We start from the raw sequence: 288,358 nt of genomic DNA on the forward strand, positions 1-288,358 counted from the left end.
TAGGATGGGATAGCAATGCAGCTACTGGAACAATTCAAGAATTATATTGTATCCTTGCTTCTGCTAATGAATTATTTACAAATGTGGCAGCAAATCCATAAAAATCATGTCCATCTGTAATGAAATTATTAATAGACAAGGCTACAGAGTTTTTGACAGAAGTTGGCCATGAATTATGTACTCATAAATTCCTATCTGATTTATTTATTTGTGACACAAACCACATAACATTGCCTTGGTTCATTGATTATAACGGACTAGTGCTTTGACATACAATCACATTTACATTGTGAAACACATTTTATTTCTTAATTAAATGAGTCTTGGTTACTTGCATATATTTATTGGATAAGAGAGATTTTGGTCAAGTAATGTTGAAGCACAAATAAAAAATCTATGCAAACAAACTATGTGATATGATAAATAGCTCACAGTGATGCTTATACATTGGTTACCAAATGTAATGAGCAGAAACCAGTATAAAACAGAAAGCTGAGAAGAGCATCAAATTCTGTCTTAGTGAGATAGGCAGTTCCCAAGAAGCAGGGATTTCTATATTCTACTGTCTCCTCCCAGAACTGGCAACTATTTTGGTGCCAAGCAATTTATAAAACTGAGTAATGACTTTAGGTTTCCAGAACTTATTTCTTCCCCCATTCACAAGGTGAATACTTGTTTGTGCTTCCTTTGGCCATGAAATACCATATTCCCTTTTGCATATTGGCAGAGCTTCCACAGAATGTCTTGGCACACTGCTGTCTGCAAAGAACCAGCACACACAGAATATTCAAGTTTGCAGAACATCAGCTCCTCCACTTGGTAGTACAAGGCAGATTTCAAGGACAGGCAATAATGAATATCAGCAGCTTCAAGAAGCAGGACTAAAATCCTACTTGGTTCCACAGTGCCATTTAGCCAATTGCTTGCCACTTGCTACTTTTCCTCAGCTGGTATTAAACACTGGAAGTCTATATTGATGTTTTCAGTGGTATTAAAACTGTCTGATTTTGAGCAATACATACTGATCAGTTCAATGTTCCTCTATAAACATCCACTGGGAATACGTCTTTTAGATGTCCACTCAGTTACCAATTTTTGACCATCTTTCGTAATAACTTGCTCAGGACAGCAGTGATGCATTGCTCCCATGAATAGCCTGGGATGCTGAATTCCTGACTGATGCAGCCAATACTCACTTGTGTGATAGTGACAGCAAAAATATTACTGGCTTGCCCTAGCCAATCCTTAACTTTGGCAGCAAGGTGCCCTGATAATATGTACCTATGCCTCAGTAAGGGGTGGGAAACACAGTTCAGCAAACTTTTTAACAGTCTCTCCCATATGCTGCTCAAACTGCCTGGCCCAAAGGATGAGATGCTTATTTCAATCACCCTTTCTCAATGAGCAGTTGTTCAAGGAAAGTTTTTGTTTGTTTTTTTGAAATACAGCAGTCTCTTCCTTTCCTTTAATGTTAGACAATTTTATGGTCTCTTTCCAGTTTGCTACTGCCGTATGTACAGTTACAGGTTTTTACCCTACTGAATGAACTGGAGAAATTTCTGGGACAACTTACAACTCACTTGATGCACATTATAGTTTTGGGAGAGTGAGGGAATGTTGGTCTTTTGAAGAAAAAGAACATATCTGTGAAATTTTAGTGATTTACCAGTGTGTATTTCAAGAAGACTCAAACATTACTGTCCTCTGATAGGCTGTCCAGTTATTTCCTGTAATTTGCCCCTTATTCCTGAGTTTGACACAACAAAAGTGGCAAATGGAGAGCAGAATGAGATAGGTATCTAAGGCTGATTGTCAGCATACTAGTGCCTTCCTTACTTCTACTAAATTAGAAAATACAGGTGGCTAAATGGCAGCATCCTCATCAGAATGGGCAGCAGTTTCCTTGGCACATCTGGCATTTTTATAATGCCTTACCTACAATTTCCTAGTCAAAAACTTATTTTTCTAGTTGTTTGCCTGTGGCAAGCCACTAGCTGAATCCCAGACACCCATCAAAAGCCAATCTCTCATTCCCCTTTGCAGCTGGACAGGGGAGAGATAATATAACAAAAAGTTCATAGGTTGAGAAAAGGACAGGGAGAGATCACTGACCAAATACTGTCACAGGCAAAACAGATGCCGATTAGACATATTATATTTATTACTAACAAAATAAAAGCAGGATAATGTAAAGTAAAATAAGACCTTAAAACACCTTCCTCTGCCCCTTCCATTCTTCCCAGCTCTATCTTCTCCCCCCAGCAGTGCAGGGATATGGGAATGGGGGTTATGGTCAGTTTATTACCATTGTTTCTCCTCTCTCCACAGGTCTGCAGGACCCTGCTCCAGACAGGCCTCCCACAGGATCACAGCCTCCTCTCAGGCATCCACCTGCTCCAGTGTGAGTCCCCTCCATGGGCTGCAGGGGGATCTCTGCATCCCTGTGGATCCCCATGGGCTGCAGGGGCACAGCTGCCTCACCATGGGCTGCACCACGGGCTGCAGAGGAATCTCAGCTCTGGTGCTTGGAGCATCTCCTGCCTCTCCTTCTGCACTGACCTTGGTGTCTGCAGAGCCTCTGAGAGTTCCTCTCATGTTCTCATCCCACTCTGCTCTGGCCACAATTACACCTGCACAATCACTTTTCTTTTTCTTCTTCTTAACTCTGTTATCTCATAGGTGTTACCAGCATTTCTAATTGGCTCAGTCTTGGCCAGGGGCACATCCATCTGGACCTGTCTGGCATTGGCTCTCCTGGACAGAAGAGGAAGCTTCTGGCAGATGCTCACAGAAGCCATGCTTGCAGTCCCCCCACTACCAAAGCTTGGCCATGCAAACCCAATATACTTTAAAAAGTATTCTTTGCTTCCCTATATCTTTAATCTCTTCCCACAACACAAAATCAAATGGCAGAGCATTTATTTTGTTAGTAATATATTAGGTGTAATGAAGTTCACAAAGCAATTAAGTTTCATAAAAGGCCTCCTTCCTGATTAATATAGAATATATTAACATCTAAAAACTAAAACAGCATCTGCAAATTTTAGAGTTTTTATTAAGACAACAAATGGACTTCAATAGCTTTGTGAAGGTTCTTGTATTGACAGAGCTATGTTTTAATGTCTGCATACCTAAGTTTCCTGGAAAACCAAATTATACTCTTTCATTCACTTCTCTGGAAAAAGTCTTTAACCTTGACATCTTAGTAAAATAAATTACTTATTGTTTTAGTGCTAATAGTCTTCTGCTTCCATTCTCTAAGCCAGGAATCATCTGTGTGTATGTATGCTTTCATGTACAAATGCAAAGCATGTTTATAAAAACAGAAAGAAATAAAAACAGATCTGTAATATTATACCTTCCAGATTCAGCAGTTTGCATCTGTTTTCATGCATACTGATTTTAGTCAAATCTTTTGCACAATTTTCAGTTTTTCTGTTGTGAGGCAAATCAGATCTGAATGAAACTTCTTGGCAATTGTCTAATGTAACACCCCAAAATAAAGAGTTTAGCTTAAAGTCATCTTATTGAAAACAGTCTGCATTGTCTTGAAGTGCCATCTCTTTGCATGATTACTTTCTTGATATTTTGTAGATTTTTATGAAAATTTCAAATAATTGCCTTATTTCAAATTATAGGATTTAATGTAATCCAGAAAAACAAAAACTCTCATCACTAAAATAGCTATATGACAGCTAGCTTCCATTTACTTTATTTCAGAAATGGCAAAGGCAAAAGATTTTGCAGGATCAGACATGCAGTAAAACTGAAAAAGTGCAAAAAGAAGAAAGGCAAAAATGCATATATGCTTTCAACTAGTAACAAACTGGACAAAATATCAAATCCTAAAGAAGCTCATGGGTTTCTTAAGCTATTAAACCTGATCACCCCTTGAAATAAAGCATTACATGAGGCCATTATAGATTTGTTTAGCTCAACTTAAGTAAAAATATTTATTATTTCCTAATCCTTCCCCAAATTATATACACCCACTTACATTCAGTACAGCAATACCATAGGAAAATATAATTCACTGAAAGGCATTTGTTAATTCCAAAAAGAAATTAACAATAATTGTTCCTTGGCTGTCTGATTCTATCCAGTTTCTGACGAATTCCAGAAATAATTTATGTAATTGTCAGTGTTAAGATACACCACTCAGGTAGTCACATATTGTGTACAAGACTTAATTATATCAACTGACAAGGATTTTTAAGTTTAAAAAGCACAGCTTGTAGGTAAAGAGAAACATTCTAGAAAGTAAATTCTTTCTATTTTACTTATCTGTCAGTAATTTCTCATATATATTCTCTGTACATTATCATATAGCTATCATTATTTTATATTTACACTAACTTGTATCTTCACTTTTTAATCCTCACTTATATGCCATATTTATGAAGAAGAACCGTGAGAAGCAATGATGGATGAGGTAACAAGTTTGTAGTCGCAGGAAAACTATTATCCATACTAGCAAATACCCGCCAGGACTGCTGCTGTTATTTGCTGGTTCCTGGCAACTCCTATGGAGCAGTCCACCTCCAAAGCGAGTGCAGCTCATCTGTGTTGCTTTGCTTTTTTTGGCTGTCTTTAGCCTGAAGCAGAAGACTCATACCTCTCACAGCGTCTGCATGCACCTAAGTTTGGATGGTCATGCGAGGCAGTGGCCCAGTCTCATCTGTTCCAACATTTCACACTCCGGTATGCTGTCACGCACTTTTCTACAGGCACGGAGTGAGATAAATGCTTTTTTACGCACAGGATGGATTGGGGCAGATTGGCTTGAGTATGAACTCCAGCTCTTTAGCAGAATGGCATCAATTCCTTGCTGCATGTCAAACTCCACACCTCTGTGCATGGTAAAGAAAACAACTCAGGCACAGGTGGAGGGCCCTGAGCAGCACTGGAGAACAAATGAAATCCCATAATCCCACATAGCAAATTGCCCTCTTGTCCACCCCTCCCCTTCTTCTCCAGCGCTCTGGTATGTATGAAGATCAAACAGTAAACAGGGATGATGTCAGGTATCTTTTGACCAGGAAAACCTGGGAAGAGAGGAATTTATTCTAGGGTAAAGTATAGCAGTGACAAAATCAATATTTTGTATGGATTTACCTCCAAGAGAAAGATGATGCATGTTTTTTCCTGCTTTTCTCATGCGCTTTAGCAGGGGGGAAAAAACCCTAGCTCTAAAAGTAACTTTATAAAAAGTCTAGCCAGCTCCAATCATACTTTGATTATCTCTTTGTGCATGACAAAGGCAGAGGTGTCAAAAGAGAACAGAGATGCCTTTTCAAATTACATTTAGGTAAGAAAACAGAAAGTTATGTGCATGAAGCACATATTTTTAATTCAACTGATAGGAAAAATTAAGAACTTTCCCTTCCCTCTCCTTAAGAGTAGAAATATATGTCTCCTAATAAAGTAGTATTTTAAGGACCGGAAAAAACTTCTTTGCCTTAGGATCAGCTTCAACATTGCTACCACTGGACTGCAAGAAGCTCCCCCAAAACTGATAGTCTGGGCCATGGACCATGGTCAGGAATTGGATGGAAGCTAAAGATGCTCGGGAAAGCAAAATCTCATGACAATGTTTAGGACTGGGGCTTTTCTTGGCCAGGTGTTACACAATGCCAAGGGTATCAAGAATACTCGAGGGACGTCAAACTACTCTTGGTTTTGATTCAGAGATCAGCGAGCGAGGGCTATGTGCGGCTGTCGCTTCTGACCCAGCGCGAGGCGCAAATGCCCGCTACGGGCGCGGACAAGGCGAGGGGGGCTGCGCTTGGAGTGGCAGCGCCCTCACCCCCACAGCCCCGCCACGTCGGTCACCTTCCCCCAGCAGCAGCGCCCCTGCCCCACCGGAGGGGCGCGGGAGGCCGGAGCCCCCGCCCGCCTTTGCCCCGCGGGGCGGCGCGGGCGGGCCCGAGCGGAGCCGTGCGGTGTCGGGGAGGAGCGCGGCAGCGCTCGCAGGAGCACCCAGAGCTCGGCTGTCGGGATGCGGCCGCGGAGGGGAGGGGAGCGGGAGCGGAGGCACCTTCCCCCGACGAAGAGCCAAGTTAAATAGCCAGCGCCACGCCGCCGCCTTCCTCTTCCCTCCCGGCTCCGAGCCCTCGGCGAACGCCCCCGTCCCACCCCGCCCCGCCCGGCCGCGGGCGGCGGAGGGCAGCGCGGAGCCAGCCTGCCCCGAGGAGCCAGCCTGCCCCGAGGAGCCAGCCTGCCCCGCGGAGCCGGGACGCCGGCGCTGCCGGGAGGGGCGGGCGCTTGGGAGTCGGTGCCGGAGGCGCCGCGTCCCGCCGAGCCGCCCGACTGAGAGGACTACGACTACGCCAGCTGCATGGGAGGAGATGAGCGTGGCGGGGAAGCAGCCTCCTCCAGCACCGCTCGAGCGGCCCGGCAGCCTCCTCGTCCCCACCTGGGCAAGTACCGCTCCCCCTCAGTCCGTCCCGGTGCCAACTCCCGCGGCGGGGCGGGGGTGGGGAGGGTCCCGCCGGCGGCGCTGCCCGAAGAGCGGGAGGGAGGCGCCTGCGGGAGGGACGGCGAGCGGGGCGGTGCGGGCTCGGGATGCCGGCGGGGCTCTCGCAGGGACGAGGCGGCAGCTGCCGCGGCTACCCGGGCGGGACGGCCGCATCCCGCCTCCCTCCCGCAGCCGGGCGGCACCGGGGCCCGAGCGCGGCCGGGCGGGACGTGTCCCGGTTGATCCTGGTCGCGATTTTCAGCGCGCCGTGACAGGGTGCAGCGTGAGGGTCGAGTTTCCCGGGGACCGCGTTGCATCACTCAGTTTGAAACCCAGCTGCAAGCCTGCGATGATAAATTAAAAAAAAAACCAAAAAAAAACCAAAAAAAAAAAAACACAAAAAAAACCCCCAAAAAAAACCACAAACAAAACCAAACCAAACCAAACAAAAAAAAAAAAAAAACAAAAAAAAACCAAACAAACAAAAAAAAAAAAAAAAACCAAAAAAACCCCAAAACCAAAGGTCAGCTACTTGGATGTATTTAGCATCTCATGCACTTTTAGGAGAAGCCCATGAGGGAGTTAGAAAATAACTTGCTACTTCACGACAGCGTATCTGGCAAATCATTCATGAATGATGCCCTCTGACGGCGGTTCTCCGCTGTCCTGGTTTATATAAAATGTAGTAGGTCTGCCCTGCAGACCTTTTAAAATCATTACAGACTCTGTGGTTTAACACACCGCTCTTCTTGGCATGTAAAGTTGTTTTAGCATTGCAATCGTTTTTGATGACCAGCTAAAAAATTATTCATTGTATTTATATAAAATATGTACCGGTGCTAAAATAAACAATTTTCTTTTTACCCCTATCCTTCGAGCTGTTTCGGTGACCACAACCTTGCAATTTTTAAAAGAAAAACTGTATTTATCTTCCTGATGTTTTCTCCAGAGTGTTGCTTAGAAGGTGCCTCAGCTGCATGAAAGCTGACTTAGAGACACATTCTCCCTTATAGTGAATTTGTAACTACTTCATGCTTCTGTAATCATAAAAATGAAAGTAATATTTGGAAATTCAAGTGCAGAAGAAAAGGGTAGATAACTGTCATAAGCATGTATGACAGTTGCACATAAATCTGTGGAAACAAACTGTTGCCTTGTCTGAGATTTCACAGCCTGTATTTGCATCTATCTTTTAACTGTGTGTGAGCAGATGCATAAATTTAACCTTTGAGCTTTTAGACTTTCTATAATTCAAAAGAAAATAAAAGAAATAATGGAGTTAAACCTACTGTGGTATCCTCTGTGTTTTAAAGTTGTTTCACAGTTCTTAATTTGTAAGACCTGTTCAGAAACTGCAAAAATAATCTGTGCAGCATTTATCTAAAATGTTAACAGCTGAGTAGGTTGTATGTCAGTTCAGAATATTTCAGTGTTAAAGGTGAGAGATAATACCTATCATTAGGTGAAATTTATGACTGGTATTCTTGTAGTTGTGTCAAATGTGTGTGTTTAAGACCAATAGGACATGCCATTTCTGCTGTTACTTGTGGGACTTCTGCCTGGGACCAAACTAGGCACTTCATGAATGGTGAACTGACCTCTTGGACAAGAGCAATAGGAACTAAAGGCATGTGACTACACAATTTACCGTGACCCAAAAGAAGAAACAGTGCTATGAATCTAAGGCTTTGGCAAGCTGTCTGCTTCCAACAAACAGACAAATTTAGCCTCACTTTCCTGGCTATTTCTGATAGAGGTATGTGATTGAAAGAAGGAATGAATAAATAGTCTTAGTTAAAAAGCCATTTAGACTCAAGTTCAACAGGGACATCTTATGGCAGATATTTACTTAGGTGAGTTCATAATTGCTTGGCTCCCCAGATATGCCACATACTAAACTTCTGAAGAAAATTATGCTCAAAAAGTATTGAAAAATAAGAACTTGGTTTATAATTCACAGTGTGACAAGTGCTTGACTTGTATCTTCTTAACTTATTTAGGAGTATTGGAATCTAGACATGTTTACCTTGTTAAAAAAAAAAGGTATTTTAATGCCTGTGGATTGACTGTGTGCACATTTTTCTCAGAAATAAGATATAATAACAGTAGTTAGTGTTTACTAAATATTGCTTTCTGAGTCAAATTAATTGTTTGGGATTCTGGTAGCTAGACAATATTAGCGCTAAAAAATAGATGGGTTGTCTTTGTGTTTTTTTTTTTTTTTTTTTTTTTCTCTTCAGAAGGATAACAGTTAAATACTACCCCCTGGGAAATAACTCAGCATACTTTTAAATTAAAGACAATTCTAGATTTGTAATACAGTACTAATTTTTTTGCATGCATGTACCTATATGTATCTATATCAATGTATCTATAAACTTCTTGAAGTGCAGTTGTTTATGTTCAGTTCTATAGAACAAATTTTCAGTCAGACCTTGTCTTTAATGTTTTGCCAATCTCAGTGTAATGAAACACCTATTTCATTCAGTACCAGACATGGATTCTTATTCATCTGATTCCAAAAATCTGTGTATGTTTCCTCTATCTGTAGTGCATTTTTGTTCTAATTTCTCATATAATCTTTTCTACCCTTTGCCCTTGGAAATACTCAAGGGGTCATATCTCTTAGTAATTTTTACAATGTTAGAGTGCTTGTGCCATGTTCTTACATGGATTTTATGGTCTCATTGTTCTAGTATGCATTAATTACTGTGTTTTTCATTGTGTTGCTAGAAACTTGGAAGGGAATGATAATGTAAGAGGTACTTGTACTGTTGATACACCACAATTTTAAAAGAAGAAATAAATGTACAGTTAATTGCTATGTAGAAATAGACCTTTTTTGGGTTTTGGTTTTTTTTTTTTTTTTAAATAGGGATTATTCTCTTAAACTTGGGCATATTATATGTAGTAGATTCAGTTTTCTAATAGCTTCCACACACAACCAGAAAAAGAGCAATAGGTAGACTGTTCGCTTTTGCAGCAGAAACCCAAAGAAAAAAAGCCAGCAACATGAAACTTGTTTGCATAGCACTCTTCTCTGCAGTTACCCAAACTGTGTACTCAATAAGAAGGGCAAGTGCAGCACAGGCAGGTTTTCCTTTCCTCTCCTCGGTTTTCACTGTGTCTGTGTGAGTTAGGCACTTGCTTAGAGATGCTAGTATAAATACCTACCTTTTTTTTTTTTTTTTTAAAGATGTTCTGGGGCATTGATGTTTCTTCAGCATTTGGCCCCCACCAATACTGAAGCTTCCTGAAAGTGAACACTAGATGTCATGTTACCACAAGCCTCGGTGTCTTGTCTTTTCAGGGTCAACAGTTAATCTTTACAGTTTTGTAAAATAGATGACCATCATTATATTCCACACCAGTATTTTAGTAAGTTTTGAAGCCATTCAGTCATACTCTGTGTGACTGTCAGAAGCTTCAATTTTCTTGTGATTTTTATGAGAAGTTATCAGTACTGAGGTGGCATGGATTTCGAGATTGTTACCAAGATCTGTCTATGCCACAATGCAAATCTATAGTATATACTTACTAATTGAAGCTTTTTCTCACAGATACTAATTTTCTATTAAAATTCCTTGCTTCTCAAAAGCTGATTTCAGAAACTTTTGCTGTAAAGTGAACAGATTTTGTCTTCTGATTTGAAGATGGCAAACACAAGAAAACAGATGGTGGAGCTTCATGACAGGGAGGAGGTGTCCATGTACTCTGTTGTGTGAAGCCTAATAATTACTTTCTAGTGTAAATTTTGTTGTCTTCCCACTTATTTGGGAAGATATTCCCCCCCCAAAAAAAATCTGTGAAATTAGTGGTTTCAAGATCATATTAAAGACTTTACCAAACAGCTACTAAATATCAGAGTGATCAAACGTTTCATTTTTCTTCACTTAGCTTCCTTACTTTCACAAACCAAACCTGCATATGGCTTTTACCTGTACATATCTTAATGAAAACATTTAGGAAAATTATTTAAAAAAAACATATTCAAGCTTATGGCTTTAACATCTTAATGGAAATAAGACTTCTGCCCACCTGCTGCTCAGAAAAAGAAGATCATTGGTATTCCTTTTACACCTCAGATCTGTGTTTCATATTGTAGACAGGTTTGGGTTTTTTTCTGATGTTTTAAACATTTTATGAGACGAATATAAATAGAATCACTTTCACTTGAGAGTTCAGAGACTGCTTAGAATAGAAATGGTAGTAGAGGTCAGCAGAAAGGAACAGAGCATGACCATGTTCCTACAAAACTGACACCTATTATTGCTTGTCAGTGGCATCACAATAATGGAGACAGCGAACACAAATCAGATTCACTCAGGTTGAAAGGGACCTTGGGAGGTCCACAAGCGTAACCTTCCCCTGCAGTGACCGTGTGGAATTCAGATTGAGTTGCTCGGGTCTTTTCCCAGTGCATCTTCAAAACCTCCAAGGATGGAGACTGCTCAACCTCTCTGTGCAAGCTGCTCCCAGCTGGGCTCTTGTCCTGGTGAACTGGCGGTATGCCATTAGCTCCTCCCTCAAAGCCCCTACTTCCTTAGGTTCACGCAGGCCTGGCTTACTCACCTACTTCTCACAGGGGAAGTGCTTCAGCCCCTGGCCCATTTCAGTGCGCTTTGATGGGACTTGCTCTCATTTGCCAGAGTGTTTGTGGTGTTTCAGGGCCCAAACCTGGGTGCAGTGTAATGAGTGCCAAGTAAAGGGAAATGATTACATGGATTGCTCTCTGTTGTGGCTAATGCTGTTAGCCTTTGTGGCTGGCATCATGCGTTGGTGACTCCTGCGCATCAGGACAGAAGGACCTCTGCTTCTTTTCAATACAGAGTCTTCCCCACACCTCACACATACCCAGCTGCCCCCTCTCCCCTGCTACATCTCAGGGAGAAATCTGAAGTTTTTAAAAAGCAGATGGCAGTTTAAGTGCCTCTTCTTGTCCTCCTTTAGTTAAGAGTGAATGCAGAACTCCAGGGGAATTTAGTAGATTATTGCACTTTCTTTTTGGTGTGCTCCTTGATATTTTTTTGATTTTTTTCACCACCAAAAGAAAGAAAAGGCTTTTGCTGAAGTTAAGATTCATTTATTATAAGAACTGCATGTTAAACTAGTTGGAACAATTCAGTGGACTTACTCATCCTTCACATTACAGATGAAGCTGACAGTTAAAGCCAACTAAGGCCCATGATTGTGTTTCACTATAGACACTTTGTCAGTAATACTCTTGCAGCAGTTCTGATCTAAATTTTATTGGTCTGTTTTCCTTGAAAAAGGGAAGCTGATTCTACGCTATTGAGCTCTTCTGTACCTGCTTGTCTGAACTTTCTGTCTGAAGAACAGCATGACTCCAATGTGAGCTGTCATACTGGAACCCTTCTGCCACTCTTTATTTATGTATATCAACAGGCAGATTTCTATAATGAGATTTACAAACTCTCTAAAGGATATAACCTTGAAGAGCTGGAACCCTTTAGCACAATCTAATCAATATTATCTCATTTATCATCTCCTTGTGAAGTTCAGATTGTTGTAGGGACAAAATGCACTTCTCATATTTAGAGAAGTTGTGGGCAGAAAAATCAATGCAGAACATCAGTTTTTTTTGTACTGTGTTTAAAGAGGCATTATACATGCTCATGCTGTATGATACTCTAAAATCATTACCCTTATAATGCTTCCCTCCACCATGCCAAACTTGAATGACTGTTTCATGCCTGTTGTTTTGTGGTTTTTACCTTTGCAGAGCTTACCTGAGAATTTTAAGTCACCAGATGATTAAAAGCTAAGGAGAAACCTTCTCCCTGAACAGGCAAGTTATGTGTAATGCCATTTGCTGTGTAAAGTCCATCTGGAGTAGCTTTTTTTCATGGGTGCTTACCATCTGCACTGTAAGCACAGTGACTTGCCAGAGTCTGAGTGGCTGAATTTCATAGCATAGCACAATTCCTTGATTGAAACCAGTAGTTACAGTGAGGTGCAGCAGACAGGCTTAATTGGTTTGTTGAGGACCATAGAAGCAGTCTTACCCAGGGCTGGAATCAAAACCTTTTGGTGTCAAATCTGTATCATCATCTCTTGATTTTTCCTTGCCACAAAACAATACTTTGTTGGTTTTACCTTTTGTTGGGAATTCTTGTTTATGCCCAGGTTTTGCAGGAGGCCTGACTACAATGGAATGTGTTGAAATGGGGCTCAGAGTAGCTCAGCCTCTGTTTTGTGATGGTCTGTTCTCACACAGCCAGTAAAACCCCGTGTGTTGGCTATACTGTGCATGCTGGTGGACAGCGTTTCTACAGTGATGCAACACTGTTCTTACTCACTGATGTTCATATCTACCTGTACACCAGAGAAAATGTAAATGGTAAGTTTCGGAGCACTCTGTGAAGTGGCTGTGCATTATTGTTCCTACTTTTATCAGCAGAAAAACTGAAGGAAAGATATTTCAGTTAAGGGTTTGAGCCAGTTTTGGGGTTTTCTTTGTGAATTTGGATTGAGGAAATTGTCTTTCACTACTTTACATTTTGTGAATGCCTGACAAAACTTCCCCATATGTTATGTAGAGAATGTTTTTCAAAGTTTTCTTTTGAATCTCAGTTAGATTTCTTTTTTCCTCTCACTATATCATGCACTATCCTGTCCCATCTAGTAACTGATGTAGACTTTGGAGAAATCTCATTCATTTAACTTACTGGCTGCTGCTACTTGTCTAAGGACTAGTATGTTTAGGATTACCATGAGCACGAATACATAATGTTGGAACATGTAACATGAAAAATAGAGAACAAAAATATGCATTCAAAACAGTGCTAAACGAAATGGGAGATAGTAAGAGATATTATTTTGTTTCCTCTATAGAAGCTGTGTTTTTCCTCTAGGTATGTGTGCAAATAGAAAGTTTATTGGAGGAAAGTGTCAGAAGAATTGATCTCATATGGGATAGCATGAGGACACATGCATATTTGAAAGCTGTTTGTCACAAGTGTGTTACCATCTTCCTCTCCAGAAAGCCTGTTAAATCAACAGGCGAAGAGATAGGTTTTTCATTTGTTCCACTGGCAGCAGCTATGACAGAGATACTGCAAGGAAATTCATGGGCACATCTTTCCATACAAATCCTATCTTAACAGTATTAAGTCATATTTTTAGAAAGGCTTTAGGAATTACTTATACTTGTTGTTTTAATAAAATGCTAGTGTCTTCTTTACCAGTAAAATGCTCACTTCAAGCAGGCATTACAATCTTATTTTATGTCATGTGTCTTTTCCTCTCTTTCTCAACCTATCCTGCTGTCTTAGGCATAGTAAATGCAGCATTTAGACATTCTTCTGCCACCCTTCATGAGCCCTGATGGAGCAGCAATATAAGGATATGAAGTAATCTGTGTTTTGTGCTCATTTCCAGAATACAGTTGAAGCATAATTAAGCATATGTTTCCAGTTCAGTCTGACAGTATTGTTTTGTGATATAGCTATTGCTCTTTATAAAATCTCCTCTTTTTCTAGTTTTGAAAGGATAGTTATCAATTGCATTGTTACACAGTTTTATGCAACTATTTATTGTACTTTTCATTAAGAGATGAATTATTTACTAAGGCATCTGGTGCATCATATGGCTCATATGCTGGGTGTGCTAAACAGAATGCTCTTTTTTGAATAATAAGGGAAAAAATACACTACATAAAAGGATTAGACTTCCTAGTGTGCTTTGAAGAGTAACTTTACTGTTCTAGAATCTCCAAGCCTGTTTTACAGGATTTTGTGATCATTAAAGGAATCTTTGAACATGTGTGCATAACTGTATGTGTCTGCATTCATAATATCTGAAAAGTAGAGGGGTAAAAAAGACATTATTTTCTGACAAAAACTGTATTATACAGTTATTAAAAAGTATCATATAGTTATGATCATGTATAAAACTGTATTATACAGTTATTATACATGATCATAACTATATGATACTTTTTCCACTTCTGTGATTGATAATCACAGAAGTATGTGTTATGGTAGTACCATTTACAATTTATAAGGCAAGAAATTTTTATTCTTATGATCTATAGAAATTGTATGTCCTCCAAGGTTATCAAACATTAAACAAAAAACTTCTCAGTCTTCAGATAACCTGTACTCAGTAGATATACTTCAGCCCACTGCATCTAACTCTACACAAACATCCAATTTCTTTCATCTATTTAAGACAAACTTCACACTCACTTTACATTAGAAAATTAGTGAAAGGTACTGTAGATGAAATCATAGAGTGACATTAGTTTAAGGCTGGTTTACCACTTAATTCCATAGTGTCGTTTCCATAGTGTCAAGGTAAGGATGGCAGAAAATGTATATGGGCTAATTTATTCACTGGTTAGAGTTACACATCTTTGCTCCGAATTAAATAAAATTTGATACAAAATTTTCTACTTATAAAGTTTCAGAAGTTAAGACTTAAATCTATTCAGTGTACCTTCCATTTACAAAAAATTTGTTTCTTCCTTGAAATTACACATTCAGAAGTTTTAACAGCTGTAGTTTTTTTGTTAAACAGGATGTTAACCAAGCATGGCATTGTCACAACTCTGTTTAATCAAAGTTGGGGATGTAACAGAATGTGTTGCTCTCAAATGACTTTGAAAAGCAACATTTTTTTCAGAGAACATGCTTAATCCAATAAGAAAGCTGCCTGCTTTTAAGCGTATTTGGTTTTGAAATAGGTGGATACTCCTAAAGGTAGATGGTTTAGGAAGATGGCCCAGGAATAAAGTATGAAATCTGAGTTGTCAAAATAACAAAATCACAGAATTAACTAGGTTGGAAAAGACCTTTGAGATCATGGAGGCTGTGTCCTAACATGACCTTATCAACTAGACCATGGCACTGAGTGCCACACCCAGTCTTTTCTTAAACACCTTCAGGGACGGTGACTCCATCACTTTTCTGGGCAGCCCATTCCAATGCCCAGTCACCCTTTCTGTGAAAAACTTCTTCCTAATGTCCAACCTAAACCTCCCCTGGTGCAGCTTAAGACTGTGTCCTCTCATCTTTAAAATGCTACCACAACAACCTAGAGGTTCAATTTACACTGAAATAGTTTAAATCTGATTTGCATGCATAATGCCAAGGAGCTCTCTGTTATTTATGACAGAGAGTCAGATAATATAAATTGTAGCTTGAAGGAATGCTTCATTCTTCTTACTTTTACTACCTGTAATTGAACCTTTTGAATAAGAAAACAAAAATTAGATTTGTAATCCTTCCTGAGGGCAATCTTGTAACAGTTGGACCCATCTGTGACTAAATCTTCAAGAATATTCCTTTCAAATGTCAGGAAAGAGGAAAAAAATGTGTAATATTTTAAAGACAGTAAGGAAAAAAACCAAACCAACCACAGCTGACAAGCTGACTTGATATAGGGATTTCTTATAATCTCTTCAATTTTTAGTTTATTGTGACTAATCGTGCTTATGTGCTATTGTGCTTATTTATTCCTCTAATTCTGTACTTCAGTCGTTTGTGCTCTTTCATCATAATCTTTGCTGTAGATCTAATAAAAATAAATCAGACTTTCTCATTAGCTGAACATGTATTCTTGTAGGTCCTCCATTTCAGTTAACGAAAAAATGAACAGAGGATTTTTTTTTCCCTACAATCAGAAACATTAAAAAGAGAATGGATGTGAAATGGGTGAGTAGGCAGACACGTGTTGCCTAGACCTCAGGGAGTACTGGGTTGTTTTTAATGGATTATTTGTATTTTCATGTAATAGAGGAAGTCCATACTTACATCTCTGCTATCTCTGTTTCTTCTTTACATCTTTTAGCAGTTTGACAGACTTTTATGAATGTTGCTAAGCTTAACTCAGTGTCAACTGGCTGAAATTTTCATAACAAAAAATACCTAAATGTAGTAAACCTGCTGGAGTTGACTCTCTAATTCTCATAATATCAGTGTCATTTTAATCTGACCAGGCTCAACCTAATTCTGTTTTGTAAAAATCTCTTGCTTCATCAATTTATAGCATAAAATGAAGACTTCATCTTTTAAAATTTATACAATTTCCCCTGTATTAGTCCAACATGTGATTCATTGCCAAGTGCCACAAAGTACAGAGAGTGCTTCATGTATAATTTTAAGCAATTAGTGTTAGTATTGTCTGCTTGGGAAAACTATAAAAATGTTTTTTTTTTTTGTAAGGCAGACTATTCTACCTTAAAAAAAAATGAGGCTTAGCCCAGCATATTTAGCAGAACTAAGAAATAAAATTAAAACAAATCCACCAACCTATTGCCATAGTTTATGGCACTGAGCATCGTTATTTTTTAAGTATTTCTGTGAAACTTTGGCAAATAGAGGCCAGCCAAGAGAGTATTATCAATATAAATTGAAAAACTGTTGTCCTATGGAGAAGGGATCTTTTCCTTTTAAATTAAGTAATCAAAACATTCTCCAAAATGAAAGATGAGGAAACATTATTTAGGTCTAAGAATAATATTTCTCTGTAACTAAGTAGTCTGACTATAATCTCTGGTTTTATTTGTGGTTTTGATGTTTCATTAGGAGGGCTTCTATTCACTGAGAACTAATTATCTTACATTTAATTGGATGTGACTTGAAAGAACAATCAAAGCAGTATTCTGTGTTCTCTATATATAATCTGCAAGAAATACTGAAAAGTATTTTCTTGCTTAAATATAATGGAAAATTGTCATCTTGAACATTATTACACAGAATAAAAAAATTAGATACACTAGTTATACATTGCAGTCTAAACAGTCTTTCATCAGCTTGCTCGTTATTTACAGATCAGATATCTTGTGGAACTAATTCATCTTACTATGTGAAATTAAGGTGCTTTCACTAATGACTTCTGCAGATACTTTTTATGACTGTTTCAGTTAATTGGAACATAACACCTTGCCTTACTTTTGAAAGACTTAATAGATTCCAATTTTTCCTCTGGTGGTACAGGGTAACCTATGACTTAAAGGTCTAGTTCTGCTTTGGGATCTGAGAGTTTTGTTGGATATCAAGTAACTGCTGTATAAGCAGAATCGTATTCCATTTAAATGGTACCCTTCTGTGGGTGGGAATTACTAATGCCTACATTACCGAGATGTAGTCAGTAAGGGTACACAAAATGACCACGGCAGAGTGCCAGGCACTGAAATGCATTTGATCGTAACTGTTAAAATGTTGTGCTTCTCTTATCTGGGAGTTTCCTGCCAAGAGGCAGAGATACCTGGAGAATGGGGCTGATAAAAGACGGGGCTGGAGCAGCTGATGGCTCTCTCTCTCTCGGCCTCGGATGGGAACGGTCGGAGCTGCTGCTTGGGGAAAGGAATTTGCTGCTCCCGCCAGAGCCCAGCCCAGAGCTGATTCTTCTGCCGTGGGGTGAGCCTCTGCTCGTGAGAGCAGCCACTGAACTGGGACCTTATTAACACCCACCTCACTAGAAGAGGGACTATCACCGTCTGCTCGGGTGCCCGGGATCCTGAGCTCAGCTCTCCCTGCCCTGCTGGGAGCCAGGCTGCCGCTGCCCTGCCCCCACTGCCTCTTCAGCACTGCTCCGAGCTCTCACTCCACTGTAGCCCTGTAACCCCTGCCTGTCAAAACATCCTGCCATCCCAGCTTGCTGCTTCTGAGGTTCCTGCTGGGGGTCTGGATCGGCTGCCCCCGGGGTTTCTGAAGCAAAGCCTCCCTTCCATCCCTTCCCATCTTGGCCAAGCCGCCATTACCGGGGCGCCCCCTGCAGCCGTGGGGGAATCATCGCACCTGCCCCACCCACCGGGAGCCACCAGCGCCCCTGCTGGCCGTGCCTGGAACTGCACCAGAGGGGAAAGCGCTGTGGCCGAGAGAGGGGCTGACACTGGGTGCCGGCTCGGTTTGCTGTTAATGCTGTAGTTGTTGTTGTTTGTTTGCTTTATTATACATGCTAGTAAAGAACTGTTACTCCTATTCACATATCTTTGCCTGAGAGCCCATTAATTTCAAAACTATAATGATTCAGAAGGAAGGGGTTTACATTTTCCATTCCAAGGGAGGCTCCTGCCTTTCTTAGCAGACACCTGTTCTTCAAACCAAACAGTGGTAGCCAGAGTTGGAGCTACTTGTGTGATTTCTTTGTAGTGTGTTCTATAGAGTATTTAGAGCTATAAACAACAACTAAGTCCACAGATTTTCTACCACTTGCTAGCTTGGCATATGTAAGAATAGAATTATTAATTGCTATTCCATTTATTTTGTGGTTCTCTGGGAGAATTATTTTACTTAAATTGTTGCGTCATCTTTCTGCACTAAAGTGGCAATTTGTGATTTAGGAATCAGAAACCTTTCAGGGTTGATCTGCCATATTATGCTACTTACAACCACATGTGTCTCTGTATTTTAGGTTTTTCTGGTTTTCTAGGCTGGACCTAAAATCTTTCCATTAGAACTGGGAACATCTGCTTCTTGAAAGTAAGATGTATAAAAATATCTGGGTGATATGTTAGATATCACAATTCCCAGATCCAAGGTTCAGGTTTAGATTTCATGGGATCTTCAGCCTTAAAGATGAACAAAGTTATTTGAGCCTTCTATTCCTTTGCAGTTTCATAGTGAAGGTGTTCTTCATGCATTCCAATTGTAATTCTAAAAATTATTTGTAAAAAGAAGAAGATGAAGAAGCACAAGCAAATGAAGGCCATCTTTCTGAAGTGTGTCTTTTACTACTCACTATCTATTACTTCAAGGAGAAAATCAGTGGAAGACTACAATTTTGAAGATTATGAAATGTTCTTCATTGTCTCTATTTTTACCCAGAGTATTTTGCCTATCAGAGTTATTTTATGACAGAAAATAAAAGAAGGCTCAATTAGTGTATGTTAAGTAAAGATTTGGCCATAGCATTTATCTTCTTGATCCAGGAAACTTCTGGATCTAAGGGATGTAAGATTTTAGTATAACTTCATACTAATAAACACAGATAATTGCATTCTGTCTTGCTGTGATTTAACCTATCTGTGTGAGATTACTTTATTTCATGGTGAAAGTTGTAGGTAATTAGGTCCAACCATCTCTCCAGCCAGAGTGGAGTGACAGACTAGAAACCTCATGAAGAGACTTCCTCCATGAGCAAGAATGTCTGTCACAACAAACACCCCCAAGTCTTCTCCTCAGGGCTCCTCTCAGTACATTCTTCACCCAGCCTATACTTTTGCTTGGGATTGCCTCAGTCTAGGAGCAGGACCTTGTACCTGGCCTTGTTGACCTTCATGAGGTCTGCAGGGGCCCACCTCTCAAGTCTGTCTGGATGACATCACTTTTCTCCAGCTTGCTGACTGCACCACACAGTTTGGTGTTGTTGGCAAATGATGGCAAATTGTCAATTTAAAATAGGCAAAATACTAGAGATGCATTACTGGGTCAGACACAACTACATTTTAAATTCAAACTTAGCTTTCCTCTTACAGTTTTTAATTACTTAATATCAGATCTTTTTAAAAAGTAGCTGTAACTAAATGAAGAGTAGCTGATAAAAATGTGTTTTGCTGTTCAGGATTTTCATTATAATAGAAGTGCCCAGGTCATGAACCAGCTGAATAGAAATTGGGATCTCAACCAGGACAGAGAATCAGCAAACCTGTTTTGTAACCATAGAGAAAAATTATATGTATTTTAAAAGATTAAATACTAACCATCTAAAATATGCAGAGGTATAAGACGAAGGAAGTGTACCAAGCAAAACATAAGGGGATATATCAGAAAAAAAATGAAAAAGTGAAATATACTATTTATTTTCAGTAAAACATTTTTTTCTTCCATGACTTCTATAGTTGTCACCATTTTCTAGATGTAACTGAAATATTTTATTTGTCTCAAACACTAAAAAAGTAAGCAGATCTCTTTTCTGTAAGGAATTCCATGTAGAAATTCAAATAAATCACATCGGCAGTTATTTCACAACTTATATTAACACTGTGGCTTAATTACTTCTTTTTTTCATTTTTACTCCACATAAATTTTACACTTTTATGACAGTAACTTTAGATCCAATGGATCTCATTAATACAAGTACAATTTCTGTGGCATGTGTTAACTTTAGTGAGGGTGTACAATTTATAAATTGGTATGAACTTTTGTAATTAATCTGTCAGAATTGGGATTGAGTCTTATTTTACCTTGTGCATGAGTGTGTATATTCTTTTTTTTTTTTCTTGCTCGCATTACTTCTTGGTAGCTCTGGAGATTTAAAGAGCCAGATTGTGCTTTGCACTTAGGAGGAATTTCAGAGAATATGCTTTCATGTTCCATGAGACAGAGGTTTCATTTGTGATACATATGAAAGCTAAATACCTTAAAGAAATGTATGGGAGCAGGTTTTTTTTCTGGGCTGTTTAGTCCAGAACAATAGAAGAAAACAATATCAACAATTTCTGAAAAGTTACTTTTCAAAAAACTTCAGATTTTTGCCTGATATTTTTCATAATTTCAAAAAGGAAAAGAAATAATTGTTTTTGTGTTGCAAATAATGATAATTAATGCTTTGTTTGTTTGAAGGTTTTCTTTTATTGGATATGGATTTTGCAAAACTCGTTAGTTACATATCGTGAAATATGTAGTGAAAAGTTATTTGTGTGATCATTATATTCCAATTATCTGCAAAATAACCTCCCATGCTTTTTGTTTCACAGTACTGTTTTAAGTGTTCTGCAAAGTGTTTCTCTTCTGTAAATAAAAGTGAAGAAGGAAACTGGGAATGGTCTTAACTTTTTTTAGGATACTTCTAATATGTTTTTCTGTATTGTGAAGAAAGATAGTGCTGTGTAGCTTTGGGTGGGGACTGGGTCATATTGATTCTAGTTGTAGATGAGAGCCATCAGAGCACAGAACCCAGGTTGTGAACATCAGTGACAGTATGTTTCCATCAGGCCTAGTGACCTGCTCATTTGAATTTTGCATCCTCATAAACTGGAGTGTAGAATGTTGTTTCTTACCATTTAGCATTTCTCTAATTCTGCATACAGCTAATTATTTTTCTAAACTCGCTGTTTGTGAGGTGGGCTCATATTGCAAAGCAGCATTTTCACTATCTAGTTTCATGGAGTTTAAATTTAAATTTAAAAATTTGATTGGAAATGTTTGGACAATGAAACAGTTTTGATTTACTTTCCATTCACTCTTTCAGTCAAACCTTTTGCAACCTTGAACTCTTCAGATTCAGAATCATCTTTTCTCCCTTAACGTGTGTGGTTTTGGCTTTGATTCCGGAGCCAACACTGAAATGCTAGATTTTTATCAGACATCTTGGCAAGACTTTAGCCAAAGTAAACTATTCTTTGGGTTTATAACTATTTATTTGTGTTAAAAAGCTCTGAACTGAAAACATATTTTAAATCAGTGGAAGTAGATGATGAATACCATTATTCATTAAATATCCCTTCTTCTGGGAACTTTTTCCTTGCATGCAAATCTTGAATCTCAGTGGCTCCATACTTACGAGGATTAGATGAAACCTTTTTGTGTCAGGCACCAGAAAATGGAACTTTACATGGCTGAGTATGTTGCTCCTGTATTTTAGGATGTTTGTTTGATCAGCATCCAAGAGTACATATTTACTGATGTCAAATAGCACCTTCCAAACTACATTGAAAGCAAATGTTAATATTACATTCTAGATTCGATATACATTTTGACTCTTGCATTTGAAAATGTATATATGTTCATAGAGTGTTCTGCTCGAAGACTGTCAGACATATGTATTGTGGGAAGTCAAAACAAGCTTTGTTTTCTTCAGTTTGTTTTACTTAATAAGTTTCTTTTGGTCAATTAATGTTGTGCAGACAATGTCACAACTCTCTTCTATTTTGGCTATTGCATAGGCCTACTTCTGCAATGTAATTTATAGTAATTGGATTATTGAATGACTATAATAGTTACCAAGAATTTAAGTAACAGATATAAGCAGAGCAATTTCATGCTTTTCAGATGAGATTATATTACATTTAGGATAAGCCGCAAATGACTTGATGACTTCACAAATTTTAATTAACTTTAATATCTAAGAAGAAAAAAAGAACCTTGCTAAATTGTCAATCATTTTAACTTTAGTTGCTATTTCACAGCTAGCATTTTTCTATGCTCAAGATATTATCTTTTAATTTTTTGACATATTTCCTTTTCATGGTCCCTACAAAACGCTATTCTGGGCTATCCTTGAAAGTGAAGTGCGTGAACTTCTGGACCAAGATCAATTCTTTGTCAGCCTGACAATGACTTTTCTGTTTGGAAGAGGACTCTTGTTGAAGCTTCAGTGCATGTATTTTGATGTTTTGTCTGTGAAAGACATTTAATGTGTAGCTTGAGATGTCTGTAAGAAAATGTATGAAGGTTAGGGTTAAGTATCAGGCCTCATATTCCTTCTCCTAAGCTGTGGAAACCTGTTCAAAGACAGTGCTTGCAAATCAAGCAGTGTGGTGTTTGTCTCTGCTGTAGTGCTTTTTACTGTTCTGCTAATTTCATTCACTCTAAGTTAACGTAAGCATGCTTGTGAACTTCATGTTTTCAGTTTTCACTTTTAGACTTCTGTATTATTCACTTAAATTACTAAAGCTGGCAGGAAGCCTCATCCCAGTGTGGCAGATGTCTGCAGAGATGCTCATTTTAAGTGTGGCCTGTCTCTGTACAGTAAGAGCTGTACCATCCTGACAGAGGTTACCCTACCTGTGCTGAAATGGTTTAATTTTTACAAGTAGCTCGCCACTGTAAATAAAACGTGCTTTAAAGCTGAGAAACAAACCAGAATGTAAAATCTAAATTACAGCATGGCATTTCCAAAAGCCCTTGTGCCTTCAAAACCAGAACCAATGCATTTTGATGGTGGAGGTTGATTGTCTGAACTCTGAGAACACCACTGGGCTGCAGGGTCCCTGCTTAAGTAAGGCTCGGGGGCCCATTTCAGCCCAGCCTGACGCCGTTTCCCCAGACTGACCCACAGTGGCACCAGCTTTTCTCACAACTTGTTTGGGCATCCTGGCTTGGCCTTGTCCGGCCCCTTTGCCTGGTTCTCAGAGTCTGGTGCCCAAACCACCTTTGCTGCCAGCTCAGTGCCCCCTCGGGAGCAGCCCTTGCTCCGGCTGCTCCTGGACACCGAGTGCCCTCTGTGCAGAGCTGCCTGTGACAGCCGGGCCCCTGCCACTGCCACAGTGGCTGCTGGAGACTGTGTTAAGTCCCATACCTGATGCTTTTCCTCACATAAGATATAGAGTGGGATAAATGACAAGCAGGTGTACAGCAGGTGACAGCAGGTGTTTTATGTGTACAGAAAATACATGCAAAAAACACAACTGAAGGGATTTTATTTTCTGCCCAAAACTGCATTATGTTATGCAGAGTTATGAATTTTGAAACAGTAAGAAAAGAAGTGAAGGTTTATAACAAAAAGCTTCATTAAATACACTGCCAGTCAAGTAATATTTCAAGAGAGTGTTTTCTGTAGCACTTTTCATGTTCTTTCTTACTGAGTAAACAAAATGATGCAGACTGTAATAACAATTCTTGTAATGTAATCAAGCCATTTTAGTTTTGGAATGTGTTTCTTCTAGAATTTATGGACAACCCATTACCATTTTGGCAAGGCAAATTTATTATTTCTGGCTTCTCTGATAGGTGTCATGTTTCAAGTGATAATGAGTCTGTAACTTCACTTGGCAGTTTGTTTAATGATCTGGTGAGTGTAATTTTTTCCTCTAGTAGGGCGGCTAATGTACCCTACTGCAGCTTGAAGTGTTGCCTCTTGTTCTGTCATTAAGAACAAATGAAATTAGTTGATTCTGATTTTCTTTCAAATCTGTAATGGTACATTAAAAAATAGTTGTCACCTCTACCACTAGAATTTTCTTTCTAATCTGTTTGTGCGGCCCACTAAAGGGTCTGATAAAATGACAACAGTAGTTGGAGATAAAGAGTAAAATGAGGAGTATTTAATCTATGTATTTCCATGAATAAGTGAATTTTAATTGCAAATTTTCTGTGTTCTGGAGGAAGCTTGACCAAAATTCAAAAGAAAGCAACACATATGGGGGGTTTAAACAGTGGAAAATGGTATTCATTGAAATTTGAAAATAATATAGCATATCTCTTTTGGTAATTTCAAATTGTTTCTGTATGTAGTAACACTTTAAATTGAAAATTTACAGGTTCATAATGAAGTAGGTTGTGAGGTGGAAAATGCAGATGAGAAAGGTTAGGGCAAATATAGGGCAGTATTTGGTTCTCATTGGAGCCCAAAGTTAGCTGAAGACTACACTAGAACGTATAATCTCACTATTTTTAGCAGAAAATTAATTCTTAAACCTAGTAATGTCTGTGACAATATTGTCTTACCAACTCCTCTCCCACCAAGAAGATCAATAATTACAGTACATGCTTCTATGTTATTTTGAAACTTCTTTTTTAAGACTGAGATCCAGAGAACATCTGTATTTGCACTGGACTAACAGATGGTCCTTACCACTGTGGGATGTAGCATGGCAATCTTGAATCTGAGGCCACAGCTACTCCATGTGATTGCAGTGCTTGACTGTCAGCTAGCAGTCTAGAGGTCCCAAAAGCATCTCACAGGATAGTAAATTAATTAGTTATTATATTCTGTGTAGAGAAGCTATATAGTTCTCACTTTTAAGTTTATTAGTATTTTGAAATCAGTTATGTGTAAGTATGAATAATGTTTCGCGTACTTGATAATACAACTTTTTATTTTGTGCTGTGCATGCAACCATAACCTCCTCTGGTCAATGAAACTTGGTTGAATCATCAATTGGAGCATTTGTTTTATCTCCCTCTATCAGACTCATAAGCCTTTAATATTAAAATAAAGAGAAGGTAGGAAACTAGCTATAATAGAGGAAAACTTGAAGCAACTCCTTAGGACTTTTGCAATAAATGACAAATTAAGCAGTTATATCTCATTTTGAAGGCTACACTTTCTATTAGCATGGCTCTGCAGTCATGGTATGATTAAAAGCTGAAGACTACAGCCAGTGGTGAGCATGTAAGGCATCTGTAGCACACACAAGTGTTAACTGCTGGCTCTGCACTGACACTAAGTGGAGGATTTCAGGATTACTGTCCCATGTTGCATGTAAGAACAAGCAGCATTTGCTCACAGTGAGGAATGTGGTTAAGTAGGTGCAGGTTTATTAAATGCATCTGAGAGAAGTCCTGTGACATTTTGCCAAGTGAAGATGAAAGGCTCAAAAGCATTCTAAGCTGGATGTTTTCACAGACCCCTACTCTCCCTTCTTCCAAACTATTTTTTTTTTTGTTTGTTTTAGCATCACAGGATCCTAGTATCTACAATAAGATTAATGTTTTTGTAATTTTCCTGTTGTTCAATATGAGGCAGTAAACACGATCTTTTCATATGGTGGAGTAGAGAGACTTTGCTCAAGTTTTGGGCTCTGGAAGAGAGCTGGAATCTCTGCATTTCCAGCTGGGTGGCTGGGTGGGTGTGGGGTCTTGGTTTGCAGCTGCCTGGCAAGTCTAACATATTTGTCTCCTTCTTACACTGATTAGAGACTGTGGAGTCCCCAGTCTTCAAGAGGTGAGTCATAGCAGAACACTTTTAGGCTCCCCTTTCTTGTATTAAGTTGTTTTTCTTTTCAGACTTAACCACAGTCTCTTTGTAAATCTAGGTGTCTCAGTGTCCTTTTATGAGACTACCAAGCATAATTTTAACTAGACATTAGAACAGCTGTTCTAAGTGTGTTGTTCTTTTAAAGGAAGAGTGTTATGTGATGTTACTGAAACATCAGGAATTATTGTATTAGTGTTCTTTTCATCTTTCTTCAAACCTAGATGTGTCTGATTTAATCTCTTAAAAAAGGTGTGTGTGTGTCTATGTTTCTGCTGGGAATGCAGTTGGATATAATTATGGAAGTAGAAGGGGAAAGATGTGAACAAAAGCCCCTCCTTTTGGAAAGAACATGGAGAAAATTGAACCACCACTATGCAAAGGAAAAAAAAAACACCTGGAATTACATTTCACTCTTCAGTTATTGTGGAATTTTCTACATTGATGTGAAATGCAGTGATGTAATTTTGAAATACTACCTACTTTTAGCTGTGCTCTGAAAGCAAAAATGAAATTATTAAATTTTTCTGTCATTTGAATTGTTGAATACAGTGTCTATTGACTCCAAGAAGAATTGAAATTTCTTCTCTGTGAGTATATTGCATGTTGAGTGTGGTCTTCATATCACAATGTTACCAATAAAAGCTACAGGGTAAATGTTTCTTAGGATTTATTTCTCTATAAGAATGACATATTTTGGGCACTAATCAGTTAGCCACTGTCATCTTAAGATGCCTGATTAATTTGAAATGTGAATCAGTCCCTCATTTTGAGTCTTAATTCAGATTAACTGCAAGTTTGAGGATATACACTTGGGTCTCTCACTTAAGCTTTTAAAGATCAAAGAGTTGCTGCCTAGCTTCAAAGTGTTTTACTAAAACTCTACATAAACAATTAAAGTTGACTCAGTGTCTTTAGAGAGACTTCTTAACATATGTACTACGTAGTAGTTAACACAATATCAGAAGTATAAGGGATGGTTGTGTGCTTATGTTTTGTAGTTATTTGAAGAATACTTGCAAGTAGTACTAACACAGTTAGGTAACAACTACATAAAGAGACAAAGGTTGATAAGTGAGAATAATTTCTTAGGAAGAAATACCTTTTTAGGCAACTGAAGCAAGAACGTTACAAACATTTTCTATTTGTTTTCTGTCCCCAGTGAATTGCTGGGTAATTGCATGTGCTGAAGGTTATTGAAAGAAGCAGGGCATGTTTTTAAGCTGTGTTTCCTGGGAACCATTTTCTTTCCATAATACACATCTTAGTAGAATTCAACTAGTTTTAACTGAGTAAATGTATATCCATAGATTAACTTTATTATTCATTAAGTGAAATAAGAATGGTTGATATTCACATAGTAATTTGGGATCTGTACATTTGTGGGGAGCAGGGGAAGTAAGACAATTAGAAGAGAGTAATTTTGATGAAAATTATAACATCTGATAAAGTGACATTTATACAAGCCCTACATAAAATTTCCATTTAAATGTCTTGAGGCACAATTAGGACACTTCATTATTTTCTGTCTTAGTCATATAATCCCAATTTCAATACAATTATAGATGATTTAAGGTAATTTGCAATGAGCTTCTTATATTTCACCATCAGTTACTTCTCTTTTAACAGTGTTTGTTGAAAATATCCCTGGCCAACTACATCCTTGTATCTTTGCAGGACTCCTCACATGCCATCAAAACTTTCCCACCAATACCTCCCACCTTGGCCATGTACAGCTGCAGATTTTTCACCTGTCGTTTTCAAGAAATGACCTTTGGTTGTCGTGGCATTAAGTGTCTGAGATGCTTCTGTAAGATGCAGAAGCTCATTGCCACCGTCACAGGGACGTCCTGTTCATGGCTGTGTGAACAGCCTGCATTCTCACTGTCTTTCTGTTGTGCATAGACATTCATAGGCAATTACATTCCCAGATAATGTTGGCATCCTTTAGGATTAGCCTCTCACCAGTGCTATTAATGTGAAAGACTTTGGAATTTTTGTTTTGAAGAAAATTAAAGATAGAATAAGCCTTAAATGTCATATCTTTTACTTAAGAAATCTCTACTGGTAAAATTTGATTTATTGCCTTCTGGAACTTTTGATCAGAATTAATGTGGAGAATAAATTTTCACCTGCCATTGCAGACATCAGAAAAAATTGTGGGTTAACCATTGTTGCCTTCCTCTCAAGATTTGTATGACTTACCAGAACATGTCACTGAGTTCCAGTAGCTTTGAACATCCAACTGGCAGAGATGAGCAGTGGCAAAAATATTTGCACGATCTTAATTTAAGTGCTGGAGCATCAAAACATGCAAGTCATTGTCTCTTGTACAACTGAAAATTTCAGTACTCCTTTCATATAATTTCTGTCAAATCATTTGGGGTTTTTCACACTGAACAGTTATATCAGTCTTACCAGTCATATGTATCTGAAAATCATTGAAAAGAACTTTAGAAATCAAATCTGGTAATAGTTGTGCAGGGGTCTTGAGTCTTTCTATTTAAAAGGAAATGAGAATGTTGCCCCCTTGGTGAAGGTATAGCCTGGGTACTTCACAGACTCTAATCTAAACCTACCATCTCTCATCTTAAAGCCATTCCCCCCCATCCTGTCACTGCATACCCATGTAGAAGTCCCTCTCCAGCTTTTCTTGTAGCGTCCCTTCAGGATGCAGTTTGGTCTTCCTGGAGCCTTTGCTTCTGCAGGCTGCACAGTTGCAGCTTGCTCAGTGTGTCTTCAGAGAACCGTGAGTTAACTGCTTTATTCATCAAAGGTTTTTTCCCATTACAAATTTTTTTAGGTAGAGCCATGTTAGTGCTTGTACTAAAACCATGGCTATTTTGAATTTTGGGAATAGCTGTGAAGTTAATCATATCTCTTCCATCTTGTGCTTGGAACTTGCTTGTGGGAGGTCCTTGTGGAGCAAGGCAGAGGAAGCTCCTGTCTGCCGGCTTGGTAGCCTGAGTCATGCCCTTCCTTGCCTTCCTTGTCTGGGTATCTACAGAGACAGCAAACAGTGCTCTGCCTCGTGAGCCCCTTGTGTGCAGTGCTTTCAAGACTCCAAAACAATTAGATGTGTGAAAGGGGATTATAAAGGACTTTACATGAGGGATTGCTGACATCTACTGCTTTTGGACTTTTTTCACATACTTAGGAAGACAGTATCGTTCTTACTGACTTCTCTATCTTCTTCATCCTTTTAATTAGATTTTTTTTTTTTTTTGATTAGTGAACTGTCCTTCTGATATTGCATAGACAGAAAAATAACTTGACTGTTCCAGGTATAAGTCTTAATAAGCTTAAAATAGAATAATTTAAATTAATTTTTGATGGGTCAGTCTTACTTTTCCAAGAAGATTAAAAATATGAATGTTTCAATTTCTGTAATGCTGTACTATTGTGGCTGTCACTCAGGCTTTTCCTGCAAATCCAATGAAAGACTTAATTTGTTATCATTAAGTACAATACTTCTGGCAATACTTTAAGGCTATATTATGACCAAAAGTAAATTAGTTATGAAAATATTCTTGTTTTGTATTAATAGAAAGCTTTTTTTTTTTTTTTTCATTTAGAAGCAAATAGCAAATCTCTGCAGTGAATAATGCTTTAAAGAGACTTCCTTTTATATTTAAATTATTTTTTGAAATAGACCATCACAGTGCTTTTTGGGAGAACAGAGGAATAAAGTCTTGGCAAAACTCATTAATATGCATCTCAAGGCTTATGAGTTATTCTCTAGATGCTTGTAATAAACAGAATTTTTGTATTGTTCAAGAGTTATAAAGAATGTACATGTTATACAGGAAAATATATATTCATGCTATTAATATTTTCACAAAGAAATATTTTGGAGAATTTTAATTTTCACAAAATGGTCCAATAAATAGATGCATAACCTAATTCATTACTTTTCTAGTCTTCCATCAACATAGTTATTGCAGGGATGGAAGAAAGGCACAGTGTTTGAAATCATTTTCTGTTCCTAAATGATAGAGGTCTTGGGTAGGTGTTAAAGAGCAGAAAACTGAAAAAAAAAATGCAGAGATTTAACATATTACAAAGGAAATCCGACACATTACTGGCTGTGAAAGATCTTATTTTTACTGGGGTCAGTATTGTTCCTGGTAACTTCTGTTCATCCCAGTTAGCACGCCGTATTGGGTTGGCATGGTCTAGTTTTTGGTAGCAGGGGGCCACAGAAGTGGTCCAGAAGCTTCCACCATATCCAGCAGAGAGAATCCCTGATGGCTCTGAAGATGGGCGTGCTGCTGGCCAAGGCTGGGCAAATTAGAGATGGCAGAAGCCCCTCTGTTGATAGCATATTTAGGAAGAAATCAAAACAAAGGTTGTAGAAGCAGTTTTCATTCCAGCCAGAGAAAAGCACAGTGAGAACATGAGACAAACAGCTCTGCAGACACCAAGGTCAGTGCAGAAGGAGGGGCAGGAGGTGCTCCAGGCACCTGCAGCCCATAGTGAGGACCATGGTGAGGCAGCTGTGCCCTGCAGCCCATAGAGATCCATGGAGGTCCGTGGAGGAGCCCCACACCAGAGCAAGTGGATGCCTGAGAGGAAGCTGTGACCCTGTGAAAAACCCATGGATAGAGGGGCCCTGCTCCCAGGCTGGAGAAGCCTGTTCTTGGAGGACTGCACCCCATGGAAGAATGACCCACACTGCAGCAGTTTGGGGGGAGCTGTTGGCCAAAGAATGGACTCACATCAGAGAAGTTGACGGAGAACTGTTTTTGCTCAAAGTTGGACTCTATGCTCTTGGAGGTCTTTTACAACCTTAGTGATGCTATAGTTATATGATTAATACACCCCAAAATACTGCCTTACAATGTATTCTGTCAGGAATAATTTCTCTTGGTATTTTTGGTGTAGAAACCAGTGCTTTTACATTGATTTCACAAATACTCTGCTTCTAAACCTACTTTAATTCATGCCAGCAAAAAGGTTTTAAAGTTTTTTGCAAGCTTTTAAAAACTAAGCTTTTTCTCAAAAAACCACTTTTTTTCTATCACAGGGAATGACATGACAAACAACTGCATTCTGTCACTTCTTGTCAGTTTTGTTTCTTTTTCTTCCTGGAAAGGAAAGCCTATGTCAGTTTGGGAAGGGTTGTTGTCAATTTTTCTTTCTTTAATGGTGAATTAAAATAAGGCAAGATAGCTCCTGTGTTATGTTGATGAAAATATTAAACTATGAGCTAAAAAGAGAAGGGATTTTTGTTTGTTCTGTTCTGTATGACTAGTCTATAACTTTGACAACTCAATGTCTCTAATGAAAAGAAATTTCAGAAATACGATTTTTTTCACACAAGGCATGTTTTTGGATTGGTTTTCCTCTTGGACAACTCTGAAAGCACTTAGGTTAAATGGTATCTAAAGAGTAGGGTTTAGTTTTATTTATGTAGTTTCTACTAAACTTTCATTTTTACAGAAAAAAGGGAAAGCATGTTTAGCAACTTTTTGCAACTTAAATACTGCCATTTTTTTAAGTCTACAGTTTTATGAGAAAACGAATTTTTATTAAGATGCTCACAAACACCACTGAATTTGATTTCAGAATGGAAGTTTGGATGTGCTGAGTTGTACTTAAAACAATTTAAACATGCAAAATGATATTGCTTGATGAATGTGGGACAAATATTTTATTATTCAGTCAGCTTTAAAAGAAAATGCTCCTTTTAAATTAATTTTAATTCAAAATGTAGCATTGGTGCATATTCTGTTCTGGCTTTCATATATTTAGATTAAATGTTTCAGAATTTTATATTTCTACCTGACGACTTAAAAGAATGACTATTAAAAAGTTAGCATTTTTTTTTAATTTCTTTTTTTTTCACTTGCAATATATTCTTATTATTTTGTCTGCTTTCTAATGACCAGTGGTTCTCTTACTACAACATAAACTACAAAGGCAAAAACAAGATAGAACATCAAATGTTCCAGTATTCACAAGTCATCATGTTTAATATTAAGATTAGATATCTGCAACCGCTGATGCTTAATACACTCAACATTGCAGATTTGGTCTAAAGCCAGTTTAACATCAGTATAAATCTTAATAACCATTGATTTTCAGAAAGCAGAGGTATGTGCAGATGTTCTCAAATGGTTTCTGGCTTTGTGATAAGGGAGGAACACTGGCCATCTTCCTAGACAAGGAAGTTTCGGATATGAAAAATAAATTACTATCTGGAAGTATAAAAGGGTAACAGACAAATAACTGCTATTTGGTGAATAATGGAAAATAAAATGGAGCAATGTAGATTTTGCTGCAGTCAAATGTGAAGTTCAACACTCAGATGCCACAAACACTGATAATACCTGGAGATGGCAGAGACTTGGGGATTATGGAACCCCGGGAACTGAAGGGATTGCTGCTAACCAGGAGAGGCACAATGAGAAGCTGTAGAGCATTAAATCGTTCAATGTATTTTTTTGTGTAACAATTGTCAGGAAGAATTAATTAATGCTTGCTGCTATGAAATCTCCAGGGGCCTCTGTAAAACCCTTAATATATCATTATATGTTATATGTAAATGCCTTTGTGACATTATCAAAATCTCTAAATATAATTGTTAGGGATTTTTGTCAAGATTACATGGAACTAATATGCAATCAAGCAACTGATGTGCTCAGATTTTATTTGCTCTAAGTTTTACAATGCTAGTTTAGCTTCTCTAAAATTCACCAAGACATAAAATGCAACCAGGAAAACAGTCTCTCTTGAGTGTTGGGGAAAGAGCATGTGGGCTCTGTTTAGTTTGCTAAATGATAAAAATACATGCATGTGGAAGAAAGTTGCTTGTTTACATTTTCCATGTGACCACTCTATCAATCAAACACAAAATTCAACATGTTCATTCTTCCTAAGAAAATATTTCACAATAGTGCTTTGCTTTTAAGTCTTCTGTTACTGACTTTCCAACGCTTTTAAGATAGACCATCACCTATATGCAACTGCAGAATGTAATCATAAGTAATTAAAACTAAGAAAAACGTTCTCACATTGCTTTGCAACTTTTTGCAAATTTTTAAGTCAATCTGCAACTATTTTAGATTGCATTGTGAAGTTTAAATATGAGGCACTGAAATGTATGCACATTACACAAATAGTTCTAAAAATGAAAGTAGGTCAGATTTCTGGAAACTCCAGGCTTGAGTTAGAGTAACTTCTGATTAAAAGACTTTCTGCATCCAGATAAATAGTGAATGTTTATTTCTAGCTGTTTATTTGCTTGTATTACTTGAGTTATACAGCGGCATTTTCATGTTGCTTGTTCAGCACTACTTTTTTTTATATTTTGTGTTGTTACTTTTAAAAATTTTTACATGTTGTTTCTTTATTTGCAAACCCCATAAAAATCTGATCTTGACTACCCAGTGATACATTCACAGATGAGAATTTACATTCTAGTATGGAAAGGAAAATTTCTCATTAAATGGTCTTGGGAGTAGTTATTTTTTAATCTTAGTGGCCTGTAAACAAAACCTTTTACAGAGGACAAAAGGATGGTGTAAAGATTCAGGATTTAGAAGTGTTGTAGAAAGAAGAGGTGTCTAAGGAGCTCATTGTAAACATTTGAATTGAAGACCATTGGAAGCCATTAGGGAGACATTCCAGTGAATGTTTTCAGGCAGCCTGTGTCAGTTCTTGGAGTCACAGAACCACTGGGCTGGAAAGGCACTTCTGGAATTTGTCCAGCCTAACCCCTTATTTAGAGTGGAGTCAGGAGGAAGTTGCTCAGGGTGATGTCCAGTCAGGTCTTGAGTATCTGTAATGCTGGGCACTCCACATCTTTTTAACCTTTTCCAGTGCTTGACCCACCCTCACAGTAAACCTCTCAATGGTACATCTTAGTATGACCAAGAATAGAGGCAGAGCAATTTATGACTCTACTTTTTACTTCCCTTGATAAAGGATAAGCCTTCCCCTTAGTATATTCAGTTGAAGTTTAGGTAGTGGTGTAAGGTGTGGCTTGTCACACTGCTTCAAACTTTTTGTCCTTTTCTTCTAAACAAAATAATAGCTTCTCTTCCATGTGTCATTTGAATAATTTGGTCTGAGTGCAGTGCTTTGTAAATCCTCATGGGGATTACACATTGCTTTTAGATTGCTCAGGGTCTCATGCTTAATTTAATATCCACAGAATGGATTCAGTAATGTGAAACTAGTCAAATATTCTTGGTCATCAACAGAGAATAACAGCTTTGCTCAGAAAGACCTTCCTGTAAATAAGATAAGAAAATACATGATATTACTTTGTGCTCATGGATGCCAACAGTGTATTGTTGCTACTGCTCTGTCAGAGCAGGCCAGGGAGAGGCTGCACAGAAGTCTGAGTGGCTGAGTTTGTGAAGGTAAAAAAATAGGACTGTAAAGAATAAGGACAAAATGTTTTTTCTTCTCCAAGGAAAAAAGAGTTTGGAAATCTTTAATGTTACTTGGAAGTCAGAATGAAAGGAAACCAAAAACCTTTAAAGACAATGTTTCCAACATGCTTGGGGGAAGGAATTGGGGTGCCAAGAACCTCAAAAAGAAAGAGAGCTGCAATAACCAAACTATTTAATTACAGTAGTGTATATGGAAGAGGAAAAGATAGAAACTTGCATGCTATTTTTGTGTATTTTCAATTATTCTTCTTATTTTTGCGGCCTTCTATAAAACCTTACCCTTCTCTTCAAGAGGAAGGATAATGCAAAATCTCTGACAGGATGATGTTCCTTTATATTTTATTTCACAGCCTTCACACTCCTAGAAACCTTCCAAAAATATCAGTGTTTGAAGCTCCGTTATTTTTAAAGAGCAGCTAATCACAGAGCTACGTGGTGTCAGGCAAAGCATACCTGTTATGTACCTACTTGTAAACCTGCAGCCTGAACAATCAGGAGGCTGAAACACAGCTTGGAGTGAAGCTCATCTAGCCTTGCTCATGCAGCTATTTTGTCTATGTACAGAGGTTGAGGTATACAGTGGTTTTTTGAAAACCAGAATAAGCAAGCCACTTTTACTTTTTTTTTCTGTTTTCAGCACAGGAAAATCTTTGTGTTAAAAGGATTGCAGTGGAGGTGGGCAAACCTGTATGTTGCCTTTTAATCATCAGTGTCGTGTGGGACAGTTGTGAGTGAATGCAGTATTGAAGTATCTGAGAGAGCAATTTCAAAGTGACACCGAACATGACCACAAGACAAATACATTCTTGATCTGTTTTTGAGATTTGACTATGGATTCCCAAGTATTGTCTGTCAATTAAAAATAATTTCAGCATGACTTCAAAAGAATGTCACTGAATTTCAGATCACTGAAATTTAGACATGTTTGTGTTGGTTGTTGAATGATATTGCCTAAAGTAATTACAGTGTAATGTAAAATATATTTTCACCAAGAAAATCTGCTTGTAAGTCTGTTTGCTGTTTTTTCCCATGACTGTTATCCCAGGTGAAAATTTCACTGTATATGTCTAAGCTCTGGATTCTTGAGTTTGTGTCCAGTCTTTTCAGGCAATCCTAATGAAAAATGCCTTATTCAATATATGAATTTTATTTTCATCTTCATTTCTCTTCTGAAAACAGTCAAACCTCCAGAGGGAAAAGAAAATTAGTCTATTAATTGCCTAGGATTTCTAAATGTAATGATGAGGTACAGCAGTGTGCCATTCCTTCAGCTGTTATTGCCAAACCTGTTCTTGTCGTGCCAAATCATGACAGCTGCAAAGTAAGGCTGGGTAGTACTTAATACAGTATGTTTAACTCTGTATTATATTACCTAAAAGAAAGCCAGGGCTAATAAAAGAGAGAGTATAGAGAGAGCAATAGTACCAATAAATACATAGAATAAATAGCATGTTAAAAAAAATTAAGCTGTTACACTTTCTAAACAAATAATTTTTTTCTCTTGCATTGCACAGAACCCCTTAGAAGATGTTAAAGAGGATACATAAGAAGAGTAATACACATTATAAAATAAATTCCAAATGAGAAATATGTGAAAGTATCGAATTACATACCATGCTAAATCAATAAAATAGTTAATACTGCTGATTCCCTAGGATTCTCAAAAATTAGCTTAATCATACATAAAACTGCAAACAGAGAGGACAGATAAATTATTTTGTAATGGGTGAATAAAGTCCTTATTCAGTATAGCAGTTCTAAGCAGGAACCAAATATGCATGGTTTTCCATGACATGGTTGGGAGTAGATAAAATAAACAAATTGGTGACCTCAGAACATGTTTTTTTCCATCTGGATTATATTATGATAGATTAGTCCAAAGTATTTTATTTGGGTACACCTGATTTCAGCCAACTGTACTCAGTGAAAAGATTTTCTCTAGTTTGAATTGGTTTGTTTGAATAAATGATTAAAAATCATTGCATTACAAAGTGATTATTAACACACAACTCTACACACAGAAGGATAGGGAAAATCTTGTCAGTAGGTGAAATGACAGTAATTCTGTGAATAAGATTTTTATCACTGATTTTGAGAAAAGTAGTTATTTGAATTTTTATCTGGTTTACTGATAAGAATATGAAGATAAGCAGGGTGGAAATAAAGAAAAACAACAGGAAAAAGTGATAAGAAAAGTGACTGGGATGAGATAGAACTATCGGTTGTTAAGTATAAAGGTGTACAAAAAATTGTTTAATCTAAATAAATTTTAGTTTGAGTCTGTGTGAGCGTATTTTACACATCCATGTATTTAAAGTTCAGATTCTTATTTCCAACCAATTTAGAACTGTGCGTTCAATGTACTATAGACCAAAGCCTTCTGTTTCTTTGGGGAACAAAATAGTCAGAGTAATTGAAGCTAGGAGAAAAAATTTTGAAGGTTAAAAATGATCAGGCTTTAGAGACAACACTTATTTGTAAATGCTGACACACCAACAGTCTCTAGCATCTTGGTATAGCTCAGAAAAGCCAGTCTGGACTACACTTCTGACGAATTTTTGATGGAAGGGAAGGCAATTTGCCGAAGAGCTACTTGGCCTAGCTGAATCTAGTATTTTTAGCCCCCCAAAGTAATACAAATACGTTAGTGTCCTTTAACCAATTATCCACTGAGAAATGAAGTAGGCTCCAGCCATTTTGGAGCCACTTTAATATTATGGTGCTTCTCAGAGCCAACCTACCTCAAGTAGCTCTCTCCTGTTTCACCGAGAGCCTAAGTATTGGCTTTTACTCATTCCAAGGCAGCATTTTTGGCTAGAATACCAAATACATGTTTTGAAGGGGCTAATATTCAAAATCGTGCCTTGAATGATGAAAATATATATTTTGGAAATCTTTTCTCAGTTAAGCACTTATGTTACTCTCCATAATTATGAAATTAAAATTATTCCCTGGGATATATTCCAACAGAAGAGCTGTTAAAATCAAACAGATTCTTCTGGACTTGCATGAATGATTTTGACTGTTTTCTGATCTTTATGAAGTAGAGTTTGCTTTTTGAGCAAGTTTGCAGTAATACCTCATCCTGCAGAGCTTTAAGTGGGTTTTTCTGTCACTGCACCTCAGTGATTTCTATATATAGCAAGATTAGACACAAAGTGTTTTTCTGAATTGATTTCAAAACTGAAAAAATAAGAAATAAAAAATGTCAGGAAAAACACATTTATTGAATTATTTAGTTTGTCACCTGCTCCTTACATTCCAACACTAGTATGAGCTGTTTTGTTGTTTTTGTGTGACGTCCAAATGCTTTGTTTGTGTCAGATGGACACATTTTTTGTGGAGTTCACACTTTGGTGGGATTTACTGATGATTTTAAAAGGGATGAAGAATGTGTGTCTGCTTGGATGTTGATGAAGGTATGGCCATATTTTTTTTCACGGTATGTTTTAACTTGTAGAATGTGTCACTATGTAAGACTGTCAGGAGGTGCGTATTGTCTTTTGTGCTAGAGTTTGGATTTTTTAAAATGATTAGTTATGATTAGTCATGATTTTGGTCTTTTAAAATTTCTCTGTTATAATGGATACAATTTTTAAATTATTTCTAGCTAAAATATGAACAAATTATTCTTTATGATATTTTGGATTTTTTCCCCAGTTTTGCTTATTCCAAAGCAATGGACATAATTCAAGATCATTATACCACTTCTGTGTCTGCGTTTGTGACATTGACCCTGCCTGGAGTGGCCCTGGTGTGGCCAGGCTGGAGAAGACTCTTGGGAATGGTCCCGTGAATATGTTCACCCACCTGCTCAGGGACTGGCCATTGCCAAGGCTGATTCTATTGTTTGTAAGATCTTGGTTGTAAATACTCATTCCAAGTTAATGTGGACAAGTAGGGCACTATTCATCTGAATGGTAGATGACAGTAAGCAGAGCTAAAACAAATCCAAATCCTTAGAAGTGCAGAGACTAACCACCATCAGTTAGTGTAGACCTTCCCTGTGACCCTTTAAAGGAAAGGCAAAAGCCTGTTTCCTGGGCTGGCTCAGAAAACTGTAGCATTTTGAAATTTTTCTAGATCCAGGAGACTGAAGGGTGGTTAATGGGTCTCAGACAGTGTTTCTTTTTGTCTTTTTACAGCTTGTGAGCTCTCAGTGTAGAGGGTTTGGGCCAGGGAGCAAAGTTGTTCAGCTAGTGATGCCACTATACCTGAATGCAGACTATCCTCCTTTTCAAAGCCCTGTGACTTTCAAGCCTTCTATATGGCCTTGAAAAGTGCTGCCTTTTTACGTATTTACTTTTATTTTTAACACTGGCTCAGTAATAAAAGTGCTATAAAAAAAGCACCAAACAGAATAACAATCAAGGTGAAAACTATAAGCTAGCAACATTTTCAGGCAAGGTTGGTTTAGTTTTTTGCTTTGTTAAGTATAATACTGAGTGCAGAGGCAGTATCTTGATATCTGGCCAAGTCATACTGACCTTACTCCTTGCTTGGGTACAAGGTACAGCATCGTGCTGCAGTGATAACTGTTCCAGGGCACTGCAATTTGGTGGTCTACACTGGGACGTTGTCACCATGAAGCCTACCATTGTTTGATCCAAAAGAACTACAACTGACTCAAAGCCTCCTCAGGCAGAATCACAGGTTACCAAGAACCAGAGGAGTTGAGGGAGGCCTTTTTGTCTGGGATGGAGAGGGAAAGGTTAACAATCATGATGTGGGCTCTGAGGAGGGCTCCAAGCCAAGAGAACAGTTCTGGCACATTAATTCATGAGTCTAGACATAGTTTTTGGACTGAAGTCGTACTAGGGGCAGCAGCCAGCAAAGTAGATTTGTTATGCACAGACTTTTGCAGTGTCAATCCAGCTTCAACTGAGAGCTGACTGCACTCTTGACCTTGCAAAGTACTTGGCTGGGGAACTGGAGCAAGTGAGCTCCTGATTGCCAAACAGAATCTGTTCACTAGGCAGTGGTGTGCTGCAGTCAGAAAGCTGGGAAGCCAAACATCATCTTTTTTGGCACTGCAAATTTTGCAAATTTCTTTGTAATATGTCCTGAGGATTTACTCATCACTGATTAAAATCTCTTGCTTCCTCCCAGGATGGGATAGAGGTACACAGGCACCTGCCCACCTCACCTCTGTTTGATGGCATCCCTATGAAGAAACAGGGCTGCTGAGAGTGTGAGCTGCTAATTTAATGTCAGCTGTTGCTTGTTCCAGCTAAAGCAGGAAAAGCATTGGGCAAGATAAATAGATACGGTCAGAATATGGAGGGGCTAAGTTTTTCATCTGTAGGATGCAGATCACTTTTTTGCAGGTTGGGGGTTCAGGCCTTTCAAGAAAATAGTTGTTGGTATTGTAGTGAAGTGAGGAAGGATGATGGAGCAAAACTTAAGCTGGGACCAGGATAGACTGAGAGGAGAGCCTGGAAAAAATGGCTCCAAGGTGATCTGACTGTGCTGGATTGTTCTTCAGGTCTCTTGGCCTAGCCACTCAGGACAGGTGTCATGTGCTAACAGGGAGTACTCAGTCTTGAGATATGCATATTTCTCTTTCTTCTGGTTTGAAAGCAAACCAGCAGGAGGAATTAACTCCACACAAATATCTTGTGAGAGACTCTAAGTCAGAATTGCAATTTAATAGGAAAATTAAAATCAAGGCAACAGTACAGAAACACTGGCTTAAACTGACAAAGTCAGAATAACCTGACACTCTGTTGGGTGGTGGTAGCAGTCTGATCAAAATGTGGCTACAGTCCTGTTGGGGTGGTGGATGTGGTTTTGTTGGGTCCTTCTCTGGAGGTCCAGTGGTAGTTACAGAGCTCTTGTCCTCTGTGAATCCAGTGGTAGTGCTGCTCTGGTGTTCCAAGTCTCAGATTACATACAGGTAGGAATGTTTGGTTCCTCCCCCAAGGACGGGACATCTCACAGTGGGATGATGTAATGAGTCACCTTGATGGCCCATTAGAGGAGATGGCCGCCTCAGGATAGCTGCTGCTTCCCCAGAGCAAGTTATTAGCACTGAGTCATGAAGAAGATAAAGAACACTGCCTCACCTATTTTAACAGCTTATGTGCATGGTAATAGAATACATACTTTTGCTTGTACCTTCATTGTAACCCAAGGCACTCTTGTACTTTACTCAGCCACTCACAATAAAACTACACTGTGTCTAGCTTGTTTCTTGACTAATTAGTTCTTTAGGTAACACACTCTTTTCTTTAAGATCATGTAGATTAAAGGTATTTGTAGGATACTTAGAGCAGTCCTTATGAATGTGCTTGCAAACTATTTTCTGAGCCTTGTACTAGCAATAAAAAGACCATATTTCTGGGTTTCATAATCTCTGCAGCAGTAGATAATGCTTTCTTTATCTTCTAGACTCACAGTGTTCGTTTAAGATATTCAAAGGGCTTTTTGAAGTGCCATTCTGTTCACAGAGCTGATAATTAAAGGAGATGATAATAAGAAAGGGAGGAGTTCTATAGAATTAGATAACAGCCTGTAGTTAAGTGGTATAACATAGTGATGGGAGAATCATATGTTAGAATGGCATCTGTAATATATGGAAGCATGTGGTGCTAATTAGGAGTGGTATTATATTAAATGTAAAAGATTGAATATATATTGTTGTAATCAATGCTTTGTTGCATTCATTAGTTTTCAGCAGGCATCATCTGTTCCTTTAATCTTGAAATGATGGCCTGTGCCATATGTTGTGCTGTGTTGCTCAGCTAGTATGGAGACAAGAAAGAGTTGTATATTGTGCTTCAGAATGCAAGTTCCAGTATTGGTGGTTTTATTATTAATATTATTATTATCATAATCATTATCATTATTATTATTATTTGAAGGGACAGGTTTGGAAGCATAAGGCTGATGGGGGATTTGTATCATGCTTTGTGTTGTTCAGGGTACAGGACTAGAATTTTTAATTTCTTTGAACTAAACAACTCTAAAAGAAATATTTGGCCTAATTAAGGGATATTAATAAATATTTTGTAAGGACTGCATGAAAATGTCCACAAGCAGACTCAAGGATGAGAGGTATCTTGCCCTTGATTAGCAAAGGGACACTACAGATGAACTTTTGCACAGCTATTTCGTAAACTAAATTCCCTTCTTGTCAAAATATGCATATCTCACTTTATTTGGGAGCTAAAAAGTGATCCTTGTTTACAAACTCCCCTTAAAATGAAGCAGAACATAGGGGCTGGAGTTTTCCTCAATAAAACATTAATTGCAAATGAAGCCAATGCATTCTTCTAGCCAAATTCTTAGATGCAGTTTTGAGGAATGCATTTACTAAATGAGTATGTAAACTGTGTAGCAGTCCAGATCTGTAGTGACTTTGGAACATTTGGCATACATTAATTAATACTGACTGGGGTTTTGAAGAAAACTCGATGAGATGTTAAAAATGCAAGTGGATTCTGTTTTGACTGGCATTCTATGTTTATTCTGTTTGGGGTTTTTTTATCTTTGGGTCCTGCTAGATTTCTTCAGGGTAAATTGTCATGCTGATACTTGAAAATTGTTTGGTTCATTTTTATAATCTTTAAGCATGATACACTTTCTCAATATGTTGCAATTAGATTTTATATTTTCTGATATAATTGTTTTCTAACAAGTGCTTTTTATAAATAATGAGCATAATGCTTGTTAACATTTAATCTAAATGATAACATGTAAACATTTATTGAGCTGTACAACATATTCGAGATTATAATTTCAGTTTATTACCATTACTGCTTCCCAGAAGGGCAGTGTTACTAATATTGCATAGATGATTGTTTTCTGGTGGGGTTTGGGGTTTTTTGTTGTTTTCATTTGTTTGTTTGCTTTTGGTTGATTGGGATTTTGTTTGTTTGGGTTTTTTGTTTGTTTTGATTCTGGTTTATTTTTCTTGCTTTGGTGTTATTTTTTTAATAGCATTTATTTCATTAAAAATTGTTAAAAATTATAATTAGCTCTATAATTTATTACATGGTTAGTGCACACTTTTGACTTACAGTTTCTGTTCAGAATGACAGATACTACATTCATCGTTCCCTGTCTTATGCTTAAGGCTGATGCAACTGTGTGTATGGCTGAACTTTCTATGGTTATGAGGTGAAAGTGAAAGTATTGAGCAGGTAGAAAGGGATGCAAAGGGAATTTTATGCGGATGCTACTCAAGGACAAGTGACAGCTCAGTTAAAAGCAACTGATCAGTTCTCTGCCCCATATGTACCCCCTGTCAGACGCAGTCTTTGGTCACTGCTGTCTCCTGACCTGTTCTGGTGCATTTGCTGGGGAATGCTAGTAAGTACAGGCTGAACTGTGCTGAGGAGTAAGCCAAAATTTAATTAGTATATATGATTTCTGTCCATGTCCAAGCCCAGCTTGTTTGATAGAATGAATATGCTTTGGGAAAAGTCACAGGCTTTTTTTAGAGTTTGTCATCCATTTTAGCATGTTCCTGACTCCGATCGTTTCAGCCTGTCATTACTGTTCAGGCTAAAGCTATTTTCCTTAAGATGACAGGCCTTCTGTAACTTACTGCATTTTTGTCACTTTAAATATGCTTGTTGTTATTTGACTGCATGCTAAGAACATACATGCTCTTGAATTTCAACAAAATTTGTAATAATTGTTTGGATAAGGGTTTTCTTTGGGCTTGTTATCTGCAGCATAAGTTATGGATCTCTAACAGTGAACAACATAAATGCTCTTCAACATGAGAAAAACCTGATAGCTATAAACAACAAGGAAATAACTAGTGTAGTGGTGACTGATAATTATAAATTGGATATTTATTCAATACATTGGTTAATAGGTCTATGTCACTGGGTTTGTTTTTTTTTTTGTGGATTTATACTTAAAAATTATTATGTGTAAAAGAGCAAACTCTCCTTTCAGATTTAACTCTCCAACACCTTTCAAGGTCAATATAACAGAGGATTTCAAAAGCAGTAGCTACACAGTTCTTTTTTGGCATAATGATTTTTTCAGAAAGGCTTAGACTGAAAATCCTTGCAAAAATTTTAAATGAATAATTTATATAAAAGATACATTAAATATTCATAGAGAATATAAAAAGTATGTGTTCCACCTCAAAATACCATAGGTACTATAGTAAAAATCATGCTTCCAGATTCAAAAAATACTGTTTCTAGCCTAAGCATAAGTAAGTGGTAACAGACAGAATAAACACTCACATAATAAAATGGATCACAGAACTTTTCATTTTGGAAGGAGACCTCTGAAGATCATGTAGTCAAACCCCTCTGCTCCGAAACAGATTGATTGCATCAGGTTGTTCAGGGCTGTAGCTGGTTAAGTTTTGCGTATCTCCCAGAGTGGAAACTCCACAGCTCCCAGGGCAGCCAGTTCTAGTGTTCAGCTATCCTGTCAATAGAACAGTTTCTTTGATGTTTAAATGCAGTTTTCTGTATTCAATTTGTGCTCATTGTCTCTTGCCTGTTCTGGATCTCTCTGGACCAGTCTTCTTTACTGTCTCCTTCAGGTACTTATATACACTGAGCAGATGTCCCCAAAGTTTTATCTTCTCTGGGCTGGACAGTCCCAGTGGTCTTTGTTTCCTTGTGCAGTTTCCTGCACTTGCTTCAATATTTCCATGTCACACCAGTGCTGTGGGGAGGGAAAGCACCACCTCTCTTGATTTGCAGAGAACAATCTCCTTCATGCAGCCCAGGCTGCTGCCAGCCTTCTTTACTTCAGTGGTGTATTGCTGGCTCACAATCCTTGATCCTGATCAACATGGTGTCCACCCAGAGCTCCAGATCTTTTCATGCAAAGTTGCTTTCCAGTAGCAATTGCCCCAAGTCTGCATTGGTGTATGAGGTTATTCCTTCCCAGGACTGAGCACTTTTCTTTCGACTTCATTAAACTCTTGTTGACCTACTTCTCCAGCCTCTCAATGAATGAATGAATGAAACACAAACATCCTTTGTATCACCCTTCCTGCTTGCTTTATGTAGTCTGCAAACTTTTGGAAGGTGTTCTCTGTCCCATAACCAGGTTACAAATTGCAATGTAAAACAGTACTGTCCCAGTATCTACTTCATCTCTTCTGGATCTGAGTCAATCTTCCTTGGCTGCACCCATCAGTATCTTTATATGCTGAGGAGGTTCACTGAGTATTTTTTTCTTCTGGGCTGGACAATCCCATACCTCTCAGCATCTCGTAGTATCAGATGCTCAGATGGGCTTTCGCTTTCCTAACCTTTGGATAGTGTCTTTTTCTATATTCTAGATGTTTTTTCCTTCTAGATTACCTGTCCCTGCTTCTACCTCCTGAATATTTCCTTCTTCTGTCTCAATCCAGTCAGGGACACCTCATTTACCCCTACAGGCATCTTGCCACCTTTGACTTCTTGCTTGTTAAGACCAACCATTCTTGAGCTTGGAGGATGTTATCCTTGAAAAATCAATCAGCTATTCTGGGTTTCCCTTGCCATGACTATATCCTACAGAATTTTTCCAAGCTGATTTCTGAACAGGCTAAATTCTTTCCTGAAGCTCAGTGTTAACAGTCTACTTTCTGCTTTCTTCCCTCCTCTCAGGATCATGAACCCCACTGTCTCATAGTTACTGCAGTGAAGGCTGACTGTGGCCTTGCATGCCCAGCTGGAGCATGGTCTTTGCAGAGAAATTACAAATAGAGCCATAAAAGTAGTCTGCTTGAGCTAAAGCTTACCAGAAGTCATTAAAAAGAGAAAAAAAAGGGGTCCATGTTTCGTATTCAAATCTGATAATAAATTGCATCTCTGTGGAGAATTTACTTACTTCTACTTATGCATAAATTTCATTAATTCTAGATTATATATTTTAATTGATGTAATCCATTGTGCCAGACACATTATTTGTGAAAATAATACTGGTTTTGACAAAGGGTTATTTCATTTTTTTAAATGTCTGATAGATACTGTGAACTCTATCATTTTGGTAGCACAAATGCAATCCATAAGTCTTTTCTGTCACTAATTGTTTTGACACTGAAGAAAGGAATTCATGCCTTATAGGAGAAAAGAATCTTTCCTTCACTTTACATACTTGTTTATCCCTTAATAACCAGTTATTTCACTGACCATAATGCAAGATGTACAGCGGGTTCCTGTCATTACATGACAACTACTTCTGGTTTGGGGGAAAAAGTCCTGGAGCTTTTGAATTGTGTTGGAAGTTAGGTTCTGCTGTTACTGTGACCAAGTAAAATGAAAAAAAAAAAATTGAAGATCTTCTTTCAGGCTATTAATGTTCTGTGTTCCACATGGTATTTTTTAACTAATTTAAGTTTCTTTGAGTATGTTTTGGTTTACTCTTTGTTAAGATAATGGTATTATTGTAGCCTTTTCCTCTCTGACATTTTTGGTGCCTTTTGAAGAAATGTGCATTTTTGTAAGCACCTTTTCTTGAAGGGAAGAAAGAACAGGTGGAAGTGTATTGTCTTCTGTGTCTATGCCTCATACGACCTGAAAAGTGAAAAGTAGTTTCAATCTTCTTTACTTTTCCTTACTATTTTGTGTTAGAGTGTATTTCCTTACTATTTTGTGTAAGACTACTTACAAGTGTTAGAAGCACAATTAACACAGATCATTTATTGGGATGAAAGAGCATGTGGTAGGTGGTCTGCAACACATTAGATGATGCTCTCTGGCACTATGTCATGCAGCTCAATGTTGATGTATGGTTCTTTTGCCCAGTCATGTCTCTTAGATAAGCATATCAAAACAAACAAAATGTGAGATGTGAAAAACTAGATTTCTGTAGAAATAGTTGCTGAATATTTTTATATTTGATGTTCCTTGAGTAAAATTATGAAGGCAATGCCCTTGATCTTCACTTACCTTTTGAGATCTTACAGTCAATAGATTGAGGAGCATGGAAGAAAATAATGCCAAGCCATGTTTTTTCTCTCAGAGAATGGATTAAAAAAGATTCATTGATATTTTATTGGTCATATCTCAAGTAATGCACATGATTTAATTGGTATTAATATATGGAAGTAAGTAGTAACTTTGAGAGGTGTACTTGGTAAGCTAAGAGAATTTATCTAAAATGAATCTGTGATTTCTTGTGTAGTGCAAGAGTAGATCCACATTAATTTTCTGTTGCTAGTGGAAAAGATTATGTCTTACTACAGTCTTGGAGCCGAGGATCTGCATGGCAAATTTCATTTCTTTTCAGTTAATATCATTGATTGTGCACGGCTAATTCTTTTCACTCTTGCCCCTAAGCAGACCAGTTTGGCCCTTGTTTCTTGTATTTTAAAAGATAATGGGAATACATAGACTTAGTTAACAATAAAGTTTTCTAAAGGCAATTAAGCTCTATCCAATAATCTCCACTGCAGCATTTTTAGTAGGAAGTGGACTGTATGTGTTAACTAATTTTAAATTTTCTTGCATCTTCTTCTAAAATATTTGGTTAACTCTCAGAGTATGGATGCTAATGTAGAGTGTCTTGTAAATCATATTCTTGCACTGAGACACACAGTGTGTTAGCATTGTTTCTGGTTATCTTTGGAGATGACAAAGTTTTGTATGAAAATTTTCTGAGCTAGGTTTTTGTGCTATTAAACTGACTAAAAATAGGCAGTGAAATTTCTCAAATGAAACCTGACTTCAGTTGAATGGCAACATCTTTTCGAGTCAGTTTCTCAGAGAAAGGTCTTTTACAGGACTTTTACTGATGTAAAAGTCTTTTACACTAGTTAAATGCTACTTTGTTCTAACAAAGGTTTGTCTGAATTCAGCTTATGGCTCTATACTACTGGTGATGCTCAGATAAAGCACCAGGAACTAAATAAGATGTTCCTACATTACAAAACCTGAGATCAGTAAGATGTCTTACATAGCACTGCTGATGCTACATTTTGATACTTGGCATTATCTAATTTGTGTCTTTATAACAGTGAGGAGCATGAGGCAGCCATTGAACTCATTCCAAAGTGAGTTCAGTGTATATAAGCATCTTCATAAAATCTTATTTTGCTTCAAACATCCTTTTGAAACATAGGCATCAATGACTTAGATGTAAGATCTGCTTCAGAAAACCCTAGATCATTTTCAAGGAGAGACATAGAACTTCTTTGAAAGATCAGATTTCAGTGTTTATCTCAAATGTTCTAGCACTCAAATTTACTTATGAAAATAAGAAAACAATTTGAAGTATCCTGGAAATACAGATTAAATTCTTGTACCAGCTGGCATATTTTCTAAACAGCTTTCCTCTAAACAGATTAAAACACTGGGCAATTTCCACCCAAAAGGTAATAGATGGGATTCATCCAGGAATACTCAAAGAGCTGGCTGATGTCCTTGTGAGGCCTCTCTTAATAATTCTTGAATGATCTTGGGAATCTGGAGAGCCCCAGCTGGATGCTGGCCAGCCTTGTCCCAGTTTTTAAGAAAGGCAAGAAATATGACCTGGAAACTACAGGCCTATCAGTCTCACTTCAGCAGCTGGTAAAATTATGAAGATTATTCTGGGAGATACTGAAACAAGTTTATAGACAATGCTGTCAGTGGTCACAGCCAGCACGACTTCATGAGTGGAAAGTGTTGCTTGTCAAAGCTATTGTCCTTATATGAAAAGTAACCCATGTAGTTTATCAAGGGAAGCCAGTTGATGTAAGCATGGATTTAAAATTCCCTTTTTCAGGAGTTACATGTGGCTTATATAATATGGTAGAAAAGACATGGATTGATAAATATAAAGAAGCCATTACTGTGATAAGGAAAAATGTATAAATTATGGATGTTGTTTGTAAGAACTGCCAAACAAAATGTTTGATTATCATGCAATTTCTGCCAGTGTGTCACCTCTCTGTGCTGTTGACAACATGTGCTGCAGGAAGGTGAGATGGCCAGGATATGCTTCTGGTCAGATGGGTCAGCCGTCTGCTCTCAAGGGTTTCTGTAGGTTTCTTGGGCTTGGTTTTGGTGTGGACTATTCAGCTTTCTCCATCTGTCATCCTGTGGAAGTTCACTGGGACAGAGGCCATCCCCAATACACAATAGGTGTATTTGCCTCCTCTTCTGAGGCGTAAAATAGATCATCAAGCTGGACCTGAGCTGTTCCTCCCACTGGCCTCAGTGACAGAGGATGATCGTGGCTCCATTGGATTCTTTTGGTTTTTTATCCCATCGTCTCTGTTAGCTTGTTGTGGGCATAGTGGGAAGGTCCCTGAGAGCTTTTGCTCTATATGCTCTCATGAAATGTCAGCACTGCATTGTTTATATTTAACCTGATTTAGGGTCTGTATGATACCACTCATGAGTATAACAAATCTTATTAGTATGGCAGAAATAGAATTTTTCCATTGTTACATCATTTGTGCTCCTGAACAGAAGAGGTGTGTGATATTAAAGTGTGTGTGAGAATAATAAAAATGCACATTATTGGCTTCTGACAACTTTTGTATTCAACTAAAAAAATTCATTACACTGTTAGAATAATGTTCATTTTCCCATTAGGTTCTGAATTGATCTTTAGTAATATTGTTTATTGAAAATATTTGCAGAATGTTAAAGGCCTATTTCTGTGCTATGCAGATTTTGTTGATACACAAGGGTGATGTTTTTCTGATCATATTAAAATTTTCAGTTTAATAGCCAGAAGCCTAGGAATTGAATTTCAACTGCTGGTGCATTTGTTTTTAGAGAAAACAATTAATAAAAATGTTGTATCCCACCCTCAGAGGGCTGCTGGCTATTTGACACTAACCTTTTTCTCTGGGGTAGTTTAGTTGTCCAACATGTTTAGATTATTTTTTTGACTGGTAGAGGACTATTGGGTTCAAACAGAAAATACCTGGATGCCTTAATTTGCTCCAGTCTTAATCTTTACCATGGCATCCCACAGCGCAGCAGCAGAGGAAAAGTGTGCCTCTTTTATCTTTAGAGGCATGCACTTGGTGCTTGCAGGGGTTTCTACATTCATGCTAGAATGCCTTGTCCTGGAGCTGCCTCATATTTCTGGAGAAACAGTAAAAACTCTTGGATTTGACTTATTTATTTGTTTCCACAAAATATACAGTGGAATAGAAACCACAGGAGAATTATGCAATTCAGGAAATAATAGAATTGGAATCTCATATATCCTTAACTCAATATAAACAACTCATATTCTGAATTCCATAAATGACTGAATGCATTTAAGAATCTAAAGAAGCTAAATTCAAGTACCCAGAACATGCTTTTTATGTTTTTTTTGCAATCTTAAGGAAAAGTGATGTTGGGTTCAAGAGGTTTTGACTGAATAACTGAATCAGTTAATTACTGTGATTAATGCAGTAATCGGTGGTGTTGATCTTTGCAAGCTTTATGTAAAACCTTGTAGTAAACAAAACAATGCTAAAAATCCCCTTGAAATAGTTGTTCTTAGGGGGGAAGGGTAGCACCTCTTGTCTACAACAATTGTTTTGCCTGTCCAGTGTCCCTTATGATGCTTTAAAAATCTCATCACATTAATACTGTTCTTTTTTGGCAACAAAAGTCAGGTAGTGAATTAAAATGAGTAATGTCTTTGAGGATTTCTCCAATTTATGTTTTCCAATAAATGTAATTTCATGTCTCTCTACTTTTTCTCAGAGATAAAGCATCTTATGATGTTAGTGACCCAAAATTTTATTTCTGCATTCCAGTGAAGTCAGTAAAAATACAGTAATGCAAAAGAATAAAAATTATCTTTACTATATTTCTAATTGTATACTAAAAGTAATATATTGTGATTACGTAAGTTCTTAATCTATTTTGTTCTTTAAAAATTAATTTGGATTAGTTTCAGTAGAATATCTGAATCCTACTTCTTATGAATTTCAGCTAAGTTGCTATAATTTTAAAATGTCTGGTCAGCAAGAATGTTGTGAAAGAATACTAATTTAATAAATCTGTTCTAATTCTGTGTAGGGAAATTGACTGGTGAGGATGCAAAATATAAGAACAAGTAGAGCTAATTGCCAGCTAACCTTTATTCCCTACTCCTTCAGAAAATTTCTTACTGTAGAAGAGATGACTGAGGGATCACCTCCCTCCTACTAGGAGTGACAAAGTGTCCTAGAATGACAAATATCAGAGTCTGTGCTGCAAAGATTCCACTTTTATCTGTGTTTCTAGATTTAGCTACAAACCATTTTTTGCCATGTAAACAGCCTTCACAGGAAAAAAAGAACATCAAATGACATTTAAGGAAAATACTTTTCTCAAACTTGTTAGTACATGCTACATAGTTAATTCTATATTAATTTGAATTACATAAAGTCAGCTCAGATTTGGAATTTTTAATCTCTCATTAAATAGTGTTTTCAACAGAAATTATAATTTGGTCCTGAGTTTATATGGAATTAATTATATTACTGTAATAAATTTTACCTCACTTTATGCAAAGACCCTGAATTACATGCCAGCATAGCAACACATGCGCTGAGTCTTTTGTTTATGCCTTGGTAGAAGTGTCCTCTCCCTCCCAAAAAGATAAATTATAGCTGTGCTTTAGATACATCTGCTGCAGTTGCCAGTTAAACTGTGAGATTTATACCCTTTGGAAAGCTTTTCTACAAAGTTTATAGTTAGAATTTTTTAATATAAAGTCTATTTATTTCAAACAATTATTTTATTTGTTTATTTACTCCTTTTTACTTCAGAAACTCTACCAATGACTCCAGTGGAAAAGACTGCCTGAAGGCTTTGCAGTATGTTTGTTGCAGCCTTACTCCAGCTGCAGTGCAGATCTGCATCTCTGCAGGGGATCTCAGGGGGAGACTTTGCAAGGTATAAGAAATCAGGAAAAGCTTCTGCAGTGTGGAGAAGGGTGATCACCACAGAGGCACAACCTGTGTGGCTGGAGAAAATTGTTTGGTAATTTGTTCAACTGTCCAGTAATTAAAACCATCTGCTGTCAGTTATTCTGCTGTTTACCCTCACACTTTCACATGGCTCTGGCAGGAAACTCTTCCAAGACTGTGCAGCCTTTACTCTGAGAAATACATACCTTCCTTTTATTGGTAACTTTGGCTACTGGACTTGGTGTTTCCAAACCTTTTAAAATAACTTAGAAGTTCCTAGGTTCTGTAGCAGGCAGGTTCTGAAGGGTCTAAATTCAAGTTCCTGAAAAACATCAGTTGTGCTGCTGTTGTACTTCTAAACATTGGTGTAGATGAAGCAGAAGGGTGATCTAGTAGCTGCCTCCAGGTATTTGAGGGGCAGTTATAAAGCTGATGGAGAGAAAATCACATTAGTACTATCAGGTGTTATAAAAAGGGTGCAAAATGCAGCTTGGGTTGTTTGTCTTAGTAGTAGGGAAGCAAATTCCCTTTGGAGGATAGGGGTACTGCAGCATGAGAGAAGGTTGTTTAAAGGCTATGGAACACCTTTCCCAGAATGATTTTCAAGACTTGGCTAGACAGGGCAACACCTGAATGGGTGGCTTGATGCTGGATATTCTCCCACTTAAAGCTCAACATCATACAGGGCACCTCCAGAGGTTTTTATTAACACAGTCCTGTGTCTTAACTCTGGAGTGGGTCAGGCAGACTCCAGCCCTGTGGTCACTCAGTTCAGCCTATTGCTCAGGGACCTCCCAGGGGAAGGAGTGGGCCCAGCATGGTTATTCTCCTTCTAAGCCATGCTCAGATGCTCCTTTATCAGACCTGACTTATAGAGGCTTACAATGTTTCCAGTAGAAGATAAGTTCATTTCACTATTTTTTTTTTCAATTTGCTAGTGGCCTGGTCTGACTTTCCCTTGGTTGCTACTGCCTGGGCAGTAATAGGAATTTATGGGTAAGGCATTACTGGCCACCTGTGGAAACATGTTGCAATTGTGTGTGGGGAGGAGTGAATAAATACCATTCTTAAGTATAATTTGCTTTGTCTCTTGGTTGCTGTAAATTTATTTTTTGAGCAAAAGATTCTTTACTTGCTTAGCAAACTGCAAATACTGAAGAATGCAATTACCAAACCAGTAACATGTAGACATAAAGAACAGACAGGTAAAGAGAAGGCATCAGGGAGAGACTCATGTTTATTTTTATGGTTGAGTGTGTATGGGCAGGGGAGTCAAGTTATGGCTTGTGTTTACATCAGCAAAATCCCTGAACTGGAATAGAAAATGATGAAAAGGTAAATCTAATTGGGTGAAAGAAAACGTATTTTAATGGAAATTGGTTTTTCACTTCTAAATGTCAGTTTGAAGTTCTAAATAGTCTTAAAATCTCAAGGAACTATCTGTATGTGCTTTTATCTACTGGTGTCGCAGTACTTTATTCTAATGTTGGGCATGTGAACTGAGAGCAGGAAGGTCTCCTGTGCTACTGCAGAGGGCTATGAGGTCTTTTGATCATCTGGAGGAATACATTTCCAATAGTGAAAACATTTGCTTCTCAAAATAATGTAACTTTTTTGATCTGTTCTGCCATTTCTTTTCCAAATTCATGGACTGTGCATCCTCTCAGAGCCCACTTTTTGACTTACATATGCAATGGTGTATACCACTGACTACTGAGCAATAACTCCTGTGAATAACAGATAAATATAGAAGGGCTTCAGGCATCCAGTAAAATACATTTCATTTTATGCTGAAGGAAAAAAACTTAATCCTTGGCAATTTGCATGGTTCTAACAGATAAAATTAAATTACTGAAACATGAAAACCTGCTGTATTAAGAGCAGCCTTTAAAATTGTTTTCTTGAAAAGTGTTTTCATGTGGAAAATGATTCATTTAGCACCTGCTTATCTGTGCGATTGCTGACCTAGTAATTGATTGCTTGAACTATAAATTTTATAACAGATATATGTTTTAGTTTCACAAATATATTAGCTGGCTGTCTTAAGTATTATAAAATTATTCTGGTATATGGAACTAGACATTTTTGTTACTTTGCCTTTCTTAGAAGACAAAACATAACTGCTTTAAAAGTGAAATGTGAATATTTAAATGATTGAGAACAATAATCTCTTTAAAAAAGATGATTTTTCTTTCCTTGCAGACCTAGCTCTCAGTGAATTAATGAGATTTTGGCAGATTTTCTCTATGTAGAACTTTGTTGCTGATGAATCCCTTATTTGTAGTTCAAGTGAGTACGCTTTTTTTTTTTTTTAATAACAGGGTACATTGCTCCTTTAATTGAATGATTAAAAAAATTAAGAGGGCCAAAATCCATGCAGCAAACACTATCTATAGTCAGCAGAGACAGTGCAGAGAAATTAAGTTCTAGAAAATTCTGGATTTAGAGAAATACGTAGACAGAGGTGTTCATCTTCACTTGAAATTTGCCATTGTACTTATCAACTTTTGGTTACAAAATATGTATTTTATAATTTTTCCCCTATTAGTGGTTGAAAGCAAAAAACGCTCTTCTTATGTTACTTTATTTCAAAGACATAGTAGAGATGTTCATCTCCCATTACAGATTTCTTTATTCCAGGAGTCTTGACTGTTGTCAGACCTTTCAAATAGGATTTTGAAAAGAATTAGTGTTATTAGTAAGGAAATGTGATGTCCTGTCTCTTTGTCAAGAAATATTTTATCATATTTTATGTGGCTGATTCACTCACAAATAGATACCTGGGTAAAAGGTGAATTAGTTCAGAAGACACAGGTGGTAAAGAAGGTGTAGGAAGAGAACCTTGATTATGGAAGCATTCCCACTTTAAGCAATAAAATCAAAAAGTGAACCTGATGTGTAAATCTGGTTGTTACTGGAGATTCAAGTTGGAAGTAGTTGCTTGAAGTGCTCTGGGGTTTGTGTTGCAGGCAGAATAGCTGCTGAGGTTTGAACATTGCTATAAAAATTAGATCTACACCCAGTGGCCAGGAGTTGATGTGTGTCCAGCTAAGTACAGCTATGGGACCTCTAACAGAGCTCCAGTGCAAAAAGTGGGTAGGGCTGGTTCTGGCCGAGCAGGGCTGCTGAAAATCTCTGGTGTAATTTTCTGTGTTTGCTCTGCCTACAGACCAGCTATTTGCAGTCCCACAGCTGCTGGTTCCAAAACAGGAGTCCTATTCAGGTAGCAGACTCATACCTATATCACAAGAAATATTTTCATTCTCTGTCACTGACTACAGACTTGTCTAACCTTACTTAGCTTCCTGACAAGACTTGTGAGGCATACTTTGCAGTTTTCTTAGGCTTACCTGGGGCTCTATTACAGCTTCTTCAACTGTAATAGCAATTGCATTGTGACCAAGATAGTGTTCCCTTATCTGTTTTGATTTTAGTTTAGTGTTGTAGGATTGTGTACTGAAAAGCCATTTTTTCCCACAGACTCTCATGTACTTCTATGACTAATAGTGTAATAAGTTGCAAACTCTGTGTAAGATGAGCTGTGACCATAGGAGAAAGGTATCGCTCAGGGGACCAGAGGCATAGAGTGACAGCAAAGCAATTAAGTTTGGAGCACAGAGGATGACACACACATATCCCAGGGCTAGAAATAGCTCAGAAATGTTCAGTTACTGATCACAGAGGGATTGAATTCTTTGAAATGAAGTAAAATTTGCTTTAGGATTTCAAAAAAGAAAAACATCCAAGGTATAAAATATAATAAAGCATACTATTAATTAAATGGTATGTAGAAATGCAGACCAAAAAAGTAAAAAGGATTTATTTTTTTCCTCATCTCCAAGTGCTTAATGATCTCAGTTTTCTTCTGTTTGGGTTGGTTGTAGTTAATTTCTTGCTCTATGGAAAAAGACAGCAGGAAAGTTGGCTGTGCAATGAGATCCTTGAAAAAACTCCAAGACAGCAGCTCAGACTTGGCTTAATTTCTGCACAGCTATGGAGGAATGTGCCTAGATATAAAAATAGGATAATCTGAGCATGAGAGTGTAGTTTCTCATTGTTTTATTTGGAACAAAGTTGAAATTAAGTTTTGTTGACCATTTCCTTTAATTAAGGTAATTTACTGCCTGTCCCCATAGAGAGTTTCATTGAAATAACTGAAGAGGTTGTAAACTGGGGGGATTGGAGAGCTGGTTTATATTTTTACATTGCCTTTGCCACCAAGCAAGGTTTAATTAAATCTTGAAGTCTTGTTTACCTAAGTGTCCCATTGCAGTGCTTGGAAAAAGCACTTTTTAAATGCATGTGTATTCATGTTACTTTTTCACCATCTTGCATTTGTGTAAGACACAACACTACCATGTTCTTTCCAAGTGTTTTTTGTCAATAATCTATCAGTTTTGATTTTTTCTGCTTTGTGTGCTAACATTAAAATAATTAATTTATGAATGGTATGCTCATCATTTCAGGATATATTCATAAATCAAAACTTACTTATCTATTAATAAAACTTTACAGAAAGACTTGTTATAAAAAGTGCTTACAATATTTCATCTAGTCTCTCCTTTTTTTCTCCAGATTCCTTTAGGAATTTTTATCAAAGATTGAAAAACAAAATATTCTTAGCAAATGAGAAAACATTCATGGCGAAAGAAACATGATGGGAAAATGTTTCAGCTTTTCTTAAGGGTATTTTATGGGCCAAATCCTTGTAAAAGTCAGTGTGTTAGTGAAGCCCAAATAATTTATGCAGCGGTTATGTACGGTTACCTTTAATAATTGCATTGCCAATCATTTTTAAATTTGCCTCATGTGCTTTCTGCCATAGAGCAACTGACTTAAAAATAGTGTTGGTTTAGTGTGCTATAATATTGTCTAAACAGATTTCAAGTTGGATATAGTCATATTTTTTGTCAAAAATCAAGTGTTGGAGTACTAAAAAAAAATTCTGATAAACAGTTGAACTTGATATTGTGCAGTCACACTTATCTTCTCTAAATTCACTAAAATATTGCTATGTATTTATATATGGCCATGAGTTTATGTAAATCTGGATGACTGGCAGGGCTAGCCATCATGGGCTTAATTTACAAATTTTCTCTATTGCTACCTAAAGAATAGGGCAAGCAGTTGTGATAATTCCTCTGTAAGGTAGGTGGACATGGACTCAAATAGAAGGATCATAGAGAGAGATAATATGTAACAAATAGTGAAAGAGGTGGCAAAGGTGTTCAGTGGAGACCGTGAGAGCTTGCAGGGCATGGAGGAGAAATGGAAAATACAGTAAGGAGGATGAGTATTTGAGAAAAAGAGACAAAATGGTAATCAGATATTTTAAAAAGTAGGAGTTTACCTAAAGCGGTTTAGACCAGAAGTTATATGTGCAGACTTGTATGCCTCAGTAGCATCCTAGATAATTGCTTTGCTTGCAATGTGGGCTGCGTATTGACCAAAAAAACAAAACAAAACAAAACAAAACAAAATAAAACAAAACCAAAAAAAAACCCAAAAAAAAACCCCAGTTTGTGTAAGATAATTTAAATTTTGTTTTGCAGCATTCTGTAGTAGAAGGATAGCAGATATGTACTGATACCTATGTTCTAACAGCTGTATGGTGCATTGTTGTGATGTTAGTTACTGTAAGATGTTTTATAGCACGAATGATATGTAGGATTTTTTTAACTTGTTTGCAGTTTTGATCACATCTGAGTATTTTTGCTTGATGTTGTGTGAGGTAAGGATTGGAAAAGAGGTACAATCACGAAAGTTTCAAGTGAAGATGGATCAAGTGGAAGTGGTTTGCTTACAAATAGCTTACTTGCAAAAGGAATGGAAATCCTTGCAGGCAATTTCTACATAGTATATTTAAGATATGATGTCAAATGTTGTGGAAAATATTTGTTATACAGTATGTTACAAGGATCTTCCTTATGGGCAAGCTGGTATCATCTGGTGTATTCATTATGAAATTACAGTATTAAGTCAGAATAGGAATCTGTAGAAACATCTCTGGAACAAACTCATGCATTGAGTTTTGCATTAAGAACTGAGGGGAGATTGGCAATCAGTTTTCTGCTCAACGTTTTTGCTTCATGTTGATGTTTAATTTCTGCTTCACTCCTAGCAGCCTTTATCATAGCTGTTAGTTCAGTAAGGGAATATAGTATCACTTCTTGGTAATACAGATTGAATGCTAATTCAAGGAGTAAAACTCCTTGTACCATAAGTATTTTATAGCTACATTTATTATACATGTTGCACATAATGTGCCTTGCAATAATCAGAAAAGACTAATGGATTTGGTATGTTACTCAGAATTAATGATATCATAAATATGCTTTTAGGAGGATAATAGACATAATACGGAGGGCACACAGTGTGCAACCTGTCAGTGCAAACTTAGGGGAGAATAAAATGACCGTGTAAAATGTTTATTTTTTCAGTGGAACAAGTGAAAATGTGAACAGTATCCTGCAGGGCTGGAATATTTGCTGAGAAAGGAAATGTAATCTGTGCTCTGAATATTCTCAGAATTCTGAGTTTCTGAGAAAAAAAAGAAATAATCAATCTTCACAGTGACTTAATTGCTACAAATTAGATCTACTGTGGAGACTTTGTGAATTGCACTACAAATAGGAAGAAAAATTATGCAATCATCTTACCTCTAGCTGAAAAACATTACAGTGTATGCTGTAAGCATAAACTGAAATTCAAAAAAAATAGAGAAGGGATGGACAATTGAAAGGTACTGAATTCATATTCATTGGCTCTGTTACACAGCAAAAACTGTCTTTAAAAAACATTTGTTATTGACTCTGTTCTTTTTCTAATGTTGTCATGCAGAAGTTCAGAACCCTTTGACATAGAAAGTCTTTTTTGATCCACAGAGATATTTCTTCCACAAAGGGACTATTGTAGAAAATTGAATACATCATAAATTTTATATAGCATACTAATAATGGCTTGAAAAAATGATGTTATTCACTGTGGAGGACACATGAATGTTTCATTTCTCTTGCATTACTGGTTGGTTTGGGGTTTTTGTTTGGATTTTTTGGTTGATTTTTTTTCCTCTTCAAAGGCATCTTTGAAACTTTTTTTAGTTTAGTTAGCTGTCATGGAGTTGGATTTGGCATTTCCAGAATAATAATCAATATGAAGTCAAATGTTTTTTATAGAACCATTTTCTGTACTGAATAGTTGGGAGTATGGGGAGTAATTTTTATCATTTCTTCCTAATATTTTACTTTCTTGCTTTATCTTTGTTGTGTCAATCCAATCAACATGTAATTCTGCCCATCCCACAGCAATGAAACTGGCACTTTTTGCTCCTTCCCACTGTCAGAAGGCTTTTGGATGTCATAAATTTTCAATTTTTTGGAAGGAATTAGGATTATAGTGACTACCTGAGCTTTCCCAAACCTTTGTCTTTGCAAAATTTTCAATGAGAAGCAGACTTCTCATCCTCTTTTGCAGTAATGCCCTCAGATAAAGCCCCACATGGAACACTTTCCTGAGACTAAAAAGTAATCTGATAAAGCAGTCTGGAGAACAGATTGAGGATCAAGATTTGATACATAGGTCTCTGTGTCAGGTAACATAAGCAGGAGATGATATGAATGTTTGTATGAGCAGATCAGTTTCTTACAGATTTTAACCTCTGCTGCACAAAGTTGCCATGCAGTTGGTTGAATGAATCCTGTGAAAATTGTTTGTGGGAGTTAACATACCAACCCTGACAACTGAAGTTGGCGGTGCCTAAATTCAAGTTAGAAAATCACTTGTCAGGATATCACAAAGAGCATTTCTACAGTACTTTAGTACTGTAGGCTCAGCAAACATTGATGCAGACAAGCTGCCAGTTTCTCTATTGTGAGCTGCATTATAGAATGAAGCCCTTCATATAATGCTGCTCACTTCTTAAATATTGTAGTAAAATTAATCTATCAGGCTTTTCTGACAGTCTTCCTGCAAAGAAGGCCAGAAGTCAAGGATAGAAAACTGATTTTTGTGTGGTCAGGATTTGCAGTACCTCTAAGTACACTTCAAATTCAAGATAAGACAATAGAAGTTAAGAATTCAGCAGTTAAGAAGCAATTTTTTACTGAGGTCAGAGCTGCAGTCTGACCCCACCAGTCTGTTTCTGATAGTGACAGTGCAAGATGCTAAACCATATTCTAACTTTGAAAACTGTTTTCCTTTATTGTATCCAGTTTATCTTTTCAGTAATACAGATAATGCAGATAATGCTGTCAGCCTGGAGAATCCTTGTGATGACAAATTTCCCAAGTTCACTAAATGCTGTCTAAATTAGTTATTTTTGTTTGCTTACTGAGTTGATGCTGTGTTTTGGTGTTGCACAGAGCTTGGTGAAAAACCTTTGGTATTCACCTTAACCTACTGTTGTTCCAGTCTTATAAACTTTCTCATATTCTCTGCAGACATTCAGACATTTACTTCTGAGAGTTCCAAATGTCTTTATTTATGTATATGGCAGCTGCTCGACTCCTTAGCAGTACACTTCAGAGATACAGAGACTGGAACTACGTGTAGAAATTGTGCTGTGTCTAATGGATGCCCTGAATTTTATCATTGGAAGTTGAAGAGAGATTCCAGAGTAAGACTGGTGTAGTTCGTTGTGTGCTGTTTGGTGTGGATGATCTTAAGTTTGGTATTCAGAACTATTATTTCTGCAATTGAGTAATACAACACTTCAACTTCAGGAGTAGAGACTGTTCTCACATGCACTAATTTCATAACAGCCCCAGAAATGGAGAAGATGGTGCACCAATTCATTACCTGCTCAAGAGCAGTGACATGTAATAGTAATTTTAGAACCTAATATGTTTTTTTGGCAAAACTTCATCAGTTTCTGTTCAGAACGGATCTGGGAACTTAGTTTTAAGTCAGTCATGCAAGTATAGGATGTCTGTTACTTTCAATGTTTTTTGTAGAGAAAAAAACTTTTATAGAGAAAAACTTTTCATTGTTATGGTGTGGAATTGTTACACTCTTAATTAAAACTTTATTTCAATGACAGTTTATGTGTTAAAGGCTTTGAGGCAGTGTACATGTAAGGTTGACTTAAATTATTTTGGAGTCATGTATAGTTGAAAACACTTTTTCAGAAAACTGATATATTCAAGAAAGATAACCATGCTAAATATATAGGTAAGCATATGGGCTGTCTATTGTATCCATTTCATTTATCAGACTAAATGTGTTTTGAAACTGTCAGACAAACTATTTCTCTTTTTTATTAAAACAGCCTAAAATATTGATCTTTATTTACCATAGAATCATAGAATGGTTTGGATTGAACGAAGAAGATCATTTAGTTCCAACCCCCTCTATCATGGGCAGGAGCACCTTCCAGTACACCAGGCTGCTCAACGCCCCACCCAACCTGGCCTTGAACACTTCCAGGGATGGGGCAACGACAGCTTTTCTGGGTAACCTGCTCCAGTGCCTCATCACCTTCACAGTAAAGCATTTCTTCCTAATATCTAATCTAAAGTTGATCCCTTTCAGTTTAAAGCCATTCCCCCCTCTCCAATCTCTTCATGCCCTTGTTAAGTGTCCCTTTCCTACTCTCTTGGATGCCCCCTTGGAGTAATGGGAGGTTGCTGTAAGGTCTTCCTGGAGCCTTCTCTTCTCCAGGCTGAACAACTGCAGCTTTCTCAGCTTGTCTTCATGAGAGGTGTTCCAGCCCTCTGACCTTATTTTGGATTTATTGTGGGTTTTTTTTGTTTGGTTTTTTATTTGTTTTTGTTTGTTTGTTTATTTTTCTTTTTTACTGTTTTGGGGGGGGTTGGTTTTGGTTTTGGTTTTTTGGGTTTTCTGTTTGTTTGTTTTTTGTTTTTATTTTTAGGGACTTTAATATCCTACAGGAAATTAATCTGACTTTATGTGAAGCTACAGCTTGGGTTTTAGGGAATTTCCCCTTTCCTCTCCAAAATATTCTAGCAAGGAAAGCTTATTGTGTGTGTTGGGGAATTTCCCCTTTTCTCTCCAAAATATCATAGCAATGGAAACCTGTAATGGTTGTTTTCATATGCATTTATTATCTTGAAGAGCTGGGGCTTTGTCTTGTACAGAGTAGTAATGTAGGCTCAGTAGACAGCAATCCCAATGAAAGCATAGAAATTTCAGTGTATTTATACCTCTGCATACTATCTGCTTTCATATCTTTGAGAAGCTATTTCATTTACACGTCTCTCTGTCAGCATCCCTGTAATTTCATTATGAATATTCATATGCCATAAACAGATGTGCTGTGAATATTTAAAATACAGGTATATCTATATGTATGAGTGCCTACAGATATTTCTGCTTATGACTGAGAACAGGGGAAAAATATATACTAAATCGTGTCTTTTAAGTACCTGTTGCAATCATTTAAGTAACCAGAAATTAGTCTTTTAAGTACTTAGAAATTCTGATTCTATCTTGTTAAAAAATTGTCTGAATTTATTTCTTGCCTTTCAAGTTAGCAAAGATTTTTTACACTTAGTGTCTTGTAGTATTGTATTCTATGCAGACAGAAATATTCAGAGATTTTATGTTCAAGCTGGACAACATGCCACAGAATCACAGCATGGTTGGAAGGGACCATGGTGGGGTCATCTAGCAATCTGTTCCAGTGCTCAGTCACCTTCACAGTAAAGTTCTTCCTCATGTCCAGGTGGAACCTCCTGTGCATCAGTTTCTGCCCATTTCCTCTTCTCCTATTGCTTGGCACCATCAAGGCAAGCCCGGAAACCTTCTGGCACCCTCCCTTCATTGAGAGGCTTTGGCAAGGTCCCCTCTCGGTCATGTTTTCTCAGGTCTTAATAGGCCCAACTCTCTCAGCCTTTCCTTGTAAAATATGTCCTTTTAATTCAGAGTTTTTGTGTCATCTTTTCTTAGTGAGAATGATTTAATCTGTAAATAAACATTTGTCAATGGTAAAGTTCAGTGAATAAGTTTCAATTTTCCCAGAAAAAAATGGGAGTTGAAATTTTAACAGTTTGAATTACTATGATACAAAACTTCCAAAGAGAAGTTCTAAGGAGTAAGCTTCCTTTATTGTTGAACAAAATGAAACTTTGATGGTACAGGAAAATTTTCCATTTTACAAAATTGTCTTTATATTTATTATCTTTGATTTCTTTGGACAATGCTTTGACACAAGTTTTTACAAGAAAAAATCTTCTGCCATTTTTTATATCTCTGCTCGATAAGCCACCTTCTGTCACTTCTTCCTGTTCCACCCAGGGGGGTTCTGGAATCAGTGTCTAGTTTAAATCTGGACCAGATCTGAAAGATACTACAATTTTCACTGGGTTAGTGAAGATTAGTAAGGGAGGGAGAATAAAGTTTGAATGCAGGAAGACTTTTAGACTTTTTGTCATGCATCTTGAGAGAAACTGGCGGACTAATTATGTATTTTTTCAAACTATCTCTTCTCTTGAGTAGAATGACAGATGATGAAAAAAAGGTGAAAAGTGGTAAGGTAAAGAGGAAGAATCTGAGTTTATGGGAAGAAAATGATAAAGTGAGGTATTGAAGAAGGATCTCATCTGTTTTCATGAAGATCAAATCCTTTTTCATGTTTAGGGACCTGTTGGTTATGTCAGGGATCAACATGAACTGGTTCATCCCATGGGATGCAGTTCCTGGAGGAAAGAGTGATCCAGGACAGCTGCTTTCTTTTCAGAGATCACCAATATCATGTATAGAATTAGCAAATGGTGTTTCAAGTGTTATACCTACAAATGAGAAGAGTTCTTGTTATTATCATATCAAAAGTGAGTGTGATGTGACACAGGATCTCTACAAAAACTGCATCCAGGTTCTGGAAAAACATTGGAGAAATGCTTGAGAACCAGTGTGGACAGAGCGGTGCCATCAGAGGCTTTTGTCAAGAAGTGACTGACAAATGCACTGCAGATGAGTGAATATCATCCCGTCTGTTTGCCAACCTCTCAACATTTCAACTAAAAGAGAAGATGGAGTGTTATTGTAAGGTAAGTTATTAAGTGAAAGAAAAGATGAAACTTTAGGTTTAGAAACTACAGTGACAATTATATGGTCACTATATTACTTGGCAAGTTTTTGGTTTGTTCTATGTAGATTCAGAATGCAATTTCTAGTTTCTCTTCTTAATAAAATAATTTAAAAAGTTGAGAGGTGAAAATAAGTGATCTTTAAGATCCCTTCCAAGCCAAACCATTCTATGACATTTTATTAACTGAATTTAAGTATTCATGATTAGGAAATACTTGAAAAATCCTGGAGCAAAACTTGGAGTTTCTCTTCTATTTTGTCAATCTAGCATCCATGAATATATATTTAAATTTTATCTGTATTTTTATTTCTTAAGTTCAAAATAAAGACTAATGAATTATACTTGATTTATAATCCATGGGAAATATTTTCCAGCTGTTCTGTGTATCTGTGTAATGTTTTGTTCTTTTTAACTGGTGCTGTATTCAGTGTTGCCTACTGTTACATCTGTTCAGTGTCCTTACATATTAGTTCATTAAGATGTCACTATCAAATGTTTTGTGTCCAAAAATGAAACCTCTGTTTATTAGCAGATGTTGGTTATTCAAGTTAAAAAATAACTTTTCAAAAATATTGGACTGTGATTTTATTTAGGTCAGAGAAGATGATGAAATAGAAATATGTATTTGTTCATTTGAAATTGGTTCTTGTTCATATGAGGTTAAACTGAAGAACTCTGAAAACAATTTTTCTTAGAATAAAGGCTTCAAGAAATCCCTTGAAGTCCTCAGTGGTGCACTCTTCTGCCCAGCTCGCAGACATTTAAGGGAATTGGTGAGAGGTTTCTGTTGTACTAGAGGCAGTTATTTTCCTGCTAGGGATTATAGACACTGCAAGGAAGTTGACAGCTACAGAAATGTTTGTATTTGAATAGGTAGGAACATTGATTAGAAGAAAACTTTCTAGCCAGTGGGTCTTTTCTATTAGTCTTACTTACACATTAAACAGTTTTGGTAGGTTTATTTAGGTATAGGCTTTATTCTGGCTGCTTAATTTTGCTTTTTTCATATCACTTGTTGTGATGAATATGCTGCCTTCAGATTGACTAGATCTTGCCTCTCACATGTTCCCTCAACCTGAGCCATGTTTGAGCAATTTTCTTCTTTTTCTTTCCTCTCTGGCTTTGCAAAGCAAACTATTTCCTTGTAAAGTTCTTATCTTTAATTCAGTCCTCCTTGAAGAGAATTAAGCACAATTTTAAATCTTTATCATGCTCTGGTTTGCAATCATCTTGTGACATTTTTTTGTGCTGTGAGTGTACTTCATTAATAGTTTAGAGGAAGTCTGTGCAGCATTTCTTCTCTTCCAGCCATGGAGATGCTAATATTTCTAGTCTTGACATTCGTAGTCTCTTAACATAGTACCAAATCTTAACAATTTTACTGAGCAAGTGCAATTCTTGCTCTTCATATTTTAAACTTTTTTTTTTTTTTTGGTACTGATCCTGTCTCCTATCCCTCTGCCATTAGCAATAGTCTTTGAAAAAAAAAACTTATAAAAATTATAAATGCAGTCCTAGGAACATTTGGGCAGAAGAGTATCCTTTGGGGAATTCCCCAAGTACACTCCCTGTTTCATGCCTTTTTCCTTGAGTGAATTGTGCCATGTTTTCTAAGACTTGTCTCTTGCTTTCTATTTACTTGTTTTACTGACATCTCTGATAAGTTAGCTCTATCTAACTTCCTGTCTATAAGGACAGAGTCAATACCAAATTATGTTGTATAAGGCAATTGTTGTTATAATGATAATATGTTTAATCATGTTTTGTATTTACACTCTCCTTTAATTACTGCTTTTGTAAATTGTACTGTCTCCTTGTATGATCAGTAAAGTCAGAGTAGGAGATCATCCTTGCCAATTACCTTCCTCTGGAAGGTAATACAGGTACTTTAGATACACAGTAGTCTCTCCAAATCTTTGTGAAGGAAATATATAATTGCTTGTAGTAAGCAGAGAGAAATATAAAATATTATATGTAGGGTAGCATAATTCGTTGTGCTTGTAATTATTTTATTATTTTAGTTTTTGTAACTGAAACATCTCATAGCAATGCAAGCTTACATGTCGAAAGAGCTTTTAATTATCAGTTATACATCCTTGCAAACGTGCAAGTGAAGTACAGGTGGTTTAACAGACTTGGATACTCATTGCAAATTTCTTAACATGGTACTCATCACAGTAAATAAATAAATATACTGACTGAGTAAATATACTAGAAAAATCTTAGGCCTTCTGCTTTATTAGCATGACGCACATATATATATGTGTGTGTGTATATATAGGCACAAAAACATATATATTTGTGTGCATGTGTAAATACTGGTATAGAAATTTATAGAAATATGAGTTCAATAATTGGAATGCAATTGCCTTATTTTATTTTTTTTTTATTTACCTTACCCCCTCATAAAGTTACTATGAAAAAAAAATTGGCCTTATACTGGTCTGGAGAAAAATACTCTCCGGTATCATGTCTTTAGTATATTAAAGAGATGTGTAAAGACCCCATGCAAGACTCTGAAAGCCACATTCTGTTACACTAGGTAGAAACAGAAACCTTGTTTGTCAGCAGTTCCCAACTCTTTGATCCACCCAGTTCATCACCCTTAAGAGTCAGACTCTCACTGGAGTACGGAACAGGAAAATGAAGCACATGGAGGCAGAAAATTGAATAAACTTGATAAGAAACAAGCTTTTATCTATGAGTACAAGGCAGGAAGCAGCAGCATAAAGCAGTCAAATTTGTGTCTAAAGTGGTCTATGTCTTCATCTTACTGTTTCTGCCTTGATGGTGAAGAGGTACTGTGAAAGTTAAAGTATTGGAAAAAAAAATATTAATGCCTTTTTTAATTAGCGCTTTGTGTGGCTGCTTCAGTGGGCTACAGTATTGAACTAAGCTGTGAGTTTTGTTTACTGTCTGCTCAATATCTGATTCTTCTTCCTCATTCAGAACACTGGTATCAAAGATGGAGCTGGGAAGGAGTTTGCATATTAGGATCAATTAGAGAGCAGGGAAAATACAAAAAAGAAATTGAAAACTGACACAGGTTAAAACCAAGGTCTCCAAATCACTTTGTGAAGGCAGGCCAATAGTTTTTTGAAATTACATTTAACAAATGGGTATAAATATGTGTTGCTATTATCTATAGTCTGTGCCATCAAGAGAGTCCAGTTTCACTGTGCAATCAGTATAATTTTGTTAGCAAACAACAGTTTCCAGTTTGATGAAAGGTTTTGAGTACAACACTTTAGTAAAGGCAGCCAAATGCCCCCTTCAGTCAAGGTGGGTTACTATTTGGCAGTCTTGGCAAACAAACAGAGAAATAACCCTCTTTGCATGTAGATCCTAATTGTCTTGAGCATAGAGAGAATATTAAGTTTGGAAGAATAAGTGCTTCATCAATTCTGAGGAGGTTCTTTTAATGAGGGCCATTTCTTTTATCATTTCTATAGCAATAGGATAGTAATTTAAATTGATTCAGGAGCACAGGTAATGAGTCCTTAATATGAAATACTAGATTCCTCTAAGAGGAGTTTGATTTTTTGTTCACTGGCAGGAGATAGTCTAAACTCTGCTGAACTGCCAGCCATTAAAGTTTCTGTGCTATAGCCAATTAATTTAGAGGTATATCATGGATTGATTTATTGAGTGACTCTTGCCTAAGAACATGATCTGGTTGATGTATAATCATGATTATTAGTGATCAAACAATAGTAGATAGACATTCTTACAATAATGTACATTGTAGATTATTGTGACAATGTGAGTGAAAGGTGTGATACTTCACATAAGGAAATCTGTAATATGTAGTAGGACTATTAAGAGAAAAATAACAGATAAGAGTACTTAAAAACAGCATGATATTTATATTAATTGAACTGTAAATCAAATTAAAGGTCAAACAGATTGAAGATGTAAGTTGATTGTGGTCATCTACTTCAATTTTAATGGTAATCTGTAACTGAACTATTGAACAGAATCTGAATGTTGAAGTATCTGAGGCCTTTTAGGTGAAGAATTAAGTGATATTTCTCTTGAGGTCTAACTGCATATGGAGTTTTAAGAATGTAGGGCTAATTCTGTACTGAATTAGGAATTGTGAAAAGATTCAAAATTTTCATGTTCAGAGGTACTTTTCATGATATTTTAAGGTGTTGTAGGCATTTTTATATAACACTAATATGTATGTTTAATTACTGGACAGGTAGATGTCAAATCAGTGTATATACTGTGGTGTCTTGTTCATCTGATAGAATCTCTGTGTAAGTATGCTTAAGGAGAAGGCTGCTTAGGACAGAGTGTACTTTAAAATAGGTTATATATAGAAAGCCATTCCTGCCAAAAGTGAGCATTTCTTGAAAGAACTGTTGCGGTTCTGACAGTAACCAATAATAAGAAATGCTGGTGATACTTCATTACATTGGAGAATTATTTCCACAAGTTTCATGTTCTGGGGTATCAATTTATTTACTTAGGTAACAAAACTTGTAGATAAATGTTAATGAACCTGAGAATTTTTTGTTTTAAAAGTCAGAGAAAGACCATTTTTATATTTTGGCCAGTACTGTGATGGAACAGAATCATGGAATCACAGCATCAACTAGGCTGGAAAAGACCTTGGAAATCTTCAAGTCCAACCTATGACCTAATGCCACCTTATCAACTAAACCATGGAACTGAGTGCCACATCCCATCTTTTTTTAAACACCTCCAGGGATGGTGACTCAGCCACTTTCCTGGGCACCCTATTCCAATGCCCAACCACTCTTTCTGTAATTTTTTTTTTTTTCTAATGTCTAGCCTAAACTTCCCCTGGTACAGCTTAAGGCTGTGTTCTCTCATTCTGTCACTGGTTGTCTGAGAGACTGACTCCCACCTGCCTACAGCCTCCTTTCAGGGAGTTGTAGAGAGTGAGCAAACTTCATGGTAGAAAATTTCTGCTTATCAAACCTGATTTCCTTTTATGACAAGGTAAGCCACTTGATTAAGGGAAGCTAGTTGATGGAATCTTTTTTTGGGATTTCAGTAAAGCTCTCAATACTGTTTCTCACAGTATCCTCTGGACTAAATGTCTGAGCTGGATAAACACCCACATAATGGGTGAGCAACTGCCTCATGGATCAGACACAAAGGGTTATCATGAATGCGGTGACATCAGACTGGGGACTTGTCACTAGTGGGGTTCTACAGGACTCCATCCTCAGCCCTGTACTCTTCAACATCTTCATGAACAACTTTGATGTGAGACTGGATGGGACACTGAGCAAATTCACAGATGATACAAAACTGGGAGGAGCTGTTGACTCCCTTGAGGGCAGGAAGGCTCTAAAGAGAGACCTCAACAGCTTGGAGGGCTGAGCAATCACCAGCCATAAGAAATTCAACAAGTGCTGGATTCTGCACCTGGCATGGGGCAGCCCTGGCTGTACAGACAGGCGGGGGAGTGAGATTCTAGAAAGCGCTGCCATGGAAAGGGACCTGGGGGTCCTGGTCAATGACAAGTTGAACATGAACCAGCACAGCAGTGCCCTGGCAGCCAGGAGGGCCAACCCTGTCCTGGGGGGCATCAGGCCCAGCATGGCCAGTGGGCAAGGGAGGGGATTGTCCTGCTCTGCTCTGCACTGGGGTGGCCTTGCCTTGAATATTGCATGCAGTTTCGGGCACCACAATGTAAGAAGGATATAAACTATTAGAGAGTGTTCAAAGGAGGGCAGCAAAGATGGTGAAGGGCCTTGAGGGGAAGCTGTATGAGGAGCAGCTGAGGGCACTTGGTCTGTTCAGCCTGGAGGAGACTGAGGGGAGACCTCACTGCAGCTGCAACTTCCTTGTGAGGGGAAGAGGAGGGGCAGACCCTGATCTCTTCTCTGTGGTGACCAGTGACAGGACCTGAGGGAATGGCCTGAAGCTGTGTCAGGGGAGGTTTAGTTTGGATATTAGGAAAAGGTTCTTCACCCAGAGGGTGGTTGGGCACTGGAACAGGCTCCCCAGGGCAGTGGTCACAGCACCAGCCTGACAGAGCTCAAGAAGGGTTTGGACAAAGCTCTCAGGCACATGGTGTGATTCTTGGAGATGGTGCTGTGCAGGGACAGGAAGTTGGACTCGATGATCCTTGTGTGTCCTGTCCCTTCCAACTCAGCATAATCTGTGATTCTATGATTTGAAGATAATGCTACCTCTTGAATTGAAAATTCTTCACACCAAGCATGAAATAGAGGTACCAGTTTTCTATTTAATATATTTTAATAAGATTCTGTGGGATTAAACAGGGAAAAAGAGTGCATCATTTCCAAATGCACCAAATTAATTTATTTGCAATCTTAAATTAGGAATATAAATGTGCTTTCTCTAAAGCTAAACTAATAATCCTGTATACCTTTGAAAGATGAATTGCATTCTGTAAAAATAGCTGGTCTGCCATTTCATCCTGTAGAAGGAAAATGAGTCTCATCTTGTGGTGGTTAGCATCTGGAGAATGCAGGATGCTTTCCTGACCAGCATGATTATATTCTTGTAATTTTTGCTTAAATTTTATTTCTTAAAGCAATTGAAGTTGTTTAAAACACCAAAAAAACCACAATTTTAAAATTTTGTGTTAGAATCTGAGAACATCATATCTTACTTATGAAGCTATTTTCAGAGATCACTATTGCAGTCAAGTTGTAAAACTTTTTGGTGGTCCAGTCCAAGGCATTCCTCTTGTGGAAAATTAAACCTAAAACAACTTTTGAGTAATCTTCCATCAGTCTGATGTAAAACAAGAGGTGGAATATGCAAGTGGAAGTGGAAAAGGAAAGATACCTCTTGCTTTAGATACATTTAAGCTGTTGTAGAGATGCAGTTGACTATTTTGTCATGTAATGTCTAAATAATGCAGTCAAAGGACTTGTATTAAAGAAGTTCTTTATTTCTAGGACACTGAGGAACTAGAAGATGTCAGGTAAAATGCAGTTAGCTCAAATTCATCTTCTACAGCAAGTGACCAGGGTGGAGGAGAAGGGCATCTTGAACTGCTGCCTTCTGCTGGTGGGGAGAAACTCTGACTTCTTACCTAAGTGTTGATTAGGGTGTCCTAAGCTCTGCTGTGTGATGTTAATAGGATAAGAACCTAATTTATAAAACATGTTTAGTATGACTCATGGTTAGGACTTTCATAACTTGATTGCCACCTCTTCATTGCACTGTGGCTATTGTGTCTGCCTCAGAAGCCTTTGAACACTTTGAGACTTCAGCATTAGTGGAAATTATATAAAAACATACTCTGTATAAAGTTAAATAGTTCTTTGTTCATCATATATTTAAATGCAAAATTATAAGCTGCATGCAATTTGAATATTTATATTTCATGCTATTGCCTCTTTTGCCATAGTTGAGCAGTTGCCATGGTTCCCATTATATTGTCTGCTTTAGAGGCAAACCTCATAACCATGCTAAATGGAGCTGAGTTTCTGAAGTGTACTACACTTGTAGTGCCCTCAGCTGCCTCTTGAATTGATCTGTATTTTCCACTGTCTCCCCTTAATACCACAGAACCAGAGATTGGGGCCCACAAGAAATACAAATATTAATACACAAAATTAATTCTCTTCATCTGTCTTACCAATAAAGAACAACAAATTAAGTGTATTAAGTGTATAAAGAAGTAATTATTTTTTTTAAGAAATGAGATTCAATTAAATGTGGGTGACACCATAATCTGTAGGCATAATAGTTCAACTTTGCTTTGTGCAGGGGTTACTCTTCTTTCTGAACGGATGTAAATGGGGATAGAGAGTTAATATAATTATGTTTTTCAAGGATGAAAAGACTGGGGCAGTTTGTAAGATACAAACTTCCAGGAGAGGTATTGAAAATTTGATTTTGATACTTTTGGCATCACAGCTTCCAGAAGATTTACCTTGCTAAACCTGCCTTTTTCAAGGGTTTCTGTTTCACCTCTCTGGTATATCTTTATTTGGGTTCAACATGTTCTGAACCTCAAAAGGAAAAGAGGTTTCCCACACCTAAGCATTTAGAAAGATCACATTCTGATCTAAATTTTTCACCAATCCACTTTCATTTCTTCAGAAAAGATATTCTGTTAGGATTATGCATCTATTTATGCACATAAATATATATAATTAAATATAGATATGTATATATATTAACACTAGGTGATCTTGTAAAAATTCAAGTACTTGCTGATTCAATCAGAAATGCCTTAACAGACATCTGCTGTCAGAGGGCTCCATCTAGAATCAGCTTGCTTTTTTTTTTTTTTTTAATTGAGTATAGCCTGTGACTTTACAAGCCTTTGCATATTCACCTTTGCAATATCTTCAATATTGATTCTTAGATTTTTATGTGATAGGGATTTGCAATTTACTAAAAATCTGAGCCTAACTGGGGTGGGGGGTGGGGAGAAGATGACACACGCAACTCAATAGGTACTTTTTAAGTGACTCCTGTAAAATGAGCATCAAAACAAACTGATCCATTTATAGCAAATAAACCTAAAATCAAACAACATCCCCCCCACCCCCCAATGGCAAAATCTTAATTCAGCAAAATTCATACTCAAAGCAAGATTGTGACTCAGTAAGTATATTGCTGTTGACAGTAGTAGTACCAATATTGCACAGCAAAAGTGAAATAAAAATTAAAAATCTAATATTTCTATAAATTTAAACAGATAATCTACTTGCCATGTGCAGGATCCCAAGCCTTCAGTGTATACTCAACAATATTTCCACATGTTGTATCTTTCAAGGATTATGAAGACATATTGATTGGCTGGTGAAACACGAGGAATTTTAAGATTGTTCTGTGAAGTTAAACTTCATGTTTGTATTATGGAGTTTTTCCTTAATGAGGCACTGCAATAATCAGTTACCAGAAATGAAATTAAAACTGCTTCTTAGTTTATTTGAGCATTGAAGGGAGAGTTGTGCAGAAGAACCTCTGCATGTTTTATGCTTTTATTGCAAAACCAAAAATAATTTTTAAAGCTTTACATTTAGACATGATTTTTATAAATTACTTGTGCAGAACCTCTTTACAACTTCATTCTATGTAGGAGATGCTCCCATACGAGTTTGAGCTGCTTTCTTGACCTTGAAACGGGCTAATTTCCCGCCTCCATCAGGCTGCTCTGCCTCTGCTTTTATTCTCTTCTGTCAATCATCTTCTCACTGATGCTAATTTCTGTGTTAGAGCCTCACATTATTAGGTCTAAATTAATAACTTGTTGGTGAATCCAGCAAATGCTGAATAATGAATTTCTGTCTGGGTTATGTAGGTTTTTGGAGGCTCAATGAGCCTGTATTGTGGGAGATGTGTTTTGTGGAGTGTATATTAGCCTTCAAAATGCCAGGCTTTTCTTATGGGCACAGGTGTCCTCGAACTGAATTCACACCTATGTCAAAAATAGGGATGTTAATTGTGGTTTGTGGAGATGCCAAATATGAACAAAGAGCTGTTTTGTAAATAAATTATTTTTAAATACTGCCTAGTATAGCATTGTGTCTTTTGCAAAGGGCAGTTAAATCTGGAATGATAAAAGGATGAAATAATATTTGAGAATAGCAGCCTTGGTTGTTTCTGCTGTGTAATGCTAAAGGTCTGAATACTGTTTTCCCTATTATTTCCTAGTGAAAGTATTAACTCTTATTATGCTGTTTACCACTGAATGCACTTCTTTTTTTTTATCTCCAAGGTGTAAAGAGTATGTGCATTTAAAAAGAGTCATTTATTCTAGAGTAACTGTTTCATCATCAGTCTGCAATGTGATGAATGTCTGTTGCCTTATATCTTTTCATAATATAATTGTTTACTTGAGGATAATAGTAGACCACGTGAGCAAACTGCTGTGGCAGAGCTGTTGAACTGCACACTCTTATCTAGTCTTAGGTTTTCTCATGCTGGGAATAGCAGCACTCAGGCTGTGACTGGATAGGGACAATTTTAAAGTAATTTTTTACTATTGAAATAAAATCAGTGGAGATGAAGGGGATATTTAATGTAGAAGTACAGCATGAGACTTTACAATGAGTTTTAATGCTTAGTCCTTTGTTCTGATGGACTAAGACATTTAAAGACTAGGGCTGAACTTTCTCTGTTGCTTCCAGGCTCTCTATTGCCATTTTCACACATTCTTGTTTTGGTAGGAGTACAATACATTTAAATCATGCTTTCTGATTCAGCAAGTTTTAATTTGGTAATATGAATAAATAAATTACAGGCTTTCCGTGTCCTCATTCCAGTAATGACCAAGTTGATGTGGAAGAGGTAGTATAATTTAGGAGATGTTCTTGATGATAATTTATTCATTATTTGTTGATATTTTTCTTTCTTCCAGCTTTAATGGTGTTGCAGGAGTATTTTTTCCAGAACAGAAACTGTTATGTTTGCATTTCTGTGAACTGTAATGCAGTGTAATACTGAAATTTCTTCAGGAATTACTCTAAAACCCAAACACAGAACAATCTTACTTTTTGGCAGGGGATATAGTGAGCATACTATACTGTTTCTTTCTGTATGTGCAGCATTATATCACTGTGTTTTGGGTTATTACTGCTGGTGCTAGATTTTTAACCTTGGTAAAACACTAAAAACTCAAAGTTTGTGATACAATCCAATATAATTAGTATTTCTCACCTTAATTGGAATAATTCAACATTAATTACATATTAGGCCATTGAAAATCCTGGTATCTACAGTTAATAAGAAAAAAAAAGTGATAGAGTCTGCCAGTATGTGATACTCCATCTGTCTACTGTATTCTGACGTAGCACATAACTTTGTATTGCGATTTAAGGTGTTTTTTTCATTGTAGACTTACATTAAATACTGAATATGGTCTCTTAGATCCTTAGTGATGTTTTTTATAGAAGAGTGATTTGGTTGGATTTAGTGCACTTTACAAAGAAGTACACTTTACTCTTTTCAGTCTATACATAACTTTTTGTTCCAATTCCTTTCTATATTGCTAACAAAATAACTTTTGATACAAATACATTTCTTAGTCTTTGAATCTGTTTATTTACTACTGGAGGCACTCAAACTCAGTGTATTTGGCTATTTTAGTGAGTTCTTTCATATATATGACAAAATAATTCCTTTTCGGTATAGAACGTAATTTTAAAACATGTAGATAATGCCATCTAGTTGGGCTATCACTGCAGTGTAATTTGTGCAGAGCAGTGTCCTGCCGCAGAGTTGCACTGAAAGGAAAGCTCTGACTGTGGTGCTTGCAGTAGTAGTTTCCAGACTTTGATCTCTGGTCAGATGGGGGATCATGAAAGGGTACTGCCCTTTAAAGTGCTTTCAATTGAATCTTGGATTATACAAATACCATGAGGCTAATTAATGTTGATCCAAGAAAACTCTTAACGGGTAAGAGATTCCTTTGGTGTCGGTCGGTTCTGTTCCTGGAAATGTTCCTGGTACCCAACTGGAGATTTACAATATGAAAAGGCAGTAAAACAAGCACAGAAGGATGAGATGACAATGTCATGTGTCCAAATAATATGACAACTAGCTTATAATAATATTTTATTGAATAAGTCCATTACAAATTTCTAATACAGCTTTTCGAACAAAATGCAAATGGTTGTGGAAATACAGGCAGCCAGGCACAAGAGCTTTACAGAGCTGTCACCCTGCATGGATGTAAGCTAGGGGAATCCAGGTGTTTCGTTCTAGATGGAGGAAGATTAATGAAGGGAAGAATGAGAGTGCTGACAATGATAGTGCTGCAACAGTGGCAGTGAAATATTGAAAATTCTCTTTTTTCCTGCTCTAATGTCTTCATTATATTTTGTGGATGACTTTGTGATTTAGTTGGATCTTTTACAAATTGATCAAGTGACGAAATATGAAATCCAATTATGTTCAATTGCATTATATACCAAGAGTTCTTTCTGGACTATGTTCTTATTATTCTTAAATTATTCTCATACTCAGGTACTGTCCTGTGTTACTACTGTCTTTGTGTGCATAAAGGTAAAGCACAACTGAAAACTGCTGCAGTGTTCATTGGATTTGTGTCTTCTTTTCTAAATGGTTCATTATAAATATGGGAAACTACTTCTTGAAAATTCCATTTTAAACTAAGCAAATAATGCAAATTCTTCCAGACTCAATGCATTTTATGCAATAAACCACTCACTATTTATTTTGTTATTAGCTGTATTTATCTAATCTGTCTCTTCTGAATGTGTTTATCATACTTCCCTGGCTAACCCAGCAAATATCATATAAATTTAAAAACAAAAAACAAAAGATTAATATAGAAGGACAAATTATAAGATGATAGTCCAAAGACTTGACTCTTTGTTCCTTTTTTTTCCTTATGTTTTACTGACCAGTGACAGATTTCAGATTATGCTTGACTGATGTTTCTTGATGAAAAAGACTTTCTAACTAAAGGGCTGAAGGCCTGTGAAGGTAATGGGTGTTATCTGGGAACATCTGCACATAAATCCAGGTTGCCATGCCTTCTCTCCTTGTGCAGACTCTAAAAAATGGAGTGGTGATACATTTCCTTGGTCTCCCTGCTGTTGTCCCTTCCGCAGTTCAAGGACCCCTGTGCCCATGAGAAAAGCCTGGCATTTTGAAGGCTAATGGCTGCGGTAGTAGCCAGCAGCCAACTGAAGCACAGACAAGTTACAACTTCCCTCAGTATTGCAGAAAAGTGAGAGCTTCACATGGATTTTCAGGGAACTTGAGGAATGAGAAAGGAGCTCACTCCTTGCTTTTTGTTCTTTCACAGGAAATTGTTTCTTTTGGCTTCAGGTCATGGACTCTTGCCAATTCCTCGAGGACATCCTGGACATCTTAAGTGGTGAATTTAAATATGCAGAATAGAAAATTACTAGTTAAAGGAGTTTTCATTTTCCTGCAGTAATAGGATAATGTTTGTGTAATTGAAATTATACAGAAGAGTGACATTAGCATCCTTCCACTTGGATATTTTTTGTCTGCCCTGGTAAGGGAGGCAGTAAGGCAGTGGACACAGCTCAATCAAGTGCCTATCTTTCTTAATTTTAAATGTCCTGCTCAGTTCTAGGGTTTTTTAGTCAGCATTCACTGACTAAAATGCAGCTTTTGGGACAAACAACCTGTATGAAATGTTCAGAACTGGCTATTAAATGTGAATAGGAACATTTTCTCCTGTTTGCATTGTCTACTTTGTGAAGCTCTGCAAAAATTTATCTAACTATCCATAACTGAATCAAGAAATGAAATTAATTTTTAATGAAGAATTTATGGCAGAATTTCTTAGGTGACTGGAGAGATATAATGATACAATTTTGCGAAACTATACTGATTAACATTAAATGAAAAGGAATCCAGTCTAAAAAAAACAAACAACAAACCTACACATTCAAGAGCTCAGGAATGTCCATTAATAAAAAAAAAAATGATAACTTAGACTATATTTGAGCAATACTGAGATAAATATCCCTATCAAATTATTTATTATAATTGATTAATATATTAAAATTTCAAAGTGTCACATTTTTCTCATTATGGAGTTCTTGAAGGCAATTTTTATAGCTTTTTACTTAGTTTTCTAATTTTAATTTTTTAACACATAACAGCATGAATTAATGAAGTGTTTTAGGCTTTACCTGCGCTGTGCAGAAACGCTATATAGTTATCAGCTGTCACTCATATGAAAGATTTCTTTTAATATGTTGCATTGGATTGCAATGTTGAGTTGGGTAGTCATTTTAACCTGCTTCTTCACAAAGTATCTTTTTGATTCTACTATACATATTCTTTGAAATATAGCTCTTTATATCCATTATCAGAAATCACACTATTAAATTATAAGTCCCCAATAAAGGTTTTTTCTTCATTAATCATTCAATTTTTTTTGCTACAAATCATTTGTTGTATTAATCATTCAAGTTTTGTTTGTTACAAGCCATTTTGGTAGCCTTTTATTTGAACCTAAATATTACCCATGTGTGCAAATTTTAAGTCCATTGATTCACCTTGTCCTTTAGTCCACCTTCCTCTTTCCTTTGTTTTCCCTTGGAGACTGTTTAATTGTGTACTGTCAAACCAGCGAAGCCTGTGTAAAAATTTAACTTGTTAGAGAAAGTTGAACTAGTTACTTCAGTAGGGGCAGTAAAATGCCTTTACAAGACTCTTATGGCTGTGATGTGGCTGGTAGCACTTACTCTCATGGATACCCTGGTGCATGAACTTATGTCCAGTGTTGTGCAGTCCTGTGGAAGGAGTGGAATGCAAGGAATGCTGGGACACACTTAGAAAGGGAGAACATGGTGAACTGGGAACACAAGAAAAGGTTTTATATGAGGATATTGGATAGAAATCTTTTTAAAACCAAGCAAGATCAGTTTTGCTGCTCATGGAACCATTTAATTCACCAGGTCACTTCAGATTTTTCAGATTTAGCAACATGTATAGAATAAATAAATTCCACTATGCACTCCTTTATCAAACTGACTTCTGAATTTCTCCAAGAAATAAAAGTGATTTTGGGAAGTTGGTTTTCCTTTAACTTTGGTGACTTTGTTTTCAGTGTGTCAATATCAGAGAATGATGATTATTGTACTTGTATATAATAGTTGCTAATCTGTTTGTAGTTACCTAGGATGTCCTATTTGCTTATGCAAATAGGGCAACAGTGTGCTTTCAATAGTCATTTGGAATTTTCCTGCTATTCCATGATTTGTTAATTAACATCAGTGGCCTGAGGTGTTGTGAGCTGCATTCTATTGCTATCTGATGGCAACTGTCATAATTTTAAAAGCCTATCTTCATTCTGGTTTTATTTTACTTTCTCAGATTTTTACAATTTATAAAGTCTGAATTTTCTGATTACTAATGATTTTCTTATCTTTCAGGATTTTTATTTTTTTCTATCTTTAATGGCTACTTTGCCAAGATATGCTTTAATCTTATTTTCTTGCTTATGCTGTTCTTTTTTAGTTCTTTTAGTCCTTGACCTCTCACATCTGTGCTTGTTAGGCTGGTGATCTGCCATTTATTTGCATTTTGTCGCTGATGTTTCTTTCAGCATCCTTCCCCTTTCTATTCATTTGTTCTCTCTGTTGGACCTTAGCTTTGTGAACAGTCCATCAAGTGGGGTGCAAAATTACAGAACAGGGCCTCTGAACACTCTGAAGTATTTTATAGCCAATTAATTCACTCATGTACTTTCAGAGGGTATATTCTCTAGCATAAGGCTTGTTCTTCCGTAAGTACAGTTTGCTCCTAAGGTTTGTTCATTTTTGTCTGTCCTTATTCTTTCAGTACTGATATGACCCACAAACTTCTAAACAATTCCTATTGACACACACCACATTTCCATCTCTGGCTGGAGGCATGGTTGCTTCTGCTCTGCATGTGCCCCTGCTACTTCCCACAGTCTGCTGGGACTTGTCATGGTCCAAAAGCCCACTTGAGATCCTGCAGGCAGAGCGTGGTGGAGGTCCCCCTGTCTGGCACACCTGGCTAGGCACTGGTGGCCTGTGCAAAGCTGTTGATTTCAGGAGTAGACCTGGATTTCAGTAGTGCTCTTGTTAAATCCTGAGTACGTATTTAAGTGGTTTGCTGAGTTCAGTCTTGAGCAAGTTTTGAGTCACTGAAAGGTCACCTATTTTGTTAGATCACCTATTTTTTTTTACAGGCAGCCTTATTTTCCCATTTGATGTAAATACATTCAAATTGTAGTAGTTTTTGAGACAGTGACAGCTCTTCATTCTAGCCTTTATGTGTATCCCCGTAAGAACTGAAATAATTACAGTGATTTTACAAATTTGCCTATGTATCAGTATGGAAAGATTTCTACTTGACTGTAAAACCTGACCTTACTATGGTTAGTGTTATTTAAAATTTATGATATCCACTTTGTTTTTAAATTAATCCCCTAAAATGGTTTAAAATACATTTGTTGACACTCACTCAATCTGACCTCCCATCTGACCCACCCCAGTAAGCCACTGTTATGTTATAATTAAGCTACTGAAATAAATCCATGAGACTGCTTTGCAAAATTCAGATATTCATGCAGCATTTATGCTGTGCCTTTATGTTCTTTTTGTGGGATGATGACTAAGGACTTGGCCAAGGTCTAAGGCTTTCTGTCTGCACCATACACTTCATTTTACATTATCTTTGTGGATGGAAATGTGCATAGTTGATGTTAAAAAAGGCTGACTTGGCTGAAGGATGAGGTCCTGTGGGGACAGGATGCACCTAAAATATGATGAAAATTTGGACATGAGCCAGAAGTGTTCAATTGCAGTCCAGAGAGCTGACCACACCCTGGGCTGCATCCAAAGCAGCCTGGCTAGGAGGGCAAGGGAGGGGATTCTGTCCCTCTGCTCCACTCTGGTGACACCCCAGCTGGAGTGCTGCATCCACCTCTGGGGTCCCCAGCACAAGAAAGATGTGGACCTATTAGAGGAAGTCCAGAGTGGGGCCACTTGGCAATATCCTTGGCAAGATCCTTGGAAAGGTTCACCTGGAAATCCACGACCGACTGTGATAGACAAGAAAGCATTTGGAAGTACTCTGCAATGATTTATATTGTGGAAATTTCACCTGACTGACATCACAGTCATCCCTAATGAAGTCATTGGATTGGTGGATGGGGGTCTAAGAGTGGATGTTTAACTTGGATATAGCAAATTTTTTGACACTGGCTCCCATTATATTCTCATAGACAAGTTGATGGAGTATTTACTTGATGAATGGGGAGGTGCAATTTAAAACTGACCACAGTAAAAATAGTTATGATCTGTGGCATGAAGTCCAAGTTGACGATGGTCACTAGTGCCATAGTGAGGAAATCAAAAATCCAGTACTGTTCATCATCTGATGACTTGGATGTTGGGACAGAGAAAGCCTTCAGAAAGTTTGCAGATGGTACAAAACTGGGAGGACTGGCTCATAATATCAGATGGCTGTGCTGCCTTTCAGGAAGACTGGCACTGGCTGGAGAATAAGTGCACAGTCGGGGAGTTCAAGACAGGGTAGTGCACAGTCATGCACCTGGCAAGGAATAACTCCAGACACAGTAGAGGCTGACAGGGTGGAAAGCAACTTTACAGAAAAGGTCACCAAATTGAGCTGAGCCAGCAATTCAGCCTTGTGGCTAAAGGCAGCAGCTCTCTCAGCTGCATTAGCCAGAGCATTGCCAGCAGGTGGATGGAGGTGATCCTGCCCCTCTGCTCAGTACTGCATTGTGAGACAGCATCTGGAATCCTGTCCTGTCCTGTGCTCCCCATTGCAGGAGGGCTATGGGCATGCTGGAGCAAGTCCAGCAAAAGCCCAAACAGATCAAGGGAGCATCTGACATATGAGAAGAGGTTGAGAGAGCTGTGACTGTAGAGCTAAAGAAGAGAAGGCTCAGAGCAATCTTACCAACGTGGAAGAATTCCCAGCTGGCAGGTGCCCATGAAGACTGTGCCAGAACGTTCTCAGAAGTGCTGACTGAAAGAGGCAATGAACAAAAATTGGAACACTGGAAATTCTGTTGAATGAGAATTATTTTTTATTTTTCAAAGTGAGGGTGGTCAAACACTAGAAGAGGTCCCACACTGGTTTATCCAAGATTTCCATCATTGGCAATACTCAAAACCTGATTGCACATGATCGTGAGCAAAGCAGCCTGGTCTAGTGGGAGATGTTTCTGCCCATGGAGGGAGGGGTTGGGATTAGATGATCTTTAAGGTCCATTCCAACTCCTTAATATTCTGTGATTCTATGATTTGCACAGGGCTTTGAATTAGATGGTCTCCAGAAGCCCCTTCCATCTTTAGCCCTTCAGTGTTTCTGTCTGAGTGTTTTCCTCTAAGTTTGAGAATTTTTTTATTAAGAGTACAGTCTCAAACAAACAAAAAAACTCTTTGTGAGAGCAGAAAAATTAATATGATTAGCATTTCCATGCTTATAATAATGACCAGATTTCAGAAAAAAAAGAGCCACACTGTTTTTGTTTTAATAATTGATCATTCTGTAAAAAATAAAACAAACCCTAGCACAATCAGGAAAACAAGCAATAAAAAAGGCTATTAATATGGTTTTTTTTTTTTTTACATATATTTAAGTAGATTACATGGTATAATTCTGATTGGGCTTTTTGTTGGTGGTCTTTTTTTTTTTTTTCCTTCTCTCTCTTTCATAATTTTTTTTTAACATTTCCATAGAAATCTATTCTATTGTTCAATTATATTTTTTCAAAGGTTCATGTACTGTCTGATTAGGTTTTCATTTTAATATTCAGTTTTCATTGTCTTTTTTTAAAACACAATTACTAGAGCCTCATCTGCGTGTGATTGTTTCTTCATTCTTTATCAACAAGTATTTTCACTGTATTATCCTGAAGTATTTAGTGGGTAATTTGGTCCTTGTTCTTCTGAGCTTGTCTTGGAAATAGTAGAAATTAAAACCCTACTACTTAGATATTTTTTAAGTGTCATTTTAATTTCTAAATGACAATGTTGTCTATGTTTATAGTTTGTTAATGTACCCTTTTCTTGTTCAGAAACTTGAAAAATTTATAATGAGTATGAAAACCAGCATAGTTTGGGGGGTCTTGATAGCAGCTGACAAAATGGTTTAGGTGAATTTTACGTAAGAAAACTGCAGAATCCTGAAATATGTCCTTCTACATTAATTTTTATAGTTATGGTAATAACTATGCTATGAATGTTGCAACTTGAAAAGCTGTCAACATTTGTGATAAAATTTAAACTAATTATTTTTACAATTAAAGCCTGACTTGACTGAGAGTTTTCAACTGACTTCAGTTTCATTGGGAATAAATTTAAATCCCTAGGATTTTTTTGAGCATTTGTGCTAGAATGCTGTTCCTCTTTTGTAAGAAGAAAATAATAGCTGAGTTTCAGGTACAAGCAATGGAGAGAGATTATCTAAGATTACTCCCAGGATTTTTAATGGCCCATGAACACCAGTGAAATCATCTGAACACAGAAAATGTATCCGTGTAGTACAGAAATCAAAGGAGGGTAACAAAGGCTAAAGTAAGCCTTTGACATTCATGTAATGAAGAGAACCTAAGCAGGAGCAGGGGAGGTGCCCTGTACTGCATCTTCTAATAAAAAAATCCTTATCTGCAAAACAGAAAATCCTGATATGTGATGCTTTATGTGCTATGGTGGTGCAAAAAAAAAAAAAAAAAAAAATAAACCCCAAAACAAAACAAAACCACCAAAAAGAATGCACAGTAAATTTCCAGCTGTAGGAATAGTTGTCTGTAACCAATATGCCACAGAAAAACTGCAACATTAATATTCTCACTGTTTATCCCCTTAACACTTCCATAGCAAAGCACATAGTTTTCTTGTTTTCTAGTGTGCAGAAAGTATGGCAGTATGTAAAAGGGATATAAAACACACATAACTATAGGTGTGGCAGTGAAAATGGGCTTTGGTAAGTAATGATTAGTGATCATTAAATTGGCTTATCCATCTTTGGGCTGGCACAAGATGAGAAGTAGTAGAGTGCAAAGGCACAGTTCCAAAAGTGGTCATGCCAGGATGCTGTGTGACAGTGGGAGAAGCAGTGGTAAACCTCAGGCAGGATCCTGTTTACCACCAACTGTGTTTTATGGCTTCTTGTTTAGCTGCACTTTCAAATATTGGATACCACGTTTGTTGCACACAGCTTTTGTAAATTTTGTTTACATTTTTCACACATTTTTGATACTCTCAGTAGAGCTAGTATGTCAGATCCTTTTATGGATTAGTAACCTATTTGATCATTCCTGCAAAAGATAGATGTGTTTGTCAGTGGGCAGCTACTCTTTTACTTAAGCACACAATTTCTAGAAATTACCTTTTTTAATATTAATTTTCTTTCATTTTTTCTGTTCCCCTTTATTACTGTTAATTTCTCTTACTGTTTTCTGTTCTTATTTTAAATCTTCTCTTTCTCTTCCCTAACTAAGCTTTATTATCTCAAGAACTATTCTGTCATTTCACATCCATACTTCTACTCCTGCTTTCCTACACAAAATACAACCATGTTTCTTACCCTGCCAACTTGACTTGTATACTTGCATAAAACTGTGAAACTGTATTGATAGTGTATTTAAGGTCATGCACCTTTTCTGAACACTGGCCTTTCATAAATATGCTTCAAATATACACAACAAAGGAATTTGTATTCTCAGTGTCTCATCAACAAAATATTTGTACACTCATGGATGTTACTTCCTTCAGCCTTTCCATGTGAAATACCACCAGGATAAACTGACAGGAGTTCTGCCATTGTACTGGTATGACTTCATGATGCTGTTGATGCTGTCTAGAAAGGAACAATTAAAATTTCTGTTTTCTCTTCCTTTAACTGTCAGGGTTTTGTCTATTTCTGAGTCTGTTTTAGTTCTTTGGTTCCAGGTTCTGAACTTAAAATAAATCCCCTCAGTCCCATCCTTTTCTCCTGCCATTTCTTAGGATAGGAGTTTGCTTGTGTTGTTCTGGTGAATACCTTTCTGGGACAGGAGGGTTATCATAAGATTTCATGAATCCTTGGGTTAAAAATTCTAGTGTCACTTTGCCAGCTGACTTGTGTTTAATGCTCCACCTTGCTAAGCACTGATTGCTGCTTACTTTATGCAGGAGCTCTCTTTTCCTGTTGCAGCATGTGCTGGAGAAGCTGGTGCTCCTCTCCTTGGGTGCCTGCTCCCCCCACGCTGTCAGGCCCAGCAGAGGTCCTGCCCAGGCCCTTACTGTGCCCTGCTGACCTACGAGTCCATCAGAGCTCGCTCAGCGACCTTTGCCGTGCTCTGCAGTGGGTGATACAGACCAGCTTTGCCCCCAGCCTGCGGGAATGAGACCTTCCATGTGGTGTCAGTCAAATACTGTGGCAGTCCAGTGCTCTGTGACCAGCAGCATCAAGGGACAGATGACAGTGGACAGATGATAATGGATAAAATTAAATTCTGCTGCACATTAATTACTCTGAAATACAGATTTTTGGCAACATTTTATCAAAGCCCTTAAAATGTCCAGCTCTTTTGTCAAGCATCTTACTTTTTAATTATTTTTACTCAGAATTGTTTGATTGTCTCCTACCTAGTTTCCTTTCCTAGTTTTATTTTTGTTCTTTGATGCATGCATCCAAATGTGTAAATGCATCTCCATAGGCTTAAGTCAGATGGTTACAGGGGCAGAGTATCAGTCAGTTGCATGTACTGGTTGTCGATCAGCAAATTATTGAAATTTAGAAAGATATGAAACAAGTTTTATATACAGCTGCCAAAATCAGACTTAGCATCAGTTCTAGATTTTTTTTTCTTAGTACTGATATTCTTTTTTGTCTTGATGTTAGTGAGACTAGACCGTATATGCTTTAAATAGCAGTTTCTTTGAATTCTGGACAAACATTCATTCATCCTAGACCATGTCTCTTTTTTAAATGAGAGCTGAATCTGTATCTCCACTTGCTATTTTTGATTACATGTTTTCTTGCTTTTGAAAAGGGGTTTAGAATACATATTCTCCATCTTAAGATATCTTTGTCTGAAGTCTGAATTCAAATAAATTATTATATACTTAAATTACCTGCAGTTTTTATTCATTTACTGGGTATTGCAAAAATACTTCAGTTTTTCCTAGGCTTCCTGTATCTTCTGTACTATTTTCTTTATATACTTCCAGTTTCTGAAGGATAACTGCTTAAGATCTTGAAACTGGTTATATATTATTATTTTTGTTCTGGTTGTTGTTTTGTTTGTTTGCTTTGTTTTTGTCTTCTGCAGAAAGCTTTAGTACTATTTTCCTAGTTGAACTTGTTTTCTTTTCCAACTTTTTCAGAAATTAAGCAGTTTAATATGGCTTTCTTCTTGGGCCCCACCAGGGTAAGATTCATAGTATCAGGAATAGAAATTTTCACATTAATTTTCACATTAGTTTTCTGATAATCTGTTTCTTAAATAATCTCCGAAGGGAATGCTGTGGGTTTTTTTCCAGCTATTGCTAAGTGGTTTATTTTGAAGTGTGAAATTTATGCTTTCTTGTTTGACAGGTAGGAAACTGCTGTAAGCATAGGAGCATCTTTATATTCTGAGGTTTTATATTCTTTATATTCTTTATATTCTTAATTCTTTTACTTAAAGATAGTATCTAAATCAAAATAAAACTAGGCAATTTTTCTAATAGTTTGAACCCTGGCAATTTTCTGTATTAGAATTTCTATTAGAACATATTTAACTATATGTCTCTATTAGCATTTGTTAGAGTTTCAAGAAGGCAATTGTTATTCTGACATGACATTCTGGAAGTTGATTTTTTCAAATGTGCAATACAGAATTCAAATATTTGTGTCTGGTGTTTTGAGAGGTGCATGAGAATGACAACAATCAATCATATTAGCTCATGATATACTGAGCTTGCAGTAATTAAACAAGATATTAGTGTTTACTGGTTAAAATCACAGATATTGTGAGCAAGCTGTTAATCACTTTTCTTGCAAGGCTAATGTTATTAGCAGATATGTATCCCTAAGGCTGTTTTTGACTATTGAATAGGTTGTGATGTAAGGAACAAAATAGACTTTTAAATTTTTTATATTGAGAGCATCTTTTCAAACTTCTGTTACTTTGAGTATGGCCCTTGAAAATTTAGGGAAAATTATTTTGAGTTGTTAGAAAGTGGTATTGTCATGCTGCAGTTAAAATCTTCTAAAGACTTGTAATGCTAATACACCTTTTACAACTGTGTATATTGAAATGTCAATCCATAATGTTGTTATTAATAAATGCAAATGTAAAAACAAAATCTTTATCAAAACAATATTATAAAAGGTGCAAATTTCAGATGTAATCAATGCTTTTGGGAAAAATTCTCTCAAATGTTTCCTAATTATGTAGTTTAGACCATCTTTATTTCTGATGCTGATTCTTATCAAAAAGTGCATTTAAAATTTACAGTACATTTTTATTCAGTATCTTTATTGTTAATTGACTTACAAGAGAATCAATGATGTCCATCAGATAATATTCCACTGGCTTTGTTGTGAATCACCTTTTTGAAAGGAGTTATCAGAAATTTGTGATTTTCTTCACTGAGAATGATTGTGAACATTATGAAAATATGAAATGGAGTTACAGATCTAATAAAAATGCATGATCTATTATCAGTCTTGAAAAATGGTATGACAAATATAAGTACTTTTACTAGCTTCTTACTGAGGCTATAAAGCAGTTTTGGTATGTTTCCTGCAATTTCCTGTGCATTTGCTTGTGGGTGTGTTTATTTTGAATAGGAGCTGAAAGAAGCTGTGTATGTTCCCAGTACATCATAGAAGTTGGGTAGCTGTTAGATCAGTTTGATTGTATATTATTCTAGTTTAAAAGGTGGGGGTTTTTATTGATTTTGTGATACTAAAAATAATGCAGTGTTAAAAATTAACATTGGCAGTTTCTTTCCAACTGGAATGAAATTCCAACTTAACTTGGTTTTATCTTAATTTGAAATATTTCCCTTCAGACATGAGCAGTAGTGTATGGGCTGGACCACTGGGGCAGCCACAAGTTTCATCATCTGAAGCAGTGTTGGTGTTGGTGATGGTGCTGTTTCCCAGGTACAGGGCTTCTCCTATGGGAAGGAAGGCAGAAGCAGCTGCTGGTGGACTACATGTGGGGTTTCGTGTGGAGGGTATGAAAGGGGGATTGTGACCCCTGCCATGACTGTAGATGGTTCTGAATTTGGACTCTGAGATGGGGTGGGCAGGACTGCTGGGCCTAATGGATGTAAAGGCACTGGTGCATCCTCTGTACATGGGAATTGGATACTGCTGAAAGTGGGCAGTAGTACTTTAGAGCAGAAAGATACCTGATAGTGACAATAAGCATGATGATTTTTCCCGAATTTTTTAAAATTAACATTTCTTTAATGCATTTATGTGTTAAAGAAACAGTTTTATTATGAACATTGTTATTGGTATTAGTAGTATTTTAGTTTAAGGAAACAAATATGTTTGTTTGCTACTTTGTTGTCATAGCCTTCCTCTAGATGGGCGGGTGGACCGCTGCTTCGATTCTCAGACTAGAGTTAGTGGTTAATGGGGAATCCTCTCTCTGGATTCCTGTGGCAAAGGACTGTTCTTCAGATGGGTCTTGTGACCCATCTTCTTTAACATTTTTGTCAGTGACCTGGAAGAAGGCCCAGAGGGCTTGGTTTTCAGGTTTGCTGATGACACTAAACTGGAGGGTTCAGTCAGTATATCATTGACAGACACCCAGGCAGGCTAACAAATAGACTAACTACCAAGATATTCAAGAAATCAATGAACTAAATTAATAACATCCAAGAGTGCCACATCCCACACCTCAAAACAAAGAGCCCCTGGCAGTGATACAGACAGGGGCCTGCATGTCTGGGGAGCAGCTCATATGAAGATTTTCAGGGGGTCCTGATGGGTAGTGAGTTATACCTCAGCAAGCAGCAGAGAAGTGAACATTATCCTGAGCTGTACTAGGAGGAGCACAACTAAGAGATTTAAGGGAAGAGATTGTCCCTGTCTACCCAGTGCTCGTTAGACTGTATCTAGGATACTGTATGCAGTTTAGATTCTCCCAGTATAAAAACTACATTTACAATACAGAGAAAGTTCACTGCAGAGTCACCAAGCTGACTGGGGCTGGAAGCACTTTCCCTGTGAGTGAGCTGGGCTTGTTCAGCCTGGAGACGGCTTCATCAGGACCTAAATGGAGCCTTTCCATGTCAATGAGGAGATCAAGAAGATGGAACCAGGCTCTTTGTACTTGTGTCTGGGTGGACAGGAGACAATAAGCAGAATTTGAAATGGGACACAATGAAAAGCTTTTCCTCATGAGGACAGGCAAGCAGTAGAGCTGGTTGCCCAGCAGTGGGGAATAGCCTCCATCCTTAGCAGCTTTCAGCTGGGCTGGTCAGAGAATTTCCTTGCTTTGGAGCTGAGCTTCATACCTTTCCAGATCCCTCCCTACATGTGACAGTAAAATTATGTTTTCTCTCCTTATACAGGAGTCTTGAACTACTCTTCTGAGATATGGGACAAATCCATACCATTTCTTCTCCACATTTTTCGAGATGCTTCTTCAGACTTGTTTACAGAGTCCCTCACCCTCACAGTATCGGGGAACCATAACCTATCCTCCAAATAGTCTGTTTAATGGCTTCATTATCATTATAGTCAGAATTTCTTAAAGGAAGGAGTACTGAGGTTAAGTATTTTTGTCTGCATTTGTGAAACAGTGTCATTAGATGTAAAAGTTGTAGTATGTTAAAGCTGAGAATAAGGATAACTGCATGTGCAATTACAGGGAGAAGTATACTCTGTAAGGGAGCTCTGTATGGCTGATTTCAGCAAGTTATAATTGATTTCTGTCTGCTTTTAGTTTTATTAATGGTTCTTTGTGTGTTTGCAGTGCTAATGGAATAATTGATTCTCTGTGTTCCACAGATACGTTATCGCTCTCACTATCTACTGCCTTATCCATTTGTCCCATGTTGGTCCATCAAAAAGTGTGTATTTGTGTACTTACTCAAGGCTCCTTAAGCCTGGAATTGTCTTTTCATCATGAAAGACATGGGCCATTTCATGGGACATTTCTTCTTAGAGTACAGTCATCTTTCAGATTAAGTGCTATGAAAATTATTTACAAATTTTGTTGTAAATGTCACTCATTCATTGTCAAGGCCCCGATGTGATAAACTTCTTCAGGCCTTCATAGTTATTTTTCACCCATCCTATGGCAGTAGCAAGTTGTTCGGTCCAGGTGTCCTTGTTAAGCCAGTCAGGTTTTCTCCTGGATTCAGAGGTTCATTCATATGCAAGAAGTCACATACTTTTGAATATTAGCATGAAATAGATCTAAAGGAGATTTTATTTTCTGGGATTTTGCCCTGTGAGAGGATTACCGGTAACATTTGGGCAGATGTTTTTTCAGTTTTCTCTCAGAATCCCTTAGCAATGGATGTCCATAATTTATCCAAGCAATCTGTTCAAGGACTTCCGTTTCCTCATAACCAGAATATATTCAAAGGAGGAGATTTCTGAATTATTTTTTTCCTGATTGCTCTATTTGTAATAGATTTTGAAGTACTTAAAACTGTTCCTGTGTTCTTGTATATGCTGTCTTGAAATGAAGTAACCTGAATTTATCTTGAATTACTTACACATCCTATTTTACTGATCTCTGACCACTTTTAATTTTTTTGGTTTCTCTCATGACCCTTTTCAGCTCATTACCTCTTTGATGTAGTGTAGCCATGAAACAACACTGACATAGTACTGTATAAAAGGAAACAATATACTAAAATGTATTAAATGCAACACTGGTGATGGATTACTTCATTAGCATGAAATTTTGTTCCCTCACATTCAGCAGTGTTTAAGGAATCTTCTCTAGTACCCAACTAAAGCACTTTACTTTTATTTGTACTGTCTTGTAAGATTGAGAAAAAACAAATCAGTAGGAAAGAAGGTGAAGAAAGCATGTGTTTGCCTTTATTGCAACAACAAAATATTGATGCCTATATTTTTCTGCCAATCCTCAGTCCTACATACCTCTTTCCATTCTATAAGACATGATGAAGAAGAGCTTTTGTTCTGCCATACTGATGACTGTTCTTCCTATAGTGTAACACCTTGCACTTTTTTTCCCTTTATATTTTATCCCATTTTAAATCTTTTTATGTTAGTCAAGGATATTTTAAATTTTAATTTCTCTGAGAAAGTATCTTTCTCTTTTGATCATGATAGGAAATGTGCTGTAGAAAACATAAAACCAGTTGTGAGAGAGAAAGTAGATTTGAGCCTGCTGTAATTTAGTGCTCAAGGCACTATGTGGGACTGCCTGAAGTTCTATTTCTCCCTAATCTTAAATGATGTAGGATAAAAATCGGTGACTCCAGTTCTTATGTGTCTTCAGCAAGTTTTCCCACTGTAAGTATATCACAGAGTTAATTTAATTTAAAAAATTGAAATTGGATTAGAGAATTTCATCACTAGACCTATGAGGTATAAATGTTGCTGAAAATGTATTAGTTTGGAAATATGATGTGGCATTTCCTTGGGTAAAAAAAAATATATATTGCTTAAATAATTTTATTTACAAATAAAGAAAGGTCATTTATGAATGAATTTTAGCAGATAAAATTGAACTGTAGTGCTGAGTGCTGTTGAAGCTGTGGATGTATTTATTAAGTACTAAGATCAGCAAATGGTGTTTTCTGTTGGAGAAAAAATGTAACTCGATGCAGAGGATTTTTTTTGCAAGCTATTTCAAAATAAAACAGCACTGAAGACAAGTATTTTATGTCAGTAAGACTGAAGTTTGTTGTAGAGATGTAGAGTATAAAAATGTGGTGAACCCCGACTCAGGGAAGAAATGATGATGTCTGGCTCTAGATCAGAAGGCTGAAGGATCTGCTTTATTAAAACTATACTATATTACATTAATATGCTATTTAAAGAGATACTCAACTATTCTACATACATACTTCTTAACTTACCTAGCTAACTAACTACCAAAACCCGTGATTCTCTGCTGAGTATCCGAGACGCAGCTGGATCCGATTGGTCATTGAACCCAAACAACCTTCACCAGAATCCAATCAAGCAATCACTTCAGGTAAACAATCTCCATTCCACATTCCACATGAGAAAAACAAAGCAGCAGAGCTAAAGATTGTTTTCTCTTCTTCTCTCTGTGCTTCTCCTGAGAGACAGAATTATGTCTCTCTGTCCAGAGAATGTGAAAGTCACATCGATGCCTACCTTGAAACATAATTTGCAACCGTGAGCTTTAAACTGCAAATATGGCACACTGAAAGCGTCCTGTTACTTTGAGTAGGGTCTCAAAACATTATGCTGAACAGGGAGTACTTTAAGGCAAATACACTGCCTAGAGTCCTGCTTAAGTAGTCAACAATAAAACTGATAAAAAGATTCATCTGCCATTCTAGCTTCCTCTGGAGAGGAATGTTTTCTGTGGTATTGACAGTCTTTGAGCTGGTTTGAGAAAGTAGGTTTCAGTGTTTTTTCTTTTTTTCCTAAAACAGAGCAGTGTCTATGCTTTCTTAAAAATCACAGCTGCTGTGATGCTTGTACTACTGATATTTCTCTTCCTTCCAACACATAGTGATCATGCACATGAACACCCACACACTCCTCTTCCTGAAGCCAGTGTCTCGAAAATCAACATGTAATTTCATCTTCTGCCCAAGTTAATTTAAATTTTTATTCCCCTACCTCTCAATGTAAGCACTGAAATCCTATTGAGAGGCAACTCCCTATGAACTTTCTGCATGCTTTTTATTATAAAGCATATGATCTCTAACAATATTATATCATTTTAGAGAGATATTTTGACTTTTTCAGTCCTCAGTTTTTTATATCAGTTACCTAGAATGGCCACTATATAGAGGGTTTTAAAATGAGAAATTGAGATGAATATAGCTAGTTAAAATGTGAGATATACATATACATGCAAAGATTAAGTTCTCTTGTAAGTTTCTTATTTGAAGAAACCCTTTGTCTGGACTGGGATTTGCCTGCTAGAGTTATGTATGCCATCTCTTTAACACAAAGAAAGAACAAGGGAATGTGCTGAACTTTGATGCGAAGCTATTTATAATGGTCAAAAAAAAGCCGACTTGAAAGGCTGAGAGAAATCCAGATTAATCTTATTGATTCTGAAAGCAAATAAGGTGTTGCTGCATGTCATCTTGGATCACATCAGCAGTTAGATGAAGTGTAGTGTAGGTATTGGATTTTAATAGTAATAGATGAGCTTCATTGGGACTTCAGTTGAAATAGTGTGATGGCAAATGCTAAGCTATTTAACAGGTCACTCTGCATATTTCATTTGTTACCTGATCATATGTTACAAATGAAAGTTCAAAGCTTTTTTCATTGGGATTCTTCTAAACATATGTAACAATTTCTAGCAAGAGAATTGTTCTGGGCGTAAGCTGTATAAAGAGTGCTCCAGAGCTCTATTCTTCCAGTGTTTCTGTAAAGCATGCTCTGGTACACAGCAAAAGTGAGAGTGGTCACCAATCCAGGTGGGACAGTGATGCTCAACATCTGAACAGCTGCAAAAATCAGGGACAGTGGGTTTTCAAGTCTGTAGTTCTGCCATTTGGAAGTACTTCCTGCTGGCAGCATGGCTTCTCGGCAGATGGTACTGGCATAGTTGTCATCTGTTGTCATTCACAAAAATGTATTGATAAGATATTCACACATGCTAAAAATGTGAAAAGACTCAAAGTCTTGGAAAAAATAAAGAAATGTTGGACGCTGAACAAGTGAGAATGATTAAGGCTTTATACCATGACTGAACTTTCTTTCCCTTAGACATAGCCAGTGAACACTGAATAGATTTGTCTTTCCACAATTAGACACTTATATTTGAGTTGTTATTTATATTTACCTTATAACTCAGAGAGCTATGATTCACTTGTTCCCTTCTAGATAGATGTACAAAAGAGATCAGATAGAATCATGCTTCAGAGGTGTCCGTTGGTCACCGCTGCCTGGACAGATTCTAAACAGCTGTCTTAGATGTGGATTTCTCCTACAAAAACAGGCTGAGAGAATTGGGGTTTTTCAGTCTGGGAAAGAGAAGGCTCCAGAAAGGCCTTAGAGCAGCCTGCCAGTATCTAAAGACACCTTCAAGAAAGCTGGAGAGGAACTCTTTACAAGGGTATGTAGTAATGGGACAGGGCAGAATAGCTTTAAACTGAAAGAATTTAAGTTACATATTAGAAATAAATTCTTCACATGATGGTAGTGAGGCACTTGAACAGATTGCTCAGAGAAGCTGTAGATGTCCCATTCCTGGAAGTGCTCAAGGCCAGGTTGGACAGGGCTTTGAGCAACCTGCTTTAGTGGAAGATGTTCTTCCAAGGTGTTGAAAGTAGATGATTTTTAAAGACACTCCCAGCCTAAGCTGTTCTGTGATTTCTGCACTGTAAACCTTTTGTAACATCCATTACAGGCTGAAGATACCTACATGTGGATGTCTGCTGACATGACCAATGTTTGTATCTTATTATAAACATGGAAATCTGCTCTTGCCTCCAGCTAGGAAAGGACCTGGATATCCTAAAAAGCCTGTGTCAGCTTTACGTGCTCAGAGGTCTTAGGATATGTCAGTGTCTTAAATGGCAGAAGTGACCTACATGGGGACAATTGCTTTGAGCCCAGGGATAGCCCAACCACATGAACAATTCACCTGAGCAACTGCTGTTGCTCAGAATAAATTTAATTGTTGTCTAGGCTGCATTTTCCGTTGCAGCATAGAGCTACACAAAATTTAAGTCCCTTAAGCTTAAGCTGATCCTGTTTTTGAAGACTGAAAGGTTTGATTGACAATCACCACAGATCTTTCTCCCTAATTTTATAGAAATGGAAATATTATTAAGATAATTTTTCATGTTTAATTTTATTTTAAAATCCCTCAAGTTTTCATTCAGTACGCAGGACATGTTTCTTCTTTAATTCCATTACTCTGGTTTTTATACAGTCTACCATTTAAAAAAACATAGATGAACAACTTGATTTTAAATCTTCTTTTAAAAACAAATACTGCAGCTAAAACTTAAATCATATTTTATTTTTCTTCACTTACATAAAGTGCAGTGCTGTGATGATGTTGTAATATACATGAGAAATTAATAAACAAATAGTACTTTTCAACATGATCACTCATTTCAGAGCAGGTGTTTTTATCTTCTGTGCAGTGACTGTAAATATCTGAAATTTCATTTGTCTGCATATTTTAACAAATAGCTGTAAGCAGTCCTAAAACCACAGTTTATGTTTGGAAAAGGAAATATCTGACTGAATGTCAGATATTCAAGGGAATATCAAGGTAAATTCAAGGTAATAATCCAGAAATTAAAATACAGTTTATTTTCTACTACTGATGAAGAAAACATTGTTTATACCAAATAGTTGACTATCCTATGGAGTTTAGTAGTTATTAGTCCAGTGATGATGTAACTTAAGAAATGTATATTCATCTTATCCTAAACAAAATAAATTCTGTAACAACTGGATTTAATTATGTTTTACAACATGAAACATAGTTTTCTACTGTAACAGAACTCTGTATCTTAATGGCAACTTTGATGAAGGGTACAGTTCTTTTTCTGACAGACTGGAATGAACATCTTTAAGACAGGAACAATATTTCACTTCCCCACTTCTTGCCAAAATATGTTATGTGTTCTCATAGCTTTATACATACCTATCTCTTTCTAATACATTTTCATAAGTCTTTGTATAAATAAAGTCAAACAGGACATCATTAATTGGCAACACTTATTTGTGTAACAATAAAATGGAGAAAATTTTGTAATTTTTTTTACTATTTGCATATTAATGTCTATTTCAAAGACCACTTATCCTGTATTTTCCAGTACAAAAGAGGTTTTTGTGTCTAATCCATTTGAAGACTGAAAAGCAGACCAGTTTTCTGCTTTCTGTACATAATGCTTTTTTGTATGCTTTTATTTATTGAATGGGATAGAGCTTGCTATTCACCATTATGAAATGTTCATATTCTTAAATTTTTGTGTATGCCTTTCTTTTTTGCAGACTAAAACTGGTATTGCATTGTTGTATGATGAAGTATCTGAAAATGCTTATGACATCCGACTGAAGCTTACAAAAGAGGTATTAACAATTCAAAAACAAGATGTCGTCTGTGTTAGTGGAAGTGATCACAGTGCAAATGTAAGTGCTTCTATATCCCTGTGCTTTTGGCTGCACACTTTAATGTCTTCTACAGAGGACACCTTATTGTATTGTAGTGCAAGAGATTTTATTGGGTAATGGAAATTGAAGTAATTATCAGTTGTTGGGTCTCCTGTGCTTACCTACATTCATAAGTATAAAAACCGCATTTTTGACCAGTGCTTACATAATTTATTATGATATTTATAATCTTAATAGAAGCAAAAAATGTCCATAAATACCAAAATTAAAGCATTCTTCCACCAAATATTTCTGGGCCATTAAATTAAGAGAGAAAAGAAAAAAGTGTTTCCCAGTGAAAGCATTTGAAGAGTAAAATGATGCACCAAAGTTTTCTTCATTTGTGTATCAGACGGGATGTCTGTTCAAGGGCATTGAGCTGACTGAGAGAATACTTGATGGGCAGTTATTTCACTGTAATTCTCTTTCAGGCACAGATGGAGCTTAATCAGTGCCAGCATGTATGTGGTGCTTTTTTTAACCAAAGTTCAGTTATGCTGCATTTTCAAAGCCTGTGGTGCCTCTAAGCTATAGAGGAATCTTCTGACATTACATATGGTAATGTCACTAGATAAACTGGTAACGTTTTGCATAAGCAGTACAGCAAAGGTGTCTAAGTTATCAACATCCCTAAGTAATGCATTTAATTTCCTCATATAAACAGTGTTCTTGAATTTGGAATACATATACTTAATTTAACTGAATAAAATCAATTTCATTAACTTTGCTGGTGTTTCTTAGAGTGCACAATTCATGGCAGCCTCTTCTGAGTGGGCCAATGGAGACTGTTTCTGTCTGCTTGTTATATTGCATCATGTAAACTTAAAATCTGGGACTTGGGGACATCAAGTGGGTTTGTGGTACTCTGCTAAGAATTAGAAGCAAAAAAGTTTATAATGGGTATAATGGGTATTTGTGTATGTATATGAGAATATGTTAGAGAGTTTGCCTCTATAATATGTAAATATTTAATTCCTGCTGCAGTAAATAATTAAATAATTTGTTTAATATCATAGATAAAATAATTTGAAATAGCTTTTAGCAATTTGAAACACTATGTACTTGTCCATGGAATTCTGTGGAACATGACTTGCTCTTTAAAATGTTTGAAAAGGTTGATCGGTGACAGGCATGTCCACTTCTGGTTGGTTTGCTGAGATAAGTAGAAGCCTCATTTATCAGCTTTGCATATACATTCTGCTTCACTGAGAAGCATGAAAAAACACTTTTTTTTTTTTTTTACCAGGCATTGCTGGTAATGCTGATGAGTTGTATGCAAACTAGTTGCAACTGTCATAGTAAAATATAATGAGACTTCAGTATATAGTGTCTGTGCATGTAATTATACATGATTGCTATGGACTTGATGGTGTTTAAATGCCTTGTGTAGGAATCACATAGAAGAAGAATCAAAATTCTATCCTACATAGTCCTAGGTTACTTCCCAAATGAATTAGCACAAGCTAAGTGCATCTGAAAAAATACTGCGAGAAAATACTGTATCAAATCTGTGTATGTATTGATCAACACCCAAAATACAGCAGGACGTCCCCACCCAACATTCTCAATCTCCAGTCTAAAGCAGTACAAAAACCTGCCCTGAGCAACCCAAGTCTGCCTCTTCCTTTTAGTATCGAGATTTGGGTTGATTTTGATGCCTTTTACTCCTACATTTTATGGGTACCCTAAATAGTATTTCCTGATAGAAGACAGGGCAAGGAGACAAGCTTTGATAATATTTAAGCAAATGAATTTTGAAATAAATTCTGGAAAGTAATAGACCTTGAAGAGGAAGCATAGCTGGGATATGCAGCCACTGCATATAAACTGAATCCAAGTTTCTTGGTTGTAGTTCACCAGTAGTGATCACAGTAATGGTTACAGCCTAGAAAGAAGTGATTCCCAGGACTGTGGCAAAGACAGTTTTTCTTTGTTGTAGATGTAGTGTTAATGTGTAAAAGTAAGTGAATTTCAAGTATAATCTAGATGGTAATTTAGGTTAGAGTTGCAAAGTATTACGTGGCTCTAGGTATGATACCCATTCAGAAGGGATTTCTCTTACCTCATGCAATTGAGAAATAAGAGTGGGCAGTCCTGCTGAGCTGCCCTTTCCTGGACAACATTGTTAACATTATCCTTATTTTCCCTAAGTTTTCTCACTGAAGACTCTGAAAACTAAAATTTAAGGGTCTGATCTATTTTTTTGTGTCCCTTACAAGATCTCCACAAGGTCCCTTTCTGTAAGTGTTACCTGCAGTCCTCACAGGATTCTGTTGTCAAACTCCAATCAGAAAAATGGATTAGACTGTCTTCATGGCCATATTTACTTTTTCTGCATTATACTTTAAACCAAATAAAAACTTTTGGACAACTAGCATTTAATATGAATGCAAATTGAGTGTAACATGGAGATAAATGCTGTTATTTTTTACCGTATATAAATTTCTAGTACATAGGAGCTCAAAAGCAAATTTGAAATCAGGCTGAAATAGCTGGTAATTCTCTAGCACTGAGTTAGGTAAGTTTTACAATCACTGTTACATGACAGAAATGCCAGAGATAAATGCTTTGTATTTCAAATGGTTAAAGAGAATAGTTTTCATCCCTGTTCTGTATGATTCAAAATATTAATAGAAAATTGTAAACTGAAAGTCAATGCTATAGCAGTCACACACGATCACATTGTCTTACTGATTTATCCTCCTTTCTCTGTACGTTTTCATTCTCAGGTACTCCTAGTTAATCTTTATTTTACACATGGCCATTCATCAAATTAGTTAATTTGAAACAAAAATAGAAATAACTTTTGCTTTCTTTTTTGTACTCACTGCAAATGCATGGGAGGAGAAAACAACTGGGTGTAGAATGACTTTTCCTCTTAGGTAGGATATTTGAATGGAAAATTATTGAAAAGGAAAGTTCTATTTCTACTTGTGGTAATACTTTTTCTTCAGCCACTTACATGGGACAGCATTTGTGGGATGCATTTGCTTCCAGCCTCCCTTTTACTGACAGGTTAATCCTGAGGAACACTGAGGACAGGATTTTCAGCTGTGCATATTTAGCTCTACTAGTCCAGTGTAGTTCTGAATGCTACACTGAGGACTGGCAAAGAGATCAGTGATCACTAAAGCTACAGTGATGAGTTGGACTTGCCTCTAATGCTTTTTCTTTGTACACCTGTAACAAAAATTGTTTTTTGTTGTTTTGTTTTTGGATTTTGTTGTATAATCCTCCCTTAGCTTGGCTAGGTTTGTAAATAAAATGAGTGACTTCATTTTCATCTAATAAACTCCACAGAAATTCACCAAAAAATCCACTTTCCCCTTAAAAAACACCAAAATAACCCACAAAAAAACCCACACCCCACACAAACAAACAAAATCCCACAACTTTTACCTACAGTAATAAGATAACATTTACAGTAAGATAATAATGTAAACTGATAAAAATGTTATTATATTTAATCTGCAGATGTCCCAAGACTATTTTAGAGCATGAAAAGATCTGCTTTGACTTTATAGAAAACTGAACATTAACTGACATGCCTCAGTTAATTTTTACTGCATTCTTCCTGTACTTTTAGGAGAAGGTGAGAACCTGTGCAGTGCAAGAAGTTAAGTTTTAAACTCTCTCATTCAAAATAATATTTTGATTTTTTCCTGCTGTTCCTTATTACATCTTGCCTTCACTTCATGGTGAGGCATGATGTGTTATCATGGAGGACTAATTTGTGTCTTTCCCTCACTTTCTTGAAGTTTTCTTGACTTACATTTACATTGTCTCAATAATTTTTTCCACTTAATGAGTTACACTGTCTTTTTAAACAATGCAGCTATTTCTAAGAATATAGAAGGCTATTAAAAATGATCCAGACTTGGAACTAAACAACACAAAAAATGAACAAAAAAAAAAAAACCCAAAAACGTGAACAAAAAGCTTTTCCTGGAAACCAGGCATTATAACCAACAATATAGCAAATCCTACTAGTAATAAAGTTTTTTAATTCAGACCCCTACACTCAGTGTAGTTTTATAGAAAAGCTGCTTCATTGTTTTTCAAAGCATTTTTTGGTTGTTTACCTGGTTAATTATAAGATGCTTATGGTTACAGTTCCCTGAGACGACAGTATTAAGGACTTGTGGAAATTCAGACGTGGCATGTTCAGTCACAGTGTGGCTAACTGTGTGACATTTCCATTTTCCTCATACTGCACTCACTTTTTTATATACTCAGGACATACATAAGTAGTAACAGCAGTGAGTAAGGAAGCAGCAATCAAAACTCAGTGCTTTTTGGTTTATAGTCAAGTATTCCTTGATCTTGACGGCTATATACTGGAATCTCTGTTCCAGTCCTAGGTGTTGGCATTGTAGTTCATCTGGTGTGCTTGTATGATCTATTATCTATCTTTACATATTAGCAAAAGGCTGTGTGGTTCTAGTCTTGTCATATAGGTGACTATATTGTTAGACTTAGTGGTTAACCATAATCCAGCACCATCTCTTGTTAGCGTGCTGCACATACCTGCTCTCCTCAGTATGGTGTTTCTTTTGAATTCCATCTGGAAATAATTTTGGCAAGAGCAGGCCCTATTGTACATTTAAATCCATATTTCTACAAGAAAAGTCACTGTTACAAATGGATGTGGGGGTTTAGAAAAGTCCTTGCCTTTTGCCCAGGACTCTAGCAGCAATCAGTAGCTTTATTGAGGCAGCCAACACTTCAATACCTACTCTCATTTGCAAGTCCTTTAAAAATGGCAGATTTGGTCTATTTTAGAATGAATTATTCACTTAATAGACAAAAAACTAACAGATATAAGACTTAAACTAATACTGCACAGGAATAAAGATAAAAAGAGAAACTACTAGTAGATGTATACAGTGCAAGATTAAAGGTACCAATTAATATTACAGCTAGCGAAGAAATAATATAACTTAGGATTCAATGTATGTTACCATGCAATTGTTGGTGGGGCACATATCAAGATCCTTTCCCTCAATCTCCTGCGGGAGGTAACCATGGGTTTGCCTCCAAACTCCATGAAGGAGTCTCAAACACTTCAGGGTGTGTGTGTAGAAAGCTTCTGTGATAACTTGTGTGTCTTTTATAGTTCGTAAAACAGTGTCTCTTAGTCAAGAATATTTCTTTTATCTCTTCTCATATCTGCTCTCCAGACTAAGATGTTGATTCTTAGCTGAGGTCTGAGCCCTTTTGGCGCCAGAGATGACCCCTTGCTGGGCCTTTTAGCACCTGGATTATCTCTTCTGTCTGTGGTAGAGAGGAGGGGGGGTAGGCATCTGACACAGCCTGCAGGTGCATGACAACCTGCAGCCACTGGGTAGGTGGAATCTTGCTGCCAATAAGGGAGAAGTGAGGGTTGTATGAGCAGAAGTGGAAATATCTATTTGACAAAATGCCAAATACATGTTGAACAATTTGCTGAGGAAGCTCAAGGTTTGGAGACATGGAGGCTGTGAGCTGAGAAAGCTCTCATCATGGGAACTCTCCATCTTGAGGAGAAAGTTTCCTGAAGAATTTCAACATCTCCTTGCTTACGACATCCTCTTTTTTTCTTTTGGGATATGTAACAACCAGCAGGATGTCTGCCCATAATGATACATTTTACTGGGTCTCACATTCTTACAAGATCTGTTTATTCAGTCATTTCCTATCTCGTAAATTCATCATGGTACCTGCCAAGATTTGCTAAGAAAAGGAACATATGGCTGATACGTTAAGTTGTAAGAAGAAAGCTAACTCTATCCCAAGTGAAACTAGGACAGACTATCTTCTTACCCCTTCAGGTATCAGACTGTTTCTTTCTGCATCCATGCAAGACAGGTTACAGGCTTCTCCTTTAAGTCTTATTATTGCACTTTCTTGTTTTCCTTTTTCCTTTCTCCTGTATGTTTCCCAAGGGCCTGGGTGGCAAACTCTGCATTTTTTTTTTCCTATTGCAAACCTGCCATGTAGTATCTGTAGTTAATTTCATATCTTACTTTCAACAAGTAAGGAGAACTTCTGAGACTACTTCTTCCAATAAATACCAGATACAAATTTAGAAGTAGGAATAAATTTATTTTTAAAAAATCTTGTAAACAATGCAGCAATTATTTCTTTGTTTTCTTTGTTCACTTTTTCCTATCTACTTGTTTACCCACTTTTCATGCTTAAGGACTAGTCTGCTATCTATTAAGGTAATAGTCTTGTTGTGGTTTGAGTGTGGGGCCTAGATAGGCTCAGGTACCAAGGCACATTTAGTTATGGCTATTTATCAAATACATGTAAGTCGTATATGTTCCTTTTCTGGGTTAAGTAAAGGCGACCTGTGCCCTTGAGTCAAGACCAGTGATTTTTGTCTTCATTGGTAATTTTGATGATGTGTCATGATACTGAGCCTGTTGGTGGCCCTTCATTCCATGGGATTTGTTGGTGTGGCCATTGTTCCGAACAGTACTGTCGATAATAATCGGTTGACCCATTTTTGCCAATATCTGTCTGAAGTAGTGTAAGGCATATAGCACCTCTCAATAACTGCAGAGCCTAGTCCAACTACTCTTAGCCCATGGGCACAGACTCAGGCTAACAAGTGGAGTTGGTACCAGGCATTTAACCTTGTAATGCTATTGGTCAGTGAAGCCAAAAGATGGAGAGGAAGTGACACCATCACCCTGAGGCAGTGGTCAGCTTAGTTACCCTCAGGGCTATTATTGGGAACACGAGGAGGTGTGACCTTGGCAGCTCTGCCCAGCTCATAACTATGTCCTACCCTAAGACAGCTACTCCCACCAAATTTAATGCTGTCACCATCCAGGTCCTGCAGCAGGAAAGATGCCCACACAGGACACAAATCAGCACAGGGATTCCCCACTTGACCTCCTTGCTATGGGGACAGGGCAGTCCAGGAGAGCACTGGTAGGGTCATCACAGTAGTCTTACTGATAAGTAGAAGGGAAAAGAACAAACTTAAAGTGTTGGTGATCTTTCTCTTCAAGCTATCCTAGTCATTGTGAATGGGTTTGTTTCTTAGAACAGTTTCTAGAAAACCTGAAGAACATGGACTGAGTCAAGTGCTCCAGCCTTTTCTGCTGTGTACTTCAGTTTGATGATTGGAAGTAATATATGTATTCATTAATATTTTCATGCAGACTGGAACATAAAAGTAAAATATTGTACATACACAGTCTTTTTTCAAAAATGCCTCTTTATGTCAATGATTTTGGAGTGTTTTAAGTAGAATCTTCTTCTGAACTCCCCATAGTACATTATTCATTTAGATAGATAGGTAGATAGGTAGCTAGCTAGATATAATACTTTTTTTCTAATGAGAGGTCTTTTACCACAAGTGCCAGTCCTGGGTGTTAACAACCTGGTAATAATGACATAATAGGTAGGCATTGGCCTACCTATAGGTGGATATAAAATCTTCCTAAAACACAGCAACAGAAATAAGCACTGCAATTGCCCTCTCATGTTGCCCATTAAGCTTCAGTCATACCACTTCATATGAGCAAATAACAAGACATGAAAGACCTTCCCAGAGATAAAATTTCTATCATTTTTTTAAGTGAATCTAGTAAGTCTTCTGTGTAGAGCTATCTCATACATAAAAGATGCATATTTGACCATATAGTTCTTCCCATGATATTTGAAAATGTCATTCAGTGTGCAGCTAATAAAAGTATAGCAATTTTTTCAGTATTACTCTGTATTATTCATTTTAGCTGTTATAAGCAGCACTGCACCTGTTACCAAGTAGGCTCTTATTTATACAATTATTGAAATAGTGCTCTTTTGAATGGTGTCTACATCTTATATGGATAAAATTTTCTACTATATATGTTTTTCAATATATTCCCTTTCTGACATCATTCTTGGAGCTCCTGAAATTTTCTGCCTCACCAGTTGACAGCTTGCAACAATAAAATGTCTCAAAAATATAGGAATATTTCATATTGGTATCCTGCCAATTACAGTTCTATTTCTTACATTCTGTATATTCAAATGCATCCTGAAGTTTTATGTGGAGTACTACTTTGTCCTGTAGTCTCCTAGAAACAGGGAAAAAAACCAGGCTGTTGTGCCATGGGGGGTACATAATTGCTTCTGCTTGGTAGCACACCTGTAATGAGTGATTGTTACAGAGTGCACATTGGGTGCTCTGGAACCCATGAGAATAAAGAGTTTCAAGAAACTGTAGTTACTATTGAACAAAACAAAATGCTAGTTAAAAAGCAAAAAAGGTTAATTTAAAAAATGTTAATTTCAGCTTTGCCATTCAGATTTATAATTAGTAAGACTGTCTAAAGAGTTTTTCTTGCCTATAATGAAATAAAATTACACAGTCAACTGTAGCACTGTATTTTATTTTTTTTTTTAACACTGATACAAATGTCTGTCTCACTTCACTCTAAACCATAAATAAATTCATCTGGAAAGAAAAATTATATTTAGCCTGCAGGCAACCAAAAGTGAAATAAGTTGTTTCTTTGTTTGACTGAGCCATACACATTGGGTTTTCAGCTCCATATGTGCATGACATTAATGTCACAAAATGATAGGTTTGTTTATTTCCCCACAAACATTGCAGTTCAGTTTTGGCAAGATGTTTTAGAGTAGAGTTTTCTTTCACAGTTACTTGCAAAGCTTCTGTGGCTTTCAGTCCAAATTTCATAGTCATGAAATTTTGTCCTTACATAACGAATTCAGGACTGATTCAGACCTAAAGTCTACTGAGCTGACTGTCCTTTTTCTGACAGCAGCTATTAATGTTTCCTCAGAAAAGCCAAACAGGGCAAGAAAGTTATGTTTTTCTAGTCATAGCAAATTATATATGATCATAGATTGAAATAAATTTGTGTCAATTATCCTGATCATGATACTTAATGATACTCAGCTTTTAGCATTTTACTTTGCAATTTGAACATCTTGAAAAGAAGAAAGTTTTTGCATTTTTTAAACGTAGCCTTTACTAAGCTTCTATGTAGGAATCATTAAGTATGAGTTTAATATATTCTTTTAATAGGAATATTTGAATACCTGTAATAAGCAATACTATGAACTATTAAAATAGAAATATCAAGATTATACCAATGTTATGCAAATAGATTGCTTCATAGGGCTCTCTATCAATCACATAAAAATGCATGTTACCTCTATTTGAAAGTATAAAATGCCAATAAGTAGTACCCTACTTGTCTTTTTTATAAAACGGCTAAAGCTATTCACGTGCTTTCTATTTGTTGTATGATCATGCTAAAACAAACTAAAATATGGAAATATTTATTCCATCGTCTCCTTGTGATGGGATGTATTAGGATAATATATTTTCAAGGTGTAAGTATAGGTGAAATAAAACAAGAATTAAGTAAGCAGACAGACATTAGTTCCTGGAAAGCATCTCTTGGGAGTGAGTCACTGAATTTAAAGTTAGGGGTGTATTCTGATTCAGATCAGATCTGAACTTTGTCAGTGAGTGACCAAAACTTTTGATGCAGTTCCAAATGAAGTAAAAACCTATGAAAAAATTTTCATTAGCATGGATTTCAAAGAAACTGAATTATATCAGCTGAAATTGAATCATGTCAAGTGCCATGTTCATAATGCGGCAGTTTTCAATTTTTAGCATAGACTAGTGTAGTGCAGTATTCATTGGACCAGAAGCAATTTTGAAAATGTATGAAACAATTCCTATTTTTTTTACCATATGGATTATTTTTATCCACCTAAAATGAAACTGAAATTCCAGATATATTTTGTTTCACTTTCCCCTGAGTCAATATGAACCTATGTCTAGCATGATAAGTGTTAGAAAAAAAAAAAGAGCAATATATATTAAAATAACTTATTATCATAAGATTATGGTCTTGGCTACTGAAATAAAAGTTTATATTTGTCTGAATTGGTGAAATTGTAAAACACCCAGACATAAAATATATATATAGGAGTAATCTTATATACAATTTATATATGTACAGAAAAAGAAAAAATACTTTATCTTATATGTTCAGGAATTACTGTAAAGATGGCATTCTACCCATTACTGTTCAGCATGTTCCAAAAAAAGTTCCCTTCAACTGTATAATTATTGTCAACAGATGAAGTGCTATTATTATGTTGTCAGGCACCATGAGCTACATATTATTGAAATGTCAAATTCAGCATACTGTTAAACATATGATAGGTTTCTCTAGAAAAATATTGATAAGGGTTTATCTTCCTTGTGCACTTAAATCTGAAATGAAAAAAATAAACATTTGAAGTAGACTATCACTAAAAGTTTTTCAGCATATGCTACAAAAAATATAGAGAGATCTGAAGATAGAAAACTAGAAAGACTAGACTAGAAAACAGTGGTATTTTTGGTTGAAAAATTAGAACAAGTATGCATACACAATAGCTATGAAAATGCACATATCTGAGCTATTAGTGTAGTTTTCCCTTGTCAAATAAAAAAGTATGTACAAATTTCTGTTCTGGAAGAATGTCACTTCAGACATAGAAAAGCATACTAAAGTCTGAATACACAACTCACAAATTCTGCTCTCTGTGATAAGGAATTAAGTGCCCATAAATCAACACTGAATGATACTTAGGAACTGATCACTCAGATTCTAGAGTACTTTTAAGATTTTTTTTTTTTAAGTAATTGAGAGCCTAGGAACATCTTTTATGCTCCTTCACATATTGTATTTTCACCTAAATTTATTTTTTCTACAATTTTTTAAAGCACAGAACTGTTACACTTCGTAGACAACCAGTTGGTGGCTTGGGCTTAAGCATAAAGGTATGGGTAACGTCTCTTTTCTTCTTTTAAATTTCAGTATGTCCACTTCAGTCTTGGGATCTCATGGTTAATATGTCTCTCTTACAGGGTGGTGCTGAGCACAAAGTGCCTGTCGTCATATCAAAAATATTTAAAAACCAAGCAGGTAACTTATGCTATTTACTTATATTGTACTGTAGTTATTAATAGTTTCAGGAATCTGTTTTTACTTCAGTAAGACAGTTATGTTATAAACAAAATATTTAAAGTGACTTGCAAAAACATAAGTATGACAGAGGAAATCTATTGATGTACTTAACTTTTATAATGCAGAGGATAGAAAAAGTGCAAACCAATTTTTCTTTCCCCCACATAGTAATTCATTGCCATATGGTTTGACTAACTGTGCCTAGATGCCCACAGAGAGTGATTTTTAATGTTTGTTATGGTGAAGATAACACAAGATCTAAATCAGTGTAGTCTATCCCAGTTAAGTATTACATGGACATTTATCTAGCCAAAAGGAACCTTTGGGAGACCTTTTCAGACCTGAAACTGAACTTGGCAAGTTGGAGAACTGGTCTGGAAAACAAAGGGACTCTTTAGTGAGGAAAAGCTGCATGTGAGTGGACAGTGCCTTGCAACATGAATTAAGGGTCTTAGATGATCAAAAGCAAAGTCATGTTCTCTTCTCTGATGGATGTGGGCATGGGGATAAGCTTGTTCTTTTGTTTTCTTTTGTTTCCTTTACATATTTTAAGATTTGTTGTCTTCCGAAACTTCTATGTGCTTCCTCTCTTCCCTAGTATAAATCTACCCATTTCATGCAACCTTTCCTTCAAAAAAAGACAAAGACTGTGATCCTCAGTGCATGTCCTGCTCCTTAAAGGTCTCAAAGCCACTGAAATGATCTTTTTTAACTCATCAAGGTCTTTCCTGCTTTGCTGTAATGGAGATTAAGCACATTTGCTTGACACCATGTTTAGACTCACTCTTTACTAGGTCACATACTGTGCTGATTTTTCTCCTCTGCATTTTCTTCAGGGGGTCCTTTTTTACTTGAAATGAATACCTGATTTCATCGGATACATAATGAATATTGAATGGATTGTCTATGCCTGTATCCTATTGGAAAAACTGCTTCAAGTTTCCTGTGTACAGTACTTACATTTCTTTTTATAATATTGTTTCTGCAGTGAGGAAGAGAAGATGTTTTTATATCAACTGCATATGGAACAGTGATATGCTCCTTAAATACACAGTATAATAACAATACCAAGAAAATGTGCATGAAAATAATAACAGTAAATTAATATAAGCATTCAGATTTAAGGGAAGTGTATCAGGAAATTAATCACCAACAAGGAAAGCTATGTCCTGTTCTCTTAGGGCATAGTACTCTCAATGAAGGTTAGTAGTGAGTTTGTATATAGAATACTTACATTCAAAGTTTTGTACATTGTGAGTAGTTTATCTGTATTTATTTGTAGAGAAACAAATGCAACAACAATTTTATGGAGTCAGCTTTTTACTTCAAGTTTGAAAATCTCTCCTCAGAATGTACTTGTTTTAAGATTTTATAATCTTTTGTCTGAGGAAACTCCAAAATCAGTAGTGATTATAACCAGAGGAAGTGCTGTATCACAGCAAGCCCATATGAAGTGTGCCTGACTGGATCAGTGAATGGAATGAAGACATTGACACACCTAGCAAGGTGTCAGTGTCAGTCCTTGGCACTAATTGATGGTGGATGGGAACTGACTGTCAGCATCAGTTCATCATCCTACTGTAAAACTTTCAGACCTTCTCTCTGTGAGTTCTCACAGGCAGCTCCTCGCAACACTGACTCCTTTTCTCTTTCTTCCTCACAGTTGGCTGACTCCTTCCTGTCCCTTGCAGCACACAGTAACCTCTTACTGTCCCCTGCATGACCACCTGACCCTTGCTCCCCACAGCAGCACAGCCAACTGACTCCAACGCTCTTCTCAAGCAGCTAACCCACTCTTTTCTAACACCCATCCTTATTGGACTGTCCGTATTGGACACAGCTCTGACCTATTAAAGGCAAAGCTGTTCATACTCTTTGGTAATTAGTACAGTGCAACTCCTCAGGGGTGAGATTGCCTTCAGCACTATCTCTATTTTCTCACAATCCATCCTCCCACAGCAAGGTATGAAGGAAGTAGTCAGGCAGGTTGCAGTTAGCTCCTGCATCCCTTCTAGCCTGTCTGTGATTCAGGTAATGCTGCAGGTGTTAAAGATCAGAGATCTGAGATAGAAATACTTTTTGTGGCACATGGCTTACAGCATTCACGTTCCAGTTACTGAATTTCTGTGCAAGAGAAAATAGAGTGGAGTTTTTGTTTGCTTGTTTCTTCCAGAAAATGAATATTTCTAAAAAGCATCAAAAGATTTTCAGAATAATTTTGGAAGTACTCAACCTTCTTATACTGCAAAACTTTTTTATATATATTATCTCACAAATCTCAGAGAGATGCTGTTAATCAGTATGGGAGGAAGATAATAACAAAGGCTACTCTTTGTAATCAGTGTTACTTTTCTAGTATTATATATAACTGGAAATTAAGTAAGAGAGCATGTCTAAATTTATCTCACAGATGACATTGAGTCAGTATTTCTGGTTTTAGATTCTAGTGTTTTAATGTAAGAGAAAACCATGTGGCCATATTATTTAAGGGAAAATAAGAAGTGTTCTATAAGTATGTACATTCTCTCTCCATTTACATAATATATATATTGATGCACAGACATGCATACAAAAATGCAGATGTATTTACATAGAAAAGAATATCTGTAAAAAGTTTAATATAATGAGAGGGAGTGTTATACATGAGAGAGAGATGAGACGAGTGCAGATTTATCTAAAACAAAGTTTTGGACTGAAAATCTGTATATTCGTAATATAGATAAATCACCAATGGACTTTCATTACACAAGGTACTAATAACAGTGAAACTGATTGGCTGGCTTTAAGAGTGGCTTTTAGTTAAGCAGTGAAATTTGTTGCTGCTTCAAGCAAATATACTGAATTTTAAAAAATAAAAAAAGCCTTATTGTGCAGTAACAGTAGAAAATAAATAATAAAAAAGCAACAAAAAGGCAATTTCTTATCTGATAAAAAAAGCAATTTCTTATCAGGCATTTTACTGTTTTCTGTACTTGAGTAAAATTCCTGAACGTACATGACTAAAATTCTCCTTAGTAACTAAAGAGCTGATTTCCTAAAATGGCTGATAATTTGTGATACTTTTAATGAAATTTAATGCCTTTTATATGATAACACTATAAAACAATATTTACAACCTTACTTTGTTTGGATATAGTACTATTTTTAGTTCCAAAGGTAGAAGTATAATAGAATAAAACAGTTGTTTCTTTTTTAGATCTCTATAACCTTTGTGCTATCTAAATTATTAGTTGTCTATTTTTGTACTGTTTAATTTTTTCAAACATTGGATAAGTGATTTTGTTGGTACTGACCTAAGCCTCAGCTGACAGCATTTGTGCTTCAGTTTTTGAAATGGGATGAACATTTCAATAGGATTTAATTTCATTATTCCACAGAAGCACATCCATAGCAGCAGTGCCTATAAATACCATTCTTATAGTTATGACCTCTCAGCTGTGATCACTGTGTTTATAAATTTCAAATTAAATTATTCTAGATCACTCTTCTTTCCTGAACAAGTTCACTGAAACATACACAGAAACTCAGTTCAAGAACATAACTTTACATTTCTGAAACACAAGATTAATTGGTCACTCAGTGCTGGAGACTGATGTCCAATGTATTGCAAATCACAATAAAAAATATCCTGAGCTTTTCATAAGCATGACCTCCTTAACAGTATTAGAGCAAGTTTTGCTAATTCCAATGACTCATCACCAAGTTTGGCCTTTTACATTTTTTCTATTGATTCTGTCTTCCATTCTAGCAAAGGTTACATTTTTTTTTTTTCCTACCTCCAAAATTTTTGCTAAAATTAATTGCAGAGGGAAGAAAGTTCTGTGTCAGACAGAATGAGAAAAAGTAAATGCAAACTTTAAAATATAATGTAGAGTTTTAAACACCAGAGTAAAGTGATATAATTAGCTACAGAATAATTTTTATCCCATAGGAAATTATTTCACTTCCAAAATCAGGTGGTTTTCCTACCCATATATAATATCATCAGTTGACTCAGAGTATTAACAACATTGCTGACAAACTCCCAGATTATGGAAAGAATTATTGATGTTGAAACTTCTCAGTAATGTTCTATAAGCCTGATTCAGGTTGATTTGGGGTTTTTTTTGGATGTAATTTAATACAGTATGGTTTCTCTTGTGTTTTCCTTTTGAAGCTGGTTTAAGATGGAGTACATTGCACAAGTGGTACATTGACTGGTGATTTGCTATTAGTTTCTAGGTGTGTTATATTTTTATATATGGGCTATAATCATATTAACAATTTATTTAAGGCAAATAATGCTGTGGACTTGCAGTCAAATAAATGTAGAGTCCTATTCTTAGAGCTGTGTAATGTAATGTCCAGAACTTAGAAAGGAATCATATCAGTCTGGTTTTCTTGTTGTACAGTGAATCCATCGGATCAATTAAAAATAGTTCAGAGAATCTTCAGTTGCTATATGTGGGTAAAGTGTACAAGATTTCATGTGTTTACATCTTTCTCTGTGTATTCCCATTTTTAATTATTTTAAATCAAGAAGATTCTTTATGAGTTTGTAGTTTGTAGAATCTAGATTATGGAGGTTGTAAAAATGAATGCATTTTGAAATCTAAGTTTGTCCTATGTAGAAATGATTTACCACATACAATATTGGAAATTGTGGGTGTTTAAACACCAAACAATAAAGTACTGTTTTGTTGCATAATTATCCAGTTAACAATCACATTTTCATCTGATGCAACTTTTCATTTTGTGAGACCTTTTGCAATAATTTGACTACGGCTGCGAGTTCTGCTCATAGCTCATGTAATATGTGAAGTCAGACAAGCAGCAATGATGAAACAGAGCAGTAGGTTCAGCTCATGAGGCATGATGAAAATAGGTAAATAAAATTAAATAAATGACAATGGAATAGGGTTAGTTTGCATTGTGCCACTTTCAAAAAATCTCCCTTAAGAGCCAAAATTAATTAAAGTCTTACTTTGAATGCCTTTTCCCACCTTCTTTAGCAAGTTGACTCACAACTCATGTTCTGCTGTGCTGAAAAATCTTCTGGTTTATGCTAAGTCCATTTCTAACTGATGCTGTATACTCTGTCAGGACTGGAATGAACTCCAGACATTCAGCACCTGAAACATTCTTGGCTTAAAACCATGTGCTCTGCAAACACAGACTGTGTCCAAATATCACATCCTGGCTCCTGCATTCAGGGCTGTCTGGAGGACACGGCATCAGTTTGATGAGGGCTTTTAACAGTTCCACATGCCAAAGATGGTTTGGTGTGAAATTGCATGTGATACCTCCTCCATATTTCTGGGTTTTGGCGTTGACTCGTCACCAAAAGGGTACAAGCACAGTAACCCAGCCTAGTCTGAACAAGCTTGTGGCATGATGTGAGATTGCACCAAGCTGCACAGCATGGTTCTATCCACAGCTGCTGTTCTTCATCCCTGCAGCTGTACTCAGTTTCACCAGCCTTGGAGATTCATTCCACTGAGCCAGCCAGCTCATTACAGATGAGTTAAGGGCAAATAGAGGTATTTAAGTTTATAAGGAAGCCAGAATGGATCAAAAATTTGTTATATTTTGTGCTAATGAAGGTGAAGACTGAATACAAGGCCATCTTTGAACATACAGCTTTATTAGAACATAAGGCCTCATTAGAATATAAGACAGCTGAAGCTGGGTGGTGTTTAATTTTTGAACATTATTTCCTAATATCACTTTAAAATTTCTTCAGGTTTTTGTTTTAGCATTAATCTTATTTTCTATCAATCTTTTATTATCTTTGACAGTGTTATTTTTCTTTACTATTAGAAAGCTACTGATACATGAAGTTAGCATACTCATTGTTTTTTCTCATGGACCTATGCCTCCATCTCTAAATTTATTTTCAGAAGGCATGGAAGAACATTCTTAACAGTTTCGCTTTTTTTTTAAACTGTTGCCTTCTCAAGACAAGATAGGTCATGAAAGGCAGCACCTCTTAATAGAAGGAAAATCTTAATGAACTCTTGAAGATCACACAAGTAAAAGCAAGGTATTTTGATCTCTGATGCAAGAATTTTTTTCTATTCAACCTAATAAGAATATATTTAAGGTCCAATGTCTGTCAATAATTGAGTTGATATAGTTGTGTTTTAAATCACAGATTAAAAGTCTTACTTGCAGCAGGTGTATCTTTACAGTCAGGAGTGTAATTATGTCCAATTCATGGAAAAATAAGTCTGGATATATTGAAGTTGTCTTTTTCATCCTTAATACTAATTTTTCCAATCTTTTCATTTAATCCAGTTTCTTAACTATTCCTTTATATTTTCTTTATGCAGTTAAATACTTATGCATATATTTAATGTTAAGCTTGTGAATTGAGAAATCCACGAAGTCAGTGCAGCTCACTTTGTGCTTTAAGCAGCATTTTTTTGTCATAAGATATAGTACCTTGCATGTTTCTCGTGTGATTCAGGAATTCAACAAAAATTGAGTGAAAATATGTACTTTGACCAATCTTGAAAAATAAAAAGACATCATATTATGTATAGACTCAAATCTGCATAGAAATGTGCATCAATGAACTAGTTGTAAGTAAGTATTTCCAGAGACTCTGTTCAGTAAATTTACCTTTTCACTACTTTGGAAATTTTGGAAAATTTGATACAGCCCTTCTTCAGCCCTAGTGGATAGGAAAAGTAAGCAAAGCAAAGCTAGAATTACTGGTTCTTTTCCCTTCTCACTGAGTGCAAAAGAATTTTTAATAGTTCATGACACTGTTAAAGGTTTGGGGGTTTTTTTAGAGATTAGAATGATGGATAATTTACATTTGGGAAAGTTTTTAAAATCTAACATACTGAAAAATAAGATATTAGGTTTTTTTTAATGATTATTTTCATACCAATACTTCAGCATAAGCCCTTTTAGGTTTCCATCCTGCTTTCCTTCCTTCAGTATTACTTTTGAATTTAATCAATGTGCAGCATTTAATCAGCATTAAACCTCTTCAAAGATAATAAAAGTGAAGAGTAAAGGTGATGTAGCATTATTTATCAAATAAAACTTCAAGAGGCAACCTGGATTCTGGAAAAGTTGCATTTATTGTTTCAGTGAATAAGGTTATATGTTCCGTGGTAGCCCAAAGCTCTTTTTGAAGTATTTTGGTTTTAGTGTTGTTTCATTTTACACATAGTGACTGATAATTGTAGAGTAGCCTTTCATAAGATGAAACGTCATGAAGATGTTGCCAGTGGGAGAAAGTTTCACAAAGTATGGAAGATTTTACTTAATATTTTTGTCATGTAGGGAGAATGTGATTTCATGGAAACATCAACAGATGTCTTGTCTTCAGGTTTAAAATATGCCTTAGAGAAACAGTACTGACTTTTTATCTCCAAATAGTTTTTCCAGATACTTTATTTCTAATATATTTCTAAACTATATTGTAAATTCTGCATTGTAGTGACACACCCTCTAAAATTTCATTTATGATAAACGTATTTTTGAGTAATGATCATTGATTCTAAATTATAGACCACTGGCTAAACCCAAAGTCTTTCATCACAGACATGTTAGCAAGCAGGTGTCCAGCCTATTGGTTTAGTATGTAGCATAATGCACTTTGAGAGAAAATTCTCTGATTGTCTGAGTGTTTGGTATTGACCACATAATTCTCCTTCTCTCATTTACTTATGTAGACAGCCTTGATTGTTTTTCAAGATTCTGCAAGCAGGATACAATTGCTTTGTGCTCTTAAACTATAAAATGTATTGGCTAACAGACATGAGGTGGCTGGGGATATTGCAGTATTCATCACCCTGTGGAATGAGCAATGAGTCTTTGCTGACCTGGCAGTCAACAGTTCTGGGGGAAAGGTTCAGCCTCCAATGCTCCATAGGAGACAAGGGAATTGTCTTCTATGCTGCCAAGTTACAATCCTCCTTTTACTCGCTTTTCTTCCTTGAGGCTTTGCACCTTTTCATATCACTGCTTTTCCTTTTTAAGCCTTGACCTGTTAAATAGTGTTATTTCAAGAATTTTAGCTGTGTCTAGAAATTAGTCTTTCCTTTTTTGCATGAATACTAGTCTATATTCTTATAACTTTTTTTACAATGCAGCTGTTTTCTCAGAAGACTTAGACAATGTTGCACAACTGTGCTGTTGTATTATTATGCAGTGGATCACAGATAGATGAACATCCAGGAAAATGGTAATACCTGTGTACCTGCCCACAAATCTTCATCATGCACACTTCCAGGATCTCAGCTTTCACACAAACATTTTCTGGTTCAGTATGATTTGCTTTCTTGCTCTACATTTTTCTGTAGCCACCTCTTACAAAATTTTTTTCCAAATTAATTTCTAATATTTCCACATCTCTTTATTTACTGTGCTTTTTCCTATATTGCTGTTTCCAGCTGATCTTCCCAAAAGCAACAGCTGCTTTGACCATCCAGCAGAGTCAACAGCACAGGGCTTCAGGAAAGCAGCCCTGCTGCTGCCCACATGTGCTGTCCTCATCTCATCTGTGGCCTGCAGATCAGCTGACTGGTACTTGTTGAAGAGGAAACAAACACATCTGTCTTGCTGCAGGGGGTTGGAACATGAATCCTACTGTGACCCCCACACAGACAGAGTGATATCTGAGGATTGGCTTGCTAGGGATTTCCTCCTGAAGGAAGCTGAAGACACACTCTTCCTGTGTTTCACCTTGTTTGGTTGCTGTCCAGGTTCTACACTGATTCTCGTTTCAGGGACTATTGCAGTACTTGTAAGCAAGGTCTGCTTCTGCCTGCTGGGGCCTCTTGCAGCCATTGCAGCAGGAGTGTATCACAGTGTGGAAATGGTGTGGCCTAGGATAGACTGTTCAGGCATCCACAAACCAGAAAGTTTTTTGTACTAATTTTCCTTGGGCAGCTTCTCTTCACTTGAGAGCATTTAGACTGGAGGACCAGTCTGATCTTGTTTAAAATCCCTGAAACTTACAGTATGGATATAAGGAGCCTCATCATCAACTGCTTTGATTCATGATCTGTTTCTGTTCTGCTTCTTCACACATGCCTTTTTTATCCTGGGTTTCAGCTGGGATAGGATTAATTTTCTTCTTAGTAGCTGGTAGAGTGCTATGTTTGCGTATGAGAATTGAGTATGGGAATGATGTTGATAACACACTGATATTTTAGTTCTAGCTAAATAGTGCTTTCCCTAAATCAAAGACTTTTCACTGTCCCTTGCTCTGACTGCAAAGAGGTGCACAAGAAGTTGGGAGTGAGCATGGCAGGAGAGGTGACCCAAACTGGCCAAAAATATATTCCATGGAAAAGAAATATTCCATCCCATAGAACATCATCCTTGGAATATGAACTGTGGGGAATTGGCTGGGAGCTGCCAGTTGGTGCTTAGGGATGGGTTGGGCATCAGTCAGCAGGGGATGAGGAATTGTACTGAGCATCACTTGTTTCTCTTGGGTTTTATTGCACACTGTCTCCTTTCCATTATTATTATCATATTTTATACTTCAGTAATTAAACTGTTCTTGTATCAACCCACAAGTTTTTTTTTGGTTTTATGTTTTTTTTTCAAGTCTTCTCCCCATCCCTGGGGGCTGGCATTGGGTAGAAGAACAGGGTTGGAAAGGAGGGTTGAGCAAATGGCTGCATGGTAAATAGTTGCCAGCTGAGGTTAAACCATGGCCACTTGCTGATACAAACAATGCTTACAATTTCTCCACTCACTTCTGAGTCAATCAGACACAGTGGACAAGGGGTGCATCCTTTGAATTCATCCTTTTCTTCTTTGCTGCAGCTGGAATTTCCAACTCACCCTCTTCCTTCTATCTACAATTCAAAGATGCTTCCACTTTTTAAAAACAGCCCAATGGCCCTAACATAAGCACTGAATTAAAAATTGTTCACATTTTGCACTATTGGTGTATGTATTACTAACATCTCAAATAGAAGTTTAGTATTGAGATGCCTACGCTAATGTTCAGCACCTCTACCAATATATGTACCCAGAACAGATTACTTCAGATTGCTTTGTGACAGATTTGAACTGCTTTAATTCCATTAAATTTCTGTGCGTAGATGCATTTTCTATGCCAGCTATTAAAAATTCTATGCATGATTTTAAATACAAAGTAGGATGAGAAGTGGGGTAAAGACCTCCAATGCAACTTGTAACATGATTTTTAAAATAAATAGTGAAATAGTTCCTAAGTATTTACTAATGAACTATAATTTTTATCTGCCAAAAGAGTGATGAACAATTTCTTTTTTAAAAAGTGTGATTTTGTAACAAAGGCACATTTGCAGTAGCAACAACTAAATTGCAGAAATCAAGAACACTCTATTCCGTCTTTTCTTTCTTTTTTACTTCTACTTTTGTTTCTTATAATATTGTCTTCGTTAACATTGATGGCATTCTTCTAAGCCTCAAGCTGTGACCTTAAAGGCCATATATACGACTAATAGTCCTTCTCTAATACCATCAGTCTTTTCAGGATAAGAGCTTTAATTTTAATTAATTTAAGCAGTTCATGAGATAAACATCCTCAATTTCCAACAAAAAAAAAAGTTAAAAATTTAGAAGTTAGTGAATAGACCTCAAAAATGTAATTATTTGTATCTATGGACAGTTCATTGAAGTTTCATTACATTATTCCCATTAACTTTGTAGGTAGGAAACATGCAAATTGTAGATCAAAATAATGTTATTCTTAGGGGCAAAACTAACTCAAACTTCATGTTAAAGAATTGTATTAAATTCGAGTCACAATCTCTTTAATTACAGCAGTCCCTGTTTCCCTTTTGTGGAAGAATAATGAAAGGTGTGAATCACATTTTCCACATAATTTATTGAAATCCTTCATTAGTGAGAATTGACATTTGTATTCCATACTAAACAAGTTCTTTATGCTTGGAAAGTAGCTCTCTTAATTTGTTTAAAATTGCTAGGAATCTATTACCTTTTTTGGATGAATACTGATTGCTGTGCTATTGGTATTTTCACAACCAAATCAGTTTCAAATGAGGATAACAAAGAGTGTGTTAAAGCAATTGCTGGAAGAGAATATAGACTTTTTTTCACTACTACTATCAATTAAAATCTACTCCTTCTGTAATCCCACAGCTGAACAGACAGGAATGTTATTTATAGGAGATGCAATAATACAGGTCAGTAAACATTCGCTTTTTTCCACAGACATTTGTTTCATACTTGCTTTTATTTCAGTAACTAACTCTGCATTACAAATCATTTTCTCCCTATCATATCTGTTTTTAGGTTAATGGTATAAATGTAGAAAGTGCTACCCATGAAGAAGTGGTAAGTCGTTCCACTTTGATTTTTTATTGGTGTAGAGAATATCTTATGTCCAAACTGTTCTGTCTCTGGTCTTGTTTCAAATGAATTTACTCTTTTTTACTATAAAGACAGTGCTATCATCAAGGTTGCTATATATTTGATTATTAAGACTTTTCCAGTTATTTAATTCCATTTTGAAATCAAATTGACCACAATGTTTGGTCTAACCTGAAACAAAATAATTGAATAGTGGTCAGCTTTTACTGATTTGCATCATTTATCAGACTGACTGTATGAGGACAAAGCCAGTTCACATTCAGTCGATGTGCAGTGCTTTTCTGGTCTGCAGTGAAAGGCCATAAAGATAAAAATTGTTACCCCTGTTGCCTGTTTATTGGCAGTATCTCAGAATAACATCTGTAGCAACCAGAAATTACATGGGCTTTGGCAGTCTTATCAGCAAGGCAGAAATTACATGGGCAAAGGAACTAAACTTGCTTTTATTAGTTGAAGGTGATCTCTCTAGGTCAAGATAAAGTGCAGCTGCATGATCTTGCAGTCCTTTTCTTGTTGTTGATTAATACCATCAAGCTGACTTTCTTACAGACAGTCACAGTAATAGTTAGATCTACTGTGTATTGGTGAACTGCCTTCCTGCTGCTTGTGTTGTTATTGCATAGAAAAAAATTTAACTTCCAGAAAGTTACTCCTCACAAAATGGTAAGTTACTTCCCTTAAGGATTGTTTGTAAAAACCAAGACTTGCTCCAGAACTGTCAGTGTAACACAACAGAGATGAGGAATGAGAGAGAAATGCATAGTGCTGCTCCTTTCCCCGTACATAGGAATTCAGTAGAAGCATTAAGCATAATTGCTACTACCACAGCCTGTTACTATGATCAGAATGGGGTTAGAAGAGTGTGTCAGGCAATAGAGAAAATAACTGGTTCTATGAGATGAGGTGGGCTGTTGACAAAGCTCCTGAGAGAATGGAAGATTTTTATTTCTTCTTTTATCAAAATTATGTCTTTCTATTTTTATGAAATAATGGTTGAGATAAAGTCCTCTTTATTTGAATATTATGAGTTTGCAGTTTGAAGGAAATGCTTTAAAAAAGAAGTTTTGGGCACCAGAAACACCACTGAAGAAGGTATATAACATATTAAGCTCATTACAATATATTAAGCTAGTAATATGATTATGAGTAGTTGTCCAGAAAGCAGGAGGTTAAGGATGAAGAACTCATCTAACCTTTAGAAAATCATACCTACATCTTCTCTCTCTGTAAAGGATGCCCTAAATGTCACTCAAGTTAAATGGGAGGTGCTCCAGCATTTCTGTTCAAAGCACACTCATCAATGAGGCTTGGGTATTCTTAATCCACTCTGGGTTCAAGTTTACACAACCTTGTTAACATAATACGATGTTAACATAATGCAGTGGAAGCCTGTCAAAGGTTATTGAGTAATTCTTTTGGTTTGCTCTATATGCATCTGGCACCATGGTCTCTCCCATATTCAGTCATCTGCTTCAAGGTGGGATTCCTGAAACACCATCCTGCAATACAGTTTGAAGGCATTTCTTGCTCCTTGCATTCTGGGTGCAGGAGGTCTTTTCTGCAAACACCTAACTCAAGATTATGAATTGTACTGTGTGATCCAAGGGACTGTGTACTGGGTCTAGGCTGAGGCTACATTAGTTTTCTTTGTGGCAGCCACTATGGTGGTGTAGTTTTGTTCATGACTAAAACAACATTAGTACCATGCCAGTTATAACTGCCTGTTATTGCTGAGCAGCACCTGTAGGCCATCAAAGCTTTCTTTTCCTCAGTTTTTCCCCTCTCAATGAGTAGACTGAGAGTGGTCCAGAAGTTTTAAGGGGATACAACTAGGAAAGCCAATCTGAACTGACCAAAGAGATAACCCATATCATATAACATCATGCTCAGCAGTAAAAATTGTGGTGAGTGTTTTCTGCGGGAAGCAGCCATTCCTCAGAGACTGGGTGGGCATCAGGAGGTTGTGACTGATTTCCTTTGCATCATTTGTTTTGGTTTTTACCTTTGTCTTTATTTGAGTTACTAAATTGTTTTTATCAGGAAACTGTCATTATCATGAAGGTTTTCTTCCTTTGTGGTTCCTGTTCTCTCCCATCCTACCAATGGGGGAGGGGAATGGGAGTCAACCCACCACAGACTGCTGACAGTGACGCTGCTTGCAAAGGTAGATTCTGGATTACTCTGCTAGTCCAACCATAGTGATAAGCCACTAAGGGGCAGAAGCAAATATGTTTCTTACTTTTTTTGGTGTTGAACTGATGTTTTTTTTTTCTGTTTGTCTTGTGGTTTAATTATTTTATTTTTAAATTATAACTCTAACAAATGTTTTCAAAAATTTTCTCTCAGTTTTTTTATTCTGTTTGTTTCACAATGGCATTCCTTGCTGTTTAGACTGTTTCTCTGCTTTTAATTTCTGCCATTTTAGAATGTCTGCTGGTTCACCCTTGCAGGACGTGAGGAGGTGCATTCAGTCAGCACATACTCAGAAAACCTTTATTTTACAAAACTGAAGCTTAAGTGTAATTGTACATCAGTAAGGCTCACAGATGTTAAAGACCTAAAACCCATTGGGGTTAATACATGGGAGAGAGAAGGCTACAAAATCTGAGAACTTTAGGAAAGGAGGCCAGTTTGTTCTGTCTACTACCTACCTTCTTCCCTCCTGAGATGTTTATGTAGTTAGCTGGTCCTGATTGTACCAAATAGGTAGTTTTGTTTCTTGACCCTTGAACTTCAGCAATGTTAAAAGGTTAACTTCTAGGCAAGCCAAACAATTAGCTACTCTGTCAGCAACAATTTAACAGCAAACTGATTCTCCTGTTTTTTGCTTCTGACACTAGAATTTGTTTTTCTCCACAATTATTCAAGCTGCTACTATCAAACATTAGTTCTGGCTAAGGGTATGGATAGAATAAATATTCAGAATCGGTGCCAAGAAAAATTCTGCTTTTGTAGTAGGTAATACAATAGTGTGGATAATTGAAAATAATTTCTTTTTCTTGAAACCTAAGTTTATTTTTAGAAATAGTCTACTGGTGTGGAGAATGCAGAAAATGTTAATTCAGAGATTAATATAGTTTCTGTATTGTGTATTAGAGAGGCAATTTAATTTTCTTTCCCTGGTGGCTAATCAGGTTGTCAACATGCATAATACGAAAGGAGCAGTCAGATCTCCTGAGTGGAGAGAAAGAGGGAAGCAAAGATAAAGGAATATTTTGATTGAAATTCACAAAGGTGTACAACTTGGTGTTCTTTGTCTGGGACTTCAATTTTCAAGATATTCACAATAAACTGTGAAAGGAAATGAAACATGAAGTTGCAGTTTTCTGATTCAACAGAATTTTTTAGATTCATAGAGTCAGAAAATGGCTTGTTTGGAAGGGATCTTGAAGATTATCTACTTCCAACACCCCTGCCATGGGCAGGGATACCTTCCATTACACCAGGTTGCTCACAGTCCCATCCAGCCTGGCCGTGAACACTTCAGGGATGGGACATCCTCAGTTTCTCTGGCAACCTGCTTCAGTGCCTCACCACCTTCACAATAAAGAATTTCTTCCTAATATCTAATCCAAACCTCCTCTTATTGAATTTAAAACTGTTCTCCCTTGTCCTATCACTACATTCTCTTGTAAAAAGCCCCTCTTCAACTCTCTTGTAGGCCCCTTTAGGGTCTGGAAAGTCTCCCCTGCGTTTTCTCTTCTTCAGGCTGAAAAACCCCAACTCCCACAGCTTGTCATCACAGGAGAGGTGCTCCAGCCCTTTGAGCATCTTCTTGGCCCACCTGATAATCACAGGGCTGAACAGACTTCTTGGCATTTTGTGGTGTGAGACTGGGTACTTTTCTCTCCCTGTTCTTAGTGAAAGAGAAAAATAAGATTCAGAAAGATTTTTGTGAGTCCCCGAGGTAAGCACTGCCCTCTGCTGAAATGCACTAGAAGAACCTACTTGTTTCCACCATAAGCAAATTGTAGGGGATGTGATGAAAAACCTTCTCTGTTGCCTTTCAAACGGGAATTGGACAGGGTTCTACATAATCTCTCATGTAGACTGTTTTTTATGAATCTATGATTAGTTCAAATGTAATTTTGTATGAAATTAATCCTATTTCAAGGATTAATAGACTGATTAACTAGAAAATGCAGGAGAGGGCGTTTAGTTATACAAAAATAGAAAATTAGGTGTTGCATGTTATTTTTTTCTTACTATATCTTATTCATGTATTTTATACTAAATTAGTATGTTTGACACATTTTTAGTATTCCACACAAATGTTAATCTCTTTGGAATTTTGCTTAGTGATCCAGGAAAGTACTTGGAAACATTTATTTATTTTTATTTACGAATATTCTCACAGAAGGACATTGCTAAATAAACAATATCCGTTAAAACAGAGAATCCATTCAGTGGGAATAATATTAGATTTTCAGAATTTGAACAGTTTTTAGTCAATAGTAATTATTTTTTTAAAATATTGAGTATCAGATGTTTACTGTAATGCTATTTAATGTGTCATTGGCATGTCTGTGATGGCAGTGATGAACATGTTCATCATTAGGCTAATTAACTGAGATACAAGGATTGAACTTCTAAAATTAGAACTAAACTAATTGTTTATCTTCATTGAGATAATAAGATTTTATTTTCATTTGTCCTTTCATCCACCAGCCCTTCTGCATTAGCTGTTTTTGAATTGAAATTCTCTGCATGTTCTTCTGGAATTCAGTTCCAAATGTTGGAACACTGATTAGGAATTTTATCCATATAATATCAGAACAAAAGAGATCAAATATAAAAAGTAGTGGAGAATACACAGATATAATAGGCACATAATGGTTAACTACTCAACAAATACATCAAAACTAATAAAATAATAAAAAACATAGAGCTAGAGTGACGGATTAATAAATAAAATCATAAAAATAATTATAAAATATTTTGTCAAAAAGATACGTGAGAAATAGCAAAAATATTTTTATTTACAAATTTTAATGTGTAGTAATATCGTATAGTCATATTAATAAGTAGCTATTATTGATTTATGCTGTTATTAAAATAATTATTCAAACAAATTAAGATACGTATTTACAATGTGAAAATTGCAGTGTTATTTTCTGTTAGTTAAACCACATGTTAATATTCTAATATGCAACTTGTTAATATTTGAGGCAACAACCTCATGACATTTAGAGAAATTAAAAATAAAGTTTTTGTTTGATATACACAGAAGGTTTAAAAACTTAAAATTACTGCTAGAAATAGTCAACAATAATAGTCAACAATAGAGACCAAAGTTCAAGGAAAATTTTTTTTAGCTAGATTGCCCAGGTAGTTGATACACTAACATGTATAGATACCCTTATGGACCTACACATATTTCTGACCCTAGACTGACTATTAACTTCAAATTACTCCTTGAATTTCTGCAGTTTTTCCTGTGGGAAGCTTTTTTGGTTTTAACATGCTTTTTCACCCAGTAGAAAGGATGTTAAGAAGTAAAAAATGAATAGTGTAATTCAAGTACAACAAGTATAAAATGAGAGCTTGACTACTTAAATGAAGGAAAAATGAATATTTTTCTATGTAGACAAACTGTATGTTTCATTTCTTGGAGGCCTATCTTAACAGTACCAAGATTGAAACTTCACAGTTCTTTTACTTTGCACAGTACTGCAAGATTTACTTGAATAATTCGTCCTTTGTACTGCAATTTTTTTGTTTTCTCAGCATAGAAGAAATATTCTCTTAATATTGGAAGGGTAATTTTACCAGATCCAGAAGAACCAGTAACTGAATTTTTTTCACCTCATGTGAAGATTGTGTGATTCCTCTGCATGTCATGAAACCGTTTGATTTCTTTCTTCAACTGCATGGTTCTTGCATTTTCTCGGTAATTTCCAGAGTTTGCTTTTAGATTGTTTGCATTGCTTTTGTTTTTTTAGATGGTTTAGAATATAGTAAACTATTTCTGTTTAGAGTTTAAGCCAAAACCTTTAGCATCTTATACTCTTCTCGCTCTAGCTAATTTCCAACACTGACCTATATTGTCATTAGATTCAAAAAGACATTTAGAGGGTTTTACATATCAATTTTTCTATGACTAGTTTCTTACAAGTGTAAGAAACTTTCACTTGTTTCTGATTACGCATATTGTCTTCCCAATATGGTGCTTGTTGTCATTGTCTTTAAATGGACAATTTGGGGCATGGAGTAAGGATATCTTGAATGGTTTACGGTTTTGATGTACTCCAGACTATGAGAGTGTCTCCAGTTACATGAAGACGTGTGAATAGAAACATCATGGGTACAGAATCCATCACCCAGAAGTATTATTGACATGGACCTTGCCGAAATTATCTCAGACTGACCCCTTGCTTGCTTTATTATTTGTAGATTTATATTTGGGATCAGCCAGTGTGAACATATAGATGTGGAACCGTTTGTAGGTTACTTTCAAGCACAAGGCAGTTTTGACACAAAGCTGTTCAAGAAACTGCATCATTTCTATAAGTTGGTTTTCATTGAGAAGCTCTTTACACATGAAAAGTTCATGAAGTTTATGTTTACTTAATGCACTGTTATGCATTGTTATATATTTGTAGGACTATAGACACACCAAAGAAAAGATATCAAGCTTTTACTTTCTTTACTTTATCATAGTAGTTGTTCTCATTGTTCCTTTGTCATTGCCTCAGTCAGTTCTAAAAGAATGCTTTAGTCATCTATTATGTGGACAGCAAAAAACTTTTAATGCTGAATGTATATCTGCAGGACAGCTGCATGCAGCAGACCTGAGGCAGGAACTTGGAGAAGTGAACAAACTCTTTAATTGAGCAGCATTTATTAATGAATTTAGTGTAGCCACTTTCATTAAGACTTACTGTGTACTTCAGAAAATTTGCTGCTGCTATGTAGGAAGGCAGAAATAAACATCAATAGCAAAAATGTTAATATGTGATTTTTGTTGGACATAGTTTTCTTTCAGTTACCCTATAGAATTTTCCTGAGCTACTTTCATGAAGATTTAGTCACAGCAGAACAGGAGTTATCATGACAGTGAGACAAATAATTTTTAAAAGTTTTTCATCTTTCATGGATGAAAACTAAATTTCTTTTCATTTCTCCAGGTGCTAATTTCCCATGAGTATTCTGTATCCCAGTACTGCATAAAAATAAAGCTGCATAAAATCATCAAATTATAACATAACTTTAAAACTTTGTGGAATGTACAGTTTATCTTCATTATTTCCAGATGCTCTAAGTGTGATTATTTCCTCACTGAATGCATCTGGCAACATTTCTCACTAAGAAACAAGTTATAGGATACTTTTGGTCTCCAATGTCTTTCATATGCAAATGATAAAACATGCTTTAAAACATGATTTTGCCATTTAAATTTGCATCCATTTCCAACTTTACTGTGCTTTTGTAGGAGATAGCAAAATTTCAGAGAAAGATTTTTTAAAAATAGAGTAACACAACACCTGTGTAAAATGTACACCTCAAAATATTACACAACTTTTGTAATGTAATTGTGGAAATCAACTTTTATTTCAAGCTCTAAATATGTTAAGAAAGTATTCACATTAAGTAGTTCATATTTCAGCACTACTATTTTACCTCCATCATTTCACAGGAACTACCTTCCCTACATTAAAAAAGCAGCAAGTACACTGGCATTATGAGCATTTCCAATGTGCATAATCTTTGCGTACAAAAGCAGAATTACTATAATTAAAACTGATGGAAGAATTCAGCTACCTCACACAAAAGAGCTCTAGGAAGAATTGAAATATTTGTTAAGCTATAAATTCAAAATGTACCACTTAGGTAAAGCACAACACTGGCTGGACAGCTACAATTTTAAGAAGTAATTGGTAAGAGTAAAAGGAGTTAAGATATTTAATTTTTTTAAAAGAAATTTCTTTTAACCTTTTTAAAATTTCTATTTATTTTTTTAATCAGTGTTGGAAGACGTACAAAGGATTTATGAGAAATTATATCAGCCACTTTAGTTATAAGTAGAGGGGCACTTTCTTCCATCTCCTCCTCCACCTCCCACCTGTACAAAACTGAGTACCATAGAGGTAGGTTAAATACGTGAACAAAAAAGGGACTTGGAATATGAACAAAAGAGTGCAAGCTATCTGTGGGTAAATCAGTGGGGAGGGTGGGGGAGATGGGGGGAATTGTCTTTGAAAGGGCTGGTAGGAAAAGAAAAAGCTACTTCATAGCTTCATGAACAATATTGTATTATGTCCCTTGTTATCCTTGATAATTAGTATGAAGACTCCTGCTTCTTTTGATCCTTATATACTGTGCCCAAAGTAGTCTGTCTCTTCCTTTTTAGTCACTCTGCTTGGTTTCCACTCTGGCTAAACTAACTTAAGCAGTATCACTTCCACCTCATTTCACTCTTACACCTTCCTTTTCCTATATAAACAATGTTTTGTGCTTTTCATTAATTTACTGCCTTATATTAGGAGACCTTCAGTATTTCATCAGGGTATAGAGAATTTTGAAGTGCTATACACACTAGTTCAGTGTTATCAACACAACATAGCTGCAAGCTAATAAAGAGTTAGTGTGCACCCTGGTCATTCTGAAAAGATTAATTAAATAAATATTTGTGAAAGAATAGACTTAGGCTGTTTACATAAGTGAAACTCAGTTATTCTGTATTTTAAGGTTTTTTTTTTTTTAATGGAAAGGGAAATATAAGTTATATAAAGGCCTTACAACCATAAAAAATTAATCCATTAATAAAATTGGTGTATTTCTGATCATAAGGGAGATTAACTCCTTTGAGATCACAGTATACATTGTACATAAGTCCTATTTCTCTTCAAAAAGTTATTGACTTAATAGGATTGTGATCTAAATAAGTGAATAGATCTTATAGGTATCACTAATATTTCAGACTCATTTGTTTAGCTGCAGACTTGAGGATGAATAATAGCACCTATGCTTATTCCTTATTGCAGAGAGCAGACAAAACACTCTAGAGCAGAAGTGTATACATACACTTCAAATGCCAAATAAGCATCAAAAGTATTAAAGGACTGGATTAGAAAATCAAAAGAGTTTTTGGTGGTTTGTTTGTTTTGTTGTTGTTTTTTTTTTTTTGTCTGATACGATATTAGGCATCAAAAAGTCTAATACAGAAATGTCTAGTAGAAAAAGTATTGTCCTGTATTTAAATAGTTATGGCTCTAACTGTAATCAGTACTTTGAGGGAAAAGAAACCAATTCAGAATATTGTAACATGACAATGGGATTTGAATGCTATTCACCTTATCAAATAGCATGTTATTTTCCCAGTGAAGGAAATTTTTTGTATTGAATAAAATAATATACTTTAAGGTGGGCTGTGCTGAAAAAATATTAGCCTATACAGTAGCAAAATTACAAGGAATTGTGGACTATAGTCCCGAGACAGCATGCAGAAGTTTCAGGTATGGGACTTCGCCTAAAAAAGATTTCTCTCTGACGTGTGCTGAATATTGCAGGTGATCTGCTGGTTTATGGTGATAGTAGCACTTTCATGTCCGTGGAATTGGGGAAACAAAAGCATTAAGAGGTAGCATAGGGGTGCACTACTACTATGAAATAGTGCTGAACTTTATCCATAGGTATTCCTATTATGCTTTTAAGTTCATCTACATGCTGTAAGATGACAGTGGACACATGACTGACACCAAAAATGGTGGCAAGCATTAGCCCATTATTATTCCCCAGTACCACTTTTTATACGTCTTTTCTCACATGCATAACACCTGCATGCCCTTTTACTCTTTTGTGATGGGTCAATACACATCAGCATTGCATGCTTCTCCTTCAGTGCCATTCCTCTGTCTTATACAGCTGCACCCATTAGGGATGAGGCTCGGCCATAGCCCCGTTCCTATTCTCCCACAATCTATTCTTTAACAGTAAGGACTTCAGTAAAGGAGAAATGTTTCTGTGTTCTATGTGCCTCAGTTCTTCAAGTCTGAAAGAACAAACATATGAGTGATTATAAATAAATTCTATGGGTGATTCAAACTGCAGGGCACTCCATTGGACTGATCATTCCATGGGTCTTCTAGCTCATACTTCATCAGTTAATGTGTAGACAACAAAAGCACTTCCTAGTGCTTCCTATCTTTAATTCTGTATTAACTCTAGAAGACCTAGATCAAAGGGATCATTGTGGAAAAGTTTGTTGTGAGAAAAGGAAGAAATGTCCAAATTGTTAACAATTTCTAAATCAGAGAATGCAGCATATGACCTGCTGAGTTTGACAACTTCAAAACCTTCTGGTTATGTTTTTACATTTGGTAGCAAAAGACAGCCTTCATTAAATATTGCCCATCCTTCAGCAGCAGTTACCTTCATCATCATTTTATACCGTTGCCATTAAATGATGGCAGGGGTTTTTGGCTAATACCTCTCCTCAGAAACTTCAGGTCAGAAAAAATCTGTTTCTGAGAGCTGTGCAGGTATTACAGATACAAGGAAACAACAAAGAAAATTGGAAAGTAATGGCTACATGAAAACCTGCATTTAGTATTTTCAGCTCAATCTGTGCTCCTTTGAGTTTGTATAAACTCAACCACTTAACTATCATCTAGAAAAAAATTTAGATACACTTGAAGATTATGAACCTGCATGGTTAGGCTGTTCCAATTTCTTTGCTTGAAAAGGACTGCAGAAATGGTTTTTTTGTGACAGAAATGTTTGTAATTCTATGGATACTGATTCCACTTTACGATATGTGTTTCCAATCACATGTAATCAGATATGTATATCTGTTGTGAGTTTTTGATACCTGAGACAATTCTTTCTTTTTACAAGTAATGCATAACAGTAGATAAGCAATAAAACACACTGCGTGTTCTTTAATTATGAGTTCTGTGGTTTTGAACACTTTTTAGTTATAGCACACTGATCGCAGTTGAGACTGATCTTAATTTCCAGAGAGAAGTCCCCATAATGCTCTGATATTCTTGGAATTTTTGGAAAATATTACTTTCTCAGGAATGAGTCTTCATGCTTCAGGTAATAGTTATCATTAAGCACATTTATTTAATTGCTTCAGGGAACAGCTGAGTTGACTCAAAATTTGTTTTCCAGTGCACAGTATGTGCACCTTTGATCTTCCAGACAGTTTTGCAAGCTTTGTTTACACAATGCTAATTACACACTAGAGTGTGTAATTAAATAGAAAAAAAATATGTACAGAATAATGAAAAAAATTAAAATCATGTATTTTTTTTGTTTGTAATGCTTGGTATTTATATCATACAGAAGCAGCATTATTTTTTTAAATTGATACTGAAGCTATCTTTAAAAATGTATTTTACTATATTTATAGGCAGAAATCAGAGAAAAGTTAGAATTGAGTAAACTAAGAGAAGTTGCAGTTTAGTTTAAATCTGTGAAAATTTACAAAGTCTACATGACTGCCATTTTTCCTAGCGTATTTGTATAGATTGTTCAGACACAAAGGCTTGCTTTGTATTAGCCAACTAAGCATTTAGAGAGAGATTATTGCTCACTGAATGGTGCAACGCTAAGGAAGAGAAGAATCAAAAGTATTACTTTGAAACCATTCCATATTTGATCGTTGGAAAAGAGACATGTATCAAGATATCATTGTTTCTTTAACTTAATTCTGCTTCATGGTCTTCCAATATGAATTGCAAGCCAATTTTAATTTTAAAAACTACTTTTAAAGCCACTTTGTGTCTACTGACATTTTAAAGTCTACTTGTACTGCAAGGTGTCTGTTTGTCACACATCTCCCTTGCCTACTCATAGAGATATAAGCACAATACCAGATTTTTTAGCCCTGTTCGTATGCTTTGAGCTGAAATTGCCAAGTGTCCTAAAGTGCCTTAAAGTATACTTTTGCCTAGGAGGCATTTTAAGTGTTAAATTACTATTTTTCTGTCTGAAGAGTGAAGAATTTTTTTTAAACTTTTAGTTATCTAGATTTCATTGTGGCCTTTTTGATTTTTTTTTTTTTTTTTTTTTACTATTATATGTTAGGGTCTAATTCTTCATATATTTTACTACATCTTAGTTTTTTGCCTGCTCTGTTGCAGGCTTGTACATAACCTTCCACCCAAATACTTTTCAAGTCCAAGACTTGCACTTTGTGTGAATTTCAAGTTTTATTTGGGAAATGCTTGTACGTCAAGCTCAAGCATTCATCAGGTGATTCACATCCTTCTACTTCAGAATTTTTTCTTCAGACTTTTAGTCCAATTTATGTACTTAAATATTCTTCAAGACATGCAAGATAAGATTAATTTCATCTACCTTCCTGTGTTTAAAGTGTAAGGTTATCATCCAGATTCTTTGTATTTAGAGATACATATGTGTGAATGAGGATTTCTTTGTATCCTAAGATCTTCACTGATTTCTAGAAAAAATATTAGCAAATACATTAAAGTTGAATCTTTTAAATGGCCATAGTGAAATGTTTTGACTTCTGCACTCAGAATAGATATTGGCTAAAGGGCCATATCAGTAAAATAATTCATCAAAAATATTCTCATTTTCAATTTTAATTGCTGTTCTTAATAAAACAGGACCTGTTTCAAACAGCTAAAACCTTGTCTAAATCTCTGAGCAGCGTGAATATTAATATTCAGATAGGTTTGAAGATTTAGATCAAATCACAGTAAACACAAAGAACCTGAATTTAAAAAGAATGCCAGCAGCTTTGCATTGTGCCTTGGCTTGTCTGCAGAGATGTATATAGAATTTCCCTTAAGTGGATGTTGACAGTAAAAATGAGATGACCAAGGTCATTAGGTTTTCCTAAAATATGAGTCATATTTTTCTCTGCAGACTCTCTGCTGTAGTTAGTTGAGATATAGACTCTCCTATTTATATTTGTAACATTGTTTCTGTTCTGTTCTTGAGAAGTGCATATGAGAAAGAAAAGTGTAATAAACCCTGGATTGATAAATGTTCTTAGAGATATGCAAAGCCTGCAAACTGGAGCCAGCATGAAAGACAAGCATTTCAGCTGAAGCCCTTTTTTCCTTTATACACATGAACACGAGTAAGTGCATAAACACACACACACAGAGTCAGCTGCACTAAATGCATTTAATGCTTTTTAAAAAACAGCAAAACCCACCCACTTCTGCAATTCTCTTTTCATAATTTTACCACAACAGTGTAGAAGTGAATGTTACTCCAAAGGTACTGGATTTGTCTTTTTTGGACTTAGTGGACTTTTGCAAATGCTTCAGCATCACAGAGCAGTGCATTATTTAGTGACCTTCTGACTGTTAAGACCTTCTTGTGATCACTGAAATTGATCTAGTTCTGTTAGTATGTGTGTGGTTCAACACTCGGACCTCTTCAGGCACTACTTGAAGAATACTAAGCAGCTTCAGGAGAGTATGAAACAGTGTGAATATCTTTTAAGGTACTAGTGATGCTTGGAAATTTTAAACCAAATCATTAATATTGGAGTTATTTCCTTTTCAAAGTAAAATTTGAAATAAAAAATGAAATCTCATACTCTGCAACATTTTCTAGTCTACCATTTCGTTTTGTTCCAACAATTTTTGGATTTATTTTTGTAAAATTTGACTAATGTCTTCCAAAAGTACATTAGACAATATATCTGTCATGCTGTCTCCTCTCATCTCTTGACAAAGATAAATGTTTGTGTACAAACATTCCTTGCTTAATTAAGAGGAACCATAGTTGTGTTTGAAAAAGGTTTATTTCTATTAAGAAATCAAAACTCTTTCTTGTTATTCCAAAGGTAAAATTAAAGCACTTCTTTGGCTTATTTAAAAAGGCAATTGTAAATAGGAAACTGAGCTCTCAGTATTAATTTTATTTGGTTTATATTTCTTCCAATTAGATGTATCAGGTCTACCTTTAAAATTTGTTGCTTTTGAAATTTTCTATTTAATTATGCAAAACACTGTTGTTTCTGTACTGATTATAAGCTAAAGTTGGCGTTTTTAATAGATTTACCATGTGGTGAAAAGTAAAATGGTATTACAAGTACAGCAGCACTTGGTAACAGGATCTTGTAATTTTTGCCAACTGTGGCTTCTCCCTCCTGCCCTGATATTTTCTGATGTTTTTAATTTTGAAGGGAATATATTGGTTGTCCTATTTTTGTAACAGTAGAGTGAGACTAGGAAAGCTACCAATCATCTTCAGTGTTCCTTGAGCAATAAATAATGTCTAAACTAGGAAATAGAAAATTTCCTGCAGGAAATAAGGGGCAGAGGATTTCAGGAGACATAGTTTTCTTGCACCTTAGAATTTAAGACACACTGGTTTGCTTTGCAGCCTTTACTACTTTAGTATGACCTTAAAGAAGCATGCAAAGTTTGCTACTCTGTAGTTCTTGTTTACACCTGTTGTGACCATCTTCAAATGGTTTAGTCAGAAACCAGTGATCATATTATTTTTCTCCGTGGTGTTTTTTCCCCACAATGAGACCTCAGGCTCTCTTATAGTCAGTTGTCCACAAAAGCACAACACTCAGATTTCTGGGGCTGAGTAAGTAGCACTGGCTGTTGTATTTTTCATAGTAAATCATTTAAAAGTAGATTGAGTTGGGGGGCAGATGGGAGTGGAAGAAAAAGAAGGAAAAGGTTCTTTGTTTCCATCAGACATAAGCTTGATGTTTTCATGTAAGTGAATACATCAGTCTCTGGTGTAAGCATTATTTTATGTACACAAGTGGAAAACTTAAAATGTTTGAGATAATCCTGCATCTCATGATGTTGGCCAACGTGGCATTGTGCTAAAACGGTGGCTGGAACAATACAACAACCAGCTTCCTCCCAGCATATTAAATCATTAAATGCATCTATGTAAGTCACTTTGCTACAGTCAGTTAATTTTCTGCTTGGTGGATGAATGCTCTGGTTATGCTTAGCTTAGAGGCCACACATTTGTAGCATCCATTTGTGACAAACTGGATCAGAGAAATTCAGGCCCTGTGTGTACAGGCCACATGCAAAGCAAACACAATACCTGTTTCCTGAGAGTCATGGATATGAAACTGGGGAATACCTTTGCCCTGTAGTAGGACCTGATTTCCATCACATATATTATTCGTAGTTCTGCATTTAAAAAAACACTTTATGTGGTAGTGTGATATGCCCCAAAGTGAATTCTGATGGTTTAAAACATGTCTATACATGTGTATTTGTATTTATTCCCTTTTGGTTAACAAATGCTTACAGACAATGAAGACACAAAACTCAAGACTATATTTGAAACACAAAAGTGTGCTTAATTTGGTACCCAAATCAATCAAACCAAATACTTAAGATCAAGGTGTGTATGATGTATTAAGATACTGCCATGTATCTTTCTCTTTGTATACAGACAAAATTAATGTATTATATCTACATAAGCACATATTTCCCCACTATCTTATGTCAGTTTTGTAAAATCAGTTAGTGGAAGTTGTGTTCAGCTGGTATGTAATATCAGGTTGCCCAACAAATTACTTATTCAGGTTGTTCCACTGGTCTTGCCTACTCTTTTCATTGTTGTTGTGGCTTGATCCTCAACTATTCTAAATTCTAAGTCAGAAATGCTTACACTGAGTTTATTATAGATCAACAGGAATGTTGATTTCATTGTAAGTAATGTGCTTTCCATGACTGATTGTTCTTTGGTTTAAAGTAGTTGTTATTTGTCACACTGACAGGTACACCTACTGCGAAATGCTGGCGATGAAGTTACCATCACAGTTCAATACCTCAGGGAAGCTCCATCATTTTTAAAGCTCCCATTAGGTAAGAGGAAATTAATGAATGGGAGTAATTTGTTTTCCTCTTTGCGGTATTCTTGTAATAAGCTAGCAGTGACAGAAATAGAAATTCAATCCTTGAGTGCTTTACAGGAAGAAATAGAAAATTGTCCATCTACTTACTGTTTGACATGTAAGAATCAAATGCATACTGCCTTGCTGCTTACGTATCATTTATTCAAAATAAAACTGAAAAAAATCATTAAAATGCAGTACAGTCATGGGTGATAGCTGAAAGTTTTTCAATAGAAGCTTTGCCGGAATACAATAAAATAGTGTTTACAACCATTTGAATAATACATTTGCACGGAAAGGTACTTTGAGGACACTTACCAAACAAATGGATAACATTAATTATTTGTATTTCATAAATTGCTTTGCTATTTTGATTGGTTTTGTCAGCAGAATTATGTTGAGACAACTGAGTAGTTTAACAGTAGCAATACTAAAAAGTATATGAACAATACAGCTCAGGGAAGCTTGGGGCTCTTTTGGTTAGCAGATAAAATATTCAAGTTGCACAGTTGTGATCAGTGTTGCAATTAGAAAAGTGTTCATAATAAATCTGTTTATTTAATCAGATTAAATAATTTTGCACCATTTTATTTTAACAGATTATTTTCTCTCCAAAATAAGCAAAAGGTTTTGAAATGTGTCTTGTTTTTGGATTGATTTAGATTTTATTTATTTAAGCTGCACTCAACTATGTACTTGTTTTTTCCTAATTTTAACAGACTCACAGGTGTCATAGTTTAGACCTTGACATTAGAAGAGTGTCAGTCATTTAATCTAGATTTTTATATCTGTCAAAAGCCAACTTGGCAGGCCTCTACTAAGCTGACTAAGCTGAACTATACATTTCATGCTAGAATCTTTCTTTCAGTGCTTACTGCTCATCATTTTCATTTGAAAATACATGGTCAGTGTTTCTTTTAATGAGTCTTCAGGTTTAGTCTTCCTACTTTTCCTACTAGATCATCAGACAACTCTAAAATTATGTTGACAGTGTCTTGGATAACTGTGTCCAAGCTTAAACATGATTTTGGCAAATTAGCAGCATATTACCAATATTGTCTGTGTTGTTGGACATACTTATTTGTGACTATGACAGTGCTACTAGAACTTGTATCTCATCTTGTAGACTGACATCAATTGCATACTTGAACTGTATTGCCTGTCATTGGTTAACCTTAGCTAAGAGCCAAACTCCCACTCAGACACTCTCTCACTCCCTGTTCTCAAACAGAACATGGTGTACAAATAAAACAAAAAAGCTCTTAGGTTAAAAGAGATTAGCTATTAATTACCATCATGGCCAAAGCAGAGGCAATGTGGGGAAACTTAGATAAATGTATTGCCTATTAAAATAGATTCAGGCACTGAGAAACAAAGACAATACAAAATACAAAGACAATACAAAACAAATAAATTGTACATCACCTTCTTCACTGGCCTTGTGTCACTCTTTTCCTTATAATTGTCTCTGTTCTTCTGCATTTTACCCTTTGTTAAATAGTTTCCCAGAGGTGCTACGAGCTCAGCTGCATGGTTATGTGAGATCTGGCTGGATCTGTCTGTGTCTGGCACAGGGCAGGCCCAGCCATTTCCCACTTCTGGAGACATCCCAGCCCGTAAACCCTTGCCACTAAAACCTAGTACACACTCTACACAAGCTGGCTGCCACCTTCACAAGAGGTTCACATAGGTCCAGGAATATTGGTGCCCTCTTTGTACATCATGGGGAGCTTGGCTTTCTCACCAGGAGATACTGCAGCATTCCTGTCTGGGAGGCTGAGATCATGGCACTGCTTCCATAAAGTACTATTTCTGGAAACAGAAAGCAGTGATTATCAGGGAGGCCATCTCCCATCTCAATGACTAGCTAGTGACCAGCTAGCAGTTTTTGGGGTCTGCCCCTGATTACTGTTCAAAGAAAACTTTTTCTGGAAGAGCAATGACAGTGCCATTCTAGACAAGTTACCAGACTATCAAGGAGTGCAGCAATGCTTCTGAAATACCTTGTGTGTAAACTGCTTATTTTGGGCAGCTTATCAGATTTGCTTCCTTTATGCAGAGCATGAGGAAATTTTTGGCAAGCATTATACTACCCTCCCCAGTCCCATGCATGACCCCAGCTTTATACCACGTGCTCAAAAAAAGAAACTTGCTAGGTATGATCAGACATGTAAGGAACTTAAGAAATGGCCCTTCTCCTGAACTGAACCTGGACCTCCACAAGAGCTTACATGCACCTCTCTAGAATGTTCTGTGTAGCCATTCAATAGAAGCTGAAACCAAGGTTTGTGAGTCAAGTGATCTTTGGTAAATGGCTTGCTATAAATATTCATTTTAGTGGTGTGAAAATAAGCAAATAAGGTGGATAAAATTACGGAAAATAGTTCTGATTTAAGACAATAAATAAACTGGAGTTACAGAGAATAGTAATGGAGTTACAGAGAATAGCACCCCGTTTCAATAAGAGCTTTTCACAAGTCCATGCACAAAAGGGAATTCCAGTCATGAAGCATCAATAACACATTTAGAAAGCTAAGCAGCAATTCCATTATGCAATAAAGAAATTCCCAAATCACACTGCAGGCGGGATTTAAGTGCATACATGCGTAATTCTGAATTATCTTGGCCACTCCTGCCATCCCAGAAGACTCAGGCACTTGGTCCCCTACCTTCCAGCATTCGATCAGACCAGCTGCTGTGCTGGCAGTTTTAGTGCTGTGGTGTGTTCACTTTAACTGCAATCATACTGTCTCTTCCCATTAACCCATATCATCACCATGAGCATATCATCAGGAGTAGCATCTACCTCCCCTTCCTTCTTATACATCTCCCTTCCCTACACCATCTCATGTCATGGCAAAAGCACAAGATGTGATAACATAGAAATATCTACCTACAGTTCTCGCCACACTTTTATCTGTTCCACTCCTTCATTATTGCCAACAAAAAAAAACAGAATTTGACATGAGTTTATTTGTGGATACTGATTAAGTATCACTTAAGGATGAGACAAGGACTGCTTGTTTTGAATATTTCATTCTTAGTGAAAAAAGGCTTAATCCTGCAAAGAGTTAAGCATACAAATAGATCCCATGAGCACAGCCCCTCTCAGATGAAACCTTTTTTATTTCTAGACATTAAATATAGCATATGGATATTTAATTGTCTGTCTTTCTAAAATACAAGTAGTATTTCTGTCTTGTTTTGGGGAATTATATTAAAAATTCTTCCTGTGTTTTACAGCTGGACTAGATATTGTCTGATATATATATATATATTTTAACATCAGCAGGTATTTTTCTTGATCTGATTTCCAGGTTCCCCTGGACCATCCAGTGATCACAGCAGTGGAACTTCATCACCTCTCTTTGACAGTGGCTTACATTTAAATGGAAACTCAACTAACACGGTATGCAGATGAATAATAAAATCATGGTGGGTGTGAGCTCTAGAAGTTCTTTTCCCATTTTGAACTTCAAAATGCTAGAGTAAGGCTACCCTAGTTTTGTTCTTGTTGTTGTTTGCTTTGATTAATTTTTAAGTGCTTATACTGTAAAATTCTGTACTTATAAAGTCCTCAACACATGGTCCTGAACTGCTAGGTTTTTACTCTGAAACAGCTGAGAAGTTTGGAAGAGAGAACACAGTAAGATTTAATCATTATTTAGACATGAATTCATGTGAACTTTTGTCATATGTTGTTGAACTGTAGCATTATACTGTTTAATTTAATCCAGCTGGAGATGCTGAAATGCAGGTGAAATTAAGAAAATAATGTAAAGTTGAATTCTTGAAGAAAACTTTTTTTAATGGGAAAGAGAGAAAAAAAAATATATAAAAGAGGAAAAAAAAAGTCTCTTTCTTTAACCCAGAGGATATTCAGTTCTTTTTTCTGCAGTGAACAACTGTGATGGAATTAATTGCAGCATTGTGGGGAAAGAAAATAAGTTCTTTTCTCCATGAAAAGTGGTAGTCACCAAAGAACATAGGATGTCTTAGTAAGCAACAGTGCTGTCCTTTTAGTAATGAAGATTGAAGATGTAAATACTAGCTGTACAAGGACACGGACCTTCATGCTCAAAACCTTTTCAACACCTAACAAATCTCAGCTCTAGTCTTCCAGTTGGATATTAAATTATACAGAAAGAACACCCACTGAATGGTCAGAAGGCTTCTCCTCTGTTTTCCCTTTTCTTCTCAGGCAGTGATATAATTGTCTGATGCTTACTGTACTTCTCTCAAGTATTGCACTTCTTTGAGCACTGTCTCTCTCTACTACTCCTTAAAGCTTGTTTTTATATGCTAAAAATATATTCATATATGATAGTATAAAGGCATTATGTACAATAAAGAAATAAATAAACAGAAATTTGCTGTGTTGATACTTGTACCTCAGTGTTTGGTGTCCAAAATGGTCACAGATACAAAAGATTTCATGTTTATTTGTTTGCAGCTTTCCAGATGATTATTAACTTTAACTGCCTTGTGCTGTTGTTTTACTAAAGAATCCAAACCTCAGGATCCAGCATTCTGCAATGCCTGTCTACCAGGTTCTCTGCAGGCAAAGAAAGTCCTTTCTGCAAAGAGCTTACATTATAAGAAAAGGGCTATGGCCAGCATTAGCACATTTTAGTAAATTAGCACCTACTAAATGCTAGAATGGATGTGTTGTGATGATTTTTAACAATCATTAATGACTGCTGTGGGAATTGCACACTTGGAACTTCTTGTATTATAAAAATATAAATAAGTGGCTGGAGTTTTGTATCAGAGTAATTTAGAATTAGTTGCCAAGATAGCACACAAAAGGCTATGGTGAGGGTATAGGGTATAGGCTTGAAATATAAGCAGAAAAACAGAAATTAAAAAGGTGTGATAGTAAGGTACTAGGTTGATTTTATACAGCACTTAATTTTTCTGAAGCCTGACAAAAACTCACATGAAGAGCTATGTGTACCATAGACACTAAGACGTAGAAGTGGAATAAACAGGACAATCTACATCATAGGTCATAAAAGTCATGATCTCCCTTCACAGAAAACAAAATGAAAAATTGCTAGAATTTTATTGTGAAACTCAAAAGCAAGGCCCTACGTATTTTGAGCAGGAATGACTGGATTTTGAGATGGTGCACTATATGATCAAACTTTTCTCAAACTCTGAGTGTAACTGAGCGGTGATCATATCTTGAAATGTGGTTATGAATGTGTTTCAGCTACCATCTAGTGAGCACTTCTATTTTATTCAATTAAATATTTTCAGTTTTATGGTAAAGTAAAACCAGAACTGACATTTTCAGTAATGCTATTGCCTAATAAGGCTAATTATATTTGAATCCTGTTTTTACATCCTGTTTTGAATCCTGTTTTTACAAAGTGAGTCAAATGTCATTCTCCCTGGTAGGGGAGATCTGACTCACTTTGAACACTGCATCTTGTAAGTTTGTGTTGCAGTTTTATGTACCTTCTTAACCACACTCAGGTCCATGCCATAATAGACAACGCACCTATATTTATAAATGGAAATTCTACTCCAAAAAGTATACCATGTAAAGGAAAAGACAGGAATGAGAGCTAAGGAATTACTGTTATTCCAGTTTTACCAAGCTGTCATTTTGGATGTCTTCTGACAAACAATGGCTTGTATCAGAGAGGCAGTAGTTTAGCAATCTTAGCAGCAAGCTCTTTCTGCCTAATAGGATTGTACCATTTTCAGTTCTGGTGCTGTCTTGCCTCTGTTAGACCTATGTCTGTCACCCCTGCTGTGAAGCATCTGCTGTATGTGATGTGATGCCATCTTCAGGATTTATATCCATCTTTTATAATATCAGAGCAGTTTGCAGTACAGCACTTAAACAGGATTCTCTCAAACCCAGAGAAATGAGCTGAAGTGCTCTCTTCACACCTGATTATTTTGTGCTTGGGCACTACCGTGACAAATGACAGTGGCAGTCACATTCATCTGTACCTTATAAGTAGTTTAATGAACACAATGTAAACTTCCGGAGGGAAACATGAAACATACAAAAGAGGTGGTTTCAAGGCTAGTGAGTACAGGTTGTTCACTTGGAGAATTCTAAGTCTAAAACAATGAAGAAAGTGCTGTAGAGATATCCTACCAGATGTCCAAATATCCTAGATATCCAGGCCAGCTCTCTGGAGAAATTAGTGGTGGGAAAAAAAATAACGTAAATAAAACAAATTACTGTTTCAGACACCATGGCTAATATGGCAGTTAAAATGCAAACACAGAATATGCTAGGTTTTCATTTCTTTGAGAATCCAGCTTCCTGGAATTGTCTAAAAGTGAAGGTCTAACAAGTGAAGTGAGACCAGAGTAAATGGTTGTTTTCAGTGTGTTTGTGTTATTTGAGAACTCTAATTTTGATAGTGTATGTCAAGGTTAGTTGGTTAGATGAAGCTAAACAGGCACTTACATTTTTATAAATTGCTTTAAAATATTTTTTCCTTGATGCCTCTACATCTTTAATGTCTATGGGATTCCTAGTTCTAGAGTGAGAGAATGATACGACTCAATCTGAAGCACTAAATGGCAAAAAGGGAAGAGGATTCATGACAGGGAGGTGGACACCCTTGTTGTGAGAGTAAAATCCATTCTGTTGGATACCTTAGGGGAATGTATGACCATTGACTGATCAGGTTGCCTTTCCTTCTGCATGGAAATTCCCCAGTTTGTTAGGTATATGGTTTTAGTTCTTAATTATATATATTTTCTCCATACACAGCCCTTGCATGTGAATATATTGTTTTTTACAGTTCTTTTGAATTTGCTCATTTTGAGTTTTCAGCAGCAGCAGCAAAAAGTAAAATGTTTCTAAATTTGATGTTAGCACAGATGAACACTAGCAGTTCAGGTATATGTGTATGTGGCTTATAGAGAAAATGGATTGTAAAATTGAGGTAGCAAGTTCTCCCGCTAAGCTGCATCCAGTGCCTTTCCACAAGCTCCAGCAACAAATTGACGCTGATCTCAGAGAGAGAAGCAAGAGTGAAGACTCAGATTTATTCTGAGGGGTGTGCAGACTGTGAAATTCAAAGAGTTTCCCTAAGCTTGAGCTAATTTTTCTACGCAAGGACAGTATGCCCCATTTGGGGATATATAAGGCTGCCAAATGGTGTGTCTAACAGCTGAAGTTTGGGTACACTTGCATTTATAGTGTAAAACTATAATGATCTTAACATTGTATCTTTTCTTTTCCTTATATACATTTAATACTGGATTTTGATTTTTGACTGCTGTTGTAGTTTTTGAGCAGTCATAATTACTTTCTACTTTTTGTGCTGAGATTTAATATAAACTACTCTGGTCCCTGTCCCCTACCCCCAAAGGAAAATTACATCTGGAAAGGTATACCAGGCAAGGTTGTTGAGGTTACTCAGAAACCAATTACATACTAGCTCAAGGGAAAAAAATTAAAGAAAAAGGTGCAAGTTTCTGACAAAAAGTCCATATGTATTCTCTAAAAATATCTTACTCAGGCTTTTATGCCATTGGTACATTAAAAAAATAATAATGTATTAGCACCTAGCAGCACAGATGTAATGAAATATTCATTAATATTTCCATTGTAAATCACCTCTAGAGAAATTTATATAATTGAAAGAGTTTTAATTTGTTCCTCACTGGTAGAATAGTAATCCAACTGATTTAAATGCATAGCTATTGCAGTGAATAAGGCAGTGTAAGTCCCTAACATGTACTGCTATACAGGTTCTATGTAAACATCATCTATAGGTGCTCAGTGTCTGTAAACTCATACATTAATTAAAAATAATTAAATGTCTTAAAGAGAAATCATTATATCTCAAAAGCATGTATCTGATGCAGCATTAGAATTAAAAGTATTTCTTTTCTCTGAAATGAAAGGAAGGGAGTTTTTCACATGCTTTTCCACCTTCCTCCCATTTAATGAAACATCTGTCAATTAAAATATTGTAGATAGAGCTGTGTAATTAAAAGGTGCTGCTTTCACTGAATTTTGAAGACATCATATTACAACTCCAAATTGTTACTTCACCTGAAAGAGCATGTTTCCTCTATAGAAGCCTTTATCTATTAAATGGTTCGGTGATGCATACTTTACCAGATAATTACTGTCTTCTTAAAACTGTCACAGAATTGTGCACCTGCATCTAAGAATTCCATTAAAAATAAATAAATACAGACCCTCTTCTGAATTCATGCTGCATCAAAGGAATGCACTGGTATTTTGATATCGTAATTAAATCCCTCTGAATTCTGAGGCAAGTTGAAAGCTCTGACTCCTATCTACAGTAGATATCACCATAATTTGTTTTGTTGTCTGGGCATCACAAGAGTTTCACTCATGTCTCTACTCTTGGCTATACATTTGATATTTGTGTTGTTTAACGATTAAAATAAGCTAATGTGAGACTCTTACTGCTAAATGAAGCAGTCATGTTCTCTTCTCCAATCAACATAAAGCCCCTGCTTTCTGTCAGTCCCTGTAATAAGTATTAGTAAATGCTCAGCCATACATAGGTCAGATAGGTTCATTGAAATACAGAAAATCAACCTATATGTATTGAAATATATACATACATTTCAATCACAGACTGGACTAAAAACTGTAGAGAGAGCACATCCAATTCACTCTGAGTTGAATGTTGCTGGGTATTGTTGCAAGAAATTATGTAACTCTAATTCTCTTTTTTCAGAATAAGTGTAAGACAGATCTGGTTATTTGAAAAACTCATTCTATTGAAGACTTTTTTTTTTTTTTTTTTTTTTTTGAGTATGCTGAAACATTTTCAGTAATGGAGCATTGGCAAAGCACATTCCAGTTGGCATCAAAAAGATGCACGAAAGCTAGTATTTTCTAATCTAAGAGATTGTCATGAAATCCACCGAAACATAATGGCCAATGTTTTCAGTTATAGTTTAAGGCAATGAAGCTATGCCAAGATATTTTAGCATTTCAGATTTTAAGGCATGTCTGGAAGACACTTTTAATCATATGATTTAATTTTAGGTAATGCTGTGATTAGCAGGGATTTGGACTCAGAGATCCTTATGGACCTCCTCAACTTGAGATACTCTATGGTTTTATATTTCTATAATTTAAGCCACAGAGTTGTTTTTACAAGGAAAATATATCAATATATAAATATCAAATATATTAATGTTGCTACCATTTTCATAGACATATTTTGCAGAGAGATATTTTATATTTTTTTCAGAAATTGTCAGCAATGCTCACTGAAATGGAAACAGCAAAAATTACTTTGAGAAATAAATAACATCATCATTATCATCTCTTTTTGAACCAGTGTTGACAAAGACAGTAATCAAGATTAGTCATATCTCTTACATGTGCTTTGTAGAAATATAAGTTTATGCAACAGGATCAAGGCTTTAAGGATGCACTTTGAAATATTAAATCCTCTAAAGCAGAAAATGGATAACTTCCAAATTACCAGTAAAAGGTTATATTTTTTTCCTAATGGATATCACCCTTGATTCTTATTTCATAAAATGGTACAATCATAGACATGTTTAGGTAAGAAAAGACCACTAAGATCATCAAATCCAACCTGAGCTTAACTAAGAATGGCCGAGTCCAGCACCAACCATATCTCTAGGTGTCCTGTTTACATATCAAATATCTCCAAGGACAGTGACTCAGTCATTTCCCTGGAAAGAAGTTTTCCCTAATATCCAACCTAAACCTCTCCTGGTGCAACTGAAGCCATTTCCTTTTGTTCTATCACTTGTTATTTCAGAGAAGAGACCAACACCTACTTGGCTACAACCTCCTTTCAGGTAGTTGTAGAGAGCAATAAGGACCCCCCCAGTGCTGCCTTTTCTCCAGCCACTGGCCTTTGTAGTCACCTGGGCACACCTGGGCTCATGTTCAGCTGTCAACCAGGACACCCTGGTCCTTCTCCACCTTTTCAGTGACTCTACCCCCAGCCTGTAGCACTGCAGGGGACCATTATGATCCATGTGAAAGATCTGGCACTTGGCTTTGTTGAACCTCATACAATGGATAGAGTCTGTCCAGATCCCTCTGCAGATCCTTCTTCCCTCCAGCAGATAACATACTCGGTGTTACCTCCCACATAACTCCCACCCCACTTGGTGTCCTCTGCAAACTGACTGGAGGTGCACTTGATTCCCTCCTCCAGATCACCAGTAAAGATGTTAAACAGGACTGGCCCAAATACTGAGCTCTGGGGATCACAACTTGTGACCATCTCCCAGCTGGATGTAACTCCATGCACCAGCACTCTCTGGGCCCAGCCATCCAGCCAGATTTTAGCCAGTGATGGATGCACTTGTCCAAGCCATGGGCTGCCAGCTTTTCCAAGAGAATGCTGTAGGAGGCAGTAAAAAAAGCTTCACTGAAGTCCAGGTACACACACAGCCTTTCCCTCATCGACTAGGTCTTGTAATAGAAGATCAGGCTGGTCAAGCAGGACCTGCGTTTCCTAAACCCATGCTGGCTGTACCTGATCAGCTGGTTCTCCTGCATGTGCCACATGATGGCACAGGATGGTTGCTTGTCAAAGCCTCATTCAGCCTGACCTTGGATACTTCCAAAGATGGGGCATCATTTCCCTTTCTGCAAAGCAGACACTGTAATATGAGATGAAAAATACATTTAAAACCAAGCTTAATCCTGCTGAGTAATGTGACCCTAAGTATTTTTGATTCCAGGTAAATTAACCCAGCTTCAGCCTTCCTGAAGCCCGAGTTTAATGAAAAGACTGTGTCAACTTAAAATAACACTGTGGCTGCTTTCAAGGTAGGGCCCTAGCAGCAGCTGGAAATTAAATTGCTAGAGAGGGTTCAGAAATACTTTCTTCCAATGACATGATATTTTTCTTGCAGAGATTTAAAATCAATGACAGTTTAAAAGAAACTAAGGTAAAATAACTGAGTTTCCCAAACTCTGCAAATTATATGTCACAAAAAGAGGAAAAAATTGACAGCCAGCTGGGATCTTTTCCCTTCCTTCCTATGCTCTTAGTGGAAACTAAATTATAGAGATAGGTCTGATTACATCTCCCCATTAGTGGTGGACTTTCTGGACTTTTTTTGCCTCTTGGAAGACTTTTTGGTTGCACCATAATAAGTAGTTATACAGTTGTTTAAGAAAGCACTAAAGCACTTGCCTACAGTGTCATTCATAGGTCAGTGATTGCTAACGGGATACAGAGTCAGACCCTCCTCCATGTCGACAGTACACAGCTGTCCCAGGTAGGTAGTGATTATGTGTCATTAAAAATTGATTCTTGTTCACTGTTCTGTCAAAAATGAGATTTTTGTGTTCAATCCATTTCTTAATGGGCAGGTGTTACAAGCAAATTGGCATTAATTGGCAACATTGTTGGCAACCTCAGCAGAAAACTGAAGGTATAAAATGATTGAGAGCTTAAAAGCTGTGATTACAGTGATGATCTCTATTTTAGTGCTTTGGAGGAATGATGTGAAGAATTTTCAAGATCAGCAGCAGCAGCTATTTAGTGGAGAGATGCCTTGAAGGTCAGCCAGCTCACTACACTGGGTCAGAGTAAAGAACTATCCAGCCAAAAAAGCTTATTCCCAGCAGATGCCCTCAAGAGAATGCAAGAACAGAGGAAATATGTACAGTTATTTCTAGGGAATATTTCCTGCACCTCTGGTGACTTCTGACATAGGTGCTTCCTATGTCTTTGTTATATAGACTAAAACATTGTTATACTTTGTTATATAGACTAAAACATTCATTCTCTGGTTTTATCCTACATCTTTTATTTCTAATCAATACCCCTGCTTCTTATGTGAAAATGCCAAATGAACCATTGTTTCTTAACCCCTTTCTCTGTTACTTATTTTTTTTACATATCTCAGTCATATAATTCCCTCAGCAGTTTCTTCTCCAGACCAATTAATCTTTGTTAACCTAACTGTTAAAAAACAATTCTTTTCAACATCTAAATTTCAAGATCTAAATTTTGAGTGGTAATCACCTGTTCATATCGCATTACAGTGTGGGAAAAGTTAATATTTTTTTTCTTCGTTGCTATACGTTTATCTGTTTTAGCAGTTCTTTTATCTCTCACTCAGTATAATGAGCTTCTTCTGCAGCCCTTTCTCTTGTTTTTTCACTTGCTTTCTCCTCAGTTTCTTTTTTTTATTCATGCGTTTTGAAGAGAATATATCAAGGAATCTCGGATTGAATTGTTAATAGATTATAGGTTAAATAAAACAAAATGAGCTGCTGGTCCTATGATAGTATTTTGTATCTATGCAATGGTCTTACAGACATATGTATTCCCTGTTTTGTCTTTAAGATGAAGAGGGGTAATTCCAACTTTATGCTCCACCATAAACTGTTAGTAGAATATGGCTTCACAAGAAATACATATTTGAAACTTAGACTACTTTGACCCCTTCATACCCTTTTGCTGTTCTTGTCCATTAATGTTCAGATCATGCAGTAGAGTTTCTGCAGATATAAGTAGTTTGGAACTGTGGGGGAAAAAAAATATTCCTTTTAGTGTATTTTTCAAATATCAAATCTTTGAAATTGTCTGAGGAAAACCATTTGCTTTAGGAATTTACAACAGCTTTAACAGGTTAGCATTTTAACATTAATATGTCTATGCTGCAGTTTCATAGCATTGGGGTTAATAGATTTTTGACCAAGTGATGTTGGCCAATTTTCCCCTTCAATTCATTAACCTAATGAATAGCTGTGATGTACATTTTCTAAAATTCTAACTTTTACTTGCATTGAGATACTTTTTCTTTATGCTGATACCCTACTGAAGCATTTGATTGAAGTGTAAGGGACTCAAATGAATACATTAAATTACCTATGTGACCTACTAATTTTTTTTTTCTGAAAAATGCTCTTAAATTACCTAGAATGTTACAGAATATTTATCAGGTTGTTCAATAATGTGATATAAGAAGTACAACTAATAGTTTATAAGAAAAATAGTTTTGTGTTTAAATTGTCTTGATGTTTTCTGCATCTTGAGAGTTTAGAGGGTGGGAACAATAGATGATGTTGCAGGAATTTTTTATGTTCCTTTATTTTCTCATTCTTGGATTCAGTGATCATAATCAAGTATTTATATTTGACTTCAATAAGCTACCTTCTGTTTTATTCCTAGACATTTTAGTTTCCAGATAGACAATGTTAGATTATGTTGATCCTTTTCAACTTCAGATTGCATGGGGTTCTGTCAATTATTTTAGTCCATGCAGAATTCTGTAATATGTGTCAGATTCTTCATTGTGATACTAATAAATTTATTCTAGATTTTGAAGACACTTTAGCCTTTGTGTCTAATTTGATAAAACAAAATTAGTCTGTGGAATTGGTTATGAAATACTCATACACTACTTTGCAAAAACACCAGGAGATCTCAGTCAAATGAAAGCTGTATGGTTCTAGGGGATAGCAAATACTCTAAATGAAATTCCTGTCCCCAAAAAGATTGCTGTCTAAAACATTCCTTAGGGTAACCCACTTCAGTAACTTCATTACAAATTTTTCTTTTACTAGGAAATTGTACTCCCGTCATTAAGTCCCAGTCATCCTGTTAGAATGTGAAACACACTATTTTGATTTATTTAAAGAAGTAAATAGATCAGCCCTTGTTGACTGTAAGAAGGAGCTTTAGGGGGAAAAAATAATCCTAAATTCTTCTGAGCAAGAAAAAGAAATAGACAATTCCCAGAATGCTTTTTATTTTGTGTAAGTTTTATGGCTTTTGAACACCTGGGCAGAACAGAACTGAATTTGGGTCATTCTATGGTTTCTTTGTTTTTATAAATACTACTCAGTGTTTATTTATAGCGCATATAAAAATAGCTAACTTTCAACTCTGTTTTCTACTGGAAAGTTCTCCGCATGGTGCAGGATAAAAAAAAATTGGTTCAGAAACAGCACAACCGCCTAAATTTGACTAAATATGTATGTCTGTAAATCTTTCTCAGCCACCTTTGTGTAAATTTTACTGGTATCTTTATAAAAGAGTGAAATGCTCAACTCTTGCCTTTCTAGTAGAGGCATTTAAAGAAAGACTTCAAAGATAAAATTTCAAAAGGCATCCATCTATAGTATCATAACACAGGAATTAGAATTTTAAATCTACTCTTAAATGATATAAGAGCACAATGCACAAATAAATGTTCTAGTGTAGTATTTAATTAGGATATTATTTATGTCCTTTTCTCTGATGATAGAAGGATGCAGAAGAGTTATACAAAACAAATTCATTTAAACTACAAATGTATATTATACTGCATTTAGAAAAAAACATGTAATTTATGACTGAAAACTCTTTCTAGTATTATTAATATTAACAAAAATGGAGATGTGTTTAATGTTAAAGTAATACTGAAATTGCATCAAGAGCAAAATATCAAGATGGGTTACATATGGGTTTTCTTTTCTCTACCCCATCCTGAGTTTCTTGAATACTTTTATTGTGATGATTATTCACTTCTGAGACAAAAAGAGCCAGAGATGCATATTCATGATTTTTGACTATATTGTCTTATAAGCTCTCCTACTGTTTCTCGTTTATTCTGCACAGGCTCCATCATCACCTTCTTCACCCATAGCTAATGAACCAAAATATGAGAAGCGCTGGCTAGACACCTTATCAGTTCCTCTGTCGATGGCTCGAATCTCGAGGTACAAAACCGGAACAGATAAATTAAGGTTTGTAATCTAAAAGGGGAGGCACTGGGTTAGTTAGCTGTACATAGTGTTTTGCTGTGGATTGTTGGCTTTATAAGAATTGAGTGGAGATATGAAATTCTTATTAAAAGCTATGTAGTTTATCTTCTCCTAAGATTAATGGTATTCATGGTGATTACCAAAGATAAGGTAAAGCTCCTACAAATATGTTTCTATAATCTGTTTTATCTTGGGAATTCAGTTAGCATCAGCAGCTAGTACAAAGGTTAATCTTGGTGTTACGTGAATGAATTTTGAAGCTACTACATTTCCTTCAGTATCGCTAATAGGATACTTCTATATTCCCCAATTCTAATATTGTCAATTAACCCTCCTTTTTCATTATAAATGATAACACAGTGCATAATCATCATGCCTGTGCTATCATGTAATATAGATATGCTTGTATCAGTGTCGTATAGAAACTCATATTAATGAGATTTTTGCAAAGTACATGGTACAAAATATTGTATTTTTGATCATAGATTTTTTTTGCATCTCAGAGACATAACTAATGGTTCATAAAGTAACCGTGGAATAGGATGTCAGAAGCTATTTTACTGGGCTTCAGGAAATATGAAAGCAAAAGTGAAGTTTAATCAAGCTTCAATAAATAATATGCTTGAGAAAATAACACATTGCAGCACACATAAGCTTTTTCTGCAAACCATTCTGTGGTACAACACTCTCAAATCTACCAGTAGTTGTAGGCCAAGCAGTCCATAGTTCTCCATTTGTATAAGAACAGGACTTCATTCACTGTCATTATTTTCCATAAGGGAGAATTTTATTTATGGGTTGCCTTATATGTATTTGCCTTTAATATATATTAACAAGATAATTGGAATCTCTATTGAAGAATCAATATACAGGTCACCTACTCTGAGGAGGTACCAGAAATTCATGTGAATACCTTTCTTAATGTATGCCAGATATTTTACCTGTTTCCTCAAAATTACCTGAAAAACATTTTTTTTCTAGTAGGACAGATATGCTGCTTTAACTTACAGCAATTCATCTTCTAAGGCAGTTGACAGCTCCTCTCCCAGAGTTTGTTAAAGCATCACAGGTGAATAATACTAAATTATCCAGAAAAGTTTTAGCTTCTTCCTCAGAATTTCTTTGAACTCTTAATTCTCTTTTACTTAGAGCCTCATCACTTCCTCCACCACTTTCTTCTTCCCTACTTCAACTGACAAGTTCATGCTGTGCAGTCTTGTCCAATCCATCACAGACCTCCAAACATTCAAGGCATTAGTGAATTAGACATTCAGTGAATTAAGTAAACAAATCTCAGTGTTCACATTTAGGCATCAACTTATAATCAGTGTTGCATCATCTAAAGGATAAATGGAAGAGGATAGAACATTTAAACCTCTGACTTCAGTTACCACTCTGATAGTTTGAAGCACTTTCATTCCTGTGCTTTACACATTAGATGGAGAAATTCCAAGGGAATCCAGTTCCCAAAAGAGCAGCATGTGTATTTTGTGAATTCTTTAATGTAAAATACCTTCAGATATTGTACTGGGCCTGGCTGAGATGGAGCTTTATAGTAGTCTATAGTATCTATAGTATCTTCTTTATAGTAGTCTATATGGCTGTGTTTTGATTTGTGACTAAAGCAATATTCATAGCATGCCAGTATAGTGGCTGTTGCTGACCAGGGCTTGCACAACATCAAGGCTTTCTCTTTTTCTTGGTCTGCTCCTACACAATAAATAGGCCCAGGGTAGGCAAGAAGCTGAGAGGAGGAGCAAGCAGGACCAGTGAACCAAACTGACCAAAGGGATATTCCATGCTGTGTAACATCTTTGCTCAGGAATAAAAACTGAGCAGAGGACTTGGGGAGAGCGAGCCATTCCTTGGAGACTGACAGTACATCATTCTGCTTGTGAGAGATAAAGAGTGGTTGTATAAGTTTGATTCTTATTTGTTGTTCATGTGAAGAGAAAGGTAACTTGCCTTTGACTTTTCATTTCACTTGATATTTCATTGTATTTTTCACAGGAAGTCTTTAGAGTGTGACTTAATGACACAAGAACATTTTTTCCATATATTTTAAATTCTGTTAACACCAATGTATTAACAGAAACAAGAGAGAATGGGATAGATATTTTCCTTCCATATAAAGGAATGACTGAAAACACTGTGTACTGGGCATGTGAAATATGTTTATCAATACCACAAAACAAAAGCAAAAATAAAAATCCTTAAAATATTTTGAAGGAAAGATAAAAAACATAGGAAATGCCATTCCTGTTCTCAGTGGAAGATTAAACATTGTATTAACTACTGAAATCACCTTGAATTAGTGTATTTCACATTGCTGATATGATTGGAGTCTGTCTGAAGATACCTATTTTTGTAGCATGCTAATTAGTCTTTTTGATTAGTTAGAAATTCAATAATGTTTTTATTTGTTTGCCTTTACTATATAGCACTACTGCTTCTATTATTCTAGACTTCTCACGAATCCATCAATATAATTTTTCTCTGTTAGAAGTAAGGTAATATAAATGTAGTGAGAATGCTACTGCTGTGAATACTCTTAATTTCTAGTTGGCAACAGAAACATTTTTGACTGTTGAGGATTGAATTGATCAATAAATTTGATGTAAGCTTAACAGAGAAATTATGTCAGTAAGTTTTTCTTACCCAAAGGAATTTGTGGTTCATATTATAGTTTGGAGTGTTTGGTTTTTTGTTTTTTTTTTAAGATAGAAAAGTAAAGATAGGTATTCTTCTAGAAGGTGGAGTGCATGGTTCATGCACTGTAGTCCTTCATTTTTGTTACGGAATTTTTATTTGGGGAAATGCAGATAACTGTTTTTAGTCCTTACAGCTGGTACAGGTAGTAATATATAATAATTTTTATACAGTGTATTGACAGAAGCTTTGAGTAAAGGTACAATAGCAATAGCATCTTGAACATTATGAGTATAGAGACTGAAGAAAAAATGCTTATTTAGAATATGGAAAACTGAAATAGTGAGTGGAATGAAAGTAATTCTCATCCAGTAGCTATGAGCTCATGTATGTGTGACGTCAATTACAAAACAACCTAATTAAATGTAGGTGTTATTTTCTATTTCTTGGTATTCTGACCATTACAACTACTCCAAAGTATTGTGTATTTTTATTTTTTTTTAATGCGTTCACTGGTTTCTTAACAGATTTTTTCTGAAGAATGGTATTTTCCATTTATCATTTCAGTAAGTTAACAAAATCCCTTTAATTAGATAAATAAATTGAAAACTAAGAAATTGAATAGACTATTTTGAAAAACATATAGAAATTAAGCACAATCTCACTGAGTTACAAAACCTGAATGAACTTTCTCACAGTTTTCTGACACATCTGTAGAACATAAATGTCTGTGTTACTTCAGTTATCTTATTTGGTTGCTCTAAGTGTAATGAAAATAAAAGTTACAATACTGGAATCAAAATGTCCCCCCAAAAACCAAACATAAAATGCAATCCAAGTTTATGCTTAATGCTTTGATATCTTCTGAGCTACGTCTTTTCTGTCAATAGTCCAGTTATATGCGCACATTTAAACACTTTGTAAGATACGAGGTTCTGTGACATTTAAAATACAAAATCCCCTTACTTCTAACATGACATTTCAAAGAGATTAAGTAATTCAGATCCTTCTTTTTGGACAATTTCCACTCAGATCTACCCAAAGTCCTTAAAACTTCAGTTTAAGTAGACATTGTAGCAAGAGGGCTGCGTAGTAGTGTAAACAAGCCACAAGAAAATGTTTTAACAAAAGCAATAAAAATTAATTCAAACATGAAAAAATCATACAAACCAGAGGGAGTACTGATTCAGGATCTGGGAAGATGCAAAGCTGATCAAATCTGTCTGTAACAGCATGGTAGTAAAGATAAAAGAGATGCTGTCAAACCTACATCTAGATTTCTGTAGAAATTGCTATATGATAAAATACCTATATAAGTCTATAAGAGATGTCTTATGAAGAGATGTCTGTGAAGACGTGCCACAGATACTAAAAAATATAAAAATATTCTTTGCTGGAAATCTTAGCCTCCAGTGAAGTAAAAATTCAGCTTTTCCCATTTCAGCTGGTGCTGAAAATACTTTTTATCCTAGAAAAGTCTTTGGATTTAACACCTCTATAGTAGCAAACTGCTTGTATGGAAAAATTTCCTTATTTATATTAGGAAATAGTATTTGTTTAAAGGTGTCAATTTCAAGAAGAGAACCTAAAGTCTACCAATGCTCATCTGTTATTCTGACTGCTATGCTCACAATGATAGTGTTTATTTTATTACAAGAAATTAATGCCATAAACAAACTCCAGAAGAGACCAGGAATGCAGATCTATTCACCATTTCACCCTGAAAGTGAGATAGAAAGACACTGAGTATTGAAAATGGTGCTTCTTGCTCCTTAGCAAAAATGCTTGAAGGAAACAAATTTACAGATAGGGAAACAAATCTCAAAGTAAGAAATGTGATGGCAGCACTACACAAATTTCTAGTATTAGGAAATGTGAATATTCATGTCTTGTTCTGGTTGCAGTAGTCAGTAGCATAACTGCAGTAATAGAAGATGTAGCAATTTCCTCTGTCTGTTTTAAAATCATCCTAGGGCCTTAGGGAAAAAAAAACACAAACCAACAAAGAAAATAAAAACCCTACAGCAACTTTATAGCGTCTTGAAATCTTTCAAACTTATTATTTGGTATTAAATGGAAAGCTTCTCCTTGACAGCTAACAGGAATAGGTGCTTTGTTGTCTCTCTTTTTTTCTTTTCTCTGTTTTGAGGAAATGGCAAAGAGAAATGCATGTCATTTAAGCCTGTAGGATTTATTTTCTCGTGAATTCCAGTGCCATATTGGTGCTTGCTTTGATTGTTTCACTTAAAACAAAAGCCTCAGGATTTATTTTGTTAAGCTTTTATTTTTAGTTTGGATATCTGTTTTTACTTGTAGCCTTCTGTACACTGTGCTTTTCAGAACACAAGTGTGGTACATGGAACAATATCAATATATTATGGGATCTTCAGAGAGAAACATTTGTAACTGAAAGCTAGAAATAATCACAGTAAAGTTGATTAAGATTCAGGGCAAAAACACTGTGTTACTACCATAGACTTCATGACTGGAATATGTAAACTTTAAAAAGCAGTGGCTGTTTTTTATCCTATGTCATTTACACTGAACTGCTTTCTGGTAAAACCACCTTCCTTCCAAGTCAGCACACTGGGGACAGCAGTGCCCCAAAGGTCTCAGTCTTGTGTGCCACATAGTGTGACCACCACTGGCACATCAGAAGCCTTGAAGCAGCCTGAGCCCTGGAAAAAGCATGTCCTGGAGTCAGTGTGCTGGAGCAAGGGAACAAGCTCTGCAGGAAGGGCTTGGGGATCTTGGCAGACTCCCCACTGAGCAGGAGTCAGCTGAGCACAGGTTCAGTGATGAAGTCCCATATGGACTTGTTGGCTATGTTAGCAATAACGTAGTCAACAAGTCAAGGGTTGTTCTCATCTATTCTCATCTACTTGCACTCCTGAGGCCACACCTGAGGTAGCTCCCTCTGTGTCCAGTTTTGGTCTTCCTGTGGAAGAGATTGGTATTTTAAGATATTTAGTGAGGAGGCTGGACTAGGGGACTTACAGGATCCCTCACACCCTATTTGATTCTGTGCAAATATCGTGTTAATGAAGTTTTAGAGCTCTAGATGAATATTGAATATTATTAACTATCTGTAGTTGATCACCATATTTTAAAAAATATAAAGAACAATAGGAGTTTGAGTGTAATCCACTCTATCACCAGCACCATGTTTCAAATGATAAAATATTAAGTAATTTTTATAATAAAAATTTGGGTTTTTTAGATTTTGGTTGCCTGTTTTAGTTGCATGAATTGTTAATCAAGGAGTTCCCTTCTGTGATCTTTCATCAGCCATTAGATAACTTTTTGCCACTGGGATAAGGCATTCAGGTCTTTGTGCATCTGCAGAAGCTGAGTTAGTATCTAGAACCACCCTGTGGTTCCATGGAGAGCACATACTATTGCTTGGCTCTCTTAAATGTTCTGGACAGCCCTCTTGCTGTGTAAGGATCCTAGCATCTTAGCTTTGATATTTGAATGGGATATCTAAGCTGGGCATTATGAATGGCTTCTGCTCACAGCATTAAATTAAGTCTGTTTCCAGGCACCAGTGTGTATCAATGCATAAGGTCTGACAGATTCTGACATGTCTCAGTGGGATGTTAAGAGATCATACCATAAGTCATTTCATTACAGCACTGGTGGGATCTTTGTCAGAACCTTAGGTAAAAAGAACAATATGTTTGGGAGGTAATTATTTTACTCAGTTTACTTGAAGGCAATAAAAGGATTTTTTTAAATCTTTTCTTTCTTTCTGAAGAGGTGAAAGAGATTACTGAAATGAAAGTGACACAGAATTGTGCCACTGCCATCAAGTTTTAGTATTTCCCATGATTATTCAATCATGACAGAAAAATGGACAATCGGCTGGTACATATCTAAGCCTTCAGGCCAAGCATGTTAATTTCTGCAAACAGCAGGTATAATGCTTTACAACTCCTTTAAAAATCAGACACATTGTCTTATTTATTGTGTATGATGGATATTATCTTTTCTAGCAAGTATATAGAGTTCAGTATTCATGTTCACCATCAAACTCCCTACCAGTGACAAAGGTTAGGTTAATAACTTTTTCACTACGTCAGGAATGAATAACTGCCCATTAACCACTCTATGTCATTTTGAATGTTGACATATATCATCAATTAAGCAGTAGAGGACTTCACCTTAGATCAGAGGACCCCAGGAAGACTCTTCATAGAAGCAACTTCATAGAGCATTATTCTGATTCAGTAGCTGGCTTTCTTCTAGGTTGGTACCAGAAATGGGGCAATATAACTTATAAGTATAAATATCTAATTTACAAATGTAGAAGGTAGTGGTGATATTCTCCATATTATACATAAAACAAGCATATGCAAAATCATTGAGCTAATTATAATTGTCTTTCACAATAGTATATAATTAAAATCTAATTCTCCTGGCAATCATATGTGGTTGCCACAATCATAGGCATTTAAATAATCTGGTTATCTTTCTGAAGTTTAGTTACTGCAACTATTGTGTGTCACTTTTTAGAAATTTAGACCAGTGTACTTTCATGCCACTACTTAATGAGCTTTTGTAGCTCCTATTGGAAAATTTTAAGAGTTAAAAAAGCATATCCCACCAGCATTCAGATGCAGGGGATTTCAAAGGTACATACGCAATGCCTAACACTGCAGATAGTGAGGAAAGGAAAACATTGGCATTTGCAGAATAAAGTTTCTATAAACACATAAAAGTTGCATTAAAAGTTAATAAAATGCAGTCGCACATTAGCCTTTGACAATGCTGTTTTGAGAAGACTATTTAAGGAAAATTTTTTGAAGAAACTTCTAAGAACATTTTTCAAATTCCTATGACATAAATGTGCTTGAAGTAAGCATTGCTTTGAATGCTACATAAAATAAGTTTAGGAATCCAAGAAATGAAAGCTAAGGAAGACAGTGTTTTGAATCTTCATACATTCCTAGTAAATTAAGCCAAAATGCAATAAATAAAATTGGCATTTTGGTTTGAAAAAAACACTATCTTTTTTCAAAAAGACCCAATGCATATTTCCTGAATACACTACCTTAAGTTCAGTAATTATGAACATAATATGTATACCCAGGGAAAGTAAATGATCAACAGCACAGGTATATATTGGTACAGAGAAAGTACTTATTGTATCTCTTACTCTTGGTACTGCCCTATTATCCTTGGTTTTGTTGCCTTTCTATCGATTGGTAAATTAAACACTCAAAAACTTGTCCAAAGGCATAAAAATCACTTGAACACTGATAAATATTGGGCAGTTTCAGAAAACTGACATATCTTCCTTTACGGATATATTTCTTCTTACTGCAGATCAAATGCATTTGAAGTGCTGGCACTCGATGGAGTTAGTACTGGGATACTTCAGTTTTATACAGCCCAGGAGAGTGCTGACTGGCTGAGAGCAATGTCAACTAACATCAGTGATTTGACACTTCAAAATGTATGTTACTTTCCACATATTTTCTTGTTTATGCTATTGTAAAGTTATTTCTAGTTTTCAAAGGGTAAAAAACAATTCACCTTTAAGTACAATATATAAAATGCTTGTGTATGGGGAGGAAAAGGAAAAATGACAAAATAAGGAGACATTGCCTGGAAAGTATCAAGAAGTTTTCAAGGCTTGCAGTGTTAGCATAGAACAGAAACCAGTAGAAAATCAGATTATGTTTTTAATTTTAAAGATTTTTAGGGCAAAATATGTATCAATACCGGTAATTTCACAGAGTTTTAGATGTGACCAAATATTTCATTTTCACATTTTTGTAGTTAAACTGTGCTTGAAATTAGCATTTGTTGATTTTGAAACAAGCATGTGAAAATTCTGTAGCTAGTGAAGTATTTACTGAGACTTACTGGAGACAGTAATTCTACATCTCTAAGTTGTCTAAGAGGTGATTTATTTAAGGTCACATTATTCCATCTCACTTCCTAGAAGTATAAAGATGCTTATGCTATTTTAAGTTACTCCTGTAAATTAATAAGTAACAATTGAATTTGCAAGCAGAAGTATTAACTATTCCCCAGAGAAACAGAAAATTACTATTTGGACAGCACATTTATTATTCCATCAAAGAGCAGCTAAAAACATTGATAATTATGGAATTAACCGTGAAGTTAAATAGGGAACTCAATAATGTACAATTTGGAAAGTATATTTGTCTTTAAGAAATTATAAAATTCAGTGATGAAAATACAATATCACAGCTGTCCCTGAAAGAATTGCCTGTGCAGGTTTTAATATTTTCTTTCTCTACATGGGCAGAGTCTGTTAACTTCTTTCATAAATTATGATTTAGTAGCCTGACTTTTATTTGTACTTTGTACTCTTAAATGAACTGCTGCTTAGGTCTCCAGGTTATATTGTGTAGAATTTGTATTAGATTTCAACATAAATCTTTAAATCTGTTGGTTAAAACAGACTTAAAATTTAATTTGTTTTCCTAGACTTCAAAAGCTACATGAATCACATTTGATCATAATAGTTCATTTATTCCATCAATTGTTTTAAAATATTCAATTGCTTAAGCAATCTCTTTGTCAAAATCAGACATTTTTGCTTATGATGCATTCTTTTAAAATTCTATTTAGTGACTCACATAATGTACTGGGTATTATTATGTAATAAGTCTAAGAAAGTGTATGGTAATATTTCTAGAGCCATTCCAATTCATAGTTACTAAGCCCTTTTTTTTCTTTCTAGAGAAATTCACTGAATAAAAGCCACAAGGATGTAAGTGAATAAGAATAAAAATAAATGCAGCTTTTGTTAGTCATAGGGTGCTTGTCAGTTTTTTTTTCAAAGGACTATGTGACACACTATCTTCACTGTGCTGTGACCTGTTCAGCAGCAATATTTTATTATAAACTTTCTTAGTCTTCTCCACTATCTAGTACTAGTGAATTCTGTCAACAAAGTAGTCCACCTGGTGTTCATATAACTGGCTGTTCTCAGGAAGGGTCTGAGAAACAACAGTCATGATGAATATCGGTGTTTTGTGTTCTCAGTGAGTTACAAAGTAAACTCTATGCAGCTCATATGAGAAGCATGTAAACTTTTTTGCTTGGACAGTAGCTTTACAGATTTTGTCAGGTGTGCAGCCTGTGGTACAACTGGAAAAGTCAGGCCAGAGCATTTATTTAATTATTGATCATCAGAAGGGGAGATGCAGTAGTCAGTGAGAATCCCTTTTGTTGCAAACTGTTTTTACAATGGGGATTGAGAGGCTGGAGTACAGCAGTAGGCTGGACAACTCTCTGCCTCTGAGCACCCAGAAAACACAGACCACCCTCCACAGTGCCTAGGACAGAGCCTTTGAATCAGGCTTCCTGGAAGTCCATTTGGAATCCTTTTTATTACCTTAGTCTTATCATTTCAAAAAATGATTATTTTCTTATCATACCTCTGACACTGACATTGGGGAATGAAACTGTAGTTCCTTCATAGCTTCTGTAGAGTGTCTTCCCATTCTCCAGGACCAAAGATAATCACTACTCATTCAGAAATTGTTTCAGAGAGTTCCTTATTGGGTTATGGGTTGTTTTCATGAGTACTTGCTGACTCGAAGTTCAGCTGCTTCTCCAAATAGTTAAACTATTGATTTCCTATTCTGTCCCACACCATCATCTCAGTATGGAAATTAGTTACTAGATCTATGGCACAATGGACTTTTTTGCTAACACTGTTGGCATAATGTCAGCATACTTACCTGACCTATTACTAGGTTTTTAAGTAATACTTACCATTATTCATGTTTTACTTCCACACATTTTTACATTTTGTTTTGCTGGTACTTGTTTTCATGACTTTAGCAACTTTTCTCACACCTTAGTCATTCTTACTTAAACTGTGACTATTTGTGTTACTCTTATATACTTTTTTGTCCTACATATTTGCATGACATTTTGAATAATTTATTTTAGAATTTTAGTTCTTAAAGAGCTCCTAATAGGGATTAATAGATTTTGTAGAATGCACCCAGTCTTTCCTGTATCACTTTATCCTAATATACTTTTTTTTTTTTTTTTATTTTACCCTAATAAAGTCATGTTCAGCAGCTCTTTGTCAGATCTCCTGCTGATGGTAGGAGACAGTCCTAGTGTAGGTAGTGCAAAAATAGCTCTGCCACAATGTGACACTTCTGCTAATGTCAGACTACTCTTTTGAAGTACTACTGAAACATCTAATTTCTATACAAAGGCAAGCTCTCTGGGGATCAAGTGTATAGGAGGCGTCATCTTTCAACAGTGGAGATGTGAGAAGTTGTCACTGCATAGGAGTGCTGCCCCTGTACATATTTAAAGAGTATTACTTGGTAGATGAGAAATAATGATTCTGGTACCAGCCTGGACTTAAATCTTAGATGACAGAGGAGCACAGGGAATGCTGCAATGTGGAGAAAAATGTAAGAGTGTCTTTTCAGCCCTCATTGCTGATACATGTTTTGTATGCTTAGCTCAGAAAATCTCCTAGTTACAGGCAGCTTTACAAGCAACATGCATTTCTGAGGACCCTTGCCCCAAATTATTAATCTCTGTACATATTCTGTTTTCTCACATACTTTTCTACCAGCATGAAACTGCCCTATCATCTTCCTTTGGAATTCAACCCTCATTTTCAATATTCTCAAAGCTTTTTACATTTATCCTCGGCAAAAATAAATACAGGTGAATCGGCACCTCAGATTTATTTCTTCGTACACCTGGTTTTTTTGCAGAAGGAAGTGCAGTTGAAGGAACTGAGGGAAAAGGGGTAACAGAAACTGGCAGTGAATCTTCCATGATGAAACAAGAAGTACAGGAAATTAATTAATCTGCCTGTGCTTCTCACTGCTCCTGTTCTTAATTTCTTTAGCTGAAGGGTTCTTTGTAGGCTGAAGTGACAGTGTTGTAATGCTATGACTTTTTAGGAGAAAGGTCTTTGGGATAATTTCTATTTCTCTCTCTTTTTCACCATTCGGATTGACAGCTACAAGATATATGCAGGTTTTCTCATGGATCTTAATTATTTTCTTTGAAATATAGCACTGACCATAACTTTAGTTATAATCAGTAGAAGAACCTAAAGATAATGCTGTCAGTTCATTTACATATGGAGATTTGTTTCTTATATATAAAACTTTCTCAAGGTTTTGTGGTTTTTTACAGTAATGGTGTTATTTTTTCGACTTTTTTTTTTTAATTGTAAATAAATGAGTAGGTCATAAACAGGTCAGAGAACAAGTTATGATGCTCTTGTTCCATTTTAAACATTATTTATGATTTTTATTAATCATTCCAGTAGTTTCATTGGAGGATGGTAGAAATTTAAAATTTGATATTAAAGTAGGGTTATTACTCCAGATCACACTTACGTCCATGACATCTTTTTAAATTGTATGTCATAGTCTGTAAACCTTATCTTTTATTTCTTCATGTAAACACGTATCTGGGGATATTTTGTATTGCAGTTGTGTGAAATGTCTGTTGTAATAGGGAGAGACTTATGAAATATGAGCTTTAAACATGCATTAAAAAAAAGGAAAAAAGACTGAGAAGGTCTTACTTTCTTTACACAGCAGATTGTGGGGTACATGTAGATGGAAACAAAATCCTTGTGTGTAGGAAGCAGTATACAAATTCGACTGCCTCAATGATTATACAAACAGTTCTATTCCCAGGGTGAGAACGCGTAATATTTCTTCACTGCTGCTTTTTTGTTGTTTTAAATGCAAATTTTTCAATTGAAAGTAGCACAGTTCAAACTGTAGAGGTTGTAAAGGGAAGTCAGTTAGGATAAGACCCACATCCTCTAAACTTGGCCAAGCAATAAGCAGTCACATAGGATACTAATACAGCTAGGAAAAAAAATCAAGATCCTTCACTGTTTTCTTGAAAGAGAATAAAGATATTTTATATGTGAAATAAATCCCAGCCTGGGAGGCATTTAGATTTAGGTAAATAGTTCTGAATAATTTTAGTTCCTGCCCTGTATATATCAATTTATAACAGAGCAGGAGTTACAATTTGCTTAATAGTTCCTTTTCCAAGCAGCCTGCAGTCTTTGCAGACACAGGTTTTTTGTTTTAGTTCCCCTGCTGTGTCCAGCTCACACTTCTATACTTCAGCGCTGAGAGCTCATGCAGTGCCAGCAAGGTAAATGTATCCATTTGTATTCCTGCCTGTCTGCACCAGCTGTGGAGACATGTGAGGGCACATGTGGTGCTGGGTGAAGTGAAGAGTTCAAACTTCTCAGCCCTGTGACACTGGGATGTAATATGATATAGAAGGAGATCTTTCTCCTCTCCACACAGCAACAAAAGGGCTGCAGCCATCCTGCTTTGAATATGGAATGAGTTGCCTGTGCAGTGAACAACTGTGGTCTCCAAAGCATTCTTCCCTATTATCCTTACCAATGGGAAGATGCGCTGGTTATTAGGGTGCTCTTCAAAATATCCTACCTGCTTGGTGCAGAAAACCTTCATAGCCAGTCTGACACACTTTTTTCCAGGCCCATCTGAACCCATTTACTTGTGCTGGCTTGTGCTATAGTAATCTTATTACTGAGTATGGTTTTGGACACTTGAAAGGAAATTATATTTTCTGTGTGTTTAACATGGCTTTTCTGTAGTTAGTTTGTGTATGTATTTGTGTCTGGGGCACAAAGGTTGGACTTGGTTATGGGCAGGGTGTATCAGCATTTCTACTGACATTGAAGTATTCCAGGTGACTTTTCATTATGTTCTGCACAACTCTTCTAGCAGGATTAAGCCCACCACCAAATCAGACTGGCGACTGCTTCTTTCTGCAACACTGGCCATTTCACCAATTTGTTTTAACCAAGTTACAGAGTGAAGTTCTTGAGTTCCAGCTGGTTTGTTACTGATGAAACCCGGGCACCGGCGGGCACCAAGAAGCTCACCCACCTCTTCTCCCAGCCGGTGCTTCAGGCCAGCTCCGGCACAGTGCAGCCCTGCAGTTGTGCCAGGCTGAGGAAGAACTGTGTGCATGACCTGCCAGGAGCCTTGCTGGGGCCCCTCTGCCCAGTCAGCAGCCAAATTTCAGTTCCATCCTCCTGGTTGCTCCCTGCCTGTGCTAAGCTGTGGGTGCCAGCCCTTCAGCCTGTGACCCGCCACTGTTGTGGTAGTCCCTGCTCCTCCTCCAGGGTGGCCGAGAGCTGGTAGGGGCACTTCCAGAGCCTGGCAGGATCTCCCAACACACAGCCAGGCCTGGCAGATGCCCCAGGCTCCCAGCAGCTTGGCCACCTCTACCTCAGACCCTCAGTCACCCCCAGCTGTCTGACCCACCAGTACACCTGCGCCATTTAACTGCACAATTCAATTCCAAAGGGCTGCAAAAGTGAGTGCATGAGGGAGAAGAAACCCTGATGGCCCATGATGGGTTAGGACTGACTAGAGAGCTCCTACAGCCCTGAGCATTGCTATCACTCTCTGTCCATACAGTCAAGACTCGTGTTGTCATCCTACCCCTCCACACTGCCTTTTGTCCTAAGGTTATTTTGTTTATGGTCATAGGTACTCCACTCTATGGAGGACAATGACTTGTTATTGTCATCTGCTAGGTGCAAGAGTGTATGTGTGTATAAATCCTGACATATCCTGAGGCCTGTGTCATTACCATAACACAAAGTCTGTTGGCCCATACAGGTGTACTGGTCTGACTGGGATGGGGTAGCTTTCTTCATAGCAGCAGATGCTGTGTTTTGTATTTGTGGCTAGAACAGTGTTAGTAACACACAGGTGGTTTGACTGGTGCTGAACAGTGCTTGCACAGGATGAAGGCTTTGACATTTTCTCACTCTGACACACCCCACCCACCTCAGTAGAAGATGGAACAAGGAATTAAGGAGGGACACTGATGGGTTAGCTGACTGAAAGTGGACAAAGAGATATTCCACACCATTTGGCTCAGCAATTGAAATGACATAGTGGAGAAAGGAGGTGTGGGTTTGTCTTCCAAGATAACTGTTGCTTGGAGCCTGCTTGTGGGAGGCAGAGAGTGTTTCCATTTATATAATTTGAATTTTTCTTGTTTCTTTCACTTAAGCTCTGTTCATCTTGACTGAAAGTGTTCTTGCTTTTGCTTTTCTTGTTCTCTCACTCTTCCTGCTGGAAGAGAGAAGGGAGTGAGCAGCTATGCAGGTGTTCAGCTACTGGCCAGAGTAAACCCACGACAGCAGTCAATGGCATCACCATCATATTAACTGAGTTACATCCACAGATTTGATCTTACAAATCTGGTGTGCCTAGGATACAATCAATAGCCCTGGAATTCTTCTGTTCATGTCCTATGGCAATTGTAGTTTTCCGTGTTCACGGGTGTAGGGTTTTGATCTTCCATCACAAGCTTTTCATTTCTAATAAAACAATATTTTTGACAACAAGGTCCTTTGGAAATACTCATCAACTCTAGGACAGTTTTCAGTTTACTCCTAGCATGTAGGGAAGTCTAGTTTTACACTCGAATATATTTCTTTCTAAATCCTTACCTACACTTAATAAAATTGCACTTTAAAAAAATGTTACACTTCAAAGAATTGTTTGGGTACTGTATATGTCAGTATTTGTCCACCACTCATACGTGCAAACTATGACTGCCAAAGTCAAAATGATCACAACTCTTCAGTATCTAAACAAAGAGGAAAAACTTTGTCTTGAAGAGTAAACTAACAGGAAAGCCCATGCAATTATCGTTTCATCTTTAAATACATCTTATACTCTATGGTCACAAGGACTTTATTACAGACTTCATTTAAGAATCTGCTTAAGCAATTGTTTAACTGAGACCTAAGTGAGATGTCTACAGTACAGTATAGTATTTTCACTTAGACTGGCAAAGTTAAATTCATAAATGCAAATCTTTATGAGGTATTTAAGGAAAACCGATTAAAGGCTTTTGTCTTTCAAGTCCTTGATTTTGCAAATCCACTATAATAATAAAAATCTAGAATTTAAGCACTGAATGATAAAATTTTTTGCAAATATGATTTGGAAGTATTAATATAGTATTCAATAACTAAGTCAATCAATGTTATTCCATCACAGAAACTCCTCAGCATATTAATAACTCTATGTGTTCTTCCCTCTCTCTTTCACAGATGAAAATGGCAAATAAATGCTGTTCTCCCTCTGACCAGGTAAGATTTTCATTATATTATCCAATTTTTTAAATTTGTGTGATTACATTGTTGAAAAATTTGTAGAGCTTGCACACATACAGCTAGTCAGTTTTAAAACTGATCTAGTCTAGTGGATGGACTGCAAGATCAGTGATGGTAGAGCAAAGTCCCTCCCACTGTAAGTAAAGATCAGATTTGTGACCACTTCAGGAACCTGAACAAGTCTATGGGACCCGATGAGATGCATCCCAGAGTCCTAAGAGAATTGGCTGACGTACTTGCCAAGCCATTCTCCATGATGTTTGGAAAGTCACAGAAGTCAGGTGAAGCCCCTGGTAAGAAGTAGAAAGGAAACACTGCACCCACTTTTAAAACAGATAGAAAAGAGGAACCCAGGAACTACCAGCCTGTCGGCCTCAGCCATGTTCCTGGGAAGATCAAGGAACAGATCCTCCTAGAAGTTGTGATAAGGCACTTGAAGGGCAGGGAGGACTTGGGGAGCAGAAAGCCAACTGTCCTGGTCTGCATCAAAAGTAGAGTGGCCAGCAGGTGAGGGCAGGTGATTCTTCCCCTCTACTCTGCTCTTCTGAGACCCCTTTACCTCTGCATCCAGCCCTGGGGCTCCCAAAATAAGAAGGACATGGACCAGCTCTAACAGATCCAGAAGAAGGCCACAAAGATAATCAGAGGGATGGAACACCACACCTATGGTGGGAGACTGGGAGAGCTGGGGCTGTTCAGCCTGGAGAAAGGAAGGCTCCAAGATTACCTTATTGCAGCCTTTCAGTATCTAAAGGGGGTCTATAAGAATGAGTGGGACAAACTTTTAGCAGAACAGATTGTGATAGGACAAGAGTTCAGTTTTAAACTGAAAGAGTGTTGATTTACTTTAGCCATAAAAAAGAAGTTTTTCTCACATTAAGGGTGGTAAAGCACTGGCAAAGGTTGCTCAGAGAGGTGGTGCATGCCCCATCCCTGGAAACATTCAAGGTCAAGTCAGTGGAGCTCTGAGCAATCGGATCTAGTTGAAGATGTGCCAGCTTTTTGCAGTGGGGTTGACCTTCGTTACATTTAAAGCTCCCTTCCAACCCAAACTATTCTATAATTCTGTGATTTAATTCTACTCTTTGTCATGTCTTTTAATTATTAATTAAACCAATATGAAAAACAGGTGATTATGAATGCCAGGGGAAAAGGTATTGGACTTGGGTATCTTTTATTGGATGAACTGGCAAGTGCTTTAGTAACTATTCAAACTTTTTTCCTTATCAGTTTGGGCCCACATAATGAGTTCAGTTGAAAAAAGGAAGACATACTCTCCCTCAATTTTCAAAGAATTTTGGGGTCAGTCATACAACTGTATACATATCACTAGATACATAATTTGATTTCCTAAATTAACAGGCTAGTCTCCATAAACTGCCTAAATAATCAGTGCAGAAACGTATTTTGTTCCAAAGAGCTGTTCAAATGTGAAACTTGGTATCAGTGCTTTAAATCATCCTTTAGAGGAGTCACTTTTGCTAATTTTGACTTGCCTCAGCCTACCATCTAAAGTAGGTGCCTAAAGTTATAAGTCTATCTCACTTTCTCCATTCCAAGTATAAAAAGAAGGACAATTAGGACCTTAATTTCAGAAGCTGAAAATTTAAGGTACAGCTGACAGCAACAAACATTGGATTGTTCTCTGCCAAAAAGTGAGAAAAAAAAGTTTATAATGAATTTGGGCAGATGAAGTAAACAAAACTAGAAAGCATAAAAATATTAAAGGAGCAATTGTGAACAACTCAGACTTTATATGTCCTGTGGAAATTTGCTTTAAAAGCAATCAAAATGTGAATTCTCAGGTGTATATATATCACAAAGGCATCATATAAAACTTGGCAAAGATAACTTAAAGTAGAAGAGGACTTTTTCTGGCCTAGATTAATGGAGCCTATTAGTGTCAGTTACATAATATTTGTACAGACCTGAATAGCTCTTTTTAAGGCAATTGATTTAAAATTTAGAGAAAGAATAACCTTAAGAGATTGAAGGTCACTTGAAGAACTGCCTTGAAGTAAAATTGGTGATAGCTGCAGATTTATCTTTCCTTTTGAGTATGGACATTCCTGAAGAATTAAACAGGTCCTTAGAGTTTCATTACTGTGTTGCCTGCGGTGAGTTTTCTTCATTGCTTTTCTTTCATAAAGGAAAAAGGTTGGATGTGGATAGGTTTCATTCAGATTCTGTTTTTCACAGGCCATTAAAAAACCAGGATTCAGGGTTATCCAGAATGTAAAAAATTACTTTGTTAAACCTGGCTTTCTTCTTTGTCTTTTATATTGCCTCTGACTGGTTTTATTGCAAACTGAATCTCCAGAACATAATGAATTCTGCTCATTTGAATAAAGAAGGAAGGAAAGGACTACGATATTGGTTCTTGGGTCTAAACCTGCTTTATTTATGGGTCTCTTTGCTAAACGATGTCAAACAAACATGGTGTGATTCTTAGCCTGTGCAGGGCCATAATTTGGACTTTGATGATGCTTGTGGATCCCTTCCAACTCAGAATATTCTATGCTTCTCTGATTCTATGCCTTTTCCCTGTGTCTATGACCCAAAGTTAGAAGTACTCGGCAAGGTAGTCGAAGTTGTGGTTATTATTTATATGTTTATATTGTTAAAATATAAATGACAGTATGAGGTCATGAAATTAATTGGTCTGGTTACTTCCACACTTTTAAATTTCTTTCTCCCACCAAAGTAGGGTGTTTGCATTTAAACTGCCTATTGGAAATTGTCCAACTAAGCTGAAATCCCAAACTATCTGTTGAAATTATTTGGTGAGTTCTAGTTATTCCAGGACATGTCAAGATAGTTACTCCAAGTCAAGGACTACAAGATTTTAAGAAATATTCAGGGATTGCACAAATTTGAATGGTATTAAATAAGTAGCACTGCTGAAGCTCTGGTTCTGAGTGTCTATGTAACCTGTGTCAATGATGAAACGCACAACATCTAAGCATCATAACTTTTATTTTTGCTTGATATAATTTATTATAATACTCTAGAGATTTGAAAGCACTTGATTGTTTGTTAGATTTGGGACTCAATTTAAAAAAAATACTGCTTACTGCTGGATTGATTTTTATTTTTAAAAAGTAAATTAGCCAATTCTCTCTCTGTACAGATAAAAATACTTGTGATGTTTTTTTGTTTGTTTGTTTGTTTCCTGCATAGTTGTTTATGTTTTTAAGACCTAAACTTTTATCATGATTATTTCAGGCGATTTGTTGCTGCCAAGTGACATATCTAAACATTAGGAAAGGGCGAATATTATGGTTGCTAATTGAATAAAGAAGATGTTGGACAATTAGATACTATTCAATTTGACTTCAATCCCTGTAAAGAATAAATAAATAAATAAAATACCTGTGTGGAGCAGAAAGATGACAATTTACTGCCCTGATGGATTTTTCAGTAACAAAGTGTGACAACCAATCTAATTTTCTCTTGTGAACATGTAACATATCCTGTGGTGTGTGACAGGAGGTTGCTGCAACATATCTTGATTCCAGCAAGGTTTTTGACAATTTCTGACATTAAAATAGTTTAAACAAGTATTATACAGATTTGGTTGTACAGATTTGGTTGGATAATCCAATATTAGGTAAAGATGGCTCATTTTCAAAACTGTCATATTGACTACAAGTGCTGAAGAGGTGACCTGGTGCATTAATAAAAGTAAGCCTACTAATTTTGGAGACATTATGCTTTAAAACACCATGTTAAACATATTAATGATCTTGCTATATTGAAGAGTGAGTCTGAAAACCAAGATTGAAGCCAATTACGAAACTACATATATGCAAGAATAATTAAGTACATGTAAAAGACTGGGAAAAACTAAAGAGGTTGTTACTGCAAAATACTTGATGGTTATTTAGGGGGGATAAATTCTTTTAGAAAGGTTTGGTTCATCCACCATTGTTTTACTAGAAGTCAGAGATGACCCTATCTGCAGAAGCCAGTCACATAGAGAAAATATGAAAGACAACAGGTGGCTTATTTTTATGGATTATTATTACCATACCAATTAATTTATTATCAGCAGGCTGTAATCAGGTACAGGGTTGACCAACAGAGACCCGAAAAACTTGCATTCCTTTGGTTTACCTAATATTCCTTCTTTCCCCTCTTTTTACCCTTGCAAATAAGGAATTCACCAACACTTCCCTGCTTCTCCATTGGCCCTTTGTTGTGGTGTGTTTTCATTTATTATTGTTTTTAATAGTTGGTTCTGTACCCCCCTCCTCCCCTGAGGCATTGGTTCAGTCCCTGCTGTCAGTCCTCCCTCATTCCTACCCCTTGTTCCAGAGGATTCCCTGTCATTTATGTATCCCTCGATGCTTCATTTGTTTAGTTAGACTGTTCCCCTCCCCTGGAGCTCCCTATTGGTTTAAACATTGCAATCCCCGCCTTATGTCCCTCCCTGCCACTCTGCTATTGGTTCCTAGTCCCAAGTTCCACCCTAGTCCTGTCCCTAAAATCCCACTGCCCAGGTTTGTGCCTGGTCTTTGCCTCTGCTGGATATTTGATTTGTGGATGCTTTGCATAATAAACAATTCTTGGATAAGCAAGTAAGGCCCGTCTCATCTTTTCTATGCTGATCTCTCGGCGTCTGCTTAGGAGATTCGGGGTCCCGGGGGAGGCGTCACACCCCCCTTCAGTCGCTCACACCCAACACGCTGCTGCGTGCCACTGCGGCTGTGCTGCATCAGCCCTTATTTGTCCTGATTTTTACATGCTCATTTGGTTCTTTGAGCCTTAATCTGCGATACCACCACAGCTGTCTGTAAATCAGTCCCCTTTTTCATTATCTTTTGGCATTTTTCACCCATTATTCACTTTCTTTTAGTGTATTTCACCTTCTGGTTTACCCCCTTATTGATGTCTATCCCCTTGTTGGCTTCAGCTTCAAGCCAACTCCTCCCTTCACATCGTCATGATGTCCAGCAGTTTCCCACGCTGTTACCTTGTGAGTTTAACATCAGGCCAGGCTGGCTGCTCACCTGCATGCCAGAACAACCACACCTGCTCAGTGGCTTTTGAGAAAGGCAAGCACTGTGGGCTGTACCAAAACCAGCTACTGCAGAACATGCTAAGTGTTCCTATTGCTGTAAGGCCTTGGCAGGAATACTGTCTCTGATTTTTTGCACTATGCTTCTGAAAAAGTATTGAGCACGGGTTTTCTGTGGCCTCTGTGCATAGGTTGAAAGAAATACAGAAGTATGAAAGAAATACTCAATAATGATAACTTTTTGCTCAGAGAAAAACATGTGAAAAGCAGCAAAGAATGATATCACATAAACTACATATCCCTGTTCATGGATTTTTGCTCCATTTGTGAACTGAGTATGCTTTTTTAATTCTTCCACTCTAAGGTGAAAATCATTTGAGTCTTTAGTGGATAGGGCAAAAAAAAATCTTTAATAGCGATTACAGTGAGACTGATTCATTCTTGACGTGAGAAATAAAGTGCTAGAATAGATGATTGAGAGAAAATAGGAAGACTCCACTATAGCAGAGGTCCTGAGAACATTAAGGAAGCATTTTTTCAGAAACAAAATAGGTATCAGGGCTACTGCATTTTTGAGAGGGTGGGGTAGTAAGTTTTTCAGAAGCCACTTTTCTACTCTGTATTTGATAATTATAAAATCATAATTCTAAATAAGAAACTTTTCAAATATGAAGGGTTTATTCATTGTTCTTTATAGCAGAACCACTGCTGCAGGTGTGCCATGAACATGTTTGCCTGGCTTCATCCTGCAGCATACAAGAAACCCTGTACCTACTCTTGAAAGACCATTTTTTCTTCCTTCTCTTTCTTTTTTTTTTTCCTCAGAAAAGAGCAAAATGTTTCAAAAAATATCACATGTAGTAGTAAAATTACTTTCTCCTAATGGTTAGTCTGGGAAAGTTAGGTTCTTGAAGACTACAATTTTACAACAACTTAACACCTGTAGAAAGGGTGCAGGGCTAAATTCCTTTAAGCATAAAGAGACTGCATAGAGATAGAATTGAGATATTCTTTGGATTTTTGACTTTATTTATGTGGGAGGACAGTGTTTATTTCCTAATGAAATTGCCTTGATTTGCTTCAGAGACTTTTTCTGGCACCTCAGATCCTCAACTGAAAAAACTTTAACAGAAGAAGAACCACTTAAAAGCACTAAACTTTTTAACCCCTAGTCAGCTGATATGCAGTGCTGTGAGGTATATATACTCTGTGAGATAAACAGCTATAGTTTGAAATGGTTTCTTCTTTATTTTTCCACTTGTTGTCATTATTGTAATATTGCTAAAATACAAAGCAGACATATAAGAAAAAAAAATTGTGAAGGATGTGAGTTTTCCATTTTTCTTTAGTTTGGTTAGTTCCTACTGCATAAATAGTACTTCGCAGCTGCTATAATATAAGAATGCGTAACCAGTAAGGCAACTTACTGGTGATAGCTGTCTTCAAGAGAGATTTTTGTGCTTTGGATCCTAACCTGAACAAGAAGGCTGTAATGAGTAAAGGTGAGAGATCTCAGGTCCAATTTACCAGCCTCCTGTTAAAACAAGCAAACAAAGAGTAGAAACTATTATTGCTATCCAAAAGGACTTGTAATCTAAATTTTGCCCAGGCAGACAATGTCTGGGAAGATACGTGAATTCAGGTGCATACCTATCTTCATAGTTCCCTTCAGCATAGTGTGGGTATGTTGCTATTTGTGATGTTCAAACTGTGCCCAGCTTGGAGTTATAAATTTGAACTAAAGCACAAAGAACACTTGTGTCATAATTTCTAAGTTTCTCTATACTTTGCTCTCTAGAATATTTCATTTTGAATAGTAGCCATTCAGACATAATTGAATGCAACTGATGTACAATGGAAAACAGTAATGTGATATATCAAAACTTACAGCATTACAATATTGGTTTTTATTTTTATTTTGCTTTTAGTTAAACTTTATGTATGTGTAAGGACTGCTTGTCCCCCCTCCCAGTCCTTCCCCAAGAGCTGTTCTCTTCAAAATATACCATCTACCACTTGTTTTGGACAAGACCCCCAAAAATTATTTTAGATGCCTCAAGATTTACTTCTGTTTGCTTTCTTAATTTGATATAGTTCCATTGTGCCTCATGGTATGACACTGGTTCTTAACTTGCAGGTCAGTCTGGCATCTCTTGTAGACTCTTATCCCACTTTAATTACATAAGTGTATCTGTCTGTTCTGACGTGTCATACATAGACATCTACTTGATTTTCTTTCTTCAATTCCCTCCTGAGTGTTTTGCATCATTTACTTTTCATAAGTATTTAACTATAAGTACTATATACAAAATGTACTCACTGCTTTATTAAATTTAACACATTAAATTTCCAGTCATTGCAGCATCTAGATGCTTTATTGCTGCAGGAAAACAATAAGTGGAAATAAGAACTTTCATTTATCTGCTATGATTGGATTACATTTTGTTAGTGACTTGTTTTATCTCCTTGTAATGAGTGCCATTGCTCATTTTCATCTTACAGGAACTTTTGGAAAGTGTATTAGAGCATGTTAGATACTTAATAATATATCAATGATCTATGGGTAATTTTCAAACAGTAGTGAAAGCAGTGCTGAGAAGAGAGAGTTTGTAGTATCATGCCTTATGAACACTCCTGAAAACTTCAAATGGCAGGTTTCAATCAAAAAACAGAGTATTTCTTATTCCAGACTAACATTCCCAACCACGTACTAAGATCAAATTAAAATCTCAGTAACCCCATAAACAACAGACAGCTTGTAATTAAGTACCAACACTTGTTTGCTTTTGTTCCGTACAGATTTTGTTGAACTGAATAATAATTCTTTCTTCATTTCTGAAATCTAAAAGACCCAGTCAATAAGAAAGATATGTAGAAAGTAAAAAACCCTACCGTCATACTGGATATCATTCTTTTTGTCTGTGTTATTTGATATTAAGACCCTGAAAAATTGAATGTATAATATCATTGTAGTAGACTAGCAACAATAATATAGTATTTTTTTTCAGTAATGCGGTGTCTGAAAATCCTGTTTCAATGCTTTTGCTGACTACTATAGAAACAATGTTTTGGTGAGAGTTATTCAATTTACAGAATAGGAAATCAAGAACTGGAAGGGCTACCATATTTATTTTGCTGTTTCTTAGATAGCCTTAAAATGTTAGTGCTGGAGCTCAGTAGAACAGCATGGAGAAAGATTGTCTGGCTCAACATGCTGATTTATTATTTATTTATTGATAAATTGATTGACAAAAGACATAATTGATACATTAAATACCAACATTGGAAAACAATTTGTGAGGTCTTCATAATATAGGTATGAAAATTCACCCATCCTATTAGCTAGTGCTTCGGCATTTCTTCCCCTTGTAACCCATTACTGCCTGTAAGTGTAGCCTTAGTTGAAAATGAGCAAGCTGCTCAGCAATACTTGTACATTCAGATTGGTGATTCACTCTAGATTTAAGTACCTGTTTCAAGAGCAATAAATTCCTCTTAATGTATGCAAAATTGAGCCTGGAATGTTTATGCTTTGTTATTTTTCAGTAAAGACATTCATGTTATTCTGCTACCACACAATGGCATTCTTATTTATGGCATTCCTTTATAAATTTGTATTTACCTAAAAAAGGAAGAATGCAATTTTACTTCATTTCATTTTTTCTTAGCATTAATTTATCTGGAAAGCAAAGGCATGTATTGCAACACTGCTAACATTGTGTAACTACTGGATTTGATACCTAATTCTTTGAAAACATAAATATGATAAAGCATATATGAAAATGTATAAACTCTGAAAGACAACAAGTGTGACAAAGACTTTGACAGTTGCAGACGTGAGCCTGATGAAAGCTATTTGATTTCAGATAAATCTAGTGATTTGTTTAGAGGTATTTCTTTAGAGGTATGTGTAATAGAAATATCAGTATGCCCAAGTTTTGACGTTGCTATGGATAAGGTATTATGGTTTCCATAAACTACTGAATGACTTTGGTACAAGTAGATTTTTCTGCTGGTTCAAATGAGAGTCTGCTTTGACCTGTATAGGTGGCTTTTAAAGCAGGGATTATTTCACATAAGGTTTAGACTACCTGTACTACAAGTCTCTTCAAGTACTTCTGACACGCTGGCATTATACTGTATGCTTCAAAAATATGGAAATGGTTGTAAGGCAGATGTGAAGTAGATGATGCATCCCATGCTACTAAAACCACTGAGAAAGAGAACTTTAATTTTCAATTATTTTCTTTTACAGGTCATACATATGGGATGGGTAAATGAGAGACTTGAAGGAACTGATTCATCTCAGCTCTACAAATTCAAGTTTCTGGCCCTGAAGGGTTCATCCTTCTACATTTTCAGCACTCCACCGGTAAATAAATGATATTTTTGTATCCATTTCATTGTAAATGGAAACCTGTTTATTATGTCTGGGTTTGTTTTCCTTTATCAAGTGAAGTTTTCAGCTGAGATTTCAATGTAAGTTAAAGTCACAGATGCCACTAAATTTCAAAAAGCTGTAGATATTTAGCCTCTTTCAAGGTCCTCTGAAAAGCTTGCTGTATGTTTTGTTTTTTGAAGTTGTCAAGGTCAGGTTTTATTTTGGTTGGTTAGGCCTAATATTTCTTCCCTTATTTATTTTAAGGTATTTTGTAGATGTAATGAGTTGAGAGTTACTCTGCTTTCTGAAAGACAAGATACATCATGAAATAAACCATCCATACAATTGGATGATACTTGTGGATTTTTCACACAAGCAAGGGATCAAAGTGCTAAGTGTATAGTTTGAACAAGTCTTGCTTTGATAATTTATATACCTCATAACAAGAATTCTGTTTCATAGCAGGTGCCTTATCTAATATTTTTCTAAAACTTAATTTAGAAGGGTGAAATGGAAATGAGCTGTAGAATTCTAAACTGTTTAAAAGAATTACCCATAATTACCACATGGTAATATTTAATCCTTTCTTTTTTCTCCAGAAAACCTTTGCCTTAAACAAATCATAAAAGAATAAAATGTGGACTTAACATGAAATTTCAATTATACAACTTGCTTACAGTTTTGCTCAGAAGTTGCTCGGTCTCCCAGTTTTGTCTGCTGGTCCAAAAAAAATCTGATTCTTTATATGTGTTCTCTCTGCAGTACTGTTGGGAAGTACATACTTTTCAAAAGTTATTTGTGAACCTCAATGAAATGCAATAAGTAAAATTTCACCCTCTCTAAATGGAAATTATTAATCCAATGATTCCAATTAATTTCAAACAATCTGAAATGGCCAATAGTATTCTTTTTAAAATGAGACAACACATCTGGGAAAAGCAGGGATTCCTCTTCTAAAAATTGGGGGTTTCATATGTTAGGCAAGGGAACTAAAATTTGATTAAATTACTACAATTTAGTTAAAATGTGAAAACTATCTAGAAATATTAAACAAATAAATAATACACCACATGAATGATTTTCCTCTATAAATTTTAATTACTGTTTTCAGACCTATTTCTAAGGCACATTTTTGATGTAATTAAAATTGTACATCTATATGATACTAATTTGGGATAAACTACTTCATTTACCATTTTCAGCACTCTACTAAGAACAGACAGTTGGGGATGATTGGAAATAGAAATTACCTGACAGATTTTTTGTAGGAGCCTTGGCTTTCAAAAACTGAACAAAGGGGAACCCTTTGATCAATGTGTTGTGTCACCTCAATACTATGATGCACCAGTAAATTTGAAAGAGTCTATAAATCATAAAATTTGTTGACCAGTTTTCTTGCTCTTTTAACATTCCCCAGATGTCTCTCATCAAGGGAAAAACCCCCAAAAACTAAAGACCAAATTCACAGTTTCCAGCAACCTCCTATCTGGAGACCTCAAACCTGGATCTCAAGCCACACTTTGAAGCTGATTATCAGTCTCCTGAGGCACCTCCAGCCCTGGCTTTTGTTGATGCTCTGTGGCTCACTCCACAATCCCACTGCAGCCCTGCAGTGCAGCCCTGCAGTGCAGCCCTGCAGTGCAGCCCTGCAGTGCAGCCCTGCAGTGCAGCCCTGCAGTGCAGCCCTGCAGTGCAGCCCTGCAGTGCAGCAGGGCCAGTCTCGGGCTCCACAGCCCTTCCCTGCGCAGCCATGGTCACACAAGCCAGGGCCACCCCGGGGCCCGTGTCCAGGCCCAGCCTCAGCCTGTCACTGCTGCCAGGGATTTGGCTGGTGCCCAGAGCTGGGGCTGCCCCAGTCCCCATGGCTGCCCTGCTCCTGGCTGGGCCTTGCTGGGATGGAGGTCACCACTTCTTAGCAGCCCGTGTGGTTTCTTACCTGGGGCTAAAGCAGAGCTAGCACAGCCGTGTTTGGGCTGATGCTGAGCAGGGCTGGTGCAGCCTTTCCATTCTCACTGCTCACCCAGCAAACTCCCTGGGGCTGGGACAGGCTGTGGGGGACATGGCCCGGACAGCTGATTTAAACAGAACAAAACAGATTTCACGTACAATGAAACATGCTCAGCAATCAAAAATGGGGCTTGGTCTTCAAATGTAGCCATTGCTTGGAGAATGGCTGGGCATTGGTCTGCTTGGGGTGAGCACTGAGCAATCACCTTTACATGCATTGATTTCTTCCCCTTTCCATCACTTAGTAAACTGTCCTCTTCTTGCCCCATGCATTTTCTCGATTTTGCTCTTCCTGTTGTCTCTTCCATCCCATAGCAGGGGGATGGGGAGCTAGTGAGGGGCTGTGTAGGTGTTCGGTTGTGTGACAAGGTCAATCCACTGCAGGGCCATGAGTTGGGACCTGTCTGGCAGGGACCCTGCCCTGACAGACCCTGGAGAGCTCCCGTGGCACTGGTTCTGTGGCAAATGTCCCGGCTCTGTAGATGCAAACACAGGTCCCCAGACAAAACTGTGCATAAAGCTCTTGCACTGTTTTAAGAGATACTTGATGCTACTGCTCTTACCATTGCTCCTACTGAGGTTTGGGTTTTTTACTATTTTAAGCAGAAAAAAAAAAAAAAAATTGTTCAATCACAAAAGTACAAATGTTTCAACACTTGCTTGATCTTTAGAAGATACAAGTTTAATATATTTTATTTCAGAAATGGTGCTATTGTTATTTATATTCTGAATCAATGTTGCATATCAGTGTATCAAAATAGTGTGCACAGAGTAGATGACCTATAAATTCTACACTTATCTTTATTCATATTTTTACAATTGCTTGTAAAAGGATGTAGTACAATTTCCACTCTTTTTCTATTTCATTGTGTGCAAAAGATGATGTGAATGTAAATACAGCTGCTAATTTTCATAAGAATGGGAAACATAGTTATACATGAGCAAGAATAAAGAAGATTGTGGAAAAAAGTGGATATTATACTATGAAATAAATCACTGTTGCGAGTAATATTCTATTTATATGCTATTTCTACAATATCACAGATGGTGATTCCAAGAATGTAGAGGCTTCACCACAGAAGTAAATATCAAGAATCATGTGATTAACAGAGAAGGGTCTTTTTGCATCCCTGAAATGGCTTATCTGATTGTATTTAAGAAATTTACAGATTTCATTTACACACTGCTATATTAGAAATGTGACCTATTTCTAAAAATTGCATGTCTGAAAAACACCACTGAACCAATAGAAATTATTCTTGTGTCAGTTTTAATATACAAGCAGTACTTTATTACATTCTAAAAGCATCTATAAAATTCCTGTCAATTTTCAGATATTGGAAAAGTTCTAAATTCATACCCCAGAAGAAATTGAGGGAAAAGTATTCTAAATTGTCATTTAAAATCAAACTATTTTTTATATCTTTGAAAATTTTCAGAAAATAATTTAATGTTTTTATGGAATATGGGCTAGATGGAGGGGAGATTTCTGCTATTTGATTTTTTTATGTTTTCCTTATAGTTCATTGTGATTTTTACATTAAAGTCTTTAAGTAACCATAACCTTAGATCTGCTGTGTAACCCTTAATTGCAAAACTATCTTTTTTCAATGTGATTAAATAAATAGCACTGAAGTGATTTAACATGAAGGCAGGTAGACAATCACTGCATGGGTGGCTTAAAATTTTAAGAAAATAATAATAGAAGACTATTGTGAAAGTAACAGAAATAGTTCCACATCTGACAATATAGAGAAGCTTGCACAATGTAATTAAGACAAGCAGTGTTTTTAATGCTGCCGTGTAAGTTCTAAATACTAAAACTATATATTTTTTAATTTTTCTTGTTTTTTTTTTTTTTACATTCAGGAGTGAAGAGACCAGTGAAATGAATTGCTCTTTACCTAGAAGTATTTAGTCCTGTCCTTAGACCTTTTTAGTACTTCTAGGCAGGTTGGATGCTTCTGCTTAATTCTCAGATAATGCAGCATTTGCTGTATTCCAGTAATAAATACTGTCAGCACTTTAATTTTTTTCTTTTACATTTTACTCTTTATTTTATTATATTTGAATAAATATTTTTAATATTTTGGGGGGCTCTGGAGACCTATAGAATCAGATTCTGTGCTCAGAGAAAAAAGTATGTTATGTTCATTTGATTTTAGTGATTTTTGAAGTATGATTATCTTTTACATTCACACAATATTTCTTTATTTAGTGGTGATCTCTGAGCAGACATGAAAGTCTTTTATGCCTTTTGCTGGTTCTCAGCTTCATTTCTCTGCCTCTGTCAAGGCTGGGACTGAAGGCACTCGAGACAGTATTTTGCGTTCAGGCTTAGGTGTTCATTTTTCATATCTATGTTACAGTCTCACAGGCAATGAGTTCTGCAGTATTTCACTAACAAGGTGCAAAATGGCTATCTTTCATTACTTGTATCTTAAGGCTAAACTATCCAATTAAGAAATGACACCTAAATTATCTTCACTTTTAACCCAATAACTAATCACTCAAAATCCACAATGCAAATTTTCTGTCCAATTACAAAATACCACCCAAACCCAGAAGGAAGGAAGAAGAAGGTAAAGAAGAGGGACCAGCCTCTGCCCTAAAACCTCCATCTTGCTCCATATATATTACTATGTTCTAAAACCTTTAAGTTTTCTACCCTGTCATATTGCACACTTCTAATCAAACTACACACCCATAATCCCAGTGCTATCAGTCAACTTTGGAAATCTTCTCCACGGCCTCAGGTCAAATGCACTGCTCTCCTGGGAGTCAGAGTCTGTCAACACAGAATGTCTAAAATTCTCAGCATCCAGAACTACAATGCCTAATTTACAATTGCAGAGTTCTCTTCTAGGGAGTAACTTTGTGAGCTAATTGTTTACTGCATGTGTGTGTCAAAATGAGTTTAACTTTATTGTTTTCTCTCTATTTTAAATCATAACTTTTTAAAGAAAAGCCAGTGATTAACTCACATATTTAATGGTAAGTATATTTGGAATATAAGTTGGAACTGATGCTGAGATTACCTGATGCTGAGTCTGTGTAAAGCTAGATTTTATCAGTTTGTTTATTTTCAGAACTCCACTGTAATGTCTGTTTTTAAACCATGAGGAATTTGCAGAAACTCATGGTAAAGTAAAAAATACTTCTGCAACACTTGGGACTTTTATAATTCTATGTACCTATTTTAGTCTCTCATTAGAGACTTAGAATTGTAATTTCAGATTCCTATTTTTTGTAACCCTGTTTGGATTTATTATCTTTCTGATCAGCTCAGTGTTACCAGTGAGCTTACAAATGTCTTAATTTTGCAATGTTCCTGAAAGGATTAATATAGCTAAATGTCTACAGAACCAAGTATTCAACACATACTGCACTGGGTTAGCTAAGAAGGTGGTCTGCCAATAATATTAATAACAACATTCAGCTCCTCTTGGTCATAAATTCATATAGTAGACAAACACAAATTAAAGTAGAGGCTTACTGAATGCTAATTGAAACTCTCATGTATTATGACACTGTTTCTGAAAGTGTCTGAACTAAATTCATATGAATACAAGCATGTCTCATTGAGTCATCTATTCTGAATATAGCTGTTTGAAATGCTTTGTCAAATGCTTCATAAAAAATAATAACGCTGTCCTGCCAAGAAATTGCAATGTATAGAATACCTGCAGGAGCAATTCCAAGGGGAAATAATGTGAAAAACTACTTTATTGTCTAAGAAATCTACTTGGGTGTCTCATTTATCTTAGGTAGTTATTACCCAGTTATTACATGTGTGATGATGGATGACCTGTAATAAACTGGAACATTCTTTAAATCAAATGAAGGATACTGCAATTTTCATGAACTTTCCTGATTATTTCCAGCTTCTTGACTAGGAGTATATGGTTAATTGTGGGTTTTTAAAAGTACAACAGTCTATAACAGTAACATTTTAAACTTAGACATGCTATGATAGTTCTGATAAAACTATAAATAATGCCAGCTGCCTGTTTAGATTTTAGTATTCCATTGTAATATGTTTATTTTGGCCTCCTTAAAATTCCTCTCAGCATGTCATTTGTGTTCTGAGCACCTTGCACACAGTGGTATTCAGACTGTTTCACTCTCTTAAGTATGGTAGCCTTTCTCTGACATACACAGGTAAAGAAAACCTTGGCTTATATAGGTGCCAGTAGTTGTCACTGTCACTGCCTGACTCTGCTGAAAAAGTCATATGTGGTTACACAGCATCAAAAGATGAAAGAGATGCGTAGAATAATGGGAAGAAGTCTGAATTACTCAGAGTGAATTTAATGGCACAGCAGTGTCACCTTCATTCATCATTAATAGTGCAAAGATCCCCAACAGTTAAAATTAATCTTCAGGAATCAAAATGAATGATATGAGCAAATAAAAGTCCATTCATATCTCAACAGTTTTCAGGTCATAGCCCATGTCACCAAAGCCAGTTGTATAAACAGGAAATGAATCAGTGCTTATGCTTCTATGTCCAGCCACTTACAGCAATAAAGGGTTCTCCTGCTGTTAACTGAGATGGAAAAGATCCTTTCTCTTTGAGAAACTCAAGACCAAATAATGAACCAGCCTCCATTCTACTCTAAACCTTATTTTGCAAGAAGCATGAATATCCCTTTGGAGGATCAACAGTAATAGGGTAAAACATGTATTATTTAATTATTTTCTTTTCAAAACAGCCATCAAAGTACAAAATATTTCCCTGGAAATAAGATTAAACAACGACCTGCAGTGCTTACTCTATTGTGAGACTGTTTAAATGTACCTTTCTTTATGACAGCTTTATAAGTCCTCTGTTTCAATTGTTTCAAATCTTAGGTTATTTCTTATTTGTACAATAATTAAATTGCAAAACTCAAATAAAATATTGAATGGACTTACAAGAAGATGAATAGAAATGGAAATCTAAAAAATAGAAAGTTATATCTTTAAAAAATGCTACCTTTTAATAAAGTGATGGGAGGACAAGTTAGTACCTAAACCAGCTGACATTAGATTTAAATTTGAAAAAGTTTAAGTAGTTCTATGTGCTTTTATCATGTAGTTTTAAAATTACCTGTATATAGTATTTTGAGCTTTAATTTTTGAGACATTGCTCATAGTAAAACAAAGTGCATAATCTGTTTTGTATATTCTAGTGGATGTATTGTATTCAAGTGATGTTTGCCATTTGATTGTTAAGATATAGAAACTATGAAATGGAGAATCCTAGAATGTGCTACCACACTAGAATGTGAGTCCCTCTATATCCTGAAAAGATGTGGCGCTAGAATTTCTAGAGTACTTCAGTTCCATTTCAGTAGGTGATTCATAATGTCTAAATTTAATCATTTAAAAAAACTAATCTAAACCTAAGAGAAATTAGGAGAAGGTTAGATTATTAAGAATTAATTCAGATTGTTAAGATTAGAGAGAAACTAACACCAAGTTCACATTACTTCTCCAAAGGACTCTGAAGTAACATTTCATAACTAAAAGAAGACCCATTATAGGCCTGTAAGTGTTGCAGTGGTTTAATTCTCATCAAGTTACTACAATTCTGTTTAACAGTTTAGAATTTGAAGATACTTGAAAATTAAACTTTAAAATAAATTTTAAAAGAGGTAAAACATGTTGATATATCCATGCAAATCATCAGAAGAAATACTGTTTTTAAAGGTGAATTATGTGCTACTGTGAACACAGAGAAAAATAATGTTACTGAATTTCATAGCTTTTTTCTAGTTAAGTTTCATCCATATAAACCAGATGTTTGACAATGAGTTCTTTATGTTAATAATTTCAATTTATTTTTTTCTGCTTTCTTCTTTTTGGGTGGTGTGTGGAAATAGGACAAAGCTGTATAAGCCCTAGAATTTTAAATTATCCAAGTTACTATTAAAGTTACCAAAATACTTATTTCCATATGCCAAAAGCCTTAGAGGTCCAACCCAGTCAAATGCTTCATCTATCTATGCAGCCATTCCTGTGCATTCCCCAAGAGCTAGGATTTTGCTCTAAAAGATATAAGTAAAAATTATTTCTATTCCAATTGAACTTTTCCTATGTGTTAAAAAAAAAACAGATTATCACATCATATAATTAAGCAGAATTTTGGTAAAAACTTCAAACATCATTCTTGCTATTCAGATTTTAACAGCCTGTCATGTCAACATGATTAGGTAATGAAATCAAAAGAAAACAAAATACAGGTGTTTTCATATTATTGAACACACAGTTGTTTTTTTTTATTATTATTATAAATATTTCAGTCACATAGTCCTTTTCCACTTAAAGACTAAATATTGAGTTATTGCCTCCCTAGTGCATGTAAACTCAAAACTCAGTTTAGGAACACATCTTCATCTGTTGATTGTAAGATTTTTTTCGTATTGAGACATTAAACTGAATGACTCTGTGTTTGAGACTGAGTTCTCTGTGTTAACATCTTGAGAAATAAAAATGCTAATGTAACTAAGAGATTACAAAGACGTTTCCATCATACTAGGAAAAGAAAAAATGAAATTATTTAACACCTTTTAATTCCTGTTTCTGTAAAAATTTAATACTATTTGACAGTCTTGTCTAAATACTGGATATTAAATGTAGTGATGTGCCTGTATTTAAAGGATCCAGTAGAATAACGATGGGTGAAACCTTTTCATTTTTTTTCATCTGAACATGATTTTCAAATAAAAAGTGTGCTGATAATTTTTTTTATATTATAGGTGAGCACACTAGACTGGGTACGAGCTGAAAAAATCTATAACCTCTGTGAGGTTCTATTTAAAATTCACAAGGTAGGTTTCCCAATGGATCCAGTGATTTTATTTAGTAAAGAAAATTTACCTTTTCCTGTTGATGATAAGCTCAAATTAATCTTAACTAGTATTCAAATAGTTCATCTGTTGTTATAAAAAGCTATTTGCAATTGCTAGTGCATTAGTTGTGCAAGTATAAGAAAATATGGAAAACAGGTTTAAGCTCCAAGTGAGCAAGTTACTAACATGTTTTCTTATTGAAGAAAGTTTTCAGTATTAGAGCTGTATGAAGTATCAGTAAGACACATAGCGCAATGATATTAGTTTTTCTTAGTGGGTCAGATTTTCACGCAAACGTGATGAAAAATGCTCTTGCTGTAATTCTTGATCCATATAAAGATATTTTCATTTTAGTAACTAAAAATGTAAAATTATGTCCTTGTTATATCATATGTATTGATAGTTGTATCAAGTATTGTAGTGTTTTTCTCTTTATAAAGGGCAATATGTTGGGTTTGTTTCCCATAGAATTAATTTTCTTCCCCCAAAGTCATGTTTTCTGTCTAGCTTGTCCTGATTAAAAATTTCCATCAAAATATTAGCACTTTGTGTAAATAATTGACTTATAGAATATATTGTCTAATAAATTGCATCAGATAGATTAATTTTCTTCTCCAACAAAAACAAAACCTTTTCAGGTGACATAAGGCTACTATGAGAGCCTATTTGTCTACGAGAGAAAGGATATTTTCAGAAAAAAGAAAAACATCTTTTCAGATAAAATACTATTTCAGTGAAAAAATAAAGCTCATCTCTAGTTCTCACCAGCTGCTGCCCTTCTCTGCTGTTTCTCCCTTGACCACGCACTGATGTCGTGGAAAAGGCAGGTTGTTGCTGTTACCTGTAATAGATCCTGCACTGAAGCAAAAGTGTGTAAGGTTTTTTATTTGGTATTGGTGGGGGGTTTTTTGGTTTGGTTTGGTTTGGTTTGGTTTGGTTTGGTTTGGTTTGGTTTGGTTTGGTTTGGTTTGGTTTGGTTTGGTTTGGGGTGTGTAGGTTTTTTTGTGTTGTAGGGGTTTTTTATTTGTTGGGTTTTTTTCTGATGCAGGTTATTCAGGGCATGGGAAAGAAGTGTCTGGTACTGCCATGCCAGGAAAACAGTAGTCCTGGAGTTAGGACTAGAGCTCAGCTCCAAAGGCACAGGAGAGCCATATACTTATAGGCATGGCATTATTTTTGTGTGACCATGTCTCCAGCTGGGAACATATGGGCAAATTCAGGTCCTGCCCGTCACTAGCATACCAACAAAAAGTAGATGTTCTGTCACAGATCATTTATTGAGTCTCCTTCATATTTTTTATAATTTTGCTTTTGGTTCATAAATAAGTCAGGCACCAATGAAATAAATACACATTTAGCCTTTTGGGGAGATTTTCCTGTGGCTTGGGTTTTGGTTTTGGTTTTTCTCCTATTGGTGTTACTGCTAAAACTCAGTTCTTCCTGGAATATTGTGGTAATTTCAAGGATATTCTGTCCTTCTGCAAATTCTGCAGTACTTTTTCATTAAGAAAAAGAAGTTGGGAAATAAACTACTCAAGATTCAACTCTTTAATGTTCTTGACATTTTAGTAAATGAAGGCTAAATTGCCAGTCTTCATGAATACGTAAACTAAAGTGCAAAAGCTCAAATTGAACTCCTTAACCTCTTTTGTGTTGATTCTTTGGTATAAATGACAATGAGACAAACAGAACAAATCCAAAAAATTGTAAGAGATTAAGGTTTCTACATTAGATATGATAGAGTTATGTTGTAAAAGCTGCCATTTGGGGAGGGGCTTCTTAAGATTTTCAGAAGCTGGGTAGAACTAGTGCAAAACTGTGGGACAGTGTGTTATTGTATCTTCTCATGAAAGGCGGATTCTAAGGAGACTTGTTCTTGTTACACACCTAATTGTAAGCTTCTCATCTATATTTATTATGATGCAAGAGTTAAAAATGGAAAATAGCAATCCAATATGAAACTTAAATTTTTAAACAGAATGTTTCATATATTTTAGATTTGGGTATATGTATACATACATATAAATACATAAATATGTGAATTAAAATTCACATATATAATATGCCCTTGCATAATTCTGTTCATTTGGTGGCAACAACCAGATGATTTGAAATGTAATGTGTTTATTCTTATAGCTTGCCTCATAATTCAAACTCTTACTGTATATCCTGTACATCTTTAAAAGTCATTTGTCTTAAAAACATTTTATTTTCTTTTATTGTCTGGTATTTTCACATGTAAATTAAAAAAAAATGCTAATTTAGTAGTCTACAAGCCAGGATATGCAGCACTGAGTCTTGAAGCAGATGTAATACCTGTTACTCCATAGCTGCTGAACACCAGAATATATGCAGGAATTTTGTTCAACTTCCTTTTCACCAGTGCAAAGGAGTGTTTCAAATAATTGAGCTTCATCAAGTCTATTCTCTGCTCAGGTAGTTGCAGGGCCAATTTTGACAACACAGTGCTTTGTATCCTGGTGGCAATATGTGTAGCTCCCAAGATGCCCATGAATCATTGCTAATTCTTTTGGGGTTTCAGTCTTTTCTGCCCGATGATATCACAGAGGATAGGGGATAGGGAAGGGTTCTATCTGATAAACAGAAAAATAAAAAATATGTGTAATTTGGAAATTCAGGCTGTGAAAGTACTTAGATGTATAAGTTGTAGCTTTTTAATTTAGTTTTCCTCTATATTTATATTAATCAATGAAGTCTTGAAATATTAGGGAAGTTTCTTGTATTAATTTGTTTACATTTATAAAACATTCTATTGCAGGTATATTTTTTATTATGAAAGTTTAATGTACAGTTTCTCTTCTTTATCTTGAAGGTGATAGCAGGATCTTGTTTCAGCCTCCTTGTAGTTACAGAACAGCATTGACAGTTATCGGAGGAAATGCTCATGTTGTCATTTCCAGAATTAACCCTGGGATGCTTGATAAATTACTTCATTCCTTGGGGTTTAGCATATTGGAAGCCAAGTAGAATGGAGAAATTATAGTCTCCTTTAGAGCTGGTACACAGCTCCTGGAGTGTATTGAAACATTCAGGGATTTTCTTCTTTTTTCACTGTAAACAATGTATTTGTTCAAACTCACTTTAAATTATACATGTATTGCTTAGTTAATTTTGACAGTATTTTGGAACTGCAGTAGTAGCTTGGATTAAAAGATAGTAGATAAAGCAAATAAGAAGCAAAGAGATAAGCTGTCTTTGACATAATTATTTAACTCCTAGAACATTTCTTCAACATAATTGTTTACATAATGGCATAGTATGTCCAAGTACCCATCACTTACAGAAGACAATGTTGCTTTAATTGTTTGGTTTTGCCAGATGAAGAATCACATACTAAAACATATCTTTCAGCTCTGGCTTGCTGATGATTGCTGGCTACAAGCAAACTTGTATTTAGGTATTCACCAGGACTTCGATCTTGAAGACCAGAGGCCATATTGTTTCAGTGTAATGGTTGGACATGGCAAGAGCCACTATTTCAACGTAGAGCTGGGCAATGAATTGGCAGTGTGGGAGAAATCATTTCAAAGAGCAATTTTCTTGGAAGTTCAAAGAACAGGGGTAAGTAGTGAACAATTTAAATCATTTAATCTGTAAAGTAAGTATAACAAGATTTAAAATTCTTTGTGTGGTTAATAATTGCATTTAATTGATGTCCTCCATGACTAAAGATCTGAGTATATTCAATATGCTGAAGTGCTGAAGACTTCTGAAAGCTTCATCATCACATCAATATTCTTCTGTCAATGACTGTGTAATACCAGTCAATGAGCATGTTATGACAGATTGAAAACTGAAAGTAATCATTTGTAAGTTGACCTTGACTATTAAAAACTGGAAAATAATACATTTTACCACTGGAAAACTCTCAAGAGTTTATTTAGTACAACTTGAACATTTTCTTCCAGAAAACTAATTTTTTTCTCATATAAGGTAAATATGATACGTGTTACATAATGCTTCTATATTCAAAGAAAAAATATTTTGCTCTTATATTGTTAATTGTGACTTGGGATTGTCCTTGTTAACATTGGAAGAGTTTGAAGACAGTATAAAAGTGAAAAGAAGTTTGTAATAGTCTTGAATTCTGAAAATTTAACACCACATTATCACTTTCTGCTGGCTAGTAAATCTAAATCCATACTCTCAAGTGAACTGGACAAATGTTATGGGAGTGTAGGCATTGACAGTATAGGCCTTCTCCAATTAAAAATATATTTACTCAGTTTAACATGAATGCAAACTTGATTTGGTGCACTCAGGTTTGCAGTGTCCTGTGGACCTCCTAAAAGCATTTGAAATACTGACAACACTGATCACAACATTGTATTAATACAGTTTGCAAGGAGCAGGAGTCCTATCACAGGTGGTTAATCAGCTCATCTAAATTTCCACATCTCTGGGATTCTAAACAGGTTTCTGGGTTCTAACAAGGTACTTAGAGCCCTTCTATTTGTCTCTAGACTGAAGAAGGAACAAAAAGATTTTGTAACAGTTCCTAATCCTGAACTTCTGAGAAGGAATGCAGTTCTTTAGGAAAAAATTGATCCTCGTATGTATTATCCATATAAAAACCAGATAACATAAAATTAAAATTAAGTATAACAAGCATGGAGATTAGCTGGCTCTTTATCTGATTAAATTTCTGAATATTTATTGTTAAATCTCAAAACTTGCTTTTCCTTTATATCCTTAAAATTAAGGAATGATTTTTTGCTTGTGGAATGATCTTTTGTCATTTGAATTGGTCATCTAGACTCATTCCACACAAAAGACATTAAATTTCCTGCAGCTGTGGTTTAACCTATCTGAAACCTCCAGGAAAGTCATTCAAATAAAATCCTGATTACAGTGCTCAAGTCTCCATATGTGTTTTCCTGTGTCTTAATTTTTTCTTACATAGTTGGATACATCCAAATTTACAGCAAACTACATCATTAGAGTTCAGAATAGAGGTCAGTCTCCATGCTAAAAAGTCTTTTGACTGCACTATTTTCTTTCTTCCTTCAAAGCATAAATTCTGTTGTGAGTGCCTTTCTTTTCAGAATGATGTCAAGAGCGGCATGAATGAGGTGCAATTTAACATTACATAGAATATATCAAGTCATAGAAAAAGAACTGGCATTCCAGTATCCAGAAAATTCAAGCTTGTCACTGGTATGTCAGTGTGTAATAGTTCTCCCTTTTGGAGAATTTTGGGAATTATTTTTTATTCATAAATGATTGGGCAAGATTCATTGCAGCTGTTGGATTGCTTTGTGCCATTTCAGCCGTTCTTATTTAAATGGGGCTTGGTCCTGTTTGCTGTCGAGTGTAGTTAGGCTCTTGCCTATGAGTTTTTGTTAACCTTTTCCTGTACATACCCTTTGTACTTGGTGTTCCTATAATAAGAGCTGTATTTCTGAGAAGATTCTGTCCTTACACAGTTTACAAAAAGAAATGCTAAGGTGCCGTGGTCCTTTTGAATTTTATCTGCCCGTGTTGTGTGATGTTTTTTACATTTCTTCAGCAGCAACAGTAGATGACAGAAAGAATGCAGTAAAGCAGGAAGAAACACTCCTCACAATATTACTCCCCTTTCAGCTATCTTAAAGCCCTATTTCAAGATGGAATTGCTTACAAAAAGTTTACCAAGAAACTCTGAAATTCAATGACCCTGGTGAAATTAATCTATTTCCACATAATAATAACAAACAAACAGATGTTGAATCCATGTACTAGAAATACATGGGTTTTTTTCCTAGAAAAACTATTGTATATACTGATGGCATAACTTGGATAGATGGGGGCAATAAAAATGCAGTAGAAGTAAGGCAGAAAGGCAATTGAAAGAGAAAAAGTGTTGTTAAAAAGTATTTTCATGAGGCTAGTAATAAAAGTCAGCATTGCAATGGTGGAAGATAGGCAATGAAATCCTCTCAGTCATATCTTGAAGTTAAATCATTTCCTGCAAATCCCAGCAAGAATGCTTGTTTCACCTGGAACATCCTAAATAGTGCAAGGTGAATATATGATGCTCAGATTAGGTAATTTTTCTTCAGGGTTTTTTTTCAAGATTTTTATGGTGTAGAAAATCTTCAAAAATAAGAGACTAGACATTTTCCAGAACTCTTACTAATTCTTTGACCGTTCAGGTTGGTCTTGTCAGTAGCATAAGATATTATTCCACATTATTTTCAATGTTGTCTTTTTTAAATTTCTCAATCAGTATTCTTCCTTTGCCTCAGACTATTTTTTCCAAAGGAAATTATTTTGACTCATGTGAGTCTTGGATATGATTATTAAATTAATGCAGAAACATCTCAAAGGGATGATTTGGATCAGTTCTGTTCAGCAGGAGGATGGAGGAGAATATTGGAATAGTGGACAGAGGAAAGAATGACAGTAATATATTTTACTGTCAGCTGTAGAAAAATTGGACCCACAGTTTTGTCATCTTGAAAACTTGTACATGTAAGCTTTGTTTGATGGCTGGAAGAGGACAAAGGAGAGAAAACTTCTTTACAAATGAAAGAATTCTCAGGAGACTGAAAAAAGCCATGCAGTGGGAAAACAATCTACCACAGTGTGTCTAAAGTACCTGCAGCTGGTATATAGTGATAAGACATGGTTACATATGCTCCTCACTAGCAGTTCTAACACAAAAGAAAGTTTTCCCTAAGTACTTCTAGCTGTAATGAAGATGCTGCAAGTTCTTTCCAATCCTCATACAGCTGAATAACCTACTGTATTGAAACCATTTGCATTGCTGGGGCAAAAAAATTTGTTTAATATGAGTTATTCCAAGAATTAAAATAGGCTGTATTCCATTCAATTATAACAGAATAATCAAGAAGTTTTGCTGCCTCATTATTTTCCATGCTTAAAGGTAAGTACTTCTAGTTAACTTCTTTCCATTTTGTTCCATGATTCAGTGACTGACATTGACAGAGAAATAAACCCTTGAAATATTTTTTTTTTCAGGTCAGGGATATGAATGTATAGAGAAATATTAGCTGTGAAATTCATATTCCTGGAATGATACAGGGTCCTCATGTGACTAATATACATTATAAATAAAATAAAATTAAACAAAGCAAGCAAAGTAAACAAATGCAGATTAATGAATGTTGAAAGTTATTTCACTTAACACAATTGGAAATCCAAAACCATTTTTAATGAACATAAATGTATGATGCATTTTTCCTGTGTTGTCCCTCTTTTAAAATCAGTTAACATAAATCCCATATTCTGTGGATGTTTTATGTTTTTGTATACGTTTTTAGCATGTCTTTATTTTCCTAGGAGTTAACACCAAACCATTCTCCATAGTAAGACTCTTGATGCTGCATATATGACTCAGAATCATTGTGACTCAGAATTGCTCTCAGACAGATTATGTCTGTTCCTGGATGAAGCAAAAATAATTATTGGGAATAATTGTGCATGCAGACTTAGAGCTTCATTTCTATAGGATTCCCACATTAGACTTTTAATTTTCTTTCTAGAAATACTGTGCTGCTAAAACACCATGATGAGAATTCCTAAAAAATTAAATACTAGATAAGCGCAATTGATAATTTTGTTTTGTTTTGTAAGTAAACATTAATCACTTTTGCATACTACTTATTCCAGCTAGTCACTGTTTTTCTCTGTGAACTTGAGTCTTCCATGCTTAAAAAAGATGACAGATATGAGAGTGACACACCTTACTCAATGCTTAGTTCACCATCTTCCTGTTCCACTTTTAACATTTCCCCCTATGCGCTGTGTGTTCTTCAGGCTGATCTGTACAAAATACCTAAGGAATCCACAATCACTTATTGATGATTGAAACCAACCAATCAACCAAAAAATCACATAACTATTTTGAAGAAGTGGTTAACTCAATAACCTTTCCTCAGCTTTAAATGTCTTTGCCTTTTTGCTTGATGGACTATCTTTCAATAATTATCTGGTCCTGGCTATCTTTGGAATCCTCTCTTCTATTCATCTTTTTCATTTCTTTATAATATATTGTTACTTATTTTGCTAGTACATCAGTTTGAATTAATTTCTAATGTATTCATACTATTTTCATCTGAGAAAATGAAGTTTCTTTCCATGAAAAATATATTGTTCATTGTACAAATCCTTTCAGAATACTGTTGACAGGTGTTGATTTTCACCTCTTGGTTTTCTAGTAAAGATTTATGGATTTAAAATTTTCTTTATAAAACTTGTCCATATAATGCTTCCTTCTCATTGTTCCTTATCAGATCAGGAAATAATCTGTGCAGCCTCCTCATTACAACACCTGCTTGCTGTTTTTTCTAGACTGTTACTTAATTTTAGATTAATATCTTTATTAAAAATCTTCTTAAAGGCCTCACTACAATTAATTTAAGACACAGAGAAGTAAATAAGTTCTTTCCAATTGACCTCAACAACCTTTCAAGGAAACCAGTTTTTTTGTCATAATTTCCCTTTAAAAGCATTCAGTTGACTATATTGTATAAAATAACAGTGTAATAGTGACTGTATGCATACATACTACTTCCTAACCAGTCACAAACAATAATTGATTCATAACATGAAAAGCAGTGTTTATCTTTTAAATTACATACTTGGTTCTATGGTATGTAAAACCACATAATGATGAAAGACCAAAAAGAAAGAACTGCACAAAATTGCACTGACATTTTAAGATTCACATTTCCACAAATATAATGGATAAATAGCTCTCATATCTTGAGCAGCTCAAGAAAGAGACAAAATTAATTTAGTTCGGCATTTATTCTTTGTCCACTGGAAATAACTATAAATGCCTCATGATTTCAAAATTAGGAGTCAGATGGAGAAAATCCCTTACATAGAAGCTTAAATGGCTTTTAAATTTTTTTTTAACTGAACTTCAATGCATATTTTAGCAACATGCCTTCATATTTGCTTAATGCTGAGTGTTCAACAAGTCACCAAGAATGTAAATAGTTATGTGTACTGGTCAGGGTTATGGATTCCTTGCATTCCCAGTGTATGGGAGACAAGCTGCATAGAAGTGTGGAATTAGCCCCATCTGAAACTTATTTATTTAGCATGAAAGGTGCAAGTTCAATTGAAGATTTTGGATTTAGAGAAAACAGAAGAGTTTGTGATATTCATAACAAGACAACCTACAGGAAGTTCAGTTCCTGTGTCTCCTTCCTACAACATTATGTGTACTACACAAAATATGTTTTCTAGTCATTCTCTAGTGGCATTTTGAATTGATCTTACTACAACTGAAGTTAGATATAATCAAAATAGATTTTAGAGACTGTGTCCCCAGTGGAACTTGGTCAGAGATTAGTTATGTTTTCACTTATTTATCACAGCTTACTTAAGTCTTCCAATGACCTGACTCCTGAGATAGTCAGAACTTTGGATTTCTCAGTAACTCTGACATCAAAACAAACACACTCATTTTTTCTGGGCATCTTTGGGAATTAAGTGGTACTGTAGAAATAGTAGTCTAAGCCACCCTCAGAGACTGAGCCAAAAGAAGTCCACTTAAATAAATAAAACTTAGCAGAAATTAGGTAATCTTGATAGGAAGTAATTGTCATTTCTATAATCCATTATTGGACATTTATGATTTTATTAATTCTTCATGGTGACCTGAGAGGTTGAATAAATCATGATTGGTCGATCATAGTGTAAGCCTTGTGAGCTGAAAATACTGTATTGAATTACAAAAATATTAAATACAGTTGGCCAAGTTTTTGTGGGTTTTTTTTTTTTATTCTCTGATGATTGCAAAGCATATATGAAACAGAGTAATACGCAGGAGTCCCTTTAAGAATGGAAATGCTACCATATGCTAATTTCAGAACTAATTTCTGAGACAAACATTTAAGCAAAGGAAATATTCTCCTTATATTCAGGCAAGATATTAAATAGCATTTAGATTAGGTGAGATTTATAGTGTCATTAAAAGATACTCTCCAGTTTGTTACAAGAAGCACTCAGTTTAATTACACAATTAAGTTTTAGATTGTTTTCATTATGCACAGAAAGCTTATTACAATTACAATTACAATTACAATTTAACTGGTCACCTTTAGAAATGGTGTTAGATTCTAATTCATTTCCACACTGATACAAAAAACTCACCATTCTCTAACACAAAGAAAGGTTCTGAGAACCATACAGATCAATAGTAAATACATTTTCAATAATTATTAATAATTCAACAATTCACATAACAGATGAAAACCAAGCAATTCATTTATTAGAAGCTTTGTTTGATGGCTTTTAAAACAGCAAGAGAATGAACCAATTTTCAAGGCTATTGAACACAAACTTGTTTCTATATTCTGTATTTTTCACATGATTAATATAAAAATTTGACCATTATTTCTGAAATTATAAGATATTCTTAAAATTACATTTATTTATATTGAAAGAATAAACTGAAATATTTTTATATTACATATATGTATTTCTAAATCCAAATATTTAGATAAAAATTATGTCATGGGAATTTAGTTTTCTTACTATTTTCCAGAGGATCTTACAGATTTGAATAAGGAAGAAACCACAAGAGAGCTGTAGAGGGACTTTTTCAAGAGCACATAGTGATAGAACAAGTGGGAATGGCTTTAAATTGAAAGAGTGCAGGTTTAGATTACATGTTAGGAATAAATTCTGTACAGGAAGGTGGTGAGGCACTGAACAGGTTGCCCAGAGATGCTGTGGATGCCCCATCCCTGAAGGAGTCCAAGGCAGGTTGGACGGGGCTCTGATGAGCCTGGTGTAGTGGAAAGTGTCCGTGCCTGTGGTGGGTGTTTGAGTTGGAACCCTTCCAACTCAAACCATTCTGTGATTCTTTTAAATCTGTCAAGAATTTGCTGTGAAGAATTTACTGTCATGGAACTTCAAATTTATAGAGTAATATTACCTTAGAATTTTGATGCTGGATTTTACATTTTTAATTTTGGTGTTCCCTATCATTCTCCACCCACGATTTATAAGAATCAGGCAGAAGAACAAAATACCACTGAAAGTGTCACTGATACACAACTGAATTATGTACTCAGGAATCTCTCTTGATGATATATCTGATTAATTCCCTTTTCAGCGATGAAATCCCAGAATTTACAGATCACCAGAGAAGAAAAATGTTTATTATTATGTAATAACAAACTGCACCAGAATGAAGTTGTTGTCTTTGCTGAAGTTAGGCAGTAGTGGTCTACTAAACAAGCGGTGTCAGCTTGATTACTTTGTCTGTGATTACCACTGAGAATCTGCTTCAGGTTTATGAAAATATGCTTGGGGCATGTAGGAAACATGTAGGAAATGTAGGAAAACAAGTAGGAAACTCTTAACATTGAAGTCACTGTTGATTCTTGCTTTTCTTTATGGAAAAAATGAGTTGCTGCAAAACAATGAAGGTATTGCTCAGACACAGAGATGAGGAAGCACAATCTCTTTCTGACATAAGCAAAGGCTAAAGAACACAGTTTGAATTTTCCTTGCTAGAATCTAACAATTTCTAAGCTGCTGCCCTTAGATTTTGTCCTTCTGCGCCCATTTTTCTCACTACTTTTTCCTATAACCAATTTAAGCCATTGTCTGCCTGTTCAGCAAAGAGGGTAGCAAGTCTTTTCTTTTGGCAGATTTACTTCAGCCATAGGTTCATATCGCAGAGAGAATGCCACGGCCAAGAGTAGGCATCCACCAGTGCATTAGCTGTCTTGCCAAGGAATAGCTGAACCTACAAGTTCACCTCAGTCTTCCTACAGGAACACAATTCCCTGTGGAGTAAAATTCACTTCATCCCACATGTACATGTAATCCTAATACCTGAATGGTGGTTTAATGCCTTATCTCAGTGATGCTGAAAGTTTCTGAAAAGATAGAACTTTGAGTGCTCTACTAAGCAAACCATTGTCCAATGAGTGCTCTACTAAGCAAAACATTTTTGCAGTTAGCTGCTATAATGCAATGAGCATCAAAAATTAAAAATTACAAATAGATCATGTAGTTATTTCAATAGATAACCTAAAGGGAAAAGTTTCAAGTTGAGCAGTATCCTGAGAAAGCAAGCATTTAAAACATGAATGTATTAAGCCTAGGTATTATTTTCTAAAGCACTGAGCTAGTCCCACTTCTACTGAAATAAATAGAAACTTTCTTTGAAATTCAGTGAAAATATAATGAGCCATCATTTGAGTCCTTTGAAAAACCTTACTTTTACTGCTAGAGTGTCTCTTGTATACATATATGCTGAACCATAAATGTGCATAAATGTTTTTTTAAAAAAAACAGCTATAACATCTACTTGAAATAATCAGATTACAGTACCATCTTTTATAAGAGAATGCACTTTTCAAACTAATACCAGCAAGGTATGCAAAAAATAGTCATTTTAGGATATTAAGATGTAATTCCTTTGGCAGCAGGAACAGCAGATCTTGAGGGAATATACAAGATATTAAATCAACTCTGTTTTGTTTTGATGAAGTGGTTTTATTTGTATATATCCAAAATTATCAAAGTCTATAACCTTTTAATTGTGACATGATGATCCTTAAAGGTATGGGCAAATGAGTGGATCTGCCACAGTTTTTAATTGAAGATGATATTCATTTGATCACTCTCACTGAAATTATTTCACCGATCCTTTTTTTTACTGATGTATGGAACAAGAATACAACTGTGCTTTGGAAGTCTGTTCTAGATGAAATTTCTGAAAACAGTCATGGTTTTGATGAATGACAGATTTCATTGTTGCTTCATTTTCTCATATATAATGTGAATTCAGAGTAACAATGCTTTTGGTATACTTTGTAAACATGTTCTGAAAGCTTTGTTTTTTTAAAAAAAGACTATATAAAATATTCTACACTAAAAAACTTTTTTTTTTTTTTTTTTAATATGAGAAAGCCAAAGCATCTACATTTTTAATTCAATGATTCTGCTTTTTAAAAAAATTTAAAAAACATTTTTGTTTAGCATTAGTCATTCTATGCCAAAAGACTTTTGGAGGTTTTGCAGGCTGTGTTCAGAATTAAGGGGTTTAATTTGCCTTCTAGTACTCTCTCTATGTGTGGGCTGATATATATTTCTCAGTACAACCATAATAACTCTGGTTGCTCTTATCTCCATTTTCACATCCTGCTTGGAAATTTTTTAATGCTAAAAGGGGAATTTTTGAAAATACTTTTTTTTACATTCTTGGTGCCATATTAAGGCTTTTATCAAACTCCATTTTTTTTGTAAATACAGTGGATGCATTAAGACACCTTACTCCTGTCACCCCTGTATGATTTAGAAGCTTGTAAAAAGCAGCTGTATAAAGTCTTAATGCAAGAATCTGTGTTCCAAACCCTCTGCTGTTGCTATAATTTTTTCCCCTCCCTGTCACTGTATCTTAAATGCTGGTGTACATTATTTTATTTCTAATACAGATTAAAAAACCACATCATTTATGTCTTTCTCTCTTTAAGGCATTTAAGTTCCTCTGACAAGTTCTACAAAATTCCTCCCATTTTTTACTGACATTGACAGAAAAATGAAGAAAAATATTAAATGTAACATGGGGAAGGATTTGGTCTCAGAAGTAAAATAAAAAAAAAGGAAGTCATATTTGGAGGATGCTAAAATTTTATCAGTTCAAATTGGCAATGCTGGAGTATTCTACACCAAAAATATATTCTTTGGATTCATGGCATAATTTAATTTTAATGTAAATACTTTTTCTAAGAAAAGGCAAATTTTCAGAAAGATTTTAGCATTTTTTTATATTGATGGCATATTATTTCCACACAGAAGCACATACTTTAATTTAAAGTGAGTAAGTGAATAAAGTATGCAGTATGTGCACTGCATGGATATGGCTATTGCCTAAATGCTGTGCTGTCTGGTTATAATTTAGTTTTAGAAAATGTATGTTAAATTCTATATCATGAGTATAGTGAGAAATAATGTCTGTGATCCCATTTACATGTAATAAACCTTTACAGCTCATCTTAGAGCAAATGTATATCTTTATCTATAAAGTATAGCAGGGAAAATACGTAGTTCAAGCAGGAAGGTGTAGTGGTATTGCCAACTTTCCAATTGCTTTTTGGAAAATAAACAAGCAAAGTCATGTGCATGCCCAATATGTATTCTCTTAGACTAGAAGGTATGTATTATTTCTGTATTTTGGCTGATTAAAACCACTAAAATTCTTGCTCAATAGAACATGGCTGAGTCCAGAATTAATGAATACATTGCATATTGGTGCCATAGTTAAAGCAAAATGAGGGTTTCCTTCATGCAAGACAATAACTAACTGCAATGTAGCCAATCATCAACTGAATTTTTGAAACTAGAAATCTAATGAGACATTTGGACCAATAGAGTTAAAAAAGTAATATCCTTTAAAATGAATATACACTATGTCATTGTTCTGTGTTACACTTAGATGAGCAACATCACTGAGTCTCACTTGATCCTTATAAAACGTACTGCCATGAACTTAGGAAAAGGAGTACTGACTGTAAAGGTTGGTGCCCTGATTCTTAAAAAATTATGTTAAATGGTATTTTTTACTAAGAATCTTTGTTAATAATCTCAGAATATGTTATCTCAGCTGACAGTTATTGTTATTAATCTTGATTTTAAAGAATTTTACTGAAAAACAAAAGCAAATTGAACCCCTATTTCTTGGATAGAATATAACCCCACATCATTAAGTAACATTAAGGATTCTTACGTCTTCAAAAAAGAATCCAGAGATACTACACTGGGTGCCTGTGGCAGAACATGGGCAAATTTAAGCCCTCTATCTAAAGCACTGCAACAAACTCATATTCCAGCAATAATAAAAGTCTACTGCAAAAAAATCTATTGCATGTAATGATTTGTTTAGAAGCATTTGGACTGCCCAGGCACAGAAGAAACCAAATGTACTTATGGCTTTAGCCTACATGGGAGACCCACGTGTGTGGAGAAATCAAAAGGCCTCTCTGTGACTGGGGGGCCTTCATGCTTCTTTCTGCCATTGTACTTCAGCTTAATGGGGACAAGGACACCAACACAAAGAAGGAAACTGAGGAGGAGGGTTCCTCTTTATCCTTGCCTTTCCTTCCCCAGACATCTGTGTCTTGGCTGCAGAGGTACTTGCACCCAGTGTTTGTACTTCAGCCTCATCACAGCCTGGTGACTCCCCATGAAATGGTCCCTCTTTCTGTTTGTCCCTCAGGCTTTGTCTCTCACATACAACAGAAGCATATATCTGGGTGCTCTCCTCTCTGAGTGGAAATAAGTCCCTCTTGTTATCTCTTCCCACGCATTCAAAATCCAGTTTGAGTGTTTATTCATCTCTTGTCTTCGGTCCCTAACACCTATAAACCGAGTTCAAAGCCCTTCTTTTTGTATTAGCTGATCTGTTTACAAACACATCCTCTCCCGTGAGGGAAAGAGTCATAGTAACTCATAAACATAAAAGCTGGTTTTGAAATTAATTGGCTCATCATTGTTTATATTTGTAATGTCTCTCACCGTTACACAGAACCCTACATCAGTCTTTCTCTTAGAGAAGCAAACTGTCCCATGTCCTTGCCCTTTTGTAAAAACTGGTGAAAAGGACCTGTGACATCATCAAGTCCAACCAGACTGATCACCACCTTGTTAATAGATCATGGCATTGAGTGCTATACCTGGTTGTTTCTTGACCACCAAACACAGTTCAAATCTGAATTATTTCAGGGAAATCTCTGTCTATGGGAAAAAGAATGAGTGTATATATGTAGTCATTGTAAATATTAGGCCCTCTCAGGATCTTGGAGGACAGATGCCAGAGCCAGAGGTAGACAAGAGTCATGCTTCTGGTCTGCGACAGGAGGTCTGTCTGAGGAATTCTGTCATAAATGAGTAAGATGCAGTGTTCTTTTGGTATTTGAACACTGGTATTATCAACTTAATGATCTTTTTATGAGTTAAAAGAAAATTAATTGAGATACTGATACCTGAACATTATATAGGTAAAAGTTTTGTTACTGTCTTTTATTACAAATATAATTTTCTGTGGATCTTTACATTGCTCAGAAAACATCAGATGATTGTTCTAGGTCGTATAGTACAATTTTCTTAGGTATTGCACTATGAGGCCTATTCTTCTCCCTGTTGTTTAAACTGTGACTTGGCTGATATCCAGTGGTTTTTGTTTTGTTTTGTTTATTGGGTTTGGTTTTTTTTTCTTTTTTTTTTTTTTGTTGTTGTTGTTGTTGTTGTTTGTTTTTTTGTTTGGTTTTTTTTTTTCAAAATTCACTTAAAGACACCTGAACCAAGACCTCTGATGTTAAATTTCCATGTAAACAATGGTTGTAGATAGCCAAGGGTGATCACAATTGCAAGTGTATTGGAAGCTTATTCCAAAAGCAAAAATGGAAAGGAATAAGGCTCTGTCCTAGGGTCAATGAGTCAAGGTGAGGGTCCTTACCATAGAACTTTCTGAGAACCTGTTCAAGGTCACTGAGGAGATGCCATGAGCAGGCTTTTAAATTTATATGGCAAAATACAAACTAATTCTGTTGTAAAGAAAACCCTGTGAGTCTGTTATCTAAGTACAAATCACATATATATTTTTTATAACAGTGAAAATTAAGCATATTATATTTGTCTCTAGTATTTGTGAATCATTTCCAAACTGGTTCCATTATTTCCTAATAGTGAATATTTTTAAAGTACTCCAAGCTCATTATTTGTGCATAGTTCATTTTAGTATTCACCATTTGTGGCTGAGCAATTTGATACTTACCCATTAGGGGAATCTAATTTTATTCATTTTAAAAATTGCTTTGCTCAGTCAGAGCTCAGCTAGTATGACCTTTTTAATTGGAGAATAATGGAGAATAAGTTATGGCTGGTGCTTAATGCCACCTTTTAATTACTGAATGAAATGTAAGGATATGTAAATGTCATTCTAATTGAAAATCAATCACTGAAATCTTTTTAAATGCCAAATACTATGATCTTTGAGCACCAATGAGCAAAACAGTTTCTTTAGAAATATTATACATCTCCATTATTGTGGAGATTATTATAATACTAATCTGCACTGATATTACTCCTAGCCCTTTCAAAATCCTTTTTAAAACATCATAACTGTAACTCAAAAATGCTTATTTTAGTATAACTAACTATTTTTATTAATACTGGAGTGAGGAAACCTTTAAAATCATCCAGAAGTTTTATACTATACTGAAATTTAAAAAAAAAACAAAAAAAACAAAAAAAACAAAAAAACCAACCAATTCAAATGGCAGTTTGCATTTTAAGCAAGTTTTATTAATGCTTTCCGTCTCCTCTAGGGAATTCTTGGGTGTAAAAGGGTTTTGGGTTCTTTTCTTTAACTAAAAGAAATTATCCAGATACCAAACTTCTGTGTAAACAAATGTCTAAGCATGAGGTAGCATTGAGATTTATGATATATCAATCATGGTGAAGTAATGCTTCCTTGGAAGAAACAAAAAAAATCCAAATCTCATAAGGCACAAGGGTATAATCTTAAGAACAGCTGGTAAGGTGTGGCAAAGAAAGCCTGGAGACAGGATCTGATCTCTACTTGCGCTGAAAGCAATGGGCTTTTTGCTATTATGGCTGTCAAAGGTGAATGTCATCCGCTCAATGCCTGAATGTCAGGCTGCTCCATATTACAGTAAATCTCGTTCATATATTTCCAGAATGTCATATACCTCAGTTAGTGAGCCTTAAAAATGCCTGGAAAGAGTTAACTGACTTTTTACTGTAAAGCTTATTCATAAGTTTAACCAGAACTTCTGAGTTTTGTTAATAAAACAAACTTTTTTCCTTTCTAATCTGAAAGCTTATCATGGAATTGGTGAATAGATAGCAGTGTCTGGCAGGTATCAGTGCTAACCAAGATGTGATAGCTATTAGGTCTTACTATGAAATTACGTTAACTAACTTTAGCATAGGGCTGCGCCAGCGTGTCACCAGACCCAAATTAAAAAGTGTTGTAAAATAGAAAAATTCTCTACAAAGTTTAAATCAGATGGAGAGGTCAAGCAGACAGAATTCTTTTCTATAATTAGATTGCAATGACTAAACGTTGTGGCAACAGTGTGCACTGTTGCCTGCACATTTGCTGGAAGTGATATCAGAAGTCATTAATAGCTCAGGTCAAAGCAGTCTTCCAAAAGTTTAGAGTAGTCAGAATTGGTCTTGTTTGTTCTGTTGCATTTTGCAAGGGTTGGTTTTCAAGAATATATTAATTTTGTAGAAGAGTGACTTGAAATATAAAAGACCTCCAGTTAATGTCTAGCTGACAGATGTGACACTGATTTGCAGTCAGAAGTTTTTGATCATTTTCAAATATAGTAATATAAAGCAGTACCAGTGCTGTCAGCTGAATGTCTTCCCAGCCAAAAATACCTGCATAAAATATTATTTTATTATGATAATTTACAGTGATGGTTGTCCTTTCAAAAATCATACTTTTTTTTTCCAGTCTAAAACATATATGTGCAGTTGGCAAGGGGATACCCTGTGTTTCACAGTCGACTTTGCTCTAGGATTTACCTGTTTTGACAGTAAAACTAAGGTAAGAGTAAAAGAAGAGGAAAACATAACTCTATATTGTTTTATTGTTGTTGAAGTTATCATCTATTGCATTTTCTTTATGTTTATGTCCAATATTTATTCCTCCAATATTCTGACCTATTTATTTATTTAGCCCTACTGAAATGTAGTCAGTTTGGGACTTCAGAGGGATGATTATAGTCATATAGCATGTAAAGATATATTTTGAAGAAAGATATGAAAAAGCAACTTCCTTTTCAAGTAATAAAAGCAAAGGAAGGTTATATTTAGCAGAGAACTTGGTTTGTTATAATGAAGAAACTTCAAGATTTATAAAAGATTACAAGTCATGAAAAAAATGAAATGTCATCTGATTCTATTTGTTTTGAAGCTATGGATATAAAAAAGGATTAGTTATTCTTCCATCATAAGAAATTTAGGTCAAGTCTAAAATAAACAGAATAAAGGCAAATGTTTTTCAAAGTCAGAATCTAAAAGATTACATGCACTTATCTTGCAAAACAGTGGCTATCAAAAAGTGCCTGCAGAGAATGGTTAACGATACATGCCAACTTCCAAGCCCTGTCTATAATGCTACTATTTTTTGTATAATTTAGTGGTACTTTAATGTATATTATTCTCAGTGGATTTTAACACCTTTTTGACAGTAGAAGTACACATATAAACAAAAAATGTTTCTGCATTAATAGAACTGTTCAGTAGAAGGTCGGCCTTCTCAAATATTTTTTAAAATCTCTGTCAGACATTCTGAGAAAAGAGGGAACACACAGCATTTTGAAATACTGATGCAGGATTTAGTTTTTGCATTTTGGCATTTTGTGGGTTTCGGGCCAAAATGCCCCCAAATTTCAAATCTATTGAAATCTTAGTGCAGAGAAATAATGACCAAAATTGCATGGAAATTTAGACGAATTAAGTGTGCATCCCATGAAGCAGGATAAAATTTTGGAACATACTTTTGTATACACTTCTCTTCCTCAGGTGATACTGCGTTCTGGAATCCTGCTTCTTGCACAATTATACACATTGTGCATGTAACCACAAATTAAGAAGGAAGCTCTCTAGCCTATAGAAAGGGTTTCTTTTAAATGTGAAGAATGATTGCATGTACTCTCACTTTATAATTTTAACCTTACTCTATTAATAGGACTTTGTGTCACAGTACCTACCTTCAGTATTGATGATGAGGAGGATTTAGATGAATTATTGTTGCTTACCTAAGGAGAAACATAGAATACCAGCAGATAGACTGATTCCATTGCTAAACGGTAAAAATTATGGAGAGCTCAAATACATTTATTCTTCATCTGTGTGAGAGATGGAGATGTTCTCTGCATCCTCAAGCCTGAGTGAGGCAATAATGGGTGACTTCTGCAGTTCATCTTACTTCCCATAATTGCTAGCTGAAGTTTACTGTGTGATTCCCATATGCATAGTTATTTCAGAATATTTCCTACTAATGCGAAAAAGATTCTTAAAGTGGTCAAGGAATTAACAGTTCATTAGGGACATAGCAATTTACTAAAAAATCTATTTTTTCTTGGAATTAATGAAAAAAATTAAAGTCTTCTATTGATGCAAAGAATACTCTTACACCCCAGCAGGTGTTCAGAGGATTATTAAAATAAAGGCCAGTCCCCTGTCTGCTCTATGACTCTGGATCTCAAATTTTGGGCAACCAGCTCATGTACTCATTGAAAAACATTATTTTTTACACTTTGAAAAACAATTTTAAAAGGGCTTTCTTATTATAAATTCTAAAATAAAAAGCACAATAAGTTTTGCTTTGGAATGTGGGGGGTTGACCCTGGCTTCCTCATGAGTTGGGCAAATGAGAGGAAATACAGCTAAAGGCTTGTGGGTCCAGATAAAGGCACGGAGAGGTCACTCACCAGTGACCATCGTGGGCAAAACAGACTCCACTTAGGCAAATCAGTTTAATTTATTGCAAATCAAATCAGAGTATGCTAATGAGAAATAAAAACCAGATCTTAAAACACCTTCCCCCCACCCTTCTCTGCTTCCCAATTTTCTTTATCTCCTCCTCTCCAGCAGCACAGGTGGGTTGGAAATGGGGGCTGTAGTCAGTTCACCACATGTTGCCTCTGCCCCTCCTTTCTCCTCAGGAGTACTTCTCACACTCTTCTGCTCCAGCATGGAGTCCCTTCCACAGGAGACAGTCCCTCCAGAGTCCAGTATGAGTCCTTCCCATGGGCTGCAGCTCTTCATGAACTGCTCCAGTGTGGGTCCTTCCCACCAGGTGCAGTCCTTCAGGAGCAGCACCTTCTTCACTGACCATGGTGTCTGCAGGGTTTTTTTCTCTCCCATATTCTCATTCATCTCCCCAGCACAAGAAATATATCTTTAAAGAACTTTTCTAGAACAGGTTCTTTTCCTGCATATTCTATTCCAGGCTCTTGATAGGCTTAATTCATTCAGCTTTTACCTTTTTTGGGCCCATCACTGAGATACTTCTGTGCCTGCATCTGCTTTGTATCTCACTGTAGAGATTCTTTTTATCTCATTGGCTTGGTTGGTTCATCTTCCCCATCCTGTGCCTCCAGCTGCTCCTCCAATAGAAAGGGATCCCAAAATGTGCATTTTCTGCCATCTTCCAGCACTCTCTACTTCTCATCTTTCCCACTCAGTGTCAGCTGTTGAGAGAGATGATGACTCCAGCAATGCTTATTATTACCAAATTGTTCCTAAGTTCTTGATTCATCTCCACCTTAGCAGTTATTACATAGCAAACATTCATCTATACTGTTTAGAGCCAAACTCATTTAAGCTTTTAACACTTTTCAGGTGGTCTAATTAGGTCCTCTGGACCCAGTTAAAATCTGTTCATGAGTGTAAAGTTTAAGCACCATCACAGTGCTGTAGTATACTTCAGTTTTTCTTCATCTGTTATATCTCTCTAAGACCTCCTTGACATTTATGTCTGCAGGGAATCAGGAGATAGTTTTTTTATTTATAGGATATTCCATTTTAAACTGGTTCTGAAGCCAACTGGTAGCACTGGTCTACTCAACAAAAATATTTTGAGAAGAGGCATATTGGAAAATAGAACACAGAAAACTTTTTCCCATGTGTGCTTTTGAAATAAGCTCTCAAGTATTTAAATTGTGTTTCTTCAGCAGTGTCCAGGGACTGAAGCACACTTCAACATGTGCAGAGAATTTTCATTAAGATTATAGGTATTAAAGGAAACATCAACAGGAAGTCCGGGTGCAAGTTGTTACCATGTGGGATTTTTTAAATTATTCTTTTTTCAGATGATGAATAGAAAACATTCAGATAAATAAAGAAAATCACCTTGATTTCAAAAATAATTTCCCAATTTTTGTTTTTACTAAATATCTCCATAAATATTAAAGCATATCAGTCAATCTAGAGTTTGCCAACACTACTAAGATGCCATGCATAAACCTGTGGGAGACCAAGAAGTTTAGAAGTCATATATTTTACAAACCCACAATGTAGGACACATTTTTGTGATTTCTGAGACTTTGATCAATAATAATGTTTTTGCACTTCTATAGCTTTTTTGAGAACTTCAAACCACATTTCACACATCAGTAAGTTCAGCTTTGCATTATCTGTGTAAGTCACAATTATCTAAGTTATGCAAATGAGCCAGCTGAAATACGAAAGATCAAGATATGGCATGGAATTGTATTCATACTGAAACTGATACAAATATCCTCATGAATCTGTATGGAATTAAGCTTTTGCCATCTTTATGCTTTATGTAGGCAATTGAAACATTTATATCTCAGAGAATTTCAAAATAGTTTAATTAATGAATTTTAATATTGCATCTTTTGCTTTCACAAAGGGTACAGAAATGTTAATTTTAATTGCTATGCAAAGAGCCAATTATCATGCACTACATTACTGCTGTAGTGCTTTATTTTAGTACACGTAAATTGATCATCATTCTATAGTTCTAGGTAAAAACATGCAGCAGAGTCCTTAATCAAATTTCTTTTTCTTTAGAATGTGCTGTGGAGGTTTAAATTCTCTCAGCTCAAAGGCTCATCAGATGATGGGAAAACAAGAGTAAAGCTGCTTTTTCAAAATCTAGACACCAAACAAATTGAGACAAAGGTAAGCAACATCCTGTTTCTCAGTTTAGTTAAACATGACATAAAATTACTGTCCAGGCATCGGAAATCCCATTTACTGGGATACACATATTGTGAACACATCACAGCTTATCCTTTTTTGCTGATTCTTTAGAAACTCCACAATAAATGGAAGCAATGTAATACCCATAAATTTATTTTACTATTTCTACAAGCCTATTATTGTGTTATGATAGTATTTTACTCTTCTAGAAAGATAATTCCTCTAAAGTTATTCTGTCAACCTACAGTAGATATGTCTAAAAACTGCATTTAAAAAAGATAAAGTAAAAATAAAATTTGATCCCAAGCTTGCTGTTGAATTAAAAAAATAGAGCTTTTCAGTTATGTGGTTTTAAAAAGGAGGAGAATTTCGGCATGATATGGCATAGAAAAGGAAGATAAGAGTGTTGTTCAAGTGGGTTTTGGTTGACAAAAGCCAGTGAAACAAGAGAAAAGTATCTGAAGACCTATGAAAGTTTTCGAATACTCTTAACTGGAGTTGTACAGGTTAAAGTCACTTATAAAGTGGTATTTTTCTATATTGACCATACACAAAAGATATATGTTACCTATCCTTCTAATGTTTAAAATAATTGTAAGGAAAAAGTCTATAACCTTCCTTATTTATCATAAAGTTACCGTACATGCAATATATCCTTCTTTATACATCTGTATTAGTAAATTATTCAGGATTTCATCAGCAAGCTTGAGCTAAGTTGCCTCTTGGCTCTACTTTAAAAGATATTATAATAGCTGTTACAAAAGGTAATGTATAATAATTTGTCTAGTAGCAGGCCATTTCCACTTCATTTCTCACAGTAGTCCTTGGAGACAGAAAAGGACTACTGTCTTCATTTTATATGTGATCATCTGCTGCAGTGAGCTTACATAACTTGTTTCAGGTCAGACAGGAAGATTGTACTCATGCATAAACTGCTTTGTGTATCTCTGTGCATTAAATCATTAGATAGTTCCTGTGTGTGATTAGCCAAGGGCTGCAATTCCATTGCTTGTAAAGTAATTCTATTACTTTAATACTGTATCATTCCTCTTTCTGTTGCGGTAAAATCTGATTTTTAAAATTTTATTTTCTTTTTATTTTTGTGCAAATTAGATTGCTTTTAATCGGTTTTACCCGATTTTACTCTGATAGAAAAATTGTAAATTTTAGCATTTTTATGAAAAATTGGTTATCTGTAAAATTATTATAAATGAGTCCTTATGATAATTTTGCAGTAAATTTTGTTCAGGAGACAGATTTGTTAAAACATTAAAATTATTCTTTTACATAGCTCTAAATGAAAACATCTTGTAGTTGGCAAAATTCACTTTGAAAGTATCAGATGGAAATTGATATGGGATTGGTTCATACAGAATTCTTAACAGCTGTGTACCTAAAAGTACATATGTGTTGCAAGTACTGGAAGATCCCAGAAAAAGCTCATTAAAGGCCAGAGGAAAGGCTGTTACTAAGTAGCTGAGGATTTATCAGAATTTCAATGATTACACCTTTTACAACTGTCTCAGCAAAGTGCAATGTACCCACTAGGATTTCACTTTAAATGGGACTGGGATACAACTGTGCAGCCTCTCCACTTCAGATAACTGGCATATATAATCAACTGTATGCCCACCACCTAAATGGTATGACTTCTTAGACTTGTGAGTTACAGGCTGGCTGGAAAATGCCCAGCACTAATACCCATAGTACAATCCAGTATTTGCCTCTGCTTATTGCACTGAAAGAGATTTCATAGGGCCAGATGGTGCTATACAGTGAAATGCAGCCAATAACGAGAAACAAAAATGTTATCAAGTAATAGAAGTTTCATTTTTTCTGGGTAAATGAGCCGCTGTGCACAAAAGAAAGCTTGAAGCAGATGACTTACATTCGCTTGGTGGAAAACAGAGAGTCAAGGCAGCAAAAGAATTTTCCAAAGTTTATCTAATTTTATATTACTATGAATTCTTGGGGGTAAGAAAAATCACACTTGAATTCTTTTTTTGTGTCTTGTTTACGGGCTAGATGTGATGTTTTTTCTTCTTCTTCTATTTGGGCTTCTAAATTTTAAGCCAAGTACTTCTTCCTGTGCATTTTAGTTTTAGGTGAACAGTACATTCCTCCATTTAAAAAGTTTTCTGTTGAAAGGAGATAATAAGGAAAAGATTCCTGTCAGTTGTTTCTCCTTCAGGTTCTTCATATTCCCTACAACTTCTTATAGTTTCCCACTTCAGTACTTCCCTGAACTTACCCTGCATTTAGTATTGAGCAATTACAAGTATTTTTAGTAGATATTCTTTACTCAAATTTTCAAGGTTTCTCTAAAAAAACCAAAAAAATATAAGATTAATACTTTTCAGATTTGTATTAATGCTTTATTTCCCTTTGCTAAACTGTAGCTATATATCTGAAAAATAAGACTTTTTTACCAAGCATAATTGAATTGAGCATTTCCTTTTCTTTTCATCTTACTTAGTCTTAAATATTTATTGAAAAAATGTAATAAACCATTGTGGTCAATAGAGCATTGTGAGACATATTGAAGTCTCAACTAGATATTGCTGGTCTCATAAATTTCTTGTATATAACAAGATAACTTAAGAGCCCTGCATATTCTTCTCATCCATGATATGGCTACCAAGCCCTGCTATACTTGCTGATATATTGAGCCAGATTTAGAATTTTGGTTTCCATTTTGAATTTGATGTTGTCTGCAGCTAAAACCTGGATATCTTTATCTGGGCTTTTAACCTGAAATAAAAACCCCAACCCAAACCACACCAAACCAACAAACAACCAACCAACAACAACAACAAAACCCCACAACAACTAAAAAAAAAAATCAGTCTGATTGGAAAACATATCTTGAACAATACAGCGGTAACAGTTCTGCTCTGGTCAACAAATACCATACACTGAGGCTTAGCAGTGTCCTTAAAGTCGTGAAATGCACAGGGCACAATAACCCTGTCAGCTTCTCCATTATTTGCCTTTCATGTGATACAGGCTCATGTCGTGTACAAATAGTGATTCAACAGCTCTCAGAAGTTCTCAGTAAAATTGCATGCATAGTAATAATGCAACAGGCCTGTCAGGCTCTTTATGGTATGTAATAAATCCAACTCTCCTAGTGGGTGGATGAAATAAGAACATATATTTTTCTTCCTTGGCTGTGCACATGCAGTGAAGGAGGTCAGTGCAGTGTGCTCATTTTTTATATTTTAAGTACCAGCTGGAAGTTTTGCAGTCTTGTCCTCCCACTGCTTTAATCCAATCTTTTATGTTCTTCTCTCAGTGTCTTCCTTCCAGTGCCTTTGTTGTACTTAATCTACTTATTACAGTACATACAATAAACTGAAAGAGCTTTGGTTATTGAAATACTAGACATGCACAGATTCTCCTTAAAAACTGACAATCTCAATTAAAGAAAAAAAGCAGCAAAAACTCAGATAAGGAAAGCAAACATAAGGGTGCTGTTAGATGGTATAGTGCAAATAAAATGATCAGTTACTCATCTGCCTGACTACAGAGACAAATGTTACTTTAAAAAATAAACTATCAGAGCGATGTATTTGTTTGAAAGAAGTGTCACTGGTGTTATTTTCTAGGAAGAATACATATTACCTTCCAAAGCTAGAGAGGCTGCATTTCCACCTATAAAACTGTATTCAAGATAGCAAAGAGACAAATTGTGTCCCAGTCTTCAGACTGTGCAACAGCTACATGCTCCCAAGTCAGAAAGCCATTCTTATCTTTTACTAAATCCATATTTTCAGATAAACCCCCAGTCCTCTTCCCCTTCCCCTATTGTAATCTACATGGAAGCAAATCCTTACCCCAGCTTATCCTTAGGTATGTATGACTATTCCTCATTATCTACACCTGACTAGATTACAAAGCTGGCTGCAGGATTGCAAAGGCAGCCAGCACTGATCAGACATCCTTCAGACACAAAGCTCCATAGCCTTATCCCATTACTGGTCTTCTTGATCAAACACTACTGTAATTAGCTGCATTTCTGGAAGCTTCTAGTGCACAAGGCCTCAGGTGAGCCCCACTTTTCTGATGCCACCATGGGTGGCCACATCTAACTGAGGTCTGCAAGACAACATCTCCAGAGCTCTGCTCCTATTTTATGATCCCAGAGGATTGCTCATCCTTGCACAAACCTAACATAAAATAGTGAAGATGTGAGAGACAAGAGAACTGAACCAGCTGGTAAATTGCATGAGGAGTGCTTATATGCCACACATTTTGCTTTTCAGCTCTGTAATAACTTTCAAAATTGGCACCACTCTTGAAAATAATCCACAAATAGGACACTTGCAGTATTAAGTGTGGAAAGTAGCATTGTTGTCACATAAAACGTAGGTTTAGTGTTACTGCTAGTCTTCCACCTCTATGTAGATTATATCTTACAGAAACAAGAGCATATTAGTATTCAAAAGATTAATCACAACACATTAGACAACTTCTCTCAGATACAGAGGAGGGGCTGCTGCAGGTTGATCCATTCTCTGAACTGGGATGGAAACAGAGAGGACTCTGCAGTTGAGACATTGGGAAAGACTGATTCACAGTCATGACATATTCCTGTCTTTGCCTTTTTCTAAACCCAAAGCTCTCCAAATAATGTTGTAAGAGCAGTCTGAAATCCTGTCTACAGTCTTTGTTAGATTATCTCTGTTTGCTTATCTCCATAAATATTTATAGATTGGAAATGCATAAAGCTGGAGTAGAGAAATTGGAACTCTGTGATGGGCTCCTTTCTCTCAGTTTGTTTGGCTGTGTTTGGTCAGTGTGTTGAATTTCAGAACCTAAAGTGAAATTGTTGGGTGATTTCAGTTGATTTTGGAGCAAATCTAAGATTAATTGGAATGGTCATATTTTTTAATTTCTTGGTTTTGAAGATGGAATTCCAGTAGATGTAAAACATTTGATTGAGACAAAACCTGTATTATTTCATATTTCAGATTTCATTAATAATCATGACTGTGTATATAATTTTAGTTTTATTAAACTTAGATAAGGAGATTTAAATAGTGGCATTGGAGGGTTTTTTTCCCATGGAAGTGTTTATATTAATTTATATTAATATTTAAAGTCAACATCTCTCAATAAAATTTATTTTAAGAAACCTCCTCCCATATTTGCTCCTCAAATGTCAGTTAAATGTCAGTTAAAATAGAAAAAACAGGAGCTTTTTGCCCCCAAAATTTAGGACAAAGATGTCATAGGCTCAAATACACTCATGTTTTCCTCTGCTCCGCTATGGCTTCTCCATCAGTTTCAGTCTCTTGAGGGGTGTTACCTGCTCTGCCATGGAGCTCCCCCTACTTCACTGGTCTTGTTACCTTTTTGGGGAATTATCTGCCCTTTCTCACCTACGTTTACCCTGGTGGACCCCTCCTCACTGTGGGGCTGAGCCATGCCTGGCAGTGCATTAGTTAGACATGCCTAGAACCTGCTGTATCTGGCACAGGGCAGCCCTGGTCTCTCCTCGAAGAGGCTGTGCCTGCAGGTCTCTCCACTTCCAAAAATTTACCAATTGTGCCCCAAATAGGGTCACAAAATCATGCTCTAAAAATACTAGTGAACAATTCATTACTAGTAGGACTACCTGTGCCTAGTAAATACCTGGCCTTGGATAGCAAAATGGTGTGATGGTGAGCTTTTCTGGGACAGTAAGTTTGAATTCCAAATATTCTGTTTGGGCCAATTTTGTTTAGAACATACTATAAAATTCTGTTACAGAAAAAGTAGAAGTGCAATGCTTTGCCTTTTGCTTAAAAGCAAGCATACAGAGTGTGCCTCAACAAACAACTAGTTAGCTAACAGATTGCTGAAAATAGTCTTCTGCTCAAACCAAAAACTGTCTCAAGTGTTCCCATAATATATTCACCGACTGCAGACTTTACACATAGTGATATCACTTAAATTGAACATGTTTTTTACATTATATTTGTTTTTTATATTATATTTACATGTCATTGTGTCAGACTATCCTCTATTAATGTATGGGTTCATAGGGAAAAAGAAAGTTAACTTATGCACAGAAGATGAAATATATGTAAAAAGTCAAGCGACGCTGAGAACTGTTTAGGCATAATTCTGCCTTTCTTTGTGAATCAGGGCATCTGAATTTCATACCTAGTCATGTTTGTATCATTAGGGTGTGGTGTGACTTCACCTTATCTTTCACCCTGCCTTTGGCGTCTCATCTCTCCTTCATAGGCTGACAAAAGATGTGATCTCCTCAGCCTACCCTTCTTAATACCTCATCATCCTCAAACAGCCTTAAAATTATTTGTCAAATACTTTAATAATGTTCAACAAGGCCGAGTGCCGAGTCCGGCCCTTGGGTCACAGCTCCAGGCAGTGCTGCAGGCTGAGGGCAAAGTGGCTGGAAAGGTGCCTGGTGGGAAAGGATCAGGGAAAAGGGTACCTGGTGGGAAAGGGGGTGCTGGTTGACAGCAGCTGCACATGAACCATTGTGCCCAGGTGGCCAAGAAGGCCAATGGCATCCTGGCCTGTATCAGCAATAGTGTGGCCAGCAGGAGCAGGGCAGGGATTGTCCCTCTGTACTCAGCACTGGTGAGGTCACACCTGGAATGCTGTGTCTGGGCCCTTCACTTTAAGAAAGGTGATGGCTTGGATGGGCATGACATTTGAGGAGTGCCTGAAGGAGCTGGGGATCATTAGCTTGGAGAAAAGGAGTCTCAGGAAAGGTCTTACCACTCTCTATAACTGCCTCAAACAAGTTACATGTGATAGGATGAAAGGAAATGGCCTCAGCTTGTGCCAAGGAAAGTTTAGACTGGATATTAGGAAAAAATTTCTTCACCAAAAAGTTGTCAAGCATTGGAACAGGCTATGTAGGGGAGTGGTTGGGTCACCATCCCAATAATATGTCAAGTGTAGATGTTGCACTTAGTGGCATGGTTTGCTGGTAGACTTGGCAGTCCTGCATTAATAGTTGGACTCAGTGATTTTTCAAGATCTTTTCCAACCTGAATTATTCTATGTTGCAATATTTGAATGTTCTTTCAAGTTGACTGTTCTTTCAAGTTGACCTTGAATGTTCTTTCAAGTTGATTTGAAAGTTCTTTCAAGTTGAGCTGAGTATAATGTAAACAATAAAGTATCACAGAGTGAAAACTAAATTGATACATGGCACTGCCAGTGAACAAGGTATGGATATACAGCTTTTATTCTTAACAATTTTAATTTTACAGTTTCCTATAAAAATTCAATTTACATGTTAAAGCCATTATTGCTTTTTAAATGGTCTGTTCTTTATTAATGTATAATGTTTATAAACCTGAATTGATTTTTTTCTTTTTTTTTCTTTTTTTTTTTCTCTTACTTCTTTCAGGAACTTGAATTTCAGGATCTGACGGCAGTTTTACACTGTATTCACTCCTTTATAGCAGCAAAAGTGGCATCTGTGGATCCAATATTCATAGACAGTCAGAGTATTGCAAGAAAATATATGTACAGTAATTGAAACTAGATTATATGTTGTGACTATGGAAAATAAATTATTTTCTTAACAAAAGTAGTTATTTCATTCACAATATTGCAACTTGGTGATTTTATAAGAAGCCTATAGTTGTGTTATCTGTAATGTTCAGAGTTTTCACAATCTGATAAATATTTTGAATCTATGAGTTAAAAAATGCTAAGTCAAACTTGGTTATCTTCATCATTGATCTAAAATTCCAAGTGAATATTCATTCAGTAATATTTCTACAGTAATTTTGATTTCTGTTCTCATGATGATACATGCTACCACTTATTACATAGTAATGTGGAGTAACATTTGAAAAGTGTATGTCCAAAGTTTGGCCTCTAAGTCTGTTTTGAAAAGTGTTGGGCTTACAAACAATTACTACAGTCTTCATTGCAGAAAAGAAGTAATTATTGAAGACAACTGCTGTAGGAATTGAACTTTCATCTTCCTTCTATATGTTTAAAAAACTGTAGTTCTGTGGTTGGGTTCTTTCAAGGCCTGAGAGTTTAGCTCTTGCAAAACACTAAATAGGCTATTTCAGATCTAGGAACATAGCTAAGCACATGCTTGGCTCTAAGAATACTCAGTAGCCCCAGTGTATGTGCAAGGTAATGTTAAGAATGTATTTAAGTATCAACTCTGAAGTGCTTTAGACTCAGCTAAGAAGCCTGACTATAGACACTTAGTTTTAAGAAACTTGCCACAGGGTTTTCTTGTCTTTTAATAAAGCTTCCATGAACCATTCATTTATTCATTCATAGATTGACTTGACCCTATCCTTTGATGTAATGCTCCGTATGCTTGGGAACAGCTTTTATTTGGAGGAACATGCTTCCAAGATAAGATGAACATAACAAAACATAAATATTTTTCTGGGACATCTGTCTTCTTTTTCCTATAGCTTTAACCTTGATTCTTATTAAAGAATTGTGGATTTTGTCCTTCTTGAGGAAAAAAAAGTCATCTTACTTTTGACATATACCTAACCTTCCTTCAGAAATCATAATCTTAAATGCACAGATAATTTCCTGCTATTGAAAAAATGATTGAAAAAGAAGACATTTTAGTCTTCGGGCATATTCCCTGTAAGTGATACCATATATTGCAGGTTTTTGTGATAGAAGTTTCAGTTTTTCTGACTTGTACTTTTGAGGCAGCATCAAGAAAATAAAACAATCATAATCAAACAAGTAGAATACCTTAAGTAGATGCCATGGATAAGGAGTGAATTCATCAAAGTCCTCCCTAAATTTTAGGAATCTTGTTGGGTGTCCTGATAAAGTTATAGCCTAAAGTTGCTATAGTCTAACGAAAAGAGGTTGGTGCCTTTAAAAAGTCTCAAGTGAGGAGTGTTTTTACATGAACTCAGTGCTTAAGTTTAGTCAGCTAAATTCCCTCCTTCAGGTCTTAAGCTGTCTTGTCAGACTGCAGTGAGGCACTTCGAACAGATGCTTCTCTGTCCACCTAAAGCTTAGGCACAAATAAAGTGTCTGATACAGGTGGTTTTATCCTGCCAGGAGGATTACTTGTTTCTAAGTGTTATCCATAGAGAAATTAATTTGAACAGTGCAGACTCTGCTTGTAATTCCAGTGTTGTTTAGGGTTCCAGTGTTGTTTGCATCGAGGCATGCTAACTCTGGGTAAAACAGTATTTATTAAATGTGATAAATATTTTTATTATTTAAAAATAAATCTTTATAGCCATTATTGTATTTTAACATACATAATCTCAATTTTATAATATTTTTATTTCAAGAAAATAATTTTAAAAGTTTTCTTTTAAAACTGCATTCTGAACATGCATTTATTGAAAATGTTTCATTTAATTCTCAGCTTTTGTATTTACTGAGGTTTTAACATTCACAAATTACAGCATTACCATTTTAATATCTTTCTTACAGCCAATTCTCAGTTTATTAGCATGAATAATTAGAAGCATCAAGTTTAGATGTTAGAAGTTTAGAAACTTCATTAGAAGTTTCTGTAGGATGAAGAATTATGGAATTAATTCAGTTTTGTTTTTCTAATTTTTTCTGATAGACAAAGTTCCATACTAACATGGTAGTTACAGTAGAAAACTGTACTAGCTAGTACTGAACTGGTACTACAGTCAGACATCTAGATTTAATGTTTTAAGAATCATGTGATTATAAACTAACATATTTCCCCAAATACTGTAATAAAACCTTAAAATATATTAGGCCTAATTTATTAAGTAATCTTTCATTTCTACAAAAAAAAAAAAAAAAGTTCTGCAATTCAAAAAGAGCATTATTGATTTTTTTCCAAAGCATCTGGATATAACACTTTTTCATTAGCACTTTCAAATTTCTTATATGAAGTTGCTTATGCTGATTTTAATTAATTTCATTATTTGTTTAATGGAATTTCTAAATTCTTTTAGTCTTTTGATGAGCTACTGTTTTTGCAACACAGTAGTTTTCTTCTGCATGTCCAACTCAATCTCAAGGAATATTAGAAAAAAAATCTTATAAATTCACCCTCTGAAATGTAGCACTGTATTTTAGAATTAATTCTCCAAACATATTTTTAATGAGGAACTTGAAGATCCCTATTAGTTCACTTATTTTTTTCCTTTCTTTCACATTCTGCAACAGTCTCAAGGAAAGGACTAAAGGCCAGTGTTTTGAGAAAGTTGCCAGAGGCTGGGAAAAGCTAATGGCTTGCTAGTTACTCAGCTGTTATATAGGCTGTGTAGGACTTCCATAGCACCTTGCATTTCTTAGTCATATACCTGATATTTGAAAATGTTGCATTCCCAATTTGTTCAGTTGCTTATGTTTCTTTGTCAAATTTTTAATCATCAGTAAAGCATATTAGTTTGTCATTGCCTTCAGAATGTAGATCATATATCATGTATATATTTTTCTCTGTCAATGTTGTGAGTATTTGCACCACATTTCAGCTGACAAAACACCTCAAAATAGAAATATAATGGGATTCACAAATAAATCTGCTGGTAGATACCTTCCACAGTCACCCATCAAGAATTGCAGGCTGAGGCAGAGGACACCTGCTTTTAGCATATCAAATGTCAAATATTTAATTTCTAATGAGATCATAAAACAAATTTTTATATTCTTTGTTACATACTTGTGATATATTAAGCTTTAGTCTTACAATCTCATTATGTATTTGTGTATGGTTTTCCATTATATTTTTCTAGGGTGACGAAGGTGTACCAGAATTGAATATGGAGTAGGAAAAGACAACCATTTCCTGAAGCAACATCATAAACAGCAGGCTGGGGAAGGAAGCATACAAATATAGAGTTATAAAATTGGGCCCCATCACAAAATCAAGATAGCCGCTTGTGATTAGAAATGAGTAAAAAACAGGACAGTCTGTATGTCCAAATTATCTTTATGCCTTTATTTAAACTCAAGACTTGGTTAAAAGGCTAAAAATGATCCCATCTAGAAACGTGATTTTGAGCAAATGGGTAGTGCTGTTGATTCAAATTAGAACAGGGCTCATCAGTGACTTATAAATTAAGGAGTGGTACAGCCTGCACTTAGGCACTGGACTTGAATCATAATGATGATTTGTTAATATCATTTCTGGCATTTTTTGGTCTAACATGATGAAAATCTGCAGAAAAATCCTATTCACAATCAAGCTAAAGTCAGCTCAGCTCTGTTCTCAGTGCACGGCATGGTTGTGCTGCCCTGTTGAAAACACCAGAGCATTTAATAGAGGGAACATGGCCAGGCTGTGCCAGATGGCCTTAGGGATAAAAAACTAGCCCTGACAATTTCAGTTATAAATTTAGATGTTACCAGAGCATTTCAGGGACTCAATCTAACCTATAACATTTCATTTTATTTTTGCCTGTCATCATAAAGTCTGGGAGGCTGAGGCTGTGCTGATCCAATGTGCAAGTTGTGGAAATATGACTGAATTCTTCTAAGGTTAGGATCTTAGAAAAAGTATTTCAAAATTATTCTCCACCTTGAGCCAATAGGCCTGAAGCTTAAAAAATCATTTTCTATGGGAGGAAGAGTAAGCTCTGCCAAATTTTGCAACCATTAATCTAAAATCCTGTATTATATCTGAACTACATTAATTCATAAGTAACTTCAGACAAGACATGCTTTTTCCACAAAACCTTTAATATGTAACCTGATTTTTGCAGTGACCTAAGCAGAATTTAAAACTGCCTGAATTTCTTTTTAAGTACATCCCCATAAATGCTTCTATCAAAATGCTGTCAGTATTTTATAACACTTTCCTGCCCACCTGAGTATCTCCTCTGTCGCAGTGCCCAAAATCCACTGCTGTTTTAAGTCCCAGTAAATTATACAGGACTTTGCCTGAAACAAAGATAAATTATTTTAAATAATAAACAGAGGAACCAAAATGCTTTTCTTTTCTAATATTCCTTCAGTGCACAGCTGCCTACATGTTCACTTAAAGGATTAACTCCTACTGAAGAAACTGCTGGCTTTCAGTAGGAAACCAAATTCAGAACTATTTGGGCTGAAATCCACAATCTTTTTTTTGGAGCAGCTGTCACGATGCCCTGTACAGGTTGCACTTATGCAGGTATTTCCAACCTCTAGTTTAAATGGATCATAGACATTTTTTCAGGGCAAAGACATGATCTATTATGCAAGTCTACACATCAGGGGGTATTAGTGGCAGAAGCACCTCAACTGCATAGATCTCTAGGATTGCAAGACAACCAAGCAGGGAAAGGAAGTTAAATATAAGAACTTTATTTTTCTTTCCTCACTACTGATTACTCTTGGAACATTATTTCTGTTATATTTCTAGGCTAACTAACTGACTGTTTCTTACAAGTCTCTAAATTCCCAACTATGATGGAAATGTAATACTCAATATTTATTAAGGAATTAATGTAGAAATTAGGTGTCCAGTCTGTGTTAATCATCTGATCTCAACCCCATAACCAGTGGATAGAAATCAGCAAATCCAAGGAGTGCTTTATTCCTTACTACAATAGATGCCTAAAACCAGTGGAATAAATAATGTTCTGAGAATGCATCTTTCTCCATCAACAAGCTATACTACCACATAGATTTTTGACAGCTCAATTTTCTATAGATAGGTTTAATATCAGATTTATGTACCAATACAATAAAAGTAGCAATCATGAGCAATGTTGCAGGATTATGAGAATAAAATAAAACAATGCTGAAGTGAAAGATATTTAAATCAGAAGTTGTCATCCTATTTAGCTGGAGGGAAGAAAAGGTCTTAGCCTGTTCTTATAGCTAGGAGTTACTACCTGGGGCATAGTAGAAGATATTTCTAAAATAATTCAGTAGAAATTGTATTAATTCATAGATGAGTTCTATGTCTCAGGAGATGCACTGACTCTTAGAACACAGAGCTACTCATAAAAAAAATATTAGAGACATTCTACTGTGTCTCTAAGCACTTTGTTCAATTAACATTCAAAACTGAGCTAAATTACTACTCTACAACATCTGTAAGCAGAGTACATAATCAGCTCACTGTTTTCTTTTTGCACAGAAGACAGACAAGTATTCCCTGGTGGAGTAAATATGAATATCAAATTGGTTTTAGGGGTAAAAGTTTCCCTGTGTTATAAAGTAGAAGTCCTTTACTGAACCAGTGTGTTTTATTGCTGGATAGAACTGGAAAAAGCTGTTCTTAAATTTTTCTAAGACTTGGAGAAGTGCTATGGTTTGCATCTGTCTTGTACTCTAACTGTTTTCAATACAATGAAGAATCTTTGGAATAAAGGCAGGAATTTTCCTCATTTGCCTATAACTAAAAGAACAGTGGCTTCCACAAAAGCCCCAGCAGTTATTAGCACATATCACATCATGGTGCTTGAGATATATTGATACTTTCACAGAACTCAAAAGGGGAAATTTGTGCAGCCAGAGAGAAGTAGGAAACAGCAACATCCAAATGACTGCAGAGTTGAATGTCACAGACATTTCTGGGCTTCAGTTCTTTATTCCAGTCAATGATTTTTATCAACATTTGTAGTATTATTAGAGATTTATTTCTCCCCATCACTGGGGTATTCATAGCAGGTTGAAAGGAAAAGTAATCAGATTCATAACCAAACTTATATTTAATTTGCCCTTTACCTTCCTTTGGACCAAGGCACTGTGGAATTTCAGTTAACTCATTCCATACAGTAGGTAAAAATGCTATTAGCATCAGATTCTGGGTTTCTGGTCACTCAAACAGAGTTAATTTCTTCCCTGTCCTGCAAATAATCTCCCTGAGTTTATTTGCTTGTTGTATTCTTTCACACTTTAGAGTTTTACTAATAGCTCAAAATATTCTTTCGTTTCATTACAATATTTGTCACCCTAATTCTATAAAGCCAAGTGCTTCTATGCCTTTTGTTGCCACATTAACCATTTCTATTCCCTCAATATTTTTTCATTTCCTTTTAATTTCTTAATAAGTTTCTCACTCAGTGTTTTATATCCAGTAGAGAAATATCTGCAATTGCAATCAGGAAATTATCCCTAAAAAGACAGTTTCTGAATGCTCATATGAAAAGAATGTAAACAAGGTTCCTCTGCTTTAGTCATGTAGATCTTTTATTAATTTTCTTCTTGGAAAAACTTGTACCATACTTCAGTTTTGTCTGGTATGCCATAGTATGCACAGAGGTGTAGTAGGTCTTTGCCATGCTAATTATTATACAGCCTTCAACAATATCTGCCTTTCATCAGTAGTAAATCCATTTATGTGGCATGCTTTCTTGTGATTTTACTTAATCTATCTTAAAGACACATAGGTTTTCTGGGTTTTTTTCTTCATTTAAATAGGATGGCCAGTCATCAAGTGGTTCTTTTCACTCAGAATTGCTTAGTTCCTCTGCCTTCAAAGAAAATGTTCTCCTGGTTTGACATGACTGACATTTTGTTTTGTAACAATACAGGCAAGTAGGTAAGGTATAGATGTTATTTTTTTTTCAATTATTTTCAATAAACACAATCTATTCTTTACCATCCAAAGATGCACTACTTTCCCAATAGGCTGAAAATGCCTGTGTGGTAAACTGTGTCTAAGAGTGAGTCCCATTTTTGCCTAATGTTTCCTAATCAGTTTCTTAATTTTTATTGGTGCATTTTAATGTGCAATAAACACTACCCTTAGATTTATCATACCACTGCCATTTTATCAAGGTCATTTTTCTGAAAGATTGTATGCTATGTTCATTTGTCACACTTCTTTCAAAAAAAAATCAAACTTTTTTCTTTTACAGGTACATTCTCATCTCTTGGTCTGAAAAAATTCAATTGCCTGAAAGCAAAATCTCTGTAGTTGTTCTCCAACAATTTGTTTCATTGATGTTATTTTTTTCTCTTCCTTTTCCTTTTCTTTTCTTTTGACAAAAAAATGAGAAGTTATATGTGGAATTTTTAGTCACATGCTCCATCTTATTTTTCTTTTTCCCATATTCCTTTTTAATTCTCACATACAAAACACACCCAGAATTATGTCTCTGTGGCAGGAAAACACACCATCCAAAATCAAAAATTAAGAATTTAAACTGTGTGAACCTCATAAGTACATACATGGGCAGGGTACTGTACACTATTGTTTGACACCAGAATTTGGAAATTGCCAGAACTGTATGCAGCTCTACTTTAATTATCTGAACTGCAAATAAAATTGCAACTGAGGAAATGGGTGTTTCATTAAACATTGCAAAAACTAGGAACATTTCTATAGCATAAGGAAGAGGGACATTTTGGTATCAGGCATATGGGGTTTTTTTATATTAAAATGTTTTGCAAACCATGTGGAGATAACTACCAATTTGTGTCTGGCTGTTTTTTATCACCTAGAAAATCCAGGGTCCGGTAAAAAAATACATAGGAAGGAACTTCCCAGAGTAATTCAACTCTTCAGAAAATGTCTTGTGTAGACAGACATCTTGTTTCTGAAATTTTAAAGCATCATATATCAGACTTTAAAAGCTGAACTCTAGCACCTGAAAATATAACCCAGCAGCATTCACTGTGTGCTACTTGCAATTTGCAGACTGCAGGATTTTTCCATCAGAGAACAACTTCCATCTAACAAGAACAAGAGGATGATGTATTTTAAATATTCAAAAAAAGAATACAGAGTTTTTAACCAGGGTAAGGTAGAGTCATAGAGTCATCAAGGTTGGAAGAGATCCGCAAGATCATCAAGTCCAACTGCCCACCCAGCACTACCACTGTAACCAGTAAAACACATGACCCAGGTCCAGGTCCAGATGCCTCTTTCAAATATGTCCAGGGATGGTGACTCCATCACCTCCCTGAGCAAGCTATTCCAATGCCTGGCCCCCCTAACAGTGACTTTTTTTTTTTTTTTTTTTCCTAATATCTAAGCTGAATCTCCCCTGTCTCAGTTTAAGGTCATTTCCTCTTGTCCTCTCACTGCAGGCACAGCAGAAGAGACCGACTCCCACCTCACTGCAACCTCTTCAGGGAGTTGCAGAGAGCAATGACGTCCCACCTGAGCCTTCTCTTCTAGAGACTGAACAAAACCAGCTCCCTCAGCTGTTCCTCAGAGGACATATTCTCTAGTCCTTTCACAAGCCTTGTTGCCCTTCTCTAGACACACTCCAGTACCTTAATGTCCTTTGTGAAATGAGTGGCCCAAAACTGGACACAGTACTCAAGGTGTGGCCTCACCAGTGCTGAGTACAGGGGCCCTGCTAGCCACACTATTGCTGATATGGGCCAGGATTCCATTAGCCTTTTGGCCATCTGGGCACACACTGGCTCATGTTCAGCCAGCTGTTAACCAGCACCTCCAAGTCCCTTTCTGCTGAACAGCTCTCAAGCCACTTCCCCCGCAGCTTGTGGCAGAGCAGCGGGTTGTTGTGACCCAAGAGCAGGACTCTTCCCCTTACTGAACCTCCTGCAGTTGTCCTCAGCCCATTGATGGAGTCTGTCCAGGTCTCTCTGTAGAGCCTTCCTGCCTTCCTCAATCAGATCAATGTTCCCTCCCACCCAGCTTGGTATCATCGACAAATTTACTGCGGGTGCACTCAAGCCCAATGTTCAGGTTTTCGATAAGGATGTTAAACAGGACTGGCCCAAATACTGAGACCTGGGGAACACTGCTAGTGACAGCTGCCAGGCAGATTTAGCTCCATTCACCACAGCTCTCTGGGCCTGGCCAGACAGACAGTTTTTACTCTTTAAAGAGCCTTTCCATCTAAGCTGCTAGCAGCCAGTTTTTTTAAGACGATGCTCTGGGACATGGTGTCAAACACTTCACTGAAGTCTAGACTACATCCACAGCCTTTCTCTCATCAATTAATTCAATCAATTCCCTGGTCACTTTGTCATAGGAGAACATCAGGATGGTCAAGCAAGACCTACTTTAGGTTTTGATATAACTGTAGTTATATCAACATATATATATGTGATATATGTTACATATTGTATATTTTTATATATTTTATGTTATATAGATGTTATATATATAACATATATATGTTATATGATACATATATTATATATATATATCATATATATATGATATGTATATATCACCTTCTGTGAACTCTAATTAGTGAGAACAGTGAGAATCCAAACTGTTAAATGTCCTTGGGGATTTCTTCACAGGAAGCTCAAGAAATAGAGTTCCATAATCAACTTCCCCCTTGCTGAGCAGATCTTGCAGTGGGAAATAGATGTAGCTGTTCTAGTATTTTGTGTAAGTGATTATTTAGATCACCCTAAATGAAAATTGCTAAGTTACAACAATCTACTTACACTAGGCACTCACTTTTAATTCCTAGACCTTCACAGTTGTTTTCTGAGCACATTTCAGTTAATAACTCCAGCCAGTTGGAAGTGTGCATATAAATTATTGCTGTGCCTCAGCTGACGAGTGGAAGTCGTCATTAAGCTGTAATAGCTTGATTACATATGATTGTTTATCTGTGAATCTATCCTTGGACTTCTCATGTCAAATAGATTAGCCCCACTAGAAGTGTGCTTCAGTGGTTGGTTTGAAATTAAATTAAAAATATAAGAAATTTTCTGCAAAATATTCTTAGTGTGGTGAGAGCAAGCAAGTAGTTGCATTAAGAATAGAAGAAAATAAGCACATTTGATGTACTTGAAAAGTCTATTGAAATCCATCTTTATGTTTTGAAACTAGGGATTTCTAATCATATAAAAATGAGCTGTTTTGTACTCATGGCAACATAATTATGCAGTGTAGGAAAGTCATACTTCAAGTTGTAGTATTGTCACATTTTTGAAGCAACAGGTCATTCAGAGCACCTGTCTGTTCAGCTGCATCATTGCTTATGTTTCTCCCTTTAAATGCATGCCTGACTCATTTGTGTCATTTTCCAGAGCCATCACCACTTAGTCCTGGAGGCCCTTCATCCTGCTCATTCCTTGTGCTGCTATGTCAGAAAGCAAAGAGCCATCATTTCTCATATGCATTTTGTCTCTGATTTTTGAAAGTGAGGAAGTTTTATATTTACACCTAGAAGAAAAATGCTTTCCTTCTTTAAATCAAAACAAAAACAAAAAAAGAAAAAGAGGCAAATTTTTTTTCCAAATCAAATGGTTCCTATGGTTCTAAAAGCTATCTTAAAGGGGGAAAAATCCCTTTAATTTAGCACAGTATTCCTAAATATTTTCTACATTCTCCCAAGCCTCCATGAATTAGTCAAATGGGATTACAAGCAGTTTAAAGGTGCAAGCAAGCAAATGTGTCCTCAGCAAGTGTGTCACCCTGTCTTCTACACTCACAGGGTGAAACAAAGGTATGATTCTCAACTGTTACTAGGAGAAGGAAGATTATTTTTAGAGAAACATATACTAATTTGATTTCTTTTCTTGTACTTTTTTTGGTCATCAATACTTTTGTGTTTGGCTTATTTTCCTAGTTGAACCATTCTGCCTCCACAAAAAAAAAAAAAAAAAAAAAAAAAAAAAAAAAAAAAAAAAAAAAAAAATCTGATACTCTAATTGTATCAGGATGAATTTGGAGGCGTACTTACTGGGAGGAATTAACAAAGTAGATTTCCATGCATCCCAGTACAACTGTTGTGTATCTGGCAGTACCTCTCAACCAGCAATCAATCTGCCCAAGTCCAGACAGCAGAGACTTGAAGCTCTGGGATCCAGCACTTGGGGAATTCTCAGCCTGTCAGTTTTCCTGCCACCATGCTTCATTTCAGAAAACAGGCCTTGGATTACAGAGATGTTCCCAAGTTCTTCTCATTTAATAACAGCAGAGCTTTAGGGGTAACCAGTCCGAAACAAAGAAATACCCTATTTTCATTTTAAAGAAAGGGTATTAAAAATTAAAAATTCCCATACTGCAGATTAGGGCAGAAGCAAATTCACTGTTATGAAGTACTGAAAATGAGAGGTGTCTGAATTTCCTCTTTCTCTTTGTGTTGTCCCTGATTGTCTTGGTTCCATATGATTCCATGATTTTAGCTGAGCATTCTCAGCTTTTTCATCACCATGATGAGCACAGCACCCACTGCTGTTGAAAATGGTGCCTGTTCATGCCAAAGACATAGAGCTGGGCTAATTCATATTCACTGCCTAGAATTTGTGCAGTTGTCTCTTGTTCACCTTGTAAAGGCAACAATGGGCTAATTTTAAGTATATAAATAGAGACCAGTCTACTGGAGCAATTTGTCATTTAATTTCAAACATTTAATAATTACATAATTAATTTTTTGTGAGAAAAGAGTAGCTGCAATGCAATATGTGATTACAGTCATAAAGGCAAAACTTACGTAAAAACTATCTTGTAAATGAGATACTTGCATTCACAAGGCTCTTCTCTGCAGAACTCAAATCTCTGCAAAAGCACATATAAGTGCTTCTAACCACCTTTTATGCACAGCTAACTTACTGCTGTTGAATAATATTCTTTATGCCATAGCTGTGGCAGCGTTTGAAATAAAGAGCAGGACGACATGCTCTGCTCTGTAAACAGTTAGGTACACTACTGATACTTAAAAGTAATTTTAAATATTAATTCAGTGGTGGGGAAAATATATATTTAAACTGTAAAAACACTCTCTCAAATGAAAAACTTGGGATGTGAACAGAAAACAAACAAAAAAAGCAAACTAATGAGCTCAACTGGGACAGGTGCTTGGGAATGAGAACAACATGGAACCAGGTTCTTGGGATCCACTGAGTCCTGAGAAGCTGTTATGCAGACCAGAGTAGGCAACATGCGTGGTTACAAATGTGGAGAGCAGGAAAGGAGAATTATTCAACAATTATTTGCACAGTGTGAGCAGAAATACTGCTCAGTTGTTCTGGAACAGTGGTCCTATCAGAGAATGTGAAATCTTTGGGTTTCAGTTTCCTTTTTGTTCTTGTGAGTGATTTTGCAAGTGCAAGTATTTTCTGTATCACTCCTTGAAGTGCGTAAATGTATAATTCACTGCCCTGTTCCTCAGATTATAATATCAATTATGACTTTTGGAGAAAATTATAAATGTTTTCTCAGAGGATGCAATTCCATTCTCCAAGAGGTCAAATCACTGGTGGTCACTGAACATTTTCTCATTTCATTCCTCTGCATTCACTGATCCCAAGGCAGGTGTCTGTTCACTAAATGTATTTCTGCTGTTTTCTGTATTTTTTCACTGAGCATCCTTGAGTGGTTGAGGTTTTTTTCATATCTGTTCAAGTGCCTCTGGAAATCAAATTTTGTGTTCTCTTAATCAATTTAATCAAAACTTCTTATTTACAACCAATATTTTGGAATTCTTGAATCTCTCAAAGACAAATGGAGATAGGAGTTTTAGCTCTATTTGGAATTTTCTGATAGCTTACTATATTGACAATACAGAATATGTCAGTTATTTCAAATTTTTACACTGACATGACATTATCAGGTGTACTTAAATGATTAATTATTCATGCTTATTGCATTCTCTTTTTTCCATTACATGAATAAATTGGCTATTTGTTATATAAGCCATGATATATTTTTTTTTAAAAAGGGAATAACAATTTATGATGTTAGATGCTCAGATCTGTATTTATCTTTGTATTGACTGGAAATTAAGTTAAAAAAAAAAAGAAACATTTTGCAATAACATTGGGGAAGTTAATTTTAATTTAACCATTTTTGCATATTTTCTAGTACATTAGTTGAGTATTAGTCCTGTTTCAACAGAAACATGACCAATGACTTATGCTGATAGAGATAACAATCTATAAATCACTTATGATTTAAAGTAAGGAATTTGAGGTTCTCGGGATGTTCTCAGGTTACACTTAGCTGTAAAAAATGGAGATTACTTTATTATTTCTGAAAGTGCTAAGTGAAAAGAAGGGAAAGCTACGTGACTTTTTATTTGAAAAAACTAGTTGTTATATGTCCTTGAAATTTGTATTAGGAGCATTCCTACATGTACTTTTGTATCAGTATTCCCAGGAATTACTATCTTAAATACTGCAGTTCATTCAGTGTGGGTGGCAGGCACCACCAGTAGCTGAGCCACACAGTACATCTGTGGGAATTTCCATCCCAAAATAATCAGTTTGAAATATGCAGCTGTTTCTTCTCCGCCCCTCCATCATGCTATCTTGTTTGCAAAGTGAAAGGCAATTGCCACTTCTTGGTGAAAACTTGCAAGAATGAGTGATGGAGGAGAAGTATGGAGGATATTAATGAAATTGGTGCTTTTCTCCAGTGTATGAGCATCATTGACAGTGATGTCCAGAGTTGGTTCATATTCTGATCAGTAACCCTCAATGTGGCATAAGTCTGTCTCCTGCCTAATGTTGTTTACGGGAAAAAAGGTGTATATTTCAGATATTCCTTTTAATGTTTTTTTTTCACCCAAAGAAGAAAAATATATGTAGACACTTTATAGGAAATGTTTCAAACCACTTCCAGACATGCCTTTGAAAGTCAGTGGGCATTGGCAGAATTCCTTAAGAACTCAGGGCTTTAGGATTAAATAGTCAGTGTAATACTCAGGTATTCCCCTCTAATTGCCATTTGTTCTTATTCATACCCTGTAAATCTTTATTGAAAGGAAAAGATCATATTTTCTTCAGTAAATGACCTAAGTTTTGAACAATCAAGTATATTGCAGTCTATGGAACAGGGAAAAAAGTGATCTACAGCAGGTAATTGGCACAAGATTTTCTGTTTTAAAACTTTATGCAGCGTGATCTCAGTTCTTTTTGAAGAAGAACATTTGAATTAGGATACTATATTGCAACCAGTAACTATACCTTATTAAATGTTTCCTGACAGTTCACTACCTCTGTCCTAAAAATGTATTAGTTCAGCAGCTCATAATAGAGCCAAACCTAAATAGGTGTCAAAATTATATATAGACACATAAAGATTGAAAGTTTTTCATCTTTGCCATGTGGTAATTAAATGTTTGGTGAAGCTCTCCGGGGTTTTGCATATTGCAGGTTTCTTTCCTTTTTGGAGGAAGTTGGTAGTGAGGGCTACAATGCAACAAAATGAGCCCATATACGTGATCATTGGTATAGGGAACTACTTGCAAGTAATCTTGTAATGATCAAAATAAAACTAACAAATTTTTTTCATATTCATAGTGTTTCACATCCAAATGGTATTCAATATATATTTTACTACATATTTTATGTGTTTCAGTTGGCAAATTAAAAAAGACATCTGAAATGCAGCATTTTTTGCATGTGCAGCTTTGTTTTTGTTCCTTTTTTATGGGAAATGCAGCCTCTCAACATGTGCATGATTATAGATTTGCATAGTGTAAAATTACTGTAATTTTATCAGTTCAGGAAGTCAGAAAGGGATTTAATAAGTAGTAAAAATTAAACTAGGAAGTAATATAAAGGCAGAGTGTATATATTTTGCACTTTTAAATAACCTTTTATAACAAGAATCTATTATCGTTCAGTATACTGTAATTCACTTTGTAGTGATACTCTTGCTATAGTCACAGTATTGTCTTTAAATCTGGATATGAATGGTTTGTATATGTACACACTTCAAAAGTGATTTCTACAATGGAATATGTGCTCCCTGTCACTGTTATTAGCATCCAACTGGAGAAATAATCAACAATTATTTTTTTTTTATAAATTATGATTGTACAGTGTAAATTGGCAATCAAATATTGTAGCAATGAAGAGATGCACTTTAAAAATGTAAAAGTGTATATCTCTAAGAGTGTTATTTTGTATAGATGTTTTTGAATAAATAATTTATTGCTCATTAGTGGGTTTTTTTGTCATTTATAAAATAAATATAAGGTATTTGAAAGCAGCTATTTGAGTTTTATATTTTATCATCAGTGATTTTAGTGGGTTTCTTACTTTTTAAAATTAAGGTTTTGTAATTAGAACAGTGAAGGACTTTGTCACATTTTCCTTTTCATTCACTAAATCATTGTTGGCTTGGTCTAGTTGCTGTGAGGAAGCCAAGGTGTGCGCCATGATCAGGCCTCAGTCCTTTTAGCAATCAGCCAGCAAAAGAACATTGCCACAGTATCTTCCTTCAGTCATCAAGACCAATTTAGCCATGGAAATCAAGGTATGAAGAGAGGGAAACATAGCAAGGAATTAGAAGCACTTCCATTTTCCATGGTTTAAAAGCAGCCAGATGATATTTACTAAAAAGGCATAATAACCACAGTATACATTTGCTTCAGTGAGAGATTAGTGCTGAAATTCTGAACTGAAAAGTACTAAAAGTGCAAAATGTCTGCAGCCTTCAAAGCTGGGCATAATTCAGACTTGTAATCTAAGATTTCTTCTAGATTTGTTCCTATCTTTTTTGAGAAAACATACAGGACATTAGGACCAAGTCACCTCCACCAGGCAGATGTTTGGAAAAAGAGACTTCAGAAAAGTTTTATAAACAGGGCTTTTTTTTTCTTTTTTAATGTCTTCTAGTATATCTAGCTTGTAAGAAGAAAACACATTTATATTCTGAAAGAAAAGTATAAATCCTGAATTTAAACCTAAAAGAAAAACAGTGTGTGCTTTAATGGAGCTGGGTTTGCTATCTTAGATAATGGCAATAGCAGTGTCATCAAAGACAACCTATAATTTGTCTTTAAGTTAACACTTTTCAGTCACCCCTCCTCTTAGTCTTTGAAAACGGAGTGTCCTAGTATCACAAAATTGAATCTGAAGTAGGACTTAGGCAACTAAACTGAAAGCACAGAATGAAAAAGCAGTCACAGAAAAAGTCTTTTGTCCATAGAGTCTATAAACCTTTGCAAATCCTTAATACCCCAAATTTCTCACATACTCTCATGTGTGGTCCATGTAGGCAGAGGCCAGCTGGGAGGAAGGCTGCTCAGTCTGCAGAAAGGCTCAATGCTACAGTGCAATTTTAGAGTGCAGTCTCCCCAGAAGATGACATAATAGCTGCAATTTCTATTGAAATATGTACTGGGAGGTGGGAAAAGGCAGAGTAACACCAATGTTTAACTGCCCATTGATTACAGCACTGGCCCCAGGGGAAAATGTTCTTTTAGCAGGTGAGCCCCTAGAGCAGACAAATTTATAGATGCATGCCTGTCCCTCTTCTCTGCACAGGGCAAAGAGGCAGCAGAAGAGTGTACCTGCATTGTGGGTGGCAGTCTGGCATTTTAGGTCCAGCAGTCCCTGTAGAGGTCAAGTTCAGTGTCCAGCCCGGAGGGACTAATGGGGCAGGAAGGACAGGGGCACAGGGTAGGCAGCTGGGGGGCTGTGTACTCCTTAAGCATCGACTTCTCCTTGCATGTGCCCCAGCCCTTGAGTGCAGTATTGTAGCTGCCTGGATTATCTCCGGAGGCTGCTGTGAATGACAGCACTTTTTGGGTTCCTGCTGAGGTTGTGCCACTATGGAGGAAAGGGGGCAGATTTGCTGGAGAGGGAAAGTAGGCACAGATGAAGGTGCAAGCTTTGATACCCAGCAGGCAGAGCCGCCATCTGGGGAGGTGTAGTCCTGAGCTCTGGTTCCAAAAAGACATATGCAGAGATGTGAGGAAGGTCTCATTTATGTGCAGCTTAAAGTGCATTTTACTATGACATATTGGACTTTTTCACTTCCCTGAAGTAGTAAATTGTGCTTCACAGGCAATAGATGTAATTGCATTGCACTAAATTATATTAACTATTTCTGGTGGTTTGTTCTGCTTCATGCTTGGAATGACAGAGCTGAATTACTTTCTGCAGTATGCACCTCAAAAGAGAAGAAAATTCGTGGTTATTAGGAAAAACAAAGTGGGCTTTTTTCAACTGCAGAAAAAAATGTTAAGACAGTGGCAAATTTTAAAGTATTAGCATTTATTCTTATGATCTTTAATACTATCTAGGATTAGTTGCAAACTTAGTGATTTTTGCAAATGAAAGAAGATGTTCTTCACAGTTCATTGTTATTAAACTAGATGGTACTCAGTCTGCACTCCAGCCTATGAACTGGGGCTAGCAGCATTGCACCTGACAGAGAAATGGGTGGGTTAATTTTTAAGTACCCAAAGAGAAGAGGTTGTTTTCCTTTTCTCTCTTCTGAGAGCTGGACTTTGTTGTTCATATGCAGCCTTGTTTAATGATTCAGGTGCAGCTTTTGTGCATCCAAAGGGGGAACTTTACTTGATGGTGTCAAAAGTAGAGCAAGAAGAGCTTAGGCGTACTTGTTCTGTTTCTCTGCCATCTGTGAAACTCCCATTGCATGAAATACTTATTGCCTACCCAGCACAGAGGATTTTAAAGCATGTAAACTGCTCCTTCTTCTATGCAAAATTGCAATGGAATTCAAGAGAATAGTTAAGTGACAATTAAAAGAGACCCACAACAGAATAACTAGGGTAAGGACAAATAATATTAAGCAAAATAGAGAGGGAGGAGGAGAGGGAGGGAGCGATGGAGGGAGAAAGGCTGAGCGAATGGAAGGTGGGAGCATGGGAAAGGGCTGGAAACTGAGAATAGAATGTGAGATCTGAAAAAGGAGCATACATGATGACACTGAGGGATGTAAAGGTTGGAGAGGTAAAGTGTAGGGAGGGTGTCCTTGCCTAGAAAATTGGCCAACACCTGTACCTTTAGTTGAGAATTAGAGTGATGCTCTCTCTCAGACATTAATACTGAGCATTTGGAGGTCTGTTGCTGGGGTGTGGGAGCAGGAAGCAGGATGGAAACTCTGTATGGAGCTGGGTCAACAGGTGTTGTCAGGTAAGACATTTCCTGGTGATGCAGGTAAGTTGATACAAGTTTGTTACAAGCATAAAATTATTCAAAAATAATAGAAAAAGATCAAAGCTGGAAAGAAGGCCCTTAAATGGGTATGGTCTCATATTTTAATTTCTTGCCCAGAATATTTAAATATTATCTATTTTCAGAGTTATTTTGTTGTAATTTGTGCTCTTATCCAACTCACTTAGACATTAGGTGTATTCACTTTAAGGAAAGGATGAGACAGTTATATTTCAAAGCTTTGACCAATGTGGGGAACACAGAAAGAAGAAACTTCAGGGGATAAATGGGTTCAAATACAGCTGGAAAGAAAAGAGGAGAAAGTTACTGAAGATTTCAACAAAAATTAGTAAGGAAAAGCAAAGTGAGAGCAGTCTGGTACAGATGCAGACAGCTAAACTGCCTAAGCCTATTGGCTTACACACATGGGTCAGGTTAACACTGACTCATAAAGCAGGTTTAAATGACAGACCACAATTTCATTTTTGCAAAAGTATTGTATCTAAGCATATGCAAAGCCTCTTGAATAACTGTTCTTTGCCATTTTCTTCTTGCCTATTTAATTCTCTGAGCATTTTATTCTTGAGAACTACTGTAGTTGATCAATACAAACTATTCTGAAATATTAAAAAAAAATAGTATTAGACATAGGATGTTACTAATAACATTTTTCATTGAGGAACCTTCACATTTCTGTAAGAGAGCCCATGCAACTACAGCACCTTGTTCCTGTGCCTCTTCAGCCTTCCAGCATTTTCTTAAACAGCATCTGGCCTCCAGATCTCAGATTAAAATTCTTCGGTACCCAAAATTGAGCAAACCAGTCAGTTCACTGCATAGGATTAGCCACAAAGTATTCTGCAATTTCTCCTTCTTGAATACCCACATTGAATCTATATATCTGTGGCATTCTCAGGGCTAAAGGAGCATATGTACACCTGTGCAAGGTTGTATATACTGGAATATCTATAGCTTCATGCACATCTTGTTCCTGTCTCTCAGAGAAACATTCCTGCAGCCAAAATGAGGCATCTGTTAAACCATTATCCAGACCTGGCACATGTACTATCTTAAAAAGAATGTTATGGCACAAGCAGTGGAGTGCAAAAGTCATCACAAACTATGGTCCCTGTGGGGCTTTAGCCATCTGCTTGCTAATTATGTATACTACAGCCTGGCTGTTGCACAGAAAACAAACATTGCTACTGGCAGGTTTGGTCTGCCATATAATTACTGTGACTGGCACAGGCAGAATTCCAGGAAAGTTATGTCTTTTTCTGCCCATTGTTGTTGGCATTTTTGTGTGTTCCCCCTTTAAAGGATCCACCTGTTCCTTCTGCCACCTTGTACCTTGTTCTAACCTGCTTGCATCTGCCTTTCCCAGCCTGTGCTAATCTCTCTCTCTGAGAGTCAAAGCACAACACATTACCTAAGACATGCTTGCTATGTGGCAACAGCTGTGTTCATATTAAGTTAGTGTTGATATACCAGTAGAGTATTTAGCATCTTTGTGCATATTGAGCAAATGTTGATATGTCAGTGGTGTATTTAGCAACTTTTCTGCAACCTTTCATAAAAGTCATCTATGTAATAAGGCAGATATGTTCACTGCCTGGGGAAATGAAGCTGTTCTTTGTGTCAGATTAGATCTCAAGAAGTAACTGTTCAGGGCAGGCAACACTCCTTTGTGGTCAAATCTCCATGAAATACCAGATTTGCACTCATCAGTACTTTTCTCCCCACTGCTTTTCCCTGTCTGTGAATTGCTCTCCCCTCTGCCCAAGGAGCTGTTAACAGGGGACAGTCCACTGCATTCATCTGTTACAGACAGGCTTGAGTCAGAATGACCTGTGGGAATGAGCGCTGAGGCAATGTCACATTTGGGATGGTGTTCTACTGCTGGCTAGTTATTCTCTTGCACAGACACACAAATGTGATGACTTTTTATTAATGAAAATTCAGGTACTTGGGTGCTATCATATGCAGCAACTCAAAAAAAAGGTGAGGATCTAAAACTCTCTGTTGAGAGTCACACACTCAACTTCAGACCCTACTTAATAATTTCTGCAGGGAGAGGAGTAATTTCTTATTCATGGTCCTTCAAGAGTATTACATTATATTTGTCACATCCCAAAGCTTCTACTGGTCCTGCTGTCAGTGTATTTTTATTTATGAATGGATACCCAAAACAAATTGATCGATCATGTCCTCCTATTAGAGCTCTGGGAAGTTCATTTTGTCTTTCAGAGTGGTCATCAGGAGAGGCTGGTACTATTTTATCACACAGTGAAGAGTCTGTCTTCCATAGTGGTCACATTCACTCACCTTGAAAAATTGATTAGAGAACACCCTTTATAAACCAAGCTGTCTCTCTAGTGAAGACCTTTTCATCTCTCCCATACGAGTAAATTAAACTATATTAGGAAATGGTTGGACTTGGGTTATGGTTGCCCCTAAGGTAAATTTGTGAAAATTCTCTCTGATGTATTTTTGCCCCAGGCCAGTCAACAGTGTGCTGAAATGCCCTTAAGCATGGCTGAAGAATTAGCACAGGCCAGATGCTGTTTGCTACTGGCTGTGTAACTACGCTCATCTGGATTTGGAGATCTCCAGTAGTACAGATGAAATCTGTAGTGTTTCATGCACCCTGAATTCACTCTGCAGAAGCAGCTTTCCATTTCAGGGATTCCAGTATTCATACACAAGCTCCACCATATGGCATTGGTACCTTGTACCAGAGAAAGGTATCCATGTCTTCCATTCATGCCTTGTGAATAAGAAGTTCTTTAATTTGTGATGATTTTGATGAAAACTAGAAAAAGGAGCGGGGTATCAAAATTCTGCAAAATGTCACTGTATACTCATGCTGTAGACTTACAGCCCTTAATATTACAGTAACATAGATGTGTTTTGAGGGCATTAAGCAGTCCAATGAAATAAGGTTAGAACTCTTTTTGGGAGCACGTTGCCAGGGTGCTACAGCTCCAAAAGCCACTTCCCATGAAAGGATATTTCACTCAAGTATTTATTCCTCATTAACACAAATTTTATCATTTCTCAAGGGTACTGTGATCCTCTCAGAAGGCAAGCAATTCTGCTGTCAAATACCATTGATTTGAATTGTACATAGATTTGTTTTTTTCCGTTGTTGAAGAAAGGGCTACCTTGTGCATCAGGGATCAACTACATACCTGAAGAAATGAGGGGTACATTGTTAGAGAAAACTGACATAGATGGTTTTCTAACTGTGGTGCCTACAATTATATGCAAAGGCATCATGCTGGTTTAGAGCAATGAGCTGATCTGCCAGACAAGAAACACCTCATCCCAAATTACCCATAATTAAATGCCACCTACCATTACATACCCTGCAATAAGCTGCTCAGTAGAAAAGAAGAGTGGTCATGGATGGGGGATGCCCAGGCAGAGCTTGCTGCTGGCCAGAGAAGAGCAAGGCTGGGAAGCTGGCCAGGAGCACAGGAAGGGCAGCAGGTAAGTGTTGCATACCAGTCTGCAGGAGGAGTAATGAGAAGATGGGGGGGGTTGTGGTGGGGGTGGGGAAGGGGAAAAATTTTGCTGTTCTTTCTGTAAATTCTTGGGTTTATTCTCCTTCTCACAAAGAGCTGGTGTGACAGGAGACTGGGACCCAAGGGTATTGTATGCAGGAGCCCTGAACTAAGGCAGGCCTAAGGGGTCAGGACACTGTGGAGAAGGTTTTCTTTCTTCTCTTTCTTCTTCACTGTGTACCCTTGTAACCACTTTCAATTTTTAATTGTATTTTTTTGCTATTTGGGAGCTATGTTTTATTTCATTGCCAGAACTGTTTAATTCCAGTACAGCTCATCTTCTTATACCTTTTTCTGCAGAAATGAAAACTTGCTCCGTACAGCTTTTTTTTAAAGCATAAATGCTCAACTACTTACAATGCCAAAATTCATCATTTTCACACCAAACCAAGAACCCGCACTCCTTTAAGCCTCACATTGTAAAAGCTTACTCATAGTCTGCAGACCTCGAAAGTGGATGTGATGAGCTTGTAGTAGAGTTACCAGTTCCAAATACTGACAGCAAGTCTTTTTTTCTTCCTTTTTTTTTTTTTTTAATTTTGCTTATTATTTTTCTTTTATATCTCAGGCATGCACATTATTTTGTCTTGCCAGAATACTAACCTGAAAAATCTGTTGAGAATCAGTGATAAATTATTTCTTTATATCTTTTCTTTCTTCTGAGTCTCAACTTCTCCAGATTCTCTTATCACATGTTTATTATCTATAAAATTTATTTCCAAAGACAGACAGATATTTGACTGTATTAAAAAAGTTTTTTTTGATTTGTCAGTCTACAATGTTATCTATTATTAATTTTGCCTCAGTTCAGGTATGAAGACTTCAGTAAAAAATGTATTCTTTTGTTGTGTCTATCTGTGTGTATGTGTGCCTCTAAGTATATATTTATTTATTTATTTATTTATTTATGTGTGTTTATATACAAATACACATACATACTCTTCCCTGTTCCATCACTTATTTGGTAACCTCAGTTTATTTTTCATAAAGTATTGATTCTTATTAATGCTCATTTAAATGTGATAGGTTTCATGCATGCTATTAGCTACTATTTAATCCTGTCTGTTTATTAATTCTTATGTGCCTTTCATCTGGATGTCTCAACGCAGAAATAAGAAAGCTGTAGCATCTCCTGTTTGCTCAGTCTGAGAATTTTCTAAAATGTACTTTAGCTACAAAATGCTTCAAACCCATCAGGGCGTTAAAAACAACAGTTCAAGATTTTTGGAAGCTTGACATGACGTCAAATAGCCAAGATGTTTTTATTACTCAGCCATAAGGCTCACTTGAACACTAAATATTCCAGAGAGTAGCGCTTTGTGACCTCTTAATATCAGCACTCATGAAGAATGTTTCATTTAACTTCTTCAGATCATTTACTTTCCTGATTTGTGACAGACTGATGGAAATTTGGAGATTAATTTGCAAGCCTACTCATTTGCCTGAGTGAATATGAATTTGGATGAAACAGTTCAAGAGTAATTCATCAGATTTAAAATGTGGTTTTCAATTAACAAAATGTGTTTATAATGTAGGATGTGTCTAGTGAACAGTCCATTTAATGAGCCAGTGGTCATCTTGAGATCATCAAATATCACTGGCTGTTTGTTTCCCTTTATTACCTCTTTTTCCAAACTGATAACTCCAACTCCAAAATTATTTTTTACTGTGTTAATATCTATTATTGCCTTTATCTTTTAATTGATAAAAACAAATAATTAAAAATTAAATTATGAAGTTGGAAAGTCAATGCCATGCCTGGGAAAATGCACCTACCAGGCAGGTCACTAAAGCAGAACAGCAGAAAGCATTTAAGTGTGAGGAGGAATTCAAGCACTGCTCTCCAAGTTATTGCAACATTTATGTCTACAGAGGGGTTTCCACATCACAACCATCTGTAATGCTTCATTTTGGGCATGGTACACATCCCAGTAAAGCCCAGGCTTTTTGGTTTCAGACAGTGAAGAGAGAGAGTAACACTCCTCAGAATGGACTGTACCAATACTGTCCTACTGAGATATTTGACCCAGCTCTTTAGAACAGCTGAGAACACACAACTACCATAAAGTGTTCTTCATGATATAGCATTCACACTGATCTGTGGGGCAGATTCTTTCTTCATGATGATTCCCTGTTCCTCTTCCTTCATAGATGTCACCTCCTTTTCTTGAGCACTTTGACTATACCACCTTTTTTTTCTTTCAAATGATGGGTACAAAATGCAAACACTGTCACTGTCTGGATTTTCCCAATACATTGGTCCTGGGAGGCAGGAGGTCAAAGATATTGTCCAGATCCTAGTGTTATCAAAAGAACTTCTAAAGTGAGATATCCATTTGTCATGATTCCTACCATGGAAATATTTCACTACAAAGCAAGACAGAAACATCTGCCATCCTTTGAGTATGGTAATGAATCACTGTCACTATTTGCACTTTCCAGTTTTCTCTCTGGAATTCTAAATTACTTTGTGGATTTGTCACTAACCATGCTAAGACCCTCATTCACAGCAGCCTGAATACTAAAATTCATCTGTCATAATTTTATTATGTGGTCATTGTTTTTGCTTTGCTAAATCCATTTTTGTTTTCTCCTAAATTATAAAAGATCACGTCTTGTTAGTATTTGATCAGCTTTATGACTACATGACATATGGTGTATCTACCATCCTTAAATTCGAGACACAGACTTCATAATACAAAATTGCAGTGGTCTCTGCAAGAGAGTGATGCATTGAAAGAAGGCAGAAAGTTCACCATTAAGCTTGCAATTAAAATGATCTCTCTGAAAGAGTCTGAGTTTGGTCTGAAACTAGTACTCTGTGAAGATGAAAGATTAATTTTCTGTCTCATGTTAAAAGGAAAAGTTTTTGTGATGCAAGCCACTGAATTTCAGACCTTCTATAGACCTTAAAAATTGTTCATCTGCTCCACATCCTTTCACATATATCATAATTTGCTCATTAGTTAAGGCAGAGTTTTCAAATAGTGATATACAGGATTCACATGAATTCAGACACGAGAAATTGAGTGGGCTCTTCTCTGCAGTTAAATTTTACTTACATAGTTTTGTAAGTTGGGTTACTCCAAAACAACAGAGCATCTGAGGGATTCTTCCTGTAACTAGGGTTTTTAATGCTTGCTTGCATGAGATAAAATATCAGTTTGGGTTTAAATCAGTGTTTTAACAAGACAGTCTCATGTTCGATAGATGTTACATGCCACCTGCTTCTGAGAAAAATAATTTACCTGAGAACTTGATTTCAGCATCATACACTAAAATTAGTATGTAATGACCAAACCCAGATCTGATCCAGCATGTTCAGATCCCTCTGCAGAGCCTTTCTACTCTCCAATCAGTACTCCCAACCAAATTGGTTTGATCAGCAAACTGACTGAGGGTGCCTTCAATCCCCTTGTCCAAATAATTTATAAAGGACTGGCCCCAGTATTGAACCCTGGGGAACCCCACTAGTGAGCGGCCATCAACTGGATGTGGCAGCATTCACCACCACCCTCTGGGCCTGGCCACCCAGCCAGGCCTGAGAGCCATTTAACATTATAATTTTTATTTGACAAAAACACCAAACAAACAAACAAAAACAACAAAACCACCACAAAACATCCCCCCACCCCCCCAAACAATAGTTAATGCTGGGAGAAGCCTGTAAAAAAAAAGGATGAGAAAAATTCCAGCCATACTTAATTTGTAATTCAGGAGTCCCTGTTGTAAATCTTGTACCTCGTAGACCTTAATATATTTTTATTCCATAAAATTGTGAAAACATTTAAATGAACTTACATGAAATTTTTTACCAGACACAAGCTGTTTCATGGTATAGCTTTGTGTTGTCTAAGTAACAGTACTTTTTTGTTTGTTTTCAACCTTTAAGCTTTAGTTCTCTGCTGGAATAGACAGCGAATGATTGTGCCTATTCACCTTCTTCATCCCACTTCTGGCTTCAGACACCTCTACAAGGTCTTCTCTATCTAAAGAGAGTAATAGCAAAAAAACCCTTTCTAATAAAATTAAACCGATCCCAGAAAAAAACTAAGTACTTAAAGTAACTAGCATCATTGAAACCCAGCTAAATTGATCTTTCCCACTGAACTACTTTTCTTTCACCCTTTTCTTGCCTTTTTTGACTTGTGATATTTTGCTCAACATATTACAATGAGGCTTATTGCTGTTGCTTCTATGTTGTTAAGCTGGAACATCAGCAAAATTGCTTCTCTTGAAGTATTGTGCAGTTATATGCACTTTTTGCCTCTTCTTTTGCAAGGGTGTTCTTAGAACTTTAAAAGCCAGAAGAGATTAGAAACTAATTTTTCTATTATAGATTAGACATCCATATTAATGTCTAATAGTGTCCTTCATGCTTTGCTAGACCCCAGGATTGTCACTAAATGCTACAAAATGGTGTCATCTGCTATCAGAAATAGCTCCTGCAGCAGCACAGATTTGTGTTGGAGATCTCTCATTCTAATCCAATGCTTGTAAGAACTGATGATGCCTCAGAGAGCCTGGCAGGGCTGCAGGCTGTTACAGTGCAAATGTAAGATGTTTTGAGATTATAGAACTGAGTCTGTTTCCTCTATCAAACATCAGCTGCAATTGCATAGTATTTTAAGTATGAGCTAATTTTTCTAAATACCACAGTAGGTTTGCAGAAATTCATATTTGTGAGTAATCTGAAATTCTATTGCTTTGGGATATTTCATTGAACAGAATTTATCTTTTTATTATCAACTCAGAGATTTATTATATAGGTCTTTAACTTTTAAGAACATAGATACAGCATTGGTCTTCATGTGCAGATTTAAATCTTGGGAATGTAGCAAATTGAACAAGTCAATTTAAAACTTAATAATATTAATATGGTTAACTGTTAAGGTTCACTGCTGGTTTTCTCAAGAGTTTTGTTTAGAATAAAGACTGTTTCATACTGGTGTCATACTCCATGTTTAGACCATCATTGATCTGTGCAATTTCACTGCTGGGCATGAAGGCTGACACCCTTTCTGCAGGAAGAATGGCTTAAGACAGACAGATAACAGAAAATCTGGAACAAAGGGGGTACATTCAGCAGGATATTCATTGACATTTTATGCACTTACCATGGCAATATGCGAATCTTGGATTAAAAAAATTAAGGCTGTTCTTAAGCAACTAATTTTTACCCTCTTAATTCTCTTTAATCAGTTTTAGATAACAAGATTCTGAATGAGCTCCAGTAAGAATAGGAATTCAGCTGTGCCTGTCTGCGTGAGTCCAGTGTAATTAAGACTTTGTACAGGTTTTAGCTAAAACTATATTTGTGGCTCAGTGGGCTGTTAAATATTCATAGTCAGAAAAACACAAAATAAATGTTGCCATTCCATTTTTTCATCACAGACCAATTTACTGCATGTAAACATTTAGGGCCCACTGTTGACAAATACTTCAACTGCAACCAATGAGCAAACATTGAGAACCTTATTCAAACAAACCTTGATGTAGGTATGCTCTTTTTGAATTAAATGGGGAAGTTTTGATTTTTGACTGTGAATCAGCAAAGAAAATAAAACCTTTTTTTCACCTTAAGGAAGTCTCTCATCTCTCAGAAATTAAACCTGTAGTACTTGTGAAGTATATGAAATTATATAGCGTGAGCTTTTTATTCTATTAGGTGTTTGGAATGGATCTGCTTTTCTCAATGCTTAGCTCTGCCATAGAAGTCAATCTCCTTTATACTTTCTTATGTAAGGAAAGATAATCTTAAAAGATAACAATTTGGAACAGGATAAAGAGGTATTGCAAGTTTGATTCCTTGCCTGCAATCTTAAATCCTCCAGCCAAGGAGCATAAACCTACTTTTCCAATAGAGGTCTGTCCCCCTTTGCTCTGTGCTTACTTCTCAACCATGTCCACTCATCTTTGCAGTGAACAAGTTATGTATGATATTCCAAAACTGCTGTAATGACAACCTGGAGTTTGTCCTCCAGTCAGTTTACATGCTCCTAGGTTTCCTTTCACCACTATGTACCACAGCCTCCAGCTCCAGGATGCTCCCTGCTACCCACCCCCTACTCACCTTGTCCCCTCTGGCAGTGATCAAACTCTGATCTTTGGCTCCACCTTGTGATCTCCCTGGCGTGACCAGCAAAGAGTAAATAAGGGAATGAATTCTCAGTACTGATTCCAGATCTGATCTTCACCTATCTGCCTCTATAGAACAGTGTAAAAAAACCCAGCCAAATAGATTCTTCAGGTCAAACTACTGACTTTAAAAGAAGCAATACAGCTGAAAAGAGTAAAGAAAAACAGCTAGGCTCAGAGAAAAAGACTAAATAAAAAGTGCTGGAAGGAAGTTGGTGGACAACCTGGGGGTTAGCATCTGAATTCCAAATGGTTGTTTTGACAAAGCACAAAGTATAAAATGCATAAACTTGGACAAAAAGTTGCTTTTTTGTCAAATGAATTTTTAAAAAAGAAAAACTAATGAAAAATATTTTATTTTACTGCATAACATGGTAATTATATATATATAATTATATATATATGTGTGGATATATATATATATATATATATATATATATATATATTTAATAGGAACTCATTTTCCTTCTCATTTTCAGGAAAATAATTCTGATGTAAGAACTGATGACACAATTATCTTTTGTTTCCCAGCAGGAAAAAATAAACAAGTCAAGTGTTAACGTCAGTTTCTGCTTTGTGGGAACATAACTGTGGCCAAAAAGATTTTGAAATAATTTGCACTGCTAAAGCTTGAGTGAGTACCAGTGCATAAAGCTGATAGCATAAACTGGGTCCCTGGAAAGTACTTAGCTTTCATAATTCAGAACAGTTACTGCCATCGATAAAGTACAGAACTGTGGAAGATAATCTCCTCAGCAGACAAAAGGTCAGACAATAAAACTTTTGCTTGCCATTTTCCAGAAGAAATCCATTATATTAACTCATAAAATGTAAAAGGAATGGGTGTTTTCACGTTGAATTTCTATGGGCAATATAGTTTCTCTGAATTTTCAGACTTAATTTCTTTTTTTTAATTTTGATAGAGTATGGAGCTAAAAATATTTCAAATCTTTCACTTTCCAGTCAATATAGTGCATGTGAAAAATGATACCTTTTGGAGAGTTTATATATTTGCACTGCTGTAAGAACTGACAGAGTACCAGTACTGAAATGGAGAATGCAGCTCACCTCAGCAGAGTGGTCATGTTCACTGTGCTGCTTTGATACCACAGTTATCTATGGATAGGAGCATAGATTAGGGTCTGACTAATTGTTATTAGTTTGACCACTTCATTATCTTATGTGCAATCACTAACTTACAATCAAATCAGTCTCATGCACAGAGAAGTTCAAAATGAATGGGAGTAAAATATTGATGAATTTCTAATATATGTGCTGCTGATATTGTGAGAACATGTTATGTTATAAAATAAAATTACATGCATCATTGTGCTAGAAGCTTCTCAAAATGCAAAAGAAAAGTAATAAGTAAGGAAGGGAAAAGAGAAAGTGAATTACTTTGAACTTCAAAAATATAGTCAGAATATGGTTGGAAATCTAATTTTAAAGTAAAATTTGCCATATACAGAAAATTATTTATAGTCTGGCTTATAATTAGAAGATAAAGGTATATGTATTTTCAACTATCTCTTCTTTCTTGTAGATGAAAGTTTTCATTATTTTGGGATTTTCAGCAGCTATAGCCTTCACAGCTGTTTTCTTTTCTTTCCTTCAAATAAGGAAAGACACCATCTTTGGTAAGTAACAGTAAAAATATACGTTAGTTTCTTATGTTGATGCTTAAGCTGAAAATACACTGACACTGCAGACAGTTTAGCAACAGCAGTATAGCTCAACCTCTTTTGTGCGCAAAATACACTATCTGGCCTCTCTGAGAATTATTCCATGGAGGTGTTCTTTTAAATTGTAGTTTCATAAACTCAGTAAGTAAAACTTTGTATGTGTAGGGTCTCTCAATCACTGCTTTGACTGGGAGCGATTTTACTTTCTTAGCAGCATTCATGTGTCAGATGATCGCTGCCAAGCACGATTGCTGGATTTCTTTCCCCATCTGCTAATCATCCTGGGCTAGAGGCAGTTGCCATAGGATGTCCCACCTAGCACCCTCCTGCTGTCCCACAAGGGTGCTTCTCTCCTGTGGATCTGTTGGCTGCTGGCACCCTGAGGATTTTAGAGCATCTCAGATTGCAGTATTCCTTATGTTCAAAAAATGTAATCTTGTAATTTTTACCATAATTTGTATCTGCTCAATTTAAATTAGTTAAATCTAATAAACTAGAAGTATAGCAGATACCAGACTGAATTTTTAAAGAAACCTGCAGAAACTGATTTTACTTGAAATTAGGGCAGAGATAGTAAAGAAACAGAATTTCAAACCACAATCTCATATTATATAGCTGTATGCATGATTCATAAGGTTTGGTGATATGATTCCCTAGGAAAGTTTTCACTGAATTTAGTGTAGAATCACAAATAAAATAAAATTATATGCGAAAAATTAAATTAAAAACAAATTCCCAAGCTATTACTTCTTACAAGATTTTTTTTTGTACCATCACTTCAAAACAGATCAGGTTTTCTTTCCATACTGGATTATTTACTTTAAGCTTCCATACAAATTGTTTGGAAAGATGTGGTCTAAAATGGCTAAATTATATTATATGTTAGTTAATACAAAATAAATCCAAGAATAATAGAATGGTTTAGTTTGGAAGGGACCTTAAAGATCATATAGGTCCACACCCTCTGCCATGTGTAGGGATGCTGTTCACAAGACCAGGTTGCTCAGGGCCTCATCCAATCTGGCCTTCAACGCTTCCAGGAATGAGGCATTCACAGCTTCTGTGGGCAACCAGTTCCAGTGCCTCACCACACTCACAGTAAAGGATTTCTTCCTAACATCTAATCTAAACTTGCTCTCTGTCAGTTTAAAACCATCGGCTGTCATCCTGTCATATAAGAAGTCCCTTTCCCTCCTTTTTATATTCTTCCCTAAGGCACAGGAAAGTACAAATATATAAAAAAGTATATATTTATATATAAAATATATATGTTATATATATGATATATAATATATATTATATATATTTTACCTATTATATATATAAAATATATAAAATATACATGGACTATAAATAGATGAAATGTGATTCTTTTTATAGTAAGTGTTCTTGGTCTGATGAGACAGTACAAGATTATGCTTGTTACTCAAGAACCACATATTTGAAGACATGGTATTGGGACCAAATTCATACTTCTTAGAAGAAAAGGAAGAGACACAATGGAACTTAAGTATAGCAAGTGGATAGTCTCTTTTACATCAGTTTGAATCAATATCACAGGATGAGCGATACTTCAAGCATGTTATATTTCTCAGAGCTAAGCCCCCTAAAAGTAATTTTAAAATATGCTATATTAAATAATAAAATAACTACTTATTATATGGCCTGTAAAAATCAAACTTTTTTTTAACATAGACTCAAAAAGGTTTTCAAAAGTAGTGGAAATCCAAATGATAACACCAAATGAATCATCTGAATATTTTATTATGCATAGGTGAAAAAGAGAAATAATTACTGCTATACTTAGATACTGAAAACTTTAGTAGAGTATAATTTAGCCTAGGAGAGATTACTCCTCATCACACATTTCTCTTCCTTGAGCTGAGTGCCTTATTCAAAAAACAAATGATAGAAATAGCACAGAATGTACTACAAATAAAACATGCTCCCCTAAAATTACACCGTACATAAATGATGAACAATTGTACATAAATGATTGTTATTATTTTTTACTATTTGTTTTCGAAGAAAAAATGCGCCATCCCATGAAATTCAGATAGAATTGGACAGAGTTGGATAGAGTTGGACTTTAAACATGACTGGTTATTTTATTTTAAACCAACATGTACACAAAAGAGGGATAAGCTAAGCCTCATAATAGCATTATACAAAATAGCACAGCTGAAGTATTATTATGTTCACATATATCTTTCCACCAAACATAGGTGAAGAAATAAGAATAGGGTTTTCATGAATTGGCCCAATCCCAGGTCTTAATTTTGCTTGAATATGGACTTGAATTCTTTATGTGACTCAGACCAGGTCATATTACCTGTGAGTGAGGATCAGGTTTGTCCTGTCAATCCAAGGACAGTTTGATGAAAAATACATATGAACCTAAAGAACACAGTTGCATACAGAGAACACAACATGTTTCAGCTGGGCGTATTATATTTGGTCCTATATGACATGTCTATAATTGGATTTATACTTCAAGCAAGGAAATCTAAATCCCCAAGTCTTATATCCCTAATAAATTCTTCTTATGGAAGAATTTATTTAATACACCTACCTTACCTTTTAGAAAGCTCAGAAGCCACATTATTTTCAGGAAAAACATAAGGAGATACTTTTAAAGGGCAAAAAATGTAACTTAATATTAGAAACTTGTATATTTTCTAATTGTATATATTTTAATAGATATGCTATTTATTAGCATATTTATCTTTCTTCCTTTCTTTTTGTTTTTTCCCTGTTAAGAACAAATTGAAGATAACTGCATTACTAAGGCTATCCAGAAGGGCTCTAGTCTGGTGGATTTTGCTGCACGTTATGAAATTAAAAGGTAAAAAAAAGAAGTGAGTAATGTATTCAGGAAAAAAAGCTTTCATAACAAAAAAGTTTGATGTCAATATTTTTGTTTCTTTGACAGCCCAAATAATAAACAAATCACTGCCCCCATTTACCTCTGAGGGATCTGGTATAGAGGAAAGTGACCCTGCCCATGGCAGGGGGGTTGGAACTAGGGGATCTCTAAGTTTCCTTCCAACCCAAACCATTCTATGATTATGTCACTGATAATCTGATCCAATAGGACCTTGTGCATTATCACCATATAAGTTGCTCTTTTAAAATGTGGGACAAAATAAATAACACAAAAAAATTGGATTTTTTTTGAGCAAAATAGCTCAAAAGTCATACTTTTATGGACTATTTTTGAACATTAATTATGTTTTTCCTGTGCAGTGACAGGAACTACTCCTATGGCATAATGAGCCAAACCCTGTTGCCTTAAACTGGACTGTAAAAGTTAATTTCATATTTCCCCTTCCATCTACAACAGATGTAAAAAAAAGATAAGGGAAAGGAAAGAAAACATTTGTATTGGAGTGTGGATGAGCTCTTTCAACCGTTTTATGACTAGATTTCTGTGCAATACAAAATTAATTTCTCTCCAATATTTGGAACACAATATCTAAGTTTTACAGAGTACAATCCCCACATTTTTGCATAGACTTTCCTAAAGACTTATCCCTGTGTTTTGAAAATGAGTCATGATTTGCAGAGCTCTGTGAGTGTTAACCGTTTACATGGACAGAAGTCAAGAACTGTTGCCCCTCTGTATGTAAAGACTGAGGTCACTCTCGATTTTTAGTGATAGTATTTTGGTGACAATCCTAAGGCATTTAAAATTTAAAACCATAAGTCGCAAGCTTCAGTGGCTCAACTGCCTCATGTAATATATGGAAATACTGATATTTATCTGTCTCACCAGATCTTGTGGCAATTATTTGGTCAATATCTTAAACATGATAAATGCTAAGAGATGCTAAAGATAAATGCTCAACAATGATTATTTCAATTAGTAATTGAAATTTTATTAGGAATAAAACTGAGGCCACTTACCCCAGACACCAGACTTTTAAGCTTCCTTTGAAATACTATGTATGTGGATATATAGACTTTAAAGAGAATTGGTGCTCAGAAGTCCTATTGATGATTGAGGATGGTCTTGGGTATTAAATGTTACATGAAAGCAAAGCCTTTTCACAGCAGTGAGTTAGGAGACCTCTTTTGTGACTATCCTGCACAAGGTCTTCCACTTAGTGCTGCACCCCAAAAGTTTCTTTCTTATCCTAAAGGCTTCCCACAAAATGAACTCGGTGTGTGTCCAACAGAAGCACAGTTTCTTTTTTAGAATTTTCCTTGAAGAACAAGGTCACAAAACAGCCTTCCTCTTTGCTTTCCCAGCCTCTCTTCATTCAAAATATACCTTAATACATTAAATACCTTAAACTTACAACATATCCAGCACAGACAGCTTTATTGTTATGAAAAAGTTTTAAAAATGTATTCATTGCAAAACCTTCTGTATTTATCTCAATTATAGAAAGATCCAAGGAAGTGGAATAGCAACCCCTACCTTACTGCTGGCTTTCTCAAAATTTCCTGAACAAGAAAGTCAAGATATTTCCCGAGCAGCTGAACGAATGGAAATGTCAATTCAGGTGCTGAAACAAAAAATTTGCCAGAAGCACAAACGTTCATTGCATCCAACTGGTAAATACAGTATATTGACATTGTCAAACCACCCTATTGATTTGTTGAATGCTGTCTTTTAGATTAAAGTTCAGTTAAGTTCACTTTTATTTTATTTTACACTTTCTTTTGTTCTTGAAAACACCTCAGATATGTTTACATTTCTCTTTTCTGGAGTGTGGGTGGTGTTCTTATAGTTGAGGAGAGCAGTATTACGCTATTGGCATCCTGTGAACTCATGACTGTGTATTTGTATTGCCTGTAAATTAGCCTGCATATCCTCAGTGTTGTAAGCTACTTGTTTGCAGTGAAATATCTATCTTCCCCAGCAGTTTGGGTTTAGTGCTTTATCTTCTATCACACTATGGCACTGCCATTTTCAAACACACTTCCTCTCAACATATGCATATCCCTCTTTTAAAAAACATATGTTTATATTTCCAAAACTAATTTTATAATGCACTGCTGTTACACATTTATTTCCACTTTAACTGGCTTTTTTAATATTAGATGGGGAAAGAAAGACATAGTCCAGAAAGTTCAATATTGTCTAAGTAAAATACTTGCTGTTAATTAGGTATGAATTTCAAGATGTCTGTCTGGTGTCTGGAAGGCTCGAAATATCAGAAACATTGACTTTTTTCACCTACTAATTTAATTCTTTCACTTACATGAAGTGTTCTGTCTTAGTACTAGAAAATTTTTTTCCAAGATATAGAAGCATTAGAGTGCTATAAACTAACATAAAGCACCACAGTTATTATTTTATTTCCTTGCAGAAATATCTGCCTTACTAAACTAATGGGACATTTGTAGAACTAAAAATATATCTTTATCAGTATGTCTGTGCATATATTTATATACACACAAACATACAGATGCTATTATTTTTGTGCTGTGCGATTTCAAAAAGAAGTTGAATTTCTAAACTGCAGAAGTGCACAAAGATCTTGTTAATTTTCAGAGCTGAAACAATGTTAATATAATGTGAATAGACACTATCCAGTCTATGTGCTGCAATAGAATAATTTTACATGAATTAAAGAACTAAATTAACTTTAAAGAAGACATGTGAGTCTCTGCCTAGGCAGCCCAGATAACTGGGGAGCTGGGCTCTGAGTGCAGTTTTGAACCTGAAATAACATAGAACTACAGCTCTATCCACAAATTTGGCACAAGTTACTAGTACATAATGACAAGATTATGTAGCCAGTCTAACATCCTATTCTCCTTCTGTTCTCCCTACTGCCTTGTACAGGTTCTAACTGCTCAGCAGAACATGTTTCGAGCTGATTTGGTCCTTGAACCTTTGTTGTTTGTTTTTGTGGCTTCATATTTTGGTTTGAACAATGGATTAAAGCAGTTTACTTCAGAGTTGAATGGGCAGAAAAAATAGATATTGGGACTGGGTGGCATGCACTGGCCAGTGGGGAGACAAGTGCAAGAGTTATATATTACCTCTACCCTCATCTTCCATCATGTGATGGTTGTAGAAAGAATCATGGAAAGGTTTAAGCTGGAAAGAACATTAGAGACCCCCTACTTCCAGCCCCCTGCCATGGGCAGGGTCACCTTCCTCTAGACCAGGTTGCTCCTATTTCATGGGTACATCCACCTCCAACTGGCCATACATATTTCAATACCTGCAGAGGTGAGAATAGGTGCCAGCTCTCTGCAGCTTACACAATAGTGTGGCTTTGTCAGATGATCATCATCAGATGCTCACTGGGAGACCCATTTTGGATCATTTCAGAAATATATTTATAATATGCTGTCTTCTGATATAAAGGGTCTTGATTTTACCTAGCTTCCAAATTCCAGCTAATAATTCTGATTCTCTTCCACTCAACATTGAATTCTATAGTCAGCTGCAGGGTCTTTAAATTTCTGCATCTTTCCAGTCCCACATTTTTCTTCCTTGGCATATACTTTTGTTCTTGAATGGCATTTTTTACACCTTTGTTGTAAATACAGGGACCAGGCGAGAAAAGGACTACAACACAGAGAAAGAAGGATGCAGCAAGCAGGTCAACCTCAGTTCCCAGCTATTGCTGGACCTTTTTCTTCTCATTCTCTATGCATCACCTAATAAAACCAGCTCTGCCTCTAAGTCCCTGACACAGCCTCTTGCAGCACTTCTCATTAAGTGCTCTTTCTGAGGAAGAGGGAGAATACTGTAGATGCAGTTGACAATAATGCCTTTTCTACTCTAGCATCTAAATCCAATATAGCAAATTGCTTGTCTGGGTTCTTCATTTCAGATCGTTTATCAGCTGATCTGCTCACTATGATTGCTAATATTTCTGGATGTCTGCCTTATATGTTGCCACCAAAATGTCCAAATAATTGCTTAGCTAATGAATATCGACTCATCACTGGTGCCTGCAATAACAGGTATGTATGATAAAAATTGTGCCCTGAAAAACCCTTTTTTCTTGTTCTTTAAATCCAAGAAGCTGTGTTTACTTTTTCCAAGGAAATTGGTGAAGGGGGACTGGTGTTAATCAGTTAACTTTGGCATCAACCTGTCTGTAAATGAGGTGCCTGTGAAAGTTCCTGGAGGAAGAACTCATCATTTAAACATTGGTGTACTACTTTTTGTAAACAGGTTTTTCCTCTGAAAGTTTCTAGGATTATGTGAGGAACTTCATATTTAGGGAGAACTGATTTAGTAGATGCCTTCTTCTATATAAAAAGAAAACTTAATTCTAACCCAGCATTTATTTTTTATTGAATTGGATAAAATTATATAAAGCAGGAAAACAATATTACTTCCCAAGGAGAAATAGTTTTGTATTTTCCCACAATTCTAACAGTTAGCAAGCATGAATCAAAAAATTCTAGTTGTTATTTTTAATTTGACATATCTGCTTGTATGTGTTTAGTGGTCATTTTTTTTAACTAGTATCTACTTGTTGCCTAATTTATTTGACAATTGTTTCCTGCAAAACCCCACATAATAGATGTGCCCATCTTTTCAGAGCCCTCCAATGCAATGAGTGTTAAACTGAGAATGAGGGCCCTTGTAAGTACAAGGGTAAACAATATTTGTACTCAACAGCCTCTGGATACATAGACCTAAGGTCACAAACTGAAAGGTGGACTGTAAGTCTACAGGTGAAGTGCTACAGAGATGAAAATGGAAGGCTGTTATCATTGTACAGGTTATGGTACTCTGCAATGTGGTGAATAAACAGCAGTACAATTCTGCAGTTTTATTATTCAGTGAGTCTGGTTTTATGAGATGAATCTGTTTTGCTACATCATGAGTCATTTGCAAGGAACATGCCTGATAGACTCTTTGCTGAAAGGACACAACCTGATATGCATCAGTGTTATAAATCTAACTATGTGGATATCCATAATTTCCCCCAGGCATGTTCAGAGTTGCCTGGAATCTGAACTAGCAGCTAGTACAATATTTGCACTGACATCTCCATCAGGGTTTGAATACATTGGCCAAGATTTGTGCAGCTGAACACAGACACATGGATGAAGCTCTTAATTTACAGGCATGGCTGTTTAGTCTTTCTCCCTAGAGATGGAGAGAAGCACTCTGCTATAGGTAAAGACCTTTTTCTCTTCAGTGACTGATAATCCTAGGATGTGTACAGGCATTTCAGTCTGACATCTAAAGCTGGGTAGGGTAAATATGATTCATTGAGTCTGGCCTGTAGTCACTCTGTTCTACTTTGTATGTTTTTATGCTTGTACCACATCAGAACTTAAACCCACCACTCATATGTGGTGGTATTTAAACTCTTTGCTCTAAATGTGTGTAAAAGATGTAAGGTGACAAAAAAACCCTTCAAAACCAAAGGTGTTGAAACCAGTGAATCAGATCTTAACTGAGTCTAAAAATTTGCGAGCCCCTTGAAATACCTCTAGTTCTACTGAAATACATCAGCCTAAAAAGCCCATAACACTGTAATGTAAATAACATATTCTGTGATGTAAGCCAGCTTCAAGGACTTCAGACATTAAATGAAATACCATTCTGTGCTTTTCCTTGCTTTAAAGCTTCCACTTTCAGGCAGAAAATATATCAAGACCTATGTTGCATTTGTACTTTTGTTCACTCTGAATATATAGCTGTACTGTAGATCACAAAATTCTGCATTTCATGAGTGAAATTCAGAAACAAAATTTCTAGTGGAATTAATTATGTGTCCAAAATAAAAATATTTTTTAATCTATTTAAAAGGGAGAAAGGAAATGCTTTACAGATGTTCTGCTAAATCAGTTTGCACATTTGGGGCAAATCAGATCAATTGCAAAGGATTTTTTCCTTAGCACTGAGATTGCTTTGTTTTAGTGTGCACTTCCAAGAACAAAGGTGTAGCATAAACATGACCTTCTATGGACAACATTAACATAATAGCAGACATTTCCAGCAGAGATATTTATTATCCACTTTTACTAGTAAGAGATATTAACAGATTTTAGTTTCCTTTCTGCCTAAACAAGCAAGCAAAATAAAATTGCATTAATTTAAAATGAAGAATAAGGAACAGAAGGAAAATCCAAAGACCTTTTTTTCCCATTTTTAATCACAACTAGCATTGATCTAAGTATTTTTTTAGTGTCTAGTACAATAAGAGGAATTCAAGGGTGAAGGAATTACAGGTACTAAAGGAAGGGACTCTCACAGTGAATCAGCTTCACCTAATCTTAGCTTTCAGAGGTAGTTATATGTCCAGTGCAAGGCTGCATCTTTGGCTGTTCCTGGTAGTGAGAAATAAATGGAATGAGAGGATGGCACCCAGGAACTGTCTGTCCTTCTGGCTTGATGGACAGGTTATTCAATGACTTACTTTTTGTACACCTAATATTTGGGGCATCAGGGAGGAATTTTATCTGCAACATTTCTATTTCACTGTTGCATCATTAACCATTCTCTCAGGTAAGGACCTGGTGCTCAGTCTGGAGGTCCAGTACCAGCAGAATTAGGAGTATGAGTATGGCTCACCTAGTAGAAAGAACAAGCAATCCTGACTGAGTCCATTGACTTCCATAAGAAGGAATTGAGATGTTTCCTTTAGGTTAGCTACTTCACCTCATTGCAAGCTAAGTGTTCAATTAGTAGCAGGCTTATTTTTCAATAAGCGTGTCCCGTGTTTCCAGAAGTTACGCTCATGATAGCTTAGCACAACATAAAACATCACAAATTCCAGTTATTAAGTTGCCATATGGCATTCATTCCATCTACTTGCAACTAGGCAGAATATTAAAATAAGATTCAAAAGATAAAAATATGGATAGTAAATGGAAGCTTAAGACTTCTGCTTCTCAGGCAGCCAAAACAAAATCCAAATGGTACAATTCCAGTATTCACACGTAAAGGAAAACTCCCACTTTCCGTAAACAGAATATATAGTAATCAAATTTGAGTACTTTATAAAGCTATATGGTAACAAAATCTCATTATTTCAGCTGCCTTTTTAACTCAAGCAAGATTCCACTACATTAACATGTTTAATGCAATAATAAAAGGGCATGTGAGACGGGTTTTACTAGAGTCGCATTCCAGTGATCTGCTAAAATACAAAAGCAATCAGGAGAAAAATCACTGGTTAAGCAGTTACATTAACATTTCATTATATTTAATTGAGTGAAATAGCACTACACTATGTGCAGTATTTTATGCAATTTCAATAAAGGCAAATCAACTGTAACTAATTTGAATGCTTTATTAAAGCATACTTCAACCTTCAAGTGTGAATTATTGTGGATAATTAAGCGTATTACAGCACCATATAGCTTGGCAAATTGAGTTTCTTCAGTGTGCTGGAGATCAATGAAATATTAATATAATTGTTTAGCATCCTGATCCATGTAAATGTATGTTTTAACACTATGTATTTCTACCAACTTTCCAGAAATATTTATGGTTCTTTGTGGCTTACTTTACAACTTCAGTCAACTGAATGCATTGCAAAAAAATAATTTCTTCTTTTTAGTGTTGATATATATTTAACAATTATGAAATATGTTGAACAGGACAAGTTGAAAAACAATCAAAAAAACCCAAATCCTAACATTTCTAATATTCATGATAGAGGGAAAATTAATTGGGTCAAACCCAAGACTCACTGACTATACTAATAAATAGAAATCACCAAGAATCATTTGCTGACCCTCAAATTAAATGTGACCTGATTCTTGCCACCCTCTTACTTTTACACGTTTGACTACACTCTTTTACTCCTCTTCCCCCTTCCAGGTAGGCTGGCTGTGGGATGACAAACTGGTATGCAATGATGCCAAGATATGCTCAGGCAGGTGACATTCAGAGAAAAGCAAGTTTTTGTGAGGAAAAAATGCACTGCAGTTAGTGCTGACAACCTAGCAGAATAGTTCAGTGCCTGGGCTTGTGCACAGGCCCTCCCAAAGATGGACCCAAGAAATTGGTATAGCTTCAGCCAGAGGCAGCATTGCCATTGGATTCAGCTCCCATCTCCTCAGCCCTGGCTCCTTTGGTCTTGCTAAATGATTTATTCTCTATGACTAGTGTCCAATTTTCATTTAAGTTTTCTTCACCTTCACACTGAAGGGTTTCTTCATATTTTCCCAAGTTTTTATTTCCTCTCTGTTGCTCTAAACAAGCATCTTTTAATGATGCTAGCAAATGCACTTGAGAGTATATCTGACTTTATGGGGAATGGGGACACTATCAGGAACTCACCTTCACAGCAAGTATTTAAAAAATGTCCAAAGGTAAACAACTTAGGTTATAAACATGAGTAAAATAGTAATAATTCATTAGTAATTTCAATTTTCATTATTTTCCTTTTGAGTAAAATTAATATTGGCACACATAAAGACAAGTATTTTATGCACTTTCAAAGACTGCTATATGAACATCTTATTTTAATGGCATTTTGCTTTATGTGGCTGATTATTTCATATTATTTTATTTTTATGGTCAGATCTTATATTCAGAACATATATATAATATAAATATAATATAAATATATATATGTATGTATTTATTTATGTATTTTTTTTATTCAGAATATATTCAGAGGTTCTACTGCTGCTGTTGCCTTTTTGCTGTTGATTTTTAATTTTGTTTTTCTTTTCATAGGGAACATCCTAGATGGGGGGCATCCAACACAGCTTTGGCTAGGTGGCTTCCAGCAGCCTATGAAGATGGCCTCAGCCAGCCTCGAGGATGGGATCCCAGCGTCCGATACAATGGATTCCAGCTACCCTCGGTTAGGCAGTGTACCTCCAGATCACCTGAAACACTTACTCTGGGCCATTAGCACACCTGCCACCACAGAACTCCATTTGCATCAGTAAAGGAAGTATCTGTGTAAAATACTTCCAAAGTATCTGTGGAGCTCAGTTAAGAAGCCAGTGGCTTTGCTAAAGCAGAAGTTCAGCCACATGGTGAGAGGTTCCCTGTCCCTGGCTGGGGTAAGCCCAAAAGTAATGGGAAAATGGAGCAGTGCAGGGGGCACTGACATTCCTGAGGGGCAGCCCAGTACTCCAAAAAGTGCTGTAGGGGAGAGCAGGCAGGACAGGAGCCAGCCAAATGCCTGGCCTGGCAGGCACCAGGCAGCCAGCAGACACGGTGATTTCTATACAGAGGTAGAGGAAAGGTGCACAGTGGACCTAATTCTGACTTTCCCATGATGAAATTGCAGAGAAGAGGGAGGCCTACAAGGATACATGCTGCCATGCCAAGAGGCAATGGTCACAAGTTGCTCCAGAGAAAATTTTGTCTTGAAACAAGAAATTAAATATGTTGTGAGCACAATGAATGTTGGAAAAGGTTTTTGTTGGAATATGGATTCCAGCCTTGACAACTTCCAGCATATCCCTCATGGGAAATACCCAATATCTGTCTTTATGGGGCTCTTAATAACCTAATCCCTGCTTTCAATTTAAAGTTGCACATTGCGGTCTCCAGAGCTTCCTTCCAGCCTAGGTTTTCCAGCAATTTTGTGATTCTTTGTTTTAATAGTGGCACCTTCATTCAGCGAAGCAGGAGGGGGGAAAAAATGTTGGATGTTAACTAAACAGATATAAAGCACATAGACATGCTAGCAGGTGTGTAGGTGTGTGCATGTACGCCATTCTTCATAGGCTAGCAAGCCTTAACCAAACAAGTATTGCTGTCAAATCATGACTTCATTTTTCAGCCAGTCCAACTTACTGATCTGAGAAAGTATTGCAGTATTTATGGAGTTTGGCACCTCATATACTTAAAAAATAGCACACCTGCCATAGAGGGAAGTCTGAAAAAAGAACGTTTGCACAGAGGACTGGGAGAAAAATTCCCCAGGGCAGTGTACAATGATTTGGGCTGGATTTACAATTTGTGATTTGTCATCATTGCTTTGAAACCTGACTTTTAATGGACTCAAAGTCTTGTTATTTTAACCACTGTATGTTTAATATGGATAAGCAGGAGAATTTAGTGTTAATGTCACCTGCAACTCATGTTATTAATGAAATAACATTGTCTCCAAGTTGCACAATTTAGCACTCAGTGATGAAAACCTGACATTTACACAGGCAAATTTCCAGGAGATAGTACAAACTGCCTTTTTCTAGATTCACTAGGGTACATGCTTGTAAAGTAAAACACCCTTAAAAAAAGATTATATAACTGTACCAAATCTGATCATCAACATCTGACCATCAGCAAGGTTCTTTGCTTTGTTTTGGAGTAAGATAGGGTAAAACTAATGTCATAAATGTTTTTTCTCATTTACATAATTGTTCTTTTTTGGTACTTTTGGCTATCTAACTATATTCTTTCAAAAGTAATGGGAAAATATTGTGAAAGTGATAGATAAGTGTTACGATTACTATAAAGCAAAACAGTGATAAGCAAATTTTAATAATTTAAAAAAAAATATTTGTGGCCACCAAAGCTATTAAAATACTGATCTAAAGATTTGGATTCCTGATGAGCTGTAGGTAGCTTGCTTTTGACTATTTCAGCATAAATTCTGATGTTCCTAACAAGTCCCATGTTGCCTGTTGTCCTTACCAATTCTATTTAACTGAATCTGCCTTATACATTCATTACATAGCCCTTATATTTATTACAGGCTCTGTGAGTCGATTTTATGTGCTGCCCTTTCAGTTGCTTGACTTCCGAGGCAGCTGTTATTTGCCACGGAATATTTTGTAGCATGAGAGAGGACTCTGTAAACAATGATACCCTGAACATCTCCACAAACTGAGTGCTGATTTTGCCCTTATGGTTTTGCTTGGTTATTAATATAGGCAGGATATGTAGCATAGATGTTTCTATGTGCTCCTCCTGTATCTCTGAGCATCTGTATCTCTGTGCATCTTGCACAGAACTGTGTCAGAAATAATTTTTTTACTTCTCCTTGCTTGGGAAAAGGAAGCTGAACTTTCAGCTACCATGTGTTTGCAACCTACCTCATGCCCTGGGCTGTGTAAGCTCCTTTCATTTACATATGGAACAGCTCTGACTTTGAGTATCAACAGTGATTTGAGATTTCCCACCAAATCCTTTTGTTTAAGGAGGAGAAAACAGAATAAAGAGAAAGAAAACTTTTATACAGTCTAAAATAGATGTGTGGTTTTCAAAATCCTCTGGAAAGGAACAGATCAAAGATACACTGTTAACTGGCAAACATATAGAAAAGCTCTGATGAAACGTCCTTGAAACTGCTTGTGGGACCTTGGTCTCAGCTCCTGAACAGAAATAAGAACCTGGTAGAGGCTGGATTTTATATTGTTGTTGGGTTGGTAGGGTTTTTTTAGGTTTTTGGGGGGTTTTGTTTGTTTGTTTGGTTGGTTGGTTTGGTTTGGTTTTAGTCAAACCATTAGAAGCACTCTACAACATAAAGGTGGGGAGAGGGAAGATAGATTTTATCACTCTTCCCCCTACTTTGTAGTGTTTTATCACTTTGTGAGAAGTAAAAATTGTTTGACACTCAAGGTAAATTGGTTCTCTTCTCAGGTTCGTGAAGTGACCAGAAAAATTATTCATGCACCTAATGAGGCTGTTACTGAAGACAGACTGTATTCTGATATCATTATGGTATGGGGACAGTACATAGACCATGACATTGCATTCACACCCCAGAGCACAAGTAGAACTACCTTCCTAAGCGGGACGGAGTGCCAGATGACTTGCGAAAAACAAAATCCATGTTTTCCAATAAAGGTAAGATTCTAACTTAAATTCTTCAAGAGAAATTCCAGGCTCTAAACAGGTGAGTAAAGTCAAGAAATGTTAGAACACTGATAGAAAAATCAAAAACAGTACAACTATTAAATGAAACAGGTAGACATTTAATGGGTTTTTTTTGTAGAGATAATAAACTATAGTTAATGTACTTAATAAAAGCATCATTTTTTTTAACCTAAGGTTTATGTTTAAGAGAAACCTTACTGGTCTCTCCTAACATCATTGTTCTCATGCTTCAAGGTTTTGAGTTCCATTGGGGAATATAGCAAAGTAGTCATTTACATTTTCAGTCAGATAAAATGAAAGTATATCAATGTTACTCATTGAAAGCAAAGATACTTCTTCCAGTTAATGCAAACTTTCAAAGAAAGCTATCTTTTCAATGTATGTATAAAAATTATCTCCAGGGAGCTGCTGAAACCTACATACATCACATCTTTGCTTTGAGCAGATGGAAAACATGAGTTCAAAGCTTGTTAGAGGGCTAGAAGAAACACAAATAGGTATGAATTTAGGATACTGTATTCTTGATCACCTAATTTAAACCATGTTTTTGTTTCTCAAAGTACAGCCTGTCCAACTCAGGCTACAGGAAAGTCCCATGCCCATCACAGCCCTTGGTGATGTTCAAGTCAGAGCAACCTAAATTGCTTTACTTAGTGTTGGAGCTTGATTTTTGACCAGCTTGTCTATGTACTGCCATGTAGGGCTTCTATCAGAATAGAAAACCTTTTTTGCCTCAGCAAACTGTAGTTGATAAACATTCCACAGTCTCGTTTTGCTTTAAGTGCCTCATTCTTCTTTCATTAAATGTAGAGAAAAATATTTGGCTAACTGTAGAGAACCAAATCTTAAAAGGTATTTGTTAAAAGGTGGCTTGTCTTCATATAGTGGGAGAATTTAAATTTAAAATTTTTATGGTGGGAAGGTTAAGTGAAATTAAGGAATGCCTACAATTTGACCACAGGCAGGTAAATCTAGTCCCTCTCACCCTGGAGATATGGACTTTTGGAAGTCCAAAGTTTTGAAAGTTTGCAGACATATCTTGAGAGCATTCAGAAAGATTAGAGGCTTCTTAAAGAACCACATTCTTTCAGATAGTGAGCAACTGAGAGCACGGAGTAACCTGAATCAGCCACAACAGCCCTAATTACTAAGAGTAGGCTATAGTTCTGACAAAAATCCCTAGTTTGCTGTGTTTCAAATTTCCATCTGGGGCAAGAAATTGTTTTTTTCTGTTTATGTTTTTAAATAACAGTCTTAGAAATATTCCCAAAGTCTTACCAAGAGAGGCTAGGGTGGACACCCACTCCGTGACCAGCAGTGCTTTGTATGATGTGAAAATGGATCCATCTGAAATATATACCACAATATATTGATTCCCTATTTTAAAACAGTCTGTTTTCTGTATCTATAAAACTGCAAAAGTCTTCAAAAGTCGTTTGTTTTTACGATAAATTCTTTGAAATACCATGTCTAGTATTGATTTTTAAGTGCAAAACCCCCACATTTTTTTATTACTACATGGATTTTTTGATTGAGAGAAAACTCATACTGTTTCCTATAACTTGAATGGAATGTGGATCACAGGGACCACACTGGTCTAATCACCCTGGCTAATTCAAGCCTCGAAATCCCATCTATTTAAAAAAGGAGACAACATAAGGGATCTTTAAAAAAGACTCCAAGGCTAACATTATTCATGTGGTAGAGGCATTTAGTGCAGAGGATAAAAGGTCCACAGATTGTCATGGCATAGACTTGCAAGTACATCCTTCAGTGCTCTAAACAAGGCACAGACTTTGGATTTCTGTCTTGGAGCTGTGATGAGGTTCAGAGAGCATGTTTCAAGGATGCTCTTTAAGGTGAGTTATGTGACCATGTACTAAATCTATCACTGAGTATTTAATGTGTAGCTAAATCTAGCACTGAATGCGCCTCCTACTCTCCAGTGTAGCCCAGCAGGAGGATGGCTCAAGGCTACCTCCTTTGTAGCTGTGATTGGCCATGGTAGGGGACATACAAAGAAATTCAGTCAATACCCTGAAAGTATTAGACAAGTTTCCCAACTTGTGACCCCTTTACATGACTACAGTCCCATGAATTTTTCAGCTTCATTTTGTTATTAACCTGTTATTCATAGCTTTGATGGACAGATACAAATATGGTTGTTCTTTTAATTTTATTACATATGTTCAGTATTTTGTGACTTTTTTTTCTCAAAGACAGAGAACAGAATCTGTATTAAAAAAAAAGAAAAAAGAAAAAAGAAAAAAGAAAATATTTTAAAAAGAAAGGACTGTTGCAGTAGATGCAGTAAATAGTGTGATCAGAGGAACTAATTTTTGAACACTGAAACAAAATGCTACTCCCCTCTAGAACTAATATTCTTTCAGAATTATTAATTAAATAAATCTCCACATATTAAATATTTGGAAAACTGCCACAGTCAGTTTTATGCTTTCATTTTGTATATGAAGAAACTGTGGCTGGTTTCCAATGGCAGTGAAATCAATAGCATATTATACAACAACTTAGACATAGAGGTTGCAGTTTGCACTCTTGCTGTTCCTACAAAAACGGCACCCAAGGGAGAAGCCACCCACAGAAAAGGACAACTGTGCCTGCAACTGCACATCCTCTCTGGGGGTTTCAGCAGGGAGAGGAAGCTCCTGACTGCACAGATTAGGGAATCCATCCAGAAAATATTCAGAGTCAGTGCAATTCAATGAAGGATCAAAAGCTGCAATAGTGCATTGATATTAACAACAAGTGTCAGTAAATGATTCATAGGTTCCCATGAACTATTGTGATTTTCTGTTCTGGACATTTTTATAATAAATGCTATAGAATTTCTCTCAGCAATTCTCACATAGAGGCTGTAATTCCTGGTAGAGCCTGAACATTCTTTTCACTGTATATTTATGGGGTCGCCTAATGGGGGAAAAAAACCCTAAACCCACTAGCTTTAATTTACACTTATTTTATAACAGCTTGACATGCAGAACAGGGCTGTGGAGAAAACTTGTCATTTCTCAGATTATTTTTTCAGGTTAGGGCTGAGACATAAAGAAGCATTAGAAAGACTTTCATAAGAGAGCTACTGACTTTATTCAGTATTAATTACGTTACTGCCAACAAGATAGACATGACACATACAGTTAGCATGATGCAATCCAGAAAAGCTTACGGTTTTACCTGAGATAGAAAAAGGTGGAAAAGAAAAAGTCACAGAAAAAGTGAGGTGATTTGAAAAAGGTGACACATAACATGACAGGTTACTGTCTCAGCTACAAATAGATCAGTCATCTGCACTCAACAACTAGCAAAGTGAATCCCTGCTTTTTTCTTCTGTTTCAGAAGCAGCAGCTCGCTGTCAGATGGAATCATGGACTCTTCTCCAAGTTGCATGTCCACAAATAAGCATTAATATTTTCCTTTTCTTCAAACTTTCAGAGAACCTAAGCTAGGTTTTCTTTTAAATCCACAGGAAAAAAAAAAATATTTACAAGGTCATTTTCCACAGGATAAATTCACAATAAGAAAGATTTTTCTTTCACTCAAATAACAGTTTAGAGATTGTGATACACTTAAACAATTATTACCTTTCATTTTCCTTCACATAGAAGAATTTCACTGTAACCAGATTTGACCATGCATATATAATGACCATTTAAATTAACGTGCAGCTATACAGGAAAACTATTGTGGCCAATCATGGTTTTGTTGCAATTTTTTTCCCTTTAGAACTATGTGACACAAACAGAAAAGAATCACATGAATTTTAGTCATCCATTTTGAAAAAAAAAATGTTACTCACTACCCATTTCAGCAGAAAAAGGTCTCTTTTTTTCATTCAGATTATTTTTAATGTATTCCAACAATAATATAAGGAACCTCTATTTTACACATTCAGCTGCTGACTACAAACTACTAATCCTATGAAAAGGGAAAGGACAGCATTATGCAGCTCTGCCAGTCCCTTAATGTTCATTACTGCTGCTTTTCTCCACTGGGGACCAGAACAGATTGAATTGAAATTGCAGAGGCAGTTAACTAAAGATTATTCAGTATGAACTTCATTCAGTGTTGATATGTTTGCTGTGAGCCTTACTGTTTAACAGCATAAAGGCATCTCCTACATTCTTTTCTCAGTGATACCTGAATTCTTCCCAGAATATCTCCTGATGACTAGAAGCAGGAAATACTCAAACACATATAGAGCTGTGGCTGTCAAGTTCAGATATTTGTATTATGACATGAATTACCTGCTTACATTACCAGCTGAAGGGAAAAAGAAGCCACACTAATACCAAAAGTCTTAATAACAAATGCTAAATAGAAAACACAAGACAGAGAAATTACTGATTTCAAAAATCAGTGAAAGAAAATTACTTATTTTTTTCAAACATAACCTACTTTGATTTGCTAAAACCTAGGCAATGAAGAAATAATGGTAGAATTTCTTTACCAAACAAAATTAAACCATTTGTTGGTATCAATTCCTACTGACACAAGCTTTCAGTTTTAAGAAAATCTTACTTGGTATAATAAATGAGGTAACATTATTAGATAAAGTTAATTAATTTAATTCCAAAATTGCTTTGTTACTGTTAACCCGAATTTAATGACAGTTCTATCTTTGCAGACTGATCTCTGTATTATTAGAAAAATGAAGCAGAAAGTACATCACATATTCAGCATTCACTGTCTTCTGCCGAAGAGTTCTGAAAAATGAAAAGCAAGCAGACAGAATACAAATAAGGGTTAGCTCAGGTGTCTGTACAAAACATTTATTTTCTCTTAGTCAGATTTTTGAACCTCATTATTTGACCTCAGTGTCTCAACAATGTGGAGTTCAAACCAATAAAGGACTGGGCAATCTTTCATTTAGCCAAGCCTATGTGCAGCCTTTGCTTTTTATAAAGATGGTCAGAATTCAGTACTTGTAAGACAACTGTTAGAGCAAAATAATGTGGCAGAAGACTTGTGGGGGACTGGCGGAAAGTAGAATGAATATTTACATCTGTCCTTTTTACTTAGGAAGCTGGATTAGAATTCAGTATTGAACCAAAGATTTTAAGGTGTGCTGCTGAAGACACTGAAACTCCTCATTATGTTTTTATGCATACAGGTAAACCTGCTGTTTCAGTTGCTCTTCAGTAGAACAGAATTTGACCAGATGTTCACGTCTTCACTCTGAAACATTTTATGATGAATTTTGATTGTAAAGTCAGACTGATTTAGATGTAGATATATATACATCAATAGCTTATGAGAGAGTAAATGTTTTGGGGTTTTTTATCTTTGGTTTTTTATCTTTGGGGTTTTATATCTCTTTATATTCATCTTTTTCCTCCAATCTAAACAATCTATACATATTTAGAATATGTCACTCCAGTAGATGAGGTCTGAGCAATGAAAAACTGAGAGAGCAAAGGTCAATATTTAGACAAGACTCAATTCAGCATCCACAGTGGTTCTCCTCACCTCAGAAAATACCCTTATTTTGTATGCAGGTAACCGCCAATGATACATTATCTGCAGGGATGGATTGCCTGCCCTTCTACCGCTCCTCTCCTGCATGCGGCACTGGTGATCATGCTATTCTCTTTGGAAATATATCAGTGCTAAATACAAGACAACAGATCAATGGCTTAACTTCTTTCCTTGATGCCTCTACAGTCTATGGCAGTACCCCTGCTGTTGAAAACAAACTGAGGAATTTAACAAGCAAAGAAGGCCTTCTTAGAGTAAACTTAAAGTATTATGATAACCATCGGGAATACCTGCCTTTTACAGACCAGATCCCATCCCCTTGTGCACAGGACTCAAGTGCAAGTGGAGGTGAGAGGGTGGAATGTTTTCTGGCCGGGGACAGCCGCTCCAGCGAGGTCACATCCCTGGCTGCCATGCACACGCTGTGGCTGAGGGAGCACAACCGCCTGGCCCGAGCCCTCAAACGCATCAACAGCCACTGGAGCGCGGAGACCGTCTACCAAGAGACACGCAAAATTGTTGGTGCTCTGCATCAGGTTGGCTGCTTGTTTGCTTATCTACACATTGCAGTGAATATCGCAGAACAGAATTCAGAAAGCTTCAAATATGCTTCTGTGAGGGGCTTTTGAGATCACGTTACCCTTTCTTTACCACCTGTTTCCATGCTTCAAAATATGGCATATTTAAAGTTTGTTTTGCTTTCCACTTTCCCGAATGCATTATCCCGCTGCTTAGTTTGTCTAGGCAACTTAGTGCTCTGATTTTCATGGCAGTTTCTATTCAGATACATATTTTCTCCAATGTCTGTTTTGTCTATAAAAGAGGCCTTTTCAGATATTTTTTTTTTCTTGGTAAGGGAAATTATTTAAAAGTAATGTATGTCTCTATATATAATATACAAAATGTTTACTTTCTCACAGGTATATAATAAATAATAAATCCCCTGTGTAAAAATGCCTGTGAAGTTCTCAATGAAGTAGTAATGCACAAACATCAGGGGCTACTGTTGACAGGAGATAGCAGTAGAAATAAGAGTGGGAAAATATAGAAGAGTCCATAAGGATGTTTATAGTACACATTTTTTCTGACTTTTACAATTTATTTTTTTTCAGTACCAAAGGAGACTTTTTTGAAGATAAAATGGGGAAGGATGCAATAAAACTTCACTTTTCTGATAAAACACTTTTCCTTCCTTCTGCCACAATTTTTAGACAGTGGAATAGAATATGAAGCATGTTTCCTTTAAGAAACCACCTACATTATCTACTGCATTGTTATGTGCACTCAAAGCCATATAGCTTAAGAGAAGTAACATATCACTTAATTGTATTTAGTCAGTTCTTTTGAAATGTTTGGCTTTTTGTTTGCTTTAACCAAGTCAGCTCCTCTGCCATAAATATGCCATTTTCTTTAGAAGAATTGACAAGTCAGAATAGTTTTTAATACGCATTAGAAGAAAAGTGGAAGTCCAAAAGCAGGCCTCTGTGCACTCATACCCTTCTGGTTTGCATCCACAAACATTACGGCCTGAAAGAAACAGCTTTGTGCAAAGCAATGCGCTGCATGGATCAGCACTGCTCATTATCTCTGCTGGTATCACAGACTAATGAGATTTGCCTGTGGCTCATTAGAAATGTGTTTGAGTTATATCTAGCTGGTTTAGAGACATTCATTCAGGACAGATAATTGGAGTATCTCTATTAGTGTGGTATGTTAACTGGCACACTAATGACAGCTCTGGTTGAATTTGCTTGAGATTTCCACTATCAAGTATTTTTTCAGTTGCTAGACATTTCTAAAATTCTCTTTTTTTGGAAGGAATACTTTCAAGCATAAGTCTTGCCTGTGGGTGTGTAATTATAGAGAATTGAACAAGAAACCTTTTCTTCTTTCTAAGATAAAGATGATGAAAAAAAAAATCTCTATTTAGACCACACTTTTCTTCCTGGATGTTTTTTGGCACCATAAATATCTCTAGTGACAAGTATTTGATAATAGAAACTTCACAAAGTTACTAAACATAATAATTGTCTGTTGATATCCTGCACAAAACAGATTCTTTTTTTGCTGCATTATACAGTTTCATTGTAGTAACTGTCCTTTCTATTTCATAGGAATGACACATGACCTCATTGTCATTTAATATCTGAAGAAAAAATGTTCAGTTATGCAACTGCTAATCTTAACATTACTATCTCATACATAAGAAGTTTGCACACACCTATGCTGCTCTTTCTGGAGACAGTTTCCCCTGATGTGCCATTTGGATTTTAAAAGATGGATTATTTGGCACTAGTCAGATGTAGCAGGACTTCTGCAGATCAATCTGAATCCAATTCTCTTTGAATTATTACAGTACCAGGGAACCATCTCTGAACGAATACAGTTGCTCCCGCTTGATCGCAATTTTAGGTCACAACTGCCTTTAGTTTTCAGTGTACATGTAGGTGTTTATTTCACTTCCTTCTACATCTACTTGTGTTCTCTGAGCATCTTGCATGGTCCAAGGCATGGGTTGAAAGTGGGTAACTTCTGAGACTTACATACATTAACTACTTGGATGAAAGTTGTTTGTGAAATTAGATGATTAAATAGCTCCTCTCAGAATATGAAATAATAAAGAATAAATAGATAAACAATATATATTATAAAATAGTATGTCTTGAATAATGTCAGAAGTCATGTTTATGAAGTGTATAGTTTAGACTATTAACAAAACTATAATAATGTGTTCATTTTTTATTAAAAATTGAACTCTTGAGAAATCACCTTTTACCCAAAAGTTTAGGACTTCAACATCATCTTCATCATCTGTAAATCCTTTAGTATTTTCAGTGAGAACTGCATACTACCCATGCATAGCACTTTAATGAATTAAATATCATTGCTGTATTTGACAGTTTTCTATTATTTCTGCAATCTTTTCCAAGTGTTGAAGCTTCATTTAATTGGCACTACACTATCTCAGTGAGCTACTATTCCTCTGTAGTTACAGCTGGCCAATGGCAATGACAAGACACACTTTTGGCCTTACTTATCCTTATGGTAGTTCACATATTTTTATATTCTCTCTTCCAATCTTTTTTTGTTTTCCTGTTCCAACCATTGTGCCCCACTTTGGGGTATACTTGTAAAGGCTTTTGCAACGAAAGTCTCCTGAACCCTATGAAAAGTGATAAGAATTTCTGGATCTTTTGCATCTAATTGATAATAATGTTTAGCTGTAATTCTGCCTTCTGAATGAGAAGAGTGCTGCCTTTAACAGTAACATCCTGTCTGACTTGCAGTATTCTAGTGTTTAGATGTCAGGATTCAGTTAATTTTTCTGTAAACAGTGCACATGGAATTCATGATATGATGCAAAATTTACACAAAGCCTTTTCAGACACTCAGATGCTGTTTCCATCTGGATACTTACCAAATGATTGGTGGAATTGCTAAGTGTTGTATTTTCTCTGATATGACTAAATGAATAGCATTTAAATTATCTTAATTTCTCAGTTAATATATGGTTATATAGATTAAAAAGATCAAACACCGAGCATATGGGCCTCTGTTTAAAACACAATGCTCATTTGTCATAATTTTCCACCAAATTAAACTGTTGGAACAATGACTGCCATGAGATAGTAGAAATATTGATGTTACTGATTAAAATTGTTTTATTCGTGAGGCTTCTGCAGAGCTTGGATGTGATGCTGTGAGGTGATGAATGTAGCCTAAGAGGAGCTTGGATTACCACTAATCTCATAAATGTCACAAAGAGTTGAGACCACACAGTACCTTGCAGGTTCAGACTCAGGATATCCACATACATTCCTTATGCTCCCCCAAACACCCAAAAGTTAACTTTTTGTTAACAAATAGACTCAGAGTAAGCCAGAAATTAAGGAGCCATTCATTATACTAGTTTGTGATTTCTTTCTCCTATAGTCACTTTCTATCTGATTTTATTGACATATTTTGCAACAAGAACATTCCTTTGTTTCCACAAGAGAATCTCATTTATTGAAGGAATACTCTACTGAAAGAAAGTACTGTTCTTATCTATGAAAGCAAATAAACATTTTATATCATTATCTGAGAGAAGGGACTGCATGCAAAAGAGTTTTAACAAAAATAATTTTGATGCTTGTCAGCTGTTAACATCTTCTTTAAGATTTATATATGTGTCAGTTGTAAGAACCTGTAGTGAGCCTCTCCTTGACTTCACACAGACAAATTTGGCCATGTCCAGAGACTACAGAAATGCTAGATACTATTTCAGATGTGGTTCTTTGGCAGATTCCAGTTGCAGTATTGTATTCTTCTGTATTAGAAATTAGCCTGTATTGTCTAAAACTCATTTCTGTTTGATGGAGCCTCATTTAGCCTTTGGAAGTTTCCATCAAACAGATGTCTCTCCTAGTGGAGGGTAGGCAGGCATAAGACCCCTTTTTACCCTTAGCCTTTTAATTTTTATGTCTTGAAATGGCAACCCCTCTTTCCCTATCAAGGAAATTACAAATGCAGGTGTTGCCTCTGGAGCAAATGAAAAATCTGAGTTGCCCTTTCCTTCAGGGAGTCTGGCCTTCCTGAGCAGCTTAGCTTGGGATTTCATTTTAAATGAGCCAAAAAATTAGTCATGCCAGGATTTTTGTATCCATGACTAACCTACTCCTCCATAAGGTCTTTGATTGTAAAAACTATATTTAAAATTAGAACTGCTGGCTTGCAAAACCTTTGTGAATAAAGCAAAAGATTAGCTTTTCAAATGACAGTGTCAGTATTAATTTCTTGCAATAATTTCAATTGTTTCATATGCTGCATTAAAGGAGCTGTAAAAGGGATTCTAACATATTGTCTTTCATATATTTTGTTCACTGCACAACCTAACCTGAAAACCTAAACCTCTACTTTCTGAGAAAACGAATCGAATTGTGGAAAGGTTTGCTTGTCTGTACTAAAAGATAAAAAAAAAAAAAAAAACAAAAAGATAAAAAGACACAAGTTTTTTATAAGGTCATTTTATGCCAGCTAGTTTTTTCAATATGCACTATATCAATTTCAAAGTACATTTGTCTGTATATTTATTGCATATTATATTGAATCTGTGAGGTATTTTATTGAGTTCATTATGCTTCATATTTATGTCATATTGCTTTATTGAGTTCAGCATAATCTTTAACCTATAATGCATTTTCATTTTATTTGGTACATTAGAATATTTTCCCCTCTTTCCTTTTGTCATGATTACTCATATACTTTTCCAGGCCACTATAATACTGTTACATGATAAAAGCATTTGACAGAAGGTGTTTATCAGCCTTTCATTTTTGAAGTGTATTTTTTAGAAGTCTATAAATTTATTTGAGTTTAGTAAAAATGTCTACAAGGGGATTTTGGGCACCAGTATTTTAAAGCCTCATCATTTCAAATAAAAATAAAAGAGGATTTGTGTCACAAATGTATGTCTGAAAATAGTATCTATTCACATTAGAAAGCATTCTTGAAAGATATTATAGTGTTTCTTGCTTTCATTGCCATTTTTAAGGCCATTATAATTTACCTTTTTAATCTCAACACACCTCCTGTGAGCTGGATTACCCCTGTGGTTTGTAAGTGAGCAGCACTAGTAATCTCTGCTCAGGAGGCTTTGGTCTAGCATCTATGGTAAGACCTAACAGGGCCTGGCTGTTGCACTGTGCTGATCTGTACCGCTGATTCTCTCCGGTCATTTGTCCCCTTGCTGCAAAAATAAGACTGATCCTGTTTTCCAGGTAATACTGCCCTTACTTATGCCAAATGCTCGGGCAGAGATGAATGAAGAAAAAAGCATTCAGCACCTGGGATTCATTACTATTCATCTATAGAAAAGCTGAAATTTGTTTCTTTTTCTTTTCTTTCAGATTATTACCTTAAGAGATTACATTCCCAAAATCATTGGTCCAGATGCTTTTAATCTGTATATTGGCCTTTATACAGGTTATGATCCCACAATGAATCCTACAGTTTCCAATGTATTTTCAACAGCTGCTTTTCGTTTTGGTCATGCAACAATCCAACCAATAGTAAGGCGATTGAATGCACAGTATTTAGATGATCCTGAACTCCCAAATCTTTATTTGCATCAAGTTTTCTTTAGTCCTTGGAGGCTCATTAAAGAAGGTATGATCTTATTTAAACTGCTTCTGTTGCTTTTTGCTCTTTTCTTCCTCAGAATACTGTAACTTTTTTCAAAGTTACTTATCCTGAATTAGGAATGGGAGCATTTATTTTATTTATTTATTTATTTAATGAAATTATTTAAGTTGTTGATTGGAATCCAGAGCACTAAAAAGAACTTGAATTATTATTCTCAATTAAATAGTTGACTGAATTGGAAAAACATTACTCTCCAGATTAAACCAGTCTGGTACATTAGCAATAGAAGGATGAATGATGATGAAGACATTTCCGAGATTTTTTGTGTATAAATTTATTAACAGGTTGCAAGTTCTTTTATACCTGAAGAAGATGGAGCTCTTTCATACCACTATTACTTTTACTTTAAACTAAAGAAGATTTTTGCATGTGCTTGAATGTAAAAACCTGTGTGGACAATGTGTTCAAAACATAGAAACATATGTGTTCACATTTGTTATGAGAGTTATAACAATTTACGAATATGCTATAATATCATCTTTTTTATTTTTAAAGGAGGCTTGGATCCTTTAATAAGGGGTCTTCTAGCACATCCAGCAAAACTGCAGGTACAAGATCAACTGCTGAACGAGGAGTTAACAGAAAAGTTGTTTGTCTTGTCCAATAATGGTTCACTTGATTTATCGTCATTGAATTTACAACGTGGCCGTGATCATGGACTCCCAGGTCTATTGATTTTTCTTGATTTTTTTCTTCCACCTCGTAACTGAAGTATAACTGCTTATATTTGGGATGCAATCATGAGCTTTTAAATAATAGCTTTGGTAATCTGAAACATCACTTAAGTCTCTTTTAAAATGTACATTACTAATATTCTTAACTTTGATGGAAAGTATTAGACAAGTTTTTGAGATTAAAATAATCTGGTAAATCTGGAATCTAGAAGAACAGTAGTGAGTGGATCTGGGTGTGCTCAGTGTAAGTACCTGAGGCTTGTTTTTGCTGGAACCAACTTTGAGAAGTGGGGCTTTCTGCCTAAAACATCCACTTCCCATCAGCAGGCTGTCCCCAGCCTCTGGGTTAGGTCAATTTAGGCACAGCCTCACTGGCTCCACCAACCACAGAAGGTGTTGACAGATGTTTCCAGGAGTGGTGTAGATGGCTTACTTAGGCACACTCTGCATTTTAGGAAATATTATATGTTTGTCACTGTTTTTTGCATTAGATTTTTTTAGTCCAGACAGCCCAGGGTAAGATTGAACTAACAGTCACTGACTTAATAGTCCATCAGGCCATGGATATACCTGCTTAGAGGAAGACTGCTGGAGGTTAGTTCAGATCCTGCCATAATTTCTCTGATAAATTTAACCAATAATAGTAGACCTTTTTTATACATAACTGTCTATGACTATGATCAAGGCTGTCAAAATCCAGTCTTTCTAAATTTTAGAATTTTAAAATTTCATATATCCTGCCTAACAGACAAATCTAATCTTCCTTTAAACATCATATTTGCAGGTTATAATGAATGGCGAGAATTCTGCGGTTTACCAAAACTGGAAACTCACACTGACCTGAATACAGTAATAACCAATCCCAATGTCACTGAAAAAATCATGGAATTGTACAATAATCCTAACAATATTGATGTTTGGCTTGGTGGTCTCATGGAAGACTTTCTCCCAGGTGCTAGAACTGGTCCCCTGTTTGCATGTATAATTGGAAAGCAAATGAAAGCACTAAGGGATGGTGACCGGTGAGTTTATTATGAGTCAAATCATGTGTAGAAACACAGCAGCAATGGAGATTTTACAGCCACTTATGTTTCAAACAAATCATTCTCTACCCCCTGCACATTTTTGTCTTAGCTCCTTCAGTTTTGTTGGGTGAGCTTTTGATTATTCTTCTTTGGTTCATATGTAGTGTCAATTCCAGATGACATGGAATTTGTTTCTATGGTACTGAGGTGTCCAGCTGTGCACTCCTGCTGAAAATGCAAGGTGCCACCAGAAGTTAATTGTGGCAGGGGCCAGTAACTTCTGCATGGATTAATATAGTACTGTGCAGGCTTTATTCCCCCTGAGGGCTGCACTGGGCTCAGGAGCTGGAAGAACCTCAATATTTTTCTTTGGCAACTGCAGCAAAGTCAGAAGGGATAGAAAAAAGCTGTAATTCAGGCTTCATAGAGAGGATAATAAAAACACCACATATTTGGTCTTATGTGAATTGGGACTGCAGAATGTTCCCAGAGTTGCCTCACTGGACTCAGCATAGAATGTCAGTTCAACCAACCCTGCACAAGTGTCACCAGGATCTTGTGCCAGTACAACCCTTCATACCAGAAAAGCAAGAGAAATGCAGCTTTAGGCCACAATGGGGTACAAGAAGCTGTTTATATCTTGCTTCTGCTCATGAAGCAATTATAAAACCAAACTTTACTTCTGTCATATACTTGTGGCAGTAATTTTGGCTCTTATGAGACAAACTAATTTAAAACTGCTCACACCATGCTAGCAGGGGTGTTTTAAGTACATCTGGTCCTTACAATGACCTTTAAGCTCTTCTTAAAAATCACTGTTGTGGAAAGTAACCAGTATGGAAATAATCATCCAAGGCAGAATTTAAATCTGATCTTTAAAGAATGTTAATTAATTAGCTCACAAGAAAAAACAATGCTAATCATAAAGGTGATATTTTATTTGCAGAAACTGCATAGACAACACACATTCTACTCAGCTGTGTTAAAAACATGGTTGAAAGTCTTCTTTCATAGGCATACTTGTCCCTATCTGAGGAAGGCGTATCTATGGAGGTCTTTTCAGCCTCCTTTCTATTATTCAGTACCTTACACTATTACTTAACATTCAGTGTCTTATAATGCTACTTGCATTTAATAAACATAAGCATAATTTAATACATTAACTCCAAATTGAGGAAAAGAGAGTTCTAATAATGAAAGAATTCCCCAGGTTTCTGCCACAAAGTTTGTGGCAGTTAACTTAAATGTGAAATGGTATTCTGTCATTAATTACAAAGAAACCACCTAAGAGAAGTTAGAAGTATGTAACAACATGTTATGGTTGTCATATAACAAGAATGGAAAAGTCTAACACATTGCAGTGTCTGGTCAGCTAGAGTGTTGGGTGTTATCTGCAACTGCACCAGCGACACTATATATACCAGATACTCCAATTGGCAGGTCTGTACACAGGGATTTAAAAATAATTCTTCTAATGTACTCTTTAAGTTCAAAAATCCAGACTACCTGGAATTGTCATCTGACTGAATTCTGAATTCTGATAGCCCTAAAAACCTTTTTTTCAGTAATTTGACAAAAAATAAAAGGTTTTCTTCTTCCTATCTCCTAAACTCAAGCACTGTCTTAACCACATCACCTGAAACAAATTGTTTCTGATCCATCACCCTTCTTCCTCCTCTTCCTTCTCTGAATATTTTTGCAATCTCAGGATTTGAAAGATTTGGGCAAAAATTCTGAAGTTTTGACATACTTTGCATAGGGATTTCGTCACCTGATGCAGATTGAGTGAAGTAAACCAAAATGTTTGTTAAAGTAAACATCTATCTGTTGGGTAGATTTAAAAAATTGTTTTTAATTTAGGCTGTAGATAAAACTGAATTTTGTTATGAAAGTAGAATAGGTTAAAATGCACGTGAAAGGGGACATGACAAGTGTAGGAGAACTGAGTGGAGAAGTCTTTGATGGCTTTGGTTCTGGGAAGGGGCCTTGGAATCATCAGTGAGGTTTCAGGAATTTAGGAACAGTGGCAGGTGCGGTGTAGGATTGAAGGCTCCTTTCTTTTTTTCTCCTTCCAGCCCCTCTATCTCTCCTGCATTTCAGTGCTGCTGAGGTGTGGGATATTCGCTCCACCCCAGGTTCTGTACATTGCCTTCTCCTTCAATGTAGGCAAAGTGGGATGAGTTTTTTAACAAATCAGGCTTCTGAAGGTAACTATTGGCCTACAGATAAATCCAGTTTTCCAAAATCTCACATGCACTTATTTGGCAGGTATGCTCCTGTTGGCAGCAGGATCCGATTTGCCCTCAAAAGCCACCCTAGGGCACACTGGCCACAGTCTTCATCCTCTCCAGAACACAAACACAATTATCAGACTTCCCATTTGTATGGTACCTTTACAGGCAGCTCATAAAAATCTTTAAATGCTGCACACGTGCCAAGTTTGCATAGAGTCCACAGTCAATATTGCTGTTCTGTTCTAATCAGGAAAATGTAAACACAAACTCACAGACTTTCTAGAAACCTCAGCCATATGCCCCCTGTATTATGGATCATAAGTCCTGTGTTAAACCTGAGGTCAGTTTGTACAGTGTGATCACTCCCATACTCTACTGCTGATTATCCTCAGGCATGTTACCACCAATCCTGCCTAGTGTTTGGGAAAATCCTAACTGGCCTGGCCTGAGTACCACAGGGAACTAAGCAGTGTAGAAGTGCTTATCATTGTTTAATGTACTAATAGAGATGTTAAATCAAACTCTCCAGAAGTATTTTTGCTATTAATGACATGTCCTTATATACAAAATGTTTGTCTTTCCTTTTCTCCCCAGTGTTTTCTTTCCTTTTACCTTTTAATGTATATGTATATGTATATGTATATGTATATGTATATGTATATGTATATGTATATGCATAAATATATTTTTTTTATAATGTCACCATTTAATAGATATACCCTTGTAGCACCAACTGGTTCCTCTCTTCTGACACCATATTCCTGATCTGACGAAAATAAGCAGGTCTTTTCTGTTCCAGACAGTCCTCTTACCATACTTTTTGTATGATTAAAAACATAATTACTGTCCAACCATTCAGTAAGGGCAAGCAGAATTCAAAAGCTTTGGTATGGGAAAAATCTATTATGGTTACTCCTCTAATTCTTCTGTAATTTATGCTTTAAACAATTTATGAATGAACAGAACATATTAGTGTGCATAGGAGTAAGGATCCAGTCCAATCAAATCTGTCTCAAGTTTTGGTCTCAGGATTGTAACTTTTTTTTGTGGACCTGTTTAATCAATGAAAAGCAATTCTGCTGGATTTAACACGTGACCTGAGTACCTCAGACTCACACTAGCCTTTTTATGACTGGTTCTGTATGGTCATGGTGTTTACTCTTACTATTGTTATGTTCACCTATTTTTGTTGTAATTCTTATTTTTGGTCTTTTATATAAGGTACTATGAATGTAAGAATAACCAGCTCTTTGAATTTGATCTTTTCAAAAAAAGTTTCTATCATTCTTTCCAGATTTTGGTGGGAAAATGATGATGTTTTCACAGAAGCTCAAAAGCATGAACTCAAAAAACATTCACTGTCCCGCGTTATTTGTGACAACACAGGAATTTCTGAAGTGCCAGCAGATGCCTTTCAACTTGGAAAGTTTCCACAGGATTTTAAGCATTGTAGCAATATACCTGGGATGAATTTAGAAGCTTGGCAAGAATTTTATCAGGAAGGTACTCTGTAGTTACCAATCTTTTTGAAAGGGAAGGGAGGGGAGGGGAGGGAAGAGGAGGGGAGGGGACAGTAATGAGCAGTAGTGAGCTCTGGACTTGATCCAACAAGTCCATGTGCTGCTTATGTTGTATTGCTAGTTTTGTGAGGATTACAAGTCAAACCTGTAGTATTCCATGTAAATTATTTTCCAGAAATGAACAATTAAAGTCTTGATCACCTTAAAACGTGAAAATTTTCACTGAAGTTAATGTTTATAGCAGTAATGGAGAATACCTTCCATTTGCAAGTATAAGGGAGTGTTGTAGTTTCACATGGGATGTCAAACTTTTAATGTTTTAAAAGCCTGTAACACAGACTTTCTATTTGTAGATGAACTATGTGGAACACCAAAGAGTGTAGAAAATGGTGATTTTGTGTACTGCTCAGAATCTGGAAAATTTACAGTGACTTACACATGTCACTATGGATTTCAGTTACAAGGAGAGGAACAATTAACCTGCACAAGCAAAGGATGGAACTTTGAGGCTCCAGTTTGTACAGGTATCGTATCTATTATTATTATTATTGCTGTTGTTACTATTAATATTATTATTGTTATTATTAATTTCTGAATTTTCTAACAGCTAAAGTCCACCATAGCTCATCAGATGTGAATTCACACCTATGCTTCCTTGTAGTTAGCATCCTGGGCTAATATATATAATAATACAAAAATGTGAAACTCTCTCCAGAATTACTATCTCAGTAATCTAATTCTACGCATCCTGATTCCGCAATCAAGTTGATGATGGGAAAATGGCACTAAAAATTTCCCAATTAAGCAAAAATCAAGGCTATTAACAGCCAGTGGGAGGGAAGGGAAGGAGAAAGGGAGGAAAAAGATAGCAAATCAGAATTATACATTGCTTCCTCCTACCTTGAACATAACAGCATGACAGAGTGTTGTCATTTTCCTGGCATTGTTTCAATGGATGCTCTAGATAAAAATTGAACTCTGCACCACTAGGTCATGTGTCATCCTAATAATTTTAGTAAAAGTGAAATAAAAACATTCTGTGAAGTCAATAAGTGAAATTAAGGAAACTAATAATCACTTTAGGTCCAACCTCCCTCTCCCAAATATCTGCAAAAAGATTTGCCAGAAGTTAATTACTTCTGCAGATACAAAAGTAGAGCAGGTGAAAAATCAGCAAAAAGACATTTCTGGCACATTTTCACAGGAACGCTTTTCTGTTATTTTAATAGTTCTTTCATCTTCTCTTTTCTTTTTGCCTTTTACTGTTTAGTAGAATATGTTAGAAAGAGAATGTGGCAAATATTTCAAGACTTTCACTCTTCATGCTATGAAGAATGAATTCTCTCTGTTCACATTTGAAATGTGTGTGTTTATAATGGGGTGGGGTGTACACGTATATATGTATATATGTATATATGTATGTGTGTGTATATTCACACTCCTCTACTTTATAAGAACATGAGAGAAAACTAAACCCAAAAAGGCTGTATTTCAGAATATATTATGGATGGTGGTATAATAATTTGAGTGAAAGTGCTGCAGCTCATCCACAATAAAGTCTGCTTATCGGTATTTCTGTGATAGTGGAATAGAAAGCTCTTCATTCTAATTGTATACCTGGTATGGAAAAAGTCAAATGAAATTTGCAGCTCTTTCCTTTATTCACATCCTATTTATCCACTGAATTCCTCCCACATAAATACCATATAGAGAAATAAAGCTGTTAAATGAATTATAATAGAACCTTTTCAATAGATTAATGTTCTGGCAGTGAATGGAATAAATAAGTTAAATGAGTGAATCATTCCTTGTCCTAGTTTCTTTTAATATGTTCAGTAATGTAAACAAAAGACTGTATATCTGCTATAGGAAAACAAGCTGCTGCATATATTAAAAAAGCAATGCCTTTATTAAAGGAAAACCATCAAAACCCACTTATGCAGATGCTACTTGAGTTTTACAGTAGAAAGCACTTTGTTCCACGCATGTCTGTGCAATATGTTCCCATTCTTTTAAATATTCAGCAAATTAGGGATAAATCAAGCAATATAATGAGGAGGATAGAGCTTAGCATTTCTGCAGATGGTTTCAAAATTATATGCTGCTCTAGAAAAGACAGAGTGGCTTGCTGGCAAAAGCATAGATTCTGAGAGCTGTTAATTCCCGCTTACTAACTTGGGCTTTGACTGAAATAATTTCTATGGATTCAGGAAGTCATTTAGTGCTAGAATATGCTACCTTCCTTTATATTAAGTGATGTCACACTCCTGATAGATAACTATTTTGATTTAGTAAACTACTGCTCTCTGAGTAGCAGGGTAGACTGGTCAGATCTGACATGCACTATTTAGTGATGAAGAAGAATTAGCTACTTAGCAGACAGCATGACTATGGATCTGCAGAAGTGGAAGCAGCACATTTGAATTACAGTGCAGGCAAAGGTGCAGGTTTTCTTTCCTGGATGATGATTAAGCCATGAACATTAACTCAAAATGTAGTTTTGAAGGGAGTAAGACTCAGAAATCTTCATCCTGAACAAGAGATTATTTTCCTACTTCAAAGAAGTGTTATGAAAGCTATTGTTTCTTAAGAGTTCTGAAGTTTTAGATTTTTCCTGCATGTTAGTCTTTTGACTGTCTTAGTTGATAACTATCTTTGGTCACAGCTACTTTTTTTACTAAAATTTGAGAGAATCAGGCTGATCCTATTTCCAGTGATGGAAAGTGGTGTCAGTGACAGTGCTAAACTAAGTCAGTAAATACAGGTCAGTTTCCAATACTGATTGAAAATTTCTACTTATATTGAAGCAGCAGATCAAACATTGTGTTAGAGAAGGAAAGGAATAAAACCAAAAAGAGAAGACACTGAAGACTTGACTAGTTGTCCACATATGGGTTTGCAGTGCTTCACAGGACCATTGGTCAGAGACATTAAACAAGATGTCAGATATACAGGACCAATTGGAAAGTACCTAAAATAACACTAGACACCTACTTTTAGTCAACTGAATTCAGTCATGCAAGTAAATATTACATAGAAAGAAGAAAGGTGCAAAAATATGAAAAGACCCCTTCCTTTCCCTCACTGAGTACTTTCTCTTCTGCACTGCTGTTTCCCATTTCATCACATAACCAGAAAGTGAGAGTGAAAGATCTTGAAAGGCCTCAAGAGCAATATGTGTATATACATTTTCCAATAGATAATTGTTCATCTGCTCAACATTCTCCCAGGATACTGTCATTTTACAGAATTTACATAGCATCTAGAAACAACCATTCTTGCAGTGATATCACAAATTATGGTTATAAATTTTGTAACCTAAGCTAACCTGAAAATTTGATTCCTCAAAATCATACCTAGAAGTGTACAGAACTGTGTCTGCATTATTATTTTCATTATCTCTATAGAGCACAGGATGAAAACATTTATAAAGGAAGTAAAATCTTAGGACATAAACACATGCAAGAAGAACTCTCAAGTTTAGGATTTGCATTTTTGAAAATCCAGCCAATTTCCATTTGTAGCTTTTGGAGGACTATGAAAGCAACATTTTTTTTCATAATTTCCAGCTTTAAAACAAACAAACAAAAAAGCAAAACAAAACAACCCCCTACATTGTCCTTTAAACAGTAACAATAAAGATTTTTATCATTATCAGTCTCATTGAAAGGGTACAATGCTTTTCATTTATAAATCCTTGTAAAAAGTGTCTATGAGAAATTAGTAATCCCTTTGTAATTTGTAATTATTATTGATCACTGTGTACTCATTTTGCAGACATCAATGAATGTGAAAATGAAATTAATCCACCATGCCATCCTTCTGCTATATGCATTAACACTAAGGGCAGCTACAAATGTCTCCACACTGATCCCTACAAGCTGGCAGAAGATGGAAGAACGTGCATTGGTAATGGTTGTGAACCTAGTGCCCATTAAAATGTTCTCTGTTCCACTTTACAATGCTGTAAAAATTCAACAAATTACGTTTTATTGAAGAGCTGTTAACATATGTGGAAAATCTCTACACAACCATGGGCATAAAGATACAGAGAGATTCTGTAAATGAAGGTGTTTAATAAATAATTCTGATACATAAATAAGCTTTTAATTTCCATTTGTATTGCATATAAACCACTAAGTATTTCCTGACAGTGCATATGAGGAGGGAATCAAGTTTGTCTCAGTTTCTCCTAGTTAGTATCTAAATTCAGCAGCTAAATATTAACTAAGTTCCACCTGACACATTCCAAAACTGTCAACCCTTTCAGAGGTAGCATAACTTACGCATTTTCTTGGGGTTTTCTACTTTTCAGCATGCATGGAAGCTGTATGGTAGAATTTTAGGGGGAATATGAGTACAGTTGCCCACTGAAGCTGAGCAATACCTGTTCTGGGGAAACCTCCATGAAAATCTACTATCCAAACTCAAGTTAATGGGTACTTGGCTTTATCTAAGTGCCCAAGGGAAGCACATAATGTTTAAACCACTCAGATCTTGCATATGGAGTGCTGTATGCCACACAATCATAAGTTCACTGAATCTCACTGATGGCACATTACCTTTTTCCTATTTCAGCAAATTCCTTGGTTATGATGTGGACAGTTACACTGTCCCTTATTATTAATTGCTCTAAGAAAATACAAGATGATAATTCCCCAGCAAAGAAACGTCCAGTTGCAAACAGGCATCTCTTCAATTATAAGAGGTACATCCAGTCAGATTTCCAGCTGTGTTTCAAGGTCACATGAACATATCTGACCAGTGAGACCTCATTCTTCAAATGACACCATAAGTGAGGCCACATCAAAGGCTCAGGAATGAACTGCAATGAGAGACTGCAATAACTCAGAATGCACACCAGTAGAAAAATTTCCCCAACAGGAGGTTGCCAGGACGGACCTACTTCTCTCTTGCTGTAGCAAAAGCAAATGCAAATCTTCAGGGCCTAATTTTTATGAGATTAAACTAAATAGTTATAGTGGTAGCCATTCAGAGTTTCATCTGAATCAGAAAATACAAAAAAAAACACCTTTTTTTAGGTACTTCTTAACTTTATTATTTATTCCTTTATCCAATCAACCATGGTTACATTTATTTATCCCTCTAAATTCAGATACAAAAATCTGCTTTCATATTAATTTAAAGTGGTTAATTCACTGGTGTTGAATGCAACAAAGATAACACAAGGACACTGCTTTGGCATATGGCTGCTGTTGCAGTGGGTATGTGCTATGGACTTCCTGATCAGGAAGAAGTAGATGGGTCTTCAAACAACTGAAAGAATCTTTGTGTTCACAGACCCTGGCCCTCATGGGGAATTTTACCCACAGTTGTAAGGACAGTACAGCAGGGCACATACAATCTAGAAGATTTCTGGAGAGCACTGACAGCTTCCTGACAAAAGCAACAAGGAAAGGTGCTCTGTGGGACCTAGTGTTTAAAAATGGTTGAGATTGGAAGGAACCCCTGGAGTTCATCTTGCCCAGTGCTTCTGTTCAAGCAGGATCACTAAAGCCAATTAACCAGGACCATGTCTAGACAGCATTTGAATCTCTCCAAGTGTGGAGACTCCACAACCTCTCTGGGCAAACAGTACCAGTGCTCACTTACCCTCCCTGTCACAGTTTCCTGATGACACCCACTGTATACCAGTTTGTGCCCATTGCCTCTTGTCCTGTCACTGGGGACCACTGGAAAGAGCCCAGCTCCATCCTCTTTGTACCCTTCCTTCAGATATTTATACAAATTGATAAGCTTCCCCCTGAATCTTCTCTTTGCAAGGCTAAGCTGTCCCAGAGCTCTCAGCCTCTTCTCATAGGTGAGATACTTTAGACTCCACTTGTCTTTGTGCCCCTTCTCAGGACTCTTTCCAGTATATTGATGTCTCTGGTGCACAAGGAGCTCAGATTACCCACCCAGATGATGCTTCATCCAGAGCAGAGGAGAAAGACCACCTCTCTTGATCTGCTGGCAATACTTTCCTTAATGCATCCTAGGATATCATCATCCTCCTTTGCACGAAGGGTGCACTGCTGGCTCACGTTCAGCTTGGTGTCCACCAGGCCCAATGGTCCTTTTCTGCCAAGTCATTTTCTGGCAAGTCAGTCGCTGGTGTGGGCTGGCGCCTGGCGTTGTTCCTCCCCACATGCAGGAGTTTGTATTTTCCCTGTTGAGCTATGAGGTGCCTGTTAACCCATTTATCTCATCTGTAGAGGGCCCTGGGCAACCTGCCATAGCTGATCCTGCTTGAACAGGGAAATTTAACTAGCTGACCTCAAAAGGTCCCTTCCAACCTCAATGACTCTTTGATTCTATGTTTAGGTAAAGAGAAAACGAACTGGATTTAGCAGTGTTTTATATGGTTTCTCTGTAAACTGTGGTTCTTAACATACTAGTGTACATCTCTCACTGTCATTTTTCATATTTTTTGAATTGAGAAAAGAGTCAATTAGCTATTTGATAGTAGATTGCTCACAAAAATATTTGTATTAACAAGGGAAAGGAGAATGCTACAGCTAAGTGTATTCTCATTTGTTTAATTTCCATATTAAAAAAATGAAAATTTTACATAAAACAAGCCATTTGTCTTTTTATTTCAGATAATAAGTTTTTATCAAGGACATTGAGTGGCTTCATTTGTTGGTCTATTGTTTTCTTGCAATTTTAAGGACATCATTCATAAGACCAAGCTAATTTCATCCTATGGTTAGAATGAGGTTTTGAGACTTGGTGAAAAAAGGCAGTGCAACACTTTTCTAAACCAACATATTGGTGATAATAGATGAGCAGCTGAAACTGAGCAGTACTAAGAATTTGGGAATCTGCAGTATAGAGTGATTTAAAATTATGAGAGCCCTTCACATTATTATGAGCATTTCAGTCTTCAAAACTAAAAAGCTCTTATAAATTTTGAAGAGCTCTGGTAATGCTAACTATTCAATACTGAAAATCTAGATAACCTTCATTCCTGCTATTATTGATGAAATTCATCAGTAGCCTCGAGGCTTTTTTTTCTAAGTTTGAATAATGTCTCTGACTCAGATGGAAACTTGTATAGGATAACTTTATTCAGGAAGTTAATTTGTTGCATGGTCTCAAATCATAAGTTGCTCATCCCTTGCCACAGTGGCCCGTGGTTTGTGATACTTTTAGAAGAAAAATAAACCAAACAAACCCCAAATAAAAACAAACAAAAAACTCAAAAAACTTATAAAATTCCCCATTTTCCATCTATGCATACTCAAACCACAATAAAAAGACTGTCACAATTTAAATATTTTCACTCTTGATCCACAGTTCTTTTACCTCTGCACAAAAGAATTTACTCTCAAGATTCCTCATAGTCATTCAACCCAGAATATTGTCATTGGCCTCTAATTTAAATTAGTTTTAGTTCTTGTTTTGAGTTATATGACAGTGACAGATTGTAACTTTTGGATAAATGTTCTTAACTTTTTGCATGCTTTTACTTCCATGTCAAAGGAACATAAATCCTGAAAATGACACTTCCTTAAACTTTGATGGAATTATAATATCGGACCAACTTTCTTTGCTGTGCTGCAGAATGCTGTAAGAAGTGAGTCATCACAGCAGGTGCTTTAGTCTGCAAAGTCAGTTAGTATACTCAGCACTGCACCCTGCAGGGTTGAGAAAGACAGCTGGTTTGAGATGGCAGAAAACAAGACTTTTGACACTTTTATCAAAACTATAGGGAAAATATGGATCATTTGGGGAAAAAAATATTCTGTGCTACTCAGGTGCTTACAAAATAGATCTTTTTGTATGCTCAATTTTGTATTTACCAGTGGATGGATTCATATTGTTATAAAGACTTAAGTGAGACACTGAGATAAATAGTGAGGCATATTCAGGGGTAGGTAAAGAGAATAGGCTGAAGCAAAATAGTTCAGGACTTCAAATTAAATATGTACTAAACTCAAAACACAATTTTATTCCACTAATGATGTGTAAAAGCAAAACTAAGGACTGGAATTAAAACAGAGTAAGAGATAAATTTTAGCAGCATTTTTAGCAGCTATGATAGTCTATTCTGACATATGCCCTTTAATTAGATTGTTTCAATGGAAAATATAAAAACTCTATTATGATTTCTGTGAGTGTTCATAGCAATTCCATTGTGCCTTTCAGCATACATAAGAAAAGTTTTTTACATTTATAGTTAGTTAAAAGCATGGACAATTAAAAAGCTAAGTTACCAGTGTAATCAGTTTTTGAATCTGTATGGCTTTTGGTGAAAAACTAAGAAGGAATTAACATTCTCATTTTACCATTCTGGATTCTATCTCACAGCCTGCAAATGAAGTTGGTGTGCCTCTCTTCAGAAGTCTATCAGTCACATGATTACACCCTTTGGATACTAGAATTCAAGAAAAAATGGCAATCAGACCTCCCAGCCTGGAAGGTCATTTTTATTTTGCATGGTTCTACATGGCATTGGAAGCCCACACTTCTGCCAAGCTGATGGCCGCCTGCCCACTCCCAAAACAGCAAACCAATTTTGCAAGGATACAGATGGCAGCTGAAGATGCATGGCGTGCCCATCACTGCAGAGGCAAATTCCACCCTCCAAGAAAGTTTTGTTGCTCCATCACTGTGTGCCAGTTTGTACTTTATCATGTTTTCCTCAGAACCATAAAAGTGAAAAACACAAAAGATACTGTGGCACTTGACACAGCAGAATATATTTTTTGTAATGGGCCACATGCTGGATCCCCAATTCCCGCACACAGGAAAGACAGCCAACCTCCAGGCAGACCCTGTTAGCCCAGGCTTAACTCAGAGGCAAACACTTCAAGACAAACTCAACCACAAGGCTGACAGCCTTGTCCAAACCACAGGGCTTAACTCATGCTGAAAATCCAGTGGAAAGGCAAAGGTTTGTGTACTGACCATTTTCCCAGGAGGTGTTTGCTCTCTGTTCCATGGGGCATCCTCATAGCTGTGATTTTAGACTCCCTGTCTTTGTAGAGCAATGTCCAGGTGTCTGCACAATGCTTGGAAAGGGGTAGGCAGCCCATCCTCCATCAGAATTATCATGCTCTTCCCATTGTCCTTTTGGGTGTTTCATGCACCTGCTTGCTTATCATACACATGACCTGCATGCTCTTCCTCTGACTTTTTATTATAAAACTGTGGGGTGCTTAACCTTTATTTCCACCCATGCTTTCTTGAGGTTTCTATATTAATTGTAGCTAATTATTATTTTGCTGATTTGATTGCAGAATGAGATTTGACCACAAGTGAAAGGATGAACATTATCTTTTGAAAAACATAGGAAATGTTAATATTGGATGACTGCCGGGAAGGTACCAAGAGAAACGTCAGCCAATGTCCAAAATGAACTGTAGTTTTCTCAGTTTTTTGTTCCCAGAACTTATCTGTCATTCAGCTTGTCTGAGCACTACACATTACAAGTGCCCAGTTCCAGAGCTTTGATAATTTTGGACATGACTGAAATAAGAGTCTTGTATTCCCTTTCCTTTTTGAGCTCCTAAAATAAAGAATAATGATTGGCACCGCTCTCTGTATAGGCAATTAACAGTAAAGGTAAACAAGCACAGGCTGAGGTTAGGGCCCCGCTAGATGAGCTATAAATCAAAGGTAGTAACCCATTTGTGTCATTAAAATCCCATGATCCTTTGTGTGAATGGAAAGACTTAGAGCTATGGATCAAAGTTTATTCTACAATGCTTCAGGGATTTTTTTGACATTTTTCACTATGATGGCAAGTAACCAAGATGTCAGCTGGAAAGCATTTAAGAAACACTGACTTCTTTGACAAAGAAAAATACATCATCATCTGTGACTTTTTCTCTTTTACCATTTTCCAGTCTGTAAGAAAATTTGCAGCATTTTTCTGTCTTCTATTTTTAATTTTAGGAAAAATACAAAGCTCTCAACTTCTTTGGGTCATTTTGCAGCCCGAATACCTCTAACAATACCCTTAGTTTTGTAACTCTGCCATGTCAAAACTTATACTAAGGACTCGGATCTGCTGCAAATGGTCTCTGAATACCAAGTAGGTAGATTGTTGACCACCCCAAAAAATTGTGAACTTTGAAAGTAGAGTTGGTGGCATGATAGTCAGGTTGTTGCTGGCTACAAAGAGCATGCTGACTACATTTCTGAAAAATTGCTGATGTTTACTTGTACCCAACAAAGTCAGATGTGACTCTACATTTTAACTAAAATATAAGAAATATATGACAATGACAGATTTTACCAGAAGGAATTTAAATAATTGTTGTTTTGGAATTATGCTATTCATAATCAGTTCTGACCCATTTTGACTGTTTCTGAATTAACTTTCCCATGATATTCCTCTGACATATTATTCAAAATATGTCACTATAATAATAAACTCACTGAATGATGATATTTCACATCGAGCAAGTCCTCACACTGTAGAATTCTGCCATTTTCTTCTGTGGGACAGAAATTCTTCCTTTGGGCTGTTCCCAAGTAAAGCAGTACTATTTTCTTTAACCTCTTTCTGAACTGGTGACATCTGGCTTCTGTCTGGTGTGTATTACACTTTCAAAACAAAGGGAACCTGTCTGTTTAGTTGAGGTAAGTACCTTGGGAGTATTTAAATGAGCGCATTGTAGAGTGATCTTCTTGTGTTTTGTGGTATTTTTGCACTTTTTCTTGGATTATTGCAAACTCTAGTGACAATTCTCCTTATGTTAAACATAAACCCAAATAAATATATATACCTTCAGTGGAAGAAACCTGGCAACAATAGGAAGAAGGAATTTAAGTGACTCATATAAGGTGTCTCTTTCTCCACAGAAACTTCAGAAATCTTCCTGCAACAGATACGGCTGTTGATTTCTCACAGTTGAGGGCACAATGCATAAAACCAAAATCATAAGTAATTTGGTTTAAAATAAATGAGGAAAATGATGACACGTGAAGTCACTCATGCTTGTAGAAAGTGCACTGATGTTTTTCATAAATGGTGCAACATCTGCTCTTCTTCCATTTTTGTATTAAATTACCAGAACCAAAACTTCCATATATATGCATGTATACCCATATGGATGTAACCTTTGAGATTTCAGTAGGTAAGGTCAGACAGTGCTCTTTCTGTGATTCTGCTCTATTGATTTCCTTAATAAATACATATTGAATTCTGGCAACATAATGTTGCATGTTATGATACATTTTGCTATATGTTGTTATTCCATATGCCAGATAAAGTTGGAGAATGGGATTTACACCACATGATTTTAGATTCCTGACTATATCTAAGTCAGTTCTTTGGTGGAGTTCTGCGGGAAATGGGCTCTTCTGGGGTACAGCTCCTCTGATACTCTTCTGACTTACTTCAGTTGTCTACATGAGGATGAAGTTAATGCTCCATAAGCTCACAGCATCACACATCTAGACATATAATGCACATTAAGCTTAATGAACTCTGCCAGGGCATGATGGGGGCTAGAGGCTGCTTGAGGGTAGTTGCTGGAGATGCTAGAGGCTCCCTGGGGTGTCAGGGCAGGGGCACTCAGGCAGGGTATGTCCCACCTCCTGACCAAGAGCAGGGCAGCCAGGGGCACCAGCCCAGGCACTGGGCACACTGCTGGGGACTGGGGATGGGACAAGGCTGTGCTGAGACATGAGCCGACAAGTGAGGTTCATGTTTCACATCAACAGAGGACTGCCATGGGCATTGCTGTGCAGCATCTGTAACAGAGAGTAGGAGGGGAACAAACAGGAGGGGGCCCAGCTTGAGAGCAGGTCCCAAGCTAAAGAAATTTCAAAATGTAAGCAAATGCTAGAGCTCTATTATTATTTTTTTTCTGGGAAAAATGTGGGGGGTTTGCAATCTTTATGCAATCCTCTTTATCTTTTCAATCTGAGGTTTCTCCCTGTTAAAATAAAGACTGCTTGATATTTACCAGCTGAGACACCTCCTGTGAAGGCTGCTTCCAGATGATGCTAATTTGTGCTGCATCTTAAATACGTAGAAGTTTTTGTTTAAGAGAATGTTTTATTTAATTAACCTATCACTACAAAAATCTGATAGACAAGACTGAAATTTGTTTAACAAAATTAATAATGAATATTTATATGTCTACAAGGTATTTTTCTGCAGGCTCTAGAAAGAGTTTGGAGACTGCTAGGCCAATCTGAACTAGGAGTAGGACTCTTACTCACTCTACTAAGCAATTACAGAAATCTTTCTTTACTAGAAAAGTTATTAATGAGATTTTTTTTTTTTTTTAGAAAAAGAAGCAACACAGATTCTTCAGTTTTAATGGCAGAATTAGATTTTCAGTACACTGGAAATTTATGAGCAGCAACAAACTTAATACTTTGAAAAGTATTTCTGAGACGTACTTACATTTTCAGTAAGAATTTGTGATGAGGAAGCTGGATAGTTATTAAATATGTATAAAATATGCATTATATGTATTATAAATATGTATTAAATATAATCCTTTTATGCTATCCAGTTAGCCTCTGTATGTAAGATCATTGAACATGTGGGCATCTGAGTCTTTTCCCTGCTTTTGACACCCAAACTGCTTTCCTGCATCCAACAATATCAGATCTACCCTCATATCCACCATGACTGAACTATATTCTTATATTCTTGCACTCATCCCAATTCTAGCCTATGATTCACAATGATGCTATTCTGATATATATAACAAAAAGAACAAAAAAATTAGACATATCTATATTTCAAAGAGTTTTCTGGTTTCTGAAGAAACTCAATTTTTTTACATAACACCAAAAATCTTTAGTAGTATTATTAAAAACAGGAAGAGTATTGTGACCATAAGGTAATGCTAACTACAAGCCTGGATTTCCTTCTGCTTTCCTGTCCTGAATCAATCGTCTTTCTTTCACTTCTCTGCCCTCTTTCTCCTGAGTATGCTGAGTATGCAGCATTCCTTCAATACAGTTCAACAGAGAAAAACCCCTTGTTTTAACAGTGATGTATTGGAAACCTCTAGGAATTTACAGGTAACTAATTTTTTTAATAAAGACTGCTCTCCTAATTTGCCTTTCATACAAGGCAGGAATTTACACAAACTACTGGATTTTCCCATGCTTATTCCAAAGTGAAACTACATTTACTATTGATCATTTCAACAGAAAATCTTGGTTCATTTTCATCAGAAACTATTTATAGAAGCACACAGGAGTCCTAGGGCTAGAAGAAGTACAGCAATCAAGCAGCTAAGCCTAGGCACTTCTGAAACCTCAGTTCCTGGCTGAAGGAAAATGCATTTCTGCACCCAAGATTTAAACCTTAGATTAAATCTAAGTGATATCTGACATGATATCCTGACATGAGTTTTCCTGAACAAATAGCTGGGATCTGTCTTTTCTTTTGCAAACAGATCTTCATCCCATAACAGCTTACAGGTCAGAGAAAACAAGATTTCACAGGGACTCTACAGCTACATGCAATTCATCCCAGGAGACCAGGCCTGATGCTGTTAGAGTTGCACCATGGTGGACTGATATCCAGGGTTAGCAGTATAAGGAGGTCTTGATTTTATACATAAATTTATTTCTGTTTTTATTAATATATGGGATTAATGGCTTATGTAACATTTTAAAAGTATCTTTTCATTTTTTCCCATAAGCTTGCTATGTCTGGTAGACTTAAGTGCATTGCTCTCCCTTTGCAGAAAAAAAGGTGTGATAAGTGGACTCTTTATCAAAATAAATCTTTTGGTGGTCCTGCAGGAAGTGCAGACTGCATCTCCATTAGGTGAGAGAAAAGGATCAATGCTCCTTCACTGATCTAATTTGCACATTTGACCCACTTCCATGATCCCTGTGCATAATAGCCAACTGCTTCAGAAGAATTGTATAGATGATGAATTAACATTGGCTTATCAGCGTTCTCTGCTAATATTGTGTTGAATCCCTGCCCTAAATTCACAAGGCATGGAGAGAAACGTCACTGCCAAGAACCTTTTTTTATACTTAATAATTATTCTGTGACTGTAGGTGTGGACATGTGAACAGGATTTAAATTCACCTTTTTTTCTTTTTGGTTTTCCTTTCTTTCTTTCCCCAAATTGCTGCTGAGGAATCATTTTGATTTAAGGATCCTATCTGAGCTGTTTAAATGTCTGTAACAAGGAAAGCTATGTTTACCAGTTCTATGAGGGTTTTATTGCTTGCTGTACAGTAAATTACTCTGAAAAGAAGAATGACTACAAAGTGTTAAAACTGATCTGTTTTCTTGCCTGTGCACACATGCTGAGTGCAAGGGTGTTTGCCTGCGTGTACACATGCTCTTTAGCAAAATACTTCTCAATTAGTTGGAGTAAGATGAAAAACAGAAATTTGAAGGATTTTAGAAGAGTATTTTGAAAACATCTCCTCTGCCCCACTAAACTGATATAAAAGAGTCAGAAACTCTTTTCAAGAGCTAAGGCTGAGACCTGAATTATCCAGACAGCCACCAGCACTGACATTCAGCTCTCAGAAGTTTCACAGAAGTATTCCAGTTACTCTGTGTAATTTTCCTTTTTAATGTTTGAAAGCTGATTTAAATAATATATTTCTTTTATTTCCAAATTTTGCTCAATAACTTCCTTAGGCTTTACCTGAAATTACTCAGAAGATATGTTTTGATTCATGCTGAATTGCTCACTTTACTGGCTGTGTGAGAAGTTCAGCATGTTTCCTTCTTTTGTTTTAAACAGGACATATTCTGTTAGCACATCAGGTCTATTGAATGTATTCA

The 288,358-nt window shown here is 36.2% G+C and overlaps 2 protein-coding genes across 2 annotated transcripts; both read left to right on the top strand.

Annotated features, from left to right (window-relative positions):
* The first annotated feature begins 80,092 nt into the window (after positions 1-80,092).
* Positions 80,093-212,197, top strand: SNTG2 (syntrophin gamma 2). The gene is made up of 20 exons (XM_053973308.1): positions 80,093-80,195; positions 83,937-84,086; positions 86,786-86,953; positions 88,304-88,410; positions 94,890-95,027; positions 105,784-105,840; positions 105,928-105,985; positions 117,131-117,174; positions 117,284-117,325; positions 133,056-133,143; positions 136,490-136,581; positions 147,752-147,879; positions 155,875-156,004; positions 163,658-163,696; positions 172,996-173,112; positions 181,872-181,943; positions 185,337-185,546; positions 200,449-200,541; positions 204,540-204,650; positions 212,047-212,197. The coding sequence occupies exons 1-20, from the start codon at positions 80,093-80,095 to the stop codon at positions 212,176-212,178; spliced, it is 2,079 nt and encodes a 692-aa protein (XP_053829283.1). The 3' UTR covers positions 212,179-212,197.
* Positions 212,198-241,616: 29,419 nt separating this feature from the next.
* Positions 241,617-277,553, top strand: TPO (thyroid peroxidase). The gene is made up of 13 exons (XM_053973309.1): positions 241,617-241,710; positions 244,516-244,600; positions 246,146-246,315; positions 248,556-248,688; positions 253,382-253,511; positions 256,250-256,456; positions 262,000-262,515; positions 267,868-268,126; positions 268,658-268,828; positions 269,621-269,858; positions 273,390-273,598; positions 273,969-274,139; positions 277,393-277,553. The coding sequence occupies exons 1-13, from the start codon at positions 241,617-241,619 to the stop codon at positions 277,551-277,553; spliced, it is 2,544 nt and encodes an 847-aa protein (XP_053829284.1).
* Positions 277,554-288,358: the final 10,805 nt, after the last annotated feature.

This window comes from Vidua macroura, chromosome 3 (genome assembly GCF_024509145.1).
Source record: "Vidua macroura isolate BioBank_ID:100142 chromosome 3, ASM2450914v1, whole genome shotgun sequence".
NCBI lineage: Eukaryota > Metazoa > Chordata > Aves > Passeriformes > Viduidae > Vidua > Vidua macroura.

Excerpts from the sequence above, each read along its gene's own strand:
- TPO (XM_053973309.1), top strand. The coding sequence starts at position 241,617 with ATGAAAGTTTTCATTATTTTGGGATTTTCAGCAGCTATAGCCTTCACA. Across the intron at positions 246,316-248,555 it reads ACGTTCATTGCATCCAACTG|ATCGTTTATCAGCTGATCTG; the intron begins GTAAATACAGTA and ends TCTTCATTTCAG. Across the intron at positions 262,516-267,867 it reads TTGTTGGTGCTCTGCATCAG|ATTATTACCTTAAGAGATTA; the intron begins GTTGGCTGCTTG and ends CTTTTCTTTCAG.
- SNTG2 (XM_053973308.1), top strand. The coding sequence starts at position 80,093 with ATGGTCACTAGTGCCATAGTGAGGAAATCAAAAATCCAGTACTGTTCA. Across the intron at positions 84,087-86,785 it reads GACCTTTGCCGTGCTCTGCA|ACATGAGCAGTAGTGTATGG; the intron begins GTGGGTGATACA and ends ATTTCCCTTCAG. Across the intron at positions 117,175-117,283 it reads TAGGAGATGCAATAATACAG|GTTAATGGTATAAATGTAGA; the intron begins GTCAGTAAACAT and ends ATCTGTTTTTAG.